The sequence below is a fragment of the Notamacropus eugenii genome, chromosome 4 (genome assembly GCF_028372415.1).
Source record: "Notamacropus eugenii isolate mMacEug1 chromosome 4, mMacEug1.pri_v2, whole genome shotgun sequence".
Taxonomy (NCBI): domain Eukaryota; kingdom Metazoa; phylum Chordata; class Mammalia; order Diprotodontia; family Macropodidae; genus Notamacropus; species Notamacropus eugenii.
Window position 1 is genome coordinate 154,437,499 of NC_092875.1, and position 288,358 is coordinate 154,725,856.

The 288,358-nt window shown below is 37.9% G+C and overlaps 2 protein-coding genes across 4 annotated transcripts; both read right to left on the reverse strand.

Annotated features, from left to right (window-relative positions):
- Nucleotides 1-1,293: 1,293 nt before the first annotated feature.
- LAPTM4B (lysosomal protein transmembrane 4 beta) lies at nucleotides 1,294-128,642 on the reverse strand. The gene is made up of 7 exons (XM_072603438.1): nucleotides 128,111-128,642; nucleotides 97,827-97,938; nucleotides 79,999-80,072; nucleotides 78,884-79,006; nucleotides 69,262-69,360; nucleotides 55,658-55,753; nucleotides 1,294-1,527 (listed from the first exon to the last, which is right to left on the reverse strand). Exons 1-7 carry the CDS (start codon nucleotides 128,207-128,209, stop codon nucleotides 1,378-1,380), a joined length of 753 nt encoding a protein of 250 aa, XP_072459539.1. The 5' UTR covers nucleotides 128,210-128,642; the 3' UTR covers nucleotides 1,294-1,377.
- A 68,454-nt stretch (nucleotides 128,643-197,096) lies between these two features.
- On the reverse strand, nucleotides 197,097-267,317 carry MTDH (metadherin). Of its 3 annotated transcripts, none has more exons than XM_072603442.1 (13): nucleotides 266,418-267,317; nucleotides 249,737-249,874; nucleotides 230,510-230,594; nucleotides 229,594-229,770; nucleotides 227,799-227,864; nucleotides 226,561-226,638; nucleotides 225,106-225,201; nucleotides 224,544-224,639; nucleotides 219,723-219,844; nucleotides 204,086-204,205; nucleotides 202,225-202,365; nucleotides 199,650-199,803; nucleotides 197,097-198,860 (listed from the first exon to the last, which is right to left on the reverse strand). In XM_072603442.1, exons 1-13 carry the CDS (start codon nucleotides 266,802-266,804, stop codon nucleotides 198,790-198,792), a joined length of 1,731 nt encoding a protein of 576 aa, XP_072459543.1. In that variant the 5' UTR covers nucleotides 266,805-267,317; the 3' UTR covers nucleotides 197,097-198,789. The 3 variants fall into 3 exon arrangements, with proteins under 3 accessions (XP_072459543.1, XP_072459542.1, XP_072459540.1); XM_072603441.1 differs by having other exon boundaries at nucleotides 199,650-199,749; nucleotides 226,396-226,638; XM_072603439.1 differs by having other exon boundaries at nucleotides 226,396-226,638.
- Nucleotides 267,318-288,358: the final 21,041 nt, after the last annotated feature.

The window sequence follows — 288,358 nt, forward strand, 5'->3', positions numbered from 1 at the left end:
GAATGAGGCTGTTTGAAGATGCCCCAGAAGACTGTAGAGCCATGAAATCAAGATGGACAGAATTCGGCGTATGTTATAGGAGAACATGGGATTTGGTGGAAGAGGCACAGGGAGCAGGGAATAGATTCTGCTAGTCCTGTCCAAGAGTAATATGATAAGTAAAACCTACAGCTTGAGTGGGGGACTTAGTGTAGAGGAAGACAGAAAATAGCAGTTCTCAAAGCTGAAGCTTCAGTTGCTGTGGTCTGGAAAATCAGAATCAGACTTGAGAGCTAAAGCAATATTAGACACGGAGTTCAACATTCTCTGTCATTTTATATGTAAGAAAATACCCTCAGAGAACACTATAGTGACTCTCTGTCTTCTTCCCTAGGTAACATGGGAAATTTATAAGCTTACTATGTGAAAAACCTACCAGTTCTATTGTATATGTTCATGGGCCTCTTGAAAGAGAGGATCAAGAATTGGGAGGGTGACTTGGAATTCTAAACATGAGGCAAAAGTATCATGCTTGATTTAGCATCTTAAATATGTAACCTTTGTGGAAGTTCAATTTGAGAAGGAACTATGAGTGAGGAAACATATTTCAAATGCTTGGAAGTTTGATGGACCAATGATAGGTGATTGGTCAGCTCCAGTCCCCTTTTGAGTGCACAGGCTGTATTAGGCCAGAAGCTAAAGAATGCCACAGCATCTCATTGTTCTGGGGAGCATTTTTCTGCAGATAATTTCTATTGATGGAATTATAGATTGAGTGATTTTAAAATACACGAGTGACCGTTGCCCAGGATTCAGGGGACATAACTGGAGCATGGATTCAAATCTTCTGTTGACCTCTAAATCATACAAAGGATTGTCCAGAGAATATGATAGCTGATAGCCTATGATAGTTCAAATGGTTATCCTATTCCCCAAATTACTGAGATGATTTGGCAAGCATCAGCCCTTCCAAATTCATCCTACACAACAGAATTGAGAGGGAGGTGAAAACCCTTGTCTGCCCCTAATTTTAACCTGTATATTTTCGAAAGTTAAAGGGCAGAAAGACAGAGGATGCCACTCATCTCTACCAGATTTAGGGATTTCCATGGGTACCAAATGAAACTGTTCCCAGACTCAAGGCCTTGTTTCCCAAATGTTGGATGTAAAAGTCTTGTAAATGAAGCTACTATTGACTTAGCACAAATGCAAAAATTGTACTCCTCAGCACACTTTTAAAATTATGGGTAATGAAATTTTAACATATTAGGGTCTGAAAATTGTAGGAAGTCAGCAACAGACAGACGGGCAATCTCAGAGGGCACATCTCCAAAGGAATGAACTATTGCTCAAATGTCTGAGGAAAGCTGTCTTTCCCAGGGCCATATCACCTTTTGCTTAGGCAGATACATAAGGTGGGGGAGGCTCTTTACTTGCCGCCACACCCCCACTTGCACCAGCACCCACACCTGCCCCAGCCCCTGCCCCTACACCCATTGCGGTTGCTGAGGAGGCTGTAGTGGTGTCATCATAGGGTGGTAACAGCACCTGAGGAGGAAAAAGAAAGAGAGGATAAAGTGAAAAAGCAAAAGCAAATGAAACCCACCTCCAATCGCTGAATTAATTGCAATTATTCCACTGAAGTCATTGAAAAAAAATGTTAGGCTCATTGATCAAGTTCAGTCTTATTAGTCATATCTGATCCAATTCAATTTAGCAAACATCTATTAAATTCCTACTATGTACACGACATTGTTTTAGGTGCTGGGGATACAAAGACAAAGGACAAAGAGAAAAAAAATTTCTGCCCTCAATGAGCTTCTGTTTTTCAGGGTCAACACAAGATAATTGAGGATGAGAACATTAACAACTAGGGAGATTAAGAAAAGATTTCCATGGAGGGGAGCCAAGATGGCAGAGTAACAGTATGGACTTTCTAAAGTACTCTCACCAAGCCCAGTCAAATACCTCTAAAAAAATGGCTCTAAACAAATTCTGGAGCTGCAGAACCCACAGAATGATGGAATGAAGCAAATCTTCAGCCCAAGACAGCCTGGAAGGTCACCTGGAAGTATCTATTGTGCCACACAGGGGGCAGGGTATAGTCCAGTGTGGCCACACCTGCACAGACAGGACCTGAGCAGGCCTTGGGGAGACTGAATCTCTCACACCTGTGGTGGTTTCCAGACTGCGTGACTCCAAAATGCTGAGGATAAATTGGAAGGTCAGTGGGAAAAGCCTGTGGGATCAGTGCAGGAGAGTGGAGTGATCTGGCTCTAGCCCCAGGGCAGCAGAGGAAGTGGAAGAACCTGCAGCAGCCACAGCACCAGCAGGGGCAGCTGCAGTCACTGTTTTTGGAGCTTTAGGCCCACAGATTGTGGGGGGATGAGTGGCTGACAGTACACCCCTCACCTCCACTGGCAGCAGAGAACTGCCTTGACAAAGAGTTCAAAAGTCAAGTAAATGGCTGGGAAAATGAGCAAAAACCAAAAAAGAATCAGACTATAGAATCTTACTTTGGTGACAAGGAAGACCAATGCCTGCAAACAGAAGAAAACAAATCAAAACTCCTCCATCCAAAGCCTCCAAGAAAAATGTGAATTGGTCTCAGGCCATGGAAGAACTCAAAAAGCATTTTGAAAATCAAGTAGGAGAAGCAGAGCAAAAATTGGGAAGAGAAATGAGAGTGATGCAAGAAAATCACGAAAAATGAGTCAAATGCTTGCTAAAGGAGACTCAAAAAATGCTGAAGAAAATAGCTGAAAAAATAGATTAACCCAATGGCAAAAGAGATTCAAAAAGCCAATGAGGAGAAAAGCAGAATTGGTCAGATGGAAAAGGAGATCCAAAAGCTCACTTTAGAAAATAATTCCTTAAAGATTAGAATGGAGCAGATGGAAGCTAATGACTTTATGAAAAATCAAGAAATTATAAAACAAAACCAAAGGAATCAAAAAATAGCAGACAATGTGAAATATCTCACTGGAAAAACAATTGACCTGGAAAATAGATCCAGGAGAGACAATTTAAAAATTGTGGGACTACCTGAAAGCCATGCTCAAAAAAAGAGCCTAGGCACCATCTTCCAAGAAATTATCAAGGAAAACTGCCCTGATATTCTAGAATGAGAGGGTAAAATAAACATTGAAAGAATGCACTGATCACCTCCTGAAAGAGATCCCAAAAGGAAAACTCCTAGGAATGTTGTAGCCAAATTCCAGAGTTCCCAGGTCAAGAAGAAAATTTTGCAGGCAGCCACAGAAAAACAATTTGAGTACTGTGGAAACACAATCAGGCAGCTTCTACATTATGGGATCAAAGGACTTGGAATATGATATTTCAGAAGTCAAAGGAGCTAGAATTAAAACCAAGAATCACCTACCCAGGAAAACTGAGTATAATACTTCAGGGGAAAAATGGTCATTCAATGAAATAGAGGACTTTCAAGCATTCTTGATGAAAAGACCAGAGCTGAATAGAAAATTTGACTTTCAAACACAAGAATCAAGAGAAGCATGAAAAGGTAAACATCAAAGAGAAGTCACAAGGGACTTACTAAAGTTGAACTGTTTACATTCCTAAATGGAAAGACAATATTTGTAACTCTTGAAACTTTTTAGTATCTGGGTAGTTGGTGGGATTACATACATATGGGATCATATCTTTAAAAAAATGAAATACAGGTAATGGGGTATAGAAATCTATCTTGCCCTGTAAGAGAAAAAGAGGAGATAGGGATAAAGGAAGGGAGGGATGTGATAGAATGGAAGGTAGATTAGGGGAAGCGGTAGTCAGAATGCATGGTGTCTTGGGGTGGGAGGAGCGGAGAGATGGGGAGAAAATTTGGAACTCCAAATCTTGTGGAAATGAATGTTGAAAACTAAAAATAAATAAATAAAATTTTTTAAAAAGAAAAGATTTCCAAAAAGGCAACACCTGAGATGAGAAGTCAGTCAAAAAATTATTAAGTGCCTATAGTATGCCAGGATGGGGGCAGCGAAGTGGTACAGTAGATAGAATGACATCCCTGGAGTCAGGAAGACATCTTCCTGAGTTCCAATCTGGCCACACACACTTACTATCTGTGTGACCCTGGACAAATTACTTAATTCTATTTGCCTCAGTTTCTTCATCTGTAAAGTGAGCTGGAGAAGAAAATGGACAACCACTCCAATGTCATTGTCAAGAAAAACCCAAATGGGACCACAAAGAGTCAGATATGACTGAAAAAGGACTGTGCTAAGTTCTGGTAATGCAAAGAAAGGTAAATGACATCTAAAGATTATAAAACATAGAGGTGAGCATTTTAGACAGTACATGGAAGACATAGTACAGGTAACAGCAATTAGGTAAGTTTGATTGAAAGGCAGAGTGAATAAAGGGGAGTGATGAGAGACATTTTGAATTCCAAAGATTAGGAGTGACCTTCTTTTATCTTTTCCTGCTCTTCTCCTTCCATGACCTGTTTCCACATACCTGGAACCAGAGCTGTAATCAGGAATTTTTGTACCAACGTAAAGGGTGGCAGGATAGAGGCTAAGAGAAATTTGCCTGAGCTTCTGCCATCATGGAGAAGAAACATGAAAAGACACTGCAAGGTTTCTAGGTGTTGAAGGACGATATAGAGTAGGCAGAACTGGGGGTCAGAGGTATAGTCCCTTATAGGGAAAAGAATGCCCCAAGATGATGTTACCATGGCTGAGAAGAGAGCCTGGAGGAGAATAGTTCATCTGTAACATGGTGGATGAGGGAAGAAGCGCATCCTGGAACAGTATTCTTAGACACTTCAAATTTCAGGGACCTTGGACGAACGTTGTCCCACCCTAGTTATAGCTTTTCCTAGCCAGCATAAGAGACACTGGTATAATAAAGTATACATTTAACTAAGCAATTTATTCATCTTGCTTAAAGAGGATCTTTGTCCCGTACTGTTTTCAAATTAAAAAAAAATAATAAAGTCATTTTAGCTCTTGTATTTTGTAAATATAATTGGTCTTCCAGAAATTTTTTCAAGAATGTAGTCCACAAAAATAACCCAAGTTGTTTAGGTATACTTCTCTTCATCAGAAAGGGAGTCAATGCCCAACTTCCTGCTTGATATCTCCCTTGTGTCTCCTCACCCTGCACTAGAATTCTCCCATACCAGGAATTTGACTACCATGCAATTTCTCCAACTGGCACTTCCCTGCCTATGACATCTAAGGTGGGTAACCAATAAGATGGACCAGAACCCAGGACCTTACTTTTCCTTACAGAACACCTGCCTCCATCAACTTTCCTGGTCTTTGGTGATACATAGAGTGAAGATGGATTCAGGAGTTCCACCTATGGAATGGCAGAGATCTTGGTGTAAATATAGGAACAATCTCTGGGATGATTTCTACGGGTTTTTTTCACATTCCCTTGCCTGAACATCATTAATACCCAAGGCTTTCTGGTAACATCACTTATTACATATCTTCCTTGCCCTTTGCCATCCTGCTTTGGGGATATTGATCATTACCCTGGTGTGGAGGCCTTGTATGCTGCCTTTATTTTGGAGGTGTCAATAACTTTCCCAGTTAGGAAGATGGATTCTGCCCAAGCGCACTACTTCACTTAAATGCAATTCACTTACAAGTCATGGCATCACCTCCCTGATATCATGGTCCTCTTTGAGCATGAAAGACAAATAACAACAACCTCGCTATTCATATTCCCTTGAGAAGCTTCAATGAAGACACAAGGTCCTCACTTAAGTCAAATGAAAGAGCCAGTTTCTTTCAGCACTGAGCAGCTCCCCTGGTTCTTTAAGGGAAAGATCCTGAGTCCTAGCAAAGGCGTTCAATGATTGCACAGTAAGACAAGGAAGTACAGCTTAGTGGAGGGAAGACCAAACCAGGAATCAGAAGACCAGGGTTTTCATCCTGTCTCTGCCATCATACAAGCCATTTCACTCTGGCCAACTCACAACTTCTGAGGGCCTCAGTTTCCATATTTGGAAAATGATGGGATTGAATCAGAAAACCTAGGTTTTCATCCATATCTGTAAAATGATGGGACTGAACTAGATGATCTTCAAAGTTGCTTCCAATATGAACTTTTATGATTCTAAGAGTCACATGGGTGGGCCTATAGGAGAAAAAGTATAGCCAGAAGCTCCTCAAAGATACAAGACTAAGTTAGGCTAACCTATGGCTTGTGATTTATCCCAAGACCCACTAAGCATGCTATGTAATGACTGGTAGGTGACTGGCTTAGATCAGGGAAGAATAATCAGAAATCTTATAAAAAATCCTCTTGTTTATACTCGAGTTACAAAAAAGGAACTGCTTGTTAGATAGTTTATGACATATTGCCATTTGAAAATATTAATGGTGACTGAGCTTGGTTTTCTTGGTATGAAATGAAAGATCTGTGAAATTCAAATGTGTTAATTAACCTTAGGAATAAAAGATTAAATAAAACAATAATTCATAAATGTTTTTTTCTCCTTTGAATACTAGCCAAGCTTTGAATAGTAAGGGGAAGTATGTCCTGCATCCACAGTTATGTAATAAGAGTTACATCAATATTTATGTTTGTTCCTTTGTGTCCCTAAATATTTTTATTTGAGTATAGACTGTCTGTCCCATTAGAGTAGAAGGCCAGGAACAGGTTTTTAACTTCTTATGTACAACTGTCCCAATTTTCCCTTTTCATAGAACCTAAAATAATCCTTGGGCTGTGTGGTGGCCCAGTGGATAAAGTCCTGGGTCTGGAGTCAGGAAGACTCACCTTCATGAGTTCAAATCCAGTGTCACTTGCTTACTAATTGTGTGACTATAGACAAGTCACATAACCCTGTTTGCCTCAATTTGCTCATCTGTAAAAAGAACTGGAGAAGGAAATGGCAAACTACTCCAGTATTCCCACCAAGAAAGCCTCCAAATGGGGTCATGAAGAGTCATACAAGACTGAAACAACTAAACAACAAGAAAAGAATAACTCTCAGTGTTTACTGACTAATTGAGGTAGTAAAAAGAGAGACATTATCAGGGTTTAGGTGGGAACATAGGTAGAAGAACACTTATGATCAGCTGATTCCCTCCTCCCTAGCCTACCTGAGGAAATTAAAGATGAGGCAAATAAAAGAGACAATAAAGTTTTAATGTGTTCCTGCTTTACTAAGTTGGGAGCTGTCCTTCCCTTGATATAATTAGAGAACAACTAGTTATTGGCAGGTCATGGATGGCCTTTGAAGAGCAGGACATACTCTAGGGAGAGATAATCAGAACAAGATGTAGATATAGTCAGCTGCAGAGGAAAAACCCAACCCTTAAGAGAGGATTCTTCTTTGCCTTTCTCCTGTTGTTTCTACTAAAGGGCAGCAGAGCAGGCAGTCAGGGTGAGATTTCTCCCTCCTCTGCCAAAAATTTATGGCACTTTGCATTGGAACTACTTGCCCATCATGAAACACAATACCTAGAGACAGTCATTTGAGGCAGCTCTGAGAAATGTGACCCTTGATAGCAGAGATGACAGCTAGCTATGGATTCAAGAAACAATGAGCTCTGGAAGTTGGGAGCAGAGCTGTGGAAAGGAAAAGGCCCAGGGAGCCCTGCTGAGTGATCTGGTCAACAGAGATGCTGCGTCCAAGAGGTATCAGAGGGCGGAGACCACAAAAAGACAAATGATAGGGGATGCTGCAGTGCCAGAAGGATGGATTGCTTTGGCCACATGTATTCTCTAAGTGTGTGCTTATGCTTATTCTTCCCACCAAGACTGGGTTCATTTGTGGGAAAAAGTTCTCCAGGTTTAAGGGAAAGTATTTTATAGCTACTGTTCTTATTTATACCATCTCAATAAATGCCTTTGCTTTGAACTAATTATATTTACTGGTTGACTATTAAAGGTAAGAGTACTGGTAGGGGCTTATGATTTGAAGTTTCCTGGGTCTAAGGTGAAAATTGTAAGTCCATATGGAAGGAGGAACACAGAGGAGACACAACAGAGGAAATGAAAAGAGTGGTGGGTCTCAGCCAGAAAAATAATACAAAGCAGCCTCCTAAATCCTCCCTTAGGGTGAGCTAATGATGGCTCCCAACATTAACAAACTACTCACATTTCTATCAAGGTACTCTCTTCACAACAATTTTGTGATAATGGTAGTACAGGTATTGCTTACCCAGCATCCCTCAGCTACTATTCGAATTAGGATTCAAACTCTGGTCCTCTGAGGATTCCACATCTGACACTCTTTGCTTCATGCCCACACAGGAATCCATCTCACAGATTGGAGTTGGTATGGTCAAGTGTAAACAATGGTTTTTGATGTCGCAGAACTTAACTTCAGATCCTGATTTCTATCACTTCCTACTTGTGTGACCATGGACAAACTACCTAAAATTTCCAGCCTTGAGTTTCCTCATCTATAAGACAAAGGGATTGGACATGATCAATAAGGACTCTTCCAGGTCTCTATTTCTAATCCTATGACTCAGAATGTTAGTATTTGTTGTAGTTCAGCTTGTTTTGAGTTGTTTATGACTCTTTGGGGTTTTCTTGACAAAGATATGGCAGTGGTTTGCCATTTCCTTCTCCAGCTCATGAAGAAATGCAGGCAAATTAAGGGTTAAGTGGCTTGTCCAGGGTCATACAACTAGTAAGTGTATTAGGCTGGATCTGAACTCAGGAAGCTGAATTTTCCTGACTCCAGGCCAGGCATTCTATCCACTGTGCCACCCAGTTGTCCCTTATTACTGGAAGAGATATTAAAGAACATAGCCCAATCCCTTCCTCTTGCAGATAAAGAACGAGACCCTGAAAGTTAAAGTGACTGGCCAAAGCCACATAGCTAGTTAGTGGAAGAGCTGGGACAAAAGCCAATGTTTCTCAATCCAATGTTGTTTACAATATCCCATGCTAATCTCTAGCAGGCCCATCCATGGCACTGAATTCACTCTGCATTTCTCCTCAAACTCTCGCAAATGTACTTCCAGGTCAGCCCTAGGAAGATTATAGTTCCTGAATGATACTGCACTCCAAGGAGGACTGATTATTTTTATGGCCTGCCATTTTAATACCTTCTTCCATGTTACTTATATCCTGAAGGATGGCTATGTTTCTGGTTCTATCAGGAATAATACATATGGGTATTAACATCTCTAGGCCTCAGTTCCCTAGGTGACCTCCAAGATCCATTCCAGCTCCATTTAAATAAAGTATAGACTAAATGAAACCATACTTATTACAGAATTGCTGATTCATTTCACTGGCAAGGAGAAATGGTTCTGTCATGGTGTCATCAACTCAACTTGACTTTAGATCTTAATTAACTTTCTGGGACATCCAACTTTATTTGTGCCTGAAGAGTCCAAGCCTCCTCGTAGTGCCAGACATATTTCTAAGACTAATGAATACCATATAAGGCAATAATGTTGTTCCTGGCAATTGTCCTGTATCTGCTAAATTGTAAAGATCTTATCTACGGTACTGCATTTCCTGGACTTTTACTTCTAAAATTTTAGAAACACATAGTTACACATGACCCATAGATACTAGATCTATACCAGCTCATGGTATAGATTCAGGACTGAGTCTATGACCAAAGATGTTACCTTTATTAGAGAGCGGTGAGATGTCCTCAACACCTGTCCCCAGATTTTATTTAAACAAATTTTTAGTCTCCTTTGGTTTTTTTTTTTAACACCACAGTTATTTCCCTATATACTCTATCCTGACTCTTAACTCTCCTCTGTAACTAAGAAAAACAAAGCCCACTTTTACATTGGCATTGGATTCAACATTCTGTACTGACAGAGGATGAAAGTGTGTTTTATCTTCTGTCTTTCAATACCAGAACTAGGCCTTGTATTAAGTCTGAGGTCAGCCACCTTTTAGTGCTGTTTACGTTTATATCACAATTACCATTGTGCATTTTCTTTTTTTTGTTTTTGCTTTCTTCCTTCTATATCAGTTCATATAATTCTCCCTATGTTTTCTGAATTTTATATTTTTTGCTTCTTGAGAGATTCCATTGAATCCATACACTACAAGTTTTGTTAATTAGGAACTCAATTAATTTGGTAATTCCCCAATAAAAGGTATTGATATTACTTCCAGTTTTTTGCTGCCACAAAGAATATTTTGACAGATTTCTGTCTTTGATCTCTTTGGGAATTTTGGATCATATAGTATGGAGAGTTGAGTGACTTTTCTTGCTTATTTACAAATTGTTTGCTGAAATATTTTGATCAGTTATCAGGTCTACAGGTACAGTAGCGTGTCTGTCTAGCTTCCACTAGCCTCTCCAACACTGTTTCCACCTTTTATCTTACCTGATTGCCTTTTTGAAAAGAGTGATAATAGTTGCTTCCTAGACAAGTGATTGACTACATGACCTTCTGCTAAGATCTTGCTTTAATATGGTGTAAAGATGACTTTGGTTCTTGAAGGTCATGCCAGAGGAACACAAACACTTAGTTGTTTGTCCTTCATGCTTGAAGAGGACCATAATGGTGTAATGATATCAGGGTCAATGTACAGTGCGTATGGCTGTGGTTGATCATACCAATACAATCTTGGAAGGCTCTGCCACAAGTCAGGCTCAAATAGTCTGCAAGATCATTTGGGAGGGAGATGTGTCTAAATTTGCATATCTATAAAGAGAGCCTTCCCCACCCATTAATAGGCCTCAGGTGGAGCCCACTGAGGGAAGCTTGATTAGGGGAGGTTTGTTTTGTAGGAAGACTCACACCTTTTGTTAATATTCTAATGAGGCACCAGGGTTGTGATGCCCTGTGGCTCTGAAAAGTGTATATATACTCTGAGATAAGGTTTTGCTTTGGGGCTAACTCTTTGGAAAAAGGTTCATGTGCCAGATGAGACTCTGGGTAGCCTGAGGAGCCCCCTCCCCCTTTGAAAACCCAGATGTTGGTGCTTCTTTGTCTGGTAACTATCTATGTATGTAATGGTCAGACAGTTAGATCTGTCTGTTGATCTGTGATGTATGTGTTGCTTATGATCAGACAGTTAGAAGCCCTGTCTGTTGGTCTTTATTTCTCTGCTTGCATTTTATCTGTTGGTATATGTGATTAAAGATTGTTGATCCCTCAAAAATTGCTTTCCTTTTAGAAAAGCAGATCTAAGAACCTGTGCTAACAGGTCATCCTGGGTATGCTAGGGTGCTTGCTGCTTCAGCATAGTAGCCAGAGGGCTAGCCTCAAACATGAAGCCAGGAAGGCCTGGGGTCAAGTCCTATTGGCATGTACTATGTGAGCCTGGACAGGTATTGACTGATTGGCAACTCTCTAAGTTTTACAAAAAGTATCTATTTGAACCTTACTCTTGCATTTCTCTTGGAAGCTACTAGAACAAATGTTTGGTAGATACCACATGAAGAAGGCTTTGCATATAGGCCCAGTGATAGGCTGCAGTCTGTTTTCTCATGATCACCTTAACAAAGTTCATAGAGTCTTATCATCAGGTCAGTCCCAGAGATTTAAATTTTCAGTCATAGCAACTTTCAAAGAGAGTCTACCAAGCTTGTAGAATATTGGTGGACTTATGACTAAAAAAAATGGATGATCGAAGTACTGAAATAAGATGATGAAAAGTATTTTCAGAGTACAAAAGGGTAATTTAACAGTTGTTCCTCAGCAGTAGCCCTGTTTGCCTATTTCTTCATCTGTAAAATGAGCTAGAGAAGGAAATGGCAAACCACTCCAGTACCTTTGTCAAGAAGGTCCCAAATGGGGTCACAAAGATTCAGATATAATTAAAAAAAGCTATGTTCCAGGAGCTGTACCAGGTGCTTCAAAAACAAATGAATAACTCTTGCCCTGAAGGATCTTATTAAATTCATGACCTCTAAACTTTTTTCCACAACTTAGACTATAATGCTATGAACTATTCAAGCCCCGGAATCTTTCTCTTTATAGGGGAGATAGCAAATCTTTTGACATTAGAAATACCTGCAAGTTCTGACTGGGTAAGGGAAAAAAGAAATGTGATTTCCTAAATATATGTTCTACTGGGTTTCTGCACCAGCTTAAGGTGAGCCCCTGGTGAGACAGGAGGCACTCCTTTTCTGCTCTCTCTGTATCCCGCATATAGAATTAGAGAAGTAGATGTGACGATTGCTCATTACTGAGAATTCTGGTACTGTCGCACCAGAACTACCATACTGGAACTGATGGAGTTTGAATGGTATGTTCCAGAGATTCATTATGAGACTTACAGAACCATATCTACATGTACGTTCAGAGTACACATCCTAAAATACCGTGAAACTTTAAAACAAGAGTGAAACTACCCCAGAAAATGGCAGACTTGTGGAGAATACATCTCCCTCAAATGCCTCTTGCCAAATGTTCAGTGAGAGTTGGACACATAAATCTCATTTTAAAAATCACACTGCTACAAATTTGCATTGTAAAAATAAACTGCAGAAGTGAGTTTAGCAATTTGGAACTGTTTCTTGTCGTTTAACAAACTTTAATTTAAAATCAACAGTTGCAACATTCAGATGGTGTGTTCTCTCCGAAATGTTCAATTATGTTTTAGCTTTTGTTTAAAAGTCAGGATGACTGAATTTTCAAAAAGATAAAGTCTCTGAAACTCTCATTATATTTCATGAATCTAATTCTGATGTAAATGCTATGTATTATCATCTGGGTATATTGAAAAGAAATGTTGAATAAGAATCCAAAGAGATGGGCTGTAGCGTAGGCTTGCCACTAACTGGCTGTACGATTTTGAGCAAATCACTTCATTTATTCGGACCTCAATTTCCTCATCTGTAAAATGGGGATGTTGGGCTATATAATTACTAAGATCCTGTCCTGCTCTACAGGATCATGTGATCATAGTTAGAGCCTAACATACTTTTTGATGTTGTCTAACTCAACCCCCTTCATATCAGGCTACATGTACTGTGAATCAAGTGTTGGATCTAGAATTAATTAAAATCTGAGTTCACATCCTGCCTCAGATACCTGTCAGCTGAGTGATTGTACCCCATCCACTAAATTTATCTCAGCCTCAGTTACTTCATTCATAAATATAAAACAAAACCCCCAAAGGATTTTGAGGTATAACTTACATAATATAGGTAAAGCACTCTGTCAGCCTTAAAATGCTAAATATTAACTGTTGTTATATTACAAATAAGGAAACTGAGGCCCAGAGGGAAAGTTGCCTAAGATCATATAGGTAGTAAAAGTGACAGTATGATTTTAACTTTGGAGTCCTTTGACTCCAAAATCTTGTGGTCTTATAGGAACACCCCCCCACCACTCCCACCGGCCACATATACATGGAACCCAAAAGTCAGTGAAGTTTTAAGTTTTAATACCTTTAATACTATTACTACTACAAGAAGTGGTAGTTTTAGTAGCTTAAATCTGCACGTTTGCACACACACACACGTATATATTTGTGTGCACATTTCATTCATACAATTTCCCCCACGCAATTAGATTACTTTTTTACTCTTTAAAAAATAATATTTTATTTTTTCCCAATTATATGAGAAGTCAAATTCTTGGGTGAATGCCATAAATATCTACCCGAATGGTGCTGTTAGTCATTGCTGAGGGAGTTTTGGCAAGTGGTTCTCCTAATCTGTATTTGTTGATATTCTCTAAATAACAAAAGATCTGCGATGGTCCCTATCTCATATGAAAAGGAGGAACAGAAAGGAGAAAAGTTCAATCAGTGTGGTTGGAAATGTGAGGCATGAACTGTGACATCATCTGAGAATATACATTTCAAAAATAAAATATGGAAAATGTAAGTTTTGTTATACAATGTGTGATGTAGAATACTAAATCATGCCAAAAGAATAAGTGAGAAAATCATTCAGAGCACTTTAGAAGTTAACATCTACTGAAATCTTAGGTGTTAACATTACCACAAAGTAGTAATGTAAACAAAGCAGACAAAGAGTAATTAAAAAAAAAAAATAACATCCATGTGGATGCAGTGCAGGTCAACTATTTACAGCCAGAATTTCTGCAGAACAGAAAGATTTTCCAGCCCTACCCATGTCAGTTAGTCAATCAGTAAACACTTATTAAACATCTACTATGTGTTTGGTACTCTGCAAAACACTGAGAAAAGGAAAAAAGGCAAAAAAAAAAAAAAGTCTCTTCTCTCAAGGAGTTCACAGCCTAATAGAGGAGAAACTTGCAAACAACTATATACAGACAAGCTACATGTAGGATAAAGTGCAAATAATCAACAGGGGACAGGCACCAAAACCAAACAATATTCCATATGCTCAGATTTCAGCACACAGAAAAACCTTTCATCAGATAGAGTTATCCCAAAGTGGAAAAAGGTTGCCTCACTAGAGGGCTTTTGTGGATGATCATGTATTGAGTACGAAATGGAAGAGATTTTTGTTCAGGGATTGGCTGGAATAGGTGACTACTGAGATCCCTCATAACTGGTATTTTGTGGGGGAAAAATAAGTCCTTGGACAGTCGATCAGTCAATAAAAATTTATTAAACACATACTGTGTTCCAGGCATTGTGCTAAATGCTACAAAGAAAGATAAAAAAATAGTACTTGCCTTTGAGGGGCTCACAATTTAATGGGGGAAGACAACACATAAAAAGATGATAAAAAAGGGAAAGAGAGGAATGGAGAAGTCCTATAGCCAAGTGGGAGATGATGAGGTGACTGCCCTGGACCTCTTCCTTAAATGGAATGTTTAGAAGGAACTTTTTGATGTCTGCCATCTCTAGTCAAAGGGAGAGAGGGACCCCAGAGGCAAGGGGTACCGAGGAAGTGTGAATTCCAAAGTTCAAGTGATCCTTTAGAAAAATGACTTTTTTGGGGATAATGATGAAATCTAGGAGAGCCAGAAAATCACCCAGAAGGTTCTGTGCTTGACGGTTAAGTCACTTGCAAGTAGTTGTGGCTATACCTCTTATCCAGGACAAAAGGCACTTATTTACTCATGATGAAGGAAGGCATCTGCCCAAAGATCCCCCTCCTAGGAAAACTTTTTATATTCAAAGTCATCTGGCCTGAGAGAAGCTCATTGGGTATAATCTGCCAGGTCTCTATCTTCTTTCTCTCTAACCTCTCTTAGTCAGAGGAAATTCCTTCAGCTTATTCCTTCAAGTGGGTGTCAGAGGAAATACTAGTTGACAGCAGAAAAGCAAAGGAACGGTTGTGTTTAGAGAATCTGAGCAGGAGACAGAAATACGTTCTCCAAAGAGGATTCTGTCTTCAGACCACACACAGCCCTGCATTCCCTCAGGGCACTATGGCGGTGAGTGGTTCATAGTCACAGAATGTTAAAGTCTCAATACTGACCATTCCAAGCCATTCATGAAAGGAATATCCACCACAGCCTATCTGACAAACGGTCATCAAACCTCTGCTGACCTCCAATGAGGGGGAGTGAACCAAGGCAGCCCATTCTATCTTTGGACAGTTCCAAATGTTAGGAAGTTTCTCCTGACTTAAAGCCTAAATTTGTCTCTTTTCAAATTCTACCAGTTGAATGACCCTCTAAGATCATTCAATTAATCAGTTGTTAATCCTCAAGGTGGCCCTCCAGGGCAGAACATAACACACCAGATGTGATCTGACTTGGGGCAGAGTAGAGAAGGACTATTATTTACCTTCTTGTTCCTGTTCTGTCCCTATCCCTATTCCTATTCATTGAGAGGTGGTAGGAGGAGACAGAGTGTACATGGTACATGTTGTTTTGCCCCTGTAGAATATAAGTTCCCTGAAGGCAGGCACTATTCATTTTTGGTTTTACATCTCTGGAATCTTCATAGCAGGTGTCTGATAAATGACTAACGAATTCAGTTGAATAGAAGCACAATACAAAGAGTTTCAGGGCTGGAAGGGACATCATAGATTTATTCATTGGTTCAAATTGCATGACTTAAGCATGCTATATAAAAACCACTATTGTTCAGTGTTGGGGGATAAAAAATAAAGATCTCATCTTTTCCCTTCAGAAGCTTACAATTCAATGGGGAGTAATAAAACATGTATATAGTTAAATAAAATGTGATTTAGAATATAAACGTTTAAGAGGAATGCAAATCGAAGTCTTTGTTTTTTATGTTAATATTTTTAGTTTCTTCAAGTCATTTTTAATGGCATGATCTTGAGGCCCTTTGTCAATCCTGCTGGTCTCCTTCAGATAATTCCTCACCAAGAGCTAGATGTTATACCCTATTTTTTAATCTAATTTTTTTAAATGAACAAAATCAATTTTCTTTTCCTCCCACTCCAACCACAATAAAAAAACAAACAAACAAATACTCATGTAACAAATATGAACAGTCAAACAAAACAAATTCCTGAAAAGGCAATGTCCAAAAACTTTATGTACCATTCTGCACCCAAAGGCTAACACCTCTCTGTTAGGAAGTGTAGCACACTTCGCTTTTGATCCTCTGAAATCATAGTTGGTTATTGTATAGGTGAGATGGACACAATATTCCAAATGGAATCACACTATGAATAACAACAGTGTTATCATCTTCCTAGTCCTAGACACTGTGCCTGTCTTAAACCAGTCCAAGATTGCATAAGCTTTTTTGGCTGCCTCATCAGATGGTTCCTCCATTAAGTCCTACTCCAAGGCCTCATCGTGGGTTGGAAGCAATTTTGGATTCTTAAAGGTTATGCCAATGGAGCACTCGTTCTGGCAGATTCTATCATGTTGGAAAAGCTTCAGTGATGGTCCCAGAAACATTCAATGTCTGCTTTCTACCAACCAGTCAAGCTAAGTATAGAGAGGCTTATCACTAGTACATTGGTCACTTTGGTGACTCATTCTTTGACCAGGGTAACCCAGGAAACAAAACTCTCAATAATATGACCCTGGGTCCTGTGAGGCCCTCTTCTATTTCTGCACCAATGATGGATAAGTGGTTGAAAATGGAACAAAGACAACTAAGAATTACAGTTTTTTTTAACCAACTAATAATATTCACTTAGCTATTAGTACACTAAATGTGGCATTCTTGCCCATTCACTACTTATGAAACTAAATCACATTAATCTCATTGTAAATGAAACCAGAAAACAAGGAAATTGCTAGGAAATGGAAGCATGGCTCACATCTTCTTCCAGGAGAAGTAAATAAAGAAGCTGATAGAGTTCACTTAATTATATATCAAAAGGCAACAAGAAACACCATTACATGGGACATACAATGATTAATAATTCATCAATCAATTAGTATTTATTAAGCAACTACTATGTCCATGGTGCAGCACTAGGAAAACAATGCACTGTTTTACATTGCAGAGCTGGAGCAAGAGCTGTCATGCTTCAGCAGAACTCCAAAAAAGCAGCGGTAGTAATCAGACCTTAGACAAGGCAACAGCAAAAATAGACTTGATTAAGAGAGACAAACAGAAAAATAAAAATACATTATGATGGAAGGTACTATAGACAATTAATATCAATACTTAACAGATATGTTTCAAATGACTTTGAATCTAAATACTTAAAGGAAAAGTTAAAAAGATTTACAGAGAGATATAGTAAAACTATTGTAATAGGGGGCATCAAGTTATTCCCTTTCAGATCTGGACAAATCTAACCAAAAAACAAATTAGAAAGGAGTTAAAAATGGGAAAAGAATTCAAAAAATGTAAATACGACAGATTGTTGGAAACTATAAAATGGCAACAGAAAGGAATATACCTATTACTTATATGTGTGTATATATAATATATATTACACGTAGTACATCCATAAAAATTGTCCATGTATTAGGATATTAAAAAACCTCACTAATAATTCAGAAAAACAGAAATATTAAAAATATTACACACATCCTTTATGGAGTACAATGTGACATAATATATTTAATAAAGGACCATTGAGAAAAGATTTAAATTACAATTAATTGGAAGCCAAATATCTTAATCCTAAAGAATTAAGGTGTCAAAGAACAAATCATAGAGAGAATAAATAATTTCACTAAATATAACAGCAACAAACTAGTAATAGCATATGAAAAAATGTTTCAAGTCATAGATACGAAAAAATACACACCAAAACAACCCTGAAACCTCATCTCACACCTAGAAAATTTACAAAAAGGATAAAAGATGGAAACAGTGTTGAAGAAGTCATAGAAAGAATGCACTGTTAATGGAACTATAAATCAGTACAGAAATTTTGGAAAAATTTGGAATTATGCTATGCCCCCCATTCATTAAACTGTGCATACCCTTTGTCTCAGGAATATCTCGATTAGGCATATACATCAAAGAGAACAAAGAAAAAGGAAAAGGACCCATATGTATAAAGCATTATTGTAGTTCTCTTTGGCAGCAGTAAAGAAATGGAAAATAAGGAGGAACAGCTGAAGAAATTATGGTATATAAATGCAATCAGATACTGTAACACAAAAGAAATGATGAAAGTGATACTTTGAGTATCAAATTCCCAGATTGTCCATATACAAAAAAAGTTTAATAAGAATTTTACTTTTCTTCATTTTTCTCTTAAATTGGGGATGAGAAGAGAATATAAATGATTGTTAATTTTAAAATAAAATGAAAGATTGTTAAAAGACTGTCATGAAAAATCCCTGTAGTAGCAAAAGATGATGCACTGCCTTTTTCAACCCCTCTGAATTCTAATGCCATCCCTCTTTTAACTAATTGCTCCTTTTTCCTTTATATTGCTGGTTTGTAGGTATGTGTTAGCTTGTCTCCCTCATTAGACTGTACCTTCCTTGAGGGCAGATTCTGTCTTTAGCCTCTTTTTATCTCTCCAGTGCTTTGTGTAGTGCCTAACCCATAACAGGTGCTTAATAAATGTTTAATGACTGACTGACTAGCTGATTGTATGGCCAGAGCAAGGGCTATCAGAAGCGCTCTTCTGTTTCATTCTAAAAAAAAAAGAACTAGAAGCAATGGGTGGAATTTATAAAGAGGCGAATTTAGATTTGATGTAAGAAAAAGATCTTAAAAATTAGAACTTTCCCAAAGTGCAATAGCTTATCTTAGGAGATAGTAGGTTCCTCCTCACTGGAGATGTTCAAACAGACATTGGATGAATGTCTGTTCGGTGCACTGTAGTAGGGATTTCTTTCAGACATGGATTGGACTAGATATCTCTTCTTGGATGAGATTCCATCTTATTCTCCAATGCTGTTATTTTATGATAATCTGCATGCTCTGTTAGCATACATTCAACATTAGGCAAAGGGGAGTAAGGCCCTAGCAAAGGAGAACACCTTGTGACAAAAATATTGGAGAATATTGATGTGAACCACATATAATGAGTAAGCATGCATGCGTTGTGATGTACATTGTTGGAAGAAATATCTGAATAGATGAGATCACAGATCCCTGAAAAACTGGGAATATCACTCTGTTAATTCATATTAAGCTTACAGCCCAATTATTGTGTTTTTAATATGACTTGTTATCTATCTCCCCTATCTCAAACAGTTGCATATTTGAACTTTAAATATTTGTCTCTACTAAATTTCATTTAACTAGAGTTAGCCAAAACATTTTAACCTACTGAGTGAGGTTTTTGTAGGGGTCATCTCTGTCATCCAGTGTATTAGTTGTTGCCCCCAGTTGTATACCATCTGCAGATTTGAAAAGCAGGGTATCTATGATTTTATCCAATTAACATGGAAAGCTTTATGTGAACTGATGCAGAGTGAGGTAAGCAGAGCCAGGAAAAACAAAATATGCAATGATAATAACAACGTAAAGAATAGCCAGCAAGTGTTGCAAAATTATAAGAACCAATATGGCACCATGGCAGAGATATGAGCGGACACCTCTCCCCACTCTTTTTGGCACAGGTGGGAAGATCATGGGTGTGAAGCATTGCATATATTTTCAGCTTTTTTTAGTGTATTGATCTGGTTTACTAATTGCTTTTGCTCTTTCTTTTTTTCTTTAAAAACTAGTCTCTGTTATATGGGATGACTCTCTGGGAGGGAGAAGAGGGAGAGAAACTGGGAACAAATGTAGGCAACGTAAAAAACCAAAGATATCACTAAAATTTTACTTTAAAAACTTGATTTTGCCATTACTCTTGTATTCCTCTCAGTCTTTGCTGGCATTTAAGAAACTTGGTCCCTAAAGCTACTTAAGAGGGCTGAAGCTTTGTTGGGAAAAGCATGTTGGCACATGCCTGCTCTTCTTCTTACAGAAACATGGCACACCTTGCCTTCAGTCTAGTAGTTCACATGTGGAAACCAAAATACCTTGAAACAAACCCAACTTTATTTTACAAAGAGACTTCTCTGCGTCCATGCTGTTCAAGACTAACTGACATTACTACATCAAGGGCTTATCCCCTGCCTGCCCCATTAAGACCTCTACCAGTTTTGGGATGGTTCTGGACTGATGTCAGTCTTTCAAATCTTAGATGGTTCTAGATGTAGACTCTCAGGAAACATGGGCCCTATTGATCAACAGTACTGATTAGCGTATGGATGAAAAGCTGCTCACAGTATTCCCCTGTTTGGGCTTTTACAGTTTGGAATGATGATAATACATCAAAGTGGGAGCTGAGAGTCTCCAGTGTGTCACATTCCTCTTAGATTTTAAATCTTTCCTCTCTCCATTATTAGAACTTGCAGGAGGGCCCAGAACTTATAATTAAGTCAAGGATAGATCTGGAAGGATGTTCAGATTGTCCTGTGTAGCACTGTTAAAAACTCTTACTAGAGAAGAGTTCTTATACCTGATGTTAAACGAAAGCTTACGGTTGAAAGACTGGATGGATAAATGAATGAATGAAAAAATAATTTATTAAGTATGTACTATGTGTCAGGTACCATGCTATCTTCTGGAGATGCAAACACAAACAAGCAAGAGAGTTCCTGCCCTCAAGGAGCTTACATTCTAATAGGGAGAAACAATTCATATAGAAGAGTAGTGATTAGGGAGGGGAGCATTTTTGTCTGAAAATACATAGAGAAAGTGAATGGGATAATAACTCAGTCCACTGACATGTCCTTTACAGAAGCAATGGTAGTACTGATTTGATTAAGGTTCTTAGAAAAAGTGAGGAAGAAAGAAATGGCTAAGAAATAAGGCCATAAGGGTCCATGAAATTCAGGGCTGAATATCTTAGCTCAGGTCTGGTCTCTGTAGAGTCAATCTGCTCGGTGGGGCAGCAGCAACCTGGTAGGAAATGATGGGGATGTAGAAGAGGAAGCCTGGACCCAGGGATTTGCTGCCAAGGATAAACACAAGAATACTCACAGGCTTCAAGGACCTGATATGCCTACCACCAACCCTTCTGTGACTTTGTAAAATGGGATTCCAGAGTTGCACTGACCAAAAAAGTTTGTCCTCCTTTAATAGTCGCTAGAGAGCTGGTCTAAGAATCAATAAGACTCTTCTTTTCCCCCGAAAAAATTATAGTTTTGAGAAGGGTAGCTTAGTGAAGGATATGACCCACAAAGGATGACTGATTGATTTAGAGCTCTAAGGACCTTAGACCTGACTGGAGCTAGGCTGGTCTTCAGACACCAGGCACTCTCTTTCTCTGGCCAACCTCTTCCTCAACACCTTTTCTATTGGTAAGTCCTGACAGAAATCATGTTCTCCTAGCATAGCTTTGAAGGACTCAGGGTCAACTTCATTTTAGGATCAGACAAGAAAGAAGAACTTTAGTGACAAAAGTGCAAGAACTGGGATCAATAAAACCCTCTTCCTAACTCCTCCTCCCAAAAAGATGATCTCTTAGAAGGATGAGACTTTGAAAATGTTCTGTTTTTTGGACTGGACCCGAAACCCAGGGGTTCCCCATGAGGAACTCCCTCTACCAATGCAGCTGAACATTTTCTCTACAACATAAAATCTCAAAGAATTTCCTGGGGCTCTGAGAGGTTATGTGAGTTGCTCAGGGCCATGTAGGCAGGGCTTAAACCCAGATCTTTCTAAGTCTGAAGCAGCTCTCTCTCTCAACCATTCTGCCTCTCTTTTCAAAGTACTAAGTCTGATCAATTCTAACATATAGCCCATAAGAATAAGACGAAGACTTCTAAGAATAAGCCTTGGTCAGATGACCTGTAACTCTGTATGTGGAGATCAGAGACTATGGCCAAAGTAGCTTTATAAACCGGAAGTTGAGTGACAAAGAGACAAGAGTATTCTGGTTCTTTTCAAGAGAATTTTTTCTGCCTGCAGCAGAGTAGCTGAAACTGCTCTTGAATACCCTCTTCTACCGCTCCCCCTCTGTCTCTTCCTTCCACCAAGTCTTTCCCCTCCCCCTAGAATATTCCCCTTTGCTCCCCAGGTCTTTGATTGATTATCCTCCCTCCTATCTAAACTGATCAAGTTGTTCCAGGCTCAACACACACAACTGTTTTGCCCAATTTTCCCATGCTTCCTAAAACCTTAGCTTGGAGCAGGGAAGAGGACAGTTTCAGCTTGTTTCCACTTTATGGCACATCTGGGAGCAATAGGAAAGGGCAGAATAAGAAAAAAATTATTATAGTTTCTTTATTGTTTTCATCCACTTGAATCTCTCCTTACAGACATATTCTCATGTAGTATGAGTAGCAGCATTTGCAAAAGACTTGATACATATATGTTACATTTTGCATCTTTGGCTGAACAGAGTACTTGTATCTTCAAACTGAACCCCAAATCCCGTTAAAAATCTTAAAAGTTACAACAGTAAAAGGAATGGAATCAGCTACACATTGCACAATCCTGTTGCTCTGCCTGTGTGTTAGAGAGGGGCAGGACTATTACACACTGGGAGAAAGAGCAAGGACTCAATCCATCACCAGGTCTCGAAATGTTAAGTTTGTATTAACCAAATAAGAGAGTTATGGAACATGAGTTATTTCCTGGTGAAGAGGAACATCTGTATTCTTTTCTTCACAGAGTAAAAGGTTCCAAGAATGAGTCATTTGCTATGTATGAATGCTGAGCGCACCTAATGAATGTGTTTAAGAAGAGGCTTGTAGAAATGTAAAACAGATAAAAGGACATCTTTAGGCAACCAACAGAGAGAAAATAATAAGATATTTAAGAGTTTCCTTCAACTCAGTGATTTCTAATTCCCTATCAAGGACACTGCTTGATTTAATGACTAGGTATCATGAGCATTAAAAATCATAGTTTAAATGCGTACAGAGATTTATGAAGGTTTTAATCAGGGAAGCATCAGTTCTATGTCAATAGCTCTACCAGGCAGAAAATAAAGATAAAACCAGGATCTATGGTATACCTCAATTTATGTGGTAGATTCACTTTCTGAAAAGTAATGCTTTTCCTTGTCTCCTTTTGGTGGAGAGATGAAGGACTATGGGGCGGAATGTTGCCTGTACCCTTAGATACAATCACTGTGTTGCTGGTTTTGCTAAACGGCTTTTCTTTGTTATAATGGAGGGAAGGCTCACTTGAGAATGGGGAATGCATATGCATGAGGAAATAACCATGACATAAAAAATTAAAATCATCAATAAAATTTATTCTTTTCAAAGGGATTCTTTTTGGACCTTTGGCCAAAACTCTAAATTGACTCAAAAAGGTGTATAGATATAAAATTTGGTGAACAGAGTAATGGATTTGGGGTCAAAGAACTGTGGGGTTCAAATTCTGGCTCTACCAGTTAACGACCTAGGTGACTGTCAATAAATCACTTAACTTCTCTGAGTTTGTTTCCTTGCTTGTAAAATTAAGAGGCTGGACTAGATGATCTCAAAGGGCTCTTTCAACTCTAAATTTATGATGACAAAAGCTCTACGATATACTAACCAGGAGTGAACATTCTGTAGTGTTTTTAAGCCATCTGTTATGAATTCACATTTGGAATATCAGGTTTTCTTTTAATAGGACACACACATGAAGATATTTCTACTTATTCTGGGTAAGTAATCTCTAGGTTATTCTAAACTGTATTTTTAAAACTTAAAAATATCATAAATGTTTATGTAGAAAAATGAGAGGGGCGTAATTACTTTAACATTTTAAGGAGCAGTGTGGATACTCCTTTTAGATATATCATTTCAAGCAACATTTATTAAGCACTGTGATGAGTTCAGTGCCTGGGTCACAGTCTTCCTCTCCTCCCCACCCCCACTCCTGTTTTCATACCTGGAGACTTCAGTGTAAACACTGATATTGTCTCAAATATGTTGACTTCCCAAGTGCTCACTCTACTCAGCTCACATGAAACACTTCTCTCTTCCACCTCAGCTACACACAGCTATGATCAAACTGTTGCTCTTGTCCTCTTCTACAAGTATTCTAATTTCCTGTTCATGAATCTGAAATCCCTTTGTCTTATCATTTCATTATTTCCAGAGTTTCCTTATGCTTTACGACCTCGGACCCTGTTCTTCATTGTCACAATGACGTCTAATCCCTCTATCCTTAGGTTCTTTTCCAGGTTATCACTCTTGTCCTGGTGGTAGAGTGCTGGTCCTGGAGTCAGGAATACCTGAGTTTGAATCCAGCTTCAGACCCTTTTAGCTGTGTGACCCTAGGCAGGTCACTAAAGCACGTTTGCCTCAGTTTCCTCATTTGTAAAATGAAATGGAGAAAGAAATGGCAAATATCTCAGTATCTTTACCAAGAGAATTCCAAATGGGGTCACAGAGTCAGACACAAATGAAACAAGTGAATAACAACAGGCTTTCTACACTGTCCTCCCTTCTCTACCACGTGCAAGACATCATGCTAGGCATGAGGAATACAAAGACAAAAAAAGTTCCTGCCCTCTAAGTGCTTATATTCCACTGGGAAATATAACCTTTGCACAGATCAGGTAGAAGTGGGTAACTTGAGGAGGAAGAGAGCACTTATTATGACTATAGGAATTAGGGAGAACTAATATCCCATACCTTAGTTGAGCCCTGAAGAAAGCTGAGGATGGGGGAGACATGAACTATTTATAGCAAGGAACCAGTAGACTGGGAAAGCTCATAAAGAAGAAAGATAGTGGAGGTAATATGTTAGAAAAGATGGGAAGGGAGAGCAAAAAAGATGAATATAGAGGGGTTTGCTTTGGCAAAGAGAAGAATCTCTTTTTGTGAGAGACAGGTAGATATGTCAATAAGCATTTACTAAGTGTTTACTATGTGCCAAGGCACGATGCTAAGTGCTCAAAATACAGAGACACAAAATGCCTTCAAGGAGCTTACAATTCAGTGGGTAAGACAACATGCAAACAAGTATATACAAAGCAAGCTATTTACAGGATAAATTAGTTCTATCAATCAATCAAAAACATTTTTAGACACAATTGGGATTAAGTGACTTGCCCAGACTCACATTGTTAGTGTCTGAGGTTGGATTTGAACTCAGATCTTCCTGACTCCAGGGCCAGTGCTCTAGTCACTGTACCACCTCACTGCCTAACAAATATTTAATAAATCAACAAATATTCAAGTGAAGGAGGAAATAGTAGGAAAAGACATCTGAGTGATGTGAGGAGTAAAGAAGAGAGGGAGCTCTTTTCAAATGGCCTGCTTCATTTTATTTATTCATCTTTTAAAGTATAATGGAAGATCATCAGCTGAGTGTGGAGTAGGGTAGGGAGTGCCACAAGAAATGTGAATAGGAATGAAAAAGTTTGGAACAGCTGCTATGGATAGTGGGAGAGTGAGTTGATTAGGGAGATATTAAAGGAATACCCTGCAGCATTAAGGGCTCAACTGAGATGATGCAGCATAAATTTGCTGAGAACCCAGTCACCATACATGGTTCCAAGGTTTTCTCCAGCTGCACTCACCAGACAAGATACTCCGTGTACCTATTCTTTGTTTTTGCACTGACTGTGTCCATGCCTGGAATGCTGTTTCTCCTCATCTCTACCCCTTAGTTTCCCTGGCTTACTTCAAGTCAGCTCAAATTTCATCTTCTGCCAGAGGACTTTCCTAGTCCTCTTCAATGTCAGTGCCTCTCCTCTGAGGTTATCTCTGATTTACCCTTCATATAGCTTGTCTGTCCATAGTCCTTTGTTTCCCCTCTCCCCTTTACAATGAGAACTCTTTCCATGCAGGGATTGTCTCTTGCCTTTCTTTGTATCACCATCACTTAATAGTGCCTGGTAACTAGTAAATGTTTAATACATCCTTGTTGACTGACTCTATAATGATAATAAGAAATGATTATTAATTTACTATTATCAGTTATTTGCAATTATTTAACAAGCTGCCCAGAAGCACATTTATACACTGCCCTATTTGATTATCATAAAGCCTTTAACTTGGTTTCCCACTCACAGTTTACTCAGATAAATATATCCAGTAAAAATAATATAAATATATTTTATACAATAAATATTATATATGTGTACATGTATGTATGTGTATATGTACATATACGTGTATAAATATACACATATACATACACACACAATAGACCCGAAGGAAATGAGAATGCCATAGTATTGACGTCCATGTGGTAAACTATTTCCTATTGAAAATACCCTAATAACCACAATATTGGCATGAACTTATGTATCTGTGGTTTTTATTATGACTTTCCTTAAGCTTAAACTGCCCTCCCCTACTCAACCATGGGGTTACCGCATGTCTTTAAAAGCCCAAATCAAATTCCACATCTTTCTTGAATCCTTTCTTGATCTCCCCCCAGTTAGTGGTAATTATTTTGCCCTCAGACAGACATCACATAGCATCTTTTACAGTACAAATGTTTAACAACAGGCTCTCAAAAAATTCTCATCTCTTTGCACATGACACACTTTTAAGCTTAACCTGCATTATTCTCTTTTTCCCTATCACTATTTTTGGGGAGGTGATCAGGACTAAGCCCAGGGTCACACAGCTAGTAAGTATCTGAGGCTGGATTTGAACTCAGGTCCTTCTGATTCTAGAGATGGTAGTCTATCGCCTGTGCTACCTAGCTGCCCCTCCCTATCACTTTAAAAGTCTAAATGATGATCAAAACAATAAATCAAGCCCAATTTGTACCTGTTTCCAAGTTATAAATGGTCACAATATAAATTTAATAAGGTCCTTACTAATTTAGGGTGGGAGTGAGGGTAGGAACCTTTCTGGAGAAAGTAACATTAAAACTGGAACTTAAAGAATGGTTAGGAATTCAACAGATAAAAAAAAAGAAGAGGAAAGATATTCTAGATATGGGTAAAATTTCAAGCACAAAACAGGGAGGACTGAGGCACTTATTCCCCGATTTGAATTGCCCATGAGAGGCTTTCCCTATGTTCTTCTGTATGGCAGCAAGGGGAAAAAAATTTTTTTTGAAAGTAAATTCCTTGAGACACAAGGTTGTGGTGTATGTGTGTTTCTATTTCTGTTTTGTTTTATTTTAATACAGCAACTTTCCCACCGAAGTGAGCTGTCCAACAATATTGCAATTCAAAGTTTGGCCTTTACTACTCTCATCTTCTAGCCACCTTAGATTTCTTCTCCCCAATGCCTCAACTCTCTCCATTGCCCTCCCTCTACTAACATTTCCTGTCAGCTAGAGAAATTGATACTCCTTTCCAAAGGCAAGTCGCTCTCAGAAATGAGTAGTCAAGAGTCTAAAAGGGGGCTATCTATATATTTCTAAAGACATAGGTGTCAATTGTATGGGCTCACATTTTGTTAAGTGCACAGACCTTTTAATAAGTCACTGAACCACTGTGCCTCAGGTAAGTTTCAAGTATTCAGTATGCATGTATTATATGAATAATAAATATTTTATTTATAACAACTCTATTTGTTGCAAAGAATTGGAAATTGAGAGGGGATGCCCATCAATTGGGGAATGACTGAACAAGTTGTGGTATATGATTGTGATGGAATATTATTGTTGTAAGAAATGACAAGCAGGATGGTTTCCGAAAAACCCAGGAATACTTACATGAACTGATGCAAAGTGAAATGAATAGCACCAGGGAACACTGGACACAGCAACAGCAATATTCTAATGATTATCCCATGTCTAAGACTCTACTCAATATAATGATCCAAGACAATTCCAAAGGACTCATGATGAAAAATGCTATCTACATCCAGAGAGAGAACTAATGAACTCTGAGTGCAGATGGAAACATAATTTTTTTTACTTTTTGTTTTTTTGCAACATGGCTAATATGGAAATGTTTTGCATGATTTCACGTGTGTAAATGATAACATATTGTTTGCCTTCTCACTGGGGGAGGAGCTAGAAGTTTGGAACTTAAAATTTTTAAAAAGTGAATGCTAAAATAAAGTATAATTGTAAAAAATAAATATCATGCTTGAAATAAGTAATTCTGTCTTGGCATGTTTTAATGAAGTCACTTTGGACTAGACTGTGATAAATTCTGAAGCACTACGTTGTAAAATGAATATATTACAAAATATTTTAAAGCCACCATTGAAACTGGGCACCTTCTAGAAGTGATTAAAATGTGGTTTTCCTTTTCTGAGCTCACTACATGCATTCCAGCTTTATATAAATCCCTAAAGGTCTGGGCTTCAACCAAAAATGTTTTAAACTGATCTTTCCCAATGAAATGCTGTTTGACAAGCCAATTGTCCATCCACTGGTGAATTCAGTTCAACCTCAGACTATAGCTAAGGATTTGGTGTGAGGATATTATTTACACAGATAATCAAGGCAATGTGCACAGTTACCCAGGATTTAAATTCACAATTTTTAGCAGAGAAAATAAAAGGAAGCAAAAGAAGGGACTTAGGAAGTGAAGCAGAGAAAAGGAGATCAAAGGATCATAAATCAGATTTAGAACTAGAAAGGAGTTTTACCATCATCTAATCCAACTGTCTCATTTTATGAATGAGAAGACTGAAGTTTAGGGAGCCATCCAGTCAAGGTCCAAAGCATTCATCTATCCACTGGGGTGGAAAGGGCCCTAGACAATCATATTGTGTACTAAGTTCTCTCCTCACAATAGCCTGATAAAGATGGAATTGGGTAAAAAGTATCATGGGTAGCTTGGAAAAGGAAAAGACAGTCACCACAGGGCAACAAACAGCCTAAGAGGTATAGATGAGGAAGGGCAACCACATCTCCTCTGCCTACTAAGGTGGTTTAATGAATTGATCATCTGTCTATAAGCCTTGGGTATTTTGTTCTTTGTTTTTCTTTCACCAACTAGTAGAGCATTCTCTCCTCCTCCATGGTTACTCATTGAATCACTGCCCAATCATTGAGTAGTGTCAAGGGGGCTTCAGAAAATACCCAATGATAAGTACCCTAGAAGATGGCTTGGTTCAGTAAATGGAGGGAAGGAGAGAGGATGTCTATGGAACAAGAAGTGAAAATGAGTTGTCCTCTGTGGGAAATCCTTACAGAGACTTATTGCATTTTCAATGTTATTCACTATTAGATTTTTCAGTACTTTGGTTTTTTCACTTAACCTTTGTTGAACCAAAAGATATAACATGGTTATAAAGAATTTAAAGCCATTCATTTCTTAAATACTACATTGAACATGCAATTCTCTCACTAACACCTATTTCTTTCTACACCAGGGGAATGACCCTTTTGTTGATAAGTATACCTGCTAAAATTTCAGGGAAAAAATTAACATTCTGAGCCTCAAGTTAAAATTTGCAAGGGAGCCCCGCTCTGCCTCAAGCCATCACCTAAATATAGAAACATCTCCTGGAGGTTTAGGGCTACCCCAGCAATTGAGGATCACATTGTTTATTGGCTAAGTGTTACTAGAAGCCTAAATAATGGGGCAAATACTGACTTGTACTGGATTTCCTTCTCTCCTGGCTGAAACCGTGACCCCAGGCTTGGCCTGGAAGTGAACTGGCTCCCAAGGGAAAGGGAACTACAGATTGTGTTTATCTAGAATTACGGCAATGTGAAGTTGGCTTAGCCATTTTCCTGAGAGGCAGGGATGAGGAGGGAGTACATTCCTGGCACTGGAGGCAGCCTGAAAGGCAACTGCAAGAACGACCAAGTGACTGGATTAAGAAGACCATGAAACAGACTGATATGTAATGAGTTTGAAAGGGTAGGTTGAAGCCAGGTGGTGCAAGGCTTCCAATGCCAAACGGAGGAATTTCAATTTGATCCTGGAGGCACTATTCAGATGCCCCAGGAGCTCTTGAGTAGGACAGTAGCATAGTCAGACCTGTGCCTTGGGAGTATCTCATCAGTAGCTCCTATAGGAAGCCTTCCCCAAGCCCTCTTAGCTCTAGGGACTTCTTGTGTTACTTCCTATTTATCCAGACTATCATTTGTTTTTACATAGTTTGCATGTTATCTTTCCATTAGATTATAATCTCCTGAAGGGCAAGCACTGTCCTTTGCCTTTGTATCTCCAGAATTTAGCACAGTTCTTGCCACACAATAGGGGCTTAATGAATACTGATCAACTAACTGAGGGATGGAATGAGGAAGGGAGAGATTAAAAATTAGTTAATCAACAAATATTAATTAAGCACTACTTAATGCTCAGTGCCGAGGATTAAAAAAAAAAAGCAAAGAGAGCTCTGTCTTTAAGGAGTTTACTCTCTTATGTAAGAGGTATCATGTCTACAAAGAGTAGATACCGGGCACATAAAGAAGGGAAGACGGAGGTTGACTATGGAAGAGAGGGCAGTTGAGGGGCCTGGGAAAAAGCCTCCTGCAATGTAAAAAGTTACCTTTAGGGTGAGGCATTGATTCTGAGAGGGGGAGATGAGGAGGAAGAGAATGGGGAAAGACAAAGCAAAGGAATAAAGAGTAGAAAATGACTATTGTGTCTTTGGGGAACAGAAAATGAGCCTGTACATTGGATTGTATGTATGTATGTATGTATTGTATATGGATTGTAGCATAGGTGGAGGGAAGCTCTGGGCACTAAGAGTGGAAAGAAAGGAAGGGGCCAGGTTGTGAAGAGCTTTAAAAACCAAATGGAGGGATTTCTATTTGAGAAACAGAAATTTGAATGGATATTGTCTTTCTTTTTTATTAATTGTATCCCTGCACTTAGCGCAGTGCCTGGTACATAGTAAGTAGGTGCTTAATAAATGTTTATTGGTTTAGAGTTTAAGTGATGTCCTGAGTTTTCCTCCCCACAGTAATCAATTAAATAATTTGAACAGTCCGCTATAATTGGGGGCTTGAGGTATCTTATCCATATGGAACAGAGGGGAAGTAATCCTATAGGGTAAATAATATTTTGTAACCTTCCTCTGTCTGTATCTGTCTATGTATCTATCATATGATACTGGATGTATACATATACATGCATACAGACACATGTATACACAGATGCTGTGTAAGTAGCTAGTTGGTGCAGTGGTAGAGCATGGGACCTGGAGTTAGGAAGACCTCTGAGTTCAATCTGACCTCAGATACTTACTGACTGTGTGATCCCGGGCAAGTCAAACCCTGTTTGCATCAGTTTCCTCATCTATAAAATGATCTGGAGAAGGAAATGGCAAACCACTCCAGTATCTTTCCCAAGAAAACTCCAAACGGGCTCACAAAAAGTCAGACACAACTGAAATGACTGAACAACAACTTCCTCTCAAGGGATCTAGTTGGGAAAACATTTCTGGGTAGTTTGAGTCACAAAATCATAGAATTATAGAACCTCAGAGCTGGAAGGGAATCAAAGGACAAACGGTCCAACTCATGACTGAATAGGAATCCTCTCTATAGTAACCAGGGAAGTAGCCATACTGATTTTGCTGGAAGACTTTAATTTCTGGCCTTACAAGAAAATCAGTGGTGCCTGATGCATCATACAACATAAGTTGTTTTTTCTCTTTGGTTAAAAAGGACAGCATAAAAATTAATTGGTGAAATTTGTAAGATTTATATTCTATCTCCTTACAAAAAGATTTGAGATGGCTGACTAGTAGAAAAATAGAGCACAGTTTTGTCTAAAAATATGAGAGGGAATAGACATTACCAGGCATCTGAGATGAGCGGATTAGTGTCAATGGTTTTGCTTGTCCAGTTTCCTCACAGCTAAGGAAAGAAGGCAACCACATTGAGATACCATTTCCCTTTCCTACTCAAGGAAGAATATGGAGTCATCTTTTGATGAAGCACTTACACACTCTTCAGGAGAACTAAATTCAAGCAGGAATTTATCAGCCAGTTCCTTGTGTGGATATTTATAACACATTTATATAGCACTTCCAGGACTGAAAAGTGCTTTCTTTACAAACTCTGTAAGGGAACTTTTAATATTGTATTATATTCCTCATTTTATAGATGAGACTCAGTGTTAAATGACTTCTCCATATTCACACAGCTGGTTAATTTTAAGAGGCAAAATTCAAACCCAGGTCTCCTGACTCTGAATCTAATACTCTTTTCCATCACACCTCACTGATTAACATGGGGGATGTGATGGTTTGGCAAAAAGGTAAAGAACCGCTATTTAAAAGGGGTGACTATTTTCCCCCTGTGATTTGTTAAATATAGGTCAATGCATGACGTATCTAGAAAAAAAAATACTGGGGAAGGAAGAGTATAAAGCTCTCTCAGAAAAAAAAGAAATCTTTAAATAAGGCCAGCAGATTAGGGGTTGTTGCATCGCCAACACCCTTGTGGGAGAAAGCACAACTCTGAGACAGTCTGGCCAAAAGTAAGTGTTCAGAAATTCCCTGCTCTGGGTCAAAGAGTTCTCTTATAAAATCCTGGAAAAGTGAACTTAAATTTCCACTGAGGAAAATGAAAATCACTCCTTCAAATGGTGATCTTGGAAGGTGTAACAGCTATAATATCAGATGTGAACATGTGAAGTGACAAAGAATCACCCTTACCCCAACCTTTTACTGACACAGCACCTTTCCAAAGGTTTCTTAGCTCCCTAAGAAAATTTCAATTGGCCCCAAGGCTGCTTATTTCAATTTAACAAATACATATTAAACACCTAAATATGTTTGCCATCTCTGTCTTGGGTGCTTCCCCTTTAACTCACTAGTCAAAAATGATCTTATTTTCATAGAGTGTCCTGATGAAAATAGCTTTATTGTTGTGGTGTCATTTCAGTCATGTCCCACTCTTCATGATACCATATGGGATTTTCTTGGCAAAGATACTGGAGTGATTTGCCATTTCCTTCTCTAGGCCATTTTACAATTGAGGAATTGAAGGAAATAGGGTTAAATGACTAGTCCAGGGTCACACAACTAGTAAGTGTCTGAGACCGGATTTGAACTTAAGAAAATGAGTCTTCCCACTTCCAAGTCCAGTGCCCTATCCACTATGCCATCTAGCTGCTCCCTTTCCCTCCACCATGAAAATAAGACATAGTTACCATTAATTAAGCCATATTACCTGTCTAGACATAGAGCTTCCTAGTTTAGGAAAAGGATTAACCAGAATTTGGACAAAGCTACCAGATGAGTTTATATGTTTTTAATCACAAAGGAGGCAGAGGTTTACTAAGGCTTAACTTTAGGACTTTTATAGCTTATCTAGTGCGGAGAAAGAAGAAATACCTAACACAACTTTCCAGTCTAATGTAAATGAAATATTTTCATGCCTATCTCCCATGAGGAAATTGTTTTCAGTGACAGTGAATTTCATTCATTCATTCTATTCCTTCTTTCTGGAAAATTCTTTGCAACTGCTCTCACTTTGATAATGTCAAGATATTAGGAAACACCCTGTTTTCCAGAGATAAGGCCCAACAGGCAAACTGTGCCCTGAGCTTGGACAAGCCCAAGAGCAGCTCAAACAAATACCCATGTTCTAGTCATGAAGCCTACTCAGAATCAAATTTGTGTCACTGTTACTGTTACCCCTCATTGTCAGGGCTACAGCTCACTGTATGACCATTGGTATAAGTATTGAGATCTCCACACACTATCTCAGGACCCCTCACCAGGGGCAGGGCCCCAGCACATGTGTCTGGATCCCCTCCTTGATTGTAAGCCATTTAGCTCACTTTGAAATTAAACTTCTGTTTGATTCTTGACTTTCCTGTCTCTAGTCTGCTCTGTTAGGCTCCAGCCATACACAGCTTAGAGTCCAGTTCAGTCCACTTGACATCAATTGGTGTCAGAAGTGGAAATGGACACAGAACTTGGACTCTCCAGTATCAGTGGGCACAGACTAGGCGACTGGGGAAATTTATTTCTGTGGAATCTGAACTGACCTGACCCTTCACCAATCTGGTGAGTCCTCTGTCCTGTCCCTGCTCCAGTCCTCTGAGCTCCTGCCTAGATGGAGCTCACCATTCCTTGTGAGGAAAACTGGTGACTGGGTTCATCTTGGATCACTCTGGTAAGGTATCTTTTCTTAATCTTTACACCTCTATCAATTGGCTTCTCTGAGTGCCTCTGCTGGTTTTTGTTCACTTGTTTGATTTTACTACATGCCTCTATAAAATTGTACCTGTGTGCTTCTTGTCTTCTGCATGCCTCTGTTGTTTTTTAAACTGTAGACCTGCATCATGGTGAAACCATATATCTCTGTATGGATTGTAACTGTGGGCTTTGTTAAAACTATCTGTGTCTGTTTGGATCTATCTTATCATTTAGTTTGTGTCTTTGTAAAATGTCTCTGTCACATTTGTGTTGTGAGCTAGATTCTGGTACCCCTTGAACAATGTAAAATGCAGCCAGACAGAAAAATTTTTAAGGGTTGTAGCCAGAAAGTTTAGAACACTGGGAAAGATGAATGAATTTTCATAGTTGAACCAATTTTCCCCGTAAGCAGGGCTAGTTCTTAGGTTATAAGAAAAGAGAAAAAAGAAAAAATCTACATGACACTTTTTTCCCTGTCATTTTAGCTTTGGCTATGTTGGAATTATAGAAATAAAGTCAGATAATCAAAGTTTGTAGAACTACTAAAAATATCTTAACAGATTAAGGAGTTTAAAGATGAATCATTTTAAGATTGCAGGGGAGAACTCTTAGGACCTTGGGGTAATCCTAGGAACTTACTTTTTTCTGAAATATCCTAGTAAGTTTTGGGGTACCACTCTATATAATTTGTTTTAATGAAAAAAAAGATTAGGTTTTATAAAAGTTTTAAAAGTAAATGACAAGATTAATAGTTTTATTGTTGTAGGGCAATGGAAGAAGGCAGCTAGTTTGGAAGTAATCCCAGAGCAAAGAAAGAAAAAAAAGGTAAAAGATTTATACCTTAGAGCAACCTCTTGCTAACCCTTTCCTAACCCTTTCCTTGACGATTCTGACCATGAAGAGAAGATTGTATAAACCAAAGAGATTCACATATCAACCACATGTCAAGACAGTCTCTCCCCCCTATTAACTTCATTCATCTCAGATCAGATTCCCAAATACAAGTGTTGAAAAAAATGCTGGAAAAAATGGAGGAAAACTTGAATTATGTTTCAGCTGCAGAAATGTATTAGCATCAGTTTATTATTATTACTAGTAATCTTAGGCAAGTTATCTTATCTCTTTTTGCCCCAGTTTCCTGATCTATAAAAAGAAAAAAAAATAACAGTACCCACCTCCCAGGGTTGTTGTGAGGATCAAAATAATATAATGATTGTAAAGTGCTTAACACAGTGACTGGCATATGCTAAGTACTATATTATTATTATTTCTTTAATTGAATGATAACTCTAAAGTGGTTTTAAAATGTCAAAGGTGCAACTGATGTCATCTGAAGTTTTTTGTTTGTGTTATTACTGTATTTTTAATTCTCTTATATTGTGAAATTTGGGAGACAATTGTAACAGAAATGGTGTTAGACAAAATAGCTTTTTAATCTGCATGCTTACTTATGAATTGGGCTTTTAAAAGGATATGATAAAAATAGATACCTGAAAATTGTTAAATATTTAATGGGGTATATTTGGTTATTAAAGCATATAGTAATAATATTATATAATAGCAAATTTTCATTTGAAATTCTTTGCTATTATGAGATATAGCTTCAACATCAATGATGAGTCAACTATCAGGTATTTGGTGTATGTCTGAAGTCCCAGAACATGGGTAGTTTTAATTTATAAGGATAAATGAAATGTTCATTCTTAGGGAAACATCAGAAATGATATTCAAACCCTAAGTTGTGGTTAGTGAAATTTTGCTATTTAAGGTAAAAATTCTTGGGACTGTAATTTACTATTTTTTTGAGTTTTGATTACAGGGAGAGCTGTCTGAATTGTCATGAAGCTGATGGATGTCTGTGCCTGAGAAAATTTTGAGGATGACCTTGTCAGGTAGGATCTTCCTGACTCTTTTGTCCATTGTGATATTTCCTTTTTGAAAAGGAAAATTCCCACCTCGTTAATCCCGAGCCTGTGACTACATGATTGACTGTCAGATATGATTCATGCCTGGAATAAAACAGAGCTAAGATAGTTTTCCCCTGTGTTATGATATGTGGCATTATGACAATGTCCCCCTTTTTTCTTTTATAGAAAATTTCTATAATCAAGAATTTTGTAAATATAATACTAAATCTATTAAATAATAGATTGATATTAGAACATCTCTGAGTTACTATAATAGGCTGCAAGGTATGAACATCTTACAATTTTAGTATATTTGTGGTCAAATTAAAATATAGGGATGATATCCTCCTAAGGGGAGAAATGATTAAATAAAGTAATGAGACAAAAATGCAATGTGAAAGTTTTCTAATTAAATGGAACAGTGAATTTTGAGAACACAAGATCAGACTGTTTTCTCTAAGAACTATATATGCAAATGTATATGATTGGTTTACAAATTTATCTATCATGGAAATTCAGGCTTTGAGTACTTTTTAGTAATAAGTTCTCAAAGCTTATTACTATTAATTAAGATTAAGAATTAAGAATCCAAATTAATTGGGATTAAGAATTTACTCATAAATTGTATGGATAATGGTAAAGAAAGTGAAATTATTTCCCCATTATTAAAGTATCTGTCTGAATTTTGAAAGGTAGATGAGTTCATTTTGCAGTTGGACACTCATAAATTTTTAAAAGATTCTTATATCAGGTACAGGATTTAGATAAGGATAGAAACAATAAATGGTATATGAGCTGGAATTCTCTGAAGTTTCAAAATGGGAGAACCAAATTTAAATGATTTTACTAGCAGACTTATCTAGGAATCTCTAGATTTCGAAACAGAGAAGCAGAGCTCCTTTTACAGCTGTCCAGAGAATAAGTGCATTGTCCAAGAAAAGATATCTAGGGATCAGAGGACTACACAAGATATCTGAGACTCAAAATGTGCTGGTTAAACAGATATGGAGAATGGGTCACTAGAATACAAGGAGACTTGATTTTAGTTACGTTTAAGTGTTCTTGGTTACCTTGGTGACATGTAAATCTCCCTTCTCAGAACTAGTCCATTGTGAGCTCTCTGAGTAGTTTGATCTATACTTGACAATGTAATTATGCAATTTGGAAATTGTGAGAAAAACTTGAACCGTGCCCTATGTGGCTGGGAAACTGGATCATCTCTATGTGTTGTTTAGAGAATCTTAACTAAGGTCATATGTTATGCTGACCAGAAGCTCAGATTCAAAGACTGATGCAAAAAGTTTTCTCTAAGGAATCTTACCTTCTGACTACTCTCATAGCTGCCAAACTTGTGGGTGTGGACTCCTGGGCCATCTGAAGAAAGCCTCTGCTCTTGAGTAGATGGCAGAGCCCTCTAGGGACCTCAAGATTCATCTAGTACAGACTCAGAAGCAGCCAACACCCAGGTGAGATGGCTGATCCAAGATTCCAGACGAGGGCTAAATATACTATCCTAGGTTTTCTCTTTTCCCTTTTGTTGTTGCCCAACCACCAAGGCCCTCATTCAAGTGTGTTAGCATTTTCTCCCTCTACATTCTTGCCCTTGCTTTTTCTGCTAGCAGTGATACCTGGGACACATGGTGCCCTCAAGGAACTAACTCCTTGGGCAACATTTTGTCTTAGCCCAACTGGCTTGTTGCAGCATCTTGGCTTATACTTGTCTCTCCTTTATTGGCCAGAAGAGTAAAGGTTCTTCCAGACTTCCTCCTTTTGGCCAAAAAGGGAAAATGTGAAGATATTAGGAGGTACCCTGTTTTCTAGAGCTAAGGCCCAGCAAGCAAGCTGTGTCCTGAGTTTGGCATAACAACAATCCTTTGCACTCACCCTCTGAATGATCTCAACCACTGGCAAAATCCCACGTAATTAATATATTGTTTTTAACAGCACCAGGTGTTCTCTGAGCTTAGACATGCACCGGACAAGCTTAGATAAGCACTCATGTGCCAGTCATGAAGCCCTGCTATGAATCAAACTTGTCTCATTGTTGCTTCGCTGTGTAGTCATTGGTATAAGTCAGGGGTGGGGACCCTGCTGCCTTGAGGCCTCATGTGGCCCTCTAGGTCCTCAGGTGCAGCTTTTTGACTAAATCCAAACTTCACAAAACAAATATCCCTAGTGAAAGGATTTGTTCTATAAAACTTAGACTCAGTCAAAAGATTGCACCTAAGGACCTAGAAAGGCCACATGTGGCCTCAAGACTGCAGGTCCCTCGCCCCTGGTATAAATATTGAGATGTCGCCACACTGCCTCGAGGCCCTGTGTCTAGATCCCCTCCTTGCTTGAAAGCTGTTTCCCTCACTTTAAAATTAAACTTCTGTTTGAGTCCTGATTCTCCTGTCTATTGCCTGCTCTATTTGACCCCAGCCATCCACAGGTTAAAGTTGGTTTTGGACCAGTTGAAATTAATTCAGGGGGAAAGTAGATAGTTGTCAATTTCCCTTCCTCCCCTAAGAAAGTATCTGAATTCCTTCTTAAGTGGGGTTAAAGCTATTAACATCCTGATGTTTAGAATAATTCAACCTTCTTTTAATGACTTGGGCTTACGGAGTGCTTTCCTCAAAACAATGCAGTGAGGTAGGTGGTATAAGTATTATTATACACATTTGTTCATTCAGTAAATCAATAAGCGTGCATTAAGCACTTACTCTGTGCAAGGCATTGTACTTAGTGCTGGGGACACAAAGACAAAGATAAAAAAACAGATTTGGCTCTCAAGAAGAATAAAATGTAAACATACTCTACAGTTAAGTGCCAGATAATTGGAAGAGGAAGAAAGCACTAAGGACTTCAGGGATCAGGAAAGGCTGGTATTCCATAATAGTTGTCACCAAAGCTGAACCCTGAAGGGATTGGAGGACTTTTGAAAAATTCTGAACTTAACAAAGACCGAAATAAGATGCAAGTTTTCATATCCAAAGTAGAACAGAAAAAGAGGATGACTGGTGAAACACTGAATTTCTATTTCATATATTTTGCTTCATCTTTTAAGAAAATAATAAATTCAACATTAACTTTTTCAACTGCCCTGCTTGTCTGTTTCCTTCTGACCTTCCTTCTGTTCTCTTCTGTGCATTTTTAAAAAAAGCTTCAATTATCCTTTTTCTTTCTTGATCTTTTTCTTTTCCTTCCTTTCTTCCTTCTTTCTTTTGTTTTTCTCTAAGATTATCCTCTACTTCTACTGTTTCTATCTTATATGTAACTCGTTACTTAGATGTTTTCTCCCCCACGGAACTCCTTGTGGGAAAGAACTATTTTTTTAACTTTCTTTGAGTCCTCAGAGCAGAATATAGTGCCTGGTATGTAGCAGGAATTTCATAAATGCTTGGTACTGTTTTAATATCATTACTAGCTTTCTTCTCCCTCTAAATCCCAACTTCTTTGCAGAAAAAAGAAAAGCCAAACTCTTGCAAAACTAATCCACATGATGGCCATGTCCAAAAATGTTTGCTTCATTAAGTACCTTAAATTCACTGCTTTTGTGTCAAGCATTATGTAGCACTGAGGATTCCACAAAGCAGAAGAGGGAGAATACACAACAAAAAAGGAATAAACAGTCATTTTAAAAAAAATTTGGGATGCTCAAAATGAGTCAACAGTGTTCTAAAAGCTAATCAGATCTTTGGCTACTTTAAAAGTCCACAGTGATAAATGATTCAAAGGTATGAACAGGTACTCTTCAAAAGGAGAAATCTAAGCCATCAGCATATATGAAAAATGTTCCTAATTACTGATAATTAGAAAAATGCAAATTAGAGTAATCTGAGTTCCCACCTTACCAGATTGGAAAAGTTGACAAAAAGACAAATATTGGAAAGATTTTTTGGAGGAAAGAAAGGCCCACCAACGCACTCGCTGTGAATTATGCCAAACATTCTGCAAAGCAATTTGGAACTAAGTCCCCAAAAGTACTAAACTCTTCGTATTTGTCTTTACTTAATCCAGTAATATTACTTTGAGAACTGCACTCCAAAAAGATCAAGGAAAGTGGAACCCACCTATCTACAAAAATGTACTGAACAAATGATGATATATGAATGTGATAGAATACCATTAAACCACTGTTAGTATTGTTGTTCAGTTGTGTCTGACTCTTTGTGACCCCTTTTTGGCATTTTCTTGGCAAAGATACTGGAGTGATTTGCCATTTCCTTCTCTAGTTCATTTTACAGATGAGGAAACTGAGGTAAACAGGGTTAAGTGACTTGCCCAAGGTCGCACAGCTAGTGTTTGAGGCCAAATTTGAATTCAGATCTTTCTGACCAGCAGGGTATTCATTGTATCACCTAACTGCCTAATAAAAGGAATAGTTTTAGAGAAGCCTGGAAAGACCCATAAGAACTTCTGCAGAATGACATGGGCAGAATCAATAGAATTTATGCAGTAGCAACAATGTAGTAAAGACAAACTACTCCAAAATACTTAAGAACTAAACTTTGATTCCATAGGGTTAATGATGAAGCATGTTACATAGGCATTTAAATACTTATTCCTTCCCTCTCTCCAGATAAAGAATCAAACATATTTTTCAACATGGCTTATATGGGAATTTATTTTCCTTGATTAAGCATATTTAGCTTTGTGGCTATTCAGTCATGTTTGACTTCAGAAAGTTTTCCAGAAAAATTGCTGGTCACTTTCTAGAGGAACTCTCAAGAGAACAGCCAGGGAGGGAAGGAGAGAGAACCTGATGCGGCTGAGGGACAGGAAATTCCAGACAGCAGAGCTTCTTTTTAACTGCTTTGGTGTTGGGGTCTGGTGAAGTCCATGGATGATTATTCTCAGAATAATGTTTTAAAAGTATAGGATAAAATACTCAGGATTACAAAGGAAAGGGGGCATTACAGGGAGAGTCCTGTAGTCAGAGTCCTGGAGTCAGGAAGATTCAAGTTCAAATATGGCTGGCCTCAAAAGTCCACAGTGATAAATGATTCAAACGTATGAACAGGCACTCTTCAAAAGGAGAAATCTAAGCCATCAGCATATATGAAAAATGTTCCTAATTACTGATAATTAGAAAAATGCAAATTAGAGTAATCTGAGTTCCTACCTTACAGATTGGAAAAGTTGACAAAAAGACATTGGTCCTTCATTTTCAAAGAAGACCAAGGAGATCACAAGGTGATGACTAGACTTGTTCATGAATTGGATCTAAGCGAGGCAAAGTTGCACAAAATCATCAGCCTCACTCTTCCAGAGTCACTGAAGTCCAGTGGTAAGACAAAAGTCAGGATGACCGGTGATGTCCTGGCATGTGGTGGATGACCTTGAGTCTTCGATGTCTAACCAAGCTCTAAGTGCCCCACAGCATCTGCTTTAGCTGCCTTTTTGGCTGTTGGAACCAGCTGTTCTCATCCACCCATTCTGCCTGAGGAAGTCTTCACATGCTTAGGGTAGATATCCCCCTAATTCACTGGCAGGTTTGAGGCTTGTTGGCTACCCTGAAGAGCTCAAAATGCTTAATAGCTCTGTGACCCTGGGCAAGTCTGCCTCAGTTTCCTCAACTGTAAAATAGATATAATAATAACATTCACCTCTCTGGGTTACTGTGGGGATCAAATTTGTAAAGGGGCTGGCACTTAGCAAATGTTGTCTTTCCACTGAGGGGATGTCCATCAATTGGAGAATGACTGAACAAGTTGTGGTATATGAATGTAATGAATACTATTGTTCCATAAGAAATGATGAACAGGCAGACTTCAAAAAAACCTGGAAAGACTCATATGAACTGATGCTGAGTGAAGTGAACAGAACCAGGGTAACCCTGTACACATAAGACAACTCCAAAAGACTCATGATGGAGAATACTCTCCACATGCAGAAAAAGAACTACGGAGTCTGAATGCAGATCAAAGCAGACTATTTGCTCTCTCTCTCTTTTTTGTTTCTTCTTTCTCATGGCTTCTGCTATTGGATCTAATTCTTTACACCATGACTAATGTGAAAATGTTTAATATGAATGCATATATAAAGCCTAGGATGACTGCATGCCATCTTGGGGAGGAGGGAGCCGAGGAAGGGGGACAAAATTTAAAACTCAAAATCTTATGGAAGCAAATGCTGAAGACTAAAAATAAATAAACAAATAAGTTATGCATACATTTATATATTCATATATATGAAATAAAAAAATGCCAAAAAGTTTTCTTCCTTCCTTTCTAGTGAATATCAAAATATTAAAAGAGCAAGTATAGGATCTTAGATTAAGAAACCCTGCTTAACAAGCTTATAAATGCTTCTTTTTTTCCATTCCTCATTTCTTTTTACCTATAGTAGACACTTTATCTTTGTAAATTTATTTTAGTTTTCAGCATTCACTTTTATAACATTTCAATTTCTAAATTTTCTCCCCCTCCCTCCCTCCCTCTCCAAGATGGCATGCAATCTGATATAGGTTATTGTAGATACTTTAAAATAAGACCCAAACCTCATTCACTGTATTAAACCATGTATGAGATCCCTTATCTTGTGATTTATGCTAGACTAGCTATGCAGCAAGATGGTGCAATGGATACCATACTGGCCCTGGAATAAGAAGGAACTAAGTTCAAATATAGTGTTAGATACTTACTAGTTGTGTGACCCTGGACAAGTCACTTAATCCTGTTTGGTTCAGCTTCTCCATCTATAAAATGAGGTAGAGAAGGAAATGGAACGCTACTTTTTGCCCAGTGGGGTTACAAAGAATTGAAGCAATAGCACATGTTTATTTGTGAGCAATTTTTTTTTAAAGGTGAAACCTTCAATGAAAATCAGAATTTGTTTGAAAAACTCTTCTGAAAGGATGGGCTGAAAATGTCCATCTGTGTATTTGACTGCTCCTGTGTTGTGTGTGTCTTCTTTAGTACAACCCTTGACTCCTTCCAGACACAAAGCCTCCTAATGTTTATGTGAACAATGCCTTTTCCAGGAAGCCTCCCTGGAAAGATTACAGATGAAGTAACCAGAAAGCTGCATGGGTCAGAGATCACTTATAATGAAAAACGAGAGCTCACTGATCTAAGACCACTGACTGAAAACAAAGTAATAGGACAGAAACACATGCAGATTCTGAGATGAAATTAACAGACTATGGTATTAAAACAAGATGTCTGAAAATGGAATCTTTGGAAGGGGTTTCAAAGGTTATTTAATCCAACCTCCTACCCAACGGTGGTGTCCCAGCTACAATATCTCTGCCAATCAGTGGGCCTCTATTATTGGGGAAAAAGTCATGACATTTATACTTTCATATTGTTGTCAACATATATCTAAATGAATGAAATGGTATGGCTATAAGCCTAGGAAACCACATTCAGATAAATGTATTTAGTCCTATGATCAACTTATTTAAAACACACAAGTTTTAAATATGGAGAATTCATTGGTTCTACAGAGTTCTGATATTATATGACTGTTTCTCCCTTTTTTAAAGTGCATTTTGTACTTCAAGGTTTGAGTGCAAAATGTTCAGAGGAAAGAGGATGAAGTATAATGGGCACTTGTAGACAAAGAAACCTATCACTCACAGAATCAATGTGACGAAAGGTGGAGAAACAATACACATTAAGAGGATGGAACAGCTCAGACACAAGGTTATGCCCTATAGAGAGTGGCAAAGAACATGACATCGCCAGAGGATGCTGAAAGCTCTGCTATGTCGCAGAAGTGAACTGTCCTGGCCATGTTAATACTCTGACCACACACGTATATCCCACCATATTTGTACATCACATGGGTTCCACAATATGCCCTGTTACTGACATGTGTGCTCTGTATAAATTCCGACCACATGGGTCTCCTGGCAAATATGTTTTCACACATGGTCCCTGGCCACACATGTTCCCTTCATGCATGTTATTTTTTTTCTCCTCTGGTGGTTTGGGAATGTTTGAGACTTGTGCATCCCATGCATACATGAATAAAGGATGGGGAAATTTGTTTTTGACATTTTGTTTATAATGCTCTTAGAATAAATAGCTATAAGAATGAACAATTGTTTTGTTTTTGAACTAACTGGATGGTTTATAAAAGTGAACACACTGGTAGGGGCTTGCGAATAATGGTTCTAAGAGAGGGTGATAACTCAGAAAATGTTTTGAATGTGGGGAGCTTTAACTGGGGACCCTAGATGTTACAGGTAGAATTCAGGCTCCGAATCAAAGAACTGAATCTGATTTCTTTCTGGATTCAATGAACTGCTTCTCTAGTTTATTTCTGTTAGTGGCATGTGGCTTAGCATTCTGGCCTGACTTACTTTAAAAAAAAAAAAAAATCTTTTCTTTATTTTTCTGTAGTGTGCCCAGAACTGCCAGCCTGTCTTACACATTTCCAGGTTTATTAAGTTAGCTTTGATTAATTCTTTAGAACAAGAATATTATACCATCTTGTCATCAGCATTTTCTAATTTCTTTTCTAAACATTGTTTCATCCATGAAACATCTGAAATCAGAAAATTCATTATTATAAAGGTATCTTAGTTATAGGGAATAAGTTTCCTAGGGCTTCAAGAACTTTTTCAGAGTTGTATTAACTCTGCTAAATTTTTTTTTTGGGGGGAAGAAGCTTTGATCCTACACCCTTCCACCGCATTTCCCCAAAGTTTCATGGCCATCTCACAAAATATCATCTTGAACATTTTGTTTATAAAATCTTGAATTAGTGATCTAGGGGACCTCAGAGGTATATAGAGTACAACCTCTTCATCTTACAGATGAGAAAATTGAGGCCCAGGGAAGCTAAGTGACCTACCCAAGGCAAAATGGAAATTATTTAAATGTCCCCCTTTTTTCAGAAATAAATTTATACGTTTCCTTCTTATTCCTTATGTATGTATGTATTTTTCCTTCTTATTTCTTAATAAGAATTTTCCTCCATTACATCTTAAATGTTTTTATGGATATCTTTTGTTTTTACATTACTTTCATTTCCCAATACATTCCTCCTCCCTCTCCTGCTCAAAAAGCCACTCCTCAAAACAAAGGACAAGGGAGATAGGAATAAAGCAGTTTAGCAAAACTAATCAATACATTAACTGAATTTAATTCTACATGCCATTTTCCACTCCCATAGTCCCTCACTCTGCAAACAAGGGAGCTGCCATAGCTTCTTGAGATCATTCTTCCTTTTTCTTGCAATTTGAATCTGGGATGCTGCCCTGATTTCACTTGACTCCTTTTGAACTGACTCAATCACACAGAAATTCCAAGGCAAAATGGAAATTATTTAAATGTCTCTCCTACTTTTTTTTTCAGAAATAAAAGTATACTATTAAAATACTGGAATACTACAGTCACTTCAGTTTTAAATATTAATATCTGAAAAGCCTTCAAAGGAGAGAATATATTTATAAACATGGTGTGAACTCATATTTCAACAAGTCTCAATTTGCATCTAATTTGGAAAACCAGGGATTTTGTAGCTATCAGGAATGCATAACAAAGGCAACAGAAAAGGATAAAAGAACTAGGTAGGAGGTCTCTAGCACCACCTGATCTGTTTGATTTTGGCCCAAGTTGATCTATATGGTAACTAGTGGCATCATGGGAGATGAAAAAAGATTCAGGAAGCTTTGCAGTTTTGCTTCCCAGCCAAATTCACACCATGCTGCCTAAACTCCAGCCAACGTCCTCAGTCGGAACTTTGGACTCTTCCCCTCTGAGGCAAGAGGCTCTGATAGGTAAGCTTTCGACTTATCTTTTGGGGAAACAGGTCTTTCTGTCATTTCCCAGTTATCAAAACATCATGCTGCCAAGTATATTGTCTTCCTCCATTTTAACGTAAACTCCTTAAGTTTGGATACTGTCTTATACTTACATTTGCATTTCCAACTCTTAGCACAGTGCATAGTACCTAATCAGTGTTTAATAAATCGCACTCTCTCCTCTGTCTGACAATCAATCAATCAATCTATCTATCTATCTTTCTATCTACCTATATCTCTATCTCTGTGTCTATGTATCTATGAACATTTCTGTCTATATACCTATTTATCATCTATCTACTTATCTATCTGTATGTATGTATGTATCTGTTTATGTATCTACCTATATCTATCAATATCTTTGTGTGTGTGTGTATATATATATATATGTATGTATGTATATATTTGTCTGTGTATCTACATTTCAATAGTTTGTCCACAACTGCCATGGTCCTAGGATGACTTGAAGGATGTAGACTAATAACTCAGTTTATGCCGAAGTTGAAAAGGTATCCTAACCTCAAATTAGCTGGAAGACTGACAACAGGAACCCTGAACCCACGGGGCAAAAAGATGGTTCAAAGGAGAAATAATATGAACCTGAGGACTTTAGCTGAATGCCTGGGAGAAGTGGTTACATAGCTGCATGCATGACTAGCAGAGCCTCCCTATCTACCTCCTTCCAGGGAAAGACTGTCAAGCAAATGTACAATAGCAAATAGTAATGAAAACCGGCAGAGAGTCTAAAATGACCAGCCAGCCGAAGATTAGTGGGCAATGGCAAAGAAAGTGTAATGGAGACTCTCGGCATCAGTGGAAGGGTCCAGAATGCCAGAGAGAACCAAACATCAGTGTACCCCAGCTCTCGTCTACCTGTGTGTGCTGCTCACATGTATTGCATTCATCACCTTAAATATATTATATATATAAATAAAAATATGCGAATAACTAAATATATTTGCATGAATATATTTAAATAAATAAATATAATATATAAAACATAATATACTATATTTATATAATGTTCTCTGTATATGTCTTCTTTATTAGTGTGGGAGAGTATAACTTGTGTGGATGAAGACATATTTTTTGCATTTATTTGGTCACGCTGTTCTCTTAAACTAATGAATCTTCTGGTTAGTCTAATAAAAGAGACATCAGTGAGGCTCATCAGCTGTTTAATTTAGTGGGGTTTGGCAGGCAGAAGCTAGAGTACCATTGGTTGGGGGGCCACATGTAAGGAAAGTCCTAGATGTTCTATCTGTATGAAAGGGTACAATTTCTTTCAATTTGAGGGCTTCATATTTTGTATTTGAATACACTTTCCCCTTAATACTCACTCATTTCTCCAACACAAGAGATGAAAGCATTGGACAGAAAAAAGGTAGTTTCAAATCTTCCAGGGTAAGCTCTTAGGGCTTATGTGACAGAGAGGAGAGACCATCTTCCCCTGAAGGTGACAGCAAGACATCTTCATGGCCTTCATCCTCTGCTATCTGTAGGTTGTCACAGGATCAGTAAACCTTTTGAGGATGATCCTGTGGTTTCTGACAACCTGTCACAACTCCTTTCGACATCTATCTCTCTGGGGAAATTGGGGAAGATACATTTCCCATATCACAGAGGAAAATGTATTTTATCACCCTTCCTTTCTATTTTAGAAGTAAAAGGAGCACTTTTAGAGCCAAAACAACACCTGTACATTTTAACAGATGTCAACCACAGACGCGGCAACATGGGGGGAGGAGGAAAACCATCTCTGCCTTATGCTTAGAAGGTAATAAAGTAAAAAGTGAAAAATGGATAAACTCTGCCATTCTGATAGGGATACTCACTCTCAACAGTCAAATCAAAGGTGGAGAAAAATTATTGATATTATGTCACAAAATGGATGAGCTTCTTATTGGTGAGTTTGATAAATGCTGAAGAGTTCAGAATAGGAATTCATGACATTAACTCAGTCCCTCCTCTAATTGATAATAAGTTCTTTTGGCCATAGTTAGGACAGCCTTCAGACTAGAGCAGTAGAAAGCATGCTGGACTGAGTGAAAGGACCTGCATTCAAACCCTAAGTCTGCCATTTATTTCCTGTATGGCTTTGAGTAAGTCACTGAACCTCTCTGAGCCTCACTCAATTCCTCTTCTATAAAATGATCCTGTTGTCCTAGACGATCTCTATTGTACCTCTTAACTCTAAATCTGCAACCCTCCCACATGTGTATATATATATACATACACCTATACATATGTGTGTATACATATACATATATGTGCACACACATGCTTTATCTGTAGATTGTCAAGGGATCAGTAGACCTGTTGGAGAGGATCTTGTGGTTTCTGAAAATGACATGCTTTAAAATCTGTTTTCAATCACAAGTAAAAACTATTCTGGAAAAAATAACAGAAACTTGATGGATCAATCCCTCAATAAGAATTTACTAATTACTTACTATGTGCCAAACAATGTGCTAGGTACAGAGTGACACAAAGACAAAACAATTAATGAAGCAAGATTTCAAGATTTCATTTTATAAAAGGAGATAATGCGTACACGTGATTATATATGGAGTAGAAACAACATAAATAAAAAGTAGGTAAATACAAGATAGGGAAGAGGCTCGGGAAGTTGAGGGGGTATCGGGAAAGTGTGAAATATGTTGCTTGGCTGCTGTCTTGAAGGAAGTGATAGATTCCACAGGATGGAGCATAGGAGAGATTGCATTTCAGGCATGAGTGATAGATAATGCTAAGGTACAAAGATGGGAGATGTGATGTAAAATTTGAGAAACTGAGGGAAGGTCAGTTTGATTGCATCCTAAAGTGTGGGAAGGGTAATCATGTCCAGTGAAGCTGCAACATTTGCCAATTTCCAAGGTGTAAATTCTCATGGTGAAAATGTAGCTACCTGCTCTCTTAAGTCAGTTTGAGCTGGCTCCAGCCCACCATGGGAATGTAGATGATAGCTACATGAAGGCAGATAGCCTTAGCAAAGAGAAAGGTGACCTCATTAAAAGAAGTTAGATGAAAGGCAGAGAGAACAGGGAATGGTGGCAAGTGGTTTTGAGACAAAGGGAAGAGCAATGAAGAGGTTAGAGGAAGGGATACCTCATTTTTATCATTAAAATAAAAGTCCTCAGTGGATAGAGTGAGTGAATGCTTGATGGAGGAGGATCAGACACTAGCCATAGAACCCTTTGGTGTGACACTATCAAAGAGCACACAAAAATTACATGTGTTTTCATGTAAATAAAGGAAGAATGAAACAATTAGATATCCAGTGTACAATGACTAGGGAAGACGGTGAAAATTTAGACTTGACAGACACAGAATCTCAGAGTTGGAATCCCCTCCACAACAACCCAGCAAGCAAACAATAATTTAACCTTTACTTGAAATCCTCCCATAGATGGAACCCACCACTTCCTGAGGCAGTACATTCTACTTTTGGTTAACACTAATTGTTAGAGAATGTTTCCTCATTTGGAGACTGAATTTGTCTCTGTAACTTCCATTCCTCGTTTCTATTTATGTCTCCTGACAAAATAAGTATCTATCTAGCTATTCATATACTTACATATGTGTGTGTATGTATAGGTGTTTATACGTGTATGTATATATTCCCATATATTATTACCTTTTTAATACTTGAAGAGAGCTATCATGTCCCCTTAAATCTTCCCTTTTCCAATCAATTCACCAATTGACTAAGTGGTCCAGAATGATTGGTTTTTAACATAATATGAATTTAAAAATTCAAAAAGCTACTTCATAGAATGAAAGTAATGTCAAAATTCTCTTGATGTATATAGCCTTGTTCGTTTGTTCCAAAGAGAGCATCAAGAGAATTACAGAAGAAAAGGAGGAAAGAGGTTTTGTGCTATCTGGTTTCAAAATATAAAGTTGTAATTGTAGTATTCCCCTACAGAATGGAAGCTCCTTGAGAGTAGGGACTATTTTGTTTTTGTCTCTGCATGCAGAGTGCCTTGTACCTCATATATACTTAAGAGGTATTTGCTGAATTGATTGCATTAAGGTGGTAATGAAGTGTTCTACAGACAGCTTATGCTGTCTCACACTGTATGATCATTACACCTTAGAAATCTGAAAATGCTACAAGGCAGGGCTTGATTTATTGATTGTTTAGACTTAAAAGTGATGGAGAAAATGTTACTAATTCAGATTAAACTTTAAAATGTGGCCTATTCTCTCCCCCCTCCCTGCCCACAGCTGGTTGTTCAACACTTACCAGCATAAAAGTGGTGTTATTATCAAAGTGTCTGATACTAATAATACAACAATAGAACAGACTGGATAATAGACCAAACAGAAATACAACCAATGGAACATAACAGACTAGTTTGTGAGAAATCCAAGATGACAAAAGTACGTTTTCATTGTTAAGGTATCCATTATTAAATTTTTTATATTGGGAAAATTGGAGTGGTATGCTGAAAAATAGAATTAGGTCACAACTCATTCCATACACCACAATAAATCCCAAACGTATTAACAATCTAAACATTTTTAAAGGAAATGTTTTTTTAAAAAATGGATTGATACATATCTACCAATTGTGAGATGAAAGAAAATTCTTAACTATTTAACAAATAGGTTGGTTGTTGTCCTTTTTTCTTAAAGAGGACCAAAATGGCATCACTATGTTAAGAGTCAAGTTACAACGTATCTGACTATAGCTGATCAGACCAATACAAGTTTGGAAAGCTCTACCACAGACTGGCCACAAATAGTCCATGTGAACATGTGGGGTGGATTCTCTAGATTTGCGCATCTCGCATTTCTTTTGAGATAAATTGTTTTAACAAATAGAAGAAAGAGTCAAATAGGAGACAAAATAGATTCAATTATATTTTTAAAAAGAATTTCCCACAACATCAAAAATAGCAATGTAATGAATGAAAAGGAAAGGAAGAGAATGGTTGAAGAAAATTCTTTGCCATAAACACCACTTACAAAAGTATGTCACCCAAACCTAAGAGGAAATGAGGTAAACTTTTCAGAGTTTGAAAGTGCCTTCGCTATTACATAGGGAGTTAAAAGTCAAACTGCCACCAACCAGGCAAGCAAACCAGCTTAGCTGAAGTAACATGGCATCCAGAGGAACAGCCAGCAGCCAGCTTGTGCCAGACAAATCAAACTACTACCACCTTCCCTCAGACCCTGATGGAGACAGCCCAGGATTCTGAACTCAAGAGCCTTGGGTATAGCAATGCTTCCAGCCCATCCCTTCAGCCATCACATCATCTGGGAAGCAGCCCCTGGCAACTACTTCTGTAGGTGCTACAGCCACAGCTACTGAAGATCCAAAACAGAAAGTTCTTCCCACCAAGGTCCTTGACAATGACAAATAGTTCAATATCAGAAATTCCTATTATTGTATCAGTGGAAGTAGCATAATATTAGAGAAAAAGCACTAATATCTGCTTTGTTGTTGACCCCTAAGGACCATGGGGACTTTTCTATCTGACTTGTAGCTGAAATCTTCAATGTTTTCTCCTCCACTAGAATATGAGCTGCCTGAGAGCAAGGATCGTTTTGCTTTTCTATTTGTATCTTTAGTGCTTTGCACATACATATTCATTCATTCGCTTATTCATCCATCCAAAGGATATGAACAGGCATTTCTTAAAATTAGAAATACTAGTGATCAATGAATCTTTGAATGACTATTCTCTCTAATTACCAGAGAAATACAAATTGGAGTAACTCTGAGATTATATACACACATTATAATTGGCAAAGATATTATCTTTAAACAAAAGTTGGGTGACCATTTTGGGGTTACGTTTTAAAAAGGATTCTTGTTCAGGTAGGGGTCAGACTAGATGACATGACATTTGAAGTCCCTTGGAACCCTGACATTTTGTGATTCTGTGTTAGACAGATAAAGCATTTATGAAGTGCTTACTCCGTGCCAAAGCCCTGGGCTAAGTGCTATTAATTTGGAGTCTGTAAACTGGATTTGGACACAGAAGGCCTTCTTCATCTGTAAATGAGAGTTTAGACTATAAGACTTCTAAGTTCCCTTCTGATTCTAATCAATGAAGTTATCAAAATTAAAGCTAAAAGAAATCATTTGCAAAAGAACAATTTAGAAATAGTCTTTTCAAAAACACTTCTCGCAAAAGGATCATATTTGACATATACCCATTTTTGGACATACATTCACATTTACCATACTTCCTTCTTTCTCTCTACCCCTACCTGAGGCTGAGTGGAGTGAAATGCTGGATTTCTTTTATGTATTAGGATCTCTGTTGGTCCCTCAAATGGGAGGACCTTCTATTTCTCATTGGTAACTTAGTTCTATATGAATTTTTTTTCTGTGTATACATTTTGCTGTTCTTACCACCACCACCACCACCACCAGCTAAGCCATGGAAAGAGAGAGAGTATTGGATTTCACTTGATTGGATTCAAAGACTGTAGCAGATTGCAGAATGAAAGAGATAGAAGTTACTGAATTCTTCAACCTTGGACAACATTAAATTTTTATGCTTTAGCAGAGGTGTGATATGATCATTTTACTATCCATACCTCAATAATTTGATAGATCTTAAAGTCATAAATGTAGAGTTTGGAGGACAGTTGTTCAGTCATTTTCAGTCATGTCTGATTCTTCTTGACCCTATTTGGGGTTTTCTTGGCAGATACTGGAGTGGTTTGCCATTTCTTTCTTTAGTTCATTTTACAGATAAGGAAACTGAAGCATAGCTAGTAAGCATCTGATGCCACATTTGAACCCAGGAAGGTAAGTCTTCCTGATTCTAGGCCTGGCAGTCTATTCATTGTGCCACCTAGCTGCTCTCTTAGAAGACAGTAGAACTTTATAATCTAGAGGAAAAGACTTAGGAGACAATCTAATCCAGTGATGTCAAATTTAAACAGAAATGGAAGCTACTGATCTATGTGTAAACATCCCTGCAGTCTGCATATTTACTTAGTTTTAAAATGTAATGTTACAAGCTAATGCAGAAATATATTTTGCATTACTATATATGTATTGTATTTCATGCCTTCTCAATGGATGGGGAAGAGGGAAGAAAACAGGGAATGTGGAACTGAAAATAAAAATTTTAAATAAATTTTAAAATGAAATAAAATGTATATAATTATATATAAATATATTATAATATATGAATAAAATAAATCTTAAAATAAAAGCAAATTTAAATTAAAAATAATAAATAAAATACAATATTGGCTATGTCTTGTATTTTTACCTATTTTGTTAAATATTTTAATTACATTTTAATCTGATTCCATTCTCCCTCTGAAGTATTGCCAGCCCACATATACCACTACCCCTCTGATCTAAGCCAAGTCATTTTGCAGAAAAGCAAACTGAGACCCAAAGAAGTGAACTGACTTGCCCAAATCTACAAAGATAGAAGAGTGAAAAGTAGAACCCAGTTCATTCTAATAAGTAAGGTATACCCTCCACTCCCAAATATTATAGTATCTCTATGTTTTCTCATCCTTTGCAATTCCTTTCTATACCACTCCGTAAATTTTTCATCCAAAAATATAGAGACCTTCCTCATTTTTTCTTTCTTTTTTTTTTTTTTTGCAAATGTTCTGAGAGATTGTAGGGTTATAGAATCAACCTGAAAGGGACAATGAAGTAATTCAGGAACTAGGGAGGGTAAGTAATTTCCCTAAGGTCACAAAAATCATACATGATCTGAGCACTGGACAATTTCAGATATCAAAGCTGGAGCCATATTTTAATTTCACAGAGGATCTTCTCCTCAACAAGGGTCAAATGAATGGCTGAACAAGTTGTGGTGTATGAATGTAATGGAATACTATTGTGCTATAAGAAATGATGAACAGGAAGACTTCAGAGAGGCCTGGAAAGACTTATATGAACTGATGCTGAGTGAAAGGAGCAGAACCAGGAGAACTCTGTACACAGCAAAAACCACAGTGTGCAAGGAATTTTTCTGGTAGACTTAGTCCTTCACAGCAATGTAAGGACCTAAAAAAATTTCCAATGTTCTCTTGAGGCAAAATGTCATCTACATCCAGAGAAAGAACTATGGAATTGAATCACAGAATGAAGCAGATCATTTTCTCTTGTGTTATGTTTTGTTTTGATGGTTTCTCCCATTCATTTTAATTCTTCTATGCAACATGACCAAGGTGAAAATGCATTTAATAAGAATGTATGTATAGAATCTATATAAGATTGTATGCCATCTCAGGGAGAGAGGGGGAAAATATCTAAGATATATGGAAGTATTGTAGAAAACTGAAAACAAATAAATTGATTTTTAAAAAAGAAGGAATATGAAAAAAATTCTTTCTTTTAATAAAAAAGGGTCAACTGAGGCTCAAGGTTAACACATGGAATTTGCATGTCATCTACCATCTCAACAGGAATTTTTTGAAGTAGTAAATTTTAAAAAACGTAACCATTACCATCATGCCTTGGGTAGGGGATATATGGGCAGTTATGCCAAAAATAAGCTAACATATTGATTAAATACAAACTAAAGAAAATATTTCTTCACTAATATCAAAAATATAGCAAGGAGTTAAGAGTTATTTTTCTGAGCAGTTTCATATTTAAAGATATAGTGGTAAAAAGTGCTTAATAATTGTTGGATGTTTGGGGAAAATAATCTCCATCATAGGATCATAATGAAGATACAGCTTAAATTCTTCATCAACGACTGGAAAAAAATTACTCATTTTTAATAGCACCTTGCATTTATCATGTTCAGCTCTGAGGAGAATAAAATCCAACAGAGAAATTATTCATTTATATTCACTATCATCCACATGACGTGGGGACTAATTTTTTATTTTTTATTGTTTTAGGTCTTTTTAGTTTTTTATCATGTTATTTTTATATGTGCTAAATGATATTATAGCGAAATCATACCATTCACACTTCTGAATTATACATTCTGGTTAAGCAATGGATTAATTTGCCTCATATTTAGGTATTGCAAGAAGTAATTAACTGAACAAAACTCAAGTAAAAAAATAAGTAATAAAAAAAATCTAAAAAGGTGTGGTGGTAGTTTTTTTTTTAATTAAAAAATTCATATTGTCCACTAATTCCTTTCAAACACTCTGTGGTCCAGTAAAACTGGTCTTCTCACTGTTCTTCACACATGAAATCCTCTTTCCCATCTTCTTGCCTTTGCACTGGCTGTCCTCTATGCTTGGAATGCACTCCTTCCTAACGTCTACCCTATAGAATCCTTTACTTCCTTCTAGAGTCAGCTCAAGCACCACCTTCTACATGAAAGTCTTTCCCAACCCTCCCAATTCTCTGCAACTGCTAATGCCTTCCCTTCCTAGCTACCTCACATTTATTCTATATATACTTAAATATTATGTTACCTGCCCAGATAGAATATAAACTCATTGAGAATACAGATTATTTTGTTTTTTGTATCCCCAGGACCTACCACAATGCTTAGCACATAGGAGGCACATTAAAATGCTTGTTGATTGATAATTTATTCTTGAGCACAGCTTACCCATTTCCTTTAGTTCAACTGCTCACTTGAACATTTTTGCTTTTCCCAAATGAAACCAGAATTTTGAATAGACTATGACTGAGGCCCTACAATGTGTAGCTGATAAAGCTAAGTGATAATAGTCATGGGCCAAGTTTCATTCAACTACATAAACCTTTTTTGCCAAATAAACAGATTGCGGAATCTGTGAATGCATTGCTGCCTGGTTGAACATCGACGACAAAGTATGCTGGAGCTGGTAATGAGGAGAGTGAATACCAGAGTTACTGGAAATATATAGAAACTTCCTAATAAAAGAGAGTTACAGGTGCTCGCTGTATCTCAGATCAAAATAAGAAGATAGACCCCAAGTTTAAAGAATGGCGTGCTTACCGTAGTATCATTGGTGGTTATGTAAACCAGAATATCAGAGGAGTTTCGGCTATTGATGTATCGGTAACAGTTCCAGACACAGCTAATCAGGTAACCCTGGCAAGAAGACAGTAAGAGGCATTTAAAATCTTCCTAGGGAAAAAAAAATACAAGTGTAATGCTACTACAAATATTCCTTAAAATTAAGTTATTTTTTTTTGGGGGGGGGGGGAAGGGTATTTAGAAGAGGCAGAAATAACAAAGAAAGGCACTGGTTCATTTTACAGAAATTAATTTGCTAAATTTCAGGAATTTCCAAACTGGAATCCATCAGTCATTGGATAGCGGCACCTACTGGCAAAATAAGTAATTGTAGCCTATACAAGATAATATGATTTGGTATTCCCACAGGAAGAAAAAAATTTATAGGCCTACAAGTGTACAAATGGGTATCCTTAAGCTTATTAAATATTCCTAGTCTCACACAGGATGTTTGAGGGATATAAGGGCAGAGAGGAAATCTGGGAATTACAAATACCCTGGAAGTGTTGCGAAAGTTCAGCAGAGGATGGGATGGCTACACTCATTCTTTTCTTGCCCATTTTAACCTGCTTGTCCGAGTTGATGCCAAAAGGCGATGAGGTAATTAAAAAATGTGAATCTCTAACATGCATCTAATGCAACTCAAAGTCACTGATCGAAAACACAGCGAGAATCAGAAACCAAGAGAGCACAGTCAATGAATCGAGCACTGTTAGTTGAGGTTTTTTTTTCCCACTACTGTCACTGCCCTGACTTGCTTTTATTAAGGATGGAATCAACTCTGGGCAAGAGTTATTCTGGCTCCATTTCTTGTAAATAAACTTGTGATTACTTTTATCCTTGGATATTATTTCTGAGTTTATATGCTTATCCCCTTTGTAAATAAAGTTTTATGGAAAAAGCACACTTGTGGTTTAAAGTGTATGGTAGCCGAAAGAGAAGAGAAAGAGGAAATTCATGTTGGGTAATTCATCAGCAGATAAAGAAGAGGGACTTGTAATCAGTGATTGGGGGTAACGGTTATTGGACCCCAAGAAGCCAAGCAGTTCAGTGACCAGGAAGGTTGGGAGCTTGCTAGTGACCTTGAACCATGAGTTAGAGATCATTGCATTTTAGAAAACAGTACAAGGAATCCCTGAGAAAATGGGACAGTGATTTTCTGGGTTATATCTGTTGATCTCCCTGAAGGGGAGATTTTCACCAGACCAGACGCCTAGGGTAATTCATTTACAAGTGATGCAATTTTCCATCTACTAGGAATTTTTTTCCCTGTAGGATTCAACGTACTGAATTTGTTATATGAGCAGCCAGCTTTGCTGAAACTTTAATTCTACAAAAGTAAAAGACAACTATTTTTAATAGTACACGATAACCTAATACTTACAATACATGCAAAATTTGTCCAAATTTAATTCTTGATAAGCAAATTATACATGCTAAGCAATATACAAAGGAAATTTTGATATTCAGTTTTCATAAAAGAATAAAACTAACAATTCCAGGAGGGAGAATAAGCCACTTAAATTCCTAGCATAAATACATTATTAGTTTAGGCAGATGTGATCTGAATAGGGAAGAGTACAGAACTATTACTTGGCTACACCTGGAAGGCATGCTCTCTTAATGCAGTCTAAGATTCCATTAGCTGTCTTCTATACAAAATCACAGTCTATTTAAGTCTCAGTAATTATCAAGAGTGTGCCCATAATCTTGTCCAACTTGGGAAGTCATAATGTGTCAAAGAACTGAATTATATCTGAATATGCCCCTGAAATATCCTGGACATTTAATCAAGAAAAATAATCTAGACACAAATAAATCAATATTTGTTTTAATTGCCTAAGAGGTAATGTAATGGAGAAGTATGTGGTGGGTGTGAATAGACTGTAACACACACAAAACAATGGAATTAGGCAGGTGTATAAGCGTAAAAGACGTCTTCAAAGAAATGGATAGTTAAAAAAGATGGACTGGTCCTAGATGGGGCAAAAGCGAAGGATCACCAACGGACAGCTCATATGCTCTATTGGTATTTTCATGTCAAATGGCCCCCAAAGACAAGGGATCAGCCCTCAGTGGCAAACTCATGGGAGGACATGAACAAGAGTTTCATAGGATGAATAGATATGGTGAGGCTATGATCTCTCCCTCTTTGGAGGGATTCTCTAGATTGATGAGATTCCACAGAGACAGGCACTCTACACCACTGAACAGAGAGCCCTTTCTTCTTTTTTCCCTCCCAATACCTGAGGCTAGACTGTAACTCCATTGGTTTTTCTAGAAGATGTCTAATTAATGCTTGTTAATTGACTAATGAACCCTACTGGTAATATTGGCTCTTAATAGAGGTTACTGATCTCCATAATAGAACTGGATCTGAATTTTAAAAATCTTCTTTTTACTAAAGCTAACACTTTTATTACTGGGAAGTGGTCATCAGAATTTCCTACTGGCTGGCTCCCAGTTCTTGATAAGGTGAAAGATTTAGCAAAATTTAAGAGCTAACTATTTAAAAATAGGGCTGTTAGCACAGTGGGGTTATGTAAAGAGAAACAAAAATGTTTCTAGAGATCAGTGGGAACATTAACAAAACTCATAAAAATAACAGGCACATCTTATTATTCCCATCATGTAATCTAAAAGATGTCTTGCTCTGTGTATTATAATTTATATCGAATATCAATATAGAAATTACTCTTGGGAGGACTTGCAATTTATGGCTGCTGTCTTGCTGCTAGAAACTGTAAATGTAAACTGAGTAAGCAAATTTTAAAAAGTTTTTTCACTAAAGCTTGGAATATGAGCCCGCAGGGGAGCTATAACAAGGGTAAGACAGTCAGGGCTTTATCTCAGGTACTGAAATTTAGAGGGCACTAAAAACACTTTCATTTTTTCAATACCATAGAAACACCTGAGTTTAGTGATTAGTTAGCAAGCTAATTTTAACCAGTTAGTTAAAATAGCAAGTTTCTAGATAGTGGACTTTCCCCTCCCAGTGGTCACATCCCTGCCAGCCTGGACCTACCTATCCTTTTCTGTTTCTGACAGTGCCTTCCTCAGCAGTGCCTTGAGAGCAGTACCTGAGGTCTCCAGCTATGGAGGCAGACCTTTTGGATTCTCTATTCCTTCATCATGGGGTAGTGTCCTGGGCTCATACCCACTCAAATGAATGTCTTCAAAAAGTTAGCTTAAAGGCATGTTTTAGGCTGCTTTTTCTGGGTGCAAAAATAGATAAGTATAAGTTTGACCCGTCATCTGAGCCATGCTACCAGAGCACACTCCCTTAATATCATCTGGGGAGCATCTGTCCTTTACTATGGTCTTTACCTGCCCAAAGAGAAGGAGACCCAGGATTGCTCTTTGAACTCAAAATCAGCCATAGAGGGAGAAGGATGGAGACCCATTCCCCTTCTCTGCATGACCTGGAAGGCTCCTTGGCAAGCATCCATTCAGGAATGTTGGAAGCCTGATGCTTAATTCCAATTCATAAAATTTGTCACTGTCTGCTTTTATACATCAGAGTGATCAATGGTACAAAGCATTTGATGCTGGCCAACACTCATTTCATTAAGTGGCTTCCATAAATCTACACATGCTTCTGCAAGCACACAAAAATTCAATTAAAGTGTTGGATCCAACTGAATTTTAGTGCTCCTATCTCGCTATGTAGAGTCATATATTTTAAGATGCAGACACACTAATGGTATGTGCCCAGACTGACCATTAAGCAAGGAGAGCTAAGAGCTTGTAATGACCCCAATTCCTGGAGAATAAGCTGAGTGGGGGAAGAACATTAACTGAGCTCCGTCTCAGGCCTCCTACTGTCCTCCAGACCCAAAGAAACTCTCAGAGGAAATAAACATTTAGTGGGGCTTTAAAAAAAGAAAGAGTAATTCTTCTTTAAATCATGTATTTCCCAAGTTTAGTTACTTCCTATAAGCCTTGACTTACATGTACTTATGAGCAGGCTTCTTAGTCAATGAAAACACTAAACCATGGCCCAACAGAGTTTCTTACTACTTAACAATTTTCAAATATTATTAATGCGTTTTGTGGGAAAAGTAGAAAGGATGCTGAGTTTGGTATTAGAAGATGTGGGTTTGAATTCAGATCTGCTACTGTGACTGACTGGATGAGCTTAGTCTCAGGGTCCTTATTTTTAAAATAAGGCAGCTAAACTGCTTGGGGAGGTAGGTGGTACAATGGATAGAGCACAGGGCCTGAAGTTAAAAAGACTCATCTTCCCTAGTTCTAAGTCAGCCTCAGACACTTATTAGCTGTGTAACCCTGGGCAAGTCTCTTAGCCCTATTTGCCTCAGTTTGCTCATGTGTAAAATGAACAGGAGAAGGAAATGCAAACCACTTCAGAATCTTTAACAAGAAAACCCCAAATTGGGTTACAAAGAGTCAGACATGACTGAAAAGATGATGGAATAACAAAACATATGGTATCCAAGGTCACGTCTAGCTTGGGTCCTGTGCAACAGAATGTTACATAAAAATACATCTGAAACACTTGAGCACAAATTGCACAAAACTATCCCTAATTATCTCCTTTCCAGATAACATAGTTCCTTCCCCTTTCCTGAATCATTCATGCCTTTTTTATGACCCTTTCATGCTGTTATTTGTCTAACTTTGTATTATATTTATTTGTATATGTGTCTCACTTCCACATTAGATTTTAAATTTGATATGAATTAGATTATAAATTATAAATATAAATGATTAGATTAAAAATATTATAAATTAGAATATAAATTAGATTATAAATAGCACTGTTCATCCTTGCATGCTCAGCACATGGCACAGTGTTTTTTGCTTATAGTAAGTGCTATATAAATATTTGTTGAATCGATATTCATGTTATCTCATGGTCTATAAAAAACAGAAAACTGAAATCCAAAGGGTGGGAAAGAAACAAAGACCATTCCTGAGGGAGCCTTTTTGTCTTTATACAAAGATGGTTGAATTGTAAAGGGGTATATTTATAATGGAGGAGAGGAGAGATGAGTATCATTAGGGGATATCACCCAACTAGCTGGAGCTATAAATTTTATGAGGGGTAATAGTTCCTAGTGAGAAGAATAAGAGGAGACACTCCTCAGCTTTCCCAAGTAGGATGCACAGCATCTGGGAAGTCTCTCCCATCACTTTTCACATTAGAGTTAACCAAAAGTGAAATGGGTTGTCTTGACAGGTGGTGGATTCTCCCTCCCTAGAGATCTTTGGGTACATGTTGGATAACCATCTGTTGGATATATTACAGTAGGGACTTCTTTCAAATATGGATCATTTCAACTCTGAAATTCTGAGGTTCTCAGCTTATGGGCACCTTGAATGATCAAGAGAGGATGTGGGCTAGAAGGCCAAGGGCATGCCAGCAGCCTTTGTGGACACAGAGCAGATAACACAAGACTCGATTCTGTACATGCTCCTTTTCAACTAGCTGCTAATATTCAAGCCTAGTGAAGCAGTAATAATAATTGCTACCATTTGGATAGTGCCTTAGTATTTGCAAAGCATTTTACATATATTCTTCCATTTGCCACTTAACAACCCTGAAAGGTAGGTGTTAATTATTATCCCCTTTTTACAGATGAGGAAACTGAACCTGAGAGAGATTAAAGGATTTGTTCAAGGTCACACAGCTGACTATTATAAAAGCTTATGACCTCATCACCCAGCTCCAATGCCACATCATCAGAAAGGATCTTTCCTGCTCTGATATCATAGCATATTACATTTTGTTGAAATTCCCTCATACATTTTTAAGGTCCTATTTGGGATTCTAGATATCCGAGGATGTGCCTCTACCCACTGATTAGGCATGAAGTTTCTTGTCAGCAGAGAACATGTCTTACTTATCATTGTATCTCTCTCACCCAATATATTACACATGGTAGCTGCTTAATAGAATTTTTCATGAAAAAGAAGCAATAAAAATTTCTGCATGAAACAATTTGAAAATGGACAATTCAAAAAGCACCCTCTATCTTTTGGTCTATGTTCTTTTCCTTCCCTCCTATCTCAGGGAAAAGGTGTTGCTATGCTCTTCCAAGGCTAGCACCTTCACCTACGTCCTCAACTCTGCTCTCTATTTCCTTAATTCAATTTGACTCAACAAGCATTAGGTGACTACTTTGGGCCAGATGCTGTGCTAGGTACTGGAGATACCAAGATAAATATGAAACAGCCCCTTCCCTTGAAGAATTTACATTATAGTGGGGAGAAAATAGCATATGTAATACATAGGTAAATATACATAAAATAAAGCCAATAAATACAAAATAATTTCAAGGCTAGGAAAAGGGCCATTTGTATCACTCTCCACACTAAAAACCTCTACTAACTCCCTATTGCCTAGCACAGGGGTGGGGAACCTATGGTCTCAAGGCCTTATGTGGCCTTCAAGGTCCTCAAATATGGCCCTTTGACTGTATCCAAACTTCACAGAACAAATCCCCTTACTAAAAGAATTTGTTTGTTCAGGGAGGAGCCAAAATGACAGAGTAGAAAGATGCACATACACTAGTTCTTCCCCCACAGCCCATAAAATACCTGTAAAGCAAGACTCTCAACAAATTCTAGAGCAGCAGAAGTCACAGAACAACAGAGTGGAGGAGATTCCCAGCCCAGGGTGACCTGAAAGGCCAACAGGATGTGGAGCAGAGCCCAGTCCAGCCTTGGCCATGCACCACGGCATGGGGAGGAGGATGCGAGCAGGCCTCAGGGGCAGCATTCCCAGCCATAGTAGCAGTGGTTCCCAGATTCCTCAAGCCACAGGTGCCAAAGGTTAGCAAGAGGTTTTTTTTTCAGCTGGCCCAGAAGGGAGAAGGGCTTTCCCATAGTTCCAGCCTCAGGCAGCGGCAGCAGCTCCCACAGCAGCCCCTATAGCAGCCTGCATCCATTGTTGGACTGTAAAACCCCTGGGGGAATTGAGCAGCTGATTATTACCTGAGCCCTGTGTAGCAGTCCTGCCGCCACCTAGTGCTCCTGGGGGATTTAAGCAGCTGATCTTCATCTCACACTGAATGGCAGCCCTGCCCCTGCAGCTTATCTGAATCTCAGCCCCCAGTGCTGACTTGGTGGAACTGGAGAACAAGTAGCTGTGAAGAGGAAACTCTACTACTCAGATTCTGGGCACAAAAATTTCTGGTTGCTCCCAGACCAGTGCACATTCTTAAGGAACTTAGCATGTGCCACCTTAGAGGAACTGAGATCTTACAGATATCCAGAGTATACCCTACTCTTGACAAAGGACCCAAAAGTCAAGTAACTGGTTGGGAAAATGCCCAAAAAAGGAGAGGAAAAATAAGACTATAGAAGGTTACTTTCTTGGTGAACAGATATCTTCTCCCATCCTTTCATGCAGAAGAACAATGTTTACCATCAGGGAAAGACCAAACATCCAAAATAAATAAATATTCAATGGTCTCAGGCCATGGAAAAGCTCAAAAAGGATTTTGAAAATCAAGTAAGAGAGGTGGAGGAAAAACTGGGAAGAACAATGAGAGAGATGCAAGAAAAGCATGAAAAGCACGTCAACAACATGCTAAAGGAGACCCCAAAAAATGCTGAAGAAAATAACACCTTGAAAAATAGGGTAACTCAATTGGCAAAAGAGGTTCAAAAAGCCAATGAGGAAAAGAATGCTTTCAAAAGCAGAATTAGCCAAATGGAAAAGGAGGTTCAAAAGTTCACTGAAGAAAATAGTTCTTTCAAAATTAGAGTGGAACAGATGGAGGCTCACGACTTTATGAGAAACCAAGAAACCACAAAACAAAACCAAAAGAATGAAAAACATGGAAGATAATGTGAAATATCTCATTTGAAAAACAACTGACTTAGAAAATAGATCCAGGAGAGACAATTTAAAATTTAAGGGATTACCTGAAAGCCATGACCAAAAAAAGAGCCTAGACATCATCTTTCATGAAATTATCAAGGAAAACTGCCCTTATATTCCAGAAACAGGGGCCAAAATAAATATCAAAAGAATCTACCAATCACCTCCTGAAAGAGATCCAAAAAGAGAAACTCCTAGAACATTGTAGCCAAATTCCAGAGTTACCAGGTCAAGGAGAAAATATTGCAAGCAGCTAGAAAGAAACAATTTGAGTATTGTGGAAATACAATCAGGATAACACAAAATCTAGCAACTTCTACATTAAGGGATACAAGGGTGTGGTATGATATTCCAGTTCCAGAAGGAACTGGGATTAAAACCAAGAATCACCTACCCAGAAAAAATGAGTATGATACTTCAGGGGAAAAAATAGTTTTTCAATGAAATTGAGGACTTTCAAGCATCCTTGATGAAAAGACCAGAGCTGAAAAGAAAATTTGACTTTCAAACACAAGAATCAAGAGAAGCATAAAAAGGTAAACAGGAAAGAGAAACCATAAGGGACTTACAATATTTGTAACTCTTGAAACTTTTTTCAGTATCTGGATAGTTGGTGGGATTACACACACACACACACAGAGACAGAGAGCACAGGGTGAGTTGCATAGGATGGGATCATATCTAAAAAAAAGAAATTAAGGGGTAAGAGAGGAATATATTGGGAGAAGAAAGGGAGAAATGGAATGGAGCAAATTATCTTTCATAAAAGAGGCAAGAAAAAGACTTTTCAATGGAGGGAAAAAGGGGGGAGGTGAGAGAGAAAACATGAAACTTACTCTCATCACATTTGACCCAAGGAAGGAATAAAATGTACATTCATTTTGGTATGAAAACCTATCTTACAATAAAGGAAAGTAGGGGAGAAGGGGATAAGTAGGGTGGGGGGATGATGGAAGGGAGAGTAATGGGAGGAAGGAGCAATTAGAAGTCAAAACTCTTGAGGAGGGGCAGGATCAAAAGAGAGAAGAGAAGTAATGGGGGGGAGGATAGGATGGAGAGAAATATAGTTAGTCTTACACAACATGACTATTATGGAAGTCATTTGCAAAACTATACATATATGGCTATTGGAACTCAAAGTTTTAGGAACAATTGTTGAGTATTGTTCTTGCATACAACTAGGAAATAAGAAATACAGGTAATGGGGTGTAGAAATTTATCTTGTCCTACAGGACAAAAGAGAAGATGTGGATAAGGGAAGGGAGGGATGTTAGAAGGGAGGACAGATTGGTGATAGTGGTAATTAGAATGCTCGGCGTTTTGGGGTGGGGGAAGGGAGAGATGGGGAGAAAATCTGGAACTCAAAATTTTGTGGAAATGAATGTTGAAAACTTAAAACAAATAAATTAAAAAAAGAAAACTTGGACTTAGTCAAAAGACCACACCCAAGGACCCAAAGGGCCACATGTGGCCTCAAGGCTACAGGTTCCCCACCTCTTTCCTAAAGGATAAAATCCAAAAAGAATAACATTTAAAACTGTGTATCACATGGCCCCAAGTTATCAATCTAATGTCACTACTTTTACCCTACACATCTTTCCTCATGAAATCCCCCAATAGTAGTTTCCTACTACCCCACTCTAGTTAGTCTGATTTATTCTGTGTAGTGTGCCCAGAACATACAATGGACATTTCAATCTCCCCATCTTTAATCAGGCCATTTCCTACTTAGGAAGCCTTCTCTTATGTCAGTTTTTACTCTTCTGGAATTCTCCCTTGAAATTTAAATTTCAGAGCTCAGCTCACATCCTCACTTTTTCTTTTCCTTTTGTTAAAAAACAAAAACCAGACTGATGGGATCTTCCTCACTCACCTAGATTGGAAGTATAGGGACTACTTACTAACCCATCCCATTCTAACTGGCATGAGAGTTTTTACCCATTCTATTTCCCTGACGGGGGGAGGAGGAAAGATGGCAGAGTAGAAAGGCACACATATGCTAGCTCTAAACCCACAGCCCATAAAAATACCTGTAAAGAAGAACTCCCAACAAATTCAGGAGCAACAGAAGCCAAAGAACAATGGAGTAGAGGAGATTTCTGTTCCAGAGAGCCCTGAAAAACCAACGCGAAAGGTCCACCGTGCCCCAGACCTGGAGCAGAGCCCAGCCCTGCCTTGGCCAGGCGGCACTGAGAAGAGTAGATCCGAGCAGGCTTCAGGGACAGAATCTCCAGCAGCTGCACAGGTCCCTCCACCCACAGGTGCCGAAGGTCAGTGAGAGGGTCTCTCTGGCTGGTCGAGAGGGGAGTGGGGTGTCCCCATAACTCAGGCCCCCTCGGGAGGCAGCAGCAGACAGGGGCTCCCAAAGCAGGCAGGAGCTTGGATCCATTGTTGAAGGTCTCCACATAAACCCCCTAAGGGAACTGGAGCCCCAGTGATGGCCCTGCCCCCACCTGAGCACCTGAACTTAATCTCACACTGAATAGCAGCCCCGCCCCCACCCAAAGCCCTGAGGCTGGGAAGCAGCATTTGAATCTCCGACCCCAAGAGCTGGCTGGGCAGATCTGGAGGCCAAGTGGGTGTGAAGAGAATATTCAGAAGTCAAGTCACTGGCTAGGAAAATGCCCAGAAAAGGGAAAAAAAATAAGACCATAGAAGGCTACTTTCTTGGTGAACAGATATCTCCTCCCTTCCTTTCTGATGAGGAAAAACAATGCTTACCATCAGGCAAAGACACAGAAGTCAAGGCCTGTATCCCAAACATCCAGAATAAATATTCCATGGCTCAGGCCATGAAAGAGCTCAAAAAGCATTTTGAAAATCAAGTTAGAGAGGTGGAGGAAAAACTGGGAAGAACAATGAGAGAGATGCAAGAAAAGCATGAAAAGCAGGTCAACACCTTGCTAAAGGAGACCCCAAAAAATGCTGAAAAATATAACACCTTGAAAAATAGGGTAACTCAATTGGCAAAAGAGGTTCAAAAAGCCAGTGAGGAGAAGAATGCTTTCAAAAGCAGATTAGCCAAATGGAAAAGGAGGTTCAAAAGCTCACTGAAGAAAATAGTTCTTTAAAAAGTAGAATGGAACTGATGGAGGCTAATGACTTTATGAGAAACCAAGAAATCACAGAACAAAACCAAAAGAATGAAAAAATGGAAGATAATGTGAAATATCTCACTGGAAAAACAACTGACCTGGAAAACAGATTCAGGAGAGACAATTTAAAAATTATGGGACTACCTGAAAGCCATGATCAAAAAAAGAGCCTAGACATCATCTTTCATGAAATTATCAAGGAAAACTTCCCTGATATTCTAGAACCAGAGGGCAAAATAAGTATTCAAGGAATCTACTGATCATCGCCTGAAAGAGATCCAAAAAGAGAAACTCCTAGGAACATTGTGGCCAAATTCCAGAGTTCCCTGGTCAAGGAGAAAATACTGCAAGCAGCTAGAAAGAAATAATTCAAGTATTGTGGGAATACAATCAGGATAACACAAGATCTAGCAGCTTCTACATTAAGGGAGTGAAGGGTGTGGAATATGATATTCCAAAGGAATACGACTAAAACCAAGAATCACCTATCCAGCAAAACTGAGTATAATACTTCAGGGGAAAAAATGGTCTTTCAATGAAATCAAGGACTTTCAAGTATTCTTGATGAAAAGACCAGAGCTGAAAAGAAAATTTGACTTTCAAACACAAGAATGAAGAGAAGCATGAAAAGGTAAACAGCAAAGAGAAGTCAAGAGACTTATTAAAGTTGAACTGTTTACATTCCTACATGGAAAGACAATATTTGTAACTCTTGAAACTTTTCAGTATCTGGGTAGTTGGTGGGATTACACACACATACATGCACATGCACATGCACACACACATAGAGACAGAGTGCACAGAGTGAATGGAATAGGATGGGATCTTATCTTAAAAAAAATGAAATTAAGCAGTGAGAGAGAAATATATTGGGAGGAGAAAGGGAGAAATGGAACGGGGCAAATTATCTCATAAAAGAGGCAGGCAAAAGACTTTTTAGTGGAGGGAAAAAGAGGGGAGGTGAGAGAAAAACATGAAGTTTACTCTCATCACATTCCACTAAAGGAAGGAATAAAATGCACACTCATTTTGGTATGAAAACCTATCTTACAATACAGGAAACTGGGGGAGAAGGGGATAAGCAGGGTGGAAGGGAGGGCAATGGGAGGAGGGAGCAATCTGAAGTCAACACTCTTGGGGAGGGACAGGATCAAAAGAGAGAATAGAAGCAATGGGGGGCAGGATAGGATGAAGGGAAATATAGTTAGTCTTACACAACACAACTATTATGGAAGTCATTTGCAAAACTACACAGATATGGCCTATGTTGAATTGCTTGCCTTCCCAAAGAGAATGGGTGGGGAGGGAGGGATGAAGAGAAGTTGGAACTCAAAATTACAGGAACAACTGTACTGTTCTTGCTACTAGGAAATAAGAAATACAGGTAAAGGGGTATAGAAAGTTATGTGGCCCTCTAGGACAAAAGAGAAGATGGGGACAAGGGAACGGAGGGATGATAGAAGAGAGGTGATGGGGCAATTAGAATACTCGGTGTTTTGGAGTGGGGGGAGGGGACAAATGGGGAGAAAATTTGGAACCCAAAATTTTGTGAAAATGAATGTTAAAAGTTAAATAAATTAATTAAAAATTAAAAAAAAAAGAAAAAGAAAATATTTCCCTGAGCTAATTCACCATTCCCTAGTTAACGCCTCCCCCTCCAGATTTTTCCCTGTATCCTGCCTCATTCTATCTCAGTCATCCCTTAGAAAAAAGAATATTTTAAAGAAAAGGAAAAAAAAAGAAAAAAAACACCACTACATTGAAAAAAGTTCTTCACATATATTATATAATCTGAGCCTGATGACAACTGTGTGAGGTAGATGTTGTTACCATCTCCCATATCACAGATGAGGAAACTTTAGCTGGGGAAGTTAGTAACGTGCCTAGAGCCACAGAGCTAGCAAGTATCTGAAAGAGGATTTGAATTCAGGTTCTCTGTATGCCCAGTTCAAGGCCCTACAATCCCAACCAATGCTGGGCAGGCCCCAAGTCAGAAAGACCTAAGTCCAAATTCAGCCTCAGACACTTACTAGCTCTATGACCCTGGCCAAGTCCCTGCTTTCCCTCAGTTTCCTCAGCTGTAAAACGGGGATGATAATGGCACCTACTTCTCAGGACTCTTGTGAGCATCATGAGACAATATATGTAAACTGCTGTACAAACTTAAAGGAAATAGTAACTAGTACTTATCTAGCGCTTTAAGATTTGCAAAGAGCTTTACAAACACCTCAGTCAGCCTCACAACAATCCCGAGATGTAGCTACTATTATTATCTCCACTCTACAAATGATGAAATTAAGGCAGAAAGAGGTTAAGTGACTTGCTGAGGGTCATAGCTAGGAAGTGTCCGAGGCTAGATTTGCACTCAAACCCTCTTGACTCCAAGTCCTGCAGTCTATGCACTGTGCCACCCAGTTGCCTAAATAAGCAATTATACTTATTTAACTGTTGTTATTATTCGGAATTATTGGTTTTTCCACAAGTGAGGGAGAGTAATAGCTTTTAGTAAACTATTACCTAGTTTGCACTAGTTCTTGAAAATAGACACTAATTGCTCTGGAAGGAAAGGGTAATGATTATTAATGAGAAAACTCTTATCTAGAGCACAGAGGAAAGTTACATGAGATATGTATCCTTACCTTAAAAGCCAAGACAATGCTGATAAAGAGAAGAATAATGAGGACCAGACAGGTAGGATTCATTGACATGATATCTTCCTTGTATGGAAAATGAGGAGGCTGGGGATAAAAAAAAAAAAAACCAAAACTCATTAGTAAATCTCATTAATCATTCAGGATCCCATTCCCTGGGCAGTGTTTCAGGCTTTCCTATCAGAAGGCAATTAATTAAAGCTGATAGCTATTGTTTAGGACCAAGATTCAATTTCTGGCCCATCTGGACTAAATAAAAATAACACGGAGGGAATGAAGAGAAACTAGCTTCCTTATTTCGGGAAGTGATTGATTCAACACACTGTATTTCTGTCTAGATAGTAATAGAAATAAAGGTACATCTTAAAAGTTGCTTTGCCATTAACCACAGAAAATAGATTATCTTTTTCTTCTTGTTATTTGCTCATCAACCTCTAGGTCCCCCTGGCACTCTGGAAACAGCGTCCCTTATGTGAATCTGAACATATTAGAAAAGAGAGAAAGCTGTGTGCCCAGGGTTAAGTGGAAGACAGAACGTGCTCCCTCATTTTTAACTCTTAGAATCCCTATTTCAGTTCAAAGGTCAGCTTGGTGGCCACTTCCTGCATGAAGTCCTTCAGGTCATGGTTCCTCAAGTTAATAGGACTTCCCTTTCTCCAATTTACATTATGTTTTCTTTGTGTATATTTTATACACTTACATGTGGGTGTTGTTTCCACCAAATAAGAGGTAAATGCATTGAGGGCAGAAACTTTTATTTTTGTCTTTATAACCACAGCTCCTGGAACATCATCATAGCTGCTTAACTAACCCTTGCTGATTAATTGAAAGAGGAAATGGAGAAAGGTAATCTAATTTCTTGGATGGAGACTTCTCAGTATACTAATTTCTACCAGTGAATGAATCATCTCATACTATGTGCTGCCTTTTCATGAGTATTGGAAACCTATTTCCTTAGGAAAGTCAATTTGGACCAAAGGAAGCCCCTCTAAGAGGGTCCCAGTCTGAGAAGGGTTAGTAGTGAAGATGGGTCTTTTAATATTCAGTTATGTATGGGCTTTGTTTTGTTTTTTTAGGCAATCAGGGTTAAGTGACTTACCCAGAGTCATATAATTAATAAGGATCTGAGGTCAAATTTGAACTCAAGTCCCCTGGCTTTCAGGATCGGTGCTCTATCTACTGTGCCATCTAGCTGCTGCTCTTAATATTTAGTTGTGAAGCAGGAATTTATCATGAAACAGATGCTCAGTGCTGATCTGAACCTTCTGTGTAATTATCATAGGCCAATGTCATTGGCATATGGCAAACATGCATAAAATATTATATGAATGAATCCTGAATGTTTTATGGACTCCAAACTCCTCTTATCCTTCCAATATTTAACTGGAATTTATCTAAAAGTCAGTCTTTCTGCATATTACATATGTTGCAATGAAAAGAATGTTGGATATAGAATCATAGGAATTTGTGTTCAAATTCCAGGTCTGCTGTTTTCCACCTGCTTTACTTAGGAGGAGTCACTTAACTTTTCTAAGTTTCAGTTTCCTCTCCTATAAAATGAATGATTTGTCCTAACTAACCTCCAAGTTCCCATCAGGTTCTAAAACTATGATTTTGTAAAGTTAAAATGTGGCATCTCTTCTCTAAGACATTGAATATTATATGAGAGGCAGTGCGGTGCAATGAAAAGAATTCTGGCTTTGGAGTCAGAGGATCTGGGATCCAATCCTGGCTGTCACTTACTGCCTTGAACAAATGAGTGAAGCAACCTGGGCTTCAGTTTACCCATTTGTAAAATGAAGCATGGGTTAAATGACCTCTAGGATCCCTTACAGCTCTAATTCTATGACTCTTTTCACCTTACCAGCATTTTACTAAGGGATCACAGATTTAGAGCATTTTACAGAGAGAGCAACTGAGGTCCAGAGGGGTTAAGGGACATGGCTAAAGTCTCATAGATAGTAAGTAGCAAAACCTTTTCAGTTAACCCAGAGAACAAACAACTAAGTCAGTACTTAACAGGCTAGTCATTACATAGTCATAAGAAAAACCAGCCTGAGGAATGAAAAAGATTCTTTCTTCCAAACTCCTCTCTGATATCATATCTGTTCTCAAGTACATTTTCTCTCACTTTGGCAACAAGTTCCTCCTCAGCCCTTGGAGCTTAGTTATCTCTCACATCCTGTGACAGACTCATAAAACCACAGAATCTGAAATTTGCAAAGGACCTCAGTGGCTAAACAGTCCAACCAAAACACAAAAGGAACGCCCACTACAACACAACATGTGAGGAGGTCATCCAGCTTCTGCTTGAAGAAGCCTGCCCTAAGAAAGGAGAGCCCATCACTTCTCAAGGCAGTTCATTTCACTTTTAAACAGCTCTAATTGTTAGAAAACTTTTCCTGACATCAGTCAGGCCTAACTTTCCAGAGGTTCCCAAAGTGGGTGATACTGCCCCCTGAAGGGTTCTGGAATGATTAGGGGGGAAGAGACCAGTAGTAGCCTCAAGTGAAATAGGGAGGGGGGCATTGAATAAAGATAAGGGGGAGGTAGAAGCATAAGGGAAGAAGAGAAGAAAATTTTGAAAAACCCTTAGTACACATTTCATCTGTTGTGTAATAGAGTTAAAATTGTACCGATTACATTATTTTCCAAATAAAGGCACAAAATGCAAGTTATAGCTGATCAGGGCTAAGTCCACTGACAGGCATTAACAAAGCAAGTGTTGCCAGGCGAGTATGTCCCACATTGTCAGGAAGTCCAGTGTGCGTTGGCAGGTATATATACATGTAATGACTTCTTTACAGTACAATACTATGTGTTTATATGATGCAATATTGCATCATCAAAATGTCAATGCAGGAAAAACTCCCACAAACTTATAATAAATTAAATCTTAAATGCTTCATTTTTTAAAAAAATTACATTTTTTTGAAATGATGCAAAGTTCAAAAAAACTGTTAAAGTGTTAAAGAAAGTAGAATTCCACAGTAGGGTACTGAGTAATTTTTGTTTTTGAAAAGGGGGCAGCAAGTCAAATAAGTCTGGAAACCTCTGGGTCTAGACTATCCTTCAAAGACAACAGGCTTACTATTCTTGCTAGTGTTGAAAATCAAAGAACTAAAGTAATTGGTGCATGTTAGGACTAAAGTCGGGCTGCCATGTCTATTGGACACATAAGGGATTTACTCCAAAAGCTTTATTTTTTCTCTTTTGCTGATCTCACATTTTTTTGGAACTTGTACCCTGTAAAGAAACTTAGAAGAAAGAATTATAAGAGTCTCACTTTTGTTGCTGTTCAGTCCTTTCAGTTGTGCCCAATTCTTTGTGATCCCATTTAGGGTTTACTTAGCAAAGATACTGAGTAGTTTGCCATTTCCTCCTCAGATGAGGAACTGTGGCAAACAGGGTTAAGTGACTTGTCCAGGGTCACATAGCTAATGAGTATCTGCGACCATATTTGCACTCAGGAAGATGAATCTTTCTGACTTGAGGCTTGGCACTCTATCCACTGTGTCACCTAGCTACCCCAAGAGTCTCACTACTTACTCATAAAGAGGAGATACTTCTAGGAGAGGTATAACCAGTTAGCAGTTCAAAGCAAGCAGGAGATACTGTTAATATTCCTATTCTTTAAGTTCCACCGACAAGATTCAGGAACTGCTTTTTTAAAATAGTTCTATTGTTAAGGTAAATTAAAGCCATACTCTCATTTTCGAGATACATAGCTTCTTGGAACCATCTCCCTGCCCCATCCTAGCTTAGTTGCCTCAGCTACTCATATCAATTCTATCAACCAGCATTTATTAAACATCCATATACAAAGCAGAAGAAGTACAAAAAAAGGCAAAAACAGTGCTACCTTCAAGGGGCTCACATTCTAATGGAGGTGACAACATGTATATAACTAGTTATATACAAGATACATACAGGATAGATGAACAGTGAGTAATCTTAGATAGGAAGGGACTACTCGCTGGGGTGACTGGGAAGGGCTTCCTATAGAAGGCAATGTTTGAGCTGAGTCTTAAAGGAAACCAGGAATTCTAAGAGACCAAAGTTGGGGAAGAAGAGCCTGGGTGACTAGGATGGTGGCAATAATGGGGAAGTCTGGAAGGGAGGGAAAGGTTTGGGGAAATAACGATGGATTCTACTTTGAATATATTGCGTTTGAAATGCCTATAAGACATCTAGTTAAAGATGTCCAAGACACAACTTGTGATGTGCCACTATAGCTCAGCATGGAGATAAGGTGGGATACATATATCTTGAGATCTTGAAATCATCCATATAGAGACAGTTTAATCCCTCGGATGATGTGGTCACCGGACGAGAAAGAATATAGAATATAGAGAAGAAAGTTCAAGACAGAAAAGCACCAGAACTTTTAGTGAGCATTACATGGATGAAGATCCAACAAAGGAAGCTAAAAAGGATGTTTAGAGAGAAAGGAGGAAAATCAAAAGGGAGAAGTGCTAGAAAAACCCAAAAGAGGGAATGGTATATGTGAAGAGAAAATGGTCAGCCATGCCAGATGCTTCAGAGAAGTCAAGAAGGATAAAGATAGTGAAAAGACCTCTCTATCACATAGGCTAAGTGAGCATAGCCTAGACAGAATTACAAGAAAAACTATAGTCTTCCGTTATGTCTTTGCTCCATCACTCATCCCAAGGAACAGTCCTTCCTTCACCAGAGAGTATATAATCCTGTGATTAATAACACACTAATGCTAAAGATCTATACAATATTTTGAGTTTCAAATGCTGACCATATACACTAAATGGGTCATGTGACATCTGGAATATCATGTTCAGTTTTACATCACATCTTTCCTCTCCAGGTATGATGAGTCTGTCTTTTATACTAGCTTCTATTTCAGTAAGAAATGAGCAGTTATGTCGCCCCATATTTTATTTCCATTTCTACTCTTCCCCAGGTCTCCTGCTATGATAACTAACCATGTTGCAAAACAAAATGCAAAATTTGCAAAAACAAAAAAAAATGCCTTATTCTGCTTTCTCAAAAACCAGCAACAAAAAAAATAGGGCTCTGCCCTACCTCAAAGGTCAAGTGCAGACTGAAACAGTCTGTTATCCCATCCTTCATTCTTCTACTTCCTAAATTCTCATTCTCTCTCTCTCTTTCTCTTTGTCTCTGTCTGTCTGTCCCTCCCCCCTACATGTATGAAGATATGCTTATGTGTACATATATATGATATATGAAATTATTTTAATAATAAAAAAGCACACTTGGCTGATAGCAGAGTGTTAATAATTCATTTCTCCTTGCAACGTCATAATGACAACAAATTCTCTATACTATATCTTGTACTCCAATTTTGCCATGATAGTAAGTACTTTCACTATCTGAAGCATGCCTAGAAAAAATCAACAATGATGATAACAGGAGTTGAAATTGTGTCTTATGAGGATCAGTTGGAGGAAATGAGAATATTAAACTTAGAGAAGAGAAACTTAGAGAGAACTTAGAGTCTTGAAATAATTGAAGGGTTACCATGTAGAAAAGAGATTAGATTTATTCTGTTTTGCTAGTTCTTAGACAGAGATGTGCCTCAACAAAAGAAAGGAATTCTAACCATTAGAGTTGCCCCAAAATGAAAAGGGTTGTTCTAGGAAGTAATGGATTCTTCATCACTAGAGATGCTCAAAGCAGGGTTTGGATGATCTCTTGGCAGAGATATTATGGGGGAATTAGTACATTTGCAGGTTGTTGGAATAGATACAAAGTCTCTTCTAACTTCTAGGATTCTAAGTTATAAGTTCCTAGAACATATGGAGCAGATCTATGTAGAATATAGAACACAAAACTCAGAATATTCTTTAAAGAGTCACAGAGCTGCCATATGGCTTCCTTTAATATCTCATCAGTCACTGCCATCCTTTCTTTGACTCCTCCCACACTGTGAAGATCAAACTGTCTCTCAAGGCTAATTGACGAGACCAGCAGGTGTTCACCAGCAGAGAAGAAATAACTTGTTCCATTAAGGTGAAGGTTATCATACAAAGTGTTCACTAGCAGAACTGAAAAAACAAACACACTCTCTTCTCAGGTAAAAGCTTGATCCAGGAAAGTACAAGGACAGATAACATAAACAACCAAGAAATGGGAAAGCTAAGGCTCTCTACTACTAGGCTCTGTAGAAGCTCTGTGACTCTACTAATAGGAAGAACCTTTGTTCAAATGAAATAGAATATGAAAATATTTATAGCAGCTTTTCTGTTTGGTGGCAAAGAATCTGAAAACAAAGGCTTCATGGAGAACAACTTAATAAATTATGGTATATGAATATAATATTGTGCCATGAATACTATTATACTGTAAAAAATAATGAAAGGAATGGTTCCAGAGAAACCTGGGAAGATTTGTATGAATTATCATGGAGTGAAGTGGATAGAATCAGAAGACTGATTTACACAATAACAACAACATTCTAGCGACAAACAACTTCAAAAGACTTAAGAACTTTCCTCAATGCAATAACCAGGCGCTGGAGGACCACAGAGAAACATTTCATCCTGCCTCCTGACAGAGGAGTGAAGGACTCAGGGTACAGACATATTCACTGCTTGGATATGGCCAATAATGGGGTTTTTTTGCTTGACTATGCACATTTTTTACATAAGTTTCTTTTTTCTTTTTCTAATGGATGAGATAGAGAGAGAGAAAAATAGATTTTTGTTCACTAAAAAAAAACAACCATACAATTAAATTTGAAAATGAAAATAACAAAGGAAATAGAAAATATAATAATTGTAACAGTTGTCACAGAAGTCCTACTCTGATGTATCATTATGGCATGGAAGGAACTCTGGCTTCTTGCAGACTGTGCAAAAAGAATACAAATCCTGGTAGGTCAGCCAGGAGAATATCCTTCCAATTCTGGCCCCCAAATTCATACACACACTCACACACACCTGTTGTCTAAAGAATGTATTCCAGCTGATGCATTTCTTGGACTACAGAAACTCATGAAATTTTCTATGAAAGCACAAAGATGTGTTTTTCATTGGTGGACAGAGTACTTATATTGTTGGAATCATAGATCATTGGAGTACTGAAGAATAACAATGAAAATAAAGAAGATCTTTTATTGCAAAGGAATCAAGAGATTTAGGGCCTAGTTCTGACTTGGCCACTGCTCAGCTGTGTACCTTGACAGCAAATTATTCCATGGGAACACAGGATCTTTGAATGAGCCTTCAAAGGATCTTAAAGACCATCTTGCCCAAAGCTGAGGAAACTGAGGCCCAGAGAAGTTAAGCTATTTTCCCAAGGTCACAAAGGTAGCAGATACCAGAAGTGGGATTTGAACTCACATCCTTTGACTTCAAATCCATTGCTCTTTTCACTCAGCTACGTGTTATACTAAATGATCTCTCAAAATTTTTCTTCAGCTTTAAAACTCTACAATTCCTAGCCAACATATATTAAAGCATTTATTCACTAATTCTAAAAATATTTAGAGGCAGTACTTCATAGGGAACATTGGATTTGGACTTAGGGAGGTTGGTGTTAGAGTCTATTGATAGCTATTGATGAGCTACATGACTTTGGGAAAGTCACTTAAAGTCTGTAAACCTCAGTTTCCTCCTCTGTAAAATACTTGCCCTTAGATATATGCCCTGACTACCTTACAATGGAGCCTTGCTGACTCAGTGTGATTGTGGATGCAAAGCACTATCATTAGGATGTTGGTGTGATTAGAAAGGGAAGAAAAAAAGGAGTCATTATTTCCAGTTTATTAGTAAAAATTCAGCCACAAGGATGTCACACTAATTAAACTAGAGAGCCAATTTCTTCTCCAGTTTCTAGTCTATTGTTCTGTCAATTAGGCCAGAATTCCTCTGCTTAAATCGGTTAAAGCTAGCCAAGATGTAACACATCCTAGAGAGATTTTTATTCCAGTAGGCAAACTAAGTCGGGTGTGAGAAACCCTCCTGGTACTTCAAAATTTCTGATTCTACATCACGCATACAGAAAAGAAGAAAAGACCTTGCTCCAGGCATTTGGAGGAAAGTATTTTAAACTAGGTGTAGGCCCCAACAAAGCTTCTTTGAAAGAAAGTCTTGTGGGGAAAAAAGGAGGATCAATATACAACCACTGTTTATTGTTTCTTACTATACAGCAATGCCATGAACTGTAAGGGATTGATGAAAGCCTGTCTCCACTCAATCTGGCACTCAAAACAACTCAAAAGTCATCCTGCCATACACATTGCAGTTGGACATTTTAGTTGCAATGCTGAACAGTTGTCAGAAATCAGTATCTGAAAATATTAAAGAAGGTATACTATGTATTCATTCTAGAATTTGAACTAGGGTCAGAGAGATCACTGTTTTGTAATCTAATTCAGCTGGAATGACATTTTGCTAACACTATAAGTAACATTTAAAGAAATCAACAAGCATTTAGTGTGTGCTTGCTCTGTGCTTGGCACTCTATCTGGTGCTGGGGATAATAAAAACAAAAATTAAATGGTCGCTAAACTCAAGGACTTTATATTCCATTGGGGGAAGCAACACACACACACACACACACACACACACACACACACACACACACACGTGATGTGAAGTAAAACACAAGGTGATTTTAGATGAGGAGGGCAGCACATGAACATGGAGGGATCAGGAAAAGCTTCCTGTAGGAAATGGCATTTGACACCACTAAAATAGGGAATAGCTGTCCAAAAGAAACAGAAAATATAGGTAATAATGAGACTCTTCCATAAAAGTTCAACTAGGGTGTTACATTACAGCATGAAAATGGTGCTTAGACCATTCTTAGATCTTCAAGGTTCCTTCCAGCCCTCAATCTATATGATGTGATCCTTATTCATAGACTTGTGAAATTCTGCACTGTTGCTTTGACTAATAATAATGTTTCATACTCCCCAGGCTCTGACATCCCCTTATTACTGTTTCCTTCTACCATCTTTGCTGACACTTGCTCTCTTTTCTATTGAAATATCCTCTCATCTAAACTCCCCCTCTTTCACCCTCATGGCATCCTTGACCTTGGAGTCACAAGACCTGAGTCTTATTATCCCTGTGAGACCTTAGGCAAGTCACTCTACTTTTCTGAGTCTTGATTTTCTCATCTGTCAAATGAAAGGCACTGGTGTAGGTGACCACTGAGGTCCCTTCTAGCTCTGATCCTATGACTTGCTCCTTCCATTCCTGATAAATGCATCAAGGTAAATGGAGAACTCTCCTCAGTTTCTACCTGACAAAGCAATGACATAATTTCAGAGTAAAACAGGTGGTGATCAACTTTCAGAATGATTTGCTGAGTAGTAACCATCAAGACTAAATTATTAGACTGCTCTGGGGAGCTCATGTTTTCCCAGGATGGAGTCCAAGAAACTAAAAGCTCATATTCAGCTAATTAGCCTTCAAAACCTCTAGGTAATTCAGGGTCAGCTAAGTGCAAAGATAAAATCAATTTAAGCTAGTTCCCCTGTAGCTTGGATAGCAGTTGGAATAGCTTAATAAGTCTCACCAACCATCAAACTATTTGAAAATATCCCTTTAGTCAGCCATGTCGCTCTGATGAGAACATGCTTAGCATGATTGTGATGACTACTTACCAGCTGTCGAATATATTCCTGGATTGAATTTGGATAAACAAGTACACTGATGGCCACCAGTGAGTTGAGGGCAAAATCAAAAATCTGGTAGCAGAAGAATGGGATGATCCAGGCAGCATGTTGCTACGTACAATAGAAAAGGAACAAAGTATTACAACAGACTTGTCACAGTAACTATATATGTATGCATGTATGTATGTATGTACCTATATATGTACACACACACTATACATTTTTTTATCATATCTTTTAAGAAAGTCCTGTTTATTGATAGATAAACTAGCACTGGACAGATTTTTACCACTGGATAGATTTCTAGCACAAATGAGCCATGGAAATATTCCAGGTCTCTAAAAGAGGATTATTCTAATTGAATGAGGCAGCTAAGTAGCAGGGGATGGAGTGCTGGGCTTGCAGTCAGGAACACTTGAAATAAAATTCTTCCTCAGACATTTATTAGCAGCGTGACCCTGGACACGTCATCTAATCTCTCTGGCCTCAGTTTCCTCATCTGTAAAAAAAGGGGGTTGGACTCAAGGACATTTAAGGTCCCTTCCATTTCTAAATCAATTATCCTGGGACCTCTCCCCAGTATTCCAGATAGATGTTAAACCTTCAACAATTCTTATAGAAAACATAAAAAGATTACTTTCAAGGGTTATTCTACGCAGTTGGGAAAATACTTTGAAGAGAGGGTAGTGTGGATTAGCTCAGAGGTGTCAAGGTTGGAGCACTGGCCAAAAGCAGCCCACAAAACTGCCAGAATCAGATTAAAATGTATTTGTAAAAATGTTTACCAAAATAAATAAAAAATATAACACAACATAGATGGTGTTGATTTATGGTTTTCTAAGTCAATATATGGTCTGAAGGGATCTGTTTCTATTTGAATTTGATGCCACTGGTCTAGGAAAAAGAAAACTAGCTCATCTTGAAACCAGGAAGACTTGGATTCTTAGACCCACCTCTGACACACTTTGCTGTGGGACCTGAGGAAGGTCACTTAATGTCTCAACCCACCCTGGAAACTCTAAGATTGTAAATTGCAAAATCATTGCTGATCTGCCTCAGTGAATGGATTTCCTCATCAAGAGCCAGTCTCTACAATTGTTTACCTTGTATGCACCATAGGTTGCCATTGCACAGATCAAGATCATGAGAAAGGAGATTGCTGTCGCTATGCACATATCTGCCAAAAGGAGAAGAATGCAAACAGTCAATTCAATTCAACAAACATTCAACACCTAATGTTTGTAGAAGGGTCAGAGTCTAAACCATTGTTTGAATATTTTGCCAACTTCCTCCCTACATAGTTTGTTTATGATAATTTAAAAGACAAATCAACTGGCTGTGGGCTGCAAAAGATACTCAATCTTTCCAATACAATTAAACTTCGAACCATAAGCTTGTGAAGGGAGAATGCCGAAGGGAATCTTCCTTTTCTCTGTTCTCCAACACAGAGTTTAAACATGATTAATCATAACCCTCAAAAAACTGAAATTTTACATTTGTAATGAAAAAGATGGGTGACAAGAAAAATTAACGATCAGAGATTAAATTTTGAAAAGGACTCCACACTCTAGGATTGAAGTCAATTGTTCAAATATTTACTAACCATCCATAATGTACTAAGCCTAAAAAGAAAGATTTTTATAAAGAAAGAGTTAGGTTTTGGTGTTAATCAGTCTAGTATCTTAAACCTTCTATCTACTACTATACAGTTATTCTCAAGCTAGAACATTCAGTCTGACCACTAAAACATTTTTTAAAAATGTCTCAAGCATGAAATTATGTCTTAAAATAAAAGGATTCAATTAAGTTCATTTTTTTCTGAAACATTCGTCTATGTCTTACTATGTTTTGCAATCCATTCTCTATTTGGTAGTAAAATTCCTAATGTATCACTTTCAAATCCCTTTACAAAAGGAATTTATAGAATCTCATTTTATAATCCTTTATAAAATTCCTTTAAAAAATTCCTAAAGTATCACTACAGCCTTGTCACTCTCTGCTCCTCAAAAACCTTCAGTGACTCCCCATTGCTCATGGAATGAGGTATAAATTTCTGACTCTAGTACTTAAAGTCCTTCTAGCCTACTTTACCAGCCATGTCACTGATAGCTTTCATGCATTCTATTTTCTGATCAAATTATGGGATACATTCTGCTCCCTATTCTCATCCTGCTCACCCATTTCTTGACTTTGCTCATGCCACCCCACCCTCAACCCCCACATCCCTGGGATGTGCTTCCTTAAAACACACTTCTGTTTAAATTTCTCCTTTACTTCAAGGTCCAATTCAGATCCCACTTCCTATAAAAATAATTTCCTGACCCTACCCAGGGGAATTCTCTCTCCCCTCCTTAAATTTCCTCTGTATTTGTACTTTTATCTTTCATTGTTATTTGTGAACTTGTCTTTTACTCCATAAAAGTATGTAATCTTTGTTAGAGTTGAGCTGGTATACACAGTGCCTAGCACACAGTGCTTTGTACAGAGTAGGAGCTTAATTAATGTTTGCTGAACTGAATTAAGACAATATTCGAAGAGGTGGGAGAAGAGTCTGAAAACTGTAGACTTTCAGGCTCTCAATTGTGAAATATCCTAAGACTATTCACTTAAAACATAAGATTACTATCTCCTAGCTAAAGTTTAGCTGGACAGTGATAGGATCTAATATACAAATTCTTGTTTCCTACTTTTCCTTCTTTGGGGGAGATAGAGAGGTAGGCAAATCATAGCAGAGAGTAGGCTTTTCTATTAGGAAACTCTGTCCCATGGTGGTCATCTGATGTGGGTCAAGTCATTTACCTTTTTGTGCTTTGGCAACACTGCTATTAACAGGATTTTACTGAGCCCCTCTCTAACCCGAGAATGAAGGAAACAGCAGACCAGAGACAAAGTGCCAGTAATCAGGTAGCCCTTTAATTAATTAGTTTCATCATGAGGAATAGATTTGCAAATCGGGAATTTTCCTGATCAGAATTCCATTTTGCTGTAGGGAAGGCTGAGATTATATACCTAAATCACAATGGGAAGGGTACAGGGGAGGTGGGTGACAAACAGTGTTTTCTGAGGCCAGAGTGGTTTCCCAGGAGCAGCTCACAAATCCCACAATACGAAGGTACAGGTGTCTTGAAGTTCTGTGGGAACAGCATTGCTCAGGTCTCTGGAGGTCATTACTTGGTGGGTCACAGGACCAGAACTCTGTGAAGGGAACAGCAGGTTCCAGAGTCTTTGATTCTCTTTACTTCAGGTATGTGAGCACAAGAATGCCAGTGATTGTGAGTATTGACAAAGTTTGATTGATTATTTTAAGCTGCATTGTGAGCTCTGACTCACAGGTTGGAAAGGCAATTCTTGGGAATTGTAAATTATTGGATATATTCATTACACATAGAGATTAACATAAAAGTCATAACTCTTCTCACTCCACATCCTGACTCTCCCTAAACTTAATGCATATTTGTCTTCTTTCAAATTATTGCTGAAAATGTTTGTCAGCACAGGGTCAAGCACATTCCTGCTGCACTTTCACTGAGTCAGTAAATATCTATGGAGCATTTTGAGTCCTACAAAGCCCTATGAGATGAATTCTGCAGGACACAAAGATAAATGAAGTATGAACCCTCCCCTCCAGAAGGGAGGTAAAACACATTCACAAAGAGTGAGGGTGGAAAATGAGTGGTGATATCTGCCATAGGAAGCCAAAGTAACAGGGATAAGAGAAAGAGGGCAGCCTCATTTCTGACTGAAGTGGTCAGAGCAGGTTTGGTGAAGGAAATGAAATTAAAGCTAGGCAGGCCTATAGGAGATTAGAGAAGTGGAGCAGGGGAAAGAGTCCAAATAGAGGTGGGTCAGTGACAGAAGGAGAAACTGTACACATCAAAATATTCACAGAACCATTTTTTGTAATAGCCAAGAACCAGAAAGAAGGCAGATGCCCATTGATTGGAAAATGGCTAAAATTGTGGTAAAGGTGAAAGCAATGGAATATTACCATGCTAGGATAAATGATGACTGTATACAAATACAAAGCAGTAAGTCAAGACATATGAAATGATGCAAAATGAAGGAAATGAAATGCATGACACAATATACATGACAACCACAATATAAGGGAACTAGGTGATGCAGTGGAGAGAGCGCCTAGCCTGAAGTCAGGAAGACTTGTATCTTCCTGAATTCAAATTTGGCCTCAGACACTTATTAGCTATGTGACCCTGGGCAAGTCACTTAACCCTATTGGCCTCAGTTTCCCTATCTGTAAAATAAGCTAGAGAAAGAAATGACAAACCATTCCAGTGTCTCTGGCAAGAAAACCTCAAGTGGGGTCATGAAGGGTTGGACATGATTTAACAACAACCACCACAACATAAAGAACTAAAACTGAACACTATGATAATAACATATAAATAAGGCTCCAAAGAAGAGATAAGAAAATGTATCTCCCCCTCATCTTCACATAGATAGGGGACTATGGGTGCAGAATGATGAATAACTGTCAGAAGTCAATTAGTTTTGATGAACTGTTTTTTAAAATCTTTTATTCTTTGTTACAGGGAATGGTTCTTTTGGTAGGGGAGAAAGAGGGAATATATTTTGAATGAAAGCTAAATGAAAACAAAAAATAGTAATAAATTTTCTTTTTCAAATAAATAATTTACCTGTGTTGGAACATCTATATTGGATATATGATTTATTATATATTTATAATATATCTATAATTTTTGATAATATAACATATCTATATATAATATATCTGTATTTTCCATGTTAGAAATACAACAAAAGAACTGATCACTGATAGCTTATGTTGGCCAATTTGGACAGCTTTCTGGCTGGAAAGAAGCAACATCAGTTGAGATATTCAGGGTTAAAATAATGAATTACATGGTCAGTCAAGTGAAGCATTTGGTTGGTGCAGACCTAATAAGATTAACAGACTGAACAGTCCAGTCATCTGGATGAAAGAAGAGAAAATTGAGCATAATGAAGAAATAGCTGGTAGAGCAACAAAATGGTAAGCCTCCATATCTGGGCACCAGCTGTAAATTACAAAATTTTAGATTTTGGGACTGCCAGAGCCATCACAGCCTTTTGCTTTCGTTGTGATACCCTCAGACATTGGCTTTGACCATAGAGATAAGGATCCACCTACTGGAGGGCTTCTCTTTAAGACCTTAGGAAATGGAACTGACCAGGAATGAGACAGACAGCTGTAGTGTGAGGTACCTATGCTCCTCTTTACCTCTACATATGCTAACTAGTGCTACAGAAACACTAAGGAGATTTATACTTTGCAATACATGCAATCAAACTTTATTAATCCAACCATGAAAACAAAACCCTCTAGAAATAGACCACCACCACCCTGCTGTTTCAGAGACTGCATCTGATAAGACTTCCTTCTTACCTGACTAGACTAGGTTCACTTCTGACTGGTCTTGTCAAGTCTCTAAATCTGTCACCTGATCAAAACTGCTCTTGAGCCACATAGACTTGCTCCTCTCAAGTGCAGAAAGTCAGGAGGCAGCCTTACCTTAGGAACAAGCTGATAACAGGGACCTCATGAGGGCTTTTTGTCCTGCTAGCTGAAGCTATTTACCATAACTTGATTAGTAGTCTATTTTAAAATTACTGAGTTGTTTATAATTAATTATAATTAAGTTGTTTATAATATTTTCTCATTGGTGATCTGTCTTCTTAAAGGGTCTAAATAAATTTGTAAGTTACTTTTTAAAGTACACATGTTTACTACATTATACTACATAATAAGTATTTTACTATACATATATATATACACACACACATACACACCATATTGTTTACTACCATATAATGTTGTATAAGGACATAGGAGCTTATCTTCTTGTCAAAAACCAACTTACTCAAGACAGCTCAATCACAAAATGTAAATTTAAAAGAAAAATGAACTCAATTATGCTAGGTTGACAAACTGTTATTAAGATAATAAATCTTATTCTCACAATAACTAATTGTTATTGGTTGTTCTAATTGACAAACATATTCCTATCTTATTGAGGTACTAAACCTTATTTTCACTACCATGCTATATTCTTAATGAGATCATTCACCCAGATGTGCAGTACAGGTTATCTTCGATAAGGGACCCAGCGTAAAACCCAATTTTAGAAGGTGATATACAAATGATTAGGGATTCAGCTATTGCTCACTACAACCACTGACATACAGCACAAAACACATACAAATTAAGAAATTTTAAAGTTTCTATTATTAGGTATACTATGCTAAAAAGTACTATTATTCTGTACAACCATAGCAGGACAATTTCTTCCCATACCACAATGTTAAGCACTCTTCCGAAGCTCCTATTTTCAATCAACTTCAGCTCTGGAATTCTCCCCCTAGGACCCTCACTGTCCATATTGGAGAGTACATCACATGGCCCACTATCACTATATGAAGTCTAAGTATGCTTCACATTTTATCCTAGTCATCCTATTTCGATCCAGCCTCCCAACTTGCACTGATTATCTTGATTTCCAGCTTTGGAAAGGGATCAAATGAATACTACCATTGATAATAAAAAGAGTATGTGTTGACCAATTTCCTCATGGCTCCACTCATCATTCCTCTTTATTCCTAAATCATAATGCCCTTCTTCCACTGTATAATTTGTCTGCCACTATTAGAATGTAGGGCAGCTAAATTGCTCAGTGAATAAAGTTCTAGGTTTAGAGTCAGGAAGGCCAGAGTTCAAATCCGGCCTCAGACACTCAGTAGTTCTGTGACACTTGGCAAGTCACTTAACTTCTGTTCACCTTAATCCATTGGAGAAGGAAATGGCAAACCTCTCTAGTGTAATTTGCCAAGAAAATCCTGTACAGGGTCCTGCAGAGTCTGACATGATTAAATGACTGAACAACAACAAAGCTGTATATTACTGTCAGGTAGGTGACGTAGTGGAAAGAGAGAGGGGCTTGGAGTTAGAAAGACTCATCTTCCTGAGTTCAAATCTGACCTCAGATGCTGACTAGCTGTGTGACCTGGGGCAAGTCACTTAACTCTGTTTGCCTCAGTTTCCTAATGTGTAAGATGAGCTGCATTAAGAAATGGCAAACCACTCCAGGATCTTCATTAAGAGTCAGAAGAACTGAAAAACAAATAAATTAGAAATGTAGGCACCCACAAAAGTATCCCTCTCCCAAAATATGCTTTGGAGGAATGATCCATTTTTTTCAAGTCCAACCCTGATCACCCTGGGTTACAATGGGGTTTAAATAAGGCAAGTTTCCAGGCCACTGAATCATACTTATCTCTATATCTCAGACAAATTACTTAACCTTTAACAGGGTACAAGGATACATTACAGAATTCCATCTCCTTTTCTGTAATTTCTGCAATCCTGGGACAATTGCGTTTCACAGTAGATCAATATAATTATCACAGTTAATTATACCCTCAAGGGGAACAAGACCCAGGCTCACTGGAAGCACAGAATCTATGAAACATTTTGAGCCTAGAAAGAATGCCCAGATCTTACAAACTCATCTGAACTTTGACAGTGATTTTGGTACAGCCTTGAATAAGAGGAGTTAATCAGTAAAAATTATCTCTATTTCCCGTCTTTCAGTTATCCAGTCTTCATATTTTGTCCATTACAAGCATTCTTTATCATGACAAAGGGTAGCAGTTGGTTTTGGATTATTTTTGAGGGGGAGGGGAATCAGTTTTACTGTCCTTCCAACTTTAAGAAGTCTATGTCCTACTCTACTGGATTACTAACATACTGGATGGGTTAATAACAACCTTGCAGCTGCCAGGTCTCTTTGACAGTGTCTGCTTGTTTTCTATAGCTTCAGTTGTTTCCCGGTAAAAGTTTATCACTTACTGGTATTTTTTAAAATTTTCCAACAAATTTTCCTTTGCACTTTGGTGAAACTAATTCTGCTTTATTGAAGGGTTGGATGATCCTTGAAAAGTCTGATTTCTTTACCCCAGCAGTCACTGTAATATTCCTGAAAGTCACTGGAGTATATTCTTTAAGAGCGATAAATGTTACATATGTTTCCTTGGAGAATATCCATCCTTTAAAACCACAATTAAAAACATGAAAAAGAGCAATAACCTGTGTGTATGGCATTAAATACAGCACTCAATTGACCTATAATTAATTAAAATTGAGGAAAATAGTTCCATTCTCTTTCATCTGGTCTGGTCAGAGGGTATGACTCAGTCTACTATGAGTAGAACCACATCCACTTTACCAATCATATCTGAATAATTGCTTGTCCCCAGTATTTTATGTATCATTGTTTGTCATAAAGCTAGTAAGAGGAAGATCTGAGATTCCCAAAATATCATAAGATCTCAGATTTATAGTTGGAAGTGACCTCAAGAGATCATCTTATCCAACCCCTGTCTTATAAATGAAGCACTTAAGACCCTTGGAAGTTAAATGTCTTGTTCAAGGTCACATGGGTCTAAATGTCAGAGGCTGGATTTGAATTTAGGTCCTCTGCCTCCAAAGCAACTATCCTTTCCACTGTATTAGCTCTAGGCTTCATTTGTTGGTGTCAGAGGTTCTGAAAGTTGTTGTTTTATACTTCATGGAATTCCTTTGTATTTAGTATTCCCAGGACTACAATAATGATTTGTTTGGAAAAATTGTAGTGCTATGTGAATTGATCCAACCATTCTGGAGAGCAATTTGGAACTATGCCCAAAGGGCTATAAAACTGTGCATACCCTTTGACCCAGCCATACTATTGAAGAGAGAGATGGGAGACACTTCTAGGTCTGTATCCTAAAGAGATCATAAAAACAGGAAAAGGACCCACATGTATGAAAATACTTATAGCAGCTCTTTTTGTGGTAGCAAAGAATTGGAAATTGAGGGGATGCCCATTAATTGGGGAATAGTCAAATAAGTTGTGGTATATGAATGTAATGGAATACTATTGTTCCATGAGAAATAATGAACAGACTTCAGAAAATCCTGGAAAGATTTACATGAACTGATGCTGAGTGAAGTTAACAGAACCAGCAGAACATTAAACACAGTGACAGCAATGTTGTAAAATGACTAACTTTGATACACTTAGCCCTTCTTAGCAATGCAAGGACCTAAGACAACTCCAAAGGACTCATGATGTGAAACGCTATGCACATCCAGAAAAAAAACGATGGAGTCTAAATGCAGATAGAAGAATACTGTTTACTCTCTCTCTCTCTTTTTGTTTCATCTTTCTTGTGGTTTCTTCCATTGGTTCTAATTCTTCTTTACACCATGAATAATGTTAAAATATATTAAATATGAATGTGTATATAGAGCCTATATCAGACTGCATTGGGAAGGGGGAGAAAATTTAGAACTTAAAATCTTATGAAAGTGAATGTTGAAAACTAAAAATTAATTAATTTTTTAAAAAAGAAAATTACAGTACTAGAAATGTAATTTTTTGTTTCTCTTTGAACTATGTCAAAGTGGTTTCAGATCACTACCATTACAAACGATGGTTTAATTTATGTTGAAAGGCATGTTATACAATATGGTGGAAATATTCAAGTACAATATTGAAATTTTTAAAAATTGGGCATTGAATTCCAGATTTGCTATTCATGTATTGGACAAGTCACTTCTACTATTACCTATAACTGAAACAATTGCTATTGTTAAATCATTTTAGTTGTGTCTGATTCTTTGTGACCCTATTTGGGGTTTTCATGGCAAAGATACTAGAGTGGTTTCCTTCTCCAGATCAATTTACAGATGAGAAAATTGAGGCAAACAGGGTTGAGTGACTTCTCCAGGTTATACTGCTAATAAGTCTCTGAGGCCAGATCTGAACTTCATTTAAGACTTTCTGACTCCAGGCCTGGCATTCTATCCACTTTGCCACCCTGCTTCCCAAGAGAAACAATAAGTGTGTTTCAAATGATAAATAAATAAATAATAAATATATAATATAATAACTAAAAATGTAAATATAAATTAAATAATAAATTAAAGTTCCTGGAAATGAAAATCATTCTAAAGACATTTTTCCTTTGCCATTAAGCTGTTGTATGGTGTTAGACAAGTCACATGGTCTCCTAATATTTATCATGAACCAGTCTATGAACCCCTGCACTTAGGTGAACTACAATAGAATAAATCAACAATACTGAAATACTCTGAACTCCTTAGAAAAGTGGAAATGCACAAACAGAAAATACTATGAATACCAGAAGACAGAAAATACCAGGAAAAAAAAGAACAAGAATGCAAAAAATATCATGACGTTTGAAGAGCCACCAACATTACTAGGAATTCATGTTTCTAGCTCAAGTAAGAGAATGCATTTGGTCCCAAAGTACAGTTCCAGAAGAAAACCTACAGTTTATCACAAATGCCAAAGTAATTTTTTTTAAATTAATTTATTTAACTTTTAACATTCATTTTCACAAAATTTTGGGTTACAAATTTTCTCTCCTTTTATCCCCTCCCCCCCCAAACACCAAGCATTCTAATTGCCCCTATGACCAATCTGCTCTTTCTTCTATCATCCCTCTCTGCCCTTGTCTCCGTCTTCTCTTTTGTCCTGTAGGGCCAGATAGCTTTCCATACCCTTTACCTGTATTTCTTATTTCCTAGTGGCAAGAACATTACTCGACAGTTGATCCTAACACTTTGAGTTCCAACTTCTTTACCTCCCTCCCTCCTCACCCCTTCCCTTTGGAAGGCAAGCAATTCAATATAGGCCAGATCTGTGTAGTTTTGCAAATGATTTCCATAATAGTTGTGTTGTATAGGACTGACTATATTTCCCTCCATCCTATCCTGTCCCCCATTACTTCTATTCTCTTTTGATCCTATCCCTCCACATGAGTGTCAACCTCAAATTGCACTCTCCTCCCCATGCCCTCCCTTCTATCATCCCCCCCACCCTGCTTGTCCCCTTATCCCCCACTTTCCTGTATTGTAAGATAGGTTTTCATATCAAAATGAGTGTGCATTTTATTCTTTCCTTTAGTGGAATGTGATGAGAGTAGACTTCATGTTTTTCTCTCACCTCCCCTCTTTATCCCTCCACTAATGAGTCTTTTGCTTGCCTCTTTTATCAGAGATAATTTGCCCCATTCAATTTCTCCCTTTTTCCTCACAATATATTTCTCTCTCACTGCTTGATTTCATTTTTTTAAGATATGATCCCATCCTCTTCAATTCACTCTGTGCATTCTGTCTCTATGTATGTGTGCGTGTGTGCATGTGTGTGTGTGTAATCCCACCCAGTACCCAGATACTGAAATGTTTCAAGAGTTACAAATATTGTCTTTCCATGTAGGAATGTAAATAGTTCAACTTTAGTAAGTCCCTTATGACTTCTCTTTGCTGTTCACCTTTTCATGGTTCTCTTCATTCTTGTGTTTGAAAGTCAAATTTTCTTTTCAGCTGTGGTCTTTTCATCAAGAATGCTTGAAAGTCCTTGATTTCATTGAAAGACCATTTTTTCCCCTGAAGTTCAGGTGGTCAGGTCGGGGCAGGGCCGCCTCTCAGGCTCAGTTCCCTCAGGGGGTTTATGCACAGACCTTCCACAATGGATCCAGGCTCCTGCCCCCTTGGGGAGCCCCAGTCTGCAGCCACCTCTCAGCTTCTACCTGGGGGGGGCCCTGAGTTATGGGGACACCCCACTCCCCTCTCGACCCACCAAAGAGACTCTCTCACCGACCCCCGTCACCTGTGGGTGGAGGGACTTGTGCGGCCGCTGGAGATCCCGTCCCTGAAGCCTGCTTGGATCTGCTTTTCTTGCAGGTCTGGGCTGGGCTCCGCCTCTGCAGCGCGACAGACCTTTTGCAAGAGGTTTGCAAGTCCCTCTGTGGGTGGAGGGACCCGCGTGGCCGCTGGAGATCCCGTCCCTGAAGCCCGCTCGGATCTTTTCCTCTCGGTGCCGTGGCTGCGGCAGGGCTGTACTCAGCTCCCAGTCCCGGCGCCCAGTCTGCAGTGCGAAGGACCCCCCGCGAGAGGTTTGCAGGTCTCTCCGGAACAGAAATCTCCCTCACTCCAATGTTCCGTGGCCTCTGGGTGCAGAATTCGCCTTGAGTTACTTCCCTGTAGCCGTTCTATGGGTTGTGGCTTCGGAGCTATGTATATGTGCGTCTTTCTACTCCGCCATCTTGGCTCCACCCTGCCAAAGTAATTCTAAGAGATATAGGAATCAGGGCTTTTAAAGGAGATCTGTAAAACAATGCTTAGTTAACAGGATTGCAATCACTCTGCTGACCAGATTGAACTTTGACTCTAGTTTTTTGTTGTTCAGTTGTGTCTGATTATTCATGACCCTATTTAAGATTTTCTTGGCAGAGATACCGAAGTGGTTTACCGTTTCCTTCTCCAGCTCATTTTACAGATGAGGAAACTGAGGCAAACAGGCCTTGCCCAAGGCCACACAGTTATAAAGTGTTTGAGGCTGGATTTGAAATTGTGAGGATAAATCTTCCTGATTCCAAGGCCAGTGCTACAGCCATCGCGCCACCCAGTTGCCCTTACTTTGACCTTTCCATTCAGGGAAATCCTACAATTAGTCATAGAGCCAGAAAGGACCAGTGAGGTGAAATTATCCAACCCTCTCATTTTACTGATGAGGCCCAGGAGGGTTAAGTGTCACACAGATGGTGAGCATCAGAAACAGGATTTGAAACAGGTTCTCCAGCTCCAGGGTTAGTGTACTTTCCACTGTTCTTATCTACCTCCCTTTACCATACAAAACTGACTTAGGCTCAGGAAGAACATAAGTACAGGATTCAACGACCAAACAATCACAGATAATCCTGGATAAAGCAGAATAGATGAATGCTGGATTTGGAGTCAGTGAGACCTGAGTTCAAATTCTGCCTCAGAAATTAACTATGCAACCCTCATATGAGGATAATAATAACCCCTACCTCAAGAGTTGCAGTGAGAATGAAAAGAGATACTCATACAGTGCTATTTTAAAGCTAATGTTATTTCAAACAGAAAATAAAATGCATTTTGCTCCTAAATTTATACAAGATATAAACTCCTCTGAAATAACATAGATACTACTTCCAAGCAATTAAATTTTCAGTCACACTCAAGGAAGATGGATAAAGGGTACTAAATTGTAATGAATAATACCAGCAGGATTATTATTTCTAGTAATGATAAGAAGTCTGAAAACCTTGGCTAAAACATTTCCCTCATTTTCAAACCTCTTCTTTTTTAATCTAACGCCACAGAAGTCCAGGGATGGGAAGACCTTTTTATTTCACTTTTAATTTTCCCTCTGTATAATGATTTTTCCTGTCCCTACTGCAGAGCAAATTGATAGTCTGACTGCTCCCTAAATTAAATTCCTTACTTCATCCTGCAGTACGAGTTTCAAATGTACCTCTTAAAATCACACTGCAGCCCACAAAAGGCATAGAACTCACTGACGGTCAATCTATCCTCAAAATATATTAATTATTGACTATGGACCAAGAGAACCTGAGTGCCTTTTGTTTGAAGTCAGTAATTCCTCCAAACTCTCCATTTTCTTTTTTCCACTATGAAAACTTGAAGCTGACAAAGTAGCCAGCTGGTCACCCACACCTTCCTTCCCTGTTCAAGTTCTAAGCTTGAATGCTTCTAACATCTGAACTTGTAAGTCATGTCAGTTTCTCTTTTCTGGATGCCCTCCACCTTTTAGATACATTTCTATCACTGCATTTGCTTGAAAATGTAGTCTTCTAGTTAGTCTTACCAGTGTTGTATGGAAAGGGACCACAGCCTTTAGCTTTCTATGACCAGAAGACAGAGCCTTCCTGCTCAGCCTCAAGTTTCATCAGCTTGGTCATTAGGTTCCCACATCCTGCCTCTATAATATAAGGCTGCAACTGAGGACTCTCCATTCCTACATGAGAAGAGTTAAGTGTCTGGAAGGCTCTGCTGTACCACTAGCTTTGCACACCCCTGAAGTGACCTGAGGGTTATGATTCTTTACTACTTCAAAGTAGCAAAGATTTGACCTGGGCTCAAGTTTGACCATATTGGTTACATGACCTGTAAGTCATTTAACTTCTCAGAGCTCAGACTATAAATTGCCAACTTAGTGCTGATCTGCAAAGCAAAAGGTAGAGGGAATTTCCCTCCAATAAAATCTCAGATCTGTTCCCTGCTTTGGTCCCTAAAAGGAGGATATTGGCAGCTGGGGAATTCTCACTGACATTATCTTAACCCTGATTTTTATCACTTCACTTCTAGGATACTACAATCCTTTGGTGTTTTTGCCTCCAGTCTCATCCCTCTACCCTAAATCTACTTTTTGGCTTTGTACTTATACATCATAGAATTTCCCAGGAAGAAAAGAGCCCAGAAAGGCAATGCTTTCTATCTAGGGAAGATATCAGGGTTGACTGCACCTTCGATCTTTCCTGCCATACTCACATTCCCATTTGTGAGTAGACATCACCATCAAAATCAGGACCATCTCCAAATATGCAAAATAACAATAATTGTTTTTTATTCTAATACTAATAGTTTCCATTTAGATATACTGCTTTAAGGTTTGCAAAGTACTTTACATATGTTATCTCACTTGACTCTCACAGCAGACCTAGGAGGTAGGTGCTACAATTATTCCCACTTTTCAGATGAGGAAACTCAGGCTGAGAGAAGGTTAAGTGATTTGCCCAAGGCCAGGCAGCTAAATGAGCCTCTGAAGGAAGATTTGAAACCAGGTCTTCCAGATTCCAAGTCCAACACTGTACCACTTAGCTAACTACAAATTAAGGTCAAGATATTTAATAAATAAGAGGTATTTGCCTACCTATCACAGGGAGAACATGCCATATGAGAACTTAGTTTATTTTGGTAATCTTTCCCCTATGATCATGATGGGTCAAACATGGTCCCCTTTAAACACAGCAACCTCATATTTACTACCAGGCTTCCTACCTATTGCTTAGATTCCTTTGGTCAGCATCCAATCTATGATCTAGAGCTCATAGCCAAACCAATAGGAATTAATTACCCAACTAAAACTCCATGAGGTCACATATCAAATCCTTTAATTAAATCCAGATGTACCACATCTACTTTGATCACTGTTTTTGCAATTTGAACCAAAAATGATTCAAAGCTTGCCTAGCAAATCTGCTCTGTATAAAGTACAATCCTTCCTCACTTAGAGTTCAGAGTTACCTTAGAATTATTGTAAATATTATTATAAAATATTATGTATGTTGTCATAAATATTATATATAATAAATATAAAATATATTACATATTACATTATAAAATAATTATTATAAATATGCTATAAATATTCTCTTAACATTGTCTTTTTTTTCAACTTTTATTGATATCTTTTGTTTGTACATCACCTTCTTTTCCTAATATACTCCTACAACCTTCACAAGAGCCATATCTTATAATCTCTTATATGTGTGTGTGCTCATCCTTTGTTGCTGAAGAAGACCACGCCATCAGAGAAATGATGACATGACTTGCACTTGACTTTGTTTTGAGTGAGGGAGGGCTCTGCAGGTCACCAGCCTCACTTCTCCTCCAGAGCCATCTGAATCCAGTGACCAGATAGTCATCAGGATGAGGCAAGTGGGGTTAAGTGACTTGTCCAAGATCACACAGCTAGTGAGCGTCAAGTGTCTAAGGCGAGATTTGAACTCAGGTCCTCCTGACTCCTGCACTAGTGCTCTATCCACTGCACCACCTAGCTGTCAAATCTCTTACATAAATGTTTTTTAAAGAGAGGAAAAAAAGTCAATTCAGCAAAATAACTGGAATATCAATCAAGTCTGTCAGTATGCATTGTGCTCTTCCTCCATGGTCTCCCAGTTCTATAAAGAAGAAAAGATAGAGCATTGTCATCTCCCTTCTTCTATCCTCATACTTATATGGCATTTGACTTAAATTTTTGTTGTTTTTCTTTCCACTTACACCGTCATCCTTTGTTATATGAATTGTCTTCCTGGTTCCAAGCACTTACCCTTGCATTATTTCATGTGAATTTCCTCAGGCTTCCCTGAATCCTTCACATTCACCATTTCTTGCAGAGCTGTAATATTCCATTCCATTCTTTACCGTAATTCATTTAATAATTCCCCAATCAATAGACATTCCCCTCGTTTCTGATTTTGCCTTTCTTTTATATGAATACCAATGCCAACACGACCATAGATTCATCTTTCCTGTCTCCCAATGTTTATTTGATAATTACTGTGAGGATCTATGCTTACCAATGTAAACATTAGCACCCACAAATCAAACCCAACAAGAAAACAAGCACTAGTCTTCTGATAACTGTTACTATCCTCCCAACTGGACCATCTTTGAATGGCCCTATTAAACCCCATTGTCCTGAAACTGAGTTGACAGCATTCTAATCATACTCTACACCCAAGGCTCTGGTGAGATATCATATGCAAAAGCCCTTGATAACCCTTAATCACTATTTAAATGTCAGTTATTATTTTAAATAATTTGGACTTTTATTCACAACTGGGGTCAAATATGACATGGCAGCCATGATCACTGACTGCTTCAATTCCTGACGACTTGACTTGAAGAATTCCTGCAGGCCATGTCAAATGACGAGAAAAACTCCAGAGGAAAAGAAAGGAAGTAAAAAGAGGAGTCATTCAAAGTTGGTCAATATTGCCATTTGGTCAGTCTCAAAGGGTGCCATAAGCCCTACATTCAGCCCTTCAGTGTACATGAAAGAGAATATAAACCTCAAATGCGCAGGACTTTATAGCCAGAGCATTACAAAACAGAACAACTGTCTTAAAATTTCAAGTACTGGCAGGCCTTTGAAGTCAGCTAAATAAAGCCTACATTGTCAGACAATCATCACCAGGGTTAATCTCTGAGAATTAGGACACAGTATTCCATTTTAATGCCAGTTTCAGCTAAAGTCCCATCTGTGTCTATTATAACGCTTAGTTCCCTAAATCTAATTATATGAAGAGATAAGGGGAAAAAATACTTGCCATCTTATCAAATTGCATTTAATGAAGGGAAGGAAATAAGCATGTACTAAGTGCCTATTATATGCCAGGTGCTTTGCAAATCTTATCTCATATGATCCTTACAACCACCCTGGGTTGTAGGTGCTATTATTAACCCCTTCCCCCCCCCTTTTTTTAACAACTGAGAAAACTGAAGCATACAGTGATTAGCTGACTAGCTAGTTAAGTACCTGAAGTCAGACTAGAGCTCAGTGCTTTATCTAGATGCCAGTAATAAAAATATCACCCCTCAACATTTTCATTTTAGCATATGAATCTTTAAAAGTATGAAGGGCTGAGGAATTACTCACCACCCTTTTTGGTGAAAATAGGCTTTTTTAAAAGTAAAGTCAGAGTTTAAAAAATCTTTATTTTTAAAGGCCATCATCACATGACAAGGATTCACTATCCTTCCCAGAAGAAATGCCCTGAGTAGAGATAGAAATATATCTGGCAAAATATAAGAGAGATAGCAGAGTATTGTGGATAAAGTACTGCGTTTGGATGCAATAAAAATAGGCTCAAGTCTCACTTCTGATGCTTAACTAGCTATGTAACCCCAGGGAAGCCACTCAAACTCTTCCTTCATGTATCAAACAAACTCCCCAGGATTGTAATCTTTCTTTGGTGGCAGCAGTTCCTACATCAGGAGTTCCCGATGCAGATGAAATCACACCTTTTAGTATACAAGTTTAAGGTTAACCATCATAATGCCACCCACTTTCTTAAGATCACAGCTCAAGACCTTATAAACATTTCCCTTCTGATAAAGTCAAAAAGTGCTCCTGTTTTCTGGATGAAGGTTATGAAATAACAAGGCTTTAAGATTATGGTAGCTGATGTCCACTATTATGGAAATAAAAGTCTAGGCTTGCTTGTTTTTAATGCAATTGAAATGCTGATTCACGGATGAATCATTTTTGTGGATTATCTGAAGCAACATTTTAATCTTGAACTGACTGCCCCCACCAGCCAGCATCATCCTGATTATCCTTGCCTGTCAGTTGAGCCCATCTGCTGAAAGTATAAACTAAGTTAATATTAGCCAATGCATCACTAAAGAAAATGTATATATATATACATATATATATGTATGTATATATATATATGTGTGTGTATATATATATATGTATGTACACACACACAACAAAGTGGGAAACTCATTCAACATATTCCAAAACCAAGCAGAAATGAATTTGGATTTCTGGCTGTTTGGGATTATGCATACAACAGAATGACTGCACAGCCATTATAATTTCAAAACCCCAGAGCATCAGCAAGGTAGAAGTGGTAAGGTGTTGTGGAAGTAGCCTTTAGAATTTCATGACACTTCTCTCTACCCATCTCTCACCAACCAAAACTTTGTTTCTGCATACCAAATTGGGTCTTACCTTCCGAGAGATAATTAACAAAGTGCTTTCTGGAATAAATAGAGGCTAATATAATGTCCTCCAGAGAAGTGATGAAACATAGAAACACAATGGGCCACAAGATAATGGGACTTTTGTTCCCTGAAATCAAAATGGAAAGGGGTTCTCTTGACAGAGGATATATCTTGCATATTTCTTTGTGATAGAAATATATGTTAATTAGCAGAGTGCCTAGTACACAATGCACATGTAATAAATGTTTTATCTATTTGATTTGATTTTCATGGTGAGATGAAAATAAAAAACTTACTCAAATGGGGAGGGGTGAGGGAAGGCAGTGAATGAACCTAAGTATAAATGTTATCTTCATGTAAACACAGAACAGGTGATGGCATGAGCAAAATTACTAGGATTCTTTTTCTAAATGGAGTATTAAGCAACAAATATATTTTTAACTTGTTCAGTTCAGGCACAGCATATTTAATTAGCAGCTGAAAATCTACCCTGCATCTCAATTCACTAGGAAGTGCTTTAAAAAAATACCACAAATGCCCACAGTGGTTATTAAATATACTTACTGGCATCATCCATGAATTCAAAATCACCCCCTAGTTCAGAACTGGACAAGTGATACTGATCTGGGTCTGCCATGGCGCTCAACAGGATCAGAAGCACCACAGCATTGATGATCTATAGTGGGAAAAGAGGGAAAAAGGCAAAATATTATTTTTTGAAAAAGACTCTAAGAACAAGCAGCAATTAGGATAAAAATAACTTGCACTTATACAGCACTTTAAGGCTTACAAAGCATTTTTGAAATATTATCTCATTTGAACCTCATAACAACCCTTAGGGATAGGTGCTATCATCACCCCTATTTTACAGATGAGGAAACTAAGGCTGGGAGAGGTGAAATGACTTGTCCAGGGTCACTTAACTAAGTAAGTGGCAGAACTAGGATATTTGAACTTAGGTCTCTCTAAGTTCAAGTCCAGCCTTCTATCCACTGTGCTACCCAACAGTTCATTTTCTCTCTTCAATCTTCACCTTGAAATGAGTTCAATTACTCTTCCCCATGAGATGGGAAAGACGACAAACCATCCCTAAGGTGAAGGGTCAGTGCATTGAGCACATCTTATTGTGGCACCACCCAATATTTCTACGGCAAATTTTTATTCCCGTTACAATCCTGAGGATATAAATCACAGGAATTAATTCATTAAATATAGAAACTGAGAAACAACCACCAGGCATAAATCAACTTTTCAGCAAAAATAAGTGATTCAACTGGAAGGAGGAAGTAACAGAAGAAATTATGATATGAAGCTTAAAAAGTCAAACTATTCATGGCTTCCAAAGAGCATGTTTGGTGTAAATATTATCATTATATTAATATTATTCATATTAATTATATTTATGTATATGTTATATATATCAATTGATATTAAATTAATATTAATATATTATTATTTACTAGATTCTTCTCTGTATAAAGCTGAGGTTCTAGGGGCTAGGGAAAGTAAATTAAGTAGATATGACTTCAGTGGTTCCCAGCATTGTATTAAGGACTAATTTCTGGAAATGCATAAACAAAAATGAAAATTACTATCCTGAAAGGGCTTAGTATCTACTGAGAGAAAGCACCCTCTATACAGATAAGTAAATACAAATACATATACAAAACAAACACCGAGTGAACATCAATATCCATACAAAATAAATACAAAGTGGGGGAGGGGAGTAGAGCATGGTGGGAAGCTGGAGTGCTCTTTTATAGGAAGTGGAACTTAAAACCAATCTCTCTTACTTCCTGTAAGTCCCAACTAAAATTCCCCCTCTTACGGTATTTTCAGTGGCATGTAACTCTTTATGACTCCATTTGGGGTTTTCTTGGCAAAGACACCAAAGTAATTTGTCAGCCTCATTTAAACAAGGAATGCAATGTTCTCCAGGTCATAATTAGTGTGGCAAACTTCTTCTAATCTACAAATGTAAGATTAGCAAACTGTCCTAATCACGATGCTCTTGTGAGATAAGGGGCAGGGGGGTGGGTCCAAGACTGGGCCATTCTCTAATTGACTACCCCTAATGTCCCCCTCTCACTCAGTCCCTGTGAATCTGCCTATTAACAAAAATTAGATATAGAGGTGGAGACACAGAGTATTTCACTCTTGATTAGGGATACACATCTCACCGAATGCCCATGTGACCACCTCCTGACTACCCATGGGACTAATGGGCTGGTGATCTACATGTTTACATGTCTGGAAGTAATAAATTGTGTGGTTCAGAATGCTACATCTACAGGGGCTCTCTCCAGTGTCTCATGACAGAGTGTTTCGGATCCCACAGTCTGGGTCTAAACAATCCAGCACCACTAGTCTGTACTAGACAGGTGTACTGCTGCTCTCTGGGACTGATAAAGTCTCCCCACTCCCTAGAGCTTTCTGACCACCCTAGGGCTTCCTCAAGGGAATCCTTTAGTCTTTCTGCCTCTGCACACTAAAACCCTGGAGGCTAGATGTGTGCCATCTGTGGCACTCTGGCTGATTTTTTGTGCAGTTCTGGGATGGGAAAAGTCGCTAGTTCCTAACTGAATTTCTTGATCAGTATTCAGTCTGGTGGGAACTTTTCAAGATTTTGCTGGAATGGAAGCCATTCTGGCAGGAAGTTTTGCTATAATTAGCATTTATATAGAACTTTAAGGTTTGTGAAAGTCTTTAGAAATATTATTTTATTTTATTTTCACTTGAAAAGTAGGTATTATTATTTCTTCCATTTGACAAATGAGGAAACTGAGGGAAACAAGTTAAACAATCTGCCCAGTCAGAAAGTGTCTAACTCAGACCTTCCTGACTCCCAGTCCAATGTTCTATCCACTGTGACATCTAGTTGCATGCAACAAAACTATATTTCTTTAAATAATCATTGGTTTATTCATTTAGTGAATATTTAGAGGATGCCTTCAGAGCCTGAGGAATGAGAAGAAATATGACAGTGCTGCTGCCCTTGAGGAATTATGATAATAGTTGTTGGTAAGGAAAGAGGAAGAAGTGGAAAAGGAGGATAAATAAACTGTATCTCTGAGATTCATTCCAAATCTGAGATTTTGTGATTCTATTTGTGATGGTTTTATCTTTCTAACTCACTTGCCAGCTCTTTAGGGGCATGTGTTTTAACAGAAGGAACATTGAACCTGGAGGTTCAGTTAAAGCCCTGGCTTTGCTACTTACCAGCTGTATGACCATAAGCAAGAGACAACATCTCTGAGGATGAATGAATGAAAGAAAAAAGATCACCACATACAAATCACTGTGCGGTGCTACGGATACAAACGTAAAAGCAAAGGTTATCTCTGCCCTCAAGGAATTTAGTTCTAAAGTTCTAAAGAGGGAAACAACACAAACAGGGAGTGGTGGCCAAGGAGAAGCAACTTGGTCCAAATATTTCCTTAGAACAATAGCAGAGTTGTTTTGATCACAGCCCATGGTTCCTGAACCGAAGAACTTAGGGGCCAAGGTAAGGGAAAATGGTACTAGTAAGGCTGAAACATTATCAGTGGTGGGGGAAGTAGAGAGAAGGGAAGTTTGGAGATAATCAGAGAGTTTGGAGTTGTCTCATAAGTAAAATGGTGACAGTTGTTTCAGTCATGGCCAACTCTTTGTGACAATTTCGGGTTTTCTTGACAAAGATACTGGAGTGGTTTGCTATACCCTTCTCTAGCTCATTTTATAGATGAGGAAACAGGGTTGAATGACTTGCTCAGCGTCACACAGGGAGTAAATGTTTGAGGCTGGACTTGAACTCTGGTGTTCCTGACTCTAGGACTAACTCTCTATCCACTCTGCTACTTAAGTTTCCCCCAGGTGGGATAACATGCCTATTATTTACCTCCCAGGGATGTTGCAGGGATTAAATGAGATGACATGTGTGAAGCCCTTTCTAAAGCCAAAAGTGCTTGGTAAGATGCTATTACTCTAATTTTTCTTTTGTATCCCTAACAGAGTCTTGCAAATTTAGCAAAAAATGAATAGGTAGGTCTCAACAAATATTGTCTGGGTTGAGTTGCTTTCTTTTTCCCTTCCATTTTTATTCCTTTCCTTATGTCATTCCTATTCCCCACAAAGTCTTGAGGTGCCAGTTGGAAGAGCTGCTTCAGATGTGAATGAATTCACTTAGACCTTCTTTTTAGCCAATGGGAGGTTTATTGACATAAAAGCACATGGACCTGAGATTTAGCAAGGAGCTAAACAAAGGCAATGATATAGGAAAAGTATCAGACTTATACAGACAGAAAGCTATACAACCTGTAGGATGATAATGTAAATTTAGGGTTTCTTATGGGGGTTGGAGATTTAGGGACAGGAGAAGTACAAACAAGGTGAGGAAGGTGGTTGCTTGCAAGAGAAGGAAAAGTTGTCACGACACAGGATAAGAAAGATGAATGCCAGGATAGGAAACGCATAAAAAGGGGAACAAAAACAATTCTTTTGGTACAAGTTGCACAATATTTTAAGATAAGGGGAAAAGGGCATTAGGATACCCTCAAGTTACAGGATGGGCTATAGAATAAGCTCAAACCCCCTCTGAGAGCCTGGGAAAGTGACCCTTACTGACCCTTAGGGCACCATTTGTATCTACATCAGTATTGTGGAGCTTTAGGGGTGCCAGGCCCCTGAAATAGCAACATGTGGGTCTTGCCCAAATAAATTCAACCCAAGCCTTCTTTCAACCAAAGAAAAATAAGTTTATTAAACATTTATCACATTTGGTAGACTCTTAAGGAATCTCAACATTGGCTAGACCTTTAAGGAATCTGAGCATTTTGTATTGCTAATGCCAGCCTGCCAGAATGAAATCTGAGCCCATTCATGGAGGTAGAGGTGGATCTTATATACAGAAAGATTGTGGGAGGGATCTAGAATTAGCCAAGTATTCTGGGGTGTCAAGGGAGGGTCTTGATGGTAGTGCCAGTAGGCTGGGCTAACTAGAAGTCAGGCATCAGGAGTCAAGAGAATGGGGTTTTGACAGGATCAAGGGTGGGAAGCAGCTGGTGGCAATCTGGATGTAATCCAGATAACTGAGATTTGAGCATAGCGATAATGAAAGGTTTATGACCTCAAGGGAATGCCAGATCAAGTGGGTAGATTCAAGGAGAGTTCAAGGGGAGTTCCCAGAGCCTGTATCCCATCATTATGAAATGGTTTATACTTTAACAAAGTACTCAAGGAAATCAAACTTCTTCTCCCAAATCAATCAAAGTGAAGAGTTTACAGAGAAGGGGTGACCAAACATCTACATAGACTATGGTATGTGTGCATGCGTGTGTGTATGTGTGCATAAGACAATCTGCCTAACCTCTGGGTACAGCCAGCACTACTATAGGGTCTTGAAAAGTGACAAGTTTGTAGTCATTGTGTCAAAGTGCTTGCTGGACAATGATTCTTCATTTTTATTTCAATCAAAGGACTAGTATAGAAAGTCATTAATGTAAAAGTCAATGAAGCTAAGATTTTAAGAAATGAACCCAATTCATCCCAGTAGGAAGGTTTTAATTTTTAAACAAATAGGAAGGAATATAATCTTATACTCAAATATGAATAAATGCATGAGTGAGCAAACATGAATACATAACAAAGCATGAATATATTCCCAAAGTAAATAGGGAGTAACCAAAGGCAGCCAAAGAAAATATTAAATGTTGCACAACTTTATTTTGTACAATGGACTATTCACCAAAACAAAACTGAGCTTTTGCCAAGCAGTTATGTTTCTGAAGGCAAAACATTTCATCTTTGCATACATACCCTTGCACAATGCCTTGCTTATAGTAGGTGCTTAATAAGCCTTTGTTGTATTGTATTCAAGGCATGAGAAATAGTCAAAAGATAATTCAATAGGGCAATATCATGGAACAGCTAGTAGCCCAGTTTTGACTAGAATAAAGATAAGTACTCTAAAGTAAAGATAGAAAGGTAAGTTAGACCTAGATAATGAAGTATCTTAGATGCCAAACCTTTGAGTTTGCATTTTATTAGCTACTGATGATTTCTGAAAAGTGATATAATCAGACATACACATCAAGATAATTATCCTGACAGTTGTATGAAGGATGGATAAAAATATATCAGTTAAGGGGGCTCTTATGATAGTCTAGTCCTGTCCAGAGATGATGACAACTTGAATATGTGTTGCCGGTGGGACTGGAATGGAGGTGTTGGAGACAAAGATATTATGGGAGGAGAACTGGCTGGCTGTTGGGGATAGGAAGGAATAAAAAATGATGTTTTGACCTTTGATGAATGGGAGAATAGTAGTAAAACTACAAGAAACAGGGAAATTGGGAAGAAAAGTGAATTTAAGAAGGAAAATAGTGAGTTCAGTATAGTATGTGTTTCATTTAAGGTATACATGAGATATTCAGCTGGAGATGCAGGATGGGAATTCAGAATGAGATCAAGCCTAGATAAATGGCTTTGGGCCATGTGCAAGAGGTTATAAAAGTGAAGCCACTGAAAGCAGTCAAGTATTATATAGAGATGAAAGAGCCTGGGGAAATACCCCAGATTTAGTAGACATAAGGAGAGAAATGACCCAGTGAAAGAACAAAGGGAGTGCTCAGGCAAAAGGAAAACTAAGAGACAATATCATCATAGAAGCCAAAGGAAGGAAGAATATTTAGAGCAAGTCAGTAGCTAACGCTGACAAAATGGGAGAAAAAGTCAAGAAGTATGAAAACTAAGCCAAAGCTGCTGGAGACTGAAGAGAGGTGCTTCAGTGAGATGGTGGGAGTGGAATTCAGATTGTGGGCAGCTGAGGACTGGGTAGGAAGGTGGTTACATGGGGGGACAGATAATTTTTCTAGATGTTTAGTGGTAAAGTGGAAGAGTAACAGAGGATTAGGACATGAGGAACTAGTGTAATCAAGGGAAGGGTTCCTCCTTCCCAAAGCTAAGGAAGATCTCTATCTGCAGGCAGTAGGAAAGGAGCCAGTGGAGGGGGTAAGATTGAAGATGAGAGACCGAACGAATGATCCATATAGCAAGGTCTGGGAGGAGGCAGGAGGTGAGGAGGTTCAGGTCATGCAGGTAGGGTTTTAGCTTTTGCATGAAAGAGGGTCACTTCATTTTCTGAAACTGAAAGATGAGTAGAGGACAAATGTAGACACAAGTTTTGAGTTATGGATAAGGGTGAAGGGATGAAGAATTCATCATAGTTTGGCAATTTTCTCAATAAAATAATAGGTAAGGTAATCTGACGAGAGAAAAAGAACACGTGTTGAATGGGACTTACAAAGCCTCACATGGTACTGGGTAATCATTTGGAAGCTAAAATGTTCTCTCTGTGAACTGATAATGCCATAAATTCTGCCACCATTTCATAGAAATACTCTCCCTTGAGAGATGATTTCATTTTTGTCTCCTGCTCTTTTAAAAATCTCTTTGGAAAACTATTTTTAGCAGGAAGTTTTTGTTGCCCCTCCCAAGTTATTAGTGTGGAGTAACACTGACATAGTAAGCGGTGACCATTACTACATTCATCCTTATAGTTCCTGTTTCATTGCTGAGAAGAGACAAAGCATTTGCCTTCTGTCACCAGGGCAGAACACAGCAAGGACACATTCTTAGACTATTTTGTTACTTCTCTTTTTTACCTAATTTCACAAATAGCAGGATGACGTAATAAAACTCAATATATTTTCTTTGACAATGTCAACTTTGCACATTTAAGGAGAATGATCTCTGTTCAATGAAATGAGATTTATTCTACCCCCTTTATTCTACTGACATGGAAACTGAGACCCAGGGAAAGGAAATGACTTGATCTAGGTCACAAACTAGTCATGGGTCTTTTAACAGTAGCAAATTTTATCAAGACTTGCATTTCACTCTCCTCTATACACATACATATATATGTATATACGTACATATATACATGCACATACCCCTCCCTATATACATATATTATATATTAAAGATAGATAGATAGAATACAAAAATCCAAATTTACACAAAAGATGTAGAGGAAGGATCATTTATTTTACAACTCAGAGTTCATTCAGTTTAATAAGCATTTCGTAAACCCCTGTAGAGTCTGCATAGCAAAGTGAAAAGGGAACCAGATTTGGAGTCAAAGGACCAATTTAAAATCCTGACCCTGCAGTCTTCTCTTTATGTGACTCCCTGGGGTTTCAGTCCTCTCAGAATGGGATTGTTTTAGATCAGAGCTGTCAAACTCAAAGCTTTAGGTCCCATATTAAAATGTAATTGAGAAACGTTTAACAGAATAAATAAAAATACAATACAGCATAAATAATGCTAATTTGTGGTTTTCTAAGCCAATATGCAGCTTACAAGGATGTTTCTATTTGAGTTTGGCATCAGTGTTCTTGATGACCTTTCAAGTCTCTCTTAGCTGAGTGTCTATGATCCTATGAATTCTCTGGGCCTCAGGTTACTCATTTATGGGGTTGGGCTTAGATGGTCATTAACATCTCTTCTAGTTCTAAATCTAGGATCCTACTGTATATTGGGCACGATGCTAGGTGCTAAGTGTACAAAGACAAAAATGAAACAGTCTCTGCTCTCAAAAAACTTACATCCTACTGCAGGGGAAGGAACATATACACAGATAAATAAATATAAAACAGATTTGTTGTTGACTTGTTTTTTAGTTATGTCTGAAACTTCCTGACCCTGTTTGGGGTTTTCTTGGCAAAGATACTGGAGTGGTTTGTCATTTCTTTCTCCAGCCCATTTTATGGATAAGAAAAGTGAGGCAAAGGGGGTTAAGTGACTTGCCCAGGGTCACACAGCTAATAAGTGTCTATGGATGGATATGAACTCACAAAGAGGAGTCTTCCTAACTACAGGCCCAGCACTCTATCCACCCAGCATCTAGCTACCCTTATATGATAGATAAAAAGTAATTTAGACAAAAGCATAAAGAGGTGCTATCAGGAAAGGTACCATGTAAGGTATGGCACTTGAGTTGAACCTTGAAGGTAGTTAGAATTCTGAGAGGTAGAAGTGAATTGAGAAAATATTCCAGGAATGTGGACACCACATGCAAAGACAAAGATAAGTCAGTTTGCTTAAATGTAAAGTGCATTAGAGTACTATGAAATCAATCTGCAAAGATAAGATGCAGCCAAATTGTAGCTGGCAATTTAAAATGCCAAGCTAGGGAATATGCGCTTTATCCTAGAGGCAAGAGGGAGCCTCTAAGGCTTCTTGAGCAGGAGAGTCCCATAACTAGTCATGTACTTTAGAACTATCATCCCCACTGGACCAAGAATCATGGCGCTATGGTGACACTGGAGTCAGGATTCCAGGGGAGATGTTGCAGTCAGCCACTGGAGAGTCTACCTCCAACACCTGAAACTGAGGAAGGCAAACCAAACCAAGCAAACAGGAACACTTCAAGCTCATTTCTATGGGGCCATGAGGCCTAGAAGGGGAGGTGGGGAGGACATCCATCGCCCCTCATTGGTTGTGCTCATAACACCTATGCTGTGGATGAACTGTGACCATCAATCTCTCTGGATACTGAGCAACCAATGTCATGCACGAGAAGCAAGCAAGGATCCCACTTGTCCCAGCATTAAAGATTTTAAAGATAATTAAAAGAAACTACTCCCTCCCATGGGGTGCATGAGGTGCTCCACAAGGAATTCAGGATGTCTCCTCCCAGAAGCAGAGTGCCTCCATGGACATGTGTTAAAGTCTGCATTATAATACATAAATATTATTATTATGATATATAAATATAGAAAACATTTAAATGTAAGATCACTTTTATTATGTATATTATAATACATAGATAATAAATTATGTAATACATAAATATATGAACATTTAAATGTGAGATCAATTTTATTATATATATAATACAGAAATACAGAAAACATTTAAATGTAAGATCACTTTTATTATATAGTTTATAATATATAATACCTAAATATATAAGCATTTAAATGTGAGATCACTTTTATTATATAGTTTATAATATATAATACATAAATATATAAGCATTTAAATGTAAGATCACTTTTTTACATATTATTTATTCTTCACCTCACTGCCCTTCTAACTTTCCAGGCTTCAAAACTATATCTCCGTTGGAAACTCCTCTTGGCACCTTCCTCAGCTCCTATGACCTCCTCCCCTTGAAATATTCACCTACCCCTGAGGGCTTTTCACTCTGAAATATTCATCTGCCAGGTAGGCCAGCCCCGTTCTCGCATTAATGAGTTCCTTGTGGGAGCTCCATTTTGTGGAAGCGCACAGGGGAGCCACCCTTTATTCCCCTCACATCCCTTCTGTTGATGTTCTGGACTTTAAACCATTCTCCATCAGTACTACTCCCTGCTTACCCCACTTTTCAGTTCCTTTTTGTGTGTCATCTTCCCCCATTAGAATATAGGTTCCTTGAGGACAGGCACTGTCTTTCTTTTTACCTGTTTCTCTAGTGTTTAGCACAGTGCATGCATGGCATATAATCACCACTTAATAAATGCTTTTGCTTTTGTGTTTTCATTAAACTAATAAGACTTCATTGTGGTCAATGAATTGGTGGCTATGGTTACCAGCTTTGATTCTCACTCACTTCCACGTGTAGTGTGGTAAATCTGAATTTCTCAATCCATAAGAAGTAATAGGTCACAGGAGGCAACACCAAAGTGGTTTCAGAATTCAAACATGAAGTATTAGGTGCAGGAGGAAGATCAAAGAAGGGATAGAAGCACTGCTCTGAGTACATAAGTAGATAATTATGAATGAGAGAGGGGAAGGCAGAACTATTTAACTCCTATTTTTTTTTTTGTTTTGTCCACCCAAGAAAATGATCTTCATGCTGAGATATATGGAACAAAAAATGATTAACCTGGAAGTGAAACACAATATAAATGAAGACAGAGCTCGATATCACCTAGCTATCTTCCATAAGACAAAATCTGGGCCTGGATGAGCTATACTCCAAGGTACAGAAAGAAATTTTGAAGGATTGCTAAGTCACTATTTGAGATCTTCAAAAAAAAAATCAGAGAATGGAAGAAAGGGTACAGGACTTGAGAAAAGGAAATGTCCCCATTTTTAAAAAGAGAAGATGGATTGTTGAAACTAGAGGGAGACTTTGATGTCTGGCAAATTTCTAGAATCAGTGGTGAAAGGGCTGGTTTGTAAGTGTTTAGAAAATGGAAGCAATGCTCACTAAATGCCAGCATGGGATTATGAAGAATTAATCATGCCGTACTAGGTTATTTCCTTTTCTGAAAGCAGGACTACCCAAGTGATAGCTCAGAATAGTGTTGCAGACATAGTATGGATTTCAACAAGGTATGTGAAATGGGCTCTTTGAGCTTTACTTGTGGACAGAATGGAGAACTGTAGTTTAGTTAGTCATATGGATTTTAGAATTGGTTAAATGACTGGACCCAAAGAGCAAGAATTAATGGATGCACACATCAACCTGTAGGGAGCTATGTAGCAGATGTGCCCCAGAAATCTTTCCTTGTGCTGCTCAACATTTTTGTTAATGATTTGGATAAATGCGTATATGAGATGGTTATGATATTTATGGTTAATACAGCTGGGAGTGACTCCTAAAACATGAAAAAATCAGACTTAAGATGTCCTAAATATCTCAACAGGTTAAGATAATAGACTAAATTTAATAAGGTGAAATTGAATAAGGATAAATATAAAGATCTATATGAGTTTAAAGACTAGACAAATATTGGCAGAGGTGAAGGAGGGATAGGGAGGAAATTGACCATATCTCTCCTTAGTTTATATGACAAAGATGAGCTGCCATCATCTTGGTTACCCTTTCCTTTAAGCTTGCCTTCCCCTTCCCTAGTCCTAGGCATCTCAAAATTTATTCTGGAAGTAGGAAGTTCTCCCACCACTGGAGACACTCTTCTACCTTGCCTTCCCCTTTCATTCAGGATGCTTGACTACTCACAGGGATTCGAGTCAATAATTCCATTTATTCTGAAGAGACAGAAGTACCTTAAGACTTTTCATTTACAGTGCCTCCTAAGATCCTCCAGGCCTTATCACCTGCCCTGTCTCTATGTTCTGCATGTGCTCCTTCCCCCTACCCTCATCTTAACACCTATGTAGTATCAACTTTTAAACCTTGTCATTTGAACCACTGTTGAATCCTTAAGACCTTTGGACTTTACCATCTACCCTGAGATTGTAGATTATTTTATGTGTTATCTTTCCTCATTAGAATGAGAACTCCTTGATAACCAGAACTGACTCAATTTTTCTATTTGTAGTCCCACTGCTTAGCACTGGATCCCCAGTGTTTGGCACATAATAAGTGCTTAATAAATGCTTTTTCATTCATTCATTTGTTCAAATATCGTCAACAGTGTAAATAAGGCAGCCAAAAAAAAAAAAAAAGCTAATATACTAGGATAAGTAGTGGATACAACAGTGCCCAGAATGAAAGAGGAGATAGTCCTACAGTACTGTACCTTAATCAGATCACATCTACAGTATATCATTACCTTTAGTATTGGATGCCACATTTCAAGAAGGACATGAACATCCAGAAGAGGGTAACTATGATAGTAAGATTTGAAACTTTGCCATAAAAGGCTCAGCTAAAGGAACTGGAGCTATTTAGACTAGAAATGAGAAAATTTTGGGAAACATGATAATTGTTGTCAAATATATGAGGGTGTGTACTGTAAAAGAAAAGTTAGGCTTGGTGTGCTTGATTTTAGAAAGCAGAACTAGGAGTATAATGGGTGAAAGATGTAGAGAAGCAGATTTCAGCTCAATATAAGGAGTAAATTCCCTAATACAAGAGATATTTAAGAGTTAGGGGTAGTGAGTTTTCTGTCAAGGCCTTCAAGTGCAGGTCCTGTCAAAGATTATGTAGAGGAGAATCCTGTTCTCCTTTAGGAGCTGGATTAAATGACCCCTGGGATACCTTCAAACACTTCAGACTTTGATCACAAAGTTGTAGATGAGGTGTAAACTTGGAGTAAGGAAGATCAGGATAGTATTATAATCCCGCCTCACACACTTTCTAGCTGTGTGACCTTGGGTAAGTCATTTAATCTCTCTTGACTCTCATTTTTTGTGGTTGTTCAGTTGTTTTCAATCATGTCCCACTCAATAATTCCAATGACCTGACCTTCCATAACAATGGAAGCCTACCCTGCTTTCCATTTACCTAAAAAGGTCATGACCCCTGGCTGCCTAATCTCCTGCTCCCAGATGTCCAATGTGTTTCCTGAAAATCTGGACCAACTATCTATGCTGCATCTTTGTTATCAGCTTTGTTATCCTCTTGCCAGAAAACTTATCAGTTCTTACCTTCTCCCTGTCTGTACCTATATGTAGGTAACTATGCAACCTGCTTCCCATTCTTGGCTCTACCCTCACCACCAGCTTCTAGGCCTTTCTCTCTGGGTCTAAGCTATTCCTCCTCACTCCCAGCTTTCACTTCAGTTTCCCCCATCTCAGCTCCTCACCCCACACTCACCAGGCACTGATTACAGTTGGGGCTCCTACAACCTCATAGCTGACAATGATTAGTGGTCATTTTGTCAAACCGTCTAGACAAGGGTGGTAGGGAGATTAAACTGCCTTCAAGTGGTAAGAGCAACAAATACCAGAACTGACTCATTGTTGTCTTCTAATTACTTAGTGAAATTTTCACACGGGACTTGCAAAGTTAACATGTACTTAACTCTATTTTTTTTCAAACAATTGCAGTAGTAGAATAAGAGAATTCAGAACATTTGGACTCAATTGTCTCTGTTAGTACCATCTAATTTAGTCTAAAGGGTTGCTGGTGTAGCAGCTAGGCATTCAGGGATTCAGAGAAGGTAACAGGACAGCTAGAGGTCTAAGGGCACTAGAAAGAAAACTACTACGGAGAAGAAGATACAGACCTCAGACCTAGCACCTCCATCTAACCAGATCGCCCATCAGGAAAACTCAGATCAACTCAGGAAACATTCAAGAAATGCCATCGGTGGTCAAGAATACAAAGATGAAACAAATAATCATTTTTTAAAAAAAACCCATACCTGCTGCCTTCAAGGAGCTTACAATATATTTACTGGACAAAATCAAATTGCAGCGAGGTGCTACAATAGATGGAATGCTGGTCACTGAGTCAGGAAAACATAAGTTCAAATCCTGCCTTAAAAACTTACTAGCTGTGTGACTCTGGGCAAGTCATTTCACCTGTCTGCCACAGGCTCGTCATCTGTAAAATGGGGATAACAATAGCACCTACTTCCCAGGGTTTTTATGAGAATCAAAGGATATACTATTTGTGAAGTGTTTTCCACACCTTAAAATATTAATTACTATCACTATTAAGCTCTAAGTGTGAGAACTAATTAGATGAGATCTGAAGAGATAAAGGAAAGGACCCATATGTATAAAAATATTTATATCAGTTCTTTTCACGCTGGCAAAGAGTTAGAAACTGAAGGGGTGCTCAACAATTGGGGAATGGCTGGACAAGTTATGGCATATGAATGTGATGGAATATTGTGATGATGAGGGGAGTGGTCTCAGAGAAACTTGAGAAGACTTGTATGAACTGATGCAAAGTGAAGTGAGTAGAACCAGGAGAACAAATTATACAATATAACAACAATATTATAGAGACAAAGAACTTTGAAGCCTGAAGAACTCTAATCACAAAATGACCAACCTCAATGTCAGAGAATTCATGATGAAATAGGCTAACCATTTCCATATCAAGAGCTGATGGACTCAGAGTGTAGATTTAGGCATACTTTTTGGGGGGGTGGGGTGAGGGTGGGGAGAGACATGACTATGGAATTTTGGACATGGAATTTGTTTTACATGGCTATACATGTTTATAATTGTTTTTTTTTTCTTTTTCAATGGGGGAGAGAAGGTGAAGGGAGAGAATTTAGAGCTAACAATAAAATAAAATTGAATCTTTAAAAAAAATAACTGATTAGATAGTAAGAACTTGAAAGTATAGACTACATTAAAACCCTCCCCTCTCTAAAAATGAAAGAAACACAGAGGATATTTATTTACTTCTCAATGTTCAGTTACATTTTAGCTTTTTCCTATTTTAGAACTTCATGTACAAACTGTGCCTCTTGTATTTACAAAATGTTCCTGTGGCATCACATATTCCCCCTGTTTTTTGACATCCGTTGTTTCCATATATAAATAAATTCACCTTCTGTTCTCTAATTCAAGTGGTGCTATGCCCTGACATGTCCTCTCTTTAGTTCTAGTGCTTCTCTCTCAACTCACAGCCTTGAACCAAAACAAAAGAGGAGCCGAGGAGCTTAAACAATGAAATTCAATAAGCAGTTCATATTTATGTAGCACTTAATGAAGTATCTTCTTCACAACTCCCTCCCCTCCCCAGGTAGGTAGTATGAACATTATTGATCCCATTTTGCAGATATAGAAACGGAAGATCAGTTTTTTAATTTTCCACAATAATACCGAGCTGGAATTCAAACCCAATATTATTTCTGATGTAATGTTCTTTCCCTTAACTTAAGCCTAATCAGAACAACCACAAATTAAATGACTAGGCACGTAGTGCCTTTGAGTTATTTAAAAATAACCCTGGAAGAAAACTTTCTTTACAATAAAGATTAGCCTTTGACACTTGTTACTTAACTTCATTTTGAAAATCAGTTGGGAAGGCATGCAAAAAGGTAATAGAACTCACCAGTTACTTTCCTTTATATTAGTTAGTTTCCTTTATATTCCTAGAGTCTAGCACTTAGTAGGCACTATTTAAATGATTATTGAATGAATGATTCAGGTTGTCAAGTAGCTATAACAAAATATAGAGATTTAGTGAATAGGAGGTTGTACAGAAAAATAAAAATAGGCTCCATGGGATCTTAAACAAGTCACTTAATTCCTATGCTTTAATTTTCTCATTTGTTAAAAAAGGATGTTGGAGCAGACAACTGCTAAGTTCTTTTCCAGCTATACAGTCCTATGGCGTGTCTAGAGAGATAAATCTTTAAGACAAAATGATAAATCATGAGTACATCCGGAGTTTAAAAATAGGATATTTGAATAATTTTCTACTTCAAATGGTAAGATCCTTTTGAAAAATAACTAATTTCATAAAATAAAAATTAGATTTCTAATATAAGATGCAATTGTGTTTATTTAAACGCAGCATCCATTCACTTCTGTATTGTAGAAAGAGGTCCTGGACCAACATTCAAATAAATTTAGGCAATTGGGTAATAATTGTTGGGAAATAAAAAGAATACAAATTTTAACTTTAAAATGTAACCTTGGTTGCCAAGGGCACTAAATTCTTGTCTCAGTGTTGATGTTGGATAACAAGGAAAAATCTTCAAAAACTTAGAGACAAAAATGGTACATCAGAAGAGTTTTGACCATCTGACTGGAAACAAAACTCATTAATGTCCAGAGAATACTTCCCTGGCCCTTGTGAAGAGAAACACCAAGAAAATTCAAACTCCAGTAGAGTTGAAACCTATTTGGTAAAACTCTGACTATTAATATGAGTATCTATATCATAATGATTGTGGCAAATTAGTAGTTGTGTGTCTGCCCACTTGAATCATACCTCAAGTTAAGCATATTATATAAATATGCCCAGTCAAGTCTTAGAAAAGTTAGCTGGATTTGGAATAATGTTAAGATATGATACATTCTCTGTCTAATGGATAGTGACATTTTCTTCATTGGGGATAATAATAATAATAGCTAATATTTACAAAATGCTTTAAGATCTGCAAGGAACTTTACATATTTAATTTGATCTTCACAATAACACTGAGAGGTAAGTGCTATTAATTATCATCTCCATTTTACAGATGAGGAAACCAAGGCAGATAGTGTTTAAGGAAATCAGTTAAGGTTACACAGCTAGTATTGGAAAAAGGATTTGAGCTCAGATCTTCCTAACTCTGAGTTGAGCACTCTTTCCACTATGCCACCTATGTAGTTTAAGATCTTGGTTTATGTTTTATTCTTGAGGGAAATAAAGAAAAAAATGTTCATTTTGTCAAATGTAGTTACATTATCTGTACTCATTTTTTCCTCTGCTTTTATAAGTAGCTTTAAGGAATATTCTTTGATTGCTTATGGTAGTGGGAACTGTGAATAATGAGGCTCTGGGGCATTTTACCTATATGACTATATTCTTTCCATTAATTATATAAGTGGGGCATCTAGGGGGTTCAGTATCTAGAGCACCAGGCATGGAGTCAGGAAGATTCATCTTTTTGAGTTCAAATCTAGCCTCAGATACTTTCTAGCTATGTGAACCTGGGCATATAATTTAACCCTATTTGCCTCAGTTTCCTCATCTGTGAAATGAACTGGAACAGGAAATGGCAAACCATTCTAGTATCTTTGCCAAGAAAATGCCAAAAATGGTGTCACAAAGAGTTGGACACAACCGAAGCAACTGAACCATTATGTAAGCATTCTGTAGAATTGAAGTATTGAATGTTAGCATTAGAAAGGACCCAAGTAATCATCCAACACAAGGTTTCTTAATCATTTTTATGTTGTCAATCTAAGGGTTTGCCAGAAAATGTTTAACAGCTAGCTCTCCAAAATGTACTTTCAACATACTTTTAAGTGAACCTACATTACTACCATTTTCTCTACCACTTCCTTAAATCCAGACAATCAACAAAACAATAAATTAAGTCCTGATTTTCCATTTTGCAAAGTCTAAATGCTCACACAATCAGCACAGATGGTATTTGCTGGCTCCAACACACCCTTGCATGGATCCCTCTGGCAGTCTGGTGAAGCCCATGGAATCATGTTGTTAAATGTGTATAACTAAAGCACATATTGTTACAAAAGAAGTCAATCACACTGAAATAGTTATCCAAATTATATTTCAATAAAAAAAACTGACAGATCCTGTGTTGAGAACCCCTTACCTAATGCAATGCTTTCATTTTATGAGGAAGAAGGGAGATTGAAGAACCATTGTTCAGAAAATTTTTTGGAAAACTATAACCCAGTCACCTTCCAAGTGAGGATTAACTTAAAAAATATGAAGTGTCTACTATGTATAAAGTAATCTGCTAGGCAGTAAGTGTACAAATACAAAATCAAACATGTCTTACCCTCAAGGAACTTATGGTCTACTGGAAATGCTCCTGGAAGGAAACTGAGAACCAAAGAGGTTAACTGTTATACAATGATTTATTTATAAAGCTAAGACAGGAGCTCAAGTCTCCTATACGCCAATTTAGTGCTCTCTCTATTATGTCAGGTTATCTCTCTGTATAAATATAAGCCAAATTTCCCCAAGTTAATAATTTTCATTTCACCAAATACTTTTAATGCTTTTATAAGCATTTTTTGCTTTTTTACTTCTGATAAGGAAAAAAATAGCTGTGGACTTCCCCATTAACCTAAATTATTCCTGCCACCAAAGAGCAGGGCATGGCAGACTCTAATTGGGGGTTAAAGTTGTTTTTCCCCCCAAATAAAGACATTTGAATAAAATTAGAAACCAATGTTAAAGACTAAAAGTTTATGATTCCCCAGAAGAACTGAAATATGGTTTTAAAATTCTAAAATAGAAAAGTGTCAATGAAGAAGACAGAACTTATTTTACATATGATTTTACAAAAATGTCTTAACTGTCATCATTAAATATCATGCTATAGTAACTTCTAAGAATCTTTTATAGAACAAAGAAATGTTCTGTAGTCTCTTTGCTGAACTGCTGGACAGCTCCTTTCCCTAGGAGGCTTTTAAAACTTCCATAAATATTCATCACTATGGATCTAGGTAATGGAAAATTCTTCAGTGAAGTGGTCAGTACCTAAATATGTTACCACACTTTATTTTAAAAGAAACCAGTGTTAGATAACTTAGAAAGTTGGTGGCTTCTCTTAATCATTATTCCTCTTCAACTATTCTAGGAAGAAACTATTGAAGAGATTATTTGTTACAACAGTTACTTACATTCAATTAATTGTTTTCTACATTAACAATTTAAATTCATTTTTACATTAATACTTACACATACTGCTTTACATTAATATTTACTGAATCCTCTGAATTTAAAAATGCCAAAGCATAGAAGAAAAATGAGAATTCAATTCAAAACAACAAATATTTAAGTGACTTCTATATGTAGGGCACAAGGCATGGTACTGGTAAGTTGAACCAATATTCAAGAAGACAGCTAAACAGAATTTTTACTGATTTAAATTTGAATATTTTCTCCAAAATCTATTTACAGGATTTTATCACTTCACAGTTCCTTTCCTTAACTGAATTATCACCAAATCACTAAGCCTTTAGCTATTTACTTTGCTTATTATCTTTGGGAAAGGCTACAAACTATTCATTAGAATTACTTTGAATAATTAATATTTTAGTGATTTAAATAAGTAAAATTAGTTAAACTATTAACCACAATAGCAATAGTCCAAGAAAAGTAGTTTAGGAAAAATACACACGACCACACAAGATTGTGAATTTGAAGATTAAGTGGAATGATTTTTATAGGCTTGTAATATTAAGATTAAGTGGAGTGATTTCTATAGGTTTAGGCCCACTAAATTTCAGACCTAACAAAAAAATAGAGATCATGCTTTTTCTGTCCTTATTTTTTTGGTCTCCTTTCACTGATTGATTAAACTGCAGGTGTAGAAGAGAATATTACATCAAAATTTCTTTTTTCTGAAAAAGAGATGTGAAATACCGTCCATACAAAACATTTTTTAGTCATTCTTCATTGTCTTTACATGTGATATGTAGTCTAGCTATGTGACCTTTAGAGAGCATAATCATTTTTGACTGGAACTTGTCAGTAAATCAGCTCTTTGGAATAGTGAGATAATGGCAACTTCTGCCAAGGATAGTAAGTAAACATGAACAATTATATATAAATATTATAGTGACAAACTTCCAGACTTACCAGTTTTTAATTTCTTTGCTCTATTCTATATAAAAATGCCTTTAACATAATAATATTTTTAGAAAAGTAGGCTATGAAAGCAATCATTAGGCCTAAAATAAATTAACTAAAATCTTAAATTAAAAAATATCCCTTTAAATTACAAAAAATGTTACTGTTAAAGTTAATTCCATTCAATCCAATAAGCATTTACTAGGCAATTTTCTAAGAGGCTGCACAGCATAGCTGCTGAAGGCCAGCTTTGGAGTCAGGAAGAACTGAGTTTGAGTCCTACTTCTGATCTACATTAGTTGTGGGATTACAGACAATCCTCCGCACCTCTCAGAACCCAGGTTCCTCTTTAAGATTGTTAGTCCCAAATAAATTGCTACCCTTCACTGGTGAAAGAAATTGCCATTTCATGAGTTTCCCAAGCCCTTTATAACAGACATACATATGTCCCTCCAAAAATGTGCCTGGCATTGTACAGTGTACGAAGGTATAAAGACAGACCCTGCTCTTTGAAAAGAGCTCCTTTTTCAAAAGGAATATAGGCATACACACGAATATCTAAATCATAACAGAGAATAGGGTAAGTGAAAATAAGGGTTCTAAGCAAAGTCCTATGAACAATGTGACAGGGAGAGTTTGCTTGTAGCTAGTAACAGAGAAGGACAGAGGTGAGGTAAGAAACTTTGATAGAAACTCTGATAGAAACTTTGAAGGAATTTCAAGAGGTAAAGACCAAGACAACATTGAATTTAAGCATGAGGGATATCCTACAAAAATAGTACATAATTAAACATCAGAAAGTCAATTAAATAATGTAGAATACTTTGTGTCTTGGTATTGGACATTTCTTAATTTACTCACGCAGCACCCTACTTTGACAATTCCAACTTATATTGGTTTGTCAGATTCCCAGGGGATAATCATTCCTACTCAGAATTACTCAGAATTATAGGGGACAAGCTGAGGATCACTGGAATTTCTTGTACTATGGTTCACAAGCACCCATGGTGTGCCTCCTACTGATTATCAGCCAGTAGCCACAATTAGATTTTGGCAAAGGTATTTACTAAGGTGATACAGTAAAAATATTCTTAAAACCTAACTGTAACAGTGAGTATAAAACATTTCCCCCTCACTCCCAAAAACCTGAGGTATGCTCTCCCACAAGTATAAATAGGTTCATAGAAGGAGTGGACTTAAATTTAGAATATAATGGCAGTGGGGCACATGTACAGAGACTATGTATGGCCAAACACGGAACTCACAACTCACAACAAGAAGTGCTTTCTTGAGTCCATCGCTTGCATTCTTTTCTAGTTCAAAGGGTCATATACCTTAAAACTACTTCTTCCCTCAGGAGGCCAACTCTTTGCATCCTTCTGGATCCATGTTTAACATGTATGTCTCTCTGCTGCCATTTGGATGAGCTATTTCTTACTGGTTCAGTTTTTCTGATGACATTGCCAGTGGGGGACAGGGGGAGAGTACAACATTCCCTCTGGGCTCATGCCATCTACTTCACCACCCTAACTGTCCTTTGACACAAACAAAAGAGTTTTCTTCCTCTAGAAGTTCCCAAGTCTGGGAACTCCAAAAGCTTGAAAATGCTTCCCAGGATCAACTAACTGCTGAATTTTTGCTACTACTTAAAGTCCCCAGAGGTGTGGTCAGCTTGCTTCACACTAGATCCTTCTAGACCTAACCAAAGAGATTCGTACTTCTTAAAGAATCATAACCATAAATCATTCTGTTCAACTGATCAATAATCAATCAATAAATAAACATTCTTTAAGAGCCTACGATGTACCAGGCACCGTGTTAGGTGTTGAAGATACAAAAAGAGGCAAAGGACAGTCCCTGCTCCCAAGGTGCTTATAATCTCATGGGGGAGACAACATGCAAACATACATGTGTGTATCAAGCTATGTACACTACAAATAGGAGATAATTAACAGGCACTGGGGAAAGGCACTGGAATTAACAGGGGTTAGGGAAGGTGGGATTTTAGTTGAGACTGAAAAGAAGCCAGGGAGGTCAGTAGTCAGAGTAGAAGGAGACAGCTAGAGAAAATGATCAGAGTCCAGAGATGGAGTATTTTGTAGAACAGCTCAGGGAGTCAGTGTCACTGGATCAAAAAATTGTATGTCAGGGAGTAGGGTATAAAATGATTGGAAAGGCAGGAGAGGGCTAGGTTATGAAGGGCTTTGAATGTCAAATGGAACATTTTGTATTTGCTCCTAGAGACAATAGGAAGCCATTAGAGTTTATTGAGTAGGGGGGTGGCATGGTCAGATCTGTGCTTTAGGAAAATCACTTTGATGGCTGAATGGAGGATAGAAAGGAGTAGGGAGAGACTTGAAACAGGCAGACCTACAAGCAGGCTGTTGAAATAATGAAGAGATGAGGTGACAAGGGCACTAGATTGGTGGCTGTGTCAGAGGAGAGAAGGGGGTGTATTCAAGAGATGCTGAAAAGTTGTCTGGTCTTGGCAACAGCTTGGATATGGGCAGTGGGGGAGTGAGAGATAGTGAGGAGTCCAGGATGACTTTTAGGCTGTAAGCCTGAGGGACTGGGAGGATAGTGTTGCCCTTTACAATAATAGGGAAGGTAGGAGGAGGGGAGAGTTTAGGGAGAAAGATAACAAGCGATAACATGCTCTGCTTTGGACATTCTGAGTTTAAGATGTCTACTGAATGTCCATTTCAAGATGTCTGAAAAACATTTAGAGATGTAATATTGGAGATCAGCAGAGAGACTGGAACAGAACAGGTAAATATGAAAATGATCAGCTTAGAGATGGTAATTAAATCCATAGCAGCTGATGATTCCACCAAGTGAAGTAGTCTAGAGGGAGAAATGAAAAGAGGCTAGAAAGGAAAGCTGTGGGATACCTACAATTAGAGGGAGTGATCTGGAAGAGGATCCAACAAAGGAGGCAGAGAAGAAGCAGTCATATAGGTAGGAGGAGAACCAGGGAGAGTGGTATCATGAAAATCTAGAAAGAAGAGAATGAAGGAAAGAGCGACCAGTAATGTCAAGAGATACAAAGAGCTCAAGGAGAATGAAGACTGAGAAAAGGTCATTGGATTTGGCAATAAAGAAATAATTAGTAACTTTGGAGAAAGCAGTTTTGGTGGGATGAAAGGTTTGAAATCAGATTGTGAGATGTTAAGAAGACAGAGAAAGGAGAAAAAATGGAGGCACCCATAGTACCCAACCTTTTTGAGGAGTTTAGTCACAAAGGGAAGAAGAGATATAGGATGATGGTTAAGGGAGATGAAAGAATCAAGTGAGAGTTTTTTCAGGATAGGGGACAAATGGGCATGTTTGGAGGAAGAAGAAAAAAACAGGGAGAGACTGAAAATAAATAATACAGCAGGGATGACAGAGAAGGCAGTCTAATGGAGGAAATGGGATGGAATGGGATCACTTCATGAGTAGAAGGATTAGCCTCTGCAAGGAGTAAGACTATCATGTGAAAGAAAAGAGAAGGAGAAAGTGGCAGAAGGCACCTGAGTGATAGGAAATGAGGAAGAGGAGAGAAGAGGGAGTTCACACTGAATGGACTCAATTTTTTCCTATAAAATATGAGGTAGGTTCTCCACCGAGTGGTGCAAAAGGAAGCTATGGCAAGTTTGAGGAGGAACAAAAAGGTTTGGAAGAGCTGTTGAGGAGAGTGGGATAGGAGGTAGAATAGGTAGAATAGGATTACCTAGCAGCAGTGTGAGCCTAGTTGAGGCTATATAACATAAATTTGTAGTGGACCCAGTCAGAAGACTGTATGACTTTTCCCACTTTCATTCAGCAAAGGCAATAAATGTTGGGAGTGATCCAAGGTTGAGGATAATCATTGGTATAAGGTGAGGGGGGAGGTAGGGATTCAAGAGAGAAGAACATTGTAAAGTTGAACTGGTTTACCAACAAAGATGGGAAGAAGGTGGGGAATGGCCAGGTTAAGGGACATAACCTGGGAGAGAATTGAGGGGTCAAGGTATTGGAGGTCACTGTGTAGATGAAAAGAAAGGTTTTGTAAGGAAGTCAGAAGGAGAAGTGAAAAGTCAATAGATTATTCCATTTATACATTTAAAACTTCATTACGCCCTTATATTGATTATTTGTATTTAGAACATCATTATGTCCTTACACCGATTACCTTGTATTAATTTATATGACAGTTATGAGGATATGGAACTCTGTATCTTGGCTTTGATGCTTAAAAATGAGCGATCTTGGGCAACTTATTTCACCAATCTAGTTCTCAGTTTCCTCATCTGTAAAATTAAAGGAGTGGACTGGCTGATCTCTAATGCCCTTACCAGCTTTAGGTCTATGATTTAACAAATATACTTCATTAATCAAAAAATTTACTTTGTATATTTCACTGTACCAAGTAATGAAGGGATACATAGAATTGTGTCTGCCCCAGCCTTCAAAGAGCTTAAAATATTATTATGGAAAAAAGACAAATTCTCTTCTTCCAATTTTTCATAGCAGCTTGCCCAGATTTATTACTTTTCTGACCCTCTTCTCTAATGTGTCATATTTGTATTCATTCTCTTATTTATCTATTTCCCTGTAACAAATATTTCAACAATATAAAACAATGACAAAAGACATGTCAAAGTTAGTAAATGTGAAGTGTCAAATAAGTGACATGTGAAATATGCTGTCACACAGATCTCATGTGAGCTGGGAATAGTCAGGTGAGACCACACAGAGAAAGGGAAACCACTTGGGCCCTGGGTGGTTTTTGATTTAGATGGTTGCAATATATGGGGGGATGGGAGGAACTAATGCACAAAGGAGGATCATGTCTGACCCATCCTATTTCATTTAGATGGTGGGAGGGAGAGAGAAAGAGAGAGAGAGAGAGAAACAGAGATCAGTGGAACTCAGGGCATCCCACGTGTGAGGTACAATATATTAAAAAATGTACAAGTAAGAAATTTCATGACACAATGGGGAATGTAAGATAAATCTTGCTACAGAAGATCTTGGTAACACCAAGATAACTTGGAATCAGTACGTAGAGGGCTTTGAATATTAGGTCAAATTGTTTTGGCTTTCTCCCAAAAGTAAGCCATTAAAGGTTCTGAATAGGGGATTGGTATGATTTTTTTAAACTGGAGTTATAGGAAAAATATCTGGTGGCAGAATGTAGGATGAATTGGAGGAAGGAGGTAACCAATGGCACAGAGACCAATTTCTCTTCGTCAGATTTGTGCAAAAAGAAGCTTCCTTTTTCAATACGATCTTCTAACTCCCTATTCACCTCCACTTTTTAAAAAATCTCTAGGCCTTCTATATGAGACCTTTCCTGATCTACCCAACTACTAGTGCCCACCCTTCAAATGGCCATGTATTCATTTGATATATATTGCATATACATTTATACATGTGCCCACTGAATGTAAGCTCCAGGGGGAAAGGGATTTTTTGTCTGTGTCTTTTAACTGGACTCTTTTTCTCAAGTCTTTCTTTATTCCAATCCATTTACAAGCCATTATCCTCTCTTTTTCTAATCTTGATCATGTCACTTTTAAGCTCAAAAAGGCCCTCCCACTACCTAAAGGATAAAGTCCCAATTTCTTACTCTGGCATTCAAGGCCTTCCTCACAGTGGTCTCAATTTATCTTTTCAAACTGACTTCAAACTATTCCCTTACTCCAACCCTTTGCTCATAATGAATCTATGGCTGGAATATGCTTCTCCATCTTTGTGCATGTCATGTCATCCATTCTTCCACCTCTCCCTGCTAATATTGTCTAATTAATTGGATCATAAAACTACATAAATTTATATAAAACCATATATCTAGAGTTGGAAAGGACCCTAGAGGCCATCTAGACCAACTCCCTCAGTTTACATTTGAGAAAATTGACATCCAGAGAAATCAAGTGATTTGCCCAAGATCACACAGGTAAATAAACTTCAAAAGCAGATTTCAAACCCAGGTCCTCTGACTATGGGTGTTATTGTTTAGATGTTTTAGTCATGTCCGACTCTTAGTGACCCCATTTGGGGTTTTTGTGGCAAAGATACTGGAGTGGTTTCTCATTTCCTTCTCAAGCTCATTTTACAGAGGGGAAAATGAGGCATCCAGGGCTAAGTGACCCATCCAGAGTCACGTAGTCACACAGCTACAATCCCAGTATGGCGTTTGCTTTTTCCACTTGCCTTATGTTCCCTACTAGAGTGCAAATTCCTGAGGCCAACGTCTTATACTTAGAAGTAGCATTCTGTAGTAGAAAGAGGACTGGACTTCTCATGTATCAGCAGAGATCTGGGTTATTTCACCACTAACAATGACTTGCTATTGCCATGGGCAAGTTACTTCACCTCACGTATAGCAGCCACTCAAAAAAAACTTTGTTAATGATGATCAAAATGATGAGGAATCTAATGCAGTGTTAAAGATGGTACTTCATTAAAGATGCTACTTCACTCAATAACAACAAAGGTACTAAAGTAATAGTTGGCACTAAATAAATGTTTTGTAGAATGAATGATTACAATTCACATTTATATAGCACTACAGGATGGACAAACCCCTTTCCTCACAACAATCCTATATAGAAGGAAATACATATATGTTAGTTAAATCCAAAAATGGATCTTAAATTCAATTCAATAAATACTTATTAAGTACCTACTACGTACTTAAGCTCTGGATCTATGACCTCATCTAAGTTGGATTCTCCCTCCAACAATGTAACAATAAATAGATCATCCAGCTGGAGATGGATGGATGAATGGATGAAAGAGTAACATTCATATAGCATTTTAAAGTTTGCAACACACTTTCTGACAGGTAGAGATCATTATCATTCCCATTTTACAGGTGAGGAAACTGAAGGAGACAGGTATTAAATGACTGGTATTTTGTTCACTAACTTACTTAGAACTTAAAGATGTTAGAACTGGAAAGGATTTTAGTCATTATTTAGTTCAACCCTTTCCTTTTACAGATGAGGAAACTGAAGCTAGGGATATAAAGTGATTTGATCAAGGTCATATAGCTGTGTTAAACTTGGTCTCTTGACTGCCTGGTTCTCCACATTAGAACATAACTGCTGCTAATCAGAATGACTTTCTCGATCTATAATCATCAAGGAATGAACCATTCTTGAAAGATGAATATTCTGGATAGCTAGGGGTTTAACCCCACTTTAAAGAACCAGATTATTTAGTTTGACCACTTTAGAGGGCAGTCTTGTCTTCTCTACCCTTTTAAAAACAAGATACTACATTTTTTTTTTGCAATGACTAGGGGATATTATTGCTATCATCACTTATTTCACTGTACTGCCCTCAAGATTTATGGAAGCATATAGAGTTGTTTGCTCCAATACTAAAGGGCTCCAGACCAAGGGTAGGGAACTTGTGGCCTCGAGGCCTTATGTGGCCTTCTAGGTCTTTGGGTGCTGCCTTTTGACTGAGTCCAAGTTTTCAGAATATATCCTTTTATTAAGGGGATTTGTTCTGTTTAGTTTGAATTCAATTAAAGGGATGCACTTGAGGACCTAGAGGGCCCCATGTGGCCTCAGGACAGTAGGTTCCCCACCCCTGCTCTAGGCTATTCTTTTTGAGTTCTTATTTGCTTTATCTGATTTGTTTCCTCCCTTATTGTCAGGCTATCAACTGTCATTTATCTTAACCTACAGTATGACTACCTTTATCAACACCCCCTTTCTCTTTTTCTGATTTGCTGATTAGTAATTTAGTAATTAGTAAATAGCAATTATTTCTCTTTTACCCAGGAACCTGGAGGGTCTTCCACTCCCAGTTTGATTTTTTTATTTGTTTGTTTGTTGTTTTGGTTAAAGGGGCCATCCCTAAAGTAACTTAAAAAAGCCTATTCATTGAATGAGTGTATCTCAGAAAAAGTGAGATCGTGATAAAGCCTTAGCCTGAAAGGGCCAGGGTCTCACATTGCATCCTGGGCCATCTCAGTCATCCTGATGAATATCAGGCCACTGGATCCAGATGGCTCAGGAGAGGAAAGTGAGGCTGGTGACCTTGCACAGCCCTCCCTCCCTACTCAAATCAAAGTCAACGGCAAGTCATATCATCATCTTGATGTCAAGGATGTCTTCGAGAATGAAGGACAAACACAACAACAATTTGCTGATTGATCAGCAAGGAAGGTTGGAAAGTTTGAAAACGAGCTAACCAAACACAGCAGCACTGTATATAAAATAAGGATCTGGAGGCTCTACAAGGAGTCAAGCATAGGAGTTTTAGTGAATGGACTTTGTGATGTAAATTTGTGGTGGTCCTGCTTTCTAATTCATACTTTTGAGGACTCCATCTCAACAATAGATGATTTCCACAGAATGGTCAACTAGCAGACAAAACATTGCACTCTTATTTATCACACAAATACTTTTAATTGTTTTGGATTTCACCCTATAATAGTGTTCACATAGGTGTATCACAGCTATATATTATGTAGTGCATTTGTCTGATGCACTGCCTTAGATTTAAAAAATATATATATTCACTCATGTACTTGCAGGTCTACAAATCTGTTTTGCAAGGGGCTCCAAGCCTTTTGTTCAGAGTAGTATTTTAACGTAAATAAATATATTAACTGTATTTAATGCATCTTCATTTTCCCCTTTAATTATCTAAAGGATTTCCTGGCGTTTACCAAGTCAGAGTTGAGCCAACACACTGATGTTTTATCTGCATTCATGCTGCACTGTTAAAGGCCCACACATCCTGAAGAAATATTTTAAAGCTTTTTAGGCAAGAAATTTAAATTGTGTGACCACAATATATGCTCACTCAAAAGGAAAGCTGGAGCTAGAGTTGATGCAAAAAGAAGTGTAAATGCCTGCAAACATATTTCATTTTTTAAATCTCACATTTAATTATAAGCAAGACATGCAATCAGTGCCCAAGGCCTGATGCCCATTATTATGTGACATGGATGTTATCACTAGTATTAAAAGATTTTTTAAAATGCAAAGTGATATTTAATTATGCCTACAACTCAAACCTCTATATCGAATTTCACCAAGGCAATTTTTAGATGCTTTCTTGCCCAAGTTGTTGTTTTTAAATGAACTTTGCTTTTTAAAAATGGCCAAATACATTAATTTTTAAAAAAATTTTAATGGCCCCAGTGTACATCTCCAGTTTTAATACCTCAAACTCTAACAACGATGCAGTGGATTCAGATTCAGCTTTTTGCACAAGGGTTAGTATAGGCTAAGAAGGCCATCAAACAATTTACCAAGCCTAAAGAGTTTAGAGACTTTACATAAGTATTTTCAACTCTCCTGAAAATACAGAAATTTGTAGCCTAATGTTAAAAAAAAATAATCCAGTTTACTTTATACTGCTAAGTAGAAAAAAGAAAGAAAAAGAAAACTGATCTCAGGTGATCCGAGAGAAAACAGATACATGGGTGTAAAATGGCTTCCCAAAATAAGTAGATAAAAGGTCAGTAAATAATATCCAGATAGTTTCCCCTTCAGTATTTCTTAAAACCTATGAAAAATCAGCACAAATTAAAAAAAAAAACCACTATTCAGGAGATTGCTATAAGAACCCTCAAAAATTCCAACACCAGAAAGGAATCTATAAATCAGTGGCTCAGAAGATTAGAAGACAGGAATCTGGCAAATGAGGGTAGGCATACCAAATCCTCCAGCCTAAAGCTCGAAATATCCCTGCAATAAGTCCAGCAACCTCAGTGAGCTCTCTAAACACTTCTACAATATAAAGCCCTTATGATTTTGTGAAAAAAATTCTTCACCACAAAGTGAATAATATTTGGGGAACTCAGTACATTTTCATAGGAAAATGGGGAGGACTCTTCAGCAGCTCTGGTGACACAAAGCTCTTAAGTATCATGCTTGGGGTTGTCTCAGAAATGTCTGGATTTCCCTCTTCTCTAGTTGTAAAGATCATGCAACAGAAGCTGGATGTTCAAAAGCAGAATGCGGATTCTCCAGGGGGAAGCTTGGGTTCCCAGCAGACCAGATTGGAGCAGTGCTCCAATAGCCGGGTAGGAGGGGATTTCCCGGGGATGAATGACTTAGGGAGAGAGGAAAAGAGGATCCTGCCACAGGTTAGCGCAGCCAGAGGGAATTACTGACTCTTAGGGAGAATTAGGTTTCTAATAATAACCCCATTTAGAAGGGTTATCTCCAGAAACACCCAGTCCACAGGATAGACCGGGCTCGAGCTGCTGAAATCTACAGCCACTGACGTATGAGCACGGGAAACAAGGAAGGGAGAAAATAATAATAAAAAGCTATGCCACGGGAGTGCAAAGCAGTCGGGTAATTTTGGGGGGCAAGGGACCAGGAACCAAAGCGGTTTGGTTTTGTTTATTTTATTTTTCCTTCCACCTGCGAAAATACGTAAGGCTAGGCTTTAAGTCAGACCAAAGGGCTTATATTTTTTCCTAGGAATCCTTATCCTTTATTGTGTCGTGCCCCACCCCCCACCCTCTCTGGCAGCCTGGTGAATCCTGTGGACCCATTCTCAGAATGTTTTTAAATGCATAAAATACACATAGGATTTCAAAGAAACCAGTTATAGCGAATTGTAATTATCAAAACAGTAAAAGACCCCGAATTAAAAAATCCCCGTTTTGTCCCTGGGACTTCTGGTGGACATGTATGTTCTCCTCCCCCCCGCCCCCCACCTTCCCTCCCACGACCTCAGTTATCCCAATTACTCGGCCCAGCGCACACCTTTCTATTCCAACCCTGGGACACCTGCTCGAAAAAAGTGAGGAATCTGCGTGTCTGAGAAGGGAAGGAAGGGCTTGGGAGGGGGTACGAGGAGCCCTGGGGGAGGTGGACCCCCAAAAAAGCCCTGCAGGAAGAGTTCGCCCCAAACTCTAAGGCGGCCGGGGTAGGGAAGCCCAGATACCCCACTTCCCCAGTTGCGTCGCCCCGAGGGGACACCTCTCGGTGCTTACCAAGTACCAGATGCCCAGCAGGATGGTGCCGGTGCGGACATGGCAACACAGACAGCAGCTGTTGGAATAGAAGCGGGTCCAGGGCGCGCTCATCTTCATCTCAGGGCCCCTGCCTCGGCTCTCTGGGACCCTCCCCGAGGTCGCCGCTGCCCCTGCAACCGTTGCTGTTCGGCCGCCCCTCTGGCTCAGAGTTCCCGCACACGCGCGCCCAACTTTGCTGGAGCGCTGGCACCCTGCCCCTGCCCGGCAGTCCCCCTCCAGCGGCTGGGGCTGCGGAGGTCTCTGGGGAGCGCCTCTGCCCCCCGGCCCTTCCTTCCTTTCGGCCTCCCTCGCGGGTTCCCCGGCTCTGCCAAACCCAAGCCGCAGGCGCTGCGGGAGTCCAAGCGCGAGTGGCGGAGGGAAGGAGGAGGAACGGATGGGACTTGGGGCGGGGGTGAGGAGTGGAGCGAAGGAAGAGGACCTGGGGAGGGGGGGAGGATCGAAGGCCTGGGAGAGAGCGAGCCAGCGACACCGCGTGACCAGTGCTAGCCATAATCTGGGTTCTGAGTTCCATGATGTCACTAAGTAGCTTGTGCCAGCTTCCAAGTGACGGAGGGCAAATCTAAAGAAATGATCTCTGAGCCCTCGGCAATTCCCGGAGACCGCCAAACACGGGAGTAAAACTGGAGGAGTCCCTTCCCCCTCCTCTCTCTCTCTCTCTCTCTCTCTCTCTCTCTCTCTCTTTCTGTGTGTGTGTGTGTGTGTGTGTGTGTGTGTGTGTGTATTCCAATCTAGCCTGGAACACCGGCTTGACCCATTTGGTGCAGTTTTTACAGCCAGCCGACCAAAATAAAGAATCCTGGTCAGCTCCTCTGTCAAGTCAAAACTGGAAAATTACAGACTAGCTTCAAGCCACTAAGAAGTTCATATGGTAGCCTCAAACAGACCATTGCAATCACAGTGGAAGTGATATTCTCCCAGGAACGTGGTACCTAAGGTGCTAGCAAAGTTTTAAATCAATACTGCATTAAAAAAAAAGTCACAACTGAGTTCCAAGATCTACTATATCATCATCATCATCATCATCATCATCATCATCATCATCATCATCACTATAATAGCCTGTAGTCAGATTTACAAAGGAGAGGAATGAAAAATTAGGGAATGACTTTGGCGCTAAGGATTCCTCACTTTGGAAAAGAATTCACTGCAGAGATCCTATCAATTCAGAATTCCTTTTTTTAAAAGCAAAATTCAATTCACACATAACTTTTCAAGAGTAATCTTGTGTAAAATGCAGTATAGCTCGATCTGAAAGCCTGGGGCCCTGACAACTGTAATAATAATTGTCTTCCATTCTATAAACTTATACTGTAGTTCTTAGCTAGGTCTACATTTGACTTCCTTGTCCGATTTTCATTTTTCACCTTTAAGATTGTCAACTCTCTTGTCCCATTTGGATTCCTTTCCTCTTGTTCTTGTTCACTGTCCTGCTCTAAATAGCTCCTTACTACTATTACATTCCCCTTCTTTTGGTATTTTCCACAGGATGAAATAACCACTCACTTTCCATCAGACAAACCAACTCCCTTTCCCCTTTTAAATTTCTATTTATTTATGGTATTGCTTTTGCAGGGATGTTGAGAAACTGCCCTGCCTTCCACACCTCCAATACCCAAAGTAGGGAAGGCAACGGAAAATGATAGTGTTGAATTAACCCAACACTCTCAAAGTTCTTTCTTTGATCAAAAGATTGATTTCTAATTACAATCATTAAGGGAGAAAGCATTCAAACACAGGATGTAGTGCCATGAGGAAGCTCTTTCCAGAGTTCATGAAAGGCTAAGCTTTTTATAATCTTGAGAAGACAAAATAATCAAAGGAGAGTGGTACGAAGTTGGGAGATCAATGAAGATGCGTTGTGGGTAGACTGGCCTACTGTAATCAGTTAAGACGAGTTTACGTACTAACTGTGCAACCTTGGGCAAGAAACTTGATCTCAGTCAGCCTCGGTTTCCTCATCTGTAAAATGGAGATCATAATAGGACCTACTATAACATACTATAGCACTACTATAAAAGTATACCAAGATTGTCGTGAAGATTAAATCAGGTGATATTTGTAAAGTGATTAGGACAGTGTCTGGCATATAGTAGGTGCTATATAATGGTTAATTATTTATTATCATTATCGTTGCTATTTTAATGATATTATTCATACTTCATTTGGGGGGCACAGATAACCCCTGGCTGGTTCTAGTCAACATGAACAAATGGAAGTTTCGGGTGAGCTTACTTTTGGGCTATTATGACTCAGGGATTTGTACTCTGCAAAGACTTCTCTGATTGGCTACTGGATTCAAAACAATAAATCAGGGGTTACTGGTCAAGAGTTCAGTGGCTGTACAAAAGGGGACACCTGCCTCATCTCTCCCGCTTTCCTTTGTAGTACAGAGGACTACTTTGGGCTTCCTCCCTGAGGCCCAGATGGGAGAAGGATGATTGTTCTGTCTCCCTCCTAGCCAGGGTATCTGTGAGCACATAGCTGTCTCTGTCACTACATTTGTTATTTCTTAGCTATTCTAAGATGCCCAGGTGACCTTGTGAGTTTGAGAGATTCAGAGGTCCCATAGGCAGTCAAAGATAAATGGCTGCTGTATCCACCTGAGTGTCTACTTGGTGGAAGTAGAAATATCTATATTGGAAGCAGAAAGACATACCAAAGATAAACAGATGCAGAGCAGTAATCACTCAAGGAAAGGCAGCTTCCAGGAGTTTGATCCCCTTGTGACAGAGAGAAATGCCACTACGGACTCTAGATAGACACCTTGGAGCACAGCAGAGAGTTACATGCAAAGGAAACTCCACAAAGACAATACAAAGAGAGAAAAGGACTTACAATAAAAGAGTTATGAGTTATCCCTTTGCCACACATTTTCCCTACATATGACTCACTGCCAATGTACTTTAACCTATGCCTACTTCCTTCCACTCTGCAAGTATTTGTGGGAGAATGCATCTTAGGTTTGCAGATAATGTTTTATATCAAGTATTTTTACCATGCCCTCTTAGTATACTTTTAGTATATATTATTATACCTTTTTCTGAAAGTTAGTTATCTACTGGTTGATTGTTCATGGGGAGTACACCAATAGGGGCTTGGGAACAACAGTACTAGAAGTACAGCACTTAAGGATTGTCCCTTCGAGCCCTGAGAAAGAGTATTATTAACCCTTTTGGGAATTCAACCTGTAATCTCCAGTGCAATTTGGGGTAGTGTTTTGGAGTGGGGACAAAGGGTGCTATAAAGGTGTTCAAAATTGGGAGATTTAATAAAAATTTGCAACATAAAGTCATTGTGACCCAGTGCTTGAGTTTTTTTAAAAAATATTTTAAGAAAAATGTTTGTATATGAACAAATAATTGATTACAACTAGGTGATTCCTATTGCTTTACTTACAGAGAGCCGTGTTTCACTTGAGAATGCCATTTCCCATAAGACTTGGCAGTAATGTAAAGCTATTTAGAAGTACATCAAAATTAGATGGGTCTAGAATCCATGTCAGAACACTAAAGGAAAAGGGGAAGTTACAACAACTGACAATAGTCAGTTCCTTTTATGTTGTATAAGAGAGTCTGTTGATACTTTTCACCATTGTGTTTAAATCTCGTGTTGTTCTGGTCCCCCTATTTACCTCACCTTCTAGTTAGTACAGAAAATTCACAAGGAGTCAATATAAAGTAACAATAGCAAAGAACCAGATTGCAAGGGGGAACCTAGAATTCACATACAGACAGTCCCATAGACCAAAGGGGCATAACAGTTACTTGCAAGTTGTATCATAAATTAACTACAAGTCACATTCTCATGTGCTAAATCACCTTTTGGTTCCAATAACTGCTATGGTCTGTAATCTTCAGACAAGCTCCAAATTCACAGTAAAACTAGGAGAACACCAAATGTTGCTGACAATTTTGAGGTGATGTGGATATGTTAATGAACTAACCCCAAGGCTGCACACATAAAAGTTAGTCTATCCCCCACCAAAACCCTATAAAAAATGAGATCCCAAACTCCCCCCTCCCCAGCACTCCCCACCTCCATCTGGATCCATGCTACCCAAGTACTCCCAACTCTAATCCATGATTACCTAAGTGACCCTCTGTGACTCTCCTCTTCCCCATTCTCTTCCTCACATTGCCCATCTTCTTCCACAATCCCATCCCTCTCTCCACTCTATCTGCCTCCATACCATCCAGGCCATTTGCCTCTATACTTTCTTTTCCATTTGCCCCTGTATCTTCTGTGCCTTCTTAAAGTGTGATTGAAACATTACTCCCCAAACCATTGTGGTCTTTCCTGGCAAATATCAGTGTGCTTGCCCCCATTTGACTCAGATTGACCCCCTTGTGGTCTCATTCTCTTATCCAATTAATAATCCCATAAATTAATTAGCAATTAAACCACCAGTAGTGCTGAGGTTCCTGGTTGCCAGCCAAGCAAGGGACGTAGCAACAGAAGAATGTATGGATGTATCTGCACTTTCATGAGTGTCAGGATTCCTTCCACTAGTGCAGACCAAAACTTGTCCATGCTTTCTCATCTTGTATGCTGCTTGTCCATATCTTTCCACCAATCATCCTCAGAAGATCCAACTAACTAGCTAAAGGGCTCCTCCTGGGTCTTTTAAGGTCTCAAGAATAACACTCAGGTTCTTCATCTTCTGCCTCTCCTTACTACTGAAGAGGCTGGACGTTTTTCCCCAATTATTCAAGCTCTTGATAATGTCTTTAATTGACAAGCATTTCTAAATCACCTGATATATACCAGGTACTGTGTTGGACACTGGGGACAAAAGATAAAAATGAAATAATCCCTGTCCTCAAGGAGCTTACATACATGTGCATATTTACATGGGCTCATATAAGTTTGTGCAAAATAATAGGTAATTTAGGGAGGGAAGGAACCAGTACCTGAGAGGATCAGGACAGGCTTCATGTAAGAGGTGGCATTTGAGCACAGCTTTGAAGAAAATTAGGGATTCTAAGTGGTAGAGGTCACAACCTGTTCAAAGGTATGGAAATGGGAGATGGAATATTCTGTGTGAGGAATGGCAAGAAAGCCAATTTGTCTAGACTATAAGAGTGCATGAAGAGGAGTAATGTGTAAGTCTTGAAAAGTAATTTGGAACCAGGTTGTGAAGAACTCTAGAAGCCAAGCCAACTTCTTCTGTACAAAACATTCTTGATAATATATGCTCCTTATATGTAGCTAACATATGTATCTTATGTATAATAAAATATATAGCTTGTATACAATATAATATACTTCTATATATACAATATATACTTATATATAACATAATACAATATAATATATTATAATATAACATAGCATAACATGATATGATATGATATGATATAATACATAATAAGTAGCTCAAATATAATAAGTGGTTGGTAAACTACTTATACCCACCATGAATTTATTCATTGACTTTTGGGTCACTTGTCATCTGGATTCTTCTAAGATTATGGTGTTCTATGATTTACAGTCGTAGGTCATCTTCCAAAGAATATTGGTGTTAATGAATGAATAGACCCTATAAGATGAAGCTATTGGGCCAGATGATTTGCTATGTTCCTTGCACTCTAAAAATTCTGAATTTATAAGAAGGTGAAGTCTGGCCACCTACGAGAGACCCAGGTGACAGATTATGAGTACAGGGACTGACTTCCCTCTGGCCACAGGTTCAGTGTTTCTAATCCCATTTGCCAATAGACTGACTGTCCTGCTTACTGAACATATCTATTGATTAGGACTTAGGAACTCCAATTTTTGCTCCCATTATCCATGCTTTATATAGTGCTTTATGTTTTAATGACACTAGTAAATGCCTATGATGATAATGACAAGTTAAAGTAACAATAAATTTCTTATATAAAACAGAGCCAAGACTAGGAGTAAGCAAGATAGGAAGCTGTTGAACACGTAGCACACATTACTTTGGACAAAATTGCTTTGTATAAATGCATACATTTTGCACCTCAGAAAAATTCTGCTGTCATACATAGGTATTTATTTTGTGATAGGTTATTGCATATACAAATTGTCATTGAATGAATGAAGAAAGGGAGAGAGGAAGGAAGGAAGGAAGAAAAAAGAAGGAAAGAAAAAAGGAAGGAAGGAGTGAAGGAAGGAAGGAAAGAGTAGAAAAGATGTATAACAATGAAGATGTAAAGCCTCCAATGCACAGTAACAAAAGGAGGTGCAATGGAAAGCATTACATTGGGCTCATAAATGTCTTTTCCTGCCTCTGTCATTAGGTATATTATAAATAGCACCAACTATTTAAAACTGTTTCCATGAGGCATCCCTCTTAGGCAAGAGTACCTCAGACATGGAATCAGAAGACCTTGAGTCGAATCCAGTTCTGCTATTTACTACGTTGTTGGAAGGGCCAAATGTAATAATATCTGGGAAGCACTTAGCACAATATCTGGAACATAGTAGGCATTTAATAAATGCTTATTCTCCTTGCCCCACCTGTTTGACCTTGTGCAAATCTTTTCACTTCTCTCGGCTTCAGTTTCCTCATCTATAAAATGAGTGTGTTCCACTAGATGACTTCCAAGTTCCCTTCCATCTTTAAAATGCTAGATCTATGATCCAATAAATCTTAAGTAAATGTCTGCTACGTTCAGAACACTGTTCTAGATGCTATAGGGGAATATAAAGAGGTTGAACATGGGATCCCTGCCCTCAAGTAGCTTACATACGAGTTTGGAAGAAAAGACAGAGAACTAGAGTCAAGAAGTCAAGAAGACCTGAGTTCAAATCCTTTTCTGACAGCAAATAGCCAGGGAGATTAAGACAAGTCACTTTTGTGTTGCTGTATCTCAGTTTTCTCATTTGTAAAATAAAGAAAATATTACCTATAGTACAAAGTTGTTTTTGTGGATACAATGAGATTATATAAAAACACCTTACGAAACTTCCAAGCACCATATAAATGTTACTCATCATTATTTTATTATAGAAAAACCATTTTTCTCATTTTGTTCAATGGAGTACAGATGAAAATGGTCCTGGGACAAGGCATCATTCTGATATTGTTCCTCTACAGTTAATTTTCTTTGGACTGTTGTGTAGATGGATAAAATAATTGCTCTGTTGTTGAATCAAAGTATTAGAATATAATATCATCTTCTGTAGGCTTATTGAAATCATCCTCCATACATCTTCCATTCATACTTGAATGTACTCCCTTGCTAGCTTCTTGTCAGTGGGGTGGATTTCTATTTCTCAAATCAAGTCAACAAATGTTTATTAAGCACCTGATATATGTCAGCACTGTGCTAAATCCTGAGAATACAAAGAAAGGTGAAATAGTCTCTCACTTCAAGGAGGTGAAAATTTAATAGATACCATGCAAAAAACTAAGTACAAACAAGAGAAGTTGGAGATAATCTGAGCAGGGGGTGGGGGGGGAGGGGAGGCATCAGCATTAAGGGACACCAGAAAAAGATACCTTTACAACTTATGCTTTAGCTGAGACTTGGGGAAAACCATGAAAACCAGGAAGAGGAAGAGATGAAAAGGAAGAAAAACAGCTAACAAAAATGTGTATACCTAGGAGATGGAGTGTTGTGGGTGAAGAAGATGCCAGGGTCACTGGATTGTAGAGGTCATGGAGGGGAAAAGGTCTAAGAAGACTAGAATGCCCCTCCTTGGCCACTACTCCCGTAGGTATGTTTTCTCCCTTTATTAAAATGTAAGTTTTATGAAGGCAGGGACTCTGTTCTCCTTTCCATGCATATCCACAGGTTTTAATGCAATGCTTGGCATATAAGAAGTATTTAATAAATGCAATTTCATTTAGTCAGTCACTTATAATAAAGATATGTGCCTTATCCTATTCCCATATAATTTTGATTTCTTTAACTAGTTCCCTTATTTTGAAGCTTTCATTCTGCAAAGTTTGGAGATTTTGAGTATATGTCAAAATGACATTTGTCAAAGACAATTGAAAGTTTTTACGAAACAATGCCATATCTAGGTTTTTATAAGAAACAGTTATGCCTGTGATAATACTCCAGTGCCAATACGGTCTACTGACTGAGACCTCCAGGATATTTTGAGGTCTATATTTGTGTTATGGGTACTTGTTTTCTGCGAAGGACAAACACAAGCTGTGAGTAGACTGAGCTGCCTGAATGGGGACCCTTCTAGCTGGGTAACTCAGCTCCTCCTCTCCCTTCTATCTCCCCTTCCCCTTCCTCTCTTCTCCAAAGGAAGGTAAATTTGAATGGCAGAGGATGTCCAGTTAACTTGGGCTTTACTGACTAGATTTCTTTCTTTTTTTCTTCCTTCCTTCCTTCCTTCCTTCCTTCCTTCCTTCCTTCCTTCCTTCCTTCCTTCCTTCCTTCCTTCCTTTCTTTTCTTTCTAAAAACTTTAAACCTAGTGCACTCTGAAACCCATAAATTGCACAACAATAGGTCCCTGCCCAAGCTCCACTTAATGGCTGTTTTCCAGACCCTCCTGGCTTCAGAGTGATTATGAATAGTAACTGCTGCCCTTTCCTCCCAACTTGATTTAGTTATTTTTTTCTTTTGCTCATTAGAGGGGCCACTCCCTGACTACTTCTTAAAGAGGCCTATTCATTGAATGGGCGCTCCCCTACTCTTAAATGAGTACCTGAATAGGCCTTAGCTTAAAGACACCAAGGTCTCCCTTTGCATCCCATTGCATCCAGTCATTCTGATGAATATCTGGTCACTGGATCCAGATGGCTTAGGAGGAGAAAGTGAGGTTGGTGATCTTGCACAGCCCTCCCTCACTCAAAACAAAGTCAAGTGCAAGTCATGCCATCATTTCTCTAATGTCATGGTCTTTGAAAACAAAGGACAAACACAACAATTTATTTTCTATCAATACATAAAAACAAGTAAATTTCTGGTGTATAATTCTAGCCACCAGGTCATATCTGTTTAGATATTCAGGAGATATTGCAGTTTTGCACCCTCTCATAATGTGCTACAACATCTCTTTGAAGAACCTACACGAATTATTGTGTCTGAGATTCTTTAAGGGAACTTCTTTGAAATTTCAGGTGACAATGATGTGATCCTCGACTACCACTATAAACTCTCTCATTTCCATAAACTAAGATATACGATTTAATCACTTGTTCAGTGTTTCTTTGCCAACATGCCAACTCACTGAATGAGTTCATGCAGATGTCACTCACAAAGGGCCTTTTGGTTTCTCTCATGGATCTTCACCGTCTTACCAGCTTTTTCTGAAAGGAAGCCACTTTTGGTTACATTCCACAAATGTTATCATCCTGTAATATTGCTTGGTGAAATGATGTCTGTTTGTTCCAATTTCTATAAATTTTTGACCTGCTTATTATGTGCCCTGAGAATGTCTATCAGTCTTCTTTCTCCTTTTTTGACAAGAAAACGTCAATCTTTCTCTAGCTTCCTTAGGATAATGGCCTCTGTATTTTGTTAATATGGTACAGATTTTTGCTAGGATATTTTCTGCATCTGTTATAGGATACTTTACAGTTCTGAGAATGTGTATTCACTACTAATGATGATGACACTTGTAAAAAAATAACTAACAAAATAAAGAAATATATGACAAGTAGAGTAATTTGTCTTTCATTCTTGAAAAGGACCAAAGACATCAGGAGGGTGATATCTTAACTTGCAAGGGAATTGGATTTAAATGAGGCAAACCTGTACAAAGTCATCAGCCTCACTGTCTCCTCTAGAGTCACCTGAGTTCAATGGCAAGACATAGGTCAGGATGACTGGGGATGACCCAGGATGCAGTGGGAGACGGCCTTTTTAAGGTCTTTCCCAGGTCTCAGTTTGTCTGGCAAAGTAAAAAATGAGGCAAAAGATGGCCTATAAACTATAAAAAATAGTTTGCCTATTTAAAAATAATCAATCTGGCAAAGGTGGGAGGCAGTGGGAGACCTTGGCCTCTTTAAGACAAGTACTGACTAACAGATAGAGGTGGAAAAAAGGAAATAGTGTTAGCTTTAGAGTCAGAAACTTTAAATCCTGCCTTAGACCTTTAGTTATTTAACCTCTCTCTGTCCTAGTGTTCCCATATTACAGATGGTATAAAATAAGTAAAGCATTTTGCATTATATAAATACCATTACTAGAGGTGTCAAACATGGCCAGGCCACACGAGGCCTACAATACTCCCAACTGTGGCCCAAATGATAAAATATATAGTTTATAGATAAAACTTAATAGATAGTTCCTATATGATTTTAATATAGATGTTTTAATAAAAAAAAGAAAAATATAAACATGAATGGTTTTCCAAGTCAATATGTAGGGTGCAGGGATCCTTGCATATGGCTTAGCAGTTCCCATTTCTTATTAACTTTGACACCACTCATAATATAGAATATAAATTCTGTCAGAGTTTGGAGGATGAAGAAGTATGGAGTGGTCAGGAAAAGCTTCATGGAGGAGATGAGACTTTCCCTGGACCTTAGTGGCATTTAGACAACTTAAAAGAGGAAGGTGGGGGTGGGGGTGGAGGTCATTCCAGGTTGTGAGCACATGAGGAGCAACTGAATACTTTTGAATCAGCAGAATGCATGCAGAGAACAGTGATTCATCAGCTGGCCTGGAGGAGAGGGTTTGTGTTAAGCAGTGATAGTGGATGATATGGTTAGAAAGGTTTTTTGAGGCAAGGCTGAAAAGGATTTTAAAGATTGGGATCTTGGAGTTCAGACTGAATCTTGCAGGCCACAGAGAGCATACCAAAAAAAAAAAAGGCTTATCATGTTTTTCTCCTTCCCTTTTGTTCACTCCGAAGTCAAAGCATCTAAGTGTCTGCACGCTGTTTGATGTTTAATGTACCCTTAGAGAAAGGAGATCCAGAGCTTTCCTAATCATTATCCCCACTAGCACACTAGAGACTTAGATGGCATGGTAAATCGGGAGCTAGACTTGGACTCAGGAAGATCTGAGTTCAGATCCTGCCTCAGACACATGGGAAGCTCAAATGATATGACATTGTGTAAAATGCTATAGAAAAAGTAGCTATTATTATTATCATCCCAATATCCAGACAAGATAGTCCCCGTGGACAGATGAGTTGATCTGAATGTGGTTTGATCTGGGACTCTCTTCCTTCCCTTTTGGTTTAAGAGGGTCCAAGGGAAGCATTGGAGAGATTAAAGGTAGTTTTTTGTTGTGTGTATATGTATGTGCGTGCGTGTGTGTGTGTGTGTTAATGCATGTGTGTATAGGGAGGTATATTCTAGAAGAGAGGGTTACACAAAAGAAATTCAATAATTATAGATGTGAACACGTTAAGCTTTTATAGCCAACATTGTGCCATTTCCCCCCTTAAATGAATAGTTTCAGATTTTTGTAGCCCTAAAAGATCTTATTCAGATTAAGGGAGAGCTATTTCCTCTCACCTCATTCAAAGAAAATCTAGTAACCCAGAGAACAAAGAGAGTGGTTGGTGGCAGGAAAGAGACAAGTCTCCTATCAGAATATTTGGGGTGTGAGTCTATCAGGGAATAAAAAAGACCTTACTTATAGAATGACCTTGGGTTCAGATATGAATTCTGTCCCCGTTTCTACTTGGGACTCACTTTATGGGTCCAATGGAGATTTTTGAAAGGGAAGCAGACAGTGAGAATTATATTTTGAAAAGGTTTGATCTGCCAGTGGTATGCTGAGTAGATTAGAGGTTATTGTGTTTGTCCTTCGTTCTCGAAGAGGACCATGACATCAAGATGATGACATGACTTGTAGTTGACTTTGATTTGAGTGAGGGAGGACTGTGCAAGGTCACCAGCCTCACTTTCTTCTCTAAAACCATCAGGTAGATTAGAGACTAGAAACTAGAAAATTAGTTAAGAGGCTATTATAATAATCCGGGGTGACAAGGGCTTGATCTAGGATGCTAGTAGTATTGATGGAAAGGAATTGGGGTAAGGTCTGAGAGAGAAATACTTTGAAAGGAGCATAAATAGGACTAATTAGCTATGGGAGGAGGCAAGCCTGAGTGGTTCTGGGAATGATTGAAAAACAAAAGTAAAATCACTGGTCTGCTACTATTTCCCAAGGGATAAGATGGAGACCTCAATCAATCAACAAGCATTTGTTAAATGCCTACTACGAGCCAGACATTGTGTTGTACCATATTCCTGTCACTGTATTACTAAGATTCTGGTCCTATGTCTCATTATGAATTGAGGTGATGTGTTCTTAAAGGTCTCATATCTAAAATATACAAAGAACTTTGTCAAATCCATAAGAACATGAGTCATTCCCCAATTGATAAATGATCAAAAAATATGAATAGGCAGCTTTCTGATGAAGAAATAAAAACAATTCATAGTCATATAAAAATGCTGTAAATCATTGTTGATTGAAGAAATGCAAATTAAAACAACCTTGAGATATCATTTTATATCTATCAGTTTGGCCAAAATGATTGAAGGGAAAAGTGCCAAATGTTGGAGGGGATGTGGAAAAATTAGGATGTTAATTTCAATATTGATAGAACTGTGAACTGATCCAACTATTTTGGAAAACAATCTGGAATTATGCCCAAAATGTTATTAAAATGCCTATATATCCCCTTTGACCCAGCAATACCACTACTAGATCTGTTTCTCAAGGTGATTAGGGAAAAAGGAAAAGAACATCTATGTTCTAAAATATCTATAGCAGCTTTCTTTGTGGTGGCAAAGAACTGGAAATTGCAGAGATGCCTGTAAATTGGGGAATGGCTGAACAAGTTATGGTATATGATTGTGATGGAATATAAGAAATGATGAGCTCAATGATCTTAGAAAAACATGGATAGACTTACATGAAATAATGAAGATCGAAATTAGCAGGACCAGGAAAATTCTGTATAGAGAATCAATAATATTGTTTTAAGAACAACTTTGAATAACTAAATCATTTTTGCTATTTTAAATACCCAAATTAACATAAGAAGGAAGATGCTATCTGCATCCAGAGAAAGAACTTATAAATAGAAGTATGTATAAAATGGTTTTACATCCATCCATCCATACATACATATATATACATATAAGCATACATATATACACAGATATAAATATATATTTGTGTCTAATGGTAGCCATCTCTAGAGTGGGAGAAAGAAAAAAGAGTAAAAATGTTTGTTACATGATAACTTTATTATATATTTAAAAGAAATAGCAAGTTGTACTTAATACATTTGCAGTTTCATGAAGTATAATCATCTTTTTTTCTGTTCTACTATGGTATGGAAATGCTATTTCTTAGGTTCAGAATTTTTTTAAAAAAGAATCTGGAAAGGGTTCAGGTAGGGAGTACTGAAATGTATATGTGTATAGTGGCAGTTAAATGGCATAGTGAATAGAGAGCTGGATTTAGGAAGACCTGAGTTCAAATCCTGCCTCAGACACCTAGTACCTGTGTGACCCTGATTCACTTTTCCTCCTTCAGTCTTAGTTGTCTCAACTGCAAAATAGGCATAATAGCATCTGCCTGAAAGAGTTGTTGTGAAGATTAAAAGAGGTAGCATGTAAAGTGCTTTGCAAATCTTAAAATGCTATGGAAATGCTAGCAATGATGATGATAATGCTGGCAATTTCTTTTTTCTAGGACAACAGCTATGAACCAAGGACCCACCTAATTAAATTTTCAGAGGCTTGGCAGCAGCACATACACAAAATGATTATTTTTTAAATTTTTACTCTTTAGTCCTGGAAATTCAAGAAGGCCATCTACCAAGTTAGAGAGAGATTGTGTTCTTCTCCATCCCGGGGAATACCTACATGGATGAAATTATAACTACTTAAAGAATTGGTCTGATTTAAACTCTGTTTTCATCGTATGAGTAAAGCAACTAAAAAGAAGAAAGTAACAATGTATCCTTGATGTCACTGTTTATTTATTACTATACACAGAGATTTCAGGCAAAAGTAGCAGGTAAAAATGGGCTTATTATTGACTCTTCTTTGTTACTGAGTGACAGGGACTCCTCCAGGTTCTCCTCTCACACCCTGCCCCACTCTGCACACACATTCACACATACTCATGTACTCTGACTACGGCTTTTCTGCATCAGCCTGGGAATTCTTTATGCCCCCTGTGCAGATACATCCAGGGCCTTGGATATATGTCAGATAGACCAGTGGTTCACCATGCCTTCCTTCAAAATGCTGATATCCCTCCCTTGGTCTTGGGAGCCAGGATGCTCTCATTCTTTAGATTCAAAACATTAGCCTCCACCTAGCCCCAGCACATGCTTCCTCAATGTATTTATTTCCACCAGGAATCCTCACCTAAAGGGGCAAAAAATACCTTCAAATGGCCCAGGCATCTGCACGTGAATAATACCTCTACTCAGTCACAATACCTACCGACTCTCACCCCACAGATACATGCACAAACTTAGTCCTACTACTCACATACATTTATGTTACAGAGCTGATGACTCCATCTCTTTCTATGTATTTTTTGACCTTCAAGATACATGCACACAAATACCCACAGGTTGACTTCAAACAGTCACTAGCATCAGGAAAACATCTGCTATGTCTTTTTGAGTTCAGGAGGAATTACAGATAATGGACAGCTGTACCTGTCTTTCACCTTCATTGAGAGCTATCTGACTTTCCAAAGGGATGTTTGTAGTCTAACATCAAGACTTGATCATTACTTATTCAATAGTAGTATTTCAGTTTCATTACTTGGGTGATGATATTGGTAAGCCCTTAAAATATAGGCTTAGGAAGCAGATCTGAATCATCTATGTGGCAGATTTTTAAAAGATGTTTCACTAAGCTTTTCTTCTTGCAAAGTGTCAAATGATTACTATATATTTATGTTAGATGACACCTTTTTGAAATGCCTGGCTATCATATTTATTAATTTCTACTCATAATAGCCTCAGGAAATTAGTCTCTCTAGGTTCCCTTTAAAGATGAAGAAGGATTTCACAACAGAAGATCTATAGCAAAGGATTGAATTTGCATTCTACTGCAGTGTCAGCTAAATTACTTACCGTACAGTGGCCCAGTTCTGATTCAGAGGGAGTGACATGAATTCAGTTTAATGGAGGAGGCAAAACAGAATATCACCCTTGTAAGTGCTTATGTGTGTATGCAGTTACATTCCTATGGTGTCAAGGAACAAGACATCCTTAAAGAATGATCCTTAAAGATCCATCCTTAAAGAATGGATCAAAGAACTACCTGAAAAAATTAGTCTTAATAGACAAAACTTTAATTTTAGTGATTCATGATAGTGTTCTTACTAAAATTCTAAGACACTTTAGTAAAGACCATTTGGAACATATTTTAAATTTTAACAGTTTTAATTAGTCTTTGCAAGTCTGGATCATTGATATGAATATCAGTTATGAAAAGGCTGGAGAATAGTTCTCAGAGGCAATTAAGATAGATTAGGACTGTTTCCTCCTATGTCAAATAGCTCCAAATTTTTTGTGCTTTTATACTACTCTTTCTCCTCCTTTTTCTTCTTTTTCTCTTTCTCTGTCTCCTCCTCCTCCTCTTCCTCCTTCTTCTTCTTTTTTTTTTTTTTTTGAGACTAGGTCTCACTATCTTTCCCAGGCTGGAAGTACAGCAATTGCTTCACAGGGCTGACCCACTGCTTATCTACACAGAAGCTTGACCTCCAAACACTGTCTGGCTGATCCTTCCTTAGGCAGCTGTGCTCCCTTGCTCCTACAGAGTCATTGTATTGGCACGGAATTTAGCGTAGACACCTAATTACCATTTTTGCCCCTTTGCAACTCAGAACATCCAAGCTCAAGCAATCCACCAGCCCCAGCCTCCTTAGTAGCAGGGTTTACAGGTATGGACTACTGTTCCTAACCTTGGTACAGAGAGTACTCCAGGCACAGGGCATAAACATTGCAAAGGCATGGAAATCAAGGGCCATTTTCCAAGAACAGTAAATAAGCCAGTGTAGTGTTTTGAGGAGTGGAAGAAAGGGAGTAAAGGCATCTGAAGACTGGAAATGTAGGAAAGGGACAGGTCGTGAGGAGATGTAAATGCCCAACATTTGATGCTGCATTCTTCTACACTTACCAAATTCTTTTCATCACAAAGAAGCAATACAATTTGAGGACTATTTGTGTGTCTTCTTATTGTGAACAAAGCTGATATTTGATTCTGGTATTATTTTCTTGAATTTGATTCAACGCACATTTATTAAGCACCTGCTATATCCAAGGAACCAAAATAGGCAGTAGTAACACAAAGACAACTGAGATAGCCCTGACCTTAAAGAAGCTTATATTCTACTTGGGAGAAAATGTGGCACAATATAAAGGAGAGAGTGATGGGGGCAAAGGAGATGTCAAGTCAAAGTTCTCAAGGAGTGAGAGAATACTTTCTTCTAAGGACTTTAGGGGATACTTCATACAGGAGCTGATACCCAGGCTGATTCTTAAAGGAAATTAAGTATGTTTAAAGACACAGATGAGATGGAAGTTGAGTCTAGATGTGACATACTACATGAGGTAGTAAACCCTAAATATGACATCATCATGGGAGAGTAACTACCTATGTCCTGTAATCCCGTAGTTGTTCTGTTGTAGAGGTGTTTTCAGTTGTGTCTGACTCTATGTGACTCCATTTGGGGTTTTCTTGCAAAGATACTGTAATGGTTTACTATTTCCTTCTCCAGCTCATTTTACAGATGAGGAAACTGAGGCAAACAGGGTTAAGAGACTTGCCCAGAGTCACAGAGCTAGTAAGTGCCTGGGGCCAGATTTGGACTCAGGAAGACACAAATTGTCCTGACTCAGACCTGGCATTTTATCTATTGCACCACCTAGTTGTCCATAGCTACCTACATGCCCAAAGCTGAATATAGATTGTACATATTTCTTAGCATGTTGTCTCTCCCATTAGATTGTAAATTCCTTGGAAGCAGGAACTGTCTTTTGTTTTTTCCTTTTGGTATACCCAGTGCTTAACACAGTACCTGACACATAGTAGGCTCTTAATAAAAGTTTATTAATTGATAAATAAACACATGATAATTTGAGAAAGGATTACCGTGACACAGGGTTGTATGCTTGCTCCCATGCTTTTTAGCAGTGATGTGGTCAGATGCCTTCCACAAGGCTGAAAATGGCATCACAATCAGCTACCTCACTGATGATAAATTATTTAACTTGAAAAGGCTACAAACCAAGACTAAAGTGGAGGGAGAGTTGGCAGGCACCTTTTTGTTCACAGACGATTGTGCACTCGAGGTGGTCTCTGAGGCTGAGATGTAACAATGTAGGGATCAACTCAGCTGCTTGTGCTAATTTTGGCCTAATAATTAACACCAAGAAAACAGAGGTTCTCCACAATCCAGCACCGCACAATCTATAAATGCATGGAGCCATCAATTACAGCAAGTGGAGAAATTTTGAATGTTGTGGATAAATTCAGTTGCCTTGGCAGTATGCCTTCCAGGGATGAATACATAGATGATGAGGCTGACTCATGCATTGCCAGAGCTAGCTCAGCCTTTGGGAAGCTATAAAAGAATATGTGGGAGTGAACTGAAGGTCTTTAATGCTGTTATGCTAACCTCATTGTTGTATGCCTGTGAAACCCGTGATATACAACCTGTGTTGTATATCAGTGTCACGCCAGGAAACTGAATTGCTTCCATTTGAATTGTCTTAGAAAGATTCTGAAGATCAGTTGGCAAGATAAGGTACTGGACACTGAGGTCCTTTCTCAAATTGAACTGACAAGCACTCAAACTCTACTGCAGTGAGTGCAACTCCAATGGGTTGGTCATGTTGTTTGAATGTCAAACGTATGTGTGGCTAAAAGACCATTTTACATTCACAAGATGCAAGCACTCGCGTGGTGGTCAGAAGAAATGATACGACACACTCAAGATCTCTCTGAAGAACTTTGGAATTAATTGGGAGACATGGCATACCCTGGCATAGGACTGCCCAGCATGGTGTGCCCACATAAAAGAAAGTGAGTAAAAGCAGATATGAGCAAAGCAGAATTTCAATAGCTCAAGGAAACATGAGATGCACAAATTTAGAAAATCTACCCCAAATGTTCACATGGTTTATTTGTGCCTTACCTGTGGTAGAGTATTCTGAGCTCATATTGGTCTGATCAGCCACAGTAGGACACACGATAACTTGACTCTAATGTAGTGATGTCATTTTGGTCCTCTTCGAGAACAGACAACCACCAACCCATCAACACGAATTCTTAGAAGAACTTCTCATAATCTGGGTGAGAAATAATCCTACTTTTGAATTTCTCTACTACATTACTAGTTAGATAACGTGTAGCTCTTTCACTGTTAGATCTATAGGGTTCTCTGCATTACCATGGTACCTCTCACTCTCCTAGTCTATTTAAGTACAACAGATTTTTCTGCTTTTATTAGAGATGTCAGGGGTAGGAAGAGGCCTGGGGGACGTCCTGGTCTCCTCAGCAAATGGTTGATGCAGTGGTGTCAAAGAAAAGAATATATTAATAAGGTATTTTGTATTTTAGGTGCAAATCTGTTGGAAATAATTTATTTTAACATTATTATTCAAGTCATTTTTCTATTAGAAAGATATCTACACTGCCATAGTTCCCCCATCCCCTCAGTCCTGTCCATCTCTCTGAGATGATTGGAGATAACATAGGAGTCTTGAACAAGAAAAACACAAAGTTTGAGCTTAACATTCCAAAATGATAGTCTCTACTTGGTTCCTTAGGTGATTGCTCCCCTCAGTTGTGCTCCAGATATAATCAAAGGAGTGGCTTTCCAGTCATCAATATCTTAATCTCTTCCTAATGGAAATGGGTGAATTGTGGTGCCATTATTAGAGAATATGAGGAAGGAGAACACTGCCCTTAGATGGGTCAATAACCTATTTAGTTCAGGGCTGGGGAAGGTAATGAATATCAGAGGTACTCTCAGTTCTAATTACCATTTTTTAATCCATTTCCTTAGGAAATTACTTTTGTTTTGGACTTAATCTACCTTCAAACAGGGAAGAATGGAAAGGATTTCTTTTAGACCAGAGGAATATTATTTCTTAATATTTCTAAAGAAACTGAAATGGCAGTTTCTGATGTGCTTCCATAGTAGCAATGAAAGTTGGTGGGGTTAGTAGAATAACCAACTCAGGACCAAGAAAGCCAGGGCCTAGGGGAAGAAGGAGGATCATTTCGGGTAAAGGGAGATAAAATTCAGCCAGCTGTCCTCTTTCTCACTTGAGGAAAGGAGAAAAAGGCAATGTTCTTCTGAGGCATGATGGGAAGGGAATCTGCTTCCAGCAATGTATTCCTGTCTTTTAGATTGTTTATATGTTGAGGTACTGAGTTTCTGATAATCTGGTGCTATCAGGGAATGGATTGTCTTCATAGTTTCTTTTCTTTAAAGAAACTAGACTATAATATAAAAACAAAAGACAACAATAAAACGTTTTTCTTTAAAAAAGTTAGGTAGACCACGATTTGATCAGTATAAGGAGCACATGGTAAGGGACATCTACCAATACAAATGGCATCCTCTTTGCAACGTACAGTTTTAGAGAGTTGCCTAGAGGCATCAAGAGGTCAATCGACTTGCTCAGGGCAACACAACAATGTCAGAGGCAGGACTTGAATCTGACTCTGAGAGCAACAATTCTCTAATCACTATGCAATACTGCCTCTCTTCAGTAATATAAAAATTATTCAGTAGAGGACAGAGACACCTAGAGAGATCTCAGAAGCAATGGTCCAGTTATTCAAAATTCTTTTTTATTAGAAGCTCGGCTATAAGTAAGTAAAGAGAAATGGGCCTTATATTTTGTCTTTGGCATGTCCCAGAGAACTGCTCTATGCTAACTGTGACAAATGCCAATTGCCATGAGTTAGTACTACTATATAATTCATAATATATCTGAGCCCTTTCCCATTCCGGGTCTGAAGTATGGAATCCAGGATCTTGAAATAGACCTAGCCTGGAATTTTAGCCAAAGTTAGAAGTAAATGTTTAGTTCAATTAATCAATCAAATATTTACTAAAGTATTCTCTCTGATATTAAAGATCTCAAAAGACTTTCAACTCTAAAATATTATGGAGATGACCGATGATTAGAAAGAAGACAAGTTGTCCTGATCTATATCTTGCCACTGGAGACAGATGACTCCAGAGGAGAAAGTGAGGCTGGTGACTTGCATAGCCTTACCTCATTTAAATCCAGTTCACTTGCAAGTCACGGCATCATCTTCCTAATGTCGTGGACCTCTTTGAGAACAAAGGACAAACAAAAAGAAGGGAGGCAGAAATGGGAGATAGGAGAAACCAAATTTTAATATCTGTGGGAAGGAAGGAAGGAAGGAAGGAAGGAAGGAAGGAAGGAAGGAAGAAAGGGAAACAAGCATTTATTAAGGATCTACTATGGGCCAGGCATTTTACAAATATAATTTCACTTTATCCTTGCAAAAACCTTAGGAGATAGGTACTATCAATAACTCCAGTTTACAGTTGAGGATACTGAGGCAGACAGCGTTTATGTTAAATGACTTGCCTAGAGTTATATAGCCAGTGTCTCAGGCAGGATTTCAACTAAAGTCTTCCTGACTCCAGATCCAGTGTTCTATCCACTGAGTCATCTATATGCCTCAAAGAAGATATTGATCTTGGGGTCAGGAGGACTTGGGTTCAATTCTAGATCAGATAGTCACTAGTTAGGTGACTTCAGGCAAGTCACTGAATTTCTCTGAGTTTATTTCATACTTTTTAAAATGGGGATGGTATAGCAATATTTACATTACTTTCCTCATAGAGTTATTTTAAGGATACCTTTCAAGTTCTCTAGAAATGTGAGTTCTTGCTATTAATGGGTCTGTTTATTCATTTGGTCCTCACAAAAGCCCTGTAAGACTGATAAAGTAGGTATTATCTCCACTTCAGAGTAAAAGAAAGGTAAAGTTGTATATTTTGCTTCAGACACAGGTTGGGAATCCAGATCTTCTGGAAAGGTTCTTTCTACTAGTCAACAGTGACTTAACATATATTTAAAATGACAGGCAACAGAAGATTCTAAAAACATTAACTAATAATGTAACATCATAGCAGGTGTTATTGCTAATGTTTTCTCTTATTCCATAGTTAGGACCTCAGGTATGGAGCCTTCAATTGCACACACAACCCTACCTGTCATGTACACAACTCAACACAACTGCCACATCCCTATGCCTCTCTGCCTCTCAGAGCAATCATCTGCTGCTCATCTCTTGGTTCTGTCCCTAGGTGGATATTCTCCATGTTCTTATCTATTTAGCATAGTAGTTGGTGTTTTCATCATTCAGATCATGGCTCAGCCCTCATCCTATTAACTTTTGCCACTGCTATAGAAATGTTAATTACGATGACTATCTCTTTATCTCTTTTTGTGTGTTTCTAAAGTTGTTACAAATATATACAAATATTCTTTCTCAATGGTAGGAAGGACATGGGAAGGAAAGAAAGTGGAGTTTTGTTTATTGAAAAATTTAATAAAAAACCTGCAAATACATGTATGCAGTCTTTAATTAGAATAGCAGAAATGAATCAAAGGCCATTAATATCACCTAATTTGTTATCCTCATCCAGCTCTCAGGTCAGTTCTCTAGGCCAGGCAAGCTGCATACCCAGACCTTCAATCCCATCATCTGCCTTCATTCTTCACCCTCAGCAATGACTCAGCAAAAACATTTTCCTAGGGCTTTTCACTATTGACAAAACCTCCATGGTGGATAAGTGTCCTTAAAGTGATAGAGGAGCCACTCTCCTGGTTCTTCTAGAAGAATGACACGGATTATGTTGTCATGAGCTTCATGATAGAAACTTTTCTTTTTCCCTAACTGTGAAGTTTCTCATTGACCTTTGCCCTCTCTGGTTTGTTTTGTTTTGGGGGGGGTTACTGTTTTTTCCCCTCATTTGTTATGAAATCTTCTTGGTGTTGGTTGCCTCCAAGGGTTGTGATTCCTCTTCTGAGGAAGGATGAATGGTCAGTCTAAACGTCAAATCAGTACAGATTATATCTATCATAAGGTCTTGATCTCTTTTTAAAAAATATCTCTTCTTCCTCATCGTATTGTTCATCAATGGTACCCCCCTTCCACCAACGAAACAAAAATTTCACCTTTCCTTATATTCTCTTCCTTTCCTTTGCCTCCTCACTGATCTTCTGTAGGCTTTCTCTTCCTGGAAGACTACAGAAGTTATTTCTCCATGACTGTTAAACATTAACTAGATGAGCGTATATATTCCTTTCTGTCTTCTTCCTTATTGCTGGACTTTCATTGCACTTTCTCGTTCTTTAATTTAGTCCCGCAAAGGATTTTTAGGTGGGATGTTAAGAGGGTTAGTTCACAATGTTTCACACTTGTTTCTTCACCATTATTTCTTTTGGCTTCTGTGTTCATCTCTGTTTCCTTGTATATTTTTTGAAAGAAATCGAATAATGATTTCTCAGTTATTCTTTTATTGTATTTCTGTAGTCTGGAGTGTTAAAGAAATCTAATAATGATTTCTCAGTTATTCTTTTGTTGTATTTCCATTGTCTGGAGTGTTTGAAAACTAGATAATTTATTTGGGTCTTATTTTCTTTCTGGGAGTTCTTTGAATACCACTTTTTTCATTGAACATCCATCTTTTTTCATTAACGGTTAGGCTCAGATTTTCACAATGAGTCATTTGGGTTGCATCTTGAGCTTCTTTCCTCTTTTGGAATACATCATTCCATTCTTCTCTGTAGTTTCTAATGGGTGAAAAATATTCTTCAAATTTCCTTTCCTTTGTCATTGAAGATCTTCCTCCTGGTCACTTACAGAATTTCTTATTTGTCATTGGAACTGTTAAATTTAACCACTTTGTGTCATAGAGTTTGAAGCATAGGATTTTGTGACGATTGGCAAAAAGATTCAGTCTTCCATCCTATTGGTCTCATGACCCCTCATCATATGGAGTTTGTCCTCCCTAGCTTACTCCTTTCTTAACTGACTCAGAATGGGGACATGACTGTTCTCTCAGCCAGTTGCTAACTACCTTAAGTAGTGGTCCATTAAGTGGTCAGCACCCTCTTATAATATGTACAAGGACCACTCAAAAAGTCTAGCTCTATTATGGGCAAATGAAGTCCAAAAGAAATAAATGTTTTTTCTCTGTTTCCTTCCCTTTACATCTTATCATTTTATCAGGAGATAAGGAATAGTTAATTGATCTGGGGCCCCTGGAGGATTAGTCTCTGATCACTAAAAACAGTAATAAAAACATAGTAAATGGAAGTATTGTATCAATGACATTCTGCATCAGTTTTCATACCTGTTCACTCAGCTACCAGCTGTCATCTCTCAACCCATCTAAGCCATCTTCTTCCATTCAAAACTAAATTTATAATCAGGCAGAGGTGGGAGGTAGTTTAGAAGGGAGAGAGACAGAGACAGAGTTAGAGACAGAGGGAAGGAAGGAGGGAGAGAGAGACAGAGACAGAGAGAGACACAGAGAGAGAGAGAGAGAGAGACAGAGACAGAGACAGAGACAGAGAGATAGAGACAGAGAGACAGAGACAGAGAGAAAGAGAGAGAGAGAGACAGAGAGAGAGAGACAGAGAGAGCAGCCAGGATTTGGGGGAACCAATTTTGACTCTGCAGAAAGCACAATGATCTATCTGCATGATCTGGAAGTCACTTAGCTCATCACATGATTCTGGTTTGTCTAGTCTCTTGTCCAGCTCTGCTTCTAGAAGCCTCAGTTCTCACTTGGCTCTTCTCCAGTCCCCTCTGTGCTCACTACAGTAGTCCCTGGTTGCTGCCTGCTTCTCATTCATCTCACTTCATTCAAAGCCTACACCTAGTTCTATGTAGTACCTAAAAGGATGTGTAGCCTCACCCTTGAAGTCTCAATTCAAAAATGCGGCTGGACGGTACAAGCAGGCTCCAGTCTCATCATCTTTGTTTGTCACCTCATTCATCTTCAGAATTCTACACATTCCACTTCCTCCTCCTGTTGAGGTCACATGTTGAGGTTTGGGGTGCTTGGGACTCCAAAATACCTACACCCCAAGTCCTGCCCAAATGAATTCGACTCAAGCCTTCTTTTAGTAAAAGTAAAAACAAAGTTTATTAAAGGTTCACCATATCGGGTAGACTCTTAAGGAGCTTAAGCATTTGTGATATTTGCATTGACAAGTGGGCCAGATTGAATATCAGCCAGACAAAATCAGAGCTAGATTGAATCTGAGCACCTTTATGGAGGCAAGAAGGATCTTATATACAGAAAGACTGTGGGAGGGATCTGGGGATGGTGTAGTGATGGGAGGAGGGATTTAGGAAGGGTCTTGAGGAGGAGTCTAAGGAGGATCTTGATGGGACTGGGGTAACTTGAGGTCAGAACCAAGAGAGTGGGATTTTGAGGTGATCAAAGGTGGGAAACAGTTGGAGGCAACTGGAAGATAATAGAAAATGGAAGGCTAGGGTGCGAAGTAGGCAAGTAGGCGGGAGCAATCCATAGCAACACACAATGGAAAGTTAGTCTAGGTTAAGGGTAACAGATTTGGGCATGAAAAGCCAGACTGAGTGGGAAGATTCAAGGAGAGTTCAAGAGAGTTCCCAGAATCTGTACCCCAACACTCCTACACCTGTCTCTGGCAACAAAATGAGCAAATGAAATAATAAGCTGGCTGGGCTGCTTCACGTATTCTGGAGGAGGTATGTCAAAGACAAAAGGAATTTTAGACTTGCCTTGGAGACAGATTTAACTTAAATCCAACAAAAATCCCATTAGCTCTCAACATTTATGTCAGTCCCATTCACGCATAGTGATTTAATTTTCATTCATTCTAATGTGTGAGGACGGTAAGATTTTTTTGTGAGCTAATGAAAACATAATTCAAAACAGAAAACATCATTTATTCACAAATACAGTGATTCTGTGTATCACAAAACTGTACTGACTAGGTCTACTAAAAATTTATTTTAAAAAATCTCAATTGGGCCCTCACCTTGGCAAGGCAATACTTTTACATTTCCTTACGTGATTCATCATCCCACTCACCAGAGAGGCCTTTCCAAATATTTATCCCACTTCAAACTTCTCAAGGCTTTCTCTCCTCATGCCCCCTCAACTGAGAAACTTGTTTCATATTTCACTGAAAAAAAAACTGAGGCCATTCACAGACTTACAATGTTGGAGATTCTAGCATCTGAGGCATGTGTTGTAAGTCTTCAAGGAAATTTAAAATATTTACTCTTAACCAAAACACTGGGAATGCTTGGGTAAATGCATATAGATTGGTAGGAAAATTCGTTCGATCTTGTGTTTTCAAGACACTACTAGAATGGAAACTTCTTGAAAGCAAGAACTGTGTCTCATTAATGTTTAGGTACCCTAAAGCAAGTAGCACAGTGCTTTGCATATAGTTATCGTTGTTCAGTCCTCTCAGTCATATCAGGCTCTTTCTTCCCCCATTTGGGGTTTTCTTGTCAAAGACACTGCCGTGGTTTGCCATTTCTTTCTCCGGCTTATGTTACAGATGAGGAAATTGAAGCAGTGATTTGTCCAGAATCACACAGATAGTGTGTGATCAAGGCCAAATTTGAACTCAGGTGTCCCTGACCCCAAACTAGGTTGTCTCTCCACTGTGCCATCTAGCTGCCAGATCTAGCTTGCACACAGTAGATGCTCAATGAATGTTTGTCATGATAATAGAGACTCATATTTCTATGGTGTTTTAAGGCTTGTTAAGCATTTTGTTGAGTGAAATCAGTGAATTCTGAGTCTTAGAAAGACTCCATTGGGTTGTTGAATCTTATAAATGCATAACTGGTCCTGCATTCTTTTCCTCCTTCTGCTGCCTGTCTTCCAAAATGTACTTTTAGAATTTGTTCCACTAGCTGAGTGATGATTGAAATAAAATGCGGAAAAATCATCCTTCACTTTTTAAGACTGTTGCATGTTTCACCAGCTGCTTTCCCATTTCCAGTAACAAGATTTATGAAATAATTGCTCTGAAATCTTGATTTGTCTTATTTCAATAATTTCTTCTCTTATGCACCAAGTTACTGGAGATATAGACATTGCCCTTTTCCTTCTAAAATGTTTTACTTCTTAGAAAATTTAATGTAGAAAAACATAAAGCCCTACATCTGCTCTTCTGGATATCTCTAGCCACACTCTGACCTATATGACATTTTTGTCCCTAATCCTTCCTCTATGTTGATATTATACATTTCAAATCAATTAATGTATTGTTAATCATCCTTTTTGTTCAAGGGAATAAATACAAATAACCATAAAAATAGTAATTAATGGCTAATAATCATCAAAATATATTTGGCTAAGAAAGCTAAGGTCAAATTCCCTTTTCTTTTCTCAGCTTTTGAAAGTTGAAGTTTTTTTTCAAATTATTGGGGTAAAGATGAGGATGAATTGTGGAAAATGGTGGAGAAATGCCAGTCAAGAGTCAGAATAAACATTTTGGAGCTTGTTTATCCTCTGCTTTTATTGACACAGTTCTCTTCATTCACTTAACAGATCCTCACCATGGCATTAGAATAATGGGAGCTGAATTTAATAGACATTCTACAATTCTTAATACATTGGAGGCATTGTATATGACAGCAGTAAAATGTAAACTCACCAAGGTCAAGGACTGCTTTGCTTTGTCTTCATATCCCCAGCACTCCTCACAGTACCTAGCACAGGCTCTGTAGAAGCATGGTGCTTAAGAAATGCCTGTCAAATTGAATTGAACAAGGAAACACGACATGAACTTTCAAAAGATATTTTCGTCAAAAGCAACAATATTTGGGGGAGGGAAGGATATGAAGAAAGGATTCCTCTGAATCTTAGACTATCATTAAGCAAGGTAGAATTCCCCAAATTCAGTGCTGCTGAATTTTTAATTTTTTTTTTGTCATGAATTCAATTTTCACAAACCTCTCAAGACATAAAGTACAAGGAGGGGATCTATAGAACAAGATATGAACTTCTACCACATAGTTTAAAAAAAAAGTAGCTTTTGTCTCTAAAGTACTGGAGGTTTGTTCGGTTTAAGATAAAACAAGAAAGGAGGGATATTCATTTGTTTCTTTGTCCCTCACTCTTAGGATGTGGGCATCACCAGTTGGATCTAGATGTTTTCATTCCGTTCTCTCTAGGTATGATCTACTCCTTAGTTACAATCTTGGATTCCACCTCTACAGATAATTTCTTCTCATCATGTGAATGTAGAAAAAGCAACAAAGGAGACAGCATTACCCAGCATCCCAACATTCTAGCAGTCAGCAATGGCAATTCACTAGCTTTCACCTAAAGGCAAAGGCATGGGACTCACTTTGGGACATCTGTTAAAATTAACAAATATAATTCTCTCACATAGCTCCTAGGGTTAGGGTTAGGGTTTAGGGTTAGGGTTAGACTGTCGTTATTCAGTCATTTCAGTCATCCAACTCTTCGTGACCCCATCTGGAGTTTTCTTGGCAAAGATATTAGAGTAGTTTGCCATTTCCTTCTCTAGTTCATTATACAGATGAGGAAACTGAGGCAAACAGGGTTAAGTGACTTACTCAGGGTCATACAGCTAATTAGTGTCTGAGGCCAGATTACGAACTCTGGAAGATGAGTCTTCCTGATTCTAGGCCCTGCATTACTGAGCCACCTAGCTGCCCCTATTCACAAATATTGAAAGGCATAAAGCAAAAGAAATTATGATCGTTCATACTTTACCAAGAGTAAGCTGGCATCAAAGTATTTACTAAATTGAAAATTACAAACAAGCTTAAGAAACAAAAAAGTTTTTTTACTAGACATCTACCTGCTTGGCCAGAAAGGGAGGCTTAGAACTTTGTTTCAACTGGTAGTATCTTCATTTTGTTCATGTTTTTGGCATAGAGGAGAACTCAGACTGTCTATATTCCTTCTTGAAGTTAAGAATGTACAATCCTTTTCAAAATCAGCTATGGTGCACACCTAGAATTACTCATCACATCATTAAAATGAATCCTGGCACTTTTATAGAACCAGGATGGTTGACCCAGTATTTCAGGTAATCTCCACAGGGTGCCATTTGTAGTGAATCTATATTAACAATATATGGAATAGACATTGCACAGTGAAAAGAATCACTTGACAGGCTCTTTGAGAGACTTGAAACCTAAATTACATGCAGGATATATCACATGCGCTTCTTGTCCTTATATCCCAACACATGGAACACAAGCAAATATGCCTAACAACATGCAAAGTAAAGCAAAAATAAAATCAAGAATATTCTGATTATCCTAATATATTCATGCCAATTCTTTTTAAATTTCAAATATTTGTTCTTTATTACACAAATTCATTGCGAATATTTTTCCCAAATTAATTATTTCCCTTCTGATTCTAACTGTATTTATTGTGCTTATATAGAAGATTTTCAATTTTATAATCAAAATTGTTCTTAAAAATTTTTATGAACATCTCTACCTCTTGATTAGGTAAGGATTCTTCCCCTTGCCAATGCTATGAAATATATTCTTCCTTTGTCCTCCAATTTTTTTCATGATATGACCTTTTTCTTTAGGTCATGTACCCACTTGGAATCTCTCTTATATAGCATAAGGTGTTGGCCTAATTTAATGTCTGCTAAACTGCTTCCCAGTTTTCCTAGCAATATTTTTTATCAAATAGAAATACCTTATCCCAATAGTTCTCACAATAGTACTATGCTCAGTTTTTCTAGGTCGTGTACTTAATCTGTTCCAATGATCAACTTTTCTAGTTTTTAATCAATGTCAAATCTTTTTAATTACTGCTTTATAGCATAATTTTGCATGTGGTACTACTAGGCCTCCTTCATTCCTATCTTTTTTTCATTATTACTTTTGAGTTAAGTTTATGTGACTCCTACCAGAAGGCAAGATAGGTATCAGTCAAATTGCCTAAGCATGCAATCTAGAGTCTACTGGCAGCTGGTTGTCATTCACTAATTGATTCTATCACCTTAGTAGGCTAATTCAGGTTCTGACATAGGTCCAGAGGTGTTAGTGTGTTTACCAATCAATGTCTTTAGGCTCAGCTCACCTATTTATTCACTCCTTTCTTTCCTTAGCAATTGTCAATCAAAAACCTCTCTATAAAACACCTTCTAGTTCAATATCTATAACTCTGTCATCATTATCTTAGTGAACTAATTTAATTAAATTATATTAAAGGTAGTACTAAAGAAAGAGTAAGAGATAGAGACAAAGAGACAGAAAGAGACAGAGATAGAGAGAAGCAAAAAGATGGAAAGACATATAGAGACAGAGACAAAAACATAGAGAGAGAGGAAGAGAGTTTAAGATAGAGATAGTCAGCTATATGGTCATTTGCATCACAAAAATGGCAGACATCTCTGTTTCCCCTACACTGCAATAGGATGGAACCATGCTTTTGCTGGCCCCTGCTTCAGGATAAAAAGAACCCAGCAGTACATTCAATTCAAACTTTCCATTTCATAAGGGGGTAGGAAGGACTTATGGTTGTGGTTCAGTCATGTCTAACTCTTCATGATCTCCTTTGGGATTTTCTTGGCAAAAATACTGGAATTGTTTGCTATTTCTTTCTCCAGCTTATTTTATAGTTGAAGAAACTGAGGCAAAAAGGGTTATGCAATTTGACCAGGGTCACACAGCTAAGTGTCTGAGACTAGATTTGAAATCACGAAGAGGAATCTTAGCTGCCTAGGAAGATTCTGGGCTTAGAATAATCCACAGTCCTCATGGGCTCTGCGAGGACCTTGATTTTGTTCCTGGCCTTGTCTCTCTGCACTACTCTTCATTGGCTTGACTGAACTCTAACACAGTACCTGACATATTCGGTGCTTAATAATTTTTTTACAACCATGTAAAGCACTGCTATCGTTTTTTACAAGGGGATCCTTTATCTTTTTGTTTGAGTTCTTTAGAAATATAGAATTACTAGTGGTCTGGCTCCCCTAGAAGCTGAGTCAAAGACTACGTATGCGCAATGCATTTATTTTCTAGTTATAGTTTCAAACTGCTTTCCAGAATGGCTAGATCAATTCACAGCTCTATCAACAGTACAATTGACTAGTGTACCAGTTTTCCCACAGTCCCTCCACCATTTGTCATTTTCTTCTTTTGGCATCTTTGCCAATCTGATAGGTATGAAGTGCAACCTAATTAAGTTACATTTCTCTAATTATTAGTGCCTTATTATTAGTGGAAATAATTAATTCCAAACTGCCTAGCCATATCCTTTGATCATTTATCTATTGGGAAATAACTCTTAGATTTATAAAGTTGATTCTTATTCAAAGTGTCTTCAAATTCTAAGTGCAGCTATATAAAAAACAATGTTTTACATATAGCAAGGACTTAATAATATCTTAAGTTAAAATTTAAGATTTTGTATTTAGATTTAAATTAAAAATGAGCCTACAACTATATGAAGACTTTTGGGAAACCAAAAGATTCAAATATGAGACCTTTATTAGAGAAACATTGCAAATAAATTTTCCCAGTTATCTGTTTTTTTCTAAATTTTACTATATTAGATTTGTTTGTGCATAAAATTTTATTTATTATTTTTTATTTTATTATTTATTATTTTATAGAATTAATATTGTCCAATCTATCTTGTATGATCCTCTTTATCACTTTCTTAGACATGAATTCTTGATATTACTTCTATGGTACCTTTTAGCAAGATATAATTTACTTCCTTGTCTCTTTTAATTAGATCTAGTTTTGTTTTTTTTCTCTGAGGTCATAATTGTTACCCCTAATTTTTTTTTTTTAACTTTAAGCATGATATATTCTGATCCATCCTTTTACCTTTACTCTGTGTGTGCCTCTTTGTTTCAAATGTGTTTCTTATAAACAAAATATTGTAGGATTCTGTTTTTTAATCCACTTTGCTATCCACTTCTGTTTTCTGGGTGAGTTCATCCCATTCACACTCACAGTAATGATTACTAACTGTGCATTTTTCTCCATTCTACTTTTCCCCTTTTTATATTTTTTTCTCTGTCCTTTCACTGTGTCCCTCCTCACTAGTGTTTTGTTTCTGACCACCACTTCCTTTAATTTGAACTCCTTCTATTAGCTCTCCCACCTTTTCTTGTCCCCCTCCCTTCCTATTTCCCCATAGGGGAAGATAGATTTTTGTATCCAACTAAATGTGTGTTATTCCCCTTTTGAGCTAAATCCAATGAGAGTAAGGTTCAAGGAATACTAACCCTGCCCTTCTCTCCCTTCACTATAATAGGTCTTTTGAGCCTCATGTAACATAATTTACTCCATTCTGCCTCTCCCTTTCCTTTTCTCCCACTCTTAATTTTTTATATCATCCTATCAAAGTCAAATTACACCCACACCCTCTGTCTATGTATCCTTCTAACTGCTGTAATAAAGATACAGTTCTTAAGAGTTACAAGTATCATCTTCGCCATGTAGGGATGTAAACAGTTTACCTTTTTTGAATAAATTATGTTTTTTCTTTCCTGTTTACATTTTTATGCTTCTCTTGAGTCTTGTATTTAAAAATTGAATTACCATTTTAATTCTAGTCTTGTCATCAGGAATGTTTGAAAGCCCCCTATTTCATTAAATGTCTATTTTCTCCTCCCCCATCCCCCATCCAAAGATTATACTCAGTTTTGCTGGGTATGTGATTCTTGATTATAATCCAAGTTCTTTTGCCTACTGGAATATTATATTCCAAGCCTTCCAGTCCCTTAATGTAGAAATTGCTAAATCCTGTGTTATCCTGAATATGTTTCCACAATACTTCAATTGTTTCTTTCTGGCTGCTTGCAATATTTTCTCCTTTACCTGAGAACTCTGAAATTTGGTTACAATTTTCTCAGGAGTTTTCTTTCCTTTTGAGATCTCTTTCAGGAGGTTATTGGTAGAGTCTTTCCATTTTTATTTTACCCTTTGGTTCTAGAATATCAAGGTAATTTTCCTTGATTATTCCTTGAAAGACGATGTCTAGGCCCTTTTTTTGATCATGGCTTTCAGGTAATCCAATAATTTAAAAATTATCTCTCCTGGATCTATTTACCAGATCAGTTGTTTTTCCAATGAGATACTTCACATTGTCTTCTGTCTTTTCATTCTTTTGTTTTTGTTTAATAATTTCTTGATTTCTCATAAAGTCATTAGCTTCCATTTGCTCCATTCTAATTTTGAAGGAATTATTTTCTTCAGTGAGTTTTTGGACCTCTTTTTCCATTTGACCTATTCTGCTTTTTAAGACATTCTTCTCCTCATTGGCTTTTTGGACCTCTTTTCCCATTTGGGATAGTCTAATTTTAAAACTGTTATTCTCTTCGGCATTTTTGGGGAGTTTCCTTTAGTAAGTTGTTGACTTGTTTTTCATGATTTTCTTCCATCACTCTTATTTCTCTTCCCAATTTTTCCTCTACTTCTATTATTTGATTTTCAAAATTCTTTTTGAGCTCTTCCATGGCCTGAGACAAATTCATATTTTTCTTGGAGGCTTTTTTTGAAGGAACTTTGGTTTTGTTGCCTTTTTCTGGTTGTATGTTTTGATCTTCCTTGTCACCAGTGACATAAGAAAATACCTTTTCACTGAGAAAATAAGAATCTATGCTCTGTTTCTTTTTTTTCCATTTGCTCATCTTCCTAGCCAATTACTTGACTTTTGAGCTCTTTGTTAAGTGGACTGCCCCAGAAGCAGCCTCTGCTTAAGGAGTGGCTGCTGCTGACCTGGGATTAAGACTGGGGCTAGAGCCCCAGGGGCGGGAGCTGGCTGGAGTGGGTCTGGAACTGGGGCCTAACCACACTCCTCTTTCAGTCAGGTGAGAGATCCTTCCCACTGACCTTCAGAACTGTCTTTGATGTTTCTAGGTTAAGAAGTCTGGAAAGCACAGCAGCCACTAGCATTCGCTCCCCTAAGGCTTGCTGCAGATTCGTCTACACCAGTGCGGCCCATGCTGAACTGTGCTCCACTCCCAGTCCGGTGCAACAGACCCTTCCTGTTGATCTTCCAAATTGTCTTGGGCTGGAATTTGCATCAGTCTGTCATTTTGTGGCTTCTGCTGCTCTAGAAGTTGTTTAGAGTCACTTTTTACAAATTTTTTGAGGGGTTTGGATATAGAGCTCTAGAAGGTCCCTGCTTCTACTCTGCTATCTTGGCTCTGCCCCACAGGTGAATTCTTTCAATTACCATTTTATCCTCTGATTCTAGGATATCAGGGCAGTTTTCCTTGATAATTTCTTGAAAGATCCTGTCCAGGCATTTTTTTTTTCCAGTGATTGCTTTCTGGTAGTCCAATAAATTATTCTTAAATTATCTCTCCTGGATCTGTTTCCAGGTTTGTTGTTTTTCCAATGAGACAGTTTATATTTTCTTCATATTTTTATTCTTTTTATTTTGTTTGATTGATTCTTGATGTCTCATAGAGTCATTGGCTTCCACTTGTCTAATTCTAATTTTTAAGGAATCCTTTTCTTCAGTTAGCTTTTGTATCTCCTTTCCTGTTTGGCTAATTCTACTTTTTAAAGTGTTGTTTGCTTTTCTATTTTTTGCACTTCATTGTCCAAGTATTGACTCTTTTTTCATGATTCTTTTGCATAACTCTCATTTCTTTTCCCAGTTTTTCTTTTACCTCTCTTATTTGGTTTTTAAAATCATTTTTTATATCTTCCAGGAGGCCTTTTTGGGCCTGAGGACAATTCATATTTCTCTTTGAGGTTTCATATATAAGCATTTTGACATTGTTGTCCTCTTCTGAGTTTATATTTTGATCTTTCCTGTCCCCATAATAGCTTTCTACAGTCATGGCTTTATTTGTTTTTTACTTATCTTTCAACCTATTTTATGACTTTTCATGGAGTCTTGGAGTACAGGGGACACTGTCCCAAACTTCTTGCATGGGGGAAAAGAGCAACAGAGGTCTGGTCACTGGTTTCCTATGCCAGGACCTCCTGGGCTGATGGTTAATAGCTGCTCTGCAGTCACCCACTCTAATCTTGCCAGCTGTACCAGGGCCTCACAGCCTGCTATGCTTGATCATTAGATTTCTGCTTTGGGGATGGAGGCCTCACTGCTTGCTTGTTGAGCTTAGACAGCAGGACCTTGGTTGCTTAGCTGTGCTGCAGCTAAGGACTTCCCACTGGCTTGCCTGGGGATGATCTGCACTGGGCTGTGCTCCTCTTTTACCCAAGTGAGACTTATCTTTCCTGCTGTCCTCTCGTGTTATCTCGGGCTGGAAAATTATTTCATCTCATTCTTTAGTGGGTTCTGTTGTTCCAGAATTCATTTTGAGGCATGATTTCAAGCTGTTTTGAAACTGGGGAGAGCTCAGGCAACTTACTATCTTTTCTCTTCCATCTTGGCTCTGCCTCTTAGTCATGAATTCTTATAAGAAGTAAATCTCCTTGCAGTCACCATATTTCTATGTCTCTACAACCCAACTTTTACCTTAAACCTTTTGTATAATATATATTTTGCTGGAAGAACCTATAGAATTTCTCCACTAACATCTTCTGAGAGATGTTGTCCAGTAAAAGGAAGGATTCAAGTCCTTTAGAACTAGTCTGGTAGCAATAGTTAACATATATGACAATATTGTTCTTTTGTTCAACTATCAGCCTAAATAGCCAAGACTATGGGCCAGACTTTTGTAATGTTAATGTAAGGTTAATGGGGCATAGAGGAAGAGTTAAGATCCCTGCCCATTAATAGGCCTCAAATACCTTCTGTTAATTTCTAATGAGGCACCAGGTTATGAGGGTCATGCCCTCCAGTTCTGAAAAGTGTATAAATGCTCTGAAGTGAGGTTTTACTTTGGGGCTTATTTTTTGGAAGAAGGTTCATGTGCAAGATGAGACTCTGGGCAGCTGTTTTAAGAAGTCCCCTGACTTTGAAAACCCACATCTTGGTGCTTCTGTCTCTGGTAATGATGTACATATGGTCAGACAGTGGGAAGCCCTGTCTGTTGGTCTTTCTGTTTGTAATTTCTGCTTGTAACTTCTGTTTGTATTTTTCTCTGAAGTTCAGGGGGCCGACTTTCCCCCCCTAAACTAAGTGAATGATACGTGTGTTTGATTAAAGAAGATTGTTGACCCCTCAAAAGCTGCTTTCCTTTTAGGAAAGTAGGTCTAAGAACCTGTATAGCAGGCCCTCCAGTATATGCCAGGGTCCTTTCTGTTACACCTTAATTCCTTATTAAGCATTCACAATAGTGCTCTGTAGATACATTTGTGTTTATATAATACCAATTAGTCAACTGGAGGAAATCAGGGAAAAATAATAGGTTTTAGATTTCATCATGATTTTCCTAATTCTTCCTCCTTTGTTTTTTTAAAGGTCTTCTTTTAAGTTTTATAGCTCCAAAGATGTTGACATTTGGTTAGCAAGAAGTAGACGTAAATTCAGATTCTCTTTTCTGAAATTTATCTATCCAAACCACTTCATAGAGTATTCCTTTGAACTTTGATTGCCATAGAACGTTCTGAAAATTCTGCTAACGAGGGCCTTGGCAAGCCATATATCATTATAGAATGTTATCTCTACTAGTTTCAGATTGTGAACAACTGAAAAAAAATATTGCCTGAAATACATCAGCTGCTATGGTTTTGCTGGTAGATACCTCAAAGACTTGGCTTCCCAGACTTGAGAGCTATAAAAGTGAATTCATTTCCAATTAGTTCCTTCATTTTCCTTCTTCTTCCCATGGTGCAGCATTAGGAATTCTTTGTTCCTTATTAGTTACAGATTTTTCAAGGAATGGGGTCATATATTTGCTTTTTAGAACAGACCAAGTGCAGGGAAATGTAGTCATCAGTTTCAAAAGTAAAACATGATTTTAAAAAATCACTTGGGAAGTGGTGGAGGTCCTGTGTGACTCTGGGTCCTTGGTTGCCCTAAATCATCCAGTGAGGTTGAAAATCATTCCAGATGGTTTGCAAAGGGTCTCATTGCAGGCCTGCCATATTTCTTGCTTCCTGAAAGAAGCTTTCCAGCTGTTGTTCTTTTTAAAGAAGCCTCTCCCACAGTTCCTCCTTTGCTGCTAACAATGGCTACCCTTTAAAATCGCCACCAGACAAACCCTCTTTCTTTCAACAGAATGTGGACATTCCCATTTCCATCTTACTAAGGGGATTAAAAAGATAATACCTGATCAAGTATCAGTGACTACACCTGCCATAGCATGAATTAATTGATTTGGGACTGGCTCTTGGCAATTGGTAAGGGATGTATTTCATCCATATATTTAATACTCCTAATAAATAATATTTAATATTCGTCTTTCTCCAAGATGAATTGGTTGGCTTAGGTGTTCTCTCCTCTATGAAGTTTTTCCTGGATTCCCCAGTTGTTTATGCTCTCTCTTTCATAAAATTATTTTTGGACAATTGGATGTATTTTATAATTATTTATCTATATTATATTTATTCCCTCTATAAAATGTATTCTCTTTGAGGATAGAGTCCATTTAGTTTTAGTCTTTACAAGCCAAGCCCTTAGCACAGAGTTTTACATACACTAGGCATTGAATAAATATTTGTTGAAGAGAAATTGGATTGAGCAGCTAGATCAAGGGCATAGTTTACCCAGATTTTGGCAAAGTATTTGGCAGTCTTTCCCATTATTCTTGCGGAAAAAAAAATAAATTGAGAGATATGTGGGATATATGATAGTACACTTAAAAGTGGATTCAGAGCTGATTGCCTAAATGGCCAGACCAAAAAAAGATTTTATTAAAGCCTCGACGCCAAATAGAAAGCAGGTCTCTCTGCTGTAGTATGCCATGGATCTATTCTTGGCCCAGAGATATTTATCAATTTTGTTAATGTCTTGGAAAAAGACATAGATAGTATCCTTATGAAATTAGCAGATGATACAAAACCAGGTCTTCCTGTCCTGAAGTCCAGCACTTTCTTCACTATGCCATGCTGCCTTTCATGATAAAGAATGAAATTAGAGTCCTGAGAAAAAACTTGGAAGGAAACAAACTGCTATGTACAGAAGCTGGAAAAAAATGACTAAAGCAGGAGACACTCTTTAAAAACGGAATAGAGAAAACCAAACTAAAAAATTCAATGTTATAACAAAGTTTTTTTTAAGTCAAAAGACTGAAAAATTGGAAGAACATGAGAGATATCTGCTTTCAAAAACAACTGACCTGGAAAATATGATGAGGAGAAGTAATTTAAAAATTATTGGTTTCGTTTAAAACCACGATGAAACAAAAAAATCTGGTTGCCATTATTCTAAGAGATCATAGAGGTTCACATGACCAAAAAGATGGAGGCTTAGACACTTTCTCTGATCCTCACCAACTCTCAGACTTTCCCAAAGTAGGAATTATGGAAAAGAGATAGAACAATTGCATCTCTCTTTGTGACTGAGAACACCAAGAACCCTAAGAAGGTTTAAAAAAAAAAAAGAAAGAAAGCAAAACAAAACAAAGCAAAAAATCCAAATAAATGAGCAGTGTAGAAGTCTAATACCTAATTCTTAATATGCTCACTCAGTACCCCCTCTCTGACCACCCATCACATTCTACACAAAGCCACCTTGCAGTTCAAGCTTGCAGCAGAGCTCGACTCTACCCAGCTCCCTCCCTCCCAGCACAGAGCAAAACTCAAAGGCAAAAAGCTTGCTCTGGCAGGGCACGCAGATCAGCAGCATGCTGCGCTGCAATAGAGCTCAGCCAGAGAACTGAGGGGCAAAAAAGGAAACTAGGACAGGAATGCAGAGTATATGTGGATCCTCCAGGCCTTCCTGAAGCAAAGGCTGAGCATCCAGCGAGGACCAATTCTGTCCCCTCAGAAGTCACTTGGAAAGAGAGATTAAAGCTAGTGAAATTCGAATTGTGCAGCATGAGAGAAGGCTGAGACAGCTGTGAAGCCTAGCCAACCTGGAAACCATACTCAAAGGGAAAAGAGTCAGAAAGGAAGCAATGGGAGACTATGAGAGAAAGTCTGAAATTATCAAAGATTTTAGGAACAAGAAACCTCTATTAAAGACCTTGACCAAGAGCAGGCAAACCAGCAGGGAAGATAATAATTATAATAGAAAGGAATATGGCCTCCAGATCACATGCACAATATTTTTGTACATGTGAGTCCTTTCCCTGTTTTTATGATCTCCTTGGGATACAGACCTGGAAGTAGTGTTGTTGAGTCAAAGGGTATGCAAAATTTTGTAACCTTTTGTGCATAGCTCCAAATTGGTCTCGAGAGTAGTTGAATCAGTTCACAACTCCACCAGCAAAGCATTAGTGTTCCAGACATCTAGTCACAAATACTGGAAGACAAAGGGAAAATGAATCAACATTGGATGGAGGCAAGAGTGCCTCGGGTTTCCAAAAGGTCATGAAATCACAGCAGGATGCCCCTAAATGGTTTAAAAAGGAAATAAGAATTATGAAACAGAATTTATGACCTGCACAGCAGAAATAATTGTCAAAAGAGGAAACTAAAATATGTGGTGGTAAATCTCAGAAAAGAAAAAAAAAGAGAGGATAACTGATGGAGAACACAAATACAAAGACATTAAGGACAATCTGGAAGAAGAGAATTAAAAAACAATAATTTAAAAAAAATATGATCCTCATATAAGCAAAATTAATTGATCTTGAAGATGGGATATATGGCCACCACTTAAGATCTCCTAGAAAAACATGACAAATAAAAACCTGAATACCATAGTGTGAAAAATAGCACAAGAAAATTGCCCAGAACTTCTGGATATAGAAAACAAAGTGCCAATTGAATCTACAGATCACCTCAAGAAAAGAAAAAGCAAAACTATGTTGCAAACTCTAAGACATATACTGGTCAAATTTAATGACACCAATGACAAACAACAAATTCTGCCAATAACCAGAAGAAAGATCTTCAAATATAAAGGAATGGAAACTTAACTAACACAAGACTGTTTTGTACTTACCAGGAAGTACAGGAGGAAATGGAAGAATGAGTAAAGGATCTCAAGATACAACCCAAGGTGATGGACTCTGCCAATCTGAGCCTAACCATAAATGGAAAAAAAAAAAAGACAGATGTTCAATTAAGAGGAGGCATTCAAAGCATTCCCAGAAAAAAAAATAGACCTGAACAAATTATTTGCTTTTCAAACACTTCAGACAACACAAATTTAGAAATATAAATAAATATAGTGATCAATGAAAGTAACAACAGAGAAATCAGTAAGAGATTTTTTTTTCTAAAAGCACACAAGGAAACAAAGGTAAAAGCTGAAATAAAAAAAGAAGTGATGCTAGATTCAAAAGTTTTAAATAAAATCCTGTCAAACAAACTATAGCCTTTCATTCAAGAAATTATCATGACCAAGTTGGATTTATATCAAGGATGGAAGGATAGTTCAACATCAAGAAAATAACAATATTAATCACGTTAAAAACAAAATCATCTACCATATCACACCTATCAGATTGGCTAACATGATGAAAGAGGAAAATAATAAATGGAGAAGATGTGGAAAATTGGAATATTCCACCACAGGTTGGACACAAAGAGTCTGTATGAATATTTGGGGTAGATACTCCTGCATTTGTGCATCCTGCATTTCCTTTGAGCTGTTTCAATTCTGCTTTACTCCTAGAGCACAGCACCTTCTCTCATGTGGGCACGCCATGCTGAACAGTCCTGTGCCTGTGTCTCCCATGTCACACAATCAATTCCAAAGTTCTTGAGAGAGACCTTAAGAGTGTCCTTGTATCTCTTCTTCTGACCACCATGTGATCACCTACCTCATGTGAATTCTCCATAAAATAGTCTTTTTGGCAAGCATACGTTTTGCTTTCCAATATGACCAGCTCATGATAGTTGTCCTCTCTGATGCAGAGTTTGAATGCTTGGCAGTTTACTTCGAGTAAGGACCTCAGTGTCTGCTACCTTATCCTGAAGATGATCTTCAGAATCTTCCTAAAACAATTCAAATGGAAGTGATTCAATTTCCTGGCATGGCACTGGTATACTGTCCAGGTTTCACAGGCATACAACAATGAGGTCAGCACAATGACTCTGTAGAACTTCAGTCTGGTAGTCAGTCTAATACTTTTTCTTTTTCACACTTTCCTTTGGAGACTCCTAAACTCTAAGCTACCTCTGGCATATTGTAAGCATCAACCTCATTATCCATGTTCACATCCCTGGAAAGTACACTACCAATGCTCTCTGCTTTCCCAGTTACCAATGGAGTGAAGTAAGGATATGTATTTGCTCTCATGCTTTTTAGCTGTATGTTTTCAGTCATGTTATCAAATGCTTTCAATGAGCATGAATACAGCATCAAGATTAGCTGTTGCACTGATGGCAAATTCTTCAACTTTAAAAGACTACAAGCCAAGACCAAAATGGAGGAACTGATGGTACATAATTTTCTGTTTGCAAATTATCATACACTTTGAAGCTGAGATGCAACAAAGTATGTACTAATTCTCTGCTGCTTGTGCTAATTTTGGCCAAACAATCAACACCAAGAAAACACAGGGGCTCCATCAACCAGAACCACACCATACGTGGAACCATCAGTTACAGCAAATGGAGTTTTGAATGTTGTCTATAAGTTCATTTATTGCTCCATAAGAAATTATGAGCAGGCAGACTTTAGAAAAGCCTGGAAAGACTTAGATGAACTAATGCTGAGTGAAGTGAACAGAACCAGGAGAACATTGTGCACAGTAACAGCAACATTGTGTGATGACTGGCCTTGATAGACTTATCTCTGCTTAGCAATGCAAATCTAAGTCAACTCCAAATGACTTATGGAAAATGCTATCTACAGCCAGAAAAAGAACTATGGAGTCTAAATGCAAATTGAAGCATATTTTTTGCTCTCTCTCTCTATTTCTTCTTTTTTATTGTTTCTCCCAATGATTCTAAATCTTCTTTACTACATGACTAATGTGAAAATATGTTTAGTATGAAAGTATGTGTAGATCCTGTATCAGATTGCATGCTGTCATGAGGTGAGAGGAGTGGAGGGATGGGGAGAAAATTTGGAATTGATAATCTTATGGAACTGAATAGTGGAAAAAAATACAAATTTTAAAAAACATCCAAAGCTATATAATCATTTCAATAGATGTGGAAAAAATTGTTGACAAAGGTATAACATTCAATTATGATAAAAAAAACCCAACATACAAAATAGGCACAAAAGAATTTTTAAAAATGTTAAATGTATCTGTCTGAAACCAAAAGCAAATGTCATATGCAATGGGAATACATTGGAACCTTTCTTAATAAATACAGGAGCAAAACAAGAATGTCCACTCTTCCCACTTTTTAAAATGATTCTGCAAATGTTAACAATAGCATTAAGACAAGAAGAAAAAAATTAATGGCATGAAGATAGGTAAAAGAAGAAATAAACTTATCCTTATTTGCTGATGATGTGATCTTTTACTTAGAGAATCCTAGGAAATCAGCAAAGAAACCAATTGAAAAAATCAATTGCTTCAGCAAAATTACAGCCGATAAAATAAGTCCTCTCAAATCAAGAGAATTTCTATATAATAATAACAAAATCAAAGAGATCGTAATGGAAAATTACTATAAAATGAATAACTATAACTATAGTCCCAATAACTATAAAATGAATAAAATTTCTGTGGCATCAATCTATCAAAGTGTGCAAAATATTTATATTTTATATACTTTCATTACAAAGTGATACTTAAAAAAACAATTTAACTAACTAAAGCAATATTCAATGCGTATGACTTAATTGTTCCAACGTAATAAAAATAACTGTACTATCAAAGTTGATTTATAGTTTTAATGCTATATCAAAGATAATGCTATATCAAATGATTATAGGATACTTTACAGAGTCATCCTGGAAAAAAAAATTCTATAATATCAAAGGAAATAATGAAAAGAGGAAGAGATGAAAGGGGATTAGCACTTCCAGATCTATAATATAAAGCAACAACCATCAGAACTATATAGTATTGGTTAAAAAAATTAAAAGATAAATTAATAGAGATTCACCAAAAAAAAATGTAATTGAATAATCCAGTGTTCAAGAAACTAGAAAACATAAATAACTTAGGAAAGAATTCTCTATTTGATAAAAACTGCTGGGAAAATTGGAAAGCAGTCTGGCAAAAATTATGATTAGACCAACACTTTACACTGTTTTCCATAATACATCCTAAATTAAAAATCATACTATAAAAAAGTTAGAAGAGAAAAAAATAACCTCATATCCATAATATCAAAACTATGCATATAAGATTATTTTTAACCAAACAAGGGATAATGGCAATAACAAAAAACAAATCTTTATATGATCTTTGATCATATAAAACTGAAAAACAAATCAGGGTTACTAGGATAAGAAAAGAAAAAGCCAAATGGCAAAAAAAAAAAAAAAAAATCTTTGCAGCAGGAGACAGTTTCAGACGCCAGGAGACAGTTGTCTGAGGTGAGCAGAACCAGGAGGACATTTTATACACTGACAACTTTTAAAGACTTGGGAACTTTGATCAACACAATGATTGACCACAATTCCAGAAGATTTAGAAAAAAACATGCTGCCTACCTCCTAATAAAGAAGTGATAGACTCAGTGCAGAATGGGATATAGTTATCTGGAAATGGCCAATGCAGAAATTTGCTTTACTTGACTATACATTCTTATAAGAGCACTTTTGTTTTTCTTGCTTTTCTCAGAGAGAAAGGTGACTCTTTGTTTGAAAATAAAATAAAAATGTAACTTAAAAACAGAACCTTGAAAAACCCAAGTTCTAACCCAAGTTAAGCTATCTTCAGTCTCCACTGTTGATCCTTCTGTTTTGACTGGGGCTACTGTATAGTTCTTTGCTTGTAGAACTGGTTCACATGTCAGAGTCTACAGAAGAAAAGCTTGTATATTCTGTACAGTTTCATAGAAAATGGAAGCCATAGACACTGTGCATTTTTTTTTCAAAGGATGTGGTTGAGGTCATCTTTTACCAATTAATCAGGGATACCTTCACAGAGAAAGTAAGAACTTAAAACATAATCCCGCAGGAAAAGCAGGATGTTATGTTCAGGTTAGAAATTTCATAGATTGACCTAACAATCAATAGAACTCACTGATGGCTTTTCAATGTGACATCAATAGTACCTAACAGACCTTTTCTCAATTACTTTCCATAAATATCTTTTGACTGTGACTTCATCAGCAAGTGACTCACCATCGTTGACAAATGGGAATTGTGTGCACAGAGAACATATTATATAATGGATGTTCTGGACTAGACGAGGCTTCAGTTTCAGTTATCTTAAAAAAATAATTAAATTGTAGGTGCTAACAATTAAATTGATAGAGCAGGAGGCATGAAGTACAGTGGAGAAAACACTGGATTTGGAGTCAGGGATCTGGCTTGGTTACTTACTACTTTCATAATCATGGGTAAGTCATTTAATTTTTCTGGGTCTAATTTTTCTCATCTGCAAAATGAAGGTATTGGACTAGGTCCAAGGTTCTTATCCGTTTTGGGGCATAGACCCCTTTGGCACATTGGCAAAGCCTGTGGACCCCTTCTCAGAATAGTTTTGTTTTTCTTTTTTTTAATTCATAATGGAAGAGCATGCTAAATTTCAGTTAGAGATTAAAGGGGAAAAAAGACGTAATTTTTTCCCCCATCAAAGTTCATGAACCTTCTGAAGTCTATCCATAGACCCCATGGGGACCCATGGACCTAAAGCTAAGAAGCCTTGGATTAGATGATCTCCAAGTTCCCTTCTGGTTCTAATTTCTGCAATACTATGTATTTCCTATTGGTACTATTACACATCGGCTAAAGAATCTCATGTGAATGTTGGAACCTTCCCTAGTTTATAAAACCAGCTGATCTCAGTAATATATCACTTGACTTTCAGTAGGAAAGGGTAAGCTGGTTTATTCAAGAAGTGTTATTTATTTCTTGGCCCTCATTTTCAGTTTTTTTCTTTTTAGTTAGAGACATCAAAAGCAGGTTAAGCAATTCTGCTATAATATGTGATTCTGAAGGCCAGTGAAGATTTTACTTGGCTTACTGAGAAAAATCCACATGAAAAGTTTTAGCTCTAGGCCTAAGGAAAGTTTATGATTGACTTACATCTCAAAGAAAAGATTCTGGTATTAGTTTTCTTACAAGTCAAATGTTATAGTGACATTAAATTTCTTTTCTTTTGATTTCATCAGCATAGAGAACTGTGAGGTACTTGTCTCCTGAATGTTGGTTAGTGTCTTCTCACAATTTATTTGGGGCAGAAGGGCTGAACTTGTCCAGGTCAGTGTGTGGCAATGGTGGGCCCAGGTCTTTCTGACAATATGGTTAGCTTTGAATACCACACTGCCTTTATAATTAAGGTAACAAAAATCAGACAGATATGTCAAGTATCTCTCCTCTCCCCACCCACACTCATACTGACAGATTAGGTCACCAGAGTGTGGCTGATTACTTCTCCCATAGGTATCAGGAGGTAATCCTGAGGGGTTGGGGGAAGTGTTTCTAGAATGATCACCACAAACCTTTCTAATGTTCTTCCCCAATATAAATGATCAATTAACCAGCAGATTTAATTTACTTTTTAAAAAGGGATATTTACTGAAATGGAAAGGTTGGTACAAAAACATCTCCCCCAAAAGTCTGAGATACACTCTCCCAAAAGTACATGCAGGGTTAAGGCAAAGTGGACTTAAATTTAAAGGATGTAGTAAGAGAGTAATTCATAATTCCCAATTGGAAGTAAGTCTTTGCTCCCTTCCCGTAGTCCTCCTAAAATTTGCTGGAGGAGTGTGTGGCTCTTTGCTGGGCCCTGAGAGTCAGCGCCTTTGAATAGTCTAGAAGCTCTATGTTTCTCTCTAGTGTGTCCAATTTGTTCTTTCTCTGATCCCAGCATTGTTGCTACTTCAGTTTCTATGATGTGATAATCACTTAATATCATTTTTGGACTTTAATACGGGCCAGAGCCTGAACTAACCAACCAGGAGAAAAGCCTGGACCCAACAGCTTCTTTGTTCTCTGAAGTAAACTCAGAGAATATCTCTTCTTATGCCAACAAAGCCAGATGGGGCTGACTTAGCCTCCTTTATGAGAACCTTAACCCAACACACTACCTTGAATAATGGGACTTGTTCTGTGATTTAATGTTTTGTGGACATAAACCATGTTAATGGTAAAGAAAACACAGATATTTTGGGTCATAATTTCAATTGTCAACTCATTGTATTTACCACATATTCAAATAAGAAACTTCCTTTCTCATGGTATAGTTAAACACATATATATGTTTATATGGTCTATATATAGAGAGACCATAAATCTGAGGGATACAGACATCCTGGAATTACTCTAAAACAGATTTAAGTCTGGTTATTCTTGTATCAGACAGTCAGAAGTTTCCTTCTGGCTCCATGATCATGTATCTGCTAGCTTTAAGGGAATAAATAATATGGATTTACCTATCACCTCGCTTGTTTGCCTCTTTGACCAAACTTTCAGGTTGACAGATGATATAGTCAATGAGGAAGAGTGAGGGTGTAACGCTCTTCTGGGCTAACTGTCCCATTCCCACCCCCTTTACCACAACCTTGATGTCCTCTGGCTACAAGTGAAAGGGTCTAACTTCCCAAAACTTAAATCTCCAAGTCATTGCTAGAATGCTTCTGCTGGAATCTCCTTCCTGATATTCAAAAGGCACAAAGACATGTCTAATTCTTTCAATCAATCCCAACCCATTTTGCACTGGATTTCACCCAATGACCTGAAGCACTCTATTTCTTCCCAATTTGATTAACTAGGTTGTTTGCACCTGGTTTGTTTATTTGATTGATCAAGATGCTACACCTGAATGAAAGGAGTCTTCTCACCTGATACAGGTGTCAAGGCATAGAGACATCTGTAATGAAGATTGGGATATGGCACGCTTGTCTTAATGCTTTCCCTACATTTTAATATTTGAAATCCTCAGCAAACCTACTGGCATATGCTTGGTAAAGTCCATAGTATCAAACCATGGATAGCTCTCTGGGGTGTTGGGAAGGTACTTTATACTAGAGTCTAGTCACCCTTCATGCTTCAGATTTGAAACTAACTTGACCTGATGCTTGTGTAGCAACACTGATCCACTGATACCAAAGGAATTGGAGCCCTTGCCCTCTCCCTCTTGCACTGAAAGGTACTTCTAATCTAGGATTGGTTATGTACCAAATACTACAACAAATTGGAACTTGGTCCAAGGGGGATCAGGGCACTCTTCCCACTCAGAGGCCCTCTACTCTGAATCTATACATAGAGTTTAATTCTGACTTAACTTAAAAGAGAAAATTAGTGAAGCCTCCATTCTCATAGGAAAATCCTGTTTCCTATAGAATTTCCCAGAACATAGGGAGATCTCACCACATCTGGATCTGGAATTGACTGGAAGTCATCTCCTCACCTTTAAATCAAAAACCAAATTGTCCTTGGTAAAACTGTTTCACAGTTATCCACAGTGCATAAACTAACTGTGGTCTAGACAAAATTGCTAGGTTTTTCTTCCCACATTGGTCACCCAAAAATTTCTCTAGGAAGAAATTAAATGAGGAATGAAGGAAGGGAGAAACGAAAAAAGAGGAAGATAGGAAGGAAGGAAAGAAGAGAAAGAAAGAAGGAAAGAAAGAGAGAAAGAAGGTGAATGTTTATTGCTATTGTAGTGGGCCATTGGCAACCTAGTAATAGTAGTATTTTAGAAAATCTGTGCTTCTCATATCAGCTTCGGTACAACAAACATAAATACTTAGGCATTCAAACAAGAAAAAGTAATCACAGAGAAACTAGTCTTACTTATAAAGAAAAAAACTGGAAACAACACAGTCCAAATGCAGGACAAAACAAAAGAGAATTTTTTGAAAGCTCAGATCCTGAAAGCAAGGGTATTCAATAAGAATTCCAGGTAGAGGATGTCTCTGGGGGACCCTACAAATAGAAAGGGACTAATATTTATCCCACATGAGGCCTTCATAGTCTACTCTGCCTATCTCATCGCACTCCTTCTAATCTTCATTCATTATCAGGTTGAGTCCCCAGGGAGTCTCTAATTCCTCAGAATTAGGGGTGGTTGCATGAGCTTCCATCCTCTGTGTTCCTCTTTGTATATCAACCAGGACAGGCCTCAGTCTTCACCCCAGGGTCTTCTCTAGTGCCCCCTCCCAGCCCCAGATCTCTGACACCTGTTTCTTGAAAACTTTATCCCAGGTCCTTTTAATCAATATGCACAAGCCAGGCTTCTTCTCAATACCTTGTTCCAGCCAGGCCTTTGTCTTTGCACCAGAGCCTTCTCCAGTATACCAGAGGCCCTCCCATGTACCAAATCCATTTTGCCCCTCCCTGCCTCACCCCAGTCTTGAACTGTCACTGGGGCCAATAACTCTGCCTGTAGCTTGCTTTGTGATAGGTCTCCTAGGGTATCCCAGGACACACTGACACAGGTTGAATCTCAAGGGAGAACCTCGAACAGTATAATCACCTGATTCTCTCAGCAGACCTGTCTCCAACCACTGATAGCCTGCCTGGATTCATTCCTCAATGGCTAGCATACTTACACCCTTTTATACTCTCCCCATCCAATGATCATGAACCCTGGGCTGTCAAATCCCCTATTCTCTACCCTCAACTATCCACTCCTGTCTCCCTCAACCCTACTTACCCACTGATGCCCCACTCCAGATCTATCTATCCTTTCTACACTAACTCTCTGAAATTGCCTATGCCACAATTTTAAATTAAATTTTATTTTCTTCAATTAGCAAAAAATCACCTCTTTCTACCCTTCACCCCATTGAGAATGAAAGAAAAACAAAACCTGTTACAAACATTTATAGTTAAGCAAAACAAATTTCCATTTTCATCATGTCCAGATATACATACATATATACATATGTGACTCATTCTCTGTCTCCATCAAATGATGGGTAGCATGTTTTATCATTTGTCCGTTGGAATTGTGCTTCATAATTATGCAGATCAGAGTTTTTAAGTCTTTTGAAGTTGTTTGTTTTAGCAATGTTGTTGTCATTGTGTAAATCATTCTCTTCCTTCTGTTCATTTACTCAGCATCAGTTTATGCAAATCTTCCCAGGTTTCTCTGAGATCATTCACTTCATCATTTCTTACAGAAAAATAATATTCTGTAACATTTCAATATCATAACTTGTTCAGTCATTCCCCAATTGATTCACACTTGCTCAGATTCCAATTCTTTGACACCTCAAAAAGAGCTATACTTATGCACACCCTTAGGGTGTGTTTTGCTTGGCACTAACCCTCAATCTACTCTCTAATTCCCCATTCTCCCCTCTCACTTTTCTCCCCTGTTTACCTATTGAGTGAAATATATTTCTTTCCCTAACTCTGTGTGTGTAGTCTTCCTTTTGACCAGTTCAGATCAATGAGGTTCACGTTTTAATTGTTCCTCCCATCCCTTTCTCCTTTTTGATATAGATTTCTCTTTTTATACTGATTAGGTAAGATCAGCTCCTTAACTTCCTTTCGCTTCCTCTATAATATATTCCTTTTTCTCCTCCCTTTCCAATCTTCTTTTAAGATATCAGGATATAACAGAACCACCCCCATGCTTCCTGTCTAATTAATTTCCCTCTGTTATCCCTGATAATGATATTTTTCAGAAAGGACATATTATCATTCCACATTTTATGCAGGCAGTTTATCCTTATTTAATTCCTCGTGATTGTCTGTTCATGTTTACTTTTTTATGTTTCTCTCAAGTCTTCTATTTGTATTTCACAGTTTCTATACAGCTCTGGTCTTTTCATAAAAAATGTGTGAAAGTTCTCCACTTTATTAAAGATCCATTTTTCCCTTTGCATATGCTCAGTTGTGCTGGGAAAGTTATTGTTGTTTATAAGCTTATATCATTTGATTTCTGCAACATTATATTCCAAACTCTCTATCTTATTGTGGCGCTTGCTAAATTGCATATGATCCTGATGTGGCTCCTCAGTTCTTGAATTATTATTATTATTATTATTTTTTACTACTTGCAGTATTTTACTTTGATCTGGATACTCTGGATTTAGATTATAATATTCATGGAAATTTTCATTTGGGGGCTTCTTCCAAGAATTGACCAAGACATTCTACAGTTATTTCTTCCACATCATGACTTTCCCTATAGTGGTGTGAACAAATCATGGGTTAGCATAAGAAATTAAATGGGAATTTTGCAGAAGTTGCAGATGACACACAAAGGCCAGCAGAATACACAAAAAGATTTTAACACTCAGAAATGCACAAAATATATGTATAGTATTGTCTAATATCAACATATTTTATCTCTTAATACCATAATAATTCAGACTTCTCTGTATGGAAAAGCCCCCCAAAATTTAAGATTTTCCATATTGTGAGAGCGCCATATCCCTAAGCCCCATGAAGGGGTAACTGCATTTCTATTTTGCCCTCTGGTTCTAAAAATCTGGTCAGTTATTTTGTAAGCTTTCTTGAAATATGACATCTAGGCTCCTTGAGATAGGGGGGCAGTTGGGTTGTGCAGTGGATGGACACTGGCCCTGAAGTCAAGAAGACTTGAGTTCAGATTTAGTCTCAGGCACTTACTAGCTCTGTGATCCCTGGCAAGTCACTTAACCCTGTTTGTCTTAATTTCCTCATCTATAAAATGAGCTGAAGAAAGAAAGGGCAAACCACTCCAGTATCTTTGCTAAGAAAACTCTAAATGGGTTATGAGGAATTGGACTTAATTGAACAATAAGGCTCTTTTTTTGGATCATGGCTTTCAGGTAACCCAATGATTCTTAATTTTTTTCTCTTTGACCTGCTTTCCAGGCAAGCTTTTTTTTTTTTTTTTTTTTTTTACTATCCCTTAGATTTTGGTTTTTTAAATCATTTATTTATTTATTTTAAGTTTTCAATACTCATTTTCACAATATTTGAGTTCCAAATTTTCTCTCCATTTCTCCCCTTCTCCACCCCAAAATGCCAAGCATTCTGATTACCCCTTTCACCAATCTGCCCCCACTTCTAACATTTCTCCCTTCCTTTATCCCCATGTTCTCTTTTGTCCTATAGGACAAGATAAATTTCTATACCCCATCACCTGTATTTCTTGTTTCTCAGTTGTATGCAAGAACAACACTCAACATTTGTTCCTAAAACTTTGAATTCCAACTTCTCTTCCTTCCTCCCTCCCCACCCATCCTCACTGAGAAGGCAAGCAATTCAATATAGGCTATATATGTGTAGTTTTGCAAATGACTTCCATAATAGTCACGTTGTGTAAGACTAACTGTATTTCCCTCCATCCTATCCTGCCCGCCCATTTATTCTATTCTCTCTTTTGACCTTGTCCCTCCCCAAGAGTGTTTACTTCTAATTGCTCCCTCTTCCCATTTGCCCTCCCTTCCATAATCCCCCCCACCCTGCTTATCCCCTACTTTCCTGTATTATAAGATAGCTTTTCATACCAAATTGAGCGTGCATGTTATTCCTTCCTTGAGCCAAATGTGATGAGACTAAGCTTCACTTTTCCCCTCTCCCCTTCCCCCTTTTTCCTTCCATTGAAAAGGCTTTTTCTGGCCTCTTTTATGAGAGATAATTGCCCCATTCCATTCCTCCCTTTCTCCTCCCAATATATTCCTCTCTCACCCCTTAATTTTATTTTTTTAGATATGATCCCTTCCTGTTCAACTTACCCTGTGCTCTCTCTCTCTCTCTCTCTCTCTCTGTGTGTGTGTGTGTGTGTGTGTGTGTGTATAATCCCACCAACTACCCAGATACTGAGAAAAGTTTCAAGAGTTACAAATATTACTTTTCCATGTAGGAATGTAAACAGTTCAACTTTAGTAAGTCCCTTATGATTTCTCTTTCCTGTTTACCTTTTCATGCTTCTCTTGATTCTTGTGGTTGAAAGTCAAATTTTCTCTTCAGCTCTGGTCTTTTCATCAAGAATGCTTGAAAGTCTTCTATTTCACTGAAAGACCATTTTTTCCCCTGAAGTATTATACTCAGTTTTGCTGGGTAGGTGATTCTTGGTTTTAATCCTAGTTCCTTTGACTTCTAGAATATCATATTCCATGCCCTTGGATCCCTTAATATAGAAGATGCTAGATCTTATGTTATCCTGACTGTACTTCCATAATGCTTGAATTGTTGGGTTTTTTTTTTAAGGCTATGATTTTGTTTTAATATTTCTTGTTGTCTCATGCAGTCATTGGTTTCTGTTTAGTCTTTTTTCAATTTTCAGGGAAATTGTTGGTCGGGCAAGGTTTTTTATTTCTTTTACCAAGTAGTGAATTGCCTTTCCAAGTCTTTCTCCATAGCTCTCATTTACTTTCCAATATTTTCCTCCAGCACTCTCATTTCATTTGAAAATATTTTTTCAATTCATTTTAAACCCTTTATTTGTTTCTTCCAAGAATTCTCTGAGCTTGTTACTATAATAGCAATTTAAATGGAAAGATCTTTCTCACTAATTAATAGGCCCATGTGAACTGCTTAAATCACCTGGAAGCCTAAGTCACATGTGGTGGGAGGAGCTTGCTGAAGAGGTGGAACAGGAAAGGTGGAATGGAACTTGGAGTAAGTGAGTGAGTAGGGTCAGGTCAGAGGAGATGGATCACAGGCCAACTGACACAGTGTGACAGCTGATGGTGAGAAGGCCCTGGCTGAGAGAGAGGAGGTTTGAGAATGACTTTGCCCTCTGCTGTGATCATGTTTATTAACTTCTTGGTCACCATAATGAACTTTGCTTTCTGGCTCTGAGATTTGGCTTTCTGGTATTTAAATATATGTTTTTCTTCTGCCTTCTATATGGAGAGTCTTTTATACTTGGTGATTGAGAATTATGCTGGCATATTCATAGTCACCACTTTGTTTACTGAAGTTTTCAGATTAATTCTCTTCTTCCGGATTTGTGCCTCGAACATTCCTGTTACAATAATTAATTTTTATGATAGTATTTTTTTTTTTGCTTGCTTGCTTATCAAGTCTTGACTTCAGACTTGATTTTAGGGCCAGTCTTTGCACTCTTCTGAAGGGAAGGTCTAGACTGATCTGGTTGTTGCTTTCTTGGCTTTCATGGTCAGTTCAGGCTAGGGACCTGAAAGTTTTTAGTGTTCCCAAAGGAGTGTGATGCAGGCAAAAGTAGGATCACTCTGGTCTGTGTTCCTCTGGTCTGAGCTCTGCAAACTCCTGTCTAATCTAGGTTTGTGTCTGAGCAACAGTAGACTGCTGCTGGATTAAGCCACTACCAGCAAACTGGAAAGCTCTGCTGGTTCAGAGTAACAGGTTTCCCTTCAGTCTGGGATTCCTGCCCTGGTTACTCTTCTGCAGACTTCAGATTGGGCTAGAAACAGAAACTGAGACCATACTTTACTCCTGTGTAGGAGTCACACTGCTGCTTGTTTCTAACTTTCTCCTTACTTGGCACCACAGGTTAGGACCTGGGACAGCTCCTTGCCCTGGAATGCCATCCTTGGGCACAGGCCCCTTCCTCAGTCTATCATGGTTCTGTTACCTGGGTACTGGGCAACAAAGCTGCAGTGGGCACTTGCTGCACCTTGCACAAGGCTGTGGTGCCCCACTCTGAGTCTGGAACCTCATCTTGCCCTGGAGTGCTCAGCAGGGCATGTTCCTTATCAGATTCTGTGCCCAGGGTCTGCATCTCTGTCTTCCTCTGTTGATATAGGCCAGTAAAGGGATTTTTTTTTTCATGGATTTCCTGATCAGGATTGGGTCTGGTTAATTTTCTAGATCTGTTCTGAGGGGGAGGAGTTCACTGTACTTCCTACTCTGCCATCTTATCTGTGCTACCTGTTAAATAATTAACATATTTGCTTTTATCTTAAACCCTTTGATTTCTCATCCCTTCCATCTTCTGGGACTCTCAAATATATGACTCCTTCCTACATCTCTGGATACTCTTTCCAGAACTGATTGCACTCTCACTCATAACTCATACTCATTAGCTATGGTGGAGGACTCAGAATCCTTCTTGCTCCCTATTGCCACTTTCAGAATCGTCCTCTACCACCATTGTTCAGGAAAATTTCTTGCTTTGAGCTTCACACTATCCACATATTCAATGGATGGGTGTTGCCTCACCCTAAGTGACTACCTGCAAAGAGCTTGGCCTAAAGGGCCCAAGGTCTCCCAGTGCATCCTGGGCCATCTCCAGTCATCCTGAGGACTATCAGGTCACTGGATTCAGATGACTCTGGAGGAGAAGTGAGGCTGGTGACCTGCACAGCCCTCCCTCACTCAAAACAAAGTCAAGTGCAAGTCATGTCATCATTTCTCTGATGGCATGGTCTTCTTTGGCAACAAAGGACGAACACGATGATCACCAAATCCAAATCCTGGTGGCCATTATTTATCAGTGCTGAGGACATTGCCCTTCCTTCCTCAATGAATTTAGTGTCTGGCTTGTATAGTCTTTAACTGTACAACTCCTATCCTCATACAATTACATTTAAACATATGTATTGATAGCCTTACTTCAAATATACTTACTTCATGGTTCCCCAATCTATTGAATTTCTGTGACCTATGCTTCATTCAACCGTAGCTACCCCAAGAGATCCCACCCTTGATCTTGCTGTCTACTAATTTCTACTTCCAGGTGGAAGAACTCCTAAATTCTTTTGCCTTATCATAATCTTCTATCCTTCCATTTCCCCCTTTGCTTTACAACCTCTAATCTGGCTTTTCATACTCACCATGACCTCCAATCACTCCACCCTTTAGTTGTTTCCCAGGTTATCACCTCTGCACTGGCAACATGCTCTTCCTTTCCTTCTATTACCCCTTAGCAAATTAGTTCAGCTTTACACTATTCTCTATGCTTGAATCCCTTGCCCCCTTGTCCTTTGCCTAATCAAATCCTAGCCTTGGATTATTTCCATCATCGGGCTCCTTTGCCTTCTGTCAAAAACATACTCTCCAATTTGACTTCTACCTACCTCAGTACAGAGCAGACAGTGGCCAAGGTCAGTGGTAAGTAAGGTTCTCCTTCTATTAAAATGTAGAATCTCATTTTGGTGCAGTGAAAAGAAAATGGGAATTGAAGAGAAAGAACATTAGATTCAAATCCTGCCTCTGATACTTATTAGCTGTGTGATCACAGGTAAGTCATAACCTCTCTGAACCTGTTACCTAATCTGTCAAAAGAACAATAAATAATCCTTAAACTACCAACCTTACAAGGATGCTGTGAGGAAAATACTTTCTAAAATTTAAAATGCTACAGGAATGTGTACTATCTACTAAACACTTAGGAAAAAAAACACCATAACTGATAAAAACTGCTGTGAAAACTTGTAAGCAACCTGGAAGAAATTAGACTTCAAACATTTTACACATTTCACAATAAATTCAAAGTGAATATGACTTTAATATTGAAGATCATAATACAAAAACTTTGGAAGGGAGCAAATCTTTCATAGCTATGGTGGGAGATGTATTATTAGCCAAACAAGGTAGAGAGGTGATTACAAAAGACAAAATAGATCATTTTGATTATACAAAATATAAAAAGCTTCTGCAAAAACAGAATCCATCTAGCCAAATTAGAAAACATATCTTTATGTCAAATTTCTCAGATAAAGGTTTGTTATCCAAGATAGACAGAGGACTAACATACATATATATCCTCTCCTGATTTATCTATTTGGGAATGGCATTTGGAGAGAGAGACAGACAGACAGAGACAGACAGACACCGAGACAGAGACAGAGAGGAGAAAAATTAATACACTGAAAAACTGAAAATAAATGCAACATTCCACATTCATAGATCTCCCATCTCTGCAAAGCAGTAAGCAGAGGTATCTTCTCCTGTTCTTTCTTTGGGACCATGCTTATTCTTTGTGATTTTACAATGTTACTTTCAGTTGTTTCATGGTTGTTATTCTTTTCATGTACATTGTTGTAGTCACCTCATATGTGTGTAAATATACAGATTATAACTAAAACCATTCCCCAATAAATAAGACATCAAATGATATGAACAAACTGTTCACAAGGATTGTTTCAAATTACTAACAAAAGCAATTAATTAATAAAGCACTTATTAAGCACTTACTATGTGCAAAGCACTGGAAATACAAATATAAAACGAAGATGGCTCCTGCTTTTAAGGAGTTCCCATTCTAATGAAGGTCTCCTTTGGAAGGTCTCAGCTTCAAATCAGATGGAAAAGTCCCATGGTCCTTAGGGAAAGCAGCAAAGCAGATGGCAATGCTTCCTCTTTCATGTCATTTCCACTGATAAAATCAGATCAGTTTCTGATGTTGTACCATTTGACCTTACACCGGAAGCACTGCTACTTCAAAGGGTCAGGGTTCTGGGCTGTCTTCATCAGGCACTGAGAGAAGATGGTTGTCAAAGTGGTTTGACATGTCTGGCACATGCTTCCTCTCTTTCCTATAGGATGACTTGTGGTTTCAGCTAAGCTGGCTTGTCTTTCCTGTGAGTAGCAGCTGGTTACCAGTTGGAGGAAATGGCTAATCTCATGTCCACAAGAATTACCTCTCAAAACAATGGCTGTGAGGGATGCTCCAAGTCACTAATAATAACAGAGATGCAAATCAAAACCCTGAGGTTTCACCTCACACATAGCAAAATGACAAAGATGACAAAAGCACAATGTTGGAGAAGCTGCAGTAAAACAGTCATACTGGTGCATTGTTGGTGGAGCTGTAAAGTGGTACAAAAATTTTAGAAGGCAATTTGGAATTAAGCAAACAACATTACTTAAAAAAATAGCCCATACTTTTTGATTCAGAGATTCTACATATATCCTAGGGAGGTAACTGATAAAAAAAAAAGTCTCTACACTAAAATAGTTACAACAGCATTTTTAAAAAAGTGGTAGCAAGTATCTGTCAACAAAGTGGATACCTATTGATTGGGAAATAGCTAAAAAGTATGATACATGAATATGATGAAATATTACTTGCATTAAGAAGTGATGGATATTATGAATACAGAGAAACATAGGGAAACATATAACTGACAGAGTAAAGAAAGCAGAGACAAGAAAAATATGCACAATACTACAACAATATAAATGGAAAGAATAATAACCATTAAACAGTTGAAAGTGAATGTTCTAAAATAACAAGAACAAGCATAGCCTCTAAGAAGAGCTATGAAATCACCTCCCCTTATGCCTTTGCAGAGGTATGAGGTCCATGGTTGTGGAGAACTGTATATACTTGTACATTTTTTCAGTATATTCATGTTTTTCTTCCCTCCCCTCTTTTCTTTAAAAATATTCTTTGCTATATGCAATGGCTCTCTGGAAGGATACTTATAGAAATCTGATATAATTTAATTTGTAATGTAATTGCAAATGAGGGGATGTAAAAACAGAAGATAAAAATTAAAACTTATTTTTAAAAAAGAAATATTATTATTCTATAAGAACATTCTCTGATAGTCAAATTATTCAGTATGTAATTCTTCCTCACATGTAAAAAAAAATGGAGAGATTATTTCCTGGCAATAATGTAAATACCTTGAGTTGATGTGATTCAGTGATGTATTCGATAAATATTTTTAGTTTGTGTTTATGCTCTTTGAAATTGGTTTGTGTCTAAATTGTCTGCCTTTGGTAGTAAGCCTCTAGAGATACTGTCTATTTCCTTTACTTATTGAATCCCACAAATCAGTCAGTGTTGGCATAAATGAGCATATATTTAATGCTGGTGATTGTGTGATTTTCATAAATAGTGACTCTTGCCACTCTGTTAACTGCTCTCTGTTATCTTTTCAGTTGTTCTCTCCTTACTACAAAGACCTTTACAAAAAAAGTCCAGATAATCAATATTCAACTCCTAGCAAAGTCCTCTCTCTCTCTCTCTCTCTCTCTCTCTCTCTCTCTCTCTCTCTCTCTCTCTCTCTCTCTCTCTCTCTCTCTCTCCACTGCTCTCAAATATCCAGCTGACTGGATTCTAGTACTATTTTCTTTATTATTTTTTTCTGCTTAATTCTTCCTTAAAGCTTTTAATTTTTTTATCTCTTCTGTTTTTATTTCGCCTCATTTGCAAATATATCCTTGATCTCCCTCACCCAAGAAAAATCCCTTGTTGGAAAGAATAAGAAAGAAAAAGACACTCTTCAAAACTAACCAACTGAGCAGCTGAGTCAGACAATATACGTAATGCTTGTTCCATCCCTCCACCTCACAACCCTGCGCCTAAGTAAAGAATCAAGAAAAGTGTACTTTTCATCATTGGGGTCAACCTTGGTCATTATAATTATATAGCATTTAGGGATTTGTTGTTGTCCCCGTCTACATCACTGTAGTCAATGTACATATTATCTTCCTGATTCTGATGATTTCATTCTGTATCAGTTCATATAAGGCTTCTCATGCTTCTCTAAGTTCTCCCTTTTTATCATTCCTTATGATGCAGTGATACTCCATCACTTTTAGGTATCATAAATTTGGTTAGCCAGGGCTATTTTAATGCATAAGGAACTTTCCTTTCTTTGGAGATATATATATATATATATATATATATATATCCAATAGTGGGATCTCTGGATCAAAGGGCACAGGTATTTGCATCATCTTCTTAGCTCTTACATTAATTTGTGATTTTTACTAATGGCTACAGTGGGTACAAATCTCAGTCACAGACAGAGCAGGATACTCTGACCTTAGCAGTTTAATCTTCTACTCCCTGATGCACTGTCTGTAGAGAGGATCTAAGCCAGCATTCTAATATATATCTTTAAGGGAATGAATGGGAAGTGATCCAAAAATCTGATGAATTAGTTGGCAACCTACACTTGTCAGTCTGCTGGGAAGTTCTTCCTAACCTAATTCTCCTGCCAGTTAAAGCTGAATTCTTTTATTTGCCCTTAGCAGAAATGTAGGAACCTGGTGAACATTCAATTTTCTAATTAAGAAAATTATTTCATATTGACCACTTTTTAAAAAAATACTATTGTATGGGTATCATATTCCTTGCCTTTTCAATAAGTAGGGAAGGGCTAGAGGGAGTAGTATTTGGAACTCAAAATAAAACATCAAAAAAATTGTTATTATAATAGGATGGGCTTATGCTCTCAAGATAGGGATCTTATTGATCAGTCCCTTCTTATTATATATATATGTATAGATGCACATACACACACACACAATTTGAGAATATCTCAAATGTGTCAAGGCACTTGAGAATATCTTGGGTTGCAACATAGGACAAGTCTACTATGTCATCACTCTTAGGCAACAGAGATACCCTATGAATTACTATCATGATCTGAAGGACAGGAAGTTTACAATAGAATCTTCAAGGTGGACCAAAGAGCAATATTGTTTCCCTAGGTGTTGCTACCAACGTTGATTTTGGGAGGGGAGGGTGCAGATGCCCAGCGGAGGCAAGTCTTCCATCATTCTCCTTCTGTCACCCTTCCTTCACCCCTTCTAATGGGGGAGGGTCCTTCCCAAAAAAGGGGCTCCAGTTCTACACTCATATGGACCAGGTTCAGTCCCAAAAGAGCATGACTATGATGAATCAAGGAGGAATAAGGATTTTCTCCAACCCTCTAGGCATGGTAGTCTAAAAGGAATAATAACTCTGATGTCCGAAGATGTGGATTCAAATCCCACTTTTGATATTTGGGACTTGTTTGACCTTGGGCAGATTGCTCCCTAGACTTCACCTTCTCATCTGTAAAGTGAATGTATTGAGCTAGATGACCTCTAAGATCCCTCCTAGATTCTATGATGAATTATGCTCCCACCTCGGAGTGGTTTTTTTGGGGGAAATCTAAAGCAAAATTTAAGTATGACATGTTTAGGGTCTTCCTAAAAAGCATTAACTGAGTTTCTTCTAGAAAAGGTTCTCAATGGACAAAGTACATAACAGGTGTAGGACAACTATTGATTTCTTTTACCACACAAAAGAAAAATGCCTAAAACAGGAGACTTATGGTAAAACGTCTTCTGTTTCCTTTTGCCTCCAGGATCATGTACAAAGTTCTCTGTTCAGCATCCAGAGCTCTTTACAACCTTGCCCGTTTCTGCCTTTCCAGTTGTCTCACGCTTCAGCCTGCTCCACATGGAGGCCTACTGGCTGCTCCACAGACTTGATGTTCCCTCCCCCTCTCCATGCTTTTTTACTGACTGCTCCCAGCACCTGGAATGCTCTCATTTGTGTTTCTCAATATTCCTGGATTCTTTCAAGACTCAACTCACATGCCACCTTCAACAAGAGACTTTCCTGTTCTTCCCATTCCCACCCTCCACCCCCTAGTCATTTGAGCCTTCTCGGCTCTGCCTTCTTCCTACTCTGTATCTGGTATATACTTGATAGACAGGTGCATTCATGCATGCATGGATAGATGAACTGATAGATATAGATACATAGATGATAGATAAATGGATGGATAGATAGATACATGTATAGTTACATACATAGATGACCGATGGATACATCGATGATAGGTGCATACATCTATGCATACCTGCATAGGTAAATAGATGATATGGATTCACAGATGATAGATGGATGGATATTGATAATGTACTTTTTGTTGTTCAGTTGTATCCAATTCTTTGTGATCCTACTTGGGGTTCTCTTGGCTAAAAATACTGGACTGGTCTGCCATTTCCTTTTCCAGCACATTTTACAGATGAGGAAACTGAGCAAACAGCGTTCGGTGACTTGCCCAGGGTCACACAGTAAATGTCTGAGGCCAGATTTGAACTCAGGAAGATGAGTTTTACTGATTCCAAGCACAGGGCTCTATGTACTATGCTACCACCTAGCTGCCCCTTGATTAAGCACCTACTATGTGCCAAACACTGGGGATAGAAAAACAAGACAGCTCTGACTCTCAAGAAGCTGATGTTCTAACAGAGAAAGACAAAACATACAGGGAGGCCAGAAAGTGAGGGGAAGAAAAAAAGGGTCCTACACTAAGGCAACCAGTTTAGTGGCAAAGCAGAGGCTTCTGAGAGGCTGAGAGTCTAGTTTGCAGGGCTGTCATTCCTAGTTACTTAAGTCTCCATCAATCGCATGGCCATTACAAATAATCAGCCAAGTCCTGTGACTGCTCAGTTGGCTTGAATGAGAAGGGGAGGTCTTTACTGGGGTTAGGGAGGGGGATTCAGCTCAGAGCTGAGGGAATTTTGTATTTTGGTACATTCTGAGTATGTCCCAATGGCCATGCTCCCTACATGACCTAAATGTAGAAGAATTGACTTCCACCTAGGCATTTATTAAGTACAGAGTGTTTGCTATTATTAAGTACATAGTACCATTCACTAAGTGCTGGGGATACAAACCGAACAACTAAGATAGCCCTTTTTGGAAGCTTGCTTCCAGAAAGGTGCCTTATATATTATGTATAGATGCTGGGGTGGGGGCGGGGGGGAAGGGGGGTGGAGACAGGGATCTCCAGTCATCCTGATTTATATCTTGGCACGGGACCTAGATGGTTCCAGACAAAGTGAGGCTGCTGACTTTGCACAGCCCTCCCTCACTTAAATCCAATTCACTCGCAATCAGGGCGTCACCTCCCTGATGTCACGGTCCTCTTTGAGAACAAAGGACAAACAATAGAAATGCTAAAAAAAAAAAAAAAAAAAAAAAAAAAACCAAAAAAAAAAAAAACCCCAGAGGTTTCTGCAGAAAGAAAAGTGTGGACTAGAAGTGTGGATCATGGAGGATCTCCATGAGCTACGTGCAAGTTACATAGGAATTCTCCTGGGTGTACACACATTGTCCACAACCTTGGGAGGGTTTAGGCAGGTGGGAGAAGGGAAGTTTTACTTTTGTGTCATCTGAGTGCCCCCTGGTGAGTAGTGGTGAGCACTGCAGCATAGCAGTGTGATGCTTTGCAGATTTGCAGCATTGCAAATCCTTGCACACAACATATTTCGACATGTGGCTTGAGGATGACACCACCTGGTGAGCAAAATATAATAATGGAACATGGTCCAGTTGTGTCTGACTCTCCATGACCCCATCCTTCTTCAGTTCATTTTACAGATGAAGAGCTGAGGTATTCAGGGTTAAGTGACTTGTCCAGGGTCACACAGTTAATAAGCAGATTTGAGGCTGGATTTCAACTCAGGAAGATGAGTCTTTCTGGTTCCCAACCCAGGGCTCTGTCCATTGCCCCATGTAGCTGCCCAACAAAATATATATTAAAGTACCTAATTAATGGGTTGACAGCAAGTTTCTGTCTGAAACCAAAGGAAATGAGCCACATGTAGATAGGTACAGCTTTGGTCATCTCTGCCAAGAGAACTCCCCAAAAAGGAATCATGAAGAGCTGGATGTGACTGAAACTACTAAAGAAAAGTTTCGGTCTAACATCTACACCATGGAGGGAATACGTAGGTGGTCCACTGGTTAACCCGCTCTCATCACATGAATGGCCCAACTTTTCTAAGCATACATTTTCCTTCCATATCTCTTACTCTAAATCATCATATTTTCTTATTTGTTACGTATGGCAGTTGGTTAACACCCACCATATTCACTCTGTGATCCTTCAAGTGATACTGATTTTTAATTCTCAGATACTAAAATGACCCCTGACTTGGAACTGTATAATACTGACTGTTAAGACTAAAAAGATGGGCTCATTTCTGAGAAGTTTGGGAACATACAACGTCAATCTCAATCAAGGACAAGCTATACCAATATCCTCTTCCTTTTTCACTCAAGGTCCAATGCACTGTCTACTGAAATGAATGTCCAGGAGAGTGAAAGGCAGGGAGGGGTTTCTATTGAATAGCAGAGAGCTACTCAGACCTGAATTTCAGCCTAAGTTCTCAATACTATGGGTAATTCTCCAGTAGTTTTTCCTCATATGGGAGTTTCTTATGTCAATGAAATTGCAGATCCAGCCTCTACCCTTATAAGTTTTATATGTAAGGATGAGCTATGTGTTGTTCATCTAAGTGCCTGTCATAATCTGAACAATAGGCATCCTTTACCCACTTGGCTTTTCCCTGTGGATGGATAAGCCAAACTCTGGAGTGATTATGAGTCTTACCTAGGATGCTTTGCAATTTTCAAGGCTAGCCCAATATCATATGTAAAGGGCAGTACTGAGAAGATGTTATTATCCACCTAGGTTCCCTCTTCAATATGGACCTGCACTGATCTCCATGACTGAGACAAATGTACTTAATATGCACGTGTCCCTGTGTCTCTTGCTTCTCTCACGATTAATAGAGGGTGAAACAAAGATCTCTCATTACATCTTTTCATGAATAAATTTTGAGGCATTATGGGAGATGCTATTTTGGAAGCAAGCCTGCAAATTTTTTTCATAACGATTTTCTGTCACCAGACAATAAAGCCACCACACTTGGGCTCTGACATCAGATTCCCAAATGTCCTTCCAGAGGAATAAGAAATTGCATCACAGACAATAAGCAGCTGGATTAGACCTAGTGTATGTGGAGATTTGTGCTGGGCACAAAACTGCAATTGTAAGGGAATGGCAAAACAATTCACAAGGCATCTGAGAAGCAGAAAGATACTAAGTTGTGAAAATAAGCATGGACCCAAGTCAGGAAGACTCATCTTCAGTTTAAATCTGGCCTCACTTAGTTGCTGTGTGACCCTGAGGAAATCACTTACCCAGTTTGCCTCACTTCTTTATCTGCAAAACGAACTGGAGAAGGAAATGGCAAACCACTCCAGTATGCTTGCCAAGAAAACCCCTAATGGGTTCATGAAGAATCAGACACAACCGCAATGAGTGAACAAAACGCTGAAAATGAGAGAATATCAACCACTTCCAAACGTTATACTTACTTTTCCACCTATGTCTTATGAAAGTAATCTATACAGAGAACTGAGCCAAATTTATAATCCATCCACGTCATTTCCCAATTGATAAATGGTCAAGTGACACGAACAGGCAGAATTCAGAAGACATTAAAGCTATCTATAGTCATATGAGTAGCTTCCCACACCCATGGGAAAAGGGCAGGGATGGGGAATCAATTGCCAGTAATAAAGCCAGAGGAACAGGAGGTCTGGGCTGAGATACTTTCCGAGACCCTGAAATAAAGCTCAACCCTTGTTCGACTCTGGAACGTCCTTTCTCTCATATGCGCACCCGGCGTGGCCAGCCGAAGACCTCGGGAGGTGAGGTAAGAAAGACTCGGGTAGCCCACAGGCCTCTAGGCCTGTCAATATGAAAAAATACTCAATCACTATTGATTAGAGAAATACAAATGGAAACAATTCTGAAGTACCACCTCATATCTATCAAACTGGCTAATGTGAGAGAAATGGAAAGTAATAAATGTTGGAGATGTGTGAAAATTGGGCACTAAGGCGTTTTTGGTGGCATGGAACTGATTCAATCACTCTGGGGAGCAATTTAGAACTATGGCCAAAGGGCTGTAAAACGGTGCATACTCTTTGATCTAGCAATACTACTACTTGGTCCCAAAGATATCATTAAAAAAAGGAAAATGACTTACATGTGCAAAAATATTTATAGCAGCTCTTTTGTGGTAGCAAAATATTGGAAATTGAGGGGATACCCACAATTGGGGAATGGCTGAACAAGTTGTAGTATATGAATGTAATGGAATGTAATATTATTATGCTGTAAGAAATGATGAACATCCAAAAAGACTTGTGTGAATGGATGCTGAGTGCAGTGAGCTGAACCAGGACGTTGTAGACTGTAAGAGCAACATTGTGCTATGACCAACTATGATAGTCGTGTCTCTTCTGAGCAGTACAATGATCCAAGACAGTTCCAAAAGACTCACGATGGAAAACACTATCTACTTCCAAAGAACTATGAAGTCTGAAGACTGAATACTATTTTCACTTTGTTGGGTGGTTTTCCCTTTTCGTTCTATTTCTTCTTTCACAACTTGATGAATGTGGAACACGATTGAATGTTTAACATGACTGCACATGTATAACCAACCTATATCATATTGTTTGCTGTCTTAGGGTGAGGAGGGAGAAAAATCTGCAACTCAAAATCTTACAAAAATGGTGAAAACTATCTTTACATGTAATTACAAAAAATAAAATACTATCTGCAAATTTAAAAAAGTTCCTTTTTCTTTTAAAAAAAAAAAGATTCAATAGAGCAAAATACTTCCTTAAATACTTTTCTGTAGAAAGATAAGTGTGAGCTAGATGAGAATACTATCAGAAGCATTCTGAGGAGGTAGAATGGCTAGACTCACAATGTAGTCATTATTGGTTCTAAGTCATCTTGCAAGGAAGTTTCTTGCAGAGTGCCACAGGCATCTGTGTTATTGAACATTTTAATAACATGACTACAAAGCCGGGGACAGCGGATTATGGAGAGGAAGCTAACAAAATGACTGAATAAAATCAATGAAAAAGCATTTATTAAGCACTACGTGCCAAACACTATGCTAAATTCTAGGGACACAAAAAGAAAAACCAAGTCATAGTTGCTAATTCACTTTTACTTTATTGTGGCCAACTGTGACTCCAGACAAAGGCAAATCACTGGGGGCATTCTTTGGACTTCAGTGAATGCTGAGTAATATTTCTGAAATCAAATGATCCTTCATTTTCAATTGATTGACCATTTGTGCTCTACTTCTGGGTTTGATGGGAAAGAAGTGTGAAAGAGCAGAACTGGAGGAGTGCAAAGGTTGGGAAGATTTGAACACTGCTCACAAAGGTCAGAGATTGACTTGGGAGAAGGGGACTAATACTCCCTGCGGGGAGTATTAACCTTAAGTAAGTGCTCTTACTGCTAACCTGGAGAACCTGATGAATAAGAGGACCCAGGAAGGGCAAAAAGAATCGAGTGAAGTTGGTAAAGACCTGGGAAGGGGTAAAGGTAGATGAGTGTGGCTTTCAAAGTCCAAGAAAGAGATGTAGCAATTAATTTTGTTTTTTGTTTTTCTTAATAGGAGAGCTACTAGCAAGCTTGAGTATCTCACTTTTAGCACTTTATGGAGAGCTGAAAATGTTGCAGGTATCTGAATAGAATGTGAGATATTTGTAGAAACATGGAACTATGTTCAAAGTGCATGCTAGTCTTTCTGTAGAAGGGAGGTCACAAGGTAGAATATAGTTTGCTTCTGTTTTCTGTTAAAGGGAGGTACAGAAATAGTAAAGTGAGGAGTGCTGACCTCAGAGCTAGAAGGGTTCAAGCCTGGCCTCTAACACCTTCTGACTGCTAGAGCCTGGGCAAATCACAGACTACACATTTCAGAAAAGATGCTGATCTGCATTGCTTTCCTTTATCAATGAAATCAGAAGTCCAGTCTCTAATGCCTATTTTTTCTTTATCAAACATACCTGAGACGATGACATAAAAATGTCCAATGAATTGATGCCCGAAATAGCTACACAGCAATTAAACAGCTGCCCTTGGGTCAAAGTTATTTGGATAAAATGAGTTGCAAATATGTAAAAAGCTGACAGGTGAGAGTGATAATGAAAGACTACAGAAAAGCAAATGTTTCAATGTTTTTTTAAGTGAATGAGTCTGCAAAATATAGGTAAAAAAAAATTGACTTCAATACCGGGCAAAATTCTCACAATGTATTATTAAAGGAATGACTAGCAAATATCTACAAAGGGAAGCAACCATTATGAAAAGACATTCAGTCTAATCTAATTTCCTTTGACAGCGCTTTTCAACTGGAAGATTAGTAGAATGATAGTTTACATAGCTTTTATCAAAGAATGTCATTTTATCATGTTATTCTTGTGGACAAAGTGGAAAGAAGACAGATAAATTTGTAAATGTTCAAAAGACCAAACTGTAAGGAGTCATTAGCAGTTTGATTTCAATACTGAAGCTCCATAGTTGCCCAGGGGATCTGTACTTTGCCCCATGCAGTTTAATATTTAAAACTCTAATCTGTATAAAAGCCATTAAGACATACTTATCAACGTAGGTAACAAAGCTGAAAGCTGAGAGGAATAGCTAATTTACTGGATTGCAGTTAAAATTTAAAAGATCTCAAAAGAATAGAAAATTGAGTTAATTTTCTAATAACATGAAAGTCTTACACATGGGTTTAAAAAAAAATCAACTTCCCAAGTACAGGATGAGGGAAGACATAAGAGTACAATTCACCTGAAGCTAAGAATGATAGAAAGGATAAAAACTGACAACTTACTCCAGGTGAAAATCTACCCAAATATTGACGGAAACAAGGACAAAAAAAAGGATTAATCAGAATGCTAGGGCAATTCTGATGAAGCAAATTTTGTGGTTAACTTAAGCAGAAAACTTTCAACTCTTTATGTTTGCAACATGGCAGTTGCACATCAGGCTAAATTTGACTAATCCACCTCTTCATTTTTAAATACCTAAATAAATTTGAACTTAAAGAGCTTATGTTATTTGTAAATTACTTTGCAAGTTGGAAGGTAGAGTTGATTGTATATGGTACCTGGAATTTACTTAACTGAAGTTATACTCTAGGGATCTCTTTTTCTCAGATGGCTCTAAAATCTGCATTTTTCTTGTATCCTTGCTGTTTGACACTAATAATTACATAACTTAAAAAGGGGGAAAATTTTTTTAAAAAAGTATCTCTTTTCCATGGTAATTAGAAGAGGAGTCATAAAGGAAAAACCTTTGTTTTTCTCTAATGATGCAGAATGCTATATTGTCCTAGGTGTAGTTTGGTGCTTGGCCAAGGACCCTTCGTGGTTGAATATATGAGCTTCAGAGTGACTGGGGAATGAGGGGTGGGGTGAGGGTTTGAAGGAAGGAATGTAGGCAGTAAACTCCAAGTTAATTGGAAATTTACCTCCCTTTGGAGAGAAGAGCTGAATTACCCAGCTAGCTAGGGCCCCATTCAGGATTGGTCAACTCATAGTTGTGTTTGTCCTTTGTTTTCAATGATATCAGGGAAATGATTACATAACTTGCAGCTGACTCCAATTTGAGTGAGGGAGGGCTGTGCAAGGTCACCAGCCTCACTCTCTCCTGAGCCAAAGTGGGCTAAAAAGGCTTCATTAATTGAATGAAAGGGTCAATTAGCATGTTGAAATAGTTGCTTTCTGACCTTCTAAAAGGGAACTATATATTCTATTGTATTCTGAACTAAAATTCAGGTCCATCAGGAGATATATTCCCTCTTCTTTCAGTTTATGATGAGGCTAAAAAAAGCAAAATTTAGTATATACTTAGATATTCTACATTTTCAAAAATGTACTCAAATGTAAATTCATTTAAAATTATATGTTCTTCAGAAAGTCCTTTTTTATTGACATTTTAGGAAGGAGGAAAGAGATAGAAGGAAAAGATATACTATGCATAACTTACTTTACTGACTTCCTAGAGTACTGATTAAGAATTAACAGCTAGAGCACTTAAAGTTAACACTCCCTGTCCAAGTCAATTTGGTGCATAGGCTAATTTAAATTTGAGGTTCCAATCTATACTTACCATAGAAGATGAAGTCCACACCCCATTGCTGCTCTCAGCAAAAGCTGAGAAGACATCAAGGCTTCCCTTAGCTCTCCTAGTTTCTGCCGCTGAAAGCAGAGCTGACAGGTGGCAGAAATTCCCCAGCGCCTGTCTATTATCACTGGGAGCGGGGGCATTTCTGCTGCCCATCACCTGCTACTCTGAACAGCAGCCAGCAGGCAGGAATGAGGGGCTGAGGAGATCTCTGCTGGTCAGCAGTAGCTGGTGTGAGCAGGAGATGGGGGATTTCTGGTACCTGTCAGCTGCCAGTGTACCCACTCTGTAAGTTAATTCCTATTTTGAAGACTTTCTTAACCTTAAAAGGTCAATTTATATGTGTGCTCTATGGTACGCAGCACTATCTAGGCTACGCTGTTGTGGTGATAAGATGAGGTTTCCCAAAGGAGGGTAATCTGTCTCATATAAGCACATTTTAGGAAAGTTCCATGTCCTAACCTTTAGGGGGTGAGGCCTCATACAGAAGATCCAGAAGTTCACAGAATGACTAAATATTGTGACATACATTTAGCCTGAATCTGATCACAAGTTAATGCATTCTGATTCTATTTACACGTATGCTCTCGCAGCTATTTTTTTCCTTGACTGCCAAGTAAACCTGGGTAGATAATTCAAGCGTGATTTAACTGAGTACATTACTGCCAGATCAATGTTCCTAAATATCATCACTATCATTAAGTCATTCCCTATTCAAGAACTATTCTACTGTGTCTAAGATGTTATATTTAAACACTTTTTATTTTTAATACTGAGATGATCCTGAATGAAAAAATGGCCAGGAGAGAAAGCACATATGTATAATTTCCACCCTCATCAATAAAAGCAAGCAAATCTCTGGCAGAAGATGCAAGAAATGTCACAGAGACCATGTTCTAACAATCACAACGTCACAGAGAATTTTTCTGGATGTGGAGAATTCTTTCTTTTTAAAAAAGGAAAGGGAAGAAGGAGGATTTTTATTGATAACAAGCAAAACATCTTACACAACACAGCATTCTTTAAGTCTCTTTGAAAAGCAGTTCTATATATACACTGCATTTATACAAAACTTCAAACCAGTTCAAACCATAATGAAACCAAATGGAAGTATTGGGTAAAAAAATTTAGATTTTAGCAAACATTTCTTGTTGTATTAACATATTTTTTAATTAAGAAAATAAACAGTGTGGACTTAAATATTGCTCTGCAGTATCTACATACAAATACAGAACTAATTAGACTATAAAATAAAATCCATTAGATGAGTGCCTAAAAGAATGGAACATATTAATTACCAGAAATGATAAATTTACATTTCAATAACTGACACCCAGGATATTCTTTTAAAGGAAAAACTGTTTGGCACATTTCTTAATTACTCAGGCTCTTTTTCCTTCCCTTTCTTCCCCCTGAGGAAGAACTCTAAGAAGTTCTGGCAGATAAACCAGGGTCCTTGAGTCTTTGAAGAAATATGAAATTCAAAGTTAACCAAAGAAAATATTTTTTTACAAAATCCAGCATCACATTAGGAATTATTTACTCCCAGAAAGCAAAATAAAACAAAACAAAACTATCATTTGCTCAATTTATTTAAACAAATCAACTTAGAAATGTCATTGAATTAAACGAAACTCTGAACATGTAAACATACTGCCATGTTCCTGAAACAGATGTTAACACCTGTATAAAAGTTAGCAATCACTATTAGGAAAGCAGTTCATTGATAAAGGCCAATCCTCAGCAAAACTAAAGTCATTTTGTTTCTTTACCCTTTCTAGCATTTGTAAGTCAATACTACCAAACTGCAGTCAAGAAAAATAAGACAATATTGGATGGTTGGATCAGTACCATTGGTTACAGCTGTTTCAAACAATTTCTCTGAGCACATAAAAACAACTAAGCCAATCGCATCAAATAATTCATGGCTTTTTTTTCTTGATCACAATTCACTAAGGGATGTTAATTATGGTCCTTGTCAAACACATTTGGTAAAGGCTATTTACAGTGTACATGGCTGAGCATGCACTATTTATAGATAAAAGATACCTGCCAGTTCATTACAATATAATTACACAGTGCCTGAAAATGGAGCATTTCACACATCATTTTAATCAATACCGTTTCAAGTGGGAAATGTTCCTTATTTAACTACAATTGCAATACTTACAGGAAAATTCTTATAAAAACACTAATCCCCCCTCAAGAAATTTAGATGCATATTCTACACACTACAGGTTAAGGCAGTAAAAAAATGTATTCCTGATAACTGGAGTTCTTGACAATGTCAATTAAAGCTGTCTGATTTTAGTCTTCCATTCTCCATCAAAACTTTGATGTCTTATATAACTAGTGTGTGAATGATTTCAATTTTAAAGTCAAAAGACATTTTAGCAACAAAGAGAACAGAGCCGAAGCTGGTAAAAATAATTGCTTGGGAAAGGAAAAGGTTAATTAGAGTTTGACTAAAAGAGTTCACATCATTAAAAATGAGCAATTAAACATGAGCATGAACTTTTAAAAAGAATCAACAGAAACAAGACCATATACACATAGTTGAACTTTCGTAATATAATTAAAAATATACTGCACTTTGAAGAATTCAAGTAATTTAAGACTATCAAAAATAACTTCACGAACCACACTCAAGTGTCAATTGCATTTCTGATCTTTTAATTGAAAGCCTTTTTTCTTTACCTGTCAACTAAACCGTAAAGGCTCAGCTGAAAAATGACAAATGATTCTGTGTTTGCACTTGTGACTCCTTTAATACACACTGCTACCAAAAATGTGAAATGCGGAAGATTATGCAATTAATCAAAGCACTTTGTTTACATGTGAAGCAAATTCAAATGGTAGACAATCTGTGAATCAAAGACGCAAGAAATACCCACTATTTTATAGTCAGCCATTCCTCTAAACATTCCTCTAGTTCTCAGCTGCAGAAGAGACAGAACACAATCTGTTGTAAACAGGGCACTGTTGTAAAACCAGGAGATCTATTCTTAAATTAAGATAGTTCATAAAAATGAAAAAGAGACTCCTAAGCATCTTCCAGCAGCGTAGCATGTTCTGCTGAGCTCTTAATTCTGCAAATTAACTTTCCTTTGATTCCATTTTAATGATGGTTGCATTCACAGCAGTTTTGTCTTTAAAAATCAGTTGAAATTTATATAAAATTCTGTACATGTTCACAAATTATTGCATAAACAGCATAATCTTCAAGACAGTGTCTGCACAACACATGTCCAATTCAGGATAAAATATTCACGTTTCTCGTCTGGCTTTTTTCTTCTTTTTTACTTGTTTGGGAGATTCCCAGCTAGCTTCAGACTTGGCTAAAAGAGTGGCAAAACAGAAAGGAAAAAACTTAGATAAAATACCTGTCCATGCTTCATAAGAGTTACAATATAAAATGCAACAAAATCTTCTTTAAAAAATTCTCTTTTATGACAATTTTACTAATCTATGTTTAATTTTTTTAGGTGCTATGTTTTCAATATTCCATCTCCCTACTATATATTTTTGCTATTACAAAGATTTTTCTAATTGCCCTTTTCAAAGAAAAAGTATAGTAAGTGGTTCCAGCCCAATACAAATAAGCAATGCAAACCACTTCAGGGAATTCATTATTTGCTGGACTAAGAAAACCTGTACTTATGCTTTTAATACACTGTGCATAGGAAAAATCAAGAGTAAGTGAAATGGTCATCTCTATGAAGGTTGCTTTAATGGTCTTAGTCTTACTCTGACTTCTGTCCTAATTAAGAACTGTTCCAAATTATCAATCTTTTATAACTACTGGACATTTACTCAAGAAAATTCTTTTAATATTGGGTTCTTTGGAGAGTCTTTAAGAAGATCACAGAATAATTTTAGAGCTGGGAAGGACAATTAAAATGAGCTAATCAATTAGCACCAGGTTTCCCAGTAAGAATCTCATAAACCTGGCCAACAAATTAAGGACAACGGAAGCTAGACAATCTAACCCTTCCTACTTCCTTTCCGAAACTTAAAAATGTTACTGAAATCCTGGCAGTACAGAGGAGCTGCATATTTGAACCCCTGATCCCTCCAACTGCCTTTCCCTGTTCTCCCATCTCCCCCTTTTATTAGAGTTTACTCACTCTGGGAAGGAGGCACACTATTCTGCTTAAGATTAGGCTTGGAAACAGCTGTCTCTTGTAGCGTCTGGGGCACTTGGGAAGGGATCTTGTCAGATTCATTCTGTGATAAAATTACAGATGGCTCGGTAGAAACAGCAAGTGGAAGAGTCTTAGGCTATATTGAAATACAAAGTTTAAAAAAAGATTTCTTGTATAATATAATATTAAACATTCAATTATGTTCAGAGGACTTTCTTAATAATGCATAACTGGTGAATGATCTTAACGAAGATGCAGTGATTTGTTTACCAATAGAAGCACAAAGCAAACTTATTCTTTTCCTTTAAGTGACATACATAAACCAAAATTAGTTGTTATTCAAAGATCCAACTGGCTGAAATATAAATTTAAGGGAGGTCTTTATAACACATGGGTATGATAGGTTTTACAAAGAACAGAAATTTTCCTTCATTTCCAGTATTTTAAAATTTTGGCTAAAATTTATTTTGGAATTCTTTGTCCCCTCCCATTGGCATACTGTTATGTAGGAACAAGCTGGCAATTAAACTGTAGCTCCATTAATACACCTGATTTTGACATCAGTTATTTCCAGATTTACCACCCCCCTCATTAGAACAAAGAAAAGTGGTTAATCAAAACCAACTAATTGTGTTTAGGTCAGAAAGTACCCTCAGCAATGCACACTGTATTTACATCTTTCACCTCTAGAGTGAAGGAAGGAAGCCTGGTTTCAATGTCCTGTTATCCAGGAACACGACTCATTACTGTAGTTAAGAGTTCAACTCAGTTTTAGTGGAGTTTTTGTTGTTTATGTTATTGTGTATAATAATGTCTCCTGGTTCTGTTTTCTTCTGCATGTTCACAGAAGTTTTCCTATTTGTCATTCCTTAAGGTGGAATAATACTCAGTTCATAATCAATGAACAGCTTTGTTTCCTACTTTTGGCAACCACAGCAAGTACAGCCATGAGCACATTTTGTCTTTGACTCCTTCCATTCCCCTTTTCAGTTTTTTACCTCTAAGCATGTCTCCTGGGTGGAAAGGGAGGAGGACATATCTATCTGGCCAGTGACAGGCAACACAGCTAGGTATTATTATTCTTTGCTTTATGCTAACCTCTCTTAAGAAGCAGTGATGAACATGGAATAATTCTATCAAGGAACATCAGCAGTTCCTGTAGTTTTACTGACCGAGAAAAACCACATACAAAAGCAGATATTGTGGCTTCAGGTCTTTAGCAAGTTTACAACAACAAGCAAAATTTGACTAGAGAAAATCCTGCCTCCAACTGCATATATAATCTGGCCATGTGCTCAGCAGGAAGAGCAAAGAGACCGTGAGCTCTCTACCATCCTCCCTTCAGACATGGGTGTCTGGTAAGCAAGAAAGAACTTGGTTTGGGTTAGTTGCGCCATGGAGATGTCACCCAAGGGTCGAGACAGAGGAGGAGCAGCATTTGTAACCCTTCCCTGCTATCATCTGACATGATTCTAAAAGATATCAAAGGCATAAACAACGCAAAGAGGAAAAAAAAACTACCCCTATTTGTTTACAGCATGGTATTTGCAGAGAAACCAAGAAATAAACAAAGAAACTAATTGAGGCAATACCTTCAGTCAAGTAGCAGAATAGAAAATAAGCCCATGAAATCTGTAGCATTTCTATACATGCACAATGAAGTCATGAAAGAAAAAAATGAAAAGGGAAATCCAGGCAAAATAACTATAAAATGCATAAAATATTTGGGAGTCAGTCTACTTGAGACTTGTATAAAAACAATGTAAAACACTCTATAAAGAACTGAAGTGATATTAATCAAGGATGGGCTACACCAATATATATTAAAAAAAAAAAGTACCGTCTTGGACAGTAGGCTGCTAAATAAAAACATTGGTGTATTTCAGTTGACAAATACTAAATAACCTTACTTAATGATGTTGCTAAACCTACAAATGTTGGGATTACTTCCTTCTAATTCAAAACATATATGTGGAATACAGAAAGAAAATATCCCCCTCCCCAAAGTATTTACTGTTTTTATTCGTTTTAAATCAGTCTTCAGAAATCTGCTCTTAGAGGAGCACTTTCCCTCTAAGGTACTCACTCCCTCAGGAATGCAAGTTTTTTCAGTCATCATTAAAAAAGAAAGCTTTGTATAACTTAAAAACTCATTCCTTAAATACGTATAGGGCCCTGATAGAAACCAGAGGTCTTACAAAGACTCCCTGAATGTATGTAAAGGGTCATATGGCCCAAGCTCTATTGCCTCAGCATGACTGGCCCATTGTTTTCCTCTAACGAAATGCCCCTCTCTTGCTCATGGCCTTCCCAAAAAACACACTACCTACATTATCAGTACCTTCCACAAAATATATGTCTCTAAAGCCCATAATTATTACATTTCCTAAAAAAAGAGCTGCCAGTCAGATAGAATCTGATACAATTTTTGAATGCTGGCCATGTTAACCAAACATCTGCATCCCTACAGAGGTTCTCTCTAAGCCACCATAGCTCACCTCTCACTTCAGCTCTTGAGTATGCAACACACTTTGGTTCGTAAATAACAAAAAATTACCTGGCTACTTTTGATGAGTACTTCAGGTGGATCACTAGTGCTCATGGTCTTCAAAGAAGGATCTTTTTTCTGTTTTGGATGGACTTTAGAGGTGTCCATTGGAAAATCTTCTCTAAACTCTTTCTCTAATTCTTCTGTATCCTATAGAGGAAAAATATCCAAATGTCTTAAATAGAATGTTAACAGTATTAATGAAATTAATAGAACTAATAATGACAATGATGGTGACAATAAAAATAATAATGATGATAAATGATTGGATTTCTTTACAGCATTTAAAGGTCTACAAAGTGTTTTAAACATTTTATCCTCATAACCACCCTGGGACATAAGTACTATCACTGCTCTCCTTTATAGATAAGGAAACTGAGGCAGAGGTAAATGACTTGCATAGGGTCACATATCTAGCAAGTGTTTGAGGGTGAATTTGAACTCAGGTCTTCCTAATCCCAGGTCCAGTGTACTAACCACTGCGCCACCTGGCTGCCTGGGGTCTGTAAGTTCACAGGTTAATTGATAATTGCTGCTTTAGGCAAGAGTAAATCCATAAGCTTATGGATAGCCATTTTTCCCCAATGTCACTGGTTTTTAGCTGTCCTAGACAATGAAGGTTGTTAGAGGTCTGACCTAAAAATAGTGCTTTTCAAAACAATTAGATGGAAGTGAACCTGAAATATCAAATTTCTTATTTGATGTTTCTTTCAGTCCAAGTCCCTAATCAATTACACTATCATAAGTACTATCTTTTTGACAAAATTACATTTTATGACTACTTTGAAGTTACATAAAATTTCCATTGTAATCAAGCCATATTAAATTGCTCCAGTTTATAGATAGTGCCTGAAATAGAGGAGACGTGAGAGGAAGGGAAGAGGTGCATGAAAGAAAATCAGAATGATATAAGTAATACAATAGGGGAGCTTCCTTAACTAATATAAAAGGGCAACTCAGTTTTAGAATGCCCTGGGGCACTGAGAAGCTAAGGACCTTACAGAACAGCATCATGAAAACCTAAATCTTTCTGACTCCAGGGCTAGTTAGTTATTATTTTCTTATCTCACTATCACACACTACTTCTCCAGTGGATGCATACATTTATTTAGCTGTTTGTCTGTCTATTCATTTATTTGCCTATTTAATAAAAGAAAATACAAACATATTTACAAACAACAGATGTCAGTTCTGATATTCTAACAATAAATTGCAGAGTTTCAAATATGTAAGTGCAGATATGGACAAAATACCCCCAAAAAAACAAAACCCAAAGAGGGCAATACAGTATGTGCCATTCTGTTTCTCTGTACATAAAAGAAATAGTTAATTAACTTCATAATGCTGTTCTGAGCTATTTTTATTAGTAATAAAAATATTCAACATATTTCAAAGTAGCATACTAATTATATTTTGGGAAGCTAACTTTTTTTAAATAGAGGAAATAATTGTTAAGCAAAAAAACCCCCCAAAACCCTAAAAGACAAAGGGAGATGATAGGTATTATTTTTGCTTTTGTCAACTCATGTTATCTAAAACTGAAAACTAGCTGGATCAGAAAGGAATTCCCAATGGCTGAGGGCAACTGACTACTTTGTAAGATCTGAGCACATGACATGGCAACTTAAGGCTCTTCCTTTTTCCATCCTTAGTTCAGCTCCTTGATTTTATGACTTCTACTGGATCAGATGTCAGCAAACAGGAACAATTTTATTAAAACAAATAAAGCCGGTCTTCCTTAACCGATAGCCAATCCTCTATGGTTTCTGCCCTGCTGTGCTACTCATCTCTCTATTATACTCGCCTTTTAGCTACCACTTAATACTAGAAGGAGTCAAAGACTAAACAGGAAATACCACACCCTGGTTACCTGTGCAGCAGAGTTAGTCTCTTCACCTTGCTTCTTCTTTTTCTTTTTCTTCTTTTTCGATTTACCAGATGCAGAACTCTGAAGCGGCACATCTTCCTTTTCTTTATCATCATCTGAAAACTAATGTTGAAAATATAAAAAAATTAAAGAGAACCAAAGAGATTAACCCATAATATTTAAATATTCAAAAAAACAACTGGAGATAATCTCATCTTTCACATTAAGCATTTCTTCACAATAATCTTTTTATAAGAACTAGTAGTAATGTGACTTCTGGGTAATGTTAGCACCAAGAGAACTATACACATCTTCTCTGATCCCCACAACCTTTCAAGCTTCTCCAAAACAGAAATTATGCACCACAGACAAAGCTACTTTAGCTATTTCCATGGTCTAATCTCAGAATTCAAATAAAAAACAACTCCCCCCCCCCCCAAACTATGAACTGATGCACACTGACCTTGAACTCACTCATTACCCCCTTCCCTTTACCTCCTACACTATTGGCAAAAAGGCTGTATTAGCAGATCCAAGGAAGGGGCAGGGACTTGCAAAACCCAATCCCAAATCCCTGTCCCCTCTCTTTCCAGTGTTGTGGAAACCTCAGTTCCAGGTTGAGGAAGTTTTCTCAGATAGACAGACAGCCTGGAAGGCAGCAAACCTTTAGGAGGAAAAAGCCCACTGAAAGTCACAGCCTCAAAGAACCAACACTACTGTTCTGCCTAATGGACAACCTTGAAGCATCAGCACTGCAATCCTGGCAATGCTGGGGCAGGCAACCCTCCTAGCACCAGTGGGGCCACTCTCTGAACTGCCCCAAAAAAGCCCAGGACAGAATATCTTGGCTGTTTATTGGGGAGGGAGAACAGGGAAACAGAGAAAGACAATACACCAGGCCAAAGCAGAAGAACCCAGCACCTGGCTACAGACAGTTCTAACCACTCCAAAGTCACCACTGAAGCTGCTGACCTGAGAATTTCAAGGTCTATGAGGAGATTGAAACACTTTGAAATTCAGTCCCTGAGGAAACCACCATTAGAGGGGTCAAGAGTCAGAAAGTCAACAGGAGAAAAACAAAGGGGGAAAAAAGGACTGAAACTGACAAAGATCTCAGGAAGAAGAAAACTCAAAATCCTTGAATATAAGCAGATGAGTCAGCAAAGAAAATATTAACGGAAGGAAATATGGCCTCTATATCTACAAATGAATACTGCCAAACAAAGGAAAATGATCCAAGATTTGATGAGACAGAGAACCCTATGAAGTACGAAGAGGGCATGGAACCACAACACACTGTGTTCCTGAGTGAAACAAAAGAGAAATGAAAATTATGAGCATAATTTATAGCCAGCAGAATAAAAATAACACACAAAATAGAGCTTCATGAAATAAACAAGACAACAATTAAATTGGGAATGTAAAGATGCAGAACTGAAGGACAACTCGGAAGAAGAGAAGCAAAAAGCAGTAAAGTTCAAGAAAAAAACTATGCTCATTATGCAAGCAAAACACATTGTTCCTGAAGAAAAGATACACAGAAAAACCTAAGGACGATGGATGTCTCAGAAAAATGTGACAGGATGAAAAAAATCTCAACACAATAAAAGAACTGCCCAGAACTTCTGGACATAGAAAAGGAAATACCAATTGAAAGAATTCACAGACTAACTCCAGAAAACAGCAAACAAACAAAAAATAACACCAGTGGTTAAATTTAACAATTCATTTCAGAAGTAAGTTTTGCAAGTGATTAGCTTGCAGGAAAAATACCTTCAAATGCAAAGGAAAGCAAATTCAAATAATGCAAGACTATTCTGCACCCACCAGAAAATGTAGGAGTGCAAGGAATAATGTATTCTGAAAAGCAACAGAACTCAGGATGCAGCTGAGGTTGACATACTGTGCAAATCTAAGCTTAACTATAAATGAAAAAAATTTATGTTCAATAATAAAGAGGCATTTGAAATATTTTTAGAAAGAAAATAAGAACTGAAGAGATTGTCTGCTTCTTCATATGCTAGACAACAGAAATGCAGGGGGAGTGAATAAATGTAGCAGCCAAGGTCAGAGACTGCAGAGAGATCAGTAAGAAACTGCTTTGTAAATGTACACAAGGAGAGAGGGTTAAAGTTAAGTTCCTATGGAGGTAACAGTGAAGTAGGCCTGGAACATTATGGCTAGAATCTGGCAATATCTTCCCTAGATATGAATCAATGTTTGACTGTTTGGTTTAGGAAGAACTTTTTTTTACAACACGAGCATATATGAAAGGCAGCAGGAATAGGGGAAAGGAGAGGAATGTGTGATTGTGATTTGGGGTCAAATCTAGGGCTAGATTTTGTTGTATTAGAAAGAGAAAAGCCTACTGGACAGTGTGTGTGGGGGGGGGGGGTGGGGGGGGTGGGTGGGTGGTTGTAAGGATGGAAAACTGAAGAAAAAGGAGGTCTTGCTTTAGTAGTGGGTTCCACTGATGAATACACCAATGAATGAAGAGAGATGGTCTATGATGGGAGATGGGGACCTTGTGCTAGGTGTAGTCTGGAGGATTTGGTGTTTGAAAAATCTACTTTGTGAAAGAACATGGACATAGGGAGATTTCCAGGTAAATGTAGAAAGAAAGTCAATAAGAGGGTATATAGATTAGTGATGGGGTAGGAGCCCTATGAGACAATGTCCTCTCTGACATCTTCAACAGTTGGCACTGTTTCAGGATTGAGGCACAATGGAAAATGGGGTGGGTGATGGGTGGGGGCAAGTTCTACAAAGCAGTGGCAGAAACTGCCTACAGGGGAGAGTCGGGAATGAACAACTTAAAGTTTCAATCGAATGAGGAATATAGAGAAAAGGGAAAGAGCAGATAATTATTATAAAGGTCATGAGTCAGAGAATGAGGGTTTCTAGTAGACAGAAAGAGAAGATGGATGATGAAGAGAGAAACTCTTTGGAAAGGCGCAAAAAAAAAAATTAAATTTGTAAGACTTAATGGACACGTCTAGTTGAAAGAGAGGTGAAGAAAGAGAAATCTACTACTTGGATGAGATGCGGTAAAAAAGTAGGGAAGGTTCATACAATTTGTAGAAAACAGAAGGGAAAAAGGAATTAATAAGCAAAACCCCAAAGGGAAAGGGTTAACAAATGAAGAGAGACCAGGAGAAGAGGGAACAGGACCACCTGAAAAACAATGAAGGTAAAGTAAATGAAGGAACATAGTGCTGTGCAGAAGAAGGAAAAAATGATAATTTGAAAAAAAAATATCAGAGACACAAGAAGGATAATATAAAACCTAACTGATAATTTTAAATATAAATGGATTAAATAATCAAATAAAATGAAAGTGACAGAATACAAAAGAAAGCAAAATCCAACAATCTGTTGCTTACAAAAATACATATCTAAAAAATAAGCCAAAAAAATTCCTCACAAAATAAAACTAAAGGAATAGAAAAAATTTACTATGTATCAAGTGACTCTAAAAAAGCAGGGGTTGCAATCATGCTCTCTGACAAAACAAAGACAAATATTCAAAAAATAAAAAGGGATAAAAATGAAACTCTATTATGAAAGGAACCGTACAAAACAAATCAACATTAATAATAAGCGCACATGCTCCAAAAGTCTTAGTATTATGGAAGATGAAAGATGAAATGATTGAGGAAATAAAACTTTAAGCATACATGCATACTGATTCATTAAATAATGAATGTCAGAGCCATAACAAATTAGGAACCCATTACCTTAGCTTGGACTAGACCTTGAAAACAGGGGGAGAGAGACTTTTATACATTAAAAACAATCAAAGTCAATTAATTAAAAGGGAAAAAATACAACATGAGACATAAAATTGTGAAAAAACTCCTTCCATCAATCTCAGGATTCGATTGGGTTTCTGGTCCACATAACCTAGATCTGTAGTTAAGAGTCTCTAAGAAGCAGGTAGAAGTAAATGGTCCAGCTTCCCAACCACCCAGGGCTAGGTTCAAACCATACAATGAGGTTCTCCCCTATTTCCACAACTGAATAAAATTTTCTGACAAAACAGAATTTGGACTAGATCCATAACTGAGTAGAAAGGGAACTGGGATAGCTCCAGAACTGAGTGAACCACTTGTGCTAATCCTCTCAATTCCTTTCAGCATCCAAATTCATAAGGAAATAATGTTCTGAGGTACAAGAAGACATAGACCATTACACAATAGGACAGGGAGCTTCAATAATTCTCTCTCTGTTTTGGTAAGTCTAACCACAAAGGAAAAAGAGTAGGGAAAATATAGAATTCAACAAAGTCTTAGAAAAGCTAGAGTAACAAAGATTTATGGTGTCTTCTAAATGGGACAGCAAAAGAATATACATATTTCTGAGGACCACATGGAGCTTCTACAAAATCTGATCATGTACAAATGTAAAAAGGCAGAAATAGTTAGTACATCCTTTATAGCTCACAATGCAACAAAAACAGTCCATAGTTTTGGGACCACAAGATAGACCCAGATAGAGACTTCCAATGAAATTCTAAATAACCAGTGAGTCAAAAAACAAATCACAGAAACAGTAACTATGTAGAAAGTGATAATGATGAAAACTATATAGTAAAATTTCTGGGTTACAACTAAAGAAGTCATTAGGGGAAAAATTGCATCCTTACAAATGTGTGTGTATGTGTAACACACACATACATACGCACACATGCATATAGATACACATACATTAATACAGAAAAAGGATTAATGAATTGAAGATGCATTAAAAAAAAATTAGGAAAAAAAAGCCAACAAATAAACAAGCCTAAAAATAAGGACAAAAGAGAAGATATTCAAGATAAGAGGGGAAATACATAAATCCAAAAAAACCCCAAACAAATGATAAACAAATAAAAAAGAAAAGAAAAATAATAAATGCTTATTTGCTAAAAAAAAAAAAAAATCCCAATAAATTTGATAAACAGCTTATCTGATTAAAAAGAGAAGTGAAAATCTAATCAATAAGATAGTAAATGAACAAGGCAAATCAGAACATATCATGCAAAGTTATATGCTAACAGAGAACTCAAAAGAAATACAGGAATACCTTATAAAATGTTAAGTAACCCAATCTCAGAAAAGGAAATAGATTTAGCTATAAAGGGACTGTGGTGGGGAAAAATCTTCTGGTCCTTATGGATTCACACAAGACTTCTATCAAACTTTTAGCAATTAGTACACATAGTTCACAAATTATTCTCAAAAACGGAAAAGAAGCAACCTCACAGAAATCTTTTTGAGACAAATATAATCCTAATACCTAAAACAGGGAAAGATAAAAACACAGAAAAAACTATAGGCCATTACCATTAATGAACACTGACTTAAAATTTTAAGCAAAATCCTGATTACAGAGATTTATCCAAGAACTCAATCAACACAAACAAGTGGGATCTACACCAATGGTGGAAAAATGATTCAACTAATCATGTTAAAAACTCAAAACATCTGAAACCATGCAACTCAACTGATGCTGAAAGTCTTTGACAAACTATAATACTCTTTTATGTTAAAAACTTTACTTAGGCACAGGGACCTTTAAAAAAATATTATAAAAAGAATATCTAAAACCAAAAGCAGGCATCTTAAGCAATGGGAATACATTAAAACTTTTTTCCATAAAGAATGAAGCAAAGAAGCTGCTTTCCTTAATATTATTTGATATAATTCTGGAAATGCTAGCAACAGCAAAACAAGAGAAAAAAGTTCCAGATATAAAGGCAAAGAGGAGATAAAACTATTCTTATTTGTTGTTGACATGACAGTTTACTTGGAAAAATCCTAGAGAAACAGAAAAGATACTGAGACAATTAATATCTTCAACAAAGGTGCAGGCTAAAAAAAAAAGTCCTCAAAAATTAACAGCATTTCTACATTATAACAAAACACAAGAAGTATTCATAGAAAGTCCATTCCAAATAACTACAAAAAATATACAATATCGAAGGATTGACCTATCATAACATATAAGACTTTCACAGATTCAATTATTCCTTAAAAAAAAAAGTTCAACTTAAATAGTTGGAAGAATATTAAAATGATTACACTATGGTAATCAAATTACCAAAGGGATACTTTATACAACTTGATAAAATAATACTCATTTGGAAAAAGAAAGACCTAGAATATCAAGGAAAATAATGCTAAGAAGTAGGGCTGAAAGGAGAACAGCAGTTCCTGATCTCATTAACAGTTATCAAAACTATCTGGGACAGACTAGATGAGGGAGCCTATGAAACAACAGAATTCTTAACCCAATGTTTGGTACAATGGAAAACATAAATTGCCTAGGAAAATATCTGATGAAAACTTCTTGGAAAACTGTAAAGTGGTTTGGCAGAAATTAGGCCACTATAAATTACCACTATATTCCATAAAGCATTCTAAATAAATATGACATTAATATTAAAAAATTATATTAAAGATTATATATTAAATATTACATTATATTAAGATTATATTAAAAAATTAGAAGAGAAATTTTGAGTGAAATATATATATTTTTAAGTAAAGAGATAGAGGCAAGTACAAAAGATAAAATAGATAGTATGAAACTGAAAATCTGCAAAAACAAAATTAATCTACCGAAGAGAGAAGAAAGGAAGTGCTGGTCAAATGGAGGAAAAAAACACTTGTATCACATTTCTCTGAGAAGGGTATCACAGGTATAGAAGCAATTAATAGACATATCTAAGACTGACAGCCATTTCCCAAAATATAAGTGGTCAAAGAATATCAACAATTTGTAAGAGAACGGCAAAATATCCAAAAACCACATAAAGAATGTTCCAAATTACTAAAAATGAGAGAAATATAAGACAGAACAGCACTGGGGTTTCACCACATACCTTGCAAATTGGCAAAGGTGACAAAAAATGGCAAGTCGATGGAGGTATTGTGAAACAATAAGTATGTTAATTAACTAATGTGGAAATATGTTCAATATGATCATACATGTGTAGCCCATATCAGATTGCATGCTCTCTTGGGGAGGGGAGAATTTTAGAAGTCAAAATCTTATAACAGCAAATGTTGAAAATTAAAAAAAAAGAAGGATGCGTATGACAAATACATAAAGGAAAGATCTGTATGAACTGATACAGAGTGAAGTAAGCAGAGCTAAGAAAACAATATGTAGCACAGCAACTCTAACAATGGAAATGAAAAGAACACTTAACCAAAAAAAATTAAAAGTAAATGTAACAAAACTATAAAGATCAAAGTGGATTTGATTGAAGAGATGAGAGGACATGTACTCAGAGTCATCCCATCTACCTTAATTCTTCAGGAAGGTGAGAGTTTCAAAAGTGTACATTGCACTTGTTTTTCAACTTTTTCCAATGTATTGATCAGCTACGACGATTTTTTTCTTCTCAAAAAAAAAAAAAAAAAGCTAATTTTTGTATGGGAAGACCCTCTGAGTCTGAGTTCCCCACGAGAGTTAGGGGGTAGGATACTTGGGATAACTATGATGATTTTAGAAACAGAAGATATCAATTAAAATTTATTCAAAAAAAAATAGTCAAAAGGTTATGACAAATTTTATCATTAAGTTTCCTACTTGTCATTAAGTGTAATTTTACAAGAGTCCAAAGATAGCCAGCCAAGAAAAGGAAAAAACCATGAATAGTCTAAAAAGTGGAAAATAAACTACCCAAAGAAAAATAACGAACTGTACAAATAACCTATATTGTAAAATACTGGTAATAACTGGAGAAGCAGAATAGAAACAAAGTAAGTAATATCATGTAGTGGTTTGTTTAAAATGTAAAAATATGATTGGGGAAAAAGAAAGAACCTCTAAGTTCTAAAATTTTATAGCAGCTCTCTTCATGGTGGCAAAGCACTGGAAACTGCAAGGATACCCATCAATTGAGGAATGGCTGAACAAGTTGTGATACGTGATTGTGATTGAATACTACTATGCTATAAGAAATGATGACCTCAATGATCTTAACAAAAACATGGAAAGACCTGCACAAAATAATGGAGTGAAATGAACAGAACCACGAGAGCACTGTATACAGTAACAGCAATATTAAGAACGGCTTTGAACAAGTAAGTCCTTTTGACTATTATAAATACGCAAATTAACTACAAAGGAAAAAAATTTGCATGATAACTTTATTACATGTTTAAAAGGAATAGCAAGTTGTACATAACACACTTGCAGTTTCATGCGCAATCATCTTTTATTACTATACTACATTATGGGAATGCTTGTTTTATTCCAGAAATTAACAACAAAATAAATTTAACTTTAAAAAAGTCTGTGAAATGGTGAATATACCTTCTCACCATTTATGTTAGAAATAAGATCCTTAAATTACTTTGGGCAAAATAAATTCACCACTTGGCAGATCAATTGACAAATCATGCTAATTCTATGCCCACATTTCCCCCATCTTAATTCTTTCTCTGTACTCAGAGTCATCCCATCTACCTTAATTCAGGTTTTTGTCATGTTTCACCTATTTCACCTAGATTATTATTAGTGGTCTTTAAGAGACTTTCCCTCAAGACGGCATAATAAGACACAGATTAGCTCAGCTTTCTCACAACTACACCAGGAAAGATATTAAAAGATCATGGCATCAGTAAGTATTGAGAAACTGAAGGAGAAACAACAGCAATTGCATTTTGCAAACCCAGATCCACAAAAAGAGATAACCAGAAGCCTATGGTAACTAGGGAAGGAGGCTGGACAAAACAAGCTAACCTAGGAGCACAGCTCACAGAAACCTTTCCGCTCAGGGATCAGGTGAAAGTGAGGGACAGGGAGGTTATAGTACAGACAAACACCTGGAGCTGGTAGCTGTGCCCCTCTGACTCTGAATATAGGCTTAAAAAGTAAAGCTGGAAAAATGAGTAAAAGCAAGAAAATGCTCAAAATAGAAACTCAAAAGAAAATAACTTCACATCATTGTAAGTGAATGCCAAGAAAACTGCCGAACTGAACTACCCCAAGATTTATCAGATTTCATGGAAGAAATAAATCAAGATGGTGAAAATTCTATACATGAAATAAAATATCTAGAAGGAAAAAACAGGAAAGGAATTTGAGAACTTTAGAGGAAAGAATTGGAAGAAGAAACAGTGTGGCATAAGAGATACAAAACTTTATTCAAATAATAGGCTTTATTCAAATAAAGGGACAATTAGGTGGCACAGTGGATAAGAACACCAGGCCTGAACTCAAGAAGACCTAAGTTCAAATCTGACCTCAGACTATCAGTGTAACACTGGACAAATCACATATCCCTGTTTCCCTCAGTTTCCTCATCTGAAAAATGAGCTGGAGAAGGAAATGGCAAATCCCTCTAGTATCTCTGCCAAGAAAATCCCAAGTGGGGTCACAAAGAGTCAGAAAACTAAACAATAACATCAAAAAGTCTACTAGACTACATGGAAATCAAGAATTATATGAGATAAATATTAGAACAAAATCAAAAGACTAAACATCAGAAATGTCAAGTTTCTACTATTAAAAAAATCTGACCCTGAAAACATATCAATGGGAAATTAATTACTTCAAGCAGCCACATATAGAGTTCAAGTAGCAAGGAGCCAAAGTCAGGATTACATAAAATCTAACATACAGAGGAAAGCTTGAAATAACATTATATCAGAAGCCTTACAACCAAAACTAATTTACTCAAAAAAATGAGTATAATCTTACAAGGAAAAAAAAACAAAAACCAGATCACTAATCAGATAGGGGATTTCTAGGTATGCCTGATAAGCCCAAACTGAGTTAACACTCTGAAATGAAACCACAGGAGTCAACATACACAAAGAAAGGTAAATATATGTCGATTGCCAGAAGAGACTATATGATGATGAAACATTTACATTCAAACAGTGTAAGAGGAAGCAGCTGTCTTCTTAGAGCCCTTACTTCCAGGTCTGGGAGAAGTTTTACTAAATGGTGATGATTTTTAACAGAAAAAAGGAGATGGAAAAGGAATACATTAGGGAAGAAAGAGGAAGGCTGCAAGTGGAATGCAATGATCTCACATGGCAAGAGAAAAGATTACATAAACATGAAGGAAGAGATCGAGGAATAGTCTACACATGAACTTCCTTTCATGGAAGGATTTCCTTTCACTGGACAAAAGTGGGTTAGACACATACATATGCATACATACAACACACACAAAGAATGCGTCATAGAAATACATTAACCTTTAATAGGTATCTGGGTAGAATAAAGAAAAGGGGGGTGGGGTTTAAGAGGAAGAGTAAATTCAGGGAGGGATTAGTCGTAAGTGAAACAAAATCCAATTTTGAAGGATGGAATAAAAGGAAAGAAAGGTTAAGAACCTGTGGTTAGGAACTATATGAGGTTTAAGAAAGTAAGAGAAGTAGTGGAATAGAAGCAAATGGCTAAAATACAAATCATTTATATAAGCACACAACCTCTCTAGTCACTCTCTTCTTTGTAAAGAGGGAAACACAGGGCAAAGAGAAGGGAAAGTATAAAACAGAAGTGAGGTAACTGCAGGATTAACAATCATAACTGTGAATATTAATGAAGTAGAATCTAATAATGCACTATTGACAAAAAGCATCCTTGAAACAAAGACTGATAACATTAAAAGACAGGGCTATAGCAAAATCTATTATGTTTCAGGTGAATTCAATAAAGATGGGGTAGTGATCATTGCCTCAAGACAAGCCAACAGTAAAAACAGACCAAAAAATAAACTTCAATATGTTTAGAGGCACAGCAGACAGTGAATTAATATAGAGATCTAATATATAAGCACAAAATGGTATAGCACATAAACGTTTAAATGAAAAGTTAACTGATTTGGAGAAAGAAATAAGACAGCAAAAGTATAATTGGGAATTTCAACGTAATCCTCTCAGATCTAGAAAAATTTAACCAAAAGAATAAATGGGCTAACTACTAAAGCAGAATTTTCATAAGTTAGATACACTAGATTTTTTGTGATTACTGAATGAGAACAAAAAAAGGAAAAATATACATGTATCTTTCCTGTGCACTTCATCTTTAGCATTACACATCTTTTATAGATCACAACACAATAAAAATTAAACTCAGCAATGGACTTTTGAAAAAGGATTAAAAATTAAATGGAACTAACAATCCTAAAGAACTGATGGGTCAAAGAAAAAAACCCAAAGAAACCATAGGTAATTTTGAAGAAAATAGTTATAATTAAACAACACACCAAAACTTTTGGGATATAGCCAAGCAGTCCTGAGGGGAAAACTTTTATCTCCAAAGTAGGAGACAGAAGACCTTTTTCCGTGGCACGGAATGTAACTTGCCCCTGCTCACCCCCACCCCCAGTCTGATAAAAATCCACTGCTTCTCAGAATATTTTAAAATAAAAAATGTAGTCTTCCAAAGAAAAGATTATACAGAAAGCTATCAAATTGAAAACAGCAACAAAAAAAGCTCACATATACCCAGTAAGAACTCTTTAAATACTTTCAACAAAAAAGTGAGACAGATCAATGAAACGGGTGTGCGTAACTATTGAAAAAAAAAACCTAAAAAATCCAACAAACTTAAACCAATTAAACACCAAAAGAGAAATTCTGAAAAATCAAGAGATTAATAAAACTGAAAAGAAAAAGCTGAATTAATGAGAGAAATTAAAGAGATAAACTAGTAGGCAGTCTGATTAAAAAAAAAAGAAACACGAAATTATCAGTATCAAAAATGAAAAAGAAGAAATAACAAATGAGGAAGAAAAATGGGTAAATTAGAAACTACTGAATACCCAATTATATGGCAATAAAACTTATGACTTGAATGAAAAAGATGAATCAGTATGAAAATATAATACATCTAGATTGAAAGAAACAGAAAACATGAAAGGAAATAACAAACTTAGAAAAAGAATAAATCCCCAAAAGAAAACCTCAGAACAAAATGAAACAATAAAAATAAATTGTGTCAAACATTCAATGAATAATTAACTCAGAAATATTAGATAACTGCAAAAACAGGAAAGAAGAAAAATTCCTTTTTTAATACAAATGTTCTTGATACCTAAACCAGGGAGAGAGAAATCAGAAAAGGAAAACTATATAGATCAAAATCCCTAATGACCATCAGTCCAAAATTATTGAGGATTCCATATGATAATCAGGTAGGATTTATACCAAAAACGCAAATTTTATTAAACAGTATGAAAACTGTTATGTTTATGAAAACTGTTAATGTTAGACATTAACTAAAAAAATGAAATGACATAATTATATCAATAAATTCAGAAAAGACTTTCAAACACAACTAATTCAGAAGTAAATATAATAACAGTGATAAATGCAAAGATCTCAACCAGTGGAGTAAAGACTCATCAACTGACAAAAACTGCTGAGAAAACTGGAAACAGGTTTGGCAGAAAATTATGTCACCATACACTACAATAAACTCTAAACAGATACCTGACCTACATCTGTTCAACTGATCAATGCTTCTATTTTTTAAAAGCACTACCAAATAGTTTTAGTATTAATGCTTTGTAGTAGAGCTTGTGATCTGGTACTATTATAGACCCTGCCTCCTTCCCTTCTGATAGAAGTGTGATGGACTCAAGGTGTAGATTAAGATGTTCTTAAATATAGCAAATGTTTGGATTTGTTGATTGTGTTTGTTAATCACAAGGACTGTTTTTCTTTTTTCACTTAGGGAATGTGGTAGAAAAGAAGGGAGCTAGTAATGTCACTACTAAAAAATAAAAACCAATCAAATGGGGGTGGAAGGTGGCAGGCATGGCATGTGCAGTCAACTAAGCATTTTAAAAAAAAACAGCTTTCCAATAGGTTTCCCTGATTCAAGTTCCTCTGTTCTCCAATTTGTACACCAGTTACCAAATATCTCTCAAATACAGATCTGACTCCAGAAAGCTCCCTATTTTATCTATGGTAAAATATAAACTCTAAAGTCCTTCATCACCCAGTTCCAATTTATCTTTCCCCATCTTACTCCCTTTCCTCCACTCCACAGTCCAGTCAAATAAGCCTTCTCTATTCCTCACAAAGCACTCTATTGGGGGCTTAGTTTTCATAAGAAGGTTTGAGTGCCAGACAAGGACTCTAGAAGGCTGCTTTAAGAAGCCCTCCCTCTGCGCCCCCAGATGTCAGTGCTTTCCTCTGGTAACTATGGTCAGACAGTTGGACCCCAACTGTCTGTTGAATTCAGGCAGAGGAAGCCATGTCTGTTGATTTTTAATTTCTCTGTATTTTCTTAAGTTCAGGGTGCTGACTCCCCTGAACTAGATGAATGATATATATGCTTGGTTAAAGGAATGATACATATGCTTTATTAAAGTGATTGTTAACCCCTCAAAAGTTGCCTTTCCTTTTATGAATGCAGATCTAAGAACCTATGGTAGGCCCCCTGTGAATGTTGGGATGCTTACTGATAGAACACCCAATTCAAGATGTCCAATATGTAGCTAGGGAAGTGATAATGGAAATCAGGAGAGAGGTTAAGACTGGATAAATAGATCTGAGAATGATCTATATAGATATCTGTTGAACAACAAAATAAAAAATACTGAACTTATAATTAAGGAAAAAAAAAAACAACAAAGCACTCTATCTTGGGTCTCTTTGGTCTTTGCACTGGACATCCCTTACGTTTGGAATACACTCCCTCCTTAGCTCTGCTTCATGAAATTCCTAACTTCCTTCAAGATGCAACTCAAACACCACCTTCTGTATTTTCAGGTAAACCAGCTTAGCTAAAGCAGCGAAATACCCTGAGGGAAAGACAAGAGGCAGCACGTGCCAGGTTATGTCAAACCACTACCATCACTTTGACCCTGATTGAAGACAGCTTAGGCCCCTTAACAAAAACATAGGGAATAGTAAATGTTTCTAGTCCAACTTCTTTAGCCATTAGCCTGGGAAGCAACCTCTGTAGAGATGTGGCTGGGCAACTACTCCTACAAGTACTACAGTTACTGAAGAACCAGAAAAAAAAAAAGTTTTTGCCACCAAAATCCTTCACCTTATGAAATGACTCAACAGAAAACGGTATCATTTTACCAGTGGAAATTGCCATTTGCTTTGTTGTTCTATACTAAGGTCCATGGGACTTTTCTATCTGACTTGCAGCTGAAACCTTCCACTCATTGAGAGTAAGGACTGTCTTATTTTTCTGCTTTTTTTTCTCTTTGTGTCCGCAGGGCTTTGGCATGTTTTAATCATTCACTGATACACGAAACCTTACCTGATTCTCCCAACTAAAAGAGCTCCTACCTCACTCCTAATTTAACTCCCCTGGATTTACTCTCTGTGTCCTATGCAAAATCTAAACTGAGAGATTAGGTACAGACGGTGAGGATCTCCAAATGCTGTCTCATGGATGATACTGCACTGACTGCATCAAGCCTCAGCACACTAGACAGCAAACAAAATGAGATCACACAAAAGAAATCATTCTAACTATCCATACAAGAAAAGCCAAATGCTGAATACTGCCTATGCTCAAACTATAAAGTATAAGCAGATATACAGTTTGATGAGTGAGTCCATCAGGGCAGATATATCTTTTTTTTTTTTTTTTTTTTTTTTTAGGGCAGATATATCTTGAACAGGTATAAAGAAAGACCATAAGCTGGGTCCAGTATTTAAGAAGAAAAACACAAACTGGACTGCATTATGGAAATTGTATAACCTTTCCTTTCCATAATCCTGAAACAAAACCCATCTTTTTAAACACTCACGCATGTTATCTGATGAGGCAATATGACTACAAGTCAGGGGACACTACAATAATAATCATTAAACATTTTATAAGTGTCTACTACATACATTTTAGGTACAGGGCTACTCTCAAGGAGATCACAGTGTAATGGAGGAGAAAATATGCAAAGGATGGATAGCGAGGCTATATTCCAGACAAGATACTAGTATTGAGAAGTGGGAAAGGCTTCTTATAGAGGAAGAACTGAAGCTGCAACCTGAAGGAAGCCAGGAAGTGGACTGAAGAGGAAGAGAATTTCAGACATGGGGGGATAGCCAGTGAAAATGCTGTGAATCAGGAAACCGAAAATCTCCATAATCTCTAAAGTATTAAAAATGTATATGATAAGGCAGTGGACACTGACTGGTAGAATAGAGATGACAGCACATTGTCAATGAAGATGTACTGAGGAAGTGGCATAAAAAGTATCATCGAGGAAATGTGTGACCAGAAATGGATGTGGAGCCTACACGTAGCAAGAGCAAAGGATAATCTAAGGACCAGGAATGTTAAAAGACTTAAAGAAAAGTCTACAGTGTGATGGACAGACATTCTGGTAAATATGAATACGAACTACCACTGGAAGGAACACACACACTCATCAATGAATCACAGAATGTTAGAGCAATCTTCTGGTCCATTTCCTATATTTATTAAAAAGTTGTCATGTAACTCAGGTACCTCAGCTAGCATATGGAACAAAGGCTTCCACTCCGACCCTATGTCTCAAAAGTTTAGGATGGATAGCACTGAAAATGTGGATTAATGCAATAATCTTCTACTACTGGACTATGAAATTATAAAAAACACAACAGCAAGCCCCTTTCTTGGTAAATATGAACTTTAATTAAAGGAACAAAACCAAATAAACAACATGTTTACTTACTTTCTCATCATGGATTAACTCTTGGGATCTCAGAAATGAAGCCTTCTCTTCATCTACCCAATTCCCCCACTCTTCAGCAGGAGCATTCCAGTCGGAGCTGGGATCAGTAGAAGAAAGTCCATCTATAAATTGAAAGCACCATATAAATGTCTACTCTTCCTGTTATAAAAATAAAAGCAAGATACCCAGCTTTCATAAGGTTTCTGTCCCATCAGTCACAATGATTGTTTAGCAATAACTTTATAATGGGCTTTAAAAGATCCCCCCACATCACACACACACACACACACACACACACACACACACACGCACACACGCACACACTCACTTCCTACTTTTGTAAAAGGATAGAAGTGTCATTTCACTGGAAGGTGGGATTCTCAGTGAGAAAAACTCCTGTTACTCAAACAGATGAGCAACAGTTTTGTAACTTATTTCTTTGGACACTAGCACCTAAGTAGACAGGGCCACAACCACATGTGTCAGAGATGGGACTTAAAAATTCAAATTTTCCTGATTTCAAGGCCAGTTCTACACCACGGTACCTTTCAAAACATCATGATAGCAAACTTTATTTTTTCTTCTCACATAATCCACTGAACTGGTTTTCGAGGTATATAATTTTAGACAAGTTATTCTACTACTTAGTCATTCAGTGCTGTTGTTTTTCTTTCTTTCCTGAATTTTCTCCTTTCTATTATTACAACAGCTACCAAGGTAGGCTCTAGAACTTGGTGATTTCTGGCCTTAATTATTGCAACCAACCTTTTTCTGCGTCAGTGGTTCATGGATTCCCTAAAAGCACTGCCATTTTAACTACTTCATCTTCCTTCTTAAAGCTTCACTAGTTTTCTGTCAGGTAAATATAACTTCTTTCTAGTTTGTTTTCTTTTTCTAATACTGTACCCATCCCCATTTTTCTCCATCAAAGGTTCCATTCAACCTGTCTGTTCAATAGAATGGCCACAGGACAGAAGACTAATTTTCTGGACAAAATGACTCAAGGAATATAATCTATGCTGAAAGGACCAGTTCACAAATATTAATAAAATCAGAGGTCCTTACAGTATAGAAGTCCTATTGTGACAATGCTACAACCATTTTTGTGCCACCTCCAGAAGTTCCTTTGCCTCATGTCTAGAATGAATCTCACTATTGTTCTATCTTCCTTCACTCAAAGCTATTAAAATTCTACACTCATGGTATCATTCCTAGTTAACCTGAAGAACGAAATCTCCTATTCACCCAATCCAAATAAGCAACTCTTTCAAGACAAGTAATTGTGTAGTGCTCACTATTTGCTTAATGTAGAAGACACAAAGAAGGAAAAAAATTGCTGCCCTTAAGGAATTTAACAATATAATATAGGAAACAGCAAGAATATATAAATAGGTAAGAGCAAGAATCATACAGAATAGATGGAAGCAAATCTTAAGGAAAGACTATAGCAGCAAGGGGTATTGGCAAAGACTTTTTAAAAGAAAGTAACTTTCAAGCTGAATTTTAAAGAAGTTAGGAATTTTAAGAGGTAGAAAATTCCAGGCTAATGAAGGTGCTGGTTCAAAGGCACAGAGACAGGAGATGGAGTGTGATGTGTGACGAACATCAAGTAAGTCAACAGCTAGATCAAAACGTATATGGGTGTGCGTGTGCGTGTGCGTGTGTGTGTGTGTGTGTGTGTGTGTGTGTGTGTGTGTGTTAGTAGTAGTAGTAGTTGTAGCAAAATTAGAAAAATAGGAAGGGCTGGGACATAAAAGGCTATTTTAAATGCCAAATAAGGACTTTTGTTGAGTAGAGGCACTTTAGGAAAATTGCTTTGGTGTCTGATGTGGAGACTGGCTTGGAGTTGGGAGAGACCCAGGTAGATATAATTCCTTGGTCATAAATTAGGAGTTCTGGAGACCTTATTCAGAATATTCCATGTTCTCTATGTTCTATTTCCTCATCATGTTTTATTAAAATTTCTTTGAAATTATAGATTCTAATTTGAGAACATTTTCAATGATAACCACTTAGTTTCAAGATGGCAGACTGACCTCCCTTACTCCCCCCAAATCAAACTTCAGGTGTATCTTGATTTCCATTAACATATCATTTTTAGTCTCAGTCAAAACTCTTTTGAAAGTTATAGAACAAATAATCCTAACTCTATGGGTCACATATGGTCTATTTACAGATGAAGAAACCAAACCTTAAGAGTTTTAAGTGCTGCTGTAAAAGTCTATACAGCTAGTAAATAAAGGTAAGAATTGAACAGCAATCTTCTAAATCAATCCAGTGTTCTAATAACACAACTGAAACATATATCACTTGGATTGAAAATGAAAAGTTAATATAAAGTAAAGACAGAAGAAATCAGGTGAGCACTATCTCTCCAACCAAATTAAGAGTGGAGTTTTACAATATCATAGATTTAGAAAACGGAAGGCATCTCAGAGGTCATTTACTCCAATCTTCCCTCATCATCTAAAAGTCAAATATATTACTATGTCCTTGAAAAATATTCTATTTCACAAAAAATAAAAGTTTTATTCAACAATTTTATCAACTTGAGATACAAAATAACCAAGTATAATTACTTTCCTATAATTCACTGTTTCATAGACCATAACATGGGCATAATATTAAAATTATATGCCATGAAAATTAAAGTGACATTCTTAAAAGTTTCTGGTCCTCGGTTTCTTCCTATGTAAATTTTAAAATTTTAAAAAGGGCATTCAACGTGACTAAATTACTGCAGAAAAAAAGCATTTAAAACATTTTTTATTAATGTGACTGTAGAAAGTAACTGCACAAAATTTTATATTATAAAATTACACTGAAAAATGGATCATGAAACATATGGAATTTGACATTCAATTATCTACTTGCCTTTTTAACTACTTCTCTACTGGGGCCATAGTCCCAGTCTGATGGATTGCATGGTTAGTGGGAAACACAACCCTAGGGGATTACAGCATGATTTTCACAAAGTTCACAATCTCTGCTGTACCATAGGGTAGGGAATGCTAAAATGAAAAGCCTACAGATCCTGGGAAAGGGGTTCTACTTAACTTGATCTTTTGGGTAAGGCAAACTTCTTGGCTTTGAGGATCTAAACATGTGGCCCTGAATCATAAAAGAGAAACTTTTTATTCTTTAAAAAAAAAAAATCAATATTCAGGGGTTGTTATGAGAGCTACTTACTGATAAAGATGCCTTCTGGGAACTTTAGGAATTATGAGAGTAATTCATTCTTGGGGGCTGCGATGATTTAAAACAAGTGTTTGAAATGAAGTACCCAAAATTAAATGAAGAAAAGAAAAACTAACAATTTAATGGACTTTTCTAGGTTGAAAAGGGGGTTAAAAATGGCATGGCCTTTCAAGAAGCAAAAACAATGAATATCTGAAGGTTTTAAAATGATGGAAACATCAATGATCAAATTTCATAAAGTAGCCCCTTGCAGGATTTTGTGGATTAGGGGAATCATGGGTGAGAGAGCCCTTCAGTAGTCTATACAGTAGAGATGATGTATCTAAGGCTCTGAGTAAGGACCTGGCATACTGCAAAGCCTGTATCCAGCTCAGTTCAGTAAGGCTTATCATCAGGAAGATGGCCATCAAGTTATATCAGTTTTGGCTATAGCAAATAATTTGTTTAGTATTAAGGCCTAGAAATGTTGAGATTTGCACCTAATGTAGAGAAAATCCACAATGATGAAATCATGGATCTTATGAAATACGAGGAGAGATAATCAAGAATATGTCACCTGGTATGCTTACCTTTAGCCCTCAAAATTAATCCTAGAAAAATGGCACCCATCCAAAAAGGCTAAGAGGAAGTAAGAGTTGGAGGCAGTGGCAGCTTGAGTGGCCAAGAGACACAAATAATCAAGATTTGGAGTATGGCAGACTGAACCTAAGAACCTCTGGGCTCCCTGTACTGGGATGGGCAATATCTGGAGTCAGGGTTCTGGACACTAATAAGCTTCTGTTAATGTGGTCAGAGGGTTTGTTTCTGCTACTGTGTGTCATATTGTTGGATCATTTGGTTAACTCATTTATGAACACTCCCAAATAAACCATGACTCTCACATACCTGCTACATATCAGGCAGGGAGCATAAGATTCAAAGGGAACATAGGACTTATAAATGAGGTGGGGGATAACTGCCAATATAAAGAAAAAAGTAGCAGTGTTCCTCACTTTGGTCTTTTCTGACACTCTTGCCTCTTAATGCAGCCTACCATATTACTGATAATTATTGGGACAGTAGTGGTTTAGTGGAAAAGCCCTTTTCAGACCTGGCCCCGCTGTAGTATATAAGTTTGCTCAAATTACTTAAGCATCTGCAAGATTGATTCTTCACCTTCAAAAGAGTACAGCTATAGCGTTGTTTGAAAGAAAAATGCTTTGTAAAACAAAGTGCTATATAATATTCAGTGAGTTACTATTATTAACAATTTCTTTCATTGGGTGCAGAAATTTTGAGTCCAGAGTTTAAAAATTCAAAGACACTCCATGTTTTGTGTCCTTGATCTACTGTGTGCTACACTGAGATTTAACAGTAGAAATATAAGGCAAACATTTTGCCCTTGAATTCCCAGAGTAGCTTTAGAATAGAAACAGCAGTTTATGTTTAAATATTATTTCAAGTATGGAGTTAGTTTAAGTATGGCATTATATTAACCAATTTTCAAGTAGGGCATTTGACATTAAACTCTTTTAAACTAAAGTTGAAAGCGTGTAAAATTAGAGGTAAAGACACAAAATAGTAAGGTTATTTAAAAGCAAGCTGCTGAGAAAAAGCTTTGTTGTAATTTTTAAAAGGACATACTTAACCCAGACCATTCATCATCGATATGGGGTTGATTACGGCTTACATCCCACTGAAAATCAGAAGCAGTAGACTGAGAAACCTCAGTGGTAGACCCTTAAGTGAAAAAATGAACGCAAAAAAATTAAAAAACAATTTTATAATGAAGTTTTTTCACAATAATTTCTTCCTTCCTTCCTTTCTTTCGGTTTTTAGGGGGGAGGAGCTTGAGACTTAATTGGTGTGATTTCTTCCAAAGAAAGAAAAAGGTTTAATTCCTGGTGGCAGTGGAGGATGGGTAAAGAGAAAAGCAACCACTAACACTTTGGAGCCACATCAGATGGAAGCATCTGCCTTGGTTCCTAACTATAGACAAGAAGTGTCACTTTTGTAGGGGAGAGAAACGGGGCTCTTACTGTTCTGAAACATGTTAGCTATTACCTTACAGAGTAATTTAATGTTGATGAGAGTACTTGGAAATTTTGCTTCCAAAAATTCCAAGAAATTTAAAAAACAATTTAAAATGAAATGTATTTACAAAAAAGATAATTTTGTTCAAACAGTTTAAATTGATTTTACATACCAGAAACTGCAGTGGTGAGTGCCAGAGATGGAAAGGGAGCAGAATTCTGCTCAGCTGCACTATTTACCCTCCTATCCACGTTACCAGACCAAGAAGCTGTCAAAACAAAGGTTACTTAGAACTTTTCAATTTGTAGTAACAATGTGTGTACAGATTCGAAATGACAAAATTTTTAAAAGACACTTTTCAAGCCATAAATATACTCCAACATTTTGACAAAAATCCTATTTTATACCTAAGTGATTTTAAGGAACATTTTAAAATTAGTATGTTCTGAGTATCCCCTGCTCCCCCATCTTAGCATAGCACTTGGCACAAAGTAAGCACTTAATAAATACTGATTGTTTACTGATGATCCCCCATGCCACTTTGCAGAGCAAGCAGTTGAGATTCTTCTATGAGGAATGAAGAAAATGAAAAAGTAGGATGTTGAGAACACCCACGTTCCCCTAATACTAAATGAAAATTAAAACTCATTTTATAAGAAACTCTAATAATAGAACACCATTTCAATTATCATTTAAAAAAAATCTAAAGGCTCTTTATTCTGCACCAACCCCCCACCTTTCTGCCATATTGGTGGGGCCTTCATCAGACAAGATTATCTTCCTCTCCCTGTCCCCGTCCCTCTCTTTTCATTCTCAATCTCAAAGCCATATTGTGTATCATAATCCTAAAAAAGCTCAAAAGGTAGAGGACTAGCTATTCTACAGACCAATCTAGCTAAATCTAGAGAATTCCATAACCTTACAGTTGTCCACCAAAAGTATTAATCTAGATTCTTGAGGAAGCACCCAAACTGATATAATGAATCCTGCATTGGATGTAATGAAGTTTTACATTCCTTGTTTTTGTTTTTCATTTTAAAAGCACATTTTATGCTTTCTAAAAAGTAAAGAAATTTCGAAGTGAATCCCAAAATTTTTTTTATTTTATTTCATAGGGCAGTCAAAAGAAGGTTTTTTTTTTAATGGAACTCAAGACAAAAAGTTCCTCACTACTTTATCTTTAAAAAATTAAGAATGGCAAAATGTGCTGTAAATGATGTTTTGCTGAAGCTACTAAATGCTGACACTTACGTAAGACACTCTCTAATTTCCTTCTAAATTACATATAGTGAATTTCTATTTTATGCTATTAATTAAGCTATAGGAATTTCCTAAAAATCTTTGTACATAATTCCGTGGGTAAGATTTTACTACCTGAGGATTTTTTAAAGGTTGGAAAACCCCAAATTTTCCAGTTATACAAAGTTAGTAAATTGAATTAACATGATTTAGTAGCTCTTACCAATGCCAGGGAATAATGAACGTTCACCCCAGGTCCTTCCCACCAGGGACACACCCCAGTCTTTTCCATTTGCACTAGTATCTCCAGTATCCTGACCCCAAACAGATGGCTCAATCTTCCTCTTTCCAGCTGAAGCAGATGACACAGATGTCCATTTCTCCTCACCTGCACTGATCTGTGAAGGGATTTTTATTGACTTTTCATTCCAGCTGCCTCCATTTACAGTAGGGTTTTCATTCAATCCTGAAGAAACAGCAATGGGTGAAAGTTACAGAGAAACAAATTTAGGCAACATTTTCTAACAATTAGACCTCTCCAAAAGTGGAATAAGCTGCCTGAAAAGGATGCTTAAATACAAGTTGAACTAGATAGTATCTGAAGTCCCTTTGGCTTTGAGATTCTATGGATTCTGGTATGGAAATGGAAATACTTTATCTAACTAATGTATTCTAATTCTTCAGTAGCCTTATGACATTAAAGGAAGCATTACATACCATGTATACTGACACATTTAGACATGATAAACCTGAATGAGAATATCAGTCTTATAAGTATTTATTAACTGAAAACTATGTTGGCAGCAAGTTGTACAGTGGACAGTGCTGGACTTGGGAGTTCAAAAGACCCAAGTTCCTGCCTTACATACACACTAGAGGTATGACCCTGGGCAAGTCATTTAACGTCTTTCAACCTTAGTTTGCTCATCTGTAAAATGAAAATAATAGCATCTACCTCACAAAGTTATTGTGCAGACCAAATGAGATAAGATATAAAGTACAAACTTTAAAGCTACTATTGTTTTTGTTGTCATTATTGTGCCAGACGCCAGGGATATAGAAATATTGCCCTTGAGAAACTTACATTCTACAGAAGTACTGCATTTCTCTCCTTTGCTGATATATTCATGCATATGAATGTCAGTTAGATGATAATGGTAGTTAAGATATGAAGATGACACCTGAAAATGCTGTCTCATAAATTTTACAGACTACAATAAATTCAATCTTTTTAGAGATAAAGTAGTGTAACATAGAGTATCAGAATCAGGGTCAGGAAGACCTAGGTTCAAGATTCTAACACTGATATTTAGCTCTATGACCACGGGCAAGTCCCTTTAATTTCTCTGGACCTTCCCTGGTTTTTTCCTCTATAAAATGTGAATAATAGCTGTAGTACAAGGTTCAAGTGAGAATGTATGCAAATGGTACTGCAAATCATCAAGTACAAATGTCAGTTGTGCGAACCAGAAAGTATATACTTGTTTTTAAAGTTGAAGAGTACAGGTATTATTTACTTTTTAAACAATATTGTGTGGTGGAGAAGACTTGTAATCCTTACGTGCAAGTACTAACCCCAAAAGTTTTTGGGACTCATTAAAAATGTCTGATTGCCTAACTCCTTACCCTGAAGGGTGAGATCTCCTTTTCCAGACTTAAAGTTGCTACCTTGAACATTGAGAAGAGAATCACCTGGTTGAAACAGAAATAAATTTCACATAATATTAAGCAGGGAACTATATAGGTCAAATTCACTTAGAAACAACATGATTTCAATTCTACTGAACAGATGTACTGAGTTACTTTTCTTTTGTTTGGGTTTGATTATTAGAATGGAAAGTCAGGTGTACACCAAAGATATATCATGTTTACTTTTAGGGAAATGAGTTTTCTTTATTATACCATCAATTAATGAAGAATCAACAAAAGCTTTGAGAAGTGTGTAAATGCCTAAACTTAAGATCATGCTGTGAAAGTAAATTAATTCTTTAACAGTGTGACTAAAATTTGTGAAATGAAAAATAAAGAACTAGTTCACTGGAACTGTATTCAACTTTGTCTTTTTATAAGCAAAATTTTCTAAAACTAGAATTTTATGCCTGATTCCTTTCTTTTTGACTCTCTCCCCTCCTTTTTCTATTATCAGTAATGCAAGAACTAATCCTTGTTAAATAATAAGGTGATGACAGGAGTAAATCACTCAAAAGTACTAATAGGATTGGGAGTCTGGAGATTTGGCTCTGCCCCTAATTTTCTATGAGATCTTAAGTCATAACAGCTCTTAGTCTTAGTTTTCTCATCTACAAATGGATTACATAATCTCTAAGGTCGAAGATCTCTAAGTCTAAAAATTCAGTTATATTTTGAGCTACATCAGATACCTTTTTAACAATCCCAGCAGAAGCAACATTGTGACTTTGGAAATGGCTATACGACATTTAGGACCAAGAAACTTGGTGGATGAGGGGGAGAGGAGGGAGACAATTTGGAGTCCCTAGACATTTGTTCTTTGATGCCTAAGAACATAAGTTACAATGTATTCTGTTCCCAAAACAGCATTTACAGGATTGTAATAAAGAGGCTGGCAAAAAGGGCATGCATATGACAGTGAAAAAGGGATATAAACTAAAAATTACAAAGGAGTGAAACTGGGAAAATTCAACAAAAAATGAGTCACTGCTGCATTACGCTGTTAAATTCCACTAAGCATACAGGCAGCAAAGGGAAAGAGAAGGAAGAAAGTGAAGACAATGATGACGCCAAGGAAAACACAACTCAAGCAAACTCAACATGATCACTCTGAGCCTGTCCTATATGAAAATGATAGCAATATATCTAGAGCTTCCAGGTAACTGGATAATATGAGTATTAAAATGCTCAGTGGCACAAAACTAGTCCAAATAACCTCTCAAGGTTCCTTTTTAGTTCTATTTCTTTAACATCTGCAAAATATTCAAATAACCTAACAGCTGATGTTGTAAACATTCTTTCAAGGGAGGATTCAGGGACCTCAGGATCCACACTTCTCCAGAAATGCTTGCTTCAGAATGTTCAAGGAAGACACTAAACACGCAAGCGGTTGACAAAATGCTTCAATGTACTAAATGTCTACATCATGATGACGAATGAGGATGACAGAAAGTATACTTTATTTTAGGGGCAAAGGAAATACAGATGAGGGAAGCAGGCTGTTTCTTTTTCTCCTCTTAGGCTATGAGTTTTTACTTAAGGCTATGCAATTTTTGCTTTGCTGGGCCTTATTTTTAAAGGTATTGTATAACAAGTAATGTTGCTAGTATTGGCTAAATCATGGTTCATTATACAAATGCCGCGATTTTCGGGTTCTGAACTCATGATGCTATGTGGTAGCTCAGAATACGAGTTCATCTTTGATGTGTCCCTCTTATGCTCCACTAAGTACCTTTATTCTTCCTGGAACCAACGGGAAACGAAGTTGTAATAAGCTGCTCAGTGGGTACTGTATAGGCACTTTCTATCCCCGAGACAGCCGGATCCAAGGGACCAGTATCAGGCTGCACCTTGTCGCGCTTACGCTGCTGCCGTTTCTCTCTGTTACTGACTTTAGTTTCCCAGGCTCCTGACATAGCCCCAGGGAGAAAAAAAAAGGTATTTAGTAAGGACAAACCAAAAGGGTGGCGTTGAAAAAAAAAAAAAACAGAAACAAAACAAATGGAACAGGGCATCATGACAAATTTAGGTCGTAGAATAAAAATCAGAACAATGCTGGTTACATGAAATAAGAGTCTGATCTAACATTTTCTCTGGCAAGAACTACAAGGGTGACACCAACTTTCCTCGTGCTTTCCTCCAGACACTGTCAAACTTATCACTGATGGCTCACAGAAGCTAAGGGACAAGAGAAAATATCTTGGGTCTTTACCTTGTTGGGAACAGAGCCTAACAGTGTCATATAAAAACATACTGGAGTATGTTTTTTAGATGATAATAAAGGGGGCTCCTAAATAAGGAAACTCATTGTCCTCTAATGAGGTGGGAGGTGTTTAAGGGAAAACACTGATTTTTAAGAAACAAAGACTAAGTAGGTAAATTGAGTTGTTTAATGAATTCAGTTACACTTCAGAATGCCCTTCCCTCCCCCAAGAAGCATGACAAGTTTTTTCACTAGCTTTTTCACTAAGAGAAATCACTGGAAAGATTTCAATATTTCACAAATTCCAATTATAAAACTGTGTATTAGTAAAGTAACAGATTTGTATAAGATAAAGAGTTATGTAAAGAGGAGTTTAGACGATACATCATTAAACAAGTACAACTCAGAATTATAGATGTCTGTGTTCCCTTCCCTGCTCAGGTACCTTCATCAACTTCCTTTCCATCATGGCGTGAACTGTTCTGCACTGCTTTAACCTCTGACTTTGATTTCTTCTTATTTTTCTTTAACTGAAAGGAAAATAAAGTGTTAACTTATTCCTAGGACACTGAAATTGGGTAGAGATATGATTTCTAGGCATATTAAGACTATTTCACTGGGGTTTTTTTATGGCTTTAAAGAAGTTAGAAAACATATAATTTTATATATACTAATATATATATTTAGAGAAAGAGAGGGAGAGAGAGACAGAGAGAGAGAGAGGGAGGGAGAGGGAGAGAGAGAGAGAAGGAGGGAGAGAGAGAGAGAAAGAGGAAGGGGGGGAGAGAGAGAGAGAGGAAGGGGTGGAGAAGTACTTTTACCAGACTTGACTACATCAAAATCTTTTTGTTGTATCAAAACACCAACAAGATGATGTTTCCTTATCTTTTTTTTTTGGTTCACGTAAGGCAAATGTATGTAACACATTGTATCATCAAATTACAAACTGCTAAAGTAGGGGAATGAATAGTTTGTTAGTTTCCATTTGTTCCTTCTCTTATAATTATATTTAAACTTTAAACTACTGTTAATAAAATGACACCTTAAAAATTGATTTGGATTTCTCAGTATTCCTGCCATAGACTGGATCTAAGTAACAGACTGCTTGCTCCTAAAGCAGATGCAAAGACTTGAGTTGCTATTAACCTGCTAACATCTATTAGGGTGGTAGCTATGATTTCACTGCTGTGAAATCCTTCATCAATGCAATACCTCAAAGTTTTTTGGGTTATGAATTTCCCTATGGTAGAAATGATGGCAATACATCCACCAAGTAATTCATTGTACCTTTTAGGATGCTTTGACAGTTTTGTCTGCAGTCTGTCCCTGCAAGACACTAATCTTCAGGAAAAGGACTCCCTGTTTTCAAGCCCATGGAAGTCCAAACTCTGCTGCAAAGAAATGCCTCTTTGCAGTTAGGTCATACAATGAAGAATGATGGGCCTGGAGTCAAAAACACTCAAGTTCAAATCCACCCTCAAACATTTAAAAGTTGTGTGCGTATGGAAATGTCATTCAGCCCCTGTCTGCCCCAGTTTCCTCCACTATAAAATGGGAATAATAATAGCATCTACTCCCCAAGCATTCTATTCCGCTAAGGATCAAATAAGATATGTGTAAGACAATTAGCATAGTGTCTGACATATGGTATGTGCTTAATACATTCTTGTTCCCTCTCCCCTCTCCAAGCTGGAATGCTCTAGTTTCTAATGACTCCTCATTTCCATTCTGTTGGACCCAAATAACTATTGCCCTAATGTACAAATCAGCCTTTAATACTTTCCCAATTACTACCCTTTCAAGATCTGAGATCTCTACCCTAAACTTGCTTGTTAGCTTTCAACTATCTTATAGTCACTCCCTCCACCTTCCCACTTGATGCTACCCTATTATGAGGACCTGGCACTAACTATAATAGGAACTCAGTCTGGAATCCTTACCATTGGAATTTGATTTCTCAGAAAAGCCATCAGTATCAAAAGTGATAACACACTAATTATCAAATAAATAAAGACTGTAAAATAGCAGCAGATAAACACACTGCAAAAAAATACAAATTAAAAAACATTAACTACATTAAAATAAGGCAGCAAGGCATAGTGGAATGAAAGCTGATCTAAAAGACAGGAAGACCAGGATTCAAGTTTTAGCTCTGACACGCAACTTTCTAAAACTATGAATTGCAAAGAAGATGTCAACTTCTACTGGTAGAGAAGTTTCTCAATGAAATCACAGGCCCAGTATCTATCAAGGACTCACTTAATCAAGATCTTAGTTGAGAAATGAAAATGTCATTTATCAAAATGATCTTACCTATAATAGTATAACAAATTATCTTCCAAAGAAGTAAAAAAAAAAAAGCCTCACAACTGCATTTATCCCTGAAAAAACTATGAAGTCAGAAAACTAGCTTTCTAACTATGATCTGAGAACCTCTAAGCAATCCTTTTTACACTTCATGTCAAAACATCAATGATAAGAGGGTAGTTAAGGAAGGAAAAAAGTAAAATTCTGGGATGAAGGGAAGGTGATAAGGTAAAGGAGACTGAGGAAGTAGCTTAATTTAAGAAACCAAAGTAATACATAAACTTTAAACAATCAAGTATTTGTCTTCTCATAAGAAGCTCATAGGTGGGTACACTGGATAGAGTGTGGCCCTGGAGTCAGAGGACCAGAATTCAAATTTAGCCTCAGACACTTAAGGGCAAGTCCCTTAACCGTTTGCCTCAGTTTCCTCATCTGTAAAATGAGGTGCAGAAGGAAAAGGCAAATTACTCCAGTATCTTTGCCACAAAAAATCCAAACAAGGCTACAAAAAGTCAGATCCAACTAAAAGCGAATTCACAATTAACAAAAGAATGACAAACTACAATAACATTTGTATAATTCGTTATAAGGGATAAACATTTTCTATAAGCATCTCTATGTTCCAAGTTACTTGTAGATAGGAACAATCCATCATCATACCTGCTATTAATATTCTATAACCCAACAACAACCACAAACACATTTTTGTCTACCCAATTACATGGCTATACTTAACCCTAAAACTAGATTCTCATACACACTGAAGCAGCAGGAGTACCTACCTGGACTGTGCACTCAAGTACACTAAGCTAAATCCATCTCAACTCAAAAGCTTGCTAAATCTCACCTGCCCTAAAAATATCAAGCCTTCAATTTTTGAAGTATTTTGTCAGTGGTTAGTCTAAATGCATTATTCTTCCACACATTTTCAGCATAGTTAAGTGCTTAGTCACTTGTTGGACCTGAATATTTAAGTAGCCATCATGTTTCAGCCCTTCTTTCAATGTTTAAGCAGAGCTCATTGACTAAATTTACAAAGAAACAGCTTATCACATGGCTCGATCAATGCAAAAAGCATTGCAATAAAAAGTAAAGGAGTTCCTGTTTATTAACTTTAACATTAGAAGTCCTCTCTGACTCCTCAGCAATAAACTTCTGATGTGATAGAGCTTATCCAAAAAACCAGAGTGGATCACCCTTGTATTTTCTGGAAGCAAAAGCTAGTCTCACCAAGAATCGATCAGTCACATGTTAACTATCAGAGAGTGACTGCATAAGCCCAGAATTGTGAATATGGAATGAGCAGTAAGCACAGTAAGTAAAATGACTGTCATACATCCTTTATAGAATATATAACTCATTGTGAAATTGTTTCCCAAACTTGCCAGAGAATCAAGTTTAGTATTTACTTAAAATTACATACCTATATTTAATAAGTATCTAAGGCAAGCTATCCTTATTTCCCTCAGAACAGAAAACATCCAGATTATCAGGAGCTGGTTGAAATGATATTTTTAATATTCCCTTTTTCTTCTCTCATTCATGAGCTAAGGCTAACAAAAGTGTATCACAACAATAAGTGATATCGCTGATTAGAGTGGCTGGAGGAACAAGCTGACACCATAAATTGCTCTCTGCTTTAACAAAAGACCCTATTCATTCTAAATGACTGCAGTTCAAACCCCAAAAGGTCTTGGCAGATCTTACGTTTGATACCAGCTAAAACACTACCTCATACTTGGTAAGAATGCTTTAAATCTGTCAACTAAGGGCTCTCAATGTGGAAGACAAAAGACTCTATAGTAGATCTCTTTTCTAACTTTGCCACTGCCTAATTCATACACAAAATACCAGCCACATCAAGACTACGCAACTACCAAATGATTAAAATCATTTTAGGCAAATGTTGAGGTTGAAGGGTTAAAAGACTGAAGAACTGATGATCATTACTGGTAAAGTTTCTTAAGCTGTTTGTAAGAAAAACACTACAAACAACTAAAAAATGAACTAGAAAAGAACTTGGCTTTTAACTTACTGCCAAGGGAAGTGTAAATTTATACCTATGAAGGCCTGAATGAGGATCTAAATATTTTACTACTATTAACGCTTCTCTCCAAAAAACAAAACAAAAAAATGGCCCCTAAGTGTTGGTAGGCTGAAATCTTCAGTATTTATGGCTTCACAGATGGTTAGGGACCATACTAATATTATCAGGAATACAAATTAAAAGGTAGCTGGCAGCATACTGTTTAGTATCAAGCATAACCAATGTGACTCCTGTCCTTTCTATCTAATCCTCTCTCCAATCACATTCAGAGAGTTCTCCCTTTCCATAGGTTGCCTCCCTGATACACAACTGCCTAAAAACTGCTTATTGCTGACATTTGATCATTTGAGATTTCCTATCAATGTCTCAAAAGACAAGGAAAATACCATATATATTAACCATCCTATAGTCAGGATCAGGTTTCAAGCAGAACTGATTTAAGATTCAATCTCTAGGAATATAACACATTTAAAAGATTGTATTAATATATAACTTCAATGCTATTTCAAATAGACCACAAAAGGGCACTGTTTGCATGACAATAAAATGTTTTTTCAAAATGGCTGAAATCTGCTAACCATCTGTCAATCAATAATTAATGGTTGACACTTTTAACATCAAAAACCATTCAGAGGCCAAGGGAAAATATCACAATAGAGCTTGACTACAAGCACACCATTGATCTGACTCTTGATTACAGCTTTCTCTCATCTGATGAGGTTCTTCAAAAAGTACTATCTTATATGCCATACATGAAATAAAATTTTGTAATGAAATCTCATAAAAGAAAACCATGCATAAACAAAAGACAAAATAAAGAAACCAAATGCAAAAGCACAGGTAAAGAGGAGATAAAATTATCCCTATCTGCTGGTGACATGGATAGCAATAGAAACCAGAACAAACGAAACTAATAGAAACAATGAAGAATTTCAGTGAAGTAGCAGATACAATATAAATCCATAAAATTAATAGCATTTCTACATATCAATAATAAAATGTAGAAGCAAATAAAGATTAAATTCAATTTAAAAGAACAAAATGCAACTCCCAAGACATCCTCGATACTTACATAAATAAAATTAGAAAACACTACACCAAGCGGATACTTTATACATCTACATAATATATAACATAACTAATTTGGAGAAATAAAAGGTCTAGAATCTGAAGTAAGGTAAGTAAAATTAATAAGAATTTAATGGAGGAAAATAAAAGGCAGAAACAAAAAGGAGAACAAGACCTCCAGAACTCAAATTATATAGGTTGCCAGCTATTACAGCTTGAAAATGCACTGAGATTTTTTGGGGCATGCTGCATTATAAAGCAGCAATCATCAAAATTTTTTATCACTGCTTAAAAAATAAAAATGTAGTTTATCAGAACAGATTAAGTAATAAAGAATAAGAGACAACTAATGTTCCATAAAACTGGGGATATAAATTACTCGAGACAACTATTTGACAAGGATGATGAGAAAATTGGAAAGCTGTTTGGATTAAATTAGGTTGGGCCCAATATTTGATTATTATATATCACAATAAGGTCAAAATGGATATACAATCTGAATATTTGTTACACTATGTAAACACACACACACTCTCTAAAATAAAAGAGAACCAGATGAAGTACTGTTCACAACCATGGCTACAGGAAAAGTTTTTAACCAAATAAGGACTAGAAGCAATCACAAAAGATAAAATATATATACATACATATATATATATGTATATATATATATATATATAAAATTGAAAGACTTTTGTACATTAATGCATCGCAAATAAAGCAAGGTTGCCTAGGGAAAAAAGTATATGTAAATATCCATGATAAAGGTTGGATATCCAAGATATAAGAGAAACTAATATAAGACAAAGACCATTTGCCAATGGGTAAGTAGTGAAAGGATATGAACAGTTCTCAAAAAAAAAAAAAGCAAACTCGTAATGATATGAAATACTACTGGAAGTCACTAGTAATAAGATATGAAAATCAAAGTCCAACAACTCTGAGGTTTTACCTCATAATCCTGTAAGGTGGCAAAGATGACAAAAGATGTATGGAATAGTCAATGTTTGGTTGCAAGGAGAGCGGGGAAAGGCAAGCACAATAACGCATTATTGGTGGAGCTGTGAATTAGTACCATCATTCTGTAAAACAATTTCAAATTACGCTTTCAAAAAAAAGTGACTAAAATGTCCCTACTCTTTAGGTTCCATTGCTAGTTATACTTCCAAATAATTTCAAAGACAGAAAGGTTTCACATATACTAAATCATTCATAGTCACATTCTCCAAAGGACTCACAATGGTACTTTCTGCAAAAACAAAGAATTGGAAAATGAGTGTTCACTGACTGAGGAATGTCAAACAAAGTGTGATATAGGAACATAACATTAATTTTACCAAGCATTAAGAAATACCAAATTGAAGAACTCAGAGAAGCAATGGTACATGTATGTATATGAACTGATGTACAGTGAGTGAGTAAGCAGAATAAGGAAATGACATATACTCAGTGAACACTATTGTAAACAGAAAGATCAATAAAATTAAAGTGAATTCTATGTAATGATTTACAATAACCAGCTTGGCTACAGAGAAGGGCCAAGAAAACGCACCTTCCTCTCCACTTAACTGCTGAAGTTAGGGAACTATAGATGTGCAATACTGTATATACCAATCAACAACCATTTGTTAAGCACCTACTATGTTTCAGGAGGCTTGTGCAAGCCTCTAGGGACACAAATACAAAAAATGAAACAATCTTTACTCATACAGTCAGACATGGTCAATTAGATGGTTAGTTTTTGCTGGGCTGCTTTTTTTTCTCCTCTCTTTTATTTTTTAATGTGAGACAGCTAGCGGTGTAATGGATAGGGCACGGTAGCTAAAAGCAGGACAACCTAATTGTGAATCCTGTCTCAAGTCACTTACCTGCCTGGGCAAGTCAAATTATCTCTCAGTCTCAATTTCTTCATCTATAACAAGCCTATACAACTTATGGCCAGTATGTAGCACTCCAAAGGATTTTGGGTGGCCTGCAAAAGTTGTAAAGGAAAGCATCCTTTGTATGCAGATGAAATCCTTTGACTTGCCCCAAGTGGCTGCAAATTGTGCAGGCCTAATCTATAAGATAAATAATAGCACCTATTTTCACAGGTTGTTGTACAGAAAAATTATATAAAATGACTGGCAAACCTTAAAATATTAACATTAATGATACTATTATTTAATCTTTGTTACAAAGGATGGCTTGCTGAGAAGATATATTCAATAATAACTGTGATGTATAGATAAAACATGTTAGTAAATATAAGACAAAATTGTAAGAAAAAAAGTGTCAGGAATATGAAAGCCCAGAATGAGCTGAAGCTGGCAACAAAAAGGACAACTGAAAAAAAATGATTTTGTTTTTTTCTTTGGGCTATGTTGGGGTAAGGAGAAGATTTTGCTTCTGCTTCCCATTCCAAAGAGAATGACCCAGGTATTGGGAAGAATAAAACAAAAAAGCATTATCTTTGAGTTATTTAAGTTTTTTGGAACTTCTTTTGGGTGAATTTTGATTTCTAATACTTTTGGGCAATTTTAATTTTTGATTTCTTGAAATGCAATGTTTTTCAAGAAGTCAGTGATTCTTAAAATCTCTTTCCTTGATCTATTTCCTAAGCCAGCTTTTTTTGACATCAAGTATTTTATATTTTCTTTTTAAAATCTTTTCATTTCTCTTCTACTATTTTCTACTGTCTTCTGGAATCATTTGTCTGTTCTATTCTAGTTTTAAGGGGGTTTACCACCTTTCTTCTAAGCTATTTATTCTTTCTAGTTTTTTATTCAGAGTTTTAAATGTCATTTAAAAAAGATCTCTTGCCATTCCTTTTAAATCATTATGTAGTACTTGTGGAAAATCCGTTTTTCCCCACTAGGCCTCTAATTACAGCTGTTCTGGAGTTACTCTTCTTTTGCGGGGACTCTAGATGTACAAGAATTTTTTACACTGGTTGGTGTTTTCCTTGATTTACTTATCCCTCCAGCTTTACCTCCTCAACTGGGATTTATGCCAGGCCATGTTATACTACTGCCGTGATGTTGGGTTGGGTGATTGGCCCTATGTGGTCTCATCCTAGGTTCCAATGCTGACTTCCACCTCTAAAGGTCAGGTCCCCCTAGATCTTTGATGTTCAGATCACTGGATCTTCAAGGTCTTTTATGGTAGTGGTGTCAAATTCAAACAGAAACTGGAGATACTAATCTGTACATAAAAAACGCTGCAGGCTGCATATTAACTGTTTTAAAAGGAAATGCTTTATTGTATTAATTTTGTTAAATGTTTCCCAATTACATTTTGATCTGGTTTGGGCCACGTTTGACAGTTCTTCTCTGTGCCATTTCAGGAGAGAATGATAAGAACCTTGAGCCCCTAGGTGTATAGGCAGCCCTAGACTGAGTGCTGCTGCACAGTCTTCCAGTAGCCCAAGGTCCTGAAGGAAGTTATTCTCTAGGAAGACCTCCAATCTTGTTACCTCAGGACATAGAAGACCTCTGTAGGCTACAGGCTTATTTGCCTTTCCAGCGTTGTTTTTATTGGTGGCCTCCTTTCCTATTTCCTGCAGGTTTCTGATTTTTTGTGCAGCTCTGAAATGGAAGAAGTCACTTTTACTTTCCTCCTGTATTTCTTAATCATTATTTGTTCTAGTGTGAATTTTGGGTTCTTGATGAAATAAGCCTGTCACAGGATCTGCCTCCTTTCAGACATCCGTCCTGGCCAGAAGTCCTAAAAATAATGTTAGAGAGCATCTAGTTGCCTTCAATGAATTCAAATCACCTGATCAAATGAAAACTAAATCCTAGAGTAGTCTCAATGAAAACTTGGAGAACGAGAGGTTCTGTAGAAACAAAAAAGGGCTAATGCCTAAATGACCAAAAAAGGAGTGAGAGGAAAAATCTACAAAGGAGCTACTAGGTTTCTTCCTTTTGTAGCAAATTCTAAAACAATTCATTAAAAGAAAGGTTAGCAAACAATTAGAAAGAGAAATTGTGATTACTAAAAGTCATTCACCAAAGCTGTTATATTAGACTAAACTAATTTCTTTCTTTTTTTTTTTTTTGCATCAGGATAACTAGATTATATTAGGGAAATGCTATAAATACAATATTACTTGGAACTCAGCAAAAAAGATAATCTCTCATCCTATACTTGGGTAAAAATGGAAAGACATAGGATAAATGAGAAGACAGAAGAGTAGACAAGAAAATTCCTGGCTCTCCAAGTTTCCCCCACTAAAAATACAGAACACAGCCTCAAAGTCAACTTAGAGAGTGGGAGAACTAAATAAAAATTGGGGTAGAGCAGTACTTCAAGGGGTGAAGGTCATGTCTGCCACCCAAGAGCAAACACTTCCAGACTTCCCTGAATCACCAAACAATAAACCCTGGGGGCAGTTAGGTAGATGAGGCATATCAGCCTCAGCAACTTTCACCTCAAGGACAGTGTGCAGGAGAGAGGGTGGCTGGGGTGTCTGACAGAGGAGTAGGGGAAGACTGAAGGACCTCCCCTGTCTGAGGATGCCAGGCCCAGCTATGCTAACCAGTTCTGGCACATACCTGGTGAGTGGGCTAACAGGGGATGAGGACCCTGTTGGCTGTAGGCACCTGTAGGAGAATAGAATCCCTGGTTTCAGTTCCAGGGCAGAGGGGAAACCAAGCAAGAGCATCAGATAGCAGTGAGGACCCAAGAGGGGGTAGAGAAGAATACCCAAAGGTGGGACCCCAGACAAAGTTCAGAAAATAACAGTAAGAGGGACCTGAGTCCTGGGACATCATTCCCCACACCCTGAGACTATAGCCTGTTACAATAATAAGCTGCTAAAATAAAATAAAACAACAAAACAAAATAAAAAATGAGTAAGCAAAGGAGACAGGATCTGACCACAGAAAGCTACTTTGGGAATAGGGAAGATCTGGGTTCCCATTCAAAGGAATGTAGGGAAGTTAAAAAAGCTACTCCTAACTCAAAGAGAAATGTCAAATGGTCACAAGCCCAAAAGAGTTCTAGAAAGAATTAAAAAAAAAAAAAAGCAATCAAAGAAAAATCAGGAAAATTATGAGAAGTCTGCCAATTGGAAAGAGATCCAAATACCTAAAGGAAGAAAATAACTCCTTGAAAATTATAACTGAGCAAGAGGAAGTTAATGATGTTATAAAACACCAACAAATAATAAAACAAAAAAGAATTTTAAAAAAGAAGAGACTATGGAACATTTTATTAGAAACACAATTGATCTAGAGAACAGACTGAGAAGAGACAATTTAAGAATTGTTAGACTACCTTAAAGTTATGACCAAAAAAAGTCTTGATATAATATTACGAAGAATTATTAAGGAAAACTGCTCTAAAATTTTAGAACAAAAGGGTAAAGTAGAAATGGATAAAATCCACCCACCACAATCTGAAAACCTACAGGAACATCATAGTCAAGTTTCAAAGTTCCCAGGTTAAGGAGGAAATATGAGCAAAAAGGAAAAAAAAATTAAATACCACAGAACTATAAGCAGGATCACATAAGATTTAACTTCTATGTTAAGCAAAAGAGCTGAATTTGTGACCAAAAATAACTGCCCAGCAAAGCTGAATATAATCTTGAATGAAAAAAAAAAAGGTGAACATTCAATGAAGGTTATTTGCATCAAAAAGAACAAAATGAAAAATTCCACATATAAGATTCAAGAGAAACATAAGGCAACAATAAAAACAAGTTAGAAAGGACTTAAGGTCAAACTATTTACTTCTTATATGTAAAAATATTAGCAGTATTCTTAAGACTGTCAATATTACTTCGGTAGTTTGAAAAAAGGCTTGGGTTGAGCTGAGAAAAATAGGATGATTCTAAAAACTAAAACTGGGTAGGGAGAGGCAAAAAAGAGCAATTCTCTTGTACAGAAGAGGGGGGTGAAAAGAACTGATATAGAACAAGTAAGTAGGGGTAGAGGGCTGGCAGTGTTGGAAACTTACTTTCATCAGAACTGGATTGAAGATGGAATACAAACACTTAGAAGGGTATACATGTCTTCTAAATTTATAAAGAAATAAAAGGGTGAAGGGATAGAACAAGGGAGAGACTTTTTTAGAAAAGTGGGTAGATTAAGAATTAGGAGGGTGGGAGGGTGGGGGAGAGGACAAGGGAGGGACTCTTAGAGGGAAGTTAGATTAAGGAATAGGAGGGCAAGGTAGTGGTTAGAAGTAGGAGGAATAGGGTAAACAGAGACAGAAGGATAAATACTGAGAAAAAAATAGGATGAAGGGAAATACAAAACTAGTAGTCAAAATTCTGGATGTGAATGGAATGAATTAACCCATAAAATAAAAACAGACAGCAACATGGATTAAAAGTCAGAATATGTAATTTACAAGAAACACAATCAAAAATGAAAGACACACACAGTGTTAAAATAAAGGGCTGGAATAGAATTTATTATGCTTCAGTGGATGTAAAAAAGAGAGGCAGCAAACATGATGTCAGACAAGGTTAAAGGTAAAATAGATTCAATTAAAAGAGATAAAAAGGGAAACAATACTGTGCATCACCAATTATTATTCAATATTGTTTTAGAAACACTAATAATAGCAATAAGAGAAGAAAAAGAAATCGAAGTACTCAGAAGGTGAAATGAGATAAAATCTTATTTGCAGAGGATATAGTATTTGGAAAATCCTAAAGATTCAACTAAAAAAGTTAGTTCAAACAATAATTTTTAGCAAAATAGTATGATGTAAAATAAATCCACATAAATCATAAGCATTTTTATCTGTTACCAACAAAACCCTGCAAGAGATACCCACAGATACTCCATTTAAAATAAATGTAGAGGGGGCAGGAGCCAAGATGGCAGAGTAGAAAGATACACATATGCTAGCTCCAAACCCACAGCCCATAAAATACCTGTAAAGAAGAACTCCCAACAAATTCTGGAGCATCAGAAGCCACAGAACAACGGAGTGGAGGAGATTTCTGTTCCAGAGAGACCTGAGAAACTGACACAAAAGGTCCATCACGCACCTGACCCGGAGCAGAGGCCAGCCCTCCTTGGCCGCGTGGCACTGAGAGAAGCAGATAAGAGCAGGTTCCAGGGACAGAATCTCCAGCAGCCTCGCAGGTCCCTCCACCCACAGGCACCAAAGGTCAGTAAGAGGGCCCACAGAGACAGGAATGGGGTGTGCCCATGACTCAGGCCCCCTTGGGAGGCAGCAGCAGAAGCAGCAGTGGACAGGGGCTCCCAAAGCAGGCAGGAGCTCGGATCCACTGTTAAAGGTCTCCACATAAACCCCCTAAGGGAACTGAGCCCCATGTGGTGGCCCTGCCCCCACTTGAGCACCTGAACTAAATCTCACACTGAATAGCAGCCCCACCCCCTCCCAAAGCCCTGAGGCTGGGGAGCAGCATTTGAATCTCAGACCCCAAGCACTAGCTGGGCGGATCTGGAGGCGAGGTGGGTGTGGAGAGGACACTCAGAAGTCAAGTCACTGGTTGGGAAAATGCCCAGAAAAGGGAAAAAAAATAAAACCATAGAAGGTTACTTTCTTGGTGAACAAATATCTCCTCCCTTCCTTTCAGAGGAGGAAGAACAATGCTTACCATCAGGGAAAGACATAGAAGTCAAGGCTTCTGTATCTCAAACATCCAAAATAAATATTCAATGGGCTCAAGCCATGGAAAAGCTCAAAAAGGATTTTGAAAATCAAGTTAGAGAGGTGGAGGAAAAACTGGGAAGAGAAATGAGAGAGATGCAAGAAAAGCATGAAAAGCAGGTCAACACCTTGCTAAAGGAGACCCAAAAAAATGCTGAAGAAAATAACACTTTGAAAAGTAGGCTAACTCAATTGGCAAAAGAGGTTCAAACAGACAATGAGGAGAAGAATGCTTTCAAAAGCAGAATTAGCCAAATGGAAAAGGAGGTTCAAAAGCTCACTGAAGAAAATAGTTCTTTAAAAAGTAGAATGGAACTGATGGAGGCTAATGACTTTATGAGAAACCAAGAAATCACAAAACAAAACCAAAAGAATGAAAAAGTGGAAGATGATGTGAAATATCTCATTGGAAAAACAACTGACCTGGAAAATAGATCCAGGAGAGACAATTTAAAAATTATGGGACTACCTGAAAGCCATGATCAAAAAAAGATCCTAGACATCATCTTTCATGAAATTATCAAGGAAAACTGCCCTGAGATTCTAGAAACAGAGGGCAAAATAAGTATTCAAGGAATCCACAGATCACCCCCTGAAAGAGATCCAAAAAGAGAAACTCTCAGGAACATTGTGGCCAAATTCCAGAGTTCCCTGGTCAAGGAAAAAATATTTCAAGCAGCTAGAAAGAAACAATTCAAGTATTGTGGAAATGCAATCAGGATAACACAAGATCTAGCAGCTTCTACATTAAAGGATCTAAGGGCGTGGAATATAATATTCCAGAACTCAAAGGAACTAAGACTAAAACCAAGAATCACCTATCCAGCAAAACTGAGCATAATACTTCAGGGGAAAAAATGGTCTTTCAATGAAATTGGGGACTTTCAAGCATTCTTGATGAAAAGATCAGAGCTGAAAAGAAAATTTGACTTTCAAACACAAGAATGAAGAGAAGCATGAAAAGGTAAACAGCAAAGAGAAGTCATAAGGGACTTACTAAAGTTGAACTGTTTACATTCCTACATGGAAAGACAATATTTGTAACTCTTGAAACTTTTCAGTATCTGGGTAGTTGGTGCACATGCACACACACACGCACGCACGCACGCACGCACACACACACAGCACACAGTGAATTGAATAGGATGGGCTCATATCTTTAAAAAATGAAATTAAGTGGTGAAAGAAAAATATATTGGGAGGAGAAAGGGAGAAATGGAATGGGGCAAATTATCTCTCAGAAAAGAGGCAAGCAAAAGACTTTTTAGTGGAGGGAAAAAGAGGGGAGGTAAGAGAAAAACATGAAGTTTACTCTCATCACATTCGACTAAAGGAAGGAATAAAATGCACACTTATTCTGGTATGAAAACCTATCTTACAATACAGGAAAGTGGGGGTGAAGGGGATAAGTAGGGTGGGGGGGATGAGGGAAGGGAGGACAGTAGGAGAAGGGAGCAATTTGAAGTCAACACTCTTGGGGAGGGACAGGATCAAGAGAATAGAAGCAATGGGGGGCAGGATAGGATGGAGGGAAATATAGTTAGTCTCACACAACACAACTATTATGGAAGTCATTTGCAAAACTATACAGATATGGCCTATATTGAATTGCTTGCCTTCCCAAAGGGAATGGGTGGGGAGGGAGGGATGAAGAGAAGTTGGATCTCAAAGTTTTAGGAACAACTGTCGAGTACTGTTCTTGCTACTAGGAAATAAGAAATACAGGTAATGGGGTAGAGAAAGTTATCTGGCCCTACAGGACAAAAGAGAAGATGGGGACAAGGGAAGGGAGGGATGACAGAAGAGAGGGCAGATTGGTGATAGGGGCAATCAGAAAGCTTGGTGTTTTGGGGTGGGGGGAGGGGACAAAAGGGGAGAAAATTTGTAACCCAAAATTTTGTGTAAATGAATGTTAAAAGTTAAATAAAGAAATTAAAAAAAAAATAAATGTAGAAAGTGTAAAACATCTGCAAAAAGATATCCAAGAACTAATGAACATAATTAGAGAACACTACTTATACAAATAGTCAGATTGAAATAACTGGAGAAACATTGTTCTTGGGTAGGCAAAATAAACATAATAAAATTTTAATTTTACCTAACTAATCTATTTATTCAGTGCCATCCCAATTACCAAAAAACGTATTTTACTGAATAAGAGAAAACAAAAAAATAATTTGGAAGAACAAAGGGTCAAGCATTTCAAAGAAACTAATGAAAAAATGTAAACGAATGGCCAAAGAATATGAACAAATAGTTTTTTGATGAAGAAATCAAAACTATAGTCATACAAAAATGCTAAGTCATTATTAATGAGAGAAATGCAAATTAATACAACTTTGACATATCATCTTATACCTATCAGATTGGTTAAAATGATAGAGGCCCTTCAATTAAGGAATGGCTAAACAAGTTGTGGTATATGATTGTGATGGAATACTACTGCACTATAAGAAATGATGAGATGGTTGATTTTAGAAAAAACATGGAAAGACTTGGACCTATGAAAGAAGATGCTATCCACTTCCAGAAAGAACTCATAATTAGAAGTATGTACAGTATGACTTTACATATATGTTTACATGTGAGTGTATGTACATACCTTTGTACTTAATTGTAGCCTTCTCTAGGAGGGGGTGGAGAGGGAGAGAGAAAAGGAAGCATGAAAAGATGGGTAGTTTTGAAAATTGTATAGTATTTATTACAAAGTTTAAAAAAGAAAAAGCAAAGTCTGAAGTCGAATTTTATGGTTTTATGTTTTTATCTTTTTATTTACCTTTATGTTTTGCTGTGTTGTAGAAATGTTTTTTTATCATGTTGCATTTAAGTTTAAAAATGAATAAAAAATTAAAAAAACCAGAAAGGCAGAATTCCAGGAATAGTCACTAATTAATAGCCTGAAGTCAAAATAACCTCTTTACATCTTGCCCAAGGCCCAACACCTTTCCCTTCCAATAATCCTGCAATTTACTACTGATTTTTTCCCCCTAAAATGCAGCATTTATGTCACTTCTCTGCTTCAAGGCCTTCCACACTTTTGATCTACTTTTCTGGCTTTATCTTCTATCTTCTTCAAATCTTCTACACTCCAGCTAAATTAGAGTAAATCTGCCCCAGAGATCTCCTGCCTCTGTGCCTTTGACCAATTTTCTATGGCAAGAATAATTATAATAGCATTATATAACACGTAAAAGCATTAGCATTTTAAGGTTTGCAAAGTATTTTATAAATACTATAGCATTTAATCCTCACAGCAACCCTGCAGACAAGAGGTTAAATGACTTGCCGAGAAATCAAAACAATACTGAGGTTTCACCTCACCCCCTGCAAAATGGCAAAAATGACAAAAAAAAAAAAAAAAAAAAAGAAATCAAAATTAGAGAAGTTGTGGAATATTAGCACATTAATGATGTTGTTTGTCCTTCATTTTCAAAGATGACCAATGAGACATTACAATGTGATAGCTGATGACTTGTGCATGAACTGGATTTAAGCAAGGCAAAGTCTCACAAAGTAGTCAGCCTTACTATCTCTTCCAGGATCACTGAAGTCCAGTGGCAGCATAAAAGTCAAGAAGATTAGTGATGGCCTGGCATGCAGTGGATGAACTTGAAATTTTTGATATATAAGCAAGCCCTAAACAGTCCACATCACCTATTTCAGCCACTTTCATGGCTATTGGAACAAATATTCTCACCCACTCATTCTGCTGGGGGAAGTCTTCAAATGCTTGAAGTAGATATCTCCCAACTCACATAAGTTACCCTCAACCGGGTCAGTCCATCTGGTGAGATAGTTTTACCATGGTGTGACCACTGTGCATGCCACAATTTCTTGGAGCCATAGGGGAGAGATGGATCACAAGTGGACATTAATGGTGGATGAGCAGGGCCGTTCAGCACATCTGCATTAAAGGTGGAGCTCTGAAATGGTATGGCCATTATGGAAAGCAATTTGAAATTATGCAAATAAAGTAACTAAAATGTTCAAATACTTTGAACTAGGCTTTTATTCCATGGAAGCCACTGTTAAGAAAGTCCCCACATACTCCAAAATATTTAAAGAGACACTTTTTTGTGATAGGTAAGAACAGGACACAAAGTAGACTCATCAATTGAGGAATGGATAAACAAATTATGGTACTGGAATGTAAAAAGAGACTTAACTACTGTGTGGTAAGAAATGTTTTATGTGATGAACATAGAAGCAAGAAAGATGCATTTGAACTGATGCTGAGCAAAATGAACAAGAACCAAGAAACAATAAGCATAGTATCTACAACAATGTAAATGGAGAGAACACAACAAAAATCAAAAGTAAATGTAACAAAATTATAAAGATCAGGCTGGACTTGAATGGAGAGATATGAGAGTACTCTTCTGTAAGAGGGTTCACAGTTGTTACACATGTCATGTTTTTAACATATTGATCAGTTGTGCTGATTCTTCTTCCCTTTCCAAAATAAAATACTGTTTTGTCATATGGTATGGCTCTCTAGGAGAGGTAGGAGGAAGGATGCTTAGGTTAACTACGGTGATATAAAAATTTATTTTAAAAAATGACTTGCCCACAGTCACATAGCTAGTAAGTGTCTGAGGCTGTATTTGAACTCAGGTCTTCCTGATTCCAGATTCAATGAGTTGCTGAAACATAATATCTATACTTCCACTGAAGTAATTTTTTTCATTAGTACAATTTTGCCAAGTTGACCACCAATATTTGTGAAGAGTGCATGAAAACAATCTGTGAAGAGTGAATGAAATACTGCAAGTATTGCAGTAGTGAGAAAAAATGACACATGGACGAGTCATGTCTTCTACCTTTGGAATCGCTTTTCATGTCCAGCAAAGTCTCTCATACATAACAGGCGCTCAAGAAATATTTTTAACACGTTAATTGGAAAAATTTATCAGTCAAGTAAATGGAGTTACTGCACTCTACCAGACAGTTTAATATTGACAAAGCATTGGGGGTTTTTTTTGTCTACATAAAGATAAAAATAAAAATAGCAGTTTCATATACTCCATTTAATATCCCAAGAGCTACCACTCATATCATATACAGATTCTAGACCAGGGGTTGGGAACCTGTGGTCTCAAGGCCCCATGTGGCCCTTTAGGTCCTCAAGTGTGGCCCTTTGAATGAATCCAAATTTCACTGAACATGCTTATTTTAATATTTTTAATTTATTCACTATTTTAATTTTAAATTAAATTTTAATTAAATTTATTTTAGATTATTTTTATTTTATTTATTAATCTTACTTTATTTCAATCTTATAACATAAATATATTTTATATTATATTATATACAAATATATAAATTTGCTCACTTTGACTTTGCTTATTAATTTAATTATTTAATTAATAGTTTAAGTTAAATAATAATTTGATAAACTAAAAAAAAATTTAATTTAATAATAGGATTTGTTCTGTAAAACTTGGACTTGGTCCTCAAGTGCAGTCCTTTGGCTGAATCCAAACTTCACAAATTTGTTCTTGAGGTTGCAGGTTTCCCACCCATGGCTAGACAATTCTTTCTATGAAATGTATAATGTAAGTTTTGTATCAAACAACTCCAGTCACTATTGTATGGCATGCTTCTCAAGATGCCCACGGTGAAAATGTAGGGGCTGGATTAGATCTCTAAGCTGCCCTGCAGTTCTTTAATTACTCCATGAAAAAAAAAAACTATTCAAATGTTAACCCTAATATAGACTTGTCCTCCTTTAGTAGGTGACAAGTTAAAAAAAATCAAGCACAAAAACACAATCAATTGTATTTTGAAGATACATGTAATTATACAAGACTTTTACAATTGCTAAGTCCAAAGCAGTAATACCAATGCCACACTGTTAAAAAGTAGAGGTGAGCTAAAATGGGGTTTTGTTTCATCTGAATCAAAACACCCTAAGGTATAAAGCATAAATCAAGATGCAGTGTGACTAATGCAATCCTAAGTAGTTGCAAGTGTCAGTAACTAATAGTCATGTCAGACATGTGCCCAGAATACAAGTGACAGTGTGGTACAGGATGTGGTCCCTACAAAAAAAATTGGGTTTACCAGGATATAGCAGATATCAGAAGTGTACTAAGTAAGTGCTTTGGCTGGTGCCTTACACTGTAGAAAAATTCAAGAAACAATGATGAGAAATTTAAACTACGGCAATTGCTTTTGACATTATAAATTATAAACATTATAAATAATTGCCATTTCTGGAAATAAATGAATTATCAAAAGCTGACTATTTACCAAATGGTCCCAGCTACAAATCTTTTTGAGAGTTAATTTTGGAATATCACAAAGGAAGTAGGTTCTTTACTGAAAGTAAACTTTGTTGAATGAATAGATGGTTATACCTTAATTACAATAGAATGTTGATTCAATGAGTCATAGATCATAAAACTGAAGCTCTAAAGGACCTTAGAGATTATCTAGTCCAGACCCCTAATTTTAAAAATGACAAAACTGAAGAAGGTCATATAAACTCTAAGATGCAGTTCCTTTGTTGCCTGAGATGCTCACATTTTGTACTGGACAACAGGATGCCCTCCCCACAATAGATTCTGGTGCTCATTTATGAAGGTGTTAGTTATTAACTGGAGGGGGAACAATTCTATAACTTCAACTAACCTTTTCATTTTTCTTTTCTGCATCTAGCTGCTGCTGCTGCTGCTGCTGCAGCTGCTGCTGCTGCTGCTTGACTGCTTCCCTTCGAGGAGCTGTAATCACTTCCTCCTCTGGCACTTCAAGCACAGTTCGCCCATTTGGCTGCAAACATAATGAAGAAAAAATTTATGAAATTATAAAATGGCCAGGATAACTCACATTAAGGCATCAAACAGAGCAAATAGTACACAGTATAACAAAAAATCAAAAAAGTTTTTATGTATCCCACTTATTTAGGAACAAGTGTCCACCATTTTATTTATAACAGGTCAAATACTCCAAAATAAATTATTGCAGGATCAAAAGAACCAAAAACCCACAGGATCATAGGTTTAGAACTGTAAGGCTCCCCAGGGATACACTGGTCCAATCCCCATAGTTTAGAGATGATGAAACTGACCTAGAGAAGCTAAGTGATTATTAGTTCAAGGTTATACAGAGAGTAACTTCACCAGATCACTAGATGGTATATAGTGGTTTAAGTGCTGGACCTGGAGTAAGGAAAACCAGAATTCAAATCCCGTCTTGAACACTACTGATGTGACACTGGGTATATCTCTTAAATCTCTCAGCCTCAAGTCTCCTCATTTATAAAATGGGGATAATAAAAGTATCTATACCATATCAAGCTGTGTGAGGATTAAATGAAATAATACATTAAACACTTCACAAACCTTAAAAAGCTTATCTTAGTATGAAGTGCGAGGAGTGAGTCTGAATTTAGTTTCTTCCAAAGTGCTGCCCATTTCCCCCAACAACCTTTGCCAAATATCCCAGTAGCTGGCATCTTTGTGTTTACCAAATACAAGAGTACGAGACATAATTGCTTCCATATTCTGTGTAGTTAATATGTTCCACTGACAAATCTGTTTTTTTAACCAGTATTGTTTTGAGAATTAATTTGCAATCTAATTTGAGATCTAGCACTGCTAGGCCTCCTTGTTCCCACTTCTCATTATTCCCTTTGCGATTCTTAATCATTTTTGCCTTCACATGAATTCTTCTAGTTCTACAAAGTAATTTGTTGGTAGTTTAATTGGTATGGCATTACATAACTAAATTAATTTAGAGAGTATTGTCATTTTTATTATATTGTCTCCTACTACCTATAAGGTTTCAATATTTTAATATCATTAAATATTAATAAATTATATTAATATAATTATAATATAACTAAAAATAATAATATTAATATTTCATGGTTTTAATATTTTTCTAATTACTTTTATATTTAGTTCTGTATATTTTGGCATGCAGTCTTTCAAGTATTTTATTCATTCTGTAGTTATTTTAAATGGAATTTATCTTTTTCTTCTAAGTTTTAATGGTATTATAAGAAATGCTGATGATTGGTGTGGATTTAGTTTATATCCTGAAAGTTTTCTTAAGTTATTATTTCAATTAATCTTTCAGTTGACTCTTTAGGGTTCTTTAAGCATACCATCATGTTGATTGCAAAAAACAAACAAACTGGTACGTTACCTTGTTACCTATGCTTATTCCTTTGATTCTTTGTTTATTCCTGCATCTAGAATTTCTAGTACTTCAAATACAGTAGTAACAATGGTTATTACTATTTCTATCCTGATTTTAATGGAAAGGATTCTAGCTTAACTCCATTACATATAACGGTAGCTTTTGTTTTTAGATCTATACTATTTCATTATTATGTTTCTGGCTCTTTTTTTCCTTAATAGAAATGTTTACGGTATTTTTCAAAAGTTTGCATCAATTGTTATAATCATGTTACTTTTGTTACTAAAATGGTTAAATCAATAAATTAAAAATCCTTTCCCAAATATTAAATATTATATAGTTATAATATTACGTACGAAATATACTGTAATTATGTTATTAATCAACATTAACATTAAAGCAATCCTGAATTTCTGCTGTAAATCCAACCTGCAATAGCGCATGATCTCTGTCACATATTGTTTCAGAGTCTATATTAAATTTTATTTAAATTTTTGATCAATTTTCATTAGCATAATGGTCTAGTTTTTTTTCCTGTTTTGACCCTCCCTGATTTACATACCAAGATCATATCTGTGTCATAGATGGAATATGGCAGGATCCCTTTTTTTTTTTTGCTATTTTTGCAAATAGCTTTATATAATATCAGAATTATTCCTTGAATGGATATGTAATTTAAATATGAAGTCACATCATGAACAAATCAGAGAAGCATGGAAAACATAACCTATGAGAACAATGGACAGAAACAAAAAGTTCATGACCAAAAAAAAAGAAAAAGGAGCACTGAAGACATAAAATGGGTAATTTTAATTACATAAGATGAAAAAGTTTTTGCACAAACAAATCCAATAAAGTTAAGAATAAAAAGGTAACAGTTAACAGGGGAAAAAAATCTTTGCAAAAACTCTTAAACAATCAATTCAAATTTGAGTTGTTCTCCAGTTGATAAATCATCTAAGAAAAGAAACCCAGGCTTATCTACAGTCTTATGAAAAAACGTTTCAAATCACTTCTAATTAGAGAAAGGCAAATTATAGCAATTTTGATATTCTACTTCATACCCCTCAGATTGGCAAAGATGACAAAAAAGAAAAATGATAAATATTGGAGAGGCTGTGGAAAAATAGGCAAAATAATTAACAGCTGGTGGACCTACGAATGGGCACAATTATTGGAAAACAATTTGGAATTATATTCAAAAAGTTACTATACAATGCATAGGATATATGCAGCTATACCCCCAATTAACTGAAATTAGGAAAAGGTCCTAAACTGGAAATATAAGGAAGCCTATCAACCGAGGACTTGCTATTGTTACATGAATGTGATGGAATATTATTGTACTGGAAGGAATAAAGTGGCAAGAACTTTTTGTTTTAGATCTTCAATAGCTGTGGCTAGAGTATCTGCAGAACTTACAGTTGCCAAGCTGCAGTTCACAGAGGCTGCTTTCCAGATTATGTGATAGCTAAAGAGATATGGAAAACCCTATTTGAATTGCTGTAAAGTTAATCAGAAACACAACAATTTATACTATTAACATCAGTATTATAAAAAACAATTTTGAGGCCTTTTATAAAATAATGAAATGAGCAGAACCAAGAGAATAATTTATATAACAACAATGTAAAGCCAAGAACTTTGAAAGTTTTATGTACAATGATCAATACAATGACCATTTAAGATTTGAAAGGATCAACAGATTTAGGAAGCAGAGTGAGATATGTGTATATATATGCATGTATGTATGTGTGCACACACGTGTGCATGTATTTATAGACAGCCAAGGAGGAAGGTGGTTTTGCTTGACTGCATATTTGCTACAAGGAATGTGCATTTCTTTTCACTTTTTCTCATGGCACAGGAAGAAAAAAATACATTCTGTTAATCAAAAACAATTAAAAACAGGGGCAAATGATTAAGAAGAATAAAAAATTGGAGAGATGCTATAGATATGGAATATTGCACTCATTAGATGAGTTCACTATTATTAGTTTTGCTTGATTGTTTTACTTTACATTGTTTCAAGAGATCTCCTGGAAGAGTGAGAGTAATCTACAAAAGTCTGTAATGTAAAAAACACATCAATAAAACCAAAAAAATAATCTAAGGCTTTACTATCACTAAAATCACTACCACTTGGTTCAGTTCTTTCACTGGTGTTCCACTCTTGGTGACCTCTTTTAGGGGTTTTCTTGGCAAAGATAATAAAGAGGTTTGCCATTTCCTTCTCTGGATCATTTTACAAATGAGGAAAGTGAGGCAAAGGGTTAGCTAGTAAGTGTCTGAGGTCGCATGTGAACTCAGGAAAAGGAATCTTCTTCACTCCAGGCCCAGCTGCACTACTTGCTGCAGCTGATGCTACTATTGTTAGCTAGCAGAATCGATCAACAACGTATCTACTAGGTACTATGTGTCAGACACACAGGGGGTTAGAATACAAAGATGAAAACCAAATAATTTCTACTCTCAAGAAGCTCAAATTCTAATGGAGTGGACAGCACATATGGAAAGTTTTGGCTACAAAATTGATGGAAAGGCCCCATTGTCACTGGGGTGTAGAAGCAAGTTCATAATTACCAGTGAGGTGTAGGTAGGTATGAGTGATATAGATAGGTAGACAGACAGATCCCCATGAATGATAATTATGAACTTGCTTGATTTTTAAATGCAGAATTTATCTACACTAAAGGTAACAAGAACAAAACCACTGGTGAATTTCTTAAATATAAAGAGATGTAAGTTTATGTATTACTTAATTCAATACTTATTACTCAAGGACCAGGAATCTTTATGTCAGTGAATACAACCCTTCAACAACAGAAACTGCAGGCTCTACAACTTCTGACTATTTCTTTGTAACATTCTGTTTTGATGAATAGTACCTGGGTAGACTTTTCAGCTGCGATGGGGGGGGTGGAGGTGGCCAGGGTGACTGGACCAGGCTGATAGGTGAGAGGCAACTGTTACTTAGTAACAGAACCAGAAGAGCTATGAAGTACTCAAGGGCAGTTCAGTATTCCCCTCCTTGACTTCACTCTGGGTGCTTTTGTTATAGGGAATGACTACAGCAGCAAACACTGAATATAGATCACAACCCCCCTACATCTTAGCAGATGTACCATTTTAGGAACAACTTTTGGCCACAGGAGCCTTAGAATTTCATTTGGCTGGTCCTGTAGAAGTCTGTCAGAGAGCTGCTACCAAAAGCCTTTTCAGATTGGTGGTTCCTGCCAGAGATTGCGCTCTTATTACTTTATAATCTGTGAGATACTGAGGTTAAAAAATCCACCATAGTCTGTTTGTGGCCAACTCTGTAAGGAGCCTCTCTAAACTATATGCTAAATTAGACCTCAGACAATAGGCATATAGGCTATATCACTAGCTCCATCCTTGAAGGTTCTCTAGAGAGCCTCCATGCCATGAGGAGGCATCAGAGAAAGACTTTAGTAGAGTAACTTTAATCATTCACGTTAAAAAAATATATTCATCTTGCATATATTGTCAGACACTGGAGATATGTTCATTGGTTTTGTTGAATTGCCTTTTACATTTTTTTTCCTGGGGGTCACTCCCTGGATAGGGAAGATGGAAGGGATATTCAGAAATGAAGATAATATAAAGAAAAAGAAATACAAATATTCATACTTAAGGTTAAAAAAGGTCAGAGGAGTTACACCTGAAGTTAACCTTGAAGATTATCTAGTCCAGGGGTTCTTAATTCTTTTTTTTTTTTTTTGTAATAGACTTTTTTGGCAGTTTGATGAAGTTTTATTTGGTGAATAAAAAATACAAAGAATTAAAAAGGAAACCAATTATAATAAAATAGTTATTAAAATATATATATTTTTAAATTCATTGACCACACAATCTGACTTACACTTAAACCTGACTGCCCATATGGACTTGCCCTCCCAGCTCCCATGGATTTTTCATCTCGACGTAGATGACTCCTAGATCTCTATATCCAACCCTAGTCTTTCCAAGGCTCTAGTCTCATATCACCAATGGACTATTGGACATTTTAAACTAATATCTTGTAGGCATCTCAAACTAAAAGTGACCAAAAGAAAACTTAATATTTCCCCCCCAAAAAGCCACCCATCCTTCCAATACCTCAGTTTCATAATCTTAGTATTATTCTTGGGGTCTCACTCTCACTCAGTCCCAGACTTCCAGTAAGATGACAAATCTTATCATTTCTAGCTCCACAACAGCTCCAACCCACCCATCCACCCAATACCTAAAGTCAGTCCCTCATAACTTTTCCCCTGGACTACTGAAATAGTCTACTAATTGGTCTCCCTGTCTCAAGTCTTTCCTCACTACATGCCATTCTCCATATGGGCAGTGAGGTGTGCAAGAATTAGAGTTCCGAAGATTCTGGTTAGAATCCTATGCTGGACATTTACAAGCTGTGTGACCCTGGAACCTCTCTTCGCTTTAGTGTCCCCATTTGCAAAATAGGGACAACAATAGCATCTACCTTATAGGGTTCTGGGAGAATCAAATGAAAGAATGTAAATAAAGCCCTGCAAAACTTAAAAGCACTTTTAGTTGCTATTAGTATAAAAAGGATTCTGGTTTAGGAATGTTTAAACTGCAGGGATCTTCCAAGTGCCCTCCCTACACTGGGTCTTTCCTGATTCTATGGCTCTTTCTGTTGATTTCTCTTATACAACATGACTGCTGCCCTACCATGATTTGAAGCGTCTAAGAACCTTGAGTTACTGGACATTATGTCAGAAATGTAAGTTTCAGCAGATATTCCTCAGCTAAGAAGGCTCCTAGTCATTTAACCTCTCTCATCATCAGTCCCTTCAACTTGACGATACAGAGGTTGGACCAGATGATCTAGGACTTGGGGAGGCTCAACTTAGTTCAGTTTAAAGATAATCCCCAGGACAGCAACCTGATGAAGAAAGCCAATTCATGATACTGTCTGCTAATGCAGAGAAGGATTGCAATTGATATGAAATTCCAGATCCTAAAGTATTGACTTAAGATACTGATGATACTAATAAGGTAAGGCCAGGAAAAAAAAAAGGTCTACTTATTAAAGGTTTGCAGGTTCATGCACTTTCATTCATTCCTTTTTCTACTCTTTCACATATATGCAAGTTTAGAGTTATTAAAAATTTAAAAAAATTTAAAAACAATGAATTAATGTTGACCACAATACTGTGTTTCCTAAGGGAGTATTTGTACTCTTTAAAATCCACACTAGCACCTAGTTTAACAACATACAGCTTATAACCCCTGTAAATACCTGTAGAGTAGCAAAATTAGCTACATGATAAAATAATTTTTTCCCTTCTAATTATTTCCTAGATTCAGGAACATACCCGGAAGTTTGTCTTGTCTATGATCAAAGCCACCCTCCCTCTTATTTTGGGGGAAACATAGGACGCTAACATTTCACTGAATATGTATTCCCAAGCTAAAATTGATTGGTTCACTTCAAATCACTCTAACTTCAACCTGCAAACTCCTCTTGAGTTTCCCTTATCCCAACCCCAAACTTTAATTGAACCTTCAAGTTATACACACTGAAAAAATTCTGTGTCTACCAACAACTACTGAACCTTCCTAAGTCATCAACACTCTCCTCCCTGACAACCACAGCTGCTCCAGGGACTATAGCAATAAACTTTTCACAAAGATACTCCAACTGGTTATAACACATTCATAGGAATCAAGAGAAAGGAAACAAACGATGGTGACAGCTGCATTAGTTCATTCCTCTTCTGCCTGATAGCAGTAGCAATTAGCCAGTAGTCAGGGAGCAAAAACCTTAGTTGATAGTTGGATAAATGGTATAAAGAGTGTTATTATTTTTTTGTGAATACTATGTCTTATAACTTAGACCTAGTAGTTTTGATTCTACTTGTTTTAGTCAAATGTGCAAAATAAACTGTGCTTAAAATGAAAATCCATTATATTTGGGCAATCTAAGTCATAGCATTCATGCTAAGAATCTAGCAATATACAACGTATACAATATTGAGTATACATAGGGCTTAATATTTCACTTCTAGAGTTTAGAACTCCATCTCAAGTTTATTGCAAAACAAGTAAAAAAACTCTTACTTCAAATCATGTCAAAATGTATTAAATACAGAAATTAGGAAGTCCTACTTTCTACTAAAATGACATAAGCACTATCATCTGTCTAGCAGGTTAGCTGGCAGGCAGGTACAAAAGTACATGGAAAAAGTGATGGATTTGCAAGCAGGGGGCCTGAGTTTAAAACCCTATAGTGTGACTGAAACCAGGATGGACCAATTTCCTCACCTTTAAAAAAGAGGCCTGGGTATCCTCTTCTAGCTTCTAAATTTATCATCCTTTTCCTCTAATAACATATAAGTCTCTATTACTTTGAGTTATGGCTTAGAGATGGAGAAGAGGGTCAGTGTGCATTCATGCACTACTTCCTCACATTTCAAGAGGCTAAAAGAAAAAACTCTAGCTACTAAAACAACAGATAACAATACTATATATCTACTTATGTCAACTTTTAGTGCCAGCACATTTCTAGGATTCAACATTACAATATACAGATATTCACTAGTTTACTGATCATGCAATTGAAGACCCTGTGCTAGACTTTATATCTTCCTTACTGCTTCTGTCCTTAAGAAGCTTACCATTTAGTAGGTGACAGGTTTACAAAAACCTATGATACAAGGAAGAATGTAATACATTCCAAAAGAGGTATGAAAAAAGTGCTATGAAAGGCCAGAAAAGAAATACAGACCTAGTCCTGAACGAGGCACTGGTATAAAATGTGATGAATATCCCCAGTGCCCAGCACGATGTCAGACAAAAGTAGATTATAAGTTCTTGTCAAATGTTATGTTCATAGAACAATTTTTTAGTCAACAAGCTCCTGTCACATATCTTGTGTTTTTACTCTCCAAACAAATATGCATGCTTTAATATAATTTCGGAGGCACTAGCTGACAGCACTTAACATTACAATCCAAAAATTTACTTACAAATTTCTCATCTCAACCAATATTTGAAACCATTCAAAGCACAGTGGACAGTTATATAAAACACTAGGCCTTAAGATTTATATTTGCAAAGAACTAGACAAAAATTAGAAAAGTTATTTGAAATTCTACTTTAGTTCAAATTCATGCAAAATACAATCTCATCAAAATCTTGCTTATATATCACAGTACCTTTGTTGCTCACCACTTTCCTTTCCCCTAAAGAGCTAGTCTAGATCATAAATCCAAGACTTAGAACTAGAAGGGACCCTAGACCAACAGATCAAATTCCTTCATTTTACAGATTAGGAAACTGAGCCCCAGAGGAGTTCACTGGTACTCTAAATTCCTTTGCAGAGTTGTGAACTAACTTGTTTGGTCCTTTCACAGCCATGAGAGAGGATAGTCTCTTTCACATAGTCAGCAAGGAATAAATACTCATAGGAGTTGGGAATCAAGCCGGATCACCCATCACAGCTAACATATAGTGTGGAAAGAGCACTGGCCTTCAAGAGACTTACATCTGAATAACTAGGCAATAGTCACTTCACTTCTCTGCATCTCAGTTACCATCTACATAAAAAATAAGTTAATAATAAAAGTATCACTTTATGGTCAAATGATTCAAACAGATTATTTCTGCTCAAATATATAGTTTATACCAGCATTACTTTTTTTGAAATTAATTATAACACATTTTGTTTTTTATTCAGCCATTTCTGAAATAATCTCCCCCTTACTTCCAACTCTATACTACAAAAAAGAAAGATCTAAGAAAAAACTCAACAATGACTTCAACTTTGATTATATATGGTATACATATTGTGATCCTCCAAGTCCCCTGTCTTTCTGGTGAAAACAAGGAAGGAGCTTTAATTTCTATTCTCCAGAACCATTACTCAAATTCAGTTTCCTTTTAGCAATCTTAATTTACACTGAGGCAGCTAGGTGGCTCATTGGTTAGAAGGATGGCTAGACCTGGAGTCAGGAAGACAGGAGTTCAAATCTAGCCTTAGATACTTCCATCTGTATGACTCTAGGCAACTTATCTGATCACTGCTTGCCTCAGTTTCCTCAACTGTAAAAAGGAGATTATAATAGCATCTACTTTCCTGGGTTGTTTTGAAGTATTAAATGAGTTCTTTGTAAAGTGCTTAAATTAGCATAGTGCCTGGCATATATACTAGGCATTTAATAAATGCTTTGTTCCTCCTGCTTTGGTTATCTTTTCGTTTACATTGTGGTAGGTGTGTTTATAGTTTTTTGGTTTTGCTTATTTCATTCTGCATGAGTTGGTACAACTCTTCCCATGTTTTAGAGCACAAATTTTCAAGATGTAGAATCCTTAGGAATATTCTATGGCCTGGGTGATCAGAAAAGTATTAAGATGCAGGCCCAAATGATGGATTAAACACATATCCTTTATGACCATCCTTCCTTTCAAGGACCTTAATGGAAAACTGGGATTCTGTAGAAGAATTTGGAATTATTCCTATAGCAACAATTCACTTTAGAAAACTGGATTCGCTTAAAATTCAGTCTTAAAGAACACTTTTGGTTATTCTACAAATTTTAGTAGAACACACAACAGTAAAAATTATACACATTTATAATCCTTTTTAATGTCTGCAAATTGCTTTACCGCATCCCATCTGATCCTCACAATGACTGTGCACTCAATGCAACCTCTAAAGCTGAGATGCAACCAAGTACGGATTGATTTTCTGCTGATTATGCTAATTTTGGCCTAACAATTAACATCAAGAAAACACAGGTGCTCCACCAGCCAGCACCACACCATCCACATGTGGAACCATCAGTTACAGCAAGTGGAGAAGTTCTGAGTTTTGTGGAGAAGTTCACTTAACTTGGCAGTATTCTTTCCAGGGATGCACATTGATAATGAAGTTGACTCATGCATTGCCAAAGCTAGCTCAGCATTTGAGAAACTCCAAAGGAAAGTGTAGCAGAAGAGGTATTGTATTAGCCTGACTACTAAAGGTCTAAAGGTCTAGAGAGCCATTGTGCCAACCTCATTGTTGTATGCCTGCGAAACCTGGACCATCTACCAGTGTCATACCATGAAACTGAACTGTTTCCATTAGAATTGTCTTAGGAAGATTCTGAAGTTGTCCTGGCAAGATACCAGACGCTGAGGTTCTTTCTCTAGCTAAACTGCCAAACATTCAAACACTAACACAGAGAGTACAACTCTTGATGGGCTGGCCATATTACTTGAATGTCAAATGCATGCTTGCCTAAAAGACTATTCTATAGAGAATTCACACAAGGCCAACTACTCACATGGTCAGAAAACGACAAAAGAACACTTCCAAGGTCTCTCTTAGGAACTTTGGAATTGATTACGACATAGGAAACACTGGCCCGTGACAGCCCAGCACTGTGTGCCTCCATCTGCAAAGGTGCTGTGCAGAACTGAAGTAGCTCAAAAGAAATATGAGATGCACAAATTTAAAGAATCCACCTCAAATGTTCACATGGCCTATTTGTACTTGACCTGTGGGAGAGCATTCTGAGCTTGTACTGGTCTGATCAGCCACAACTGGATGCACTGTAACTTGTCTCTAACATAGTAATGTCACTTTAGTCCTCTTCAAGAATGAAGAACAACCATTACTTATCATATCCCGTTTGATCCTCACAATACAACCCTGTACGGTACAAAGTAAGCAATCTTCTGGGTTACTTTTCTCCATTTTACAAACTGGGAAATGGAGGCTGAAAAAAGTTAACTGACTGGCACAATGCCACAGAACTAGTTGGTCTCTGAGACAGAATATTAATTTATCTCTTCCTATCTCAAAGTGCAACTCCATACACTAAGCCACATGGCCTACTACAAGTTGACAAATGCCAAGTAATATTCACATTTACCAGCACTTTTGAGGTTTACTAATTACTTTCTCCCAAGAACCCTATACTGTAGACTGCTTGAGAGTATCACTCACTCTAGAAGTGAGAAACTTGGCTCAGGGATGGTTAAATGACTCACTACGGTCACACAGATGTCAGAGGAAAGATTTGGACTCACAGTGTGTCCCCAAGTTCAGTGATTTTTGAACCAGGCTCTTTCTCTTAGAAAACACATTTTCAAGACATTAACTGCTTTCAAGAAGCATAGTCCCAATGTTCAGATAAGAGGCATTAGAATAAGTACTTAAACTGTGTTGTCAGATAAGATGAGTGAAACAATTATAATATTCTCTTCTGAATGAGATGAGGAAGAAGTTATCAAATACAACCAAAGGCACTAAGTGCAAATTATAGGATTTTGGCAAAGGACCTAGTATAATTTCTTGAACACAGATAATATCTAAGAAATGCTTGCTGAAATGTAATAAAATTTATTTTAAGTTCACTGTGATTATCTGCTTTCATATGAAATTCAAAATACTGATCTATAAAAGAGTTGAAAGTATTTGGATTCTGATATAAAAAAAAAAACCAAATCAAACAAAAAACAAAAAACCTTCCCTCTAAAGTTAAATTAAGAAACAGTTATTTAATAATTTTTATATTCCTAGCAGAAACATAGTAGTTAGAGGACCAGAGAAGTCAGGAAGAATAGTATTTAAGTACAACTTATGAAATATTATTTACCCTAACAAAACACAATCTCTCATTGCATGCTGGCAAATTTCTAGTGCGATAAACTGCAGAACAGATGCCTACACATCTATAATGGTAGAGGAAATTTCATCACTTTGAATCCCTCATGCAAATTACTCCTGTAGCCTCCTTGCAATGGTGAGTTCATCCAAGAACCTTCATTGAGGAAGGGTCTATCCTTCCTCATACCAGCTACACATCACTCTACAGCCTCTGCCACCATCCTTCAGCTGCCTTCTTTCTCAACCTTGCTGCCCCCTTCCTTCCACTGGTTTATTCTTCCTAGTACCTCTATTTTGAAGACAGGCCCAGACCAGCCATTCTCTACCCTGACTTCTAAGGATTCCCTAAGTAGCAGGTCCTCCACACTTTTTGGCTCTTTTATAAGTTATCTTCCCTAATTAGAATGTAAACTCCCTAAGGGCAGAGGCGGTCTTTTTTCTAGCTTATATTTGTTTTTAAGCATTTTACTTTGGCATAGTGTGTGGCACAAAGTAAGACCTTAATAAATGCTTCTTGATTTTATTAGATATCACAGGTCCAGAACAAAGGAAAAAATTATACATATATACATGGCGCATTGTCTTTTATCTACATGCTTGCATATATGTACTTCCCCTCCTAGCACTGGCGCAGGTATTGAAGATGAGAGTAAGGGAAGAGATAGCATGAAGTGGTAGACACCCAGTAGATACCTGCTATCTTTCTGCAAAGATTTACACACATATTAAATAGCATTATTTAATCAAATGCTAAACTATAAAGAGATGGTAATGGGAACCTCAAACTCAACATATTCAGAACAGAACTCGATATCTTTCCCCTTAGATTCACTCATTTTCCCTATTTCTGTCAAGGGCACCATCATCAACCTAGTCATCCAGATTCACTATTGATTAATCTTAGACAGCAGATTCTTGCCCACCCCAGGATCAATCAATTACCAAAACCTGTCAGTTCTACCTCTACAACATCTCTCACATTGCCCCCTTCTCTCCACTCACACCATACCCACTCCTATCACTGATACTCCCTTCCCCCTAGACAATAGTTTCTTAGGTGGTCTTCTTACTTCCCATTACTCCTCTCTAATCTACCATCTATAATGGCTGCCAAGGTGACATTCTCAGTATGACTTCTCTTGTGAAATAAACTCCAATGATTCCTATTTACTTCTAAGAAGAAATACAAAAACTTGGTTTTTTATGTAAAGGATTTCATATCCTGGCTTCAATGGATCTATTCACACCATACATTATTCTCCTTCATGCACTGTTACAGGTAAACTGACATACTTGTTCCTTCATATGCAACATTCTGTCCCCTTCCCTATGTCCCACATTAGCCTAGAATACATTCCCTCTATATCTCTGACTCTCAATTCCTAGTTTCCTACAAAGCTCAGTTCTAATGTTTCTTACAGGTTTTTTCATATCTCTTTACCTTTATTTTGTATAACAATACAGTGGCTTCCCAATGAAGACAAAGCTTCTTGGAGGTAGGATTGTTTCACTTTCTGTCTTTCTAGCACAGTGCCCCCCATCCCTGGAATTCACTCTCTCCTTATATCTCTACTTTCTGGTTTTCTTCAAGTCCCTGCTAAAATCCTCTAAACTTCCATAAAAAGCATTTCCCAACGCCCCTTAATCTAAGAGCCTTCTCTCAGTTGATGACAGCAAATTTATCCTGTATGTATCTTTTTGTAAATAATTGTTTCCATGTTGAGTTCTTTCAGAGCAAAGACAGTCTTTCTGTCTAACTTTGTATCCTCAGAGTTTTCAAAAGACTTGATAAATGCTTGCTGACTTGACTTTACAGGAATTCAGAAATAGAAGAAATGGTCAAAATTGAATAAAAACTATTAATAAATTACTGCTTCCAGCCCAGGCCCAATAGCCATCCACCACAGTAGCAACCATAGAAAAGGCCAGCTATCCCCATCAATTTTCAGCCAACTGCCAATAACAGGTAAGTCAGCTTAGGCTGAAGCAGCAAAAAACAACGAAGGAGAAAGAGTAGGTGGTATGTACCAGGCAAATCAAGCCACTATCTCAAACACCATTCTCTCAGACCCTATGGATTCTGAACCCAAAAGCCCTCCACAGCACCAGCCCAGTTTCCAATCAGTAGGGACTCAACACTCACTCCCTGTGGAGAAGTTACTTGTCAACTGCAATTGCAGCCAGAGCTATCGAAGACCACCCAAAAAGTCCTTGCCACCAAAGTCTTTGGCATTGTTAAGTGGTTCAACATCAGAAATGAGCATTTTTTATAAGGGGGAAAAACTGAATAAGATGCATCATCTTCTGCTTTGCAGCTGCAGCCTAAGGACCATAAGGCCTTTCTATCTTTCTTGTAGCAAAACCTAATAATACAGGTGTTGTTTCTCCATCAGAAAGTAAGCTCCCTGAGAGAACACTGTCTAAAACTTAGCACAGTGCTTTTTGCACGTAGGAAGTACTAAATAAGTGCTTTTTCATTCATTTATTTATTCATGAGTTTAGAAGAATTCAACTCATTTGAACTTTGAGGTTTTCCCAAGAAAAGTGAACAATCTGAAATTCAGTATCTTTCTTGATTTGATAAAATACAAAAGAATATTTCAAGCCATGAATTCTAATAGGTTTTCCTCTACTTAAAAAATGGTGATGAGATGACATCAAGTTGGGGACTTTTATTCCAAATTAGAATACAACTTGGCATTGTAGGATATTTATACCACTCCATAAAAACAAAACAAACATTCCAATCTTAACATAATACCGTAAGAATTTTAAAATTTTCAATTTTCTTGGAGCATGCCCAGATAAAGCACACAAATTTGAAAAGTTGTAGTAGTTCACTGTGGTAAACCATAAACAAAAATGAGACATTAGAAACAATTTTGAAAAGACTTTGGGCAAATCATTTACTTCTTTGAGCCTGTTTCCATAAAATGAAGGGAAGCTCCCCTTCCTACTCTAAATTCCCTTCTACTCTATCTATTATTAAGATTCATCCTATGACTATTAAACTCATTCATTAAACCACAAAGGTCAATACATGGTACTGACTATATCTGAGGCGACAGCTAGGTGGCGCAGTGGATGGAGTGCCAGGCCTGAAGTCTAATTTCAAAACTGGCCTCAGACACTTGCTGTGTGATCCTGGGCAAGTCATTTAACCCTGTTTGCCTCAATTTCCTCCTCTGTAAAATGAGCTGATGAAGGAAACGCAAGACCACTCCAGGATCTTTGCTAAGAAAAGCCCAAACGGAGCCAGTCCGACTGAAAAAGAACAAATTCTTCCCCATTTCTTTATTCCCCATATAAACTCTTTGAAGGCAGTGAATGCCCATGTCAATGATCATAAAATTAAAATCTGTTTTGTTCATTTCCCTTCAGCAACTTTGTAAATAAGACTCAGGGTGCCAAAAATTCTCTACATATTTCAACAACAAAATAGAGTTCACTTGAGGCTCTTTCTCATAACGCTCTACACATCTACTGTAGTACTTATATTCTTCTACATACTACTTATTTGTCTTCTTTAAAAAGTCTATTTAAAGCACTGTCATACGTTCACATTGGCAGACCGAATACACATCATTGCGCCTTAATATTTTCAGAACTACAATCTTTTTCTCTCTGTAACGCCTATGTGTAATCAGTTCCCAGTGGGTTCCAAGTATACAGCTAGAACATAGGAAAACTTAAAAGTAGGGAGCGAGGGCTACATGAATACAATATAAAAGGTTTTATCTTCATTTCCGCCCTGGTGGCCCAGGGAGTGCCTAGATCTCCTGTAGTTTTGCTCTGTCATACTACTTTCACTCCAGTCCAGCACAGCTTCCCAATGCTGGGGGTATGTATAGAACAGAAAAAGGCGTCACAGATGAGATGGTCACCCCGACCTTCGAGGGTCCATTTGATTCAACATTTTGTTTCCCCGGTCCTCTCTCCCAGTGGACACAGGTGTCCTCTCCCCAGTGACTGCTCATCATGGGAGAGCATCCGTTTCCCTTCCAACATGGAAGGCTGGTGCGGTGGGTGCTCCTCACTCGGGACGCTTAACGTGTCTTCCACGTGTCTTCCCCCCCAGTGGGCACCTTCTAAATATACCCAGTGAAATGGCACCTCTGGTGGCTCTCTGCTCGCCCAAGCCTGGATTCGTCTTCGCACAACTTCCTCCTGCCACCACCAGGACGCCCCATCCCAGGGGTCAGAGCCTGCACATGTCGGCTAGGCCTCGGAAGACGCTCGGGGGTCACAAGGGCCGGTAGGACCGGCTCGCTCTCGGGAGGACCCCAGCGTGCCTCGCCGGCTCTCTTTGTCCACTCTTGGCCTCCGGCCTTCTGAACCTCATCTGTCCCAGGGCCGGCTCCGCCTCTGTCCCAAGTTCACGTCCACGTCCGATTCTATCCCCAGGTGGGAAACCCGCGCGCCTCCGCTCGGAATTAAACCGCGGTGGGTCCGTGGTCCCTCTCACCGCCCCCGGGCACAGAGCCTGCCAGGGCCGGAGTCCCTCCCGCCGCCCACCCCCATCTCTCCTCCGGGTCTCACCTTGGGCTTCTCGGCGAGTTTCTTCCGGTTCTTCTTCCTCGAATCCTCGCTCTTGGGACTCTTCAGCAGGGCTCCGTCCTCCCGGGCCGGGGCCGGGACCGGCGCCTCCTCCCGCTGGCGAGGCGGGCTCCTCCGCCTCTGGCGGGCCCCGGCGCACGCCGCGGCCCATCCCAGCCCCAGCAGGAGCAGCAGCAACAGCCCGAGCGCGGCCGTGCCCAGCAGGATGGCCCAGGCCGGGTAGCGGTGCGGCTCCAGTCCCAGGTCGAGGCCCAGCTCGGTGCGCAGCAGGTAGAGGCCGGCCGACAGCAGCTCCCGCAGCGGGGCCGAGCCCTCCTCGGCCTGCTGGGCCAGCGTGTCCAGCCAGCTCCGCGCCGCTTCCGCGGCCATCTTCCCTCGGGGGTCCGGGACCCCGCGCGAGGAGCCGCCGGGGAGCGAGGACGCACGGGGTGGCCGAGGGGCCGCGGGCGGCGAGGGACGGAAGAAGGCAGGAAGAGGCGGCGCACGGGCGCTCCGCTCAGGCCGACCTCATCGTGGCCTGAGCCGCCGGGGGGACAGGGCTGCTCCCGGGTCCCCCAGGCAGCCTTGCTCACTCGCCGCCAAGAGGAGGAGGAGGAGGAGAAGGAGGAGGAGGAGGAGGAGGAGGAGGAGGGGAAGAGGGAGGGGGAGGAGGAGGAGGAGGAGCGGAGGGGAGAGGAGGCCGCCTCTCCAGGGGCCACCGCTAAGCGGCGTGTCGGCGCCGGCGCCAGGGACCAAGGCCTCCTCCCGCGACTGAACAATGGCGTCGGGAGAGTGGCGGGGCGCGTCGCGCAGGGCTAGGGGCGGGGAGGGGAGGGGAAAGGGAAAGACGGGACCAAGCGGGAGGGCGCGCGAGTCACGTGGGAGCGGGTGGTGGGCGGAGCCGAGCGTCAGCGCGCGAGCCCCACGCTCCGGCCCCGGAGAACGGCCTTGCCTTTGACCCGCCTGGGGAGGGGCTGGGGGGAGGGCAGGTGAAGGGAGATTTGCAGGAGCGGGGGCGGATTTCTCCTAGTTAGTGGTCGCCGGCGCCGCGTGGGGCGGTCCTACTTCCGCTGGGTCCCGGGGAGGCGTACTCGCGAAAGAGGCGGGGGGAAAGGACTGAGAGAAGCGGGAGATCGGGGTCGGGGGGAGGGGGACGCGGGGCAAAGATCAGGGGAGCCCCTGCTCCCCGGCCCGGCCCGGAGGCGTACTTTTGAAAAAACGAATTTAATCCCTCTCGGGCTCAGAACCGTCACCCCCGCCCCTCCCTCCTAGGTCTGGAGGCCCACGTTTTACAGATTGGGAAACAATTTTTAAAGTCGAATTAGAAAAAAGTTTTTTCCCCGCCGCCCTCCCCTGAAATCGGCCTGTTTGCCCTCCTTCCTAGAATTCAGGCGTGGAAAGGCCTGTGATTGGCACTGAAAACGCTTCCGGCGCCCTCCCTGCCCTCGCCGGGCCTCAGTTCTGTAACTGACGCGGGCGAAGGTTGACAGCCGGGAGCGAGCCGAGGGATGGACTGGGCTGCCCCGCAGGGGGCCGACCAGGCAGCGAGCTGGTGGAAGGAGCGCGATGTACCCGAGGCTCCCAACAGTCACTTGAAAGCCGCTTCGTAAAGTCACTTCGGCTCCCCGAGGCTCAGTCTCTTCATCTTTCTAAAGAGAAAGGGGGACCCCAAGGCCCTCCCCATTTGGTCTTTGATTCTGATACAAGACCAAGGTAGAAGAGGCATTCGCGGAATCCGCAAAACTTCTGACGTGCTGGCAACACTTTTCTCATGGTGCAGGCAACTTTTAACAGGTTAAAACTTGAAGAATTGGTCAGTAGTAAACATTTACGAAGCGCCTAGTGGTGTGGATACACATTTTTAGAAGTGTCTTCTCTCTAGGAGCTTACCGTCCAAAGTGAGGAGATACACAGAAAAGGGCATGAACAGGAGGAGCGGCAGCAGTGAAGTCACAGACCTCCTCCAAAAACCCCGTCTACAAAATGAGATTTTCGTATTGACTGTAGCTGAGATAGACATGAATTTCCCTGTGTTCTGTTCCTACTCGCTATAAAATATCTAAAGTATCTTTGCCATTCTCATCAGCATGGGAGGTAGCTTGAATGAATGGACTTAATGATCGCTAGGTGCAAAGCAGTGTGCTGGGGAGAAAAGAGGAGGGTGAGGGGATGCAAATAGAAACGACAGTCGGTCCACATCAAGGACGGCTTTCGCTGCAAGTACTTAAGGGGCAGAGGTTAATGCCTGCTCTTTAATGTTATTAGTTTAATGCCACTATTCCCAGGAGTCTTGTGTGCAGGGTCCTGGAGTCTGAAGGGAGCCCTACTATTGAACTTCCAAGGCATTCGATAAATGGATTAAGAGGAGGGCCGTTTGGGGCTTGAAAAATGGGGATAATATTAATGAACGTGGTGTAGCAAGTGTGTAGGGATATGCTGACCTACTTTACAGAAATGTTCTGATGAGTGTTTGTGATTAATAAATGGAAGGGAGCAGGGTGAAATGATAAATAATAAAAACAGTATTAGCTAGGCTTGTAATTAAAGACAGCAAATGACAAGGCATGTTATTGGAGGTTGCTTTTCCAATTCTAAATTCCCTAATTCTAAAATATTGTTAATTCCATAAGCTTTAGCGTTGTACTTGTCGAATATATGAGGTTACCTAGGCATTTTGGCACTACAACTAGCGTTTCTGCTTCCCGTTTTTCCCCATTATGATCCATCTAGTTTGAAAATAATGTTCCAGATCCTCTAGACTCTTGGAACTAAAGCCAGCTTAGGGGTAGTTGATTCCAACCTCCTCTTTTTATAGCCAGACCTTGAGAAGTTAAATCATTTGTACGTGGCCACATGGGTAGTAAGTGGCAAAGACAAGATTTGAATTCAGGTCTTTTTACTCAAGGGACTTTACAAATTTGATTGTTACAACAGTCCTAGGCGGGGGTGGTGCTGTTAGTATCCCCATTTTACAGTTGAGGAAACTGAGGCAAACAGAGGTTAAAGTGACTTTCCCAGGGTCGCACAGATAGTATCTGAGGACTGAGGTCTTTCTAACTTTAGGCCCAGCATTCTATCCACTGTGCTATCTAGCTGAGAGGTGATTAGGGCCCGAACTGGGGTAGTGGTTATGTAATTGGAGAGGAGACTGAGAGAGATTATGGAAATAGAAATGATAAGGTTTTGGAACTAATTTTGTATTTGGGATGAGTGAGGGGTGTGGGAGGAGGTTCCAAATGTGGGTAACTGGAAGTATAGTGATGCTCTGGAAGGAAATAGATAATTTGGGAAAAGGAGATGAGTTTTGGAGAAAAGATGAGTTCTGTTTTGGATGATGTCTTTGAGATGCCTCCAGGACATACAGTTGATGATTTAAGGTTAGAGCTCTGGAGAGAAACTAGGGCTGGGTATATAGCTATAGAAATCCTCTGGGTGTTGATAATAATTAAACACATAGGGACCATCATAAATAGCATTTATATATAGTGCGTTAACGTTTGATCCCCATCACAGCTCTGTGAAGTAGGTGCTCTTTTTGTGGTTTTGAGTCATGTCCAACGCTTCATGACCTCATTTAAGGTTTTCTTGACAAAGATACTGGAATGCTTTGCCACTTCCTTTTCGAGCTCATTTTACAGATGAGGAAACCAAGGCAAAATAGGGTTAAATAACTTGCCCAGAGTCACACAGTTCATAAATGTCTAAGGCCAGATTTGAACTCAGAAAGATGAGTCCTGGCCTGGTGTTCTTTCCACTGCACCACCTATTTTATCCACATTTCACAGATGAGGGAACTAAGACACAGAGAAATTGAGTTGCCCAAGGTCATACAGCTATTAAGGGTTTGAAGCAGAATTTGAACATATCTCTTCCTAACTGTAAACACACCACTTTACTATACTATCTACTTTATAAAGTGCCTAATATGCACCAGGAACTGTGCTAAATGCTTTCCAACAACAATAGGAGGTAGGTGCTATTATTGTCACCTTTTTGCAGTTGAGGAAGTTAAGACAGATAAAAATTAAGTGACTTGCCCAAGGTCACTTGGCTACTATCGTCTTGTTGACACCAGGCCCAGCAGTCTTGATTACACTAACTGGCTTGTCTCTATTGAGAGAAGGTAAGGTGACCCAAGACGGGACTTTAGGATACACTCACAATTAGGAGGCATGCCTTGGATAATTGTCAGATCACACTGAGAAAGAATGGTTAGGGAGATAGGGTCATTAAGAGAGAGCAGTATCATGAAAACCAAGAAGATTGATGATTCAGAAAAAGCTCCTTAGATGTAGAGATGAAGAAATCTTCAGTAATTTGGGAGAGAGCAGTTTCAGTTGAAAGTTGAATTGAGAAGCTGCATTGCAGGGGGTTTATTTGAGACCCTAGGCTGAACTCCCCAGTATCTCCACGTATTAAAACTGAAGGCCCAGCTAAATTGCCATCTGTTCCTTGAAGTCTCTCACTATCCTTGAGGTTTAATAGCAACTCACATTTACATAGCTATTTCAGGCTAGAAAAATACTTTACTCACAACAGCCTCATGGGGTGAGTAATATAAGTGTTGTCCCTATTTTACAGATGAAGAAATAGGTTAGTTGAGGAATTAAGCCCATAGTTATGTGTCTAAGGAGAGGTAGTTTGGTGGTACACTGAAAAGATTTGGTATTCTAAAGGAACTGAATATGATGCAAAGCACTGCTACTTTCTGTCTGATCTGGGGGAAATTACTTAACTGCTCTGGGCCTCACTTTCCGTATCTATAAAATAGGCAGGTGGGAATTGTTAACCTAGAGGGTCTGTAAGGTTTTATCCAGTGATGCTCTGTCTGAGGTAGGATTACCAGGTAAGAACCCAGGTCTTTTACCTCCAATTTGCAGCATTGTTTCTGCAACACTTAAAATGATCCTTCTCTGATTAGTGTGAAGCTGAAATGAGGTATTGAATGTGAAGCTGTTTGTAAACTTTAAAGGCCCATATAAATGTCATTGCTCATCTACTTTATTAAAGAGTTTTATTTTTAACCACTTCCCCCAATCCTTTGCAAAAGTAGGAGGTCCACAGGTGTGGAGCATTGCATATATTTTCATATTTTTTCAATGAGTTGATTGGTTTTGCTAATTTTTTCTTTTTTTCTTTAAAAAAAATTCTTTGTTATATGGGATGGTTCTCCCAGAGGGGGGAGAAAGGATAAGAGGGAAGTTAGGTAATGTAAAAACAATAGATATTAATAAAAATTAATTTTTTCAATAATTCTATTTTATTTTTTTAAATAAAAAGGATAATTGAATGGAAAAATAACAAATTCTGTTAACCATACCTAACTGTACTATCATCCAGTCCATCTCTTTTTTATCTGCAAGGATGTCCTGATGTCCATTTGTTAAATGCCTTGCTGAAACTGAGATATGTAATTAGGCATTCCTGTGACTTACCAACAAACAGAGTTAATCTGGCATGCCTTGTTTTTAAAGAACCTACCTAGTTCATGGTGTTTATCTTTACCCTTTCTAAGTATTCACAAATAAGCCCTTCTAGAATTTACCAAGAGTTGAAGTCAAAGCTTATTCTAAGTGTGATGACTCTACCTTCTTCCATTTTTTGAGCATCAGGATATTTGTCTGTCCATGGTTCTGTGGACCCCTTCCTATTTGCCACAGTTTTGTGTAGAAGTTGCTGCCTTTGTCATTTACTTCCTCAGCTTTTATATGAAATCTTTGTTACCTCAAAAGCTGGATTGATGGATTAATGTCTATATCATTGGTTTTCAATATTTTGTGCGGAGAGATCCTCTGAATTACTTTTCAAAGCTGCCCTGTGTTAAGTTATTGTAACTACCTATCCAGGTAGTTCTGGAAGTGACCTGCCCCATCCTCCCTCTTACCACCCTGCTGGATTGTCAGCACAGGAGCCCAAGTCCACTGGAGATGGCAGAGACCAGGGAGAAGACTCCAGCCAGAGATCAGTGATGACTTGGCACTGGTAGAATTTTCTTGTTGGGTGAGAGCAGTAGTTAATGTTTTCCTTTGGCTGCTGTTAGTTGGCATTAGGAACAGAGCTGCTGCTATTTGAGTCTATGATTCTGCAACACAGTATGCACTAGGCTTCAGAGGAGTAATAGGCCATGTGTCTGGATGTTACTTGAGGGGCACATTGAAGCTCTGCCAGCCCCAGAATATCTCTTGCACTAACCTCATGTTTCCTGTGCTCTGTCGAGAATATGAAACTATTGCAGCTGAAAAAAAGGGAAATGCTTTGAGTTTCTTGGACACAGATGCCCCACAGTAACGAAACCTAGCTACATTTGTCTGTTAACTGCCACGTCATTCCAGGCATCTGAGCCTTCTAGTATTGAGTAGAGACTAGGGGAGCCCAGCTAGAGGACTGCTGGAGCATTTTCTCATTAGCTGCCACACCTGTCAGCCTGGGCCTATAAATACCACCATCAGAAACTCCTCTGATGCTGAGGGAGGTTCTTACAAAAGACAGTCAGAATTCCATGCTCTCTCAGACAACTCCTTTTGTGAAGTGTCTGGGATCTCTCCCCCAACTGGAAGGCATTATGATACACTGGAAGTAATTAATGCTGTCTCTGTATTGAAAGGTCCTGAGTTCAAATCTTATACTTACTACTTGTGTGACTTTGGACCAGTCACTTAACTTCCCTGGGCTTGAATTTCCTCAACTGAAAAATGAAGGGGCTGAATTTTAATTTTCAACACTTGAAGCATTTAAGGGATCTTGAGTGGGAAAAATTTAAGAAGGCTTGGACTCGATGGCTGCTGACACCTGCCAGCTCAAGACCTATGTGCTGATCTGAAGTTTTGAATTAGGATGCTTCTATCTATCTATTCACATGACTTTGGACTCGTCAGCTGAGTACAGTTGACCTGTCTCCTCATCTGAAAAATGAGTGAGATGGATTGTCATGGGGAAGCTCTTCTTGGCCACTGAGAGCTTGGCCACACAGAGCAGTGGCAAAAGTTGCAAAGAGGACAATTTATGTTTTGATGTCAGAAAAAACTTTTGAACAATTAGGGCTGTTCCAAAGTGGAATGGGTTGCCTTGAGAAATGATGCATTCTGTGTCCTTGGAGGTCCTTGAGCAGAGAATCAGAATCAATGTTGTTGGGTATGTTACACTGAAGATTCCTTTAGTGTATAAATTGGACTAGAGGGCCACTGAGGGAGCCTTTCCAACTCTCAAGTCTGGTGTTTATGTGACTAGACCATGGTTAACTTTTCTTCTAGCTCTGAGTTCTATAATTCTACAGATATCTCTGTCTATGAGTTTGAAGGACTTTCTCTGGACCAGTCCAATTAGAATCGGCATAAAGAAAAGATGGACTTTGTCAAAGATAACACCCACTGAAGTAGATTGTGAGATATCGGAAGTAGGATTTGAACCCAAGTCTTCCTGACTGTAAGCCCAGTACTTTATCCAGTATAGCATGGTTGCCTCTAGAGAAGAAAAAGAATCAAAGGCAGAACTTCAGGGGATATCCATTTCAAATAACAGGAAAGAAAGAAGGAAGGAAACATTTATTAAGTGCCTAAGAAGTGAAGATCCTGGAAAAGAGAAAGAAGGAAGTTAAGTTAAAAAGGTAGTTAGAGAAACAGGATAATGTGATCTCTGCATGAAGTGGGTAGAAAAGCTCCACAAAGAAGGGATAAAGTGGTAAATGCTTCGAAGAGATACTAGAAGATGAGACCTAAAGGGCGTCATTGAATTTGTTGATTACCAGATTTTTGAAGGAGTAGTTTCAGTAGGATGGTGGTAGGGAGAATCCAGAGTGGACAGGGCTGAGGAGAGAGAGAGATGTAAGGAAATGCAAGTATTAGATGAGAAGTTTTCAAGGGGCAGAGCCAAGATGGCGGAGTAGAAAGACGCACATACACATAGCTCCGAACCCACAACCCACAGAACGGCTAGAGGGGACCAACTCACGGTGAATTCTGCACCCAGAGGCCACGGGGGGCGTTGGAGCAAGGGAGATTTCTGTTCCGGAGAGACCTGCAAACCTCTCGCGGGGGGTCCTTCGCGCTGCGGACTGGGCGCCGAGACTGGGAGCAGAGGGCAGCCCTGCAGCGGCCACGACACCGTGAGGAAAAGATCCGAGCGGCTACGGGGACGGGATCTCCAGTGGCCACGCGGGTCCCTCCACCCACAGAGGGACCTGCAAACCTCTCGCAAAAGGTCCGTCGCGCTGCAGATGCGGAGCCCAGCCCAGACCTGCAGCGGCCGCGGCTCCGAGAGGTACAGATCCGAGCAGGCTTCAGGGACAGGATCACCAGCGGCCGCACAAGCCCCTCCACCCACAGGTGATGGGGGTCGGTGAGAGAGTCTCTTTGGCGGGTCGAGAGGGGAGTGGGGTGCCCCCATGGCTCGGGGCCCCCCCGGGAGATAGAAGCTGAGAGGCGGCTGCAGACAAGGGCTCCCTAAGCGGGCGGGAGCCTGGATCCATTGTGGAAGGTCTGTGCATAAACCCCCTGAGGGAACTGAGCCTGAGAGGCGGCCCTGCCCTGACCACCTGAACTTAATTCTCACACTGAATAGCAGCCCTGCCCCCCGCCAAAAGCCCTAAGGCGAGAAGCAGCATTTGAATCTCAGTCCCCAAACGCTGGCTGGGAGGACCAGGAGGCGAGGTGGGTGTGAGGAGAATATTCAGAGGTCAAGTCACTGGCTGGGGAGAATGCCCAGAAAAGGGAAAAGAAATAAAACTATTCAAGCCTACTTTCTTGGAGAATAGACATCTCCTCCCTTCCTTTCTGATGAGGAAGAACAATGCTTACCATCAGGCAAAGACACAGAAATCAAGGATTCTGTGTCCCAGCCCACCCAATGGGCTCAGGCCATGGAAGAGCTCAAAAAGAATTTTGAAAATCAAGTTAGAGAGGTGGAGGAAAAACTGGGAAGAGAAATGAGAGGGATGAAAGAAAAGCATGAAAAGCAGATCAGCTCCCTGCTAAAGGAGACCCAAAAAAATGTTGAAGAAATTAACACCTTGAAAACTAGCCTAACTCAATTGGCAAAAGAGGTTCAAAAAACCAATGAGGAGAGAAGTTTTCAAGAAACAAGAATGATGGGAATGGGATCTGAACCCCCAAAATGAAAAAAATCATGTCTTTGGGATCCCCAAAAGGAAAAGCCCTGGACTTTCCCATGTGGCCCAGGTCCTTGGCTTTCACCTGAGACAATTGGCCCTTCCCAGTTAATTAACTGCCCTTTCATTGTCTGCATCTGGCCCATCACTCCTTAATTCCACCTAGACCCCTTGTCTGTTCCCACAGTCTTCTGTATAAAAGATCCATCTTGCCTCTATTAAAATGTTGAGATTCCTTAACAATCTGGCCCATTTGTAGTCACAAATACTCTGAGATTCATTCTGGCCAGTTTTCAAGATTTTTAGAATTGTGCCCAACCTGACCAGTGTTCTAATAAACCGTATCTCTGGATGAAAGAAGGCTTGAATTGAATTCATTTGAGGCAGGACTTGTGTTGCTGTTTTGGGGTCCTAGCACCCTAAACCTCAACAAGAAGATGGAATGGTAGATAAATGAGATAGTGATGGAGTATAGGCTCTGGGAACCTGTTTGAAGTCTCCTTGGATCTTCCCACTTGATTTGACTTTTCATGCCCAAATCTGTTACCCTTAACCTAACCCTCCATTGTCTGTTATCTCTAGCTAGCCTTCAACTGGCTACTTCCCATCCTTAATCTCATTTTCTTGGCTCCTTAAATCTGACTTTATCACCTTAACCTACTGGCCTTTCCCATCAAGACTGTCCCTAAACCTCTCCTCTAGTTACCCCAGACTATTTGGTCAACCCTAGATTCCTCCCACAATCTTTCTGTATATAAGGTCCATCTTGCCTCCATGAAGGTGCTCAGATTCAATCTAGCTGACATTCAATCTGGCCTGCTTGTCTGTACAAGTATCACAAATGCTTAGGCTCCTCTTGAGTCTATCCAGTATGGTGAATCTTTAATAAACTTTGTTTTACTTTGACTGAAAGAAGACTTGAGTTGAATTCATTCAATGCGTTGGTATTTGAGGGTCCCAAGCACCCCTAAACCTCAACAATAGAAAGGTTAAGGGAGGCTTTTTTAAAGAAACCCTGAGTATATCTATAGAAATATGCTAAGGAACCAATGGAGATCTATCGAAGATGAAAGAAGGAAAGAGATTTCTTGAAAAAGGGTCCTGGAGGAGGTAAGAGGAAATGGAATCAAATGCATAGGTAGAGGGATTACTTTGAAGGAACCCTAGGTTTTGGAACTGGGAGGTATAATTTCAGAATGGAACAGAGAATAGATTTGTGACCTTTCCTATGGAGAATAAGACCATTAATAAGTCTTTGATTAGATTGATAAGGCATTAATAAGATTTTATAGAAGAATTTGGAGATCTTGCTGAGGTCATGTCCTGTGAATTTTATAGTGGGAAAAATAATTTTAACATCTTACTAAGGGTTGAAAACAATGCTCTTTGTTACAGTGTTGGAAGCCAATTAATATATTAAATCTTTTCTTTCCTAAGGACTCTGCTATATGCATGATGAAATTTTACCTTGAATCTATTATATCACTACATTTTCAATAATGCGATATTTAATGACACATTATGATTTTTAAGTTTAATTTCAATTTGTAATAATAATAGAGATGGATAATGGCAGACCTTTAATGAACCAGGTATAGCTATACTTGAGACCTATATTTTACAAGTCAAGTTCATCTTTAATGATGCCACTTTATCTCACCAGAAAAAGGACACTTAAAAGCCCAGACAGAGGTTTCTTTGTATATCTTTTCATAGGCTTTCTATGGACTTACTCATAGTTCCTAATAAAAGTTCCTCTATTAAATATGCCTTATAGAACAATGAGGTAGTTTAAAAAAAAAAAAAGTTCTAGGGTCAGAAGCTCTTGGTTTCAGAAAGATTTTTTTCCACTAATTAGACCTGGGGCAAGTCATTTAACCTCCTTAGGACTATTTCCTCATCTGTAAAGTAGTGTCTTGGTGTAGATGACTTTTGAGTTCCCTTTGAATTGTAAAAATTATATGTTTCTGTTTCGTAAGCCATGATGGTCAAAAATTACTATGGTTAAAAATTACAGACAGTCTACAAACATTAAACTGTTGTTAGTCTTAATAGGCAAGGCTAGTCCAATAGCCCCTGAGTTCATATATGACATGAGGAGCTTATCCACATCTGTATTGGCATTTTCACTACAAAGGTAAAGCCCTGAGCTCAGAGGTAAGATCTGAGACAAAAGATGGCCTAATTTACCTTCACAAAAGTATTAATCTGGGAGGGGAAAGACCCTCAGAGTTTCTGGCCAGAACTGAAAATAATTTGCTATTTACACTCATCAAAGCCTAAGCAATGAGTAACAGAGGCTTAGGCTGGGGCTATTATTGACCATTCAATGACAGCCTGAGTGATTTAGTTTAAAGGTGTAGGCTGGTAGCTCCATTTGAATCCCAGTGGACTTTTTTTAAAGCCTGTTTTTTCAGAGCTACATTTCAAGAAATCATAAATAAAAACTGCTTATGACAAAAAAAATAGTTCTAGCTTTTTGAAAACAATAATAATAATGTTAGTTTAAAAAAATTAAAATCTAGCCCCATGTCCCAAAATATTTTATACAATATAAGCAACCAAAAATTATATTCCTATGGAGAAAAAAACTATTTGTGTTAAGGGAAGAACAGGAAGAGGAGGAGGTTGGGTCCCCAAAGGGCAGTTTCTATTACTCACAAATAATAGGGTAAAGACGGTATAAAATATTCTCCTAAAAACCTGGTTCACTCCTTCCCACAAACAGACAAAGTATCCATGAAAGGAGTAAGCTTAAACGTAAGTCATGATAGTAGTGAGGCACTCCTCAGTTTCAGTCCCATGATCCCTTTTTCCAAGATGTGCTCTTTGCCTTACTAATCCTATATTTTAGGTCATCCTTATTGTTCTATTTCTCTCTACACCATTTGCTGCTAGAGAAAGTTACAAAAAAAAAATACTGATTGGGTCTACTAAAAAAAAAATCATATTAATTAACTTCAGTTGTGACCTTACTTCTTAGTAATATTTATGCCAATCTCTTGTTGATTCTCTGGACTTTATTACCATAATTCAACCACCTTCTCACCCTGAAACTTCATTTCATTACCTGGAATCTTCTTACCTTGGAACCTCCCTTTGTCATGCTATCTCTCTTCTCCCTTTGGTGAGTTCCATGTGGGGCTAGACTGGAGAGTACCCAGAGCAGGGAGAACTAGGATGAGGAGGGACCAAAATGATATATTTTTAAAAGATGATCAAGAAACAACTATTAACCCATGTATCTACCTTTTTATCTCTGTTAGATCTTTACAACAATAATCTACATATTCATTAAAGGTATCCAAGATTAAAACTGAAAAGGGAACAGGCATGCTTGTAATTTTCAAAAGTAAAATACATCTGTATAATCACACAGTTTACTGAGATATGATGAGTGTAATATACTGCTATCATTTTCTATATTGCAAAAATAACAATGTGATTTGGTAGGACAGACTTAACAGGTTTTTCACATGCAAGATATTTCTCATGTATGATGTTAGGATGGTAGAAGATGTCATGACTCCTGTGGCCATGGATATGTTTCTTTCAACCCCAACTTGTAGCATCCAGTGGTACTACAGATTATAGAGCACTGTGCTAGAAGAATCTCAATTACAAGTGACCCAAAGAGTAATGGAAAAGCCCAAGCTAGGTATAAATTGGCTATTACCAAGATTACTTATGTATAAGAAGTATCATTTAAAAAACAACACATCTGGGCACACATGATTGGAAAGAGAGGTTTTGTCATCTAGCAAGAGTAAGGGACAATAGATGGAAAGCCTAAGTGGTGCACTAGCATGGTCATAATATCAAATAGCTGGCAGAAGGCCTCCAGTGTATTTGGTGGGTCCTCTGTGATGGTTTTTGTAGAAATACATGAATAAAACAAGGATCATGTAGATGGTGACGGTGTGAATGTATCACCCTCTGCACCAGTCCATGATGATGACGTCACAGATCTAGTAAAGGTTTGAAGCATTTAACTGGTAATGCTATATTGTGTTGAATCATGGTAACCCACAACCTTAGGATAATAAAAATGGAAACGGAAAGACACATGGTAGCTAAAAAATAATCTGTTGCACATTACTTGTGTGTAAGAAGTGGTTTCAAAAATGTCATCAGAGACATTTAGATCTGAAAATGGAAGTGGACTGGAAAAGGGAGGTTGCTGTTTGTCACTTCATTCCCCAAGAAGATGATGACATCAGGGAGGTGATGCCATGACTTGCAAGTGAATTGGATTTAAATGAGAGAGGGCTGTGCAAAGTCACCACCAGCCTCACTTTCTCCTCCAGAGCCATCTGGGTACAGAGGTGAGATTTAGCTCAGGATGACTGGAGATGACCCCCTTTGTATTATGTATTTGTGTATAGTACATACTACATTTTATGTAGTGTGGAATGGCAGAAAGAGCACTGTAAATAAAGTCAGAAGGCGCTTCTCTTGAACCCCAGTTGCCATATAAACCCATGTCACAGGAACCGGAGTGAAGGAAGAGAGAGAGGAGAAGATTTATTAAAATGAAAATAAACTAAGCTCAGTTTCATAAAGACTTTATAATATAATGGACAGCCAAAATGCTGTGTTAGTTCCCATGAAATGCAAAACAAAACAAGACGAAACTAGAAGACCTCTAGCAGGATGGGTAGGTTCTTTCTGGAGAATTTACTGAAAGGCATAGAGAAGAATTGTACATAATGAGAAGGAGTGAGGAGTCTGCACTGTTGGAAGGAGTATTTACAGAGATGAAATTGATTTCAAAATATGATTCACAAAAATTCCTATTAGAAAAGTTGTGCGTACATGTAGTAGTTGTTGTTCAGTTGTATTTGGCTCTTCACGACCCTCTGGACCATACTGTCCACAGGGTTTTCTTGGCAAAGATCCTGGGGTGATTTGCTATTAACTTCTCCAGTTCATATATTTAATACTAGAGGGTAAGGGCAGCTAGGTGGCACAGTGGATAGAGGGCCAGTCCTGGAGTCAGGAAGACCTGAATTCAAATCCTTCCTCAGATACTAAGTGTGTGACCCTTGCACCAGCCACTTAACCCTGTTTGCCCCAGTTTCCTCATCTGTAAAATGAGGTGGAGAAAGAAATGGCAAACTACTCTGGTATCTCTACCAAGAAAATCTCAAATGAGGTCACAAAGAATTGGACATGACTGAAACAACTGAACAAAAATGCTAGGAGGTAAAGCTCAGCTTGGAGAATGGATCTTTTCAGACTAATCTAACATACCATACCAGAGTACAAGGCACTCTGGGTTTACAACCACCCAAAGTCATCTCATGAGCTCCTACCAATGTGTTTGTCTTAACAGTCAGAGGATACAGTTAGTTCAAAGTAATGACATTTAATGAAATAAAATGGTGAGAATGGGTTTAATAATAGCTAGCATCATATGGGTAGTGCTTTAAGGTTTGCAAAGCACTTTACCTATGTAAAGTTTTGATCTTCAAAACGTCTCTGAGAAGTAGGTGATATTATCCCTGTTTTTATAGCTGAAGAAACTGGCACAGAGAGGTTATACAACTTGCCCACTGTCACTAATCTATGGAGTATCTCAAACAGGATTTGAACTCGGGTCCTCCTGATTCCAAGCCTCAAGTTCTATATACTATGCCACCTAGGATTTGTGATTTTACTGGTAGAGAAAACTCCCAGGTGAGGAAGCTTCCTCTAATATTTTAGTCACCTCCTCTATAACTTATACTCTTTGAGATCTATCTGGAGCATTAAGAGATTAAGTAATTTGCCCAGGGTTACACAGTTAATATATATTAGACAAAGAGCCTCAACCCACGTCCTCCTGACCTGAGAGCCAACTTTTGATCCACTATATCACACTGTCATTTTTAGCAACAAAACATTTTCCCCATAAACTTGGGACACACTTTCACACAAATAAATACACCATCAGTGAGCAGAAGAGACACATGCAGAGAATATGCATGAAGAGGCACACACACAGGAAATATGTATGACCTAGAATTTGTTCAGCAGGACAATTCACACCTCAGATGTTACAAGGCCATTAATGTCTTTGGGGGATGTCATCGTGCCACTCCCACTCTGGTGGCCATGTTTCCTGCTGGCTGCAGGCCTAGTACATAGTCTCCATCAGCCTCTGCCCTGTTAGATCAGTCAATGCTGGTCACTGTCAGAGGTGATTATGTATCTTCTCTCTGCTTGCATCTTCTGGCTTTGGCTGGAGTCCTTGACTAACATGCTCTCTCTTTCTCCTGTCTAGAGTGGGATCTACCAAGCTCTTTTATTTTAAAGCCAGAAGGCTTTCAGTAGCTCCTTTAGAAAAAGAACAATACTTAACACACTCAGTCATTTGACTCTAGTTTTTGTTTTTCTCAAAGTTCACAGATCCTTGGCTAGAAGATGCTTTTCATCTCCTCAGAGAGACTCTTTTTTCCTAAGTACCAAATTCTTTAGAACATTTCCTCTTAATAAGTGCCTCTAGCCTCTAGTCTGTCCTGTGGAAATTAATTTCCTACTTACCAGAACTTGCTTTCCATTGAAGTTATCACCGTAGCTTAGGGTCATAATTAATAAATTGAATATTAATTACCCAGAAATTATGTCTCTTAGACTTCTCATTCGTCACCGTGCTGTGATTGGTAGGACTCTAAATCCAGCACATCTAAGCACCATAGAGTTCCCTGGAAAATAGAACTTGCAAACTTGTTTATTGTGATTAGAGGCACATTCCAGGGAACCTGCTTCTGCTTACAGTTCTTTACTCTATTTAAAGGCCTAGGGACTGGTACTTCTGCTACCAGTCAGCTGTTTCTTGTTGCCTGCCATCCTCTAAATGGAGCATGGTCTTGTAGACCAAAGTGGAGCCAAAAGAAACAGCTGATGGCCTGTAAGGGATCTCCTGGTAGTTCTGGCAAGCAGAACTGATTTCCAAAAGCAGCTCTAGCAGCATGAGCATGTCTGGTAATGATGCTGATGGTTTCAAAAAGAGGAACAGTTGATTGACAGTGGAAGGATTGTCACTACAGGAGAATTTTGTAGGTGGAAGAATCAGGCACTGCAAAAGGAAAAATCATAGAAACACTCTGCAGGTTTCCTAATCTGGGATTTTGTTTTCAGATTACAAACTTAAGATTCACAGCACATGCTAATAATTGAAATGAAGATAAAGCACCAACAAAGACAGTAAAATTTATTTACATTTTGAATAAGCAAAAAAAAGAAATAACATATAACAGGTAACGCAGGATTCATATACTTTAAGAAAATCAAACAAAAATATACATGTATTTACATAAACATACATAGTTGCACACTATTTACTGTATATTAGGTAACAAACATAATTGTAGCATTGTTGATATTATCTTTGTAATATCTCTTGCATTGTCCCTTTTTCTAGTCATCCAATGAAAACTCTAGTTCAGGGCCCTTGACCACTCACTTGATTATTGCACTTGACTCCTAATTGAACTGGCCTACCTTTTCATTTCTTAAGTAGTTACCAAAGTGAATCTTCCAAAACAGAAGTCTGATCATGTCACCTCCCTCCTTAATAAACTCCAGTGGCTCCCTGTTACTTCCAGGATGGAATTTGTGGCATTAAAAGTTACAATCTGCCCCCCTCCTCCGAAAGTTTAATCTGAAAACTCTTATAATAGAAAGTTTTGAGGGAAAGTAATGGACAGTAATGGTCATGGGACTGGTATTGATACCAAATTTGTACACTGAGTAAGAGGGGAATATGAGAGGAAACAAAGTAAGGAATGGCTCTTACATCTCAATGGGGTCAACAGGAGACTGAAATAGTGTCCAGCATGGAACAGTTATTTGGGTATGTAGCAAAATTTCGTACCTCTGGTGTTTTAGGAAAGGAAGAATCCCATTAATTGGAAGACTAAAAGAGAAAAATAGCCATTTGTACTTTAACAGTTAAAAATTTACATAGGATCTTAATCAAAAAAGTTTCCAGCATGGGAAGAAAATCTATGCAGATAATAACATTCATCCAGATAGAGGATGTCTATGGGGAAAATTGTTCTCAAAATTTTCCCAGCAGTTTGGTCACCAGTTGAAACAATGAAGAATATGTTGTCCATACATATAGAAATATCAGGAAACTGTGCTGTGGGGTAGTGGGAAAGAAAAACTCCCTCATTTTGGGGGAGGGAATAACTTTTTAAAAATACTTACATGTCTGTGTTTTCTTGGTGCAGTTAAGGATTAAACTTGTCAATTTTAGCATGACAGTGCTGTTATATCCAAAAGAAACTCAAGTGATGTTTAAAAAAATAAAATTTTTTTAAAAAGTTACAACCTTTCTCTAACCTACCTTTCCAGTGCAATATTTTTCCTAATAAATTTCTTTCATTTTTATTTTAGACATTAATTTTTGTTATTCAAAATTCTATCTTTGTATAATCAAACTCAATGCTTGTTTCCAGTGCTTCCTTCTCTTTATCTAATATTTTCTTCTTTCTCTTGTTGAGATAAATACATTATTCCAGTTTCTTCCAGCTTAAAAATAATTCTTTAAACGTTTAGGCCATTGATTTAGCTAGAACTCTTTGTAGTGGCTAGTATAAGGAATAGACCTAAACCTTTTTTCACCATGTTGCTAATCCTATTTCCCAGAAGATTTTATTTAATGATTTCTATCTGCCGTGTTTTTTAGATATTGGTTTATAAAGCAGCAACCACTTACAAACGCTGGGTTCTTTGGGGGACTTCTTCCTTCTATTTCATTGATCTCTTTCTCTTTTTTTTCAGTACTAGGCCGTTTTAGGATACACTTTAAAATCTGGAGGGACAGTAATCTTCTTATCTGTCTGTTTCTTCATGTGAATTTCATTGTGACTTTATCTAATTCTATGAGGTATTAGAACTGGATTGGTATTGCATTCAACTAGTCTTTATTAGCCTTTGCCCAAGGAGAAAAAATCTCTTCTATGGCAACAGACAACCCCTATAACTCAATGGAAATTCAAGTTTCAAAGAATTTTTACTATGGGCAAAGACCTGTACTGGCATTTGTCTTTATTGCTATCTAATAATTATAATAATAACTAATACCTTTGTGATGCTTTAAGGTTTTCAAAGCCCTTTATAAATGTCTCATTTGATGTCATAATCTCATGTTATTTCATGTTATAATAAATTCAACTTCTGAACCCACCAATATACTGAAATTGAAAGTCAATGGTGACTTCCAAATCATTAAATTCACGACTTTTTAGTTATTTGACTTGCCCAGGGAAAATTGACCCCAGGCTATGGAGAACAGCATCCTTGAGATCATCTGATCCCTTCCTTCTCTGAAGAAATAAAATCTACGTTAACTAACATGGGATCATAGTTAGGATGGGTTCTTAGGATCTATAGTTAGAAGGAACTTAGTCTCTCTGACCACTCTTTGTCTATCTCTTTTAAGGCTTATATTTTTTTCTTATTTCTTTAATTTCTTTTCTGTGCCTTTTTGCAGTGGCTAACATTTCTAAGAAAGTGTATTACATTTAGTGACACAAACATGCAGCCTTGCTGTGCGAATTCTGTTAGTACTTTTCCACTTTATTTGATATCAGCTTGAGGCTTCAAATATATGTATTTCTTACTTTATTAAATCAGTCAGTCAGTAACCATTTATTAAGTGCCTGGTATATGCGAGGCACTGTGCTAAGCCCTGGGAATAAAACAGGCGTAAGATTTTCCTTGATCTAAGGGAGCTCATTGCCTAGTAGGGAAGACAACATGCAAACAACTATAGGCAAACAAATTATATACAGGATAAATTGGAGATAATCAACATAGGGGAGGCACTAGAATTTAGGGGGATTGGGAAAAGCTTCCTGTAGAAGGATTCTTCTATATTTTTAAAAATAAAAATGGACACTGTATTTTATCAAAGGATATATAATCATACATACAGATAACATTCTAGAATTAGAGCTATAAGGGATCTCAGAAGCCATTCTAGTCCAACCTCCAAAGTATGGAAAAGAAAACTGAAGTCCTTGGAGGTCAAGTGGTATGCCAAGGTCATATGGTTAGTCAGTGATAAAGCAAATACACTGAATCACTATGTTTTGTTTGGGGATGAGATCTATGAGAAATACATATTTATTAATTATATTTAGTAATTACTTAAAGGGTGGTTGACTGGCATAGATTCTCCCTACCAACCCAAAGTCCCCTTTGGAAATCCCCTTTGGAATGGGTTAGAGGAGGTATGTACCCAACTGTATAGCTTCTAAAAACTCAAAGCAAATATCTCAAACTGTAAAACTTGCCTTGAATTTAGAAATCAAGAAGAGATTATTTAATAGGAAGGGAAAACAAAAGATATATTTGTGGTGTTAGTCATAATATCAGTAACAAATAACTATTGATTCTAGGATGAAATAAAGGTGTTAGATATCCAAGATCCAAACAAGCCATTTTGAAAATAAGGCATGATTTTATCTGTTCACATTCCAGAGATTGTTGTATCACCTAGTACCTAGCTGAGAATTCTTAAACTATTAATCCCAATTGTAGCCTGGTTGATTCAGCTAAGCATTTAAGGCCTTCCTTAATTCTAGTATGATTCCAGGTTTGAGACTGTAATATCCTACTTCTTCATAGATGCCTAAGAGAACTTGAACCCAAGTCCTTTGACAATCGCACTAGTGTACTTTCCACTATTTCACATCAGATAAGCTTTACTTAAACTCTTAAACTTACTGTGTTGAAATCAGAATTCATCTTTTCCCCCAAATCCTACCCACTCCTAACTGCCCTATTACTGTTGAAGGCAACACCATCCTCCCAATCCCTTAGGCTCAAAATCTAGGTACTATCCTTGACTCCTCATGATCTCTCAACCCCCACCCTCCCAACAGCCAAGGTCTGTTGATTTCACCTTTGTAACATCTTTTGTATATATTTCTTCTCTTTCATATTGCCACCATCCTGGGACAAGCTTTCATCACCTCAGGTCTGGACTATTGCAGTAGCTTCGTGGTGGGTCTGCCCAAGTCTCTCCTCACTCCCTTTCTTCTTCCAATCCACCACCAAAGTGATTTTCCTGAAGTGCAGGCCCTACCATGTCACCCGCTTGCCCCAGTAAAGTTCAGTGGCTCCTGGATAAAATACAAAATCCTATTGGCATTCAAAGCCCTTGATAATTTAGTGTCTCCCTTTCACTGTTCCAGCACTGATATACCTTACTCCCCACCAGTGGATATCGATCTCCTTGCTGTTCTTCAAACAAGGCATTACAGTTCTGCTCCAGGCATTTTCTCTGATTGTCCTTGTGCCTGCTTCACCCTCCTGGAAATCTCTTCCTACTGGCTTGCTTCTGGTTGGTTGGTTGTTGTCCTTTGTTCTTGAAGAGGACCAAAACGGCATCACCATGATAAAGTGAAATTTCAGTGTGTCTAACTGTGGCTGATCAGACCAAAACAAGCTCGGAATGCTCTACCACAAGTTGGGCACAGATAGTCCATGTGAATATTTGGGGTGGATACCCCAAATTTACATATCCTACATTTACTGACTCAATTCTGACTCAATTCTGCTTTGCTCATAGAGCACAGAACCCTTTTTGATGTGGGTACGCCATGCTGAGTGGTCCCGTGTCAGCGTCTCCCATGTTGCACAGTCAAACCCAAAGTTCTTGAGATCTTGAGAGTGTCCTTGTATCGCTTCTTCTGACCACCATGTAATCACCTGCTCCATGTGAGTTCTTCAAATAATAGTCTTTTTGGCAGGCATACATTTTGCATTCAAACAACATGGCCAGTCCATCGGAATTATGCTCTCTGAAGCATAGTTTGAATGCTTGACAGTTCAGCTCGAGCAAGGACTTAAATGTCTGGTACCTTATCCTGCCAGGTGATCCTCAGAATTTTCCTAAGACAGTTCAAATGGAAGCAGTTCAGTTTCCTGGCATGGTGCTGGTAGACTGTCCATGTTTCACAGGCATACAACAATGAGGTCAGCACAACGGCTCTGTAGACCATCAGTTTGGTAGTAGGTCTAATACCTCTTCTCTCCCAAACTTTTCTTCAGAGCCTCCCAAACACTAAGCTAGCTCTGGCAATGTGTGCATCAACCTCATTGTCAACGTGTACATCCCTGAAAAGTATACTACCAAGGTAAGTGAACATATCCACAGCATTCAAAACTTCTCCATTTGTTGTAATTGATGGTTCTACATATGAATGGTGTAGTGGTGGCTGATGGAGCACCTACATTTTCTTGGTGTCAATTATTAGGTCAAAATTAGCACAGGCAGCAGAGAATTGATCCATACTTTGTTGCATCTCAGTTTCAGAGGCTGCATTGAGTGCACAATCATGCACCAACACCCCCTCCACTTTGGTCTTGGCTTATAGCCTTTTCAAATTGAAGAACTTACCATCAGTACAGTAGTTAACTTTGATACAGTGTTGATCCTCATTGAAAGCATTTGACAACATGACTGAAAACATTATGCTAAAAAGCATGGGAACAAAGCCCTGTTTCACTCCATTGGTGACTGGGAAGGCACAAGAGCATTGTCCACTATCCAGAACCCAGGCAAACATGCCATCATGAAATTCTCTGGGCAACCAAATTTTGACATATTTTTCCATAAGTCCTTATGACTAACAGTGTCAAAGGCCTTGGTCAGTTGTACAAATGTTGGGTACACACCTCTGTTCTGCTCCTGGCATTTCTCCTGGAGTTGTTGGGCAGCAAACACCATATTGACTGTTCTTCAAACAAGACATTCCAGCTCTGCTCCAGGCATTTTCTCTGGTTGTCCTCCTGCCTGCGACACCCTCCCTGAAATCTCTATCTACTGGCTTCCTTCTAG

What these genes read in the sequence shown, in the direction of transcription:
- LAPTM4B (XM_072603438.1), bottom strand. Translation starts at nt 128,209, where the DNA reads ATGAAGATGAGCGCGCCCTGGACCCGCTTCTATTCCAACAGCTGCTGT. An exon ending in AGGAATATATTCGACAGCTG is followed by an intron (nt 69,361 to 78,883) that starts GTAAGTAGTCAT and finishes TTTTATCCCCAG; the next exon opens with CCTCCTCATTTTCCATACAA. An exon ending in TAACCACCAATGATACTACG is followed by an intron (nt 1,528 to 55,657) that starts GTAAGCACGCCA and finishes TTTCCTCCTCAG; the next exon opens with GTGCTGTTACCACCCTATGA.
- MTDH (XM_072603439.1), bottom strand. Translation starts at nt 266,804, where the DNA reads ATGGCCGCGGAAGCGGCGCGGAGCTGGCTGGACACGCTGGCCCAGCAG. An exon ending in CAGAAAAGAAAAATGAAAAG is followed by an intron (nt 230,595 to 249,736) that starts GTTAGTTGAAGT and finishes TTTTCCTTTCAG; the next exon opens with TTAAAGAAAAATAAGAAGAA. An exon ending in ACTCACCACTGCAGTTTCTG is followed by an intron (nt 224,640 to 225,105) that starts GTATGTAAAATC and finishes TTTTCACTTAAG; the next exon opens with GGTCTACCACTGAGGTTTCT.